Here is a 240197-nt window from a genome sequence, read left to right as displayed (position 1 = left end):
TCAAGGGACACATATTCTGGGAAAGAGCGCCGACGCTACCGGGATGAGAATTCCCGGGGAAGTTGCATGGCCTCGCCGGCACCCTGGAGACCGCGGAGGGGGTTCAGCGAAGTCATGCTCCCCTCGCCCCCTGCCTTCCCTCCCTGTTCCTGGGGGTGTCGGAACCTCGGCTGCACACTCCGTCTACCATCCTGAGCCCCACGCCTGAGCTTGTGGCCATCCATACACTTAAGGTGGGTTGATTTACCCTAAAATAGTACTTAAGTGTTGGAGATTCTTTTCACCTGTGCTCCAAAGTGCGTCGGTGTTGGCCTTAACAGGGAAATATGTTAAGCAAGGGCGCCACCTAGCTTGTCCTTTTTTCTCTTTTCCCTTCGTTCGTTCATTCAGAGAGCGTCAGCATGAAACGGTGTGCGGGAGAAGCAACAGGGCAGAATACCATTTAAAGATGTCATGTGTCCATTCCAATGATTCCAGCGCTATTTCCATGACAACGGTTGTCACACTTTATGGGGAAAACTCCTTTTTTGAATCGTTCCACTTATGTAGTGGCTGCATGCTTTAAAATGATGGATTATTAGGGATGTTACATGCTGCTTGGGGCTTCCCAGTGGCGCTAGTGGTGAAGAGCCTGCGTGCCAGTGGCAGGAGACATAGGAGATACTGGTTCCAGCCCTGGGTTGGGAAGTTCCCCTGGAGGAGGAAATGGCAACCCACTCCAGGATTCTCCCCTGGAGAATCCCATGGACAGAGGAGCCTGGCAAGCTACAGTCCATGGGGTCGAAAAGAGTCAGACCCGACTGAAAGGACTTACGCCAGGTGCATGCTGTTTTACATTACTTTCTGATAAAACACCCTTTGTCCCCCGTAAAGAACCATCTTATCCAATTTCTAACCCATGCTTGAACATGTTCACAGGATAATGGTAACTTTTAGTTGGCAATTTCGACCAAAAAGACTTCGGTGTTTCTCTTGGGTTTTAAAGTATGTTTCCCAGACTAGCAGAATCGGCATCATCTGGGGGAATTTAGTAAAACTGCAGATTCTTGGGCTCCATCGTAGACATATGGACGCAGAAATAATGGGGTCACGGAGGGTGAGAAAATATGTGTTTTAACAAATGAGGCACCACCGCCCTGAGTCTGCTCAAGCTGCTGGCTGGGTTACCCTCATCTGTTAAAGGCTGGGATTCTATAAACCACAGGTAGTGATGTTAACCTCAAGTTACCAGTTTATCATGTTGCTACCAGCTTGTCATGTTGATACACTGACCCAAACCCTCTGATGTGTCCGCACAATGTGTAATCTGTAGTTAATGCAGATGACACGGGATGCCAAATGGAGCTCAGAGGGGCTCATCATAAAAAAATACAGAGGAAAACCTATGGTTTCTTCATGCATATGGGAATGAAACACCATGATTCACTTATTTTTTAAGGTGTGTGTATGTTTACATTGGCATATAAATTGTTCTCTGATGATAGGTCATGGAAGCTAAGAATACTGTTGGGTTGGTCAAAACGTTCATTCGGGTTTCCTGTCACAGCGTGCAGAACCTAAACAAACTTTTTGGCCAGCCCAATAATTTGAGTGGATATAAATCTTTTTTATTGGAGGATAATTGCTTTACAGTGTTATGGTGGTTCAGTCATAATTATGCATATATTCCCTCCCTCTTGAGCCTTCCTCCCCTCTTCCCATCCACCCCTCTGGGTTCTCACAGAGCACCAGGCTGGGTTCTCTGTGTTACATAGCAGCTTCCCACTGGTTATCCATCTTACACATGCTAGTGTATATATGTCACTACTTCTTTCTCAGTTTGTCCTATCCTCTCCTTCCCCCACTCTGTCCACAAGTCGGTTCTCTACGTCTGTGTCTCCATTCTTTCCCTTCAAATATTTGTCAACATAGCTCTAAACAAAAGAAGAGACAAATTTTTAAAAAGATTATAGTATTGGCTTTGGAGAAGGAAATGGCACCCCACTCCAGTACTCTTGCCTGGAACATCACATGGACGGAGGAGCCTGGTGGGCTGCAGTCCATGGGGTCGGGAAGAGTCGGACACGACTGAGCGACTTCACTTTCACTTTTCACTTTCATGCATTGGAGAAGGAAATGGCAACCCACTCCAGTGTTCTTGCCTGGAGAATCCCAGGGACGGGGGAGCCTGGTGGGCTGCCGTCTTTGGGGTCGCACAGAGTCGGACACGATTGAAGCGACTTAGCAGAAGCAGCAGCAGTATTGGCTTTGGAGAAGGGAATGGCAACCTACTCCAGTATTCTTGCCTGGAGAATTTCATGGACAGAAGAATTTGAAGGGCTACAGTTCATGGAGTCGGAAAAAGTGTCCAACATGACTGAGTGACTAACATTGGTGGCTCTAAGAATCTGCCTGCAATGAAGGAAACTCCGACAATGCAGGAGATGTGGGTTCAATCCCTGGGTTGGGAAGATCCCTTGGAGAAGGAAATGGCAACCTCTCCAGTATTCTTTTCTGGGAAATCCCATGGACAGAAAAGCCTGGAAGGCTACAGTCCATGGGGTCGAAAAGAATCTAACACGACTGAAGTGACTTAACATAGCATAGTATTGGCTTTTGTTATAATCAGGCAAGTGCCATTCTAAGCATTTTAGACTTTTAAGAAAGAGATTACTGGTTAGATTCTATATTTTTAGCTCAGTTTTCTCCACTGGATAGATAGTGTATTTCCAGTTGCCTGCATGGATGTCTTAACCTTTAAACTCTCTTGGTCCAACTTTATTATTTCCCTCATTTTCATCTCCTAACCTATTCATTTTACATTTGTAACTCTACTCTTCACTCAGTTTTAGTTGGAACTGGAATTGGAATTTTCCTTCTTTTTCTTTTTTTTTTTTTTATTTTCCTTCTTTTTCATCACCAACCTCTATCGCTGTTTTCTCTATCAGTGATGTCCTGAAGTCACTCCTCTTAGCAAGTTCACTGCCACTGCCCCAAGATCAAGTTCTTATGCTTTCTATGTCAGACCTTTGCAACAGTCTCTTTACTGGTCTCTCAGCTTATGGTCTCTTTCATCACTCATCCAGCTGACAACTATTGCCCCAGGCATTCTGAAATACCATTTCAACCAGACTATCCCCCTTCTCAAAAACTTTTTAATGATTCCCTATAGGTTATCATGGGCTTCCCCAGTGGCTCAGTGATAAAGAATCCACCTGCAATGCAGGAGCCACAGGAGACGTGGGTTTGATTCCTGGGTGGGGAAGATCCCCTAGAGGAGGACATGGCAATCCACTCCAATATTATTGCCTGTAGAATCCCATGGACAGAGGAGCCTGGCGGGCTACAGTCCATAGGGTCTCAGAGAGTCAGACACAGCTGAAGTGACTGAGCACACATTGGTTACCAAATAAAGTTTAAAATCCCCACGTAGCATTGAAAGTTATCCAAGTACTTTGGAGATGCCTTGGCTCTCCCTGATTTTGCTCAGGCAGCTTCCTCCACCTGAAGTGTCTTTCTGACATTCTGACGGCTAAGTGCTGCTTGTCCTTCAAGGCCCTGCCCTCTGTCGCCTCCTCTTGGCCATCCTTTTTGATTCCCAGGTGGATTTATTTGTTCCTCTGCAGTGTATCCTTAGCACATGGCTTTCATGTTCATTAACAACTTTTTTTTTTAAATCATAGTCTGTCTTATATGTAATTTAGTTGCACCTCCCTTAGCTTCTGGAGGGCAGAGGTGTGCATGACTAATTTTTAAATCATCCTAGGCATAACATAATATCTTGGACATAGCAAGTACAGTGTTTGTTGTATTCGTGCTCCTAGGAGGGAAGATATTTACATAAACAAAAACTTCATGTATATTAAATGGTTTTATGCAAATAATAATGATCCACTCCTCTACATTTTCTCTGAGAACTGAACTTCATGTACTACACATAGTACTAGCTTCCTGTTTTCCTAATAAGACTGAAATCAAAGGAGGTATAACCTATTTTACTCAACTTTGTCATCCTGGCAAAACGCATACCCAGGTGAATATTTGCTGAATGAATGCCTCAACTATTGTGGTTATGGTTATACCTGAAAATTCTGGGAGTTTGCCAAGACCTCCGGTAAACTTCAGAGCCTAGTCTGGTCTCTAATCTGAAAATTAGAGAATATTCTTCTAGGTTATTATCAGTAAGTGTCTGCTAGATACTCAATGCTTTATTTTTATGTGCCGTGAGAAGCCAACAAAAAGAAATTGATGATGTATTGAAATCCTGCTCAGAGATTCCCTCTGGACCTCTGTTTTTAGGTTTCTTCATCTGTACCTTTGGAATGTTTCCTGTGCCTACTTCATACGGCTGTTGTGAAGATTACACGGCTTAGGACATGCAAAGCTCCAAAAAGTGTCTCATGTACAGTAAGAGCTCAGTAAGCATGAACAATTATTATTATTATTATTGAAGATATCAAACTGCCCCTGCCAAAGTTGGGGGATAAAAACAAACGCCATGCAAATCTAAGTAGTTTATCCTTTATTCATACAAACAATACATACACAAGACTATACCTTTTTTGAAGACTGCAGTAATTTTCTAGTGTAACAACTCTGTAACAAAATTTAACTAAATGTAACATTTATGAAAATATAAATCTCTGATTGGGTAATTCTTCCCAACAATACAAAGTTTACATAAAAACATTCAATATGAGCTATCAGTTGCAAACAAGTTAGGAAAAATCATTCAAGTCACTTGTTAAAACTCTATTAGCTGTTACATGGAACATTCACACTACATTGAATCCATCTAGGCATTTAATTCTTAGAAAGGTGTAGCATGGAGGTCCAACTGATAAAGACAGGAATAAGAATGTGTTACCTCCAAAGAGCTAAAAAAAAAAAAGCAAAGCATTGACTCATACAATCAACTACAGGTAATCTGTACGTGGGCTGAAACTTCTCTGGGCTACCAGCTCCCTGGCTGGTAGCTAGACCAGGAGGAACATATTGGAAAAAAATCTTTTACTGGGGTGTTTCATATCTGAACCTCATCTCTGTATGCTTTTGTGTCAAACTGCTTTCCAAGTGAAATACAGCTATATTGTATTCCCTGTGGGTTAGATCACTTGTTTCTGCCATTAGCATTAACAATTAGGATGTAGCTCTCCTTTTTTCTCACATTCCTCCCCCACATCTCTGTGAGGGCAATAGAGGAGCTATCACTACCTTTATTCTTGCAGTTTACAAAAACAATACGTTTGGGATGTTAAAGATCTGTCTATAGATGAGTTCAAGGCAGAGCTGGCTGAAAGTCAGTTCCTTGTTCATTTTTCTGTCTTCTCAAGACACGATGGCCTCTTTCAAACCAAACCACCACTGCTGATCACCATTGGAAAGTCATCCAAGGACATGCCATGAGGGGGATATGGAAGGAAAAAAATCATGTTCCCCTACCGGGATGTAATGTTTTCTTTTAGACAGGAGAAGTAGTTCTTTAAAAAACATTGAATACCAATTTCATAGCTTCTGCTTTGAAACAGCTAAGACTATAAAAGACTCCAGAGAATCCTCAGGCAGAAAGGATGACGGATAAGGAAGGATACATATAGTGTATAGAAGTAAGAAAGTGCTTACAAACAGGACAGTAAAGAGCCTTTGGACACCCTTAAGATTTATGCAGTATTTTAGCACGAAGACAGGCATATTCAGCTTGTCCCAGAGTATTTGGTCAGCTATCTGCGTTTTACACAGGAAAGAAGAAGAATGAGAGTAAGTAAGGCAGATGTTGTCAGTATTCCACAGATGGCATGTCGAGAAAGCTTTCCTTCTCATAAGATTCACTGCAGGGATTTAGGAAATAATTTATGCTTCCACACAACCAACTTCTATAGCACAGCCTTTTGTTGGTACAATGATAGAAATGAACAGGTGTTTTGACCATGTTTATAATGCCCTTTCTATCACGTTTTTACACCCAGCACACACAGGCATTTCAAAATGACACGAAAAGATGGTGGTTTCATATTAAATGTGTTCCTTTGCAGCCCAGAAAATAGTTTAAAAATTGTGTGTTCCATGATACAGAAACCCTCGCATGCAGTGGTAATGAAGACTGACTCTGTGTGTTCAGTAGCCCTGTAATAGCGGTAGGCAGCTCTGGCCCCAGCCCAGTCTGTGGCCTCATACTTGGCATCCTTTCTCTTGGGAAACTGGGAGTACCTCTGGGCATTTTTGTTACATTATTTTGCACCTTTAGACCTTCCATCTGCAGACTGGATTGACACAGTTGTCAGGATCGTTAAAAATGTAAGGAGAGATTAAGGCTGTGTTTAGTTATCCACAATCATTTGAAGTCCAACAGCAACTTGTGTTCACAATTTCAACCTGTTGCTGTAGGACTAGCTCCAGTCTAGATGGTCTGCGTGTAGCTCTAACCTCGCTCATCTGGACAATAGGATGAGAGAAGCTGCTTCTTACAGTCCAGTTAATTTAAAAACTACTCTCTACCTTTCAGCTGATATAGCCGTGTAAGTATGATTTCTAGAAATTCTGCCAAGACTTCATTCTTGGATAAGCTTTGTCAAAAAGACCGACTTTACAAATAATTTCACATTTCTGTACACTTCATGTGTGTGTGTGAGTTGCTCAGTTGTGTCTGACTCTTTGTGACCTCATGGACTGTAGCCTGCCAGGCTCCTCTGTCCATGGAATTCTCTAGGCAAGAATACTGGAGTGGGTTGCCATTCCCTTCTCCAGAGGATTGTCTCAATGGATGAGAACGGCAATAGTTAACACTGGAACTCCAGCATCTTTCCTGTCTTTTTTTTTTTTCTTTCCTGCCTTTTAAGAACGAATGGGTATCATTTGGGATACAGAAGGTAATTTGTTTTCCTCTTATGTGTGTACCATGTAGTTCTGCTAAGTAGGACAAACACGTTGTTAGTTGTCAGGGGCATAGCTGTGGCCCCTGGATTCCAGGGCCGAGCACACCCGCTCGTAGCAGGGGTTGTGTTTCTTGGAGGGTGTTGACTCGTTGGGTTCCGAGGAGTCACTCACGGTGATGGGACTGTCTCTTGCAAAAACCTCAGTCGACTCTCTCCATAGACAATCCACAGACACTTTAAAACAGTAACTGTTACACTTTGGCCTGGATGTCTGTGTCGCGTTGTTGAAAATCTGTCTGCTGTTTGAAGTGGCGATTTTAATTTTCAGTGCAGCATCCACCCGGTCCACCACGGTGTAGATCCCTATGCTGCCGTCGTCAAAGCCCACGATGATGTTCAGGTGCCTCTGGGAGAGGGCAAGGAAAGTTGGTGTTTTGTAAAGGGAACAAGCACCGATATTTTTGCCATCGGCCAGTCTCATGACAATCAAACTGGATATCGCACCATTTTCATCCTCTTCTTCCCCGTTTCGGAAACAGATGTATACCAGGTACCGGCCGTCTCGAGACAGCCTCTGCCTCCAGATGACCCCAGAGGCATGCACCACCCGTAATTTGCCGCTGTGTAAATCCAGCACGTTGATATTCTCATCTCCCCTGGAAATAATGCCTAGCTTTCCATTGGGAGAGATTTCAAAATCCTCTAGGTTTTTCAGGAAGTTGTTTGGAAGTTGCACGCGGCGGCAGATCACTTCTTCTGTCAGACTCCAGATATTAACCGTCTCGGCCGATGTGATAAACACGATGATATCTGGGCAGTCGGGAATCAACTTAAAATTCACAATGGTGGTGCCGTCTTCGCAGCAGAACTTCTTGGTGATGCTTCCTGTCCAAAGACTGACCGCCAGCACCTTGCTTTTGGTCATGCCCACCACGAAGGTGTTTGCAGAGGTGATGAAGGCGTTCTGCAGACTGGTCAGGATGTTGCATACTCTGTGGCCCGTGGCCAGTCTCCAAACCCTGGAGGCATTTTCCTCACAGAGAGAGACCACAAACTGGTCATTGTGTGTAATCAGCAGCTGGGAGATTCTCTGGCCGTTAATTCGAAAGAGGTTTTCACCACTGCTGGTGTGCCAGACGTACTGGCTGCTCTTATCATCCGACGTCACCATGACGTCCCCAGAGGACGTCAGCACACAGTGCTCAACTGTCCCTTCATGCTTAAACACTGCTTCAAGGAACCCGCTGCTGAAGTTCCACTTGTGAACACAATCCGAGCCATCGAGGGAGTAAATGATCTCCCCGCGAGCAGGTAACACCAGACTTCGGATGGGTTTTCCCGTCTTATCTATGTTGGACATAGCTGTGATTATATCTATGTCCCAGATGGAAAGAACACCACTGGTGGATAAAGATAGCAGCATGTTGTGGTGACTGGATTTCACCAACTTGACTATGGTACCTGAGACTTCCTGCAAGCTCGCCATGCACTGCCCCGTGTCCCGCCTCCAGAAGAACACGGCCGAGGTGTTCTCCATGGTTGCGATGATGCAGTCTCCGTTCTTGGACAGCACAGCTGATATAAAGCGTTCATTGTGCTTTGCTCTGAACTTTTCCGCCACCTTCCACAGGCCCGTGTCTAAGAGCTCGATGCTGAGGGCCTTACAGATGAGAACTGCACTTTGGTCCTCTGAAAGCTCAATGCTGACCACCTCGCTGTCTTCCTTGAGGCAGTCAAAGTCATCAGTCAGCTGGGGGTTGGAGATGTCCTCTGTGTTCCAAACAGAAAGGCTACCCTCACTGTCTACCATTACCATTTCCTGAGCCGTGTCCAAGATAAGAAGGAACTTCACAAACCCACCTGAAAATTCAGATGTCACTGTACATAACTTTTCTCCACTCCCGAGATGAAAGATGGTGGTGGTGTTCAGGTACTGTCCGCAGAAGGCGTACACGCCGTCTAGTGAGCACTGGACGCAGGTCACTTCGTACCAGCAGTGGAACTGGTAAAGGGGCCATCCATAGAGCAGATCAATGACAGTGACATCTTTGCTGGCTTCGAGCCAGGCCAGGGCATGTTTGACGGACAGTGTAAATCCATTGATGTAGGTGGAGCCGCTTCCATGCCTGGTCCCTTTGATTTCTACTTCAGACAGGAGGCAAGAATTTACATTGTCGTAAACCAGCAGGGTGTTATTTGTTGTTGCCACCACGAGATACTTTTCATCATTGCTGAGTTTCATGCCCAGGATGACAGACTGGGCTGTTGTGATTTGCCTGAGGAGTTGACGCGTTTCCACATCCCAAGTGCTGATGGAACCATTTTCTAAAGCCGTGAGGACCGTACTGGGGTTACAGGTGGGCAGAATCTCGGTGACGTGCAGGTGACTAGATGACAAGGGAAGTCGCTCTGGGCTGTAGGTCACATCCATGGATGAGTGTAATGGCACGATGGAGCAGTATTTGGGCCCGTCTTTGTCACATTCTAAGAGGAGGTGTCTGAGTTTGGGCAGGGAGCTCAAAACGGGCAGCAGCCTCTGCTGAAGCTCTGCAGAGAGGGAGCCGGGGAACGCAACGACCTTGGTTTTGATGCTGCGGAGGGTGCTCGCCAGGAACTTCAGCTCCTTCTCCTGCGAGTAGTTGTAAGCCAGCTCAATGTCCGAGAGCACTTTGTCAAACTGGCCGATTTTGATCATGGTGTAAAGCCAGCTGAAGTTCATGATGATGCCATAGAGCAGGTCGTCAGTCTTCCCACACCTTGTCAGGTGGTACAGCAGCTCACACATTTTTCGATGGTTGACAAAAAAGATGTCAGGCTCCAGTGGATTGCACTGGAAGACCCAGGGCTGGTCAGGGGCCTGCCTGTCGAAGGAAGCCTGCTCCATGAAATGCCTCTCCTCCTCCAGCAGGCTTCTGCTCTCCAGGTCGAGGCAGCCGTTCAGGTAGGGGTCTTCCAGGCAGAATGCTTTCCTCCTGCCCCCTGACCAGACTCCCAGGAAGTAGTCTGCCAGAATGGTGTGCATTTCATGCAGGTCGCTCTTGTCCTGCAGATACAGCTTCTGGGCTATGAGCTGCAGGTGTCTGTTGGCCCAGACCAGCAGGGTGACGTTCTTCACGTGTCTCTCGATTAGGCATCCACTGAGGCCCTCCTTGAGATTTGCGATGTACAGATAAGGTACCCTCAGGGGGTTGCTGGGCCTGGTGCTCTCGTTGAGCTCGTTCATCACGCTGTTGTCCAGGGCCAGCACGTCCTCCAGCTCCATCTCACTCAAACCCATTTTGGCCATGGTGATGTAACCCAGAGCCCGGGAGACGAGTTTCTGCCCACACTTTCGCTCCAGGGACCAGAAGAGCTGCTCTATGCTTTCGTGCACGGTGACACAGAGGGAGGACTCGTCGACGTCTCTGTGAGACCGCCAGTGTCTCACCTCCCTGAAGGTCAGGTTCACAAACATGGGCAGCGTGCACTTGGAGAAGGCGTTGTTCACGTAAATCTGCTGGCCCGACGTGACCTTCCTCTTGACCCGCAGCAGCTGGTGCTTGAGCACCTGGCTGCACATCTTCCTGTCCCGGGGAATCAGCTCGATATAGTTGTCTTCTTCGTGGATAAGGCACCTCAGTTTCTGCAGGATCCCATGTTTGTTGGGCAGCGTGGACAGGACGATCCGGACGAAGCGGGGAAGGTGCACGGGAAGCCACCAGAGCTTGCGGGCCTCGTCGCTTTCCGAGAGCTGCTCCAGGGCATCGAATATGACCACGAGAGGCCTCTGCAGTGAAGACTCATTCAAAAGGTTTATGAATAAGTCACGGAGGTCATGGATCTTCTTAGGGTAGCTCTGAACCAGGCACCGGTAGTTCACGGCCAACTGTTCACAAACACTTAGAAGGAGAGACTTAAGATCAGTACTCAAGTCTGTGGTTCCTAGAAACCTCACGACTACAACTGGGTCAGATTCTGGTCCTGTGTCTTCCTGTAGCCAGCCATAAGCCTAAAACACAAAGGTGGCATTTAGAATGGAGATATACATATTCACATGGTCATGTGCAACAACACTTCCTCTCTGCAGAGATCAGCCTTCTGGGAACCCCAGCCAGGCCAGAAAGTAACCTAGACCCAGGAGATGGAAAGGCCTGAGATGGTCAGAGAACTGTCACAAAGCGCGTGCACTAAAGTCTATAGGTGCGATGCTCAGGATCACCCCACTAACGGTAATAGAACAGTGGGAACAGTAGCAGCCAACCACAAGGCAGCATTGAGCTTGCATTCTAGAAGTTATAAAGCGTTTCACCAACGTAAATCTGAATGTCTAGTACGCTTGGCTCCCCGTCACTGAATTTCCAGTGCTTGGCACAGTTGCTGCACATGGTAGGTGCTGCGTAAAGATTCGTTAATGAACAGATTAAGTAATGACCTACACATTGTGCGCTTAGCCTCTCAGCTGCATCTGACTCTGTGACCCCATGAACCGTAGCCCACCAGGCTTCTCTGTCCATGGGATTCTCCAGGCAAGAATCCTGGAGTGGGTTGCCATGCCCTCCTCCAGGGGATCTTCCTGACCCAGCAATGGAACCAAGGATCGAACCTGGGTCTCCACATTGCAGGCAGATTCTTTACCCACTAAGCCACCAGGGACCTATACATTAGGTCAAGTCAAATATTTTCCTTAGTTGAGGTTACATAAGGCTGACCATGTTCTAGTTAACTTTTGTTAAAGTTCCAGTTCTTTTGTGACCGTATGCGCTGTGTAGCCCGCCAGCCTCCTCCGTCCATGGGATTTCCCAGGCAAGAACACTGGGGTGGGCTGCCATTTCCTTCTCGAGGGGATCTTCCCGACCCAGGGATCAAACTTGTATCTTCTGCTTAGCAGGCAGATTCTTTATCACTGAGCCACCTGGGAAGCCTTCTAGTTAATTAGAATGTAATAAAAATATTCAGCAATAAAATGATATTGAATATAATCTTTCATGACTCAGAGACTTTTACTCTATTGTAATGCTATAGGGTCATGATTATGATTATTTTTTATTATCATAAAAATCTGATAATGGGGGTTAAATGAGTTTGGCTGAATTTGTGCCTTATAACAGACAGTTTACTATATAAACAGGCAGTCATCAGGCTTCACGTTATCTCTCTGTAGGACACATGGGATTACAGATTACAGTATCATGTAACGGAAGGGGAACCTGAGGCCCAAACCAGATAAATAGCTTGCTTGTGGTTAAATGATTACCAAGAGATGAAAATTGAATAGAAGTCATATCTAACTTTCATTCTAGTGTTCTCTCTCTCCCACTCTTTTTTAAATCTCACAGTTAAAGAGATAACATATATGAGAGGGCTGCTGGGTTGAGTATTTGTGTCTGGAAAGGTAAGGACAAAAAGGGATATGACCAAAGTATAAACACTCCAAAGCATACTTTTAGGGAGATGATATTTTTCAGTCATCTTTGGAATTCACCAAGGATACTCCTTAGAAAAAGACATATTTTCTAATACATTAAGAGGTAAGCTTATGAAACTTGTTTCCTGAATAGGTCGTTCAGATTAAAGTGTGAATACGTTTAGAAGACTCATGGATGTCAGTTTCAAAACTAGCTGTTAAGGAAAATAAGCAACCTATTTTTGGTGTTTGGCCCCAACCTTTGAAGCTAATTTGGAGGAAGGTACAGTATTCTGGCCTGGAGAATCCCATGGACAGAGGAGCCTAATGGGCTACAGTCATGGGGTCACGAAGAGTCAGACATGACTGAGCGTGTGCTCACACACGCACACTCACAATCCCTCCCTTTTACCGCTGTCTTTTGGTGGCAAATCACAAACAGAATGCAATTTGTTTGTCCCCGTGTGGATGGCTTATGATGATTATATGCATCATCCTTCTTCCCAATCCCGGGTTGTAGGATCTGCGATGTCTATAAAGAATGGCCTTCTGATATGAGCTCATGTCCCAGGAAATGCTGGCTGCCCAAGAGACGAGTGGAGACAAACGAGAGATGCCTGTCTGGATCCCTACAAGGGACGCAAGGTCACGAGAGCACCGGCTGTAGTTGGTGGAGACGGGGGAGGGGCTGGAGCAGATGTTCCCCAGGAGGGAGGAGAAGCAAGCGGAGTCCAGGCAGGGGACCTGGAAGCAGGCGAGGCTCCTCTGAGAACCTGGTGGTTGGACAAGATATCCAGAACAGCGAGCACTCAGAGGACATGTTTTAAGTTGACTGTCACCACACTCTGCCCATGGGGACCGCGTGTGTGTCCAGGCACATCCCACACGTCATATGACTACCGTGCTGGACACGGAGGGTTGCATCACTTGCGCACTGTTCCTCCAGCCACTTTTATCCTCCCCTCTTCCACAAGGAAAAAGCCCTAGAGGGACGTGCATACACCCAGTGTTTTCTCATTTGGTTTCAGTTCCCCCTGTAGCATTACTGTCTTGCTCACTTGGAATAATTCTAAAGTTTGAAGACACACCTACAAAGTAGTATGCAGAGACAGGCAGATGGTCACGCACATGCACACACTTATTTTGACACAACGTGGCCCGTAAATATAAGCCTGCCGTTTCAGTTGAAGAACGGGCTCATACCCTAACACAAGAAGAAGAACCAGCTGCTGGGTTTGGCAGATTGAGAAACGGTAAATGGGCCTTCCTAAGGACTTAAAATGTAAGTCTGATATACGTGGTTGTCACCTGTGTCTTCACTTTGGGGCCTAATCCCCACTTAGGGTACAACACGGTTTCCCTGTTCTTGGCCTCAAGATGATTGTGTAGCATGTGATAAGTCATGAGAATGTTCACAAAGTTAAGGAAAGCTCTGTTTTTAAGAGAGTAGCCACAAGAAGACCAATACAAAGATTCTGAAGTAACACCAGGACAGTATAAACCATCGGACTTTGGTGACGAGTGTAACAGGACGTTAAAACTGGTACTAGTTTCACTCAGTTTAGATAATAGATACCACATTCCAGAATGAAGCTCCAGCCCATCTTGCAAGACTTGGAAGGGAATTTTGAAAACTAGTTTTGCTACCTTTGGTGGACTACTTGCCTCCAGCCTGAAAAAGGGGCCAAGAAAAAAAAAAGGGAGAGGAGGATTTTATTGTTGTTTAGTTGTCATGTCTGACTCTTTGCGACCCCACAGACTGTAGCCTGCCAGGCTTCTCTGCTCACGGAATCTCTCAGGCAAAAATACTGGGTGGCCATATCTTTCTCCAGGGGATCATCCCGACCCAGGGATCAAACCCATGCCCCCTGTGTCTCCTGCATTGGCAGGCAGGTTCTTTACCACTGAGCCACCAGGGAAGTGGGGAGATGAGGATGCTCTGGGTTATATCTCTCGCCACCCTACTCCCGAAGTAGAGGACTGATAGATGCCCACTTCTCACGTCTACCTTTGGGAAAGGGGCTGCAACGGACCACTTTCAGGATGTCCTCTAGGGCTTGAGAGACATAGCAACCTGGGTCTGATGACAGCTGAGGAATATGGAGGTCGAATGACTGAGGCTGGCTAGCTGCTCCAATGGAGGAGTGATAGAGAGAGGCCCTTTGGGACTGGAGTTTCCCAGGGCAAAACAGTACCCAAGTGATTCCTGTGTTTCTGCTGTCAGCCACTGGTAAGTGTGAGTGATGAGGGTTTCTGCTGGTTCTGTTTCTCCCAGTTCCTGTCTAAGGGAGCTTGCTGGGCTGTGGAGAGGCTCTTGGTAGAAAGAGACTAGAATATGTGTTGCTGGATATGATGGCTAGGAGCCATGGGGGTGAGCAGATGGAAAAATAATGCAGTTCCCTGTGCCTAGGGAACAGTAGGTGAGAGATGCTCAGTGAGGACAGGGCGGGTAATGTGAGAGGGAAAAGACCTTCGGGAAACCAGGAAAAGGCCTCAGAAGAAACAGGAGGACGTTTTAAACACCTACCAAGACCAGAGTGCGGAGCCGAGGTCAGAAGGGTACTGGTCTATAAGGATGTTCTGGCCACCTTACCTACATCCCCTAAATCACAACCTAGAGAAGTCAGAGGGTGGTTGGGGTTAGGGATGGAGGGGAAGAAGTGCTGGGTGGTGTAAGAAGGGAGAAGATGGTCATGTTCCTACTTCCTGCTGGAGGGGCCTGGCTTATGGTTGGCCTCAGCCGAGCGAGGCAGACGTAGACTAAAGTATGAATTATCATCTTCAACTGGACATGTTCATTGCTGAACTGAGATGGATTTAGTATCCAGAAGCAACCAGGGGGCTTGTCTTTGCTGAGCGTGATGAGAAGAGTTGTGAGATCTGCCCTTGTTTCCAGCCCGATGAGAACTAGCTCCACAACATGAGTTTGAACAGTAAGAGACAAAATAAAGCTTTTCTAGGATTGAACCTCACGAGTCTTACTCTTTCAGTATAACTGCTATACCAGCAAAAGAGAAAAGCTGAAGCATCCATTCCAAAAGGACCCATTATAATTCATAGTAAACACAGAAAATGGAAGTGAATTTGGTGAGTCAGTCTTTTCCCCAAAGTTTTTACAAATATACACGTAAAAGAATAGGTATTTACCTTCTTTGCTACTTCAGCTAGCAGAAGGGTCTTTCCAGTGCACGGTCCACCGTATATAATAAGAGGGTTGATGTGCCCAGTTTTGCTTGGAAGAATGTATTTATGCACGATGTTTAGAGATTCACATTTGTACTCGTAGAAGGAGGCATATGTTTTACATAAGGATGAATGCTGAAGGATTTCATCATAGAGCGTATCAGTTTCTGTGTCAAAATTCTGTTGTACCGTGGCCTGAATTATGTCAATCATGTCCTCATAAAATTGTTTACCAAGTCCTTCTATGTAATGGTTTTCTATTTCTTGGGAATAGCCTAGTTTCATGTCACAATGAGTAACAGATGTGTACACTCTCAGATTAGATGAAGCAACAATGGTAGGAATAAATTCGTCCCTGAGTTTTATCAGCTTCTCTTGCGCTTCAGGGTCCCGAATAATTCTCGGTTCTGTTCCAGTTATATCCATGTATTTTCCCATTTCCGGGATTTTCACGAAACGCTCAATGTTAGCAATTTTCCTAATGTAGCAAACACACTTCTTCAGGAAGGCTGGAGTCTGCTTTCCTAGAGCAAAATCAAATTCATCCTCTATCGCTGAAAGAAAATACAACAAGGAGTTTACTGTCTAGAACCAAGAAGCAACGCACCCACACTTCTAGCATGTGACTCTCAAGTCAGTAGTGGTAATTTATTTTGCTTATAGTGTGTAGCTGAGTCATCTTTAGAATAATTTCTCAAGTCCTTAATTTCCTATTTGTCTTTTCCTAAACAGCCTGGATCCCAGAACAATGGATTCTAAATAAAATTGTTTAATTTCCTCCAAGACCTGAGGGAGAGGTTGAACATAATCATAAGAAAGAAAGCATGCTAAGTTTATAGTTGCTTCTTCTAAGTTCCCGCTTGGCTTCCCTCCCAGCCTCCAGAGGTTCTAAGAGTGGAGAGCAGGAACTAGCTAATGAGGAAGAGGCCACATGACATATCTGGTCTATTTCTTCCTCATGGGTCATTACTCCATTGTGGTTTCACCATTTTGAGATGCATATACCCCAGATATATATGTGTAAATATAAATATAAAAGCATGTTCAAAATATAATTATGTGCTAATTTCATTTATCCATTATCCATGTCACTGTTAAATCCCATTACACCCATCAGAGCAGGAACAAGAAAATGACTCAGTATGTAACTTTATTTCTTCTGAGATAAACCATGTTAGGGCTTACAGTACATATGCTCACATAAAAGTAAATATACTTTTTAAATCATTTGAGGCCCCACAAGAACATTTAAAATTGTATCAGTACTAATAAAAAGCAACAATTATGCACAATTTTAGGGAAAAAAAAATTAAACCAATGGACATGAATTTTAAAACAAGCAGTCTTTTAAAATTTGTTTTCTCCCCTCTGCTTTTCTTTATCCAGTTGGTCTTAACTAAGCATCTGCTATGTACCAGGCATGCTGTTAGTTGCTTAGGATACAGTGGTGGGAGAAAACAGAATGCTGACAGAAAAAGCTATTATGAAGCTTATAGTCCAGTGGAGGATGGCAGACATGAATCACCGAGTCCCACAAATAAATGTATTATTTTTATGTCTGGGAAGTTGAATGACATGGTGCCTTGAGAGCAAACAATTGGGAAATCTAATCCACTTGGAGAAGTCAGGGAAGGTTTTCTTAAGGTGATGACTGCTGGGCTGGGATCTGGTGGAAGCATGGGGGTAGGAGATGGGGCTGGTTTTAACTTAGACCGTCTCAATATACTGGCCACACCTCCAACATCAAGCAAAAACGAAACTAGGTATATTCTATAAAGTAACTATCAAGGGAGGTGGGAATTTTATTTAAAAATGGTGCCTTTTAGCAGAACTTCTGTGATAATATTTTTTTAGTAATGATAACAATTGATAAAGATTTGTGATCGAAGGAAAAGAGATGTGTTTATATCCACCAGTGTTGAATAAGCTGTGCCATTCACATCAGTATAGTTTTGGTTTTGTTTTTATTTATTTTTGGCTGCGCTGGGTCTTCGTTAGTTCACATGGGCTTTATTTAGTTGCAGCGCGTGAGCTTCTCGTTGTGATGGCCTCTCTGGTTGCAGAGCCCAGGTTCTAGAGCATGCGGGCTTCAGTACTTGTGGTGTGTGGGCTCAGTAGCTATAGCACACTGGCTTAGTTGCCCTGAGGCAGGTGGAATCTTCTTGAACCCATGTCCCCTGCAGTGGCACGTGGACCCTTAACCACTAGACCGCCAGGGAAGTCCCAAATCAATTTGTTTTACCAAAGGTTTTATTCAGGAAAATTGCATCAGGAGGCCGGATAGGGAAGCTTATATAACATATATCTCCTCTTCTTTTTGTAGAAGAGTAAAAATTTGTTATCATGCGGACAGGGGAAGATGCAAGAAATTTGGATATTCTGAACTGCAGAAAAGCAGCCTTTGGTCCATCTCTTGTCCAGCCATCTGTGTTACACCAGGGAAATCCCTCTATCTGGTATTCTTATTTGAAGTTTTCTGAAAATATTAAAGTAATATTGTAGTGTAAACCCTGACAGTTTTTTTCTGGGGGTGGGAGGGTGGGACACTGTTTGTTTGTTTATAATGCACGTGTCTGACTTGAACTTTGATTGCTGAGGCATCCACTTCAACGCTACCTATCTTGAATAAACGCATTAACAGTCACGTATAGAGCAGGCCAGTTCCCCTCACTGAGACTCCTTTGTTTAAGAGCTCTTGGTGGACTTCAATAACTAACCTTGCACTTGTTTTTCTGTCTTCCTGTGCTTTAAATTCCCACTTTTATGCTTTACATTTACCAGTAAAGAGTGAGCCCAGTAAAAGCAAAACCCTAGATGTGTGTGCTCTGTCTCTCTCTCTGCTTGTGACCTTGCTGTGTGGCTTTAGATGTGCTCTGTAATTTCCAGGTCCTATAAGTAATGTGTATATGTGTTCAGGCATGTCAGACTTTTTGTGACCCTATGGACTGTAACCCTCCAGGCTCCTCTGTCCTTGGGATTCTCCAGGCAAGAATACTGGAGTGGGTTGCCATTTCCTACTCCACTTATAAGTTATAAGCCTTTATTTTTCCAAAGTTACCTGATGGTGATTGCTGAAGAGTATCTTGCAATCCTAATAAGAAACAAAAAGGCTGGTCTAACTACCACATTGGTTATTGATAGACAGACACAAAACAAATATACTCTATCCATTTCAAAGAAGTGGCCCCTCTTCAGCAATTTTCACTGTGCAAACTTGGTCTTAAAATGAGTTGGAATGTAAAATAAATTAAAATTTCATGAGCATGCACATCTTTTAGAGATGTAACCCCAAACAGAAAATAGTCCAGGTATAGTATTTCATACTACCTAGGACAAAATTATTTATCTTCATATGGCTATCCATGTGAATCAAGTTCTTTATTGTGGAGAAAATTAAGAGAAAGTAGTTGCCTATGAATTTTTTAAAACTTGGGCTGTCTAACTCTAAGAGGATGCCCTCCCCAACTGGTGTCTCTTACATCAAGAATAGGAGAGTGTTTGCTCTTGGTATTTTTTTTCCTGATACAGCACATTTTTTAGGAATAGAGTAGTTTTGCCCTTGATAAAGACAAAGAACCAGGGCTTCAAAAACGGATCAAAAAGATCCCAGAGGAATAAGGATATATGTTAACCTGTATATTCTAAAGATAGTACTTATTCCTGCTGATTTTAGCATTTTTAGGGAGAACTAAAATAAGACCTAATTTTTGACATCTTCTGGAGAATGAATTTGTCAAAATTATTCACACGTTCTCTGAGGTTGAAATACAGGCATATCTAGCGTGTATGGTATCAAGTGCTTCTTAGGTTTTCACAAACATTTTGCCACATCATTCACAAAACCAGTCTGAAAATGCAACCACTGTTGCTTTTTCTTCAATAATTCTTTGCTATCACCTCTTAAAATAAATGCTACTTAACCGATTACCTAGGAGTGTTCATTGCCTGGAAACTATGACTGACATATTCCTTCAGTTATGTGATTTCCTATGCAATTCCTAAAAATAAAGCCTCTTTTCCACAGCTGAAAAAGGCCCACAAGTGAGTCTGCTCAGTAGTTAGGGATATTTTTTATTTTAAGGCTAATCTAGATCCTGCCACTCCCTTACTTCCCAGCCTCTGATAGCTTCCCATCTTACTCAGTGATGGAAGAAATTTTCACAGACTGAAATATGAGGAAGTCATTCTGGCTTATACCTGATTTGGGTTGAATTGTATGTTAAATAGAACAGCCTGTCTTCTGGCCCATCAAACATGCATTGTACATCTGATTTAACCACTAAAGGAAAGAATACATCTAAAAATCAAAATTGATTATCTATGATTCAGGCATCCAAAATGGAACCAGTGGCCATTGTGTATGTGCTTTCAGACATTTTTCTTGCATCATTGAGAACTTGAATTCTCTGAACTATATCAGATGGAAGACCACCACCAGTTCATTCTCAAAATAATATCTGCTAGCAACTGCCTAGGTCTCAAGGTGTGCGACCATTTCAGACACCAGCCAGTCCTTATTTGATGTGCATCCTGACTTCTTCCCAGCTCTAATTATAATTCTTGAAAACAATTTGATAGAGTGACTACTGTAACTTTGTGATTTTTGCCTCTCTAAGCCTCCCTCATTTTGTAGTCAGGCAGAACACAATTCAAGTGCTTCCTGAATCTGTCTCTCTCAGGCTACAGTCCTCAGTTTGGCTTGAATAAAGCTCTATTCTATTCCTATTATAGATTGTCTACTGATTATTTCTGTTGTTATTATGGCCCGTGCCCACCTTCTAACCTCATCTCTCCTTCTCTGAGCTTGGCAACCTTTACCTTCTCCTACTCCTAGAACTTGCTTAGCACGTTACTGTCTCAGGAATCTTGAACCTGGCAATCCCTCTGCCTGGAATTCTCTATTTTAGATATGGCACTGCCAGCTCTGATTCATTCTGCCATTTAGCTCAGAAGTCATTTCCTTATCATCTGCCCTATCTAAATCCCAAGACCCCCACAGCCTTCATCAGGCTATTACTGTGTTTTATTCATAGCACTTATCCTTTCTGAAATGATATTATTCATTTGTTTGATTACTTGCCTATCATTTATTTCCTCCTCACTAAACAATAAGTTCCAGGAGAGCAGAAACCTTGCCTTCTTCATCATTGTTGTAACCCCAGCGCCTGGCATATATATGCCCTCAATAAATGTTTGCTGAGCAAGTGAATTAATGAACAGTTCAACTGAGAAATACTGGCAGAGTCTGGTCTATTATATCCAGCCTCCTCTAACTTCTTTTAAAGTCATATCTTTGGAGAATTCCTCAAGTTAAGTAAGTAAAGGCTTATCTTTGAGTAAAAAGCTTACTTGTCTCTCCAGGAGATAAAAACATTTAGAAAAATTAAATTTCATCAGGCAGTAAATACTATTAAATTTGCAGACCCATAAAAGGAAACAGTGAATACATCTATCAATGATCAATTCCTCAGTTTACTGAAGATGCATAAAAATTTACCTGAGAACAGGTACCTCTTGGCTTGGCTGTGTTTCATCTTCCCCCTTTCACGTAACAGTTTCACAGCAGTCTTAAATATCTTCTTGATCTCATTTGATATCTCTTGCCAGGTCTTCTCATTCTCAGCATTGGGAGAAGGCTGCATCTTTAGAAAAGTGAAAGTGAGATGTTAGTCTTAAAATCGTCAAGAAAACCCAATATTTAAGAGGAAGAGAACCATTGTTATTTGAAAGTCTACCATGGGCCTTACCATGACAGGTGCTCAACGGATAGTATCTCATTTACTCTCCCTAGTACCTTGAGAGCGATGTGAACTCGCCCAAGTGACACAACGGTGTGAATCCAAACAGGATTTGTTTGTTTGATTTTCTCAATGTATTGTGTGTTTCACTCTCGAGTTTTGATACAAATGTTGTAACAAAATCATCTCTTCAATACAGTTAAAGGTCAGACTAGTCAAAAGGATGGTTTTTCCAGTAGTCATGTATGGATTTGAGAGTTGGACTATAAGAAAACTGAGCACCAAAGAATTGATGCTTTTGAACTGTGGTGTTGGAGAAGACTCTTGAGAGTCTCTTCTTGGACTGCAAGGAGAGCCAACCAGTCCATCCTAAAGGAGATCTGTCCTGAATGTTCATTGGAAGGACTAATGCTGAAGCTGAAACTTCAATACTTTGGCCACCTGATGCAAAGAATTGACTCACTGGAAAAGACCCTGATGCTGGGAAGGATTGAAGGCAGGAGGAAAAGGGGAAAACAGAGGATGAGATGTTGGATGGCATCACTGATTCGACAGACATGAGTTTGAGTAGGCTCTGGGAGTTGGTGAAGGACAGGGAAGCCTGGTGTGCTGCAGTCCATGGGGTTGTCAAGAGCCGGACATGACTGAGCAACTGAACTGACTGACTCATATGTTATTATTTAATTGTCTTTAGTTGTTTCTTCCTCATTTATTTTTTATTATCCTCTAGGAAATAAAATAGGAGTGCCTCCCAAGAAAGTAACATTTATAGAGTCTTGCTGATAATCTTATTCAAACAATCATTTACTTAACAACAATCTATGCAGAAATGTGGTTCAGCCAATAATTTAAATTTCCCTAGATGCTCATAGAATCAAAGAAACAAGGAATAGCTAAAGCCAATTAAATATAGGGGTAAGTTTTACAGCTTTGTAAAACTGGTTTCTTGAGGCATCATGTTTTTTGATATCTACTTTACCAGCTACTGCCTTTACTCCTGGCATATTTACCTGGTGAATGGTTTGGGATTTACCCCAGTATTCTTCATATTCTTCCAGATAATGACTTTAAAAAATACATGTGAGGAAGAAAAAGAAGAACTGAGTAATCTGACATGATATCATTTTGCATGGAGAAAATGCTTTCTGTTAAATGTCAGAATGGCCAAAACACAAGGGTCTTAAATGAAGAGCTGTTGCTAACCCAGGGCTCTTCTCCTGTTGCAGCTCCTGGGTACTGCATTATCAAGGATATTTTCTTTGGAAGAGGAATGGATTTCTCTTCTTTGGAAGAGAATGCATTTCTTCTTTTCTTTTTTAAATTTTATCTTTTCATTTATTTGGCTGTGCAGGCTTTCTCTAGTTGTGGCAAGTGAGGGCTACTCTCTTATTTGCAATGGGTGGACTTCTCTTGTTGAGGAGCCTGGACTCTAGAATGTGGGGTCAGTAGTTGTGGTGCTTGGGCTTAGTTGCCCTGAAACATAAGAAATCTTCCTGGACCAGCAATGAAACCCATGTCCCCTGCATTGGCAGGAGGATTCTTAACCACTAGGCCATCAGGGAAGCCCTATGGCTTCTTTTCAACCTCTTTAAAAGGTCTAGGCAATAATTAGGCCCACCTCTTTTCTCCACCTCCTTCATTCAGTTTCAGGGGCCATATGATGGATACATTTGGGAACAAAGCTGGAGAAGAGACAATGACTGTGTTTCTATGACACTCATGTATACCTCAACCTCTCTGCAAGGTTCTACATAAGACATAAGAAAATAAATTGACAGTGTATGAAATGTTAAAGGAACATACTGAATTAAAAAAAAAAACAAACTAGAGGCTATAAAAAATAACTTGGCAGAGTTTTAAAAGACTGCCCCCTCAAAAGAAATCTTTTACAAATTAAAAATATAACTGTTGAACTTGAAAACTCAATGCATAGAGGAGACACAGCTGAAGAAGAAATTTGGTAAACTGGAAAAAGTATCTAAGGTGACTTTCCAGATAGTAGCACAGAAAGCGGAGAAGGCAATGGCACCCCATTCCAGTACTCTTGCCTGGAAAATCCCACGGACGGAGGAGCCTGGTAGGCTGCAGTCCATGGGGTCGCTGAGTTGGACACAACTGAGCGATTTCACTTTCATACACTGGAGAAGGAAATGGCAACCCACTCCAGTGTTCTTGCCTGGAGAATCCCAGGGACGGGGGAGCCTGGTGGGCTGCCGTCTGTGGGGTCACACAGAGTCGGACACGACTGAAGCGACTTAGCAGCAGCACAGAAGGATAAGGAAATTGATAATGTGAAAGACAATCAAGAGACATGGAGGATACAGATGCAAACTATTATATATGGGATGGATAAGCAACAAGGTCCTACTACTGTATAGCACAGGGAACTATATTCAATATCCTGTGATAAACCATCATGGAAAAGAATATGAAAAAGAATGTATGTATATGAGTGTGTGTGTGTGTGTGTGTATGTATAGCAATCACTTTGCTATACAGCAGAAATTAACACACTGTAAATCAACTATAGTTTAATAAAATTTAAAAAATTTTAAAAAAGAGATATGGAGGATAGAGTGAGGCAATCTATTGTACATGCAACTAAAGAGCAAAAAGGAAAGAAGGAGTAGAGGAGAGACAGTATCTGATGAGATGATGGCTAAGAATTTTCTAAAACTGATAGAATATATGAATTCACAAATGTAGGAAGCACAACATATGCCAACTGGAATATATATACATTACAGTGAGATGATAAAAATACACATATTTTCAGATAAACAGAACTTATCACTCTTTTGGAACTTCCAAAAGATATACTTCAGGAGAAGGAAATGACCCCAGAAGGAAAGTCTAAGATGTCAAAAAAGAAAGGTGAATTTGGAAGATTTCTTAGCTTTCGATTTAGTTGTTAAAAGGAAATTTAGGGTCCAGGGCAGAATAACTTTCTGTCTGCTGTGCCTTTGCTGTGGAGAAAAACTACCCCGGGTGACATAAAACAGTTTAAAAATGTAGGAGAGACACACTTTGGAGAGGAAGATAACTTACTGCATTTTTATTGCTTTTCAGCATTTCTGATTTGGGTCTGAGGTAATACGCGGCTGGCACCGAGTTCTCGTCCCGACAGTACCACTCTTCCAGTAACGTGGTGTCCAGCTTCGCCTCTATGGCAGCGTCCAAGATCATCTCAAACTCTGAGGCTTCAACTTCCCCGGGGATTCGGATGTTCCCATATTTTTCACCTAATAGTCCCTGTGTATCACCAAGAAAATTCAGTTTAGTGTATCACCAAGAAAGTCTGTTTTAGTGTTCACATCATCTGACCACGCAATAAATATTAATGAATAGATAACAAGATACTTCATTCCATCAACTGTCTCTCTTAATCACAGTGGATATGTTTTCACGTGGATTATTTTGTAAGTAAAATTAGACCATTTATATTGTAGTATAATAAATTCACATACTGGGATTGCATATTGGACAAATCCAAACTACTGAGTTTTGTAACAGAGAAATTTCCCCAGAGTTTATATAATAAAAGTTACCTATTTTGAGAATTTTGGTTGGTTCATGACAAAGAAAAATGATGTGTTGGACTCTGAAATATCAAACATATAAACTCACAAGCAAAAATTGCTTTGTATAGAGTTAATAGTTTGATTCTAAGCCCCAGATTTACACAGCTACAAATGAAAGAAGTATGAAATCACTGAATATGACAGATCCTACTGGTAAGTGAAAAAAATTAAAAATATAAACAAGAGATCATTTTGTCCCTATTAAACTAGCAAAGGAAAATGTGCTCAGTGTTATATGGACATATAAGAAAATGCCTCTGTAGAGCTGATGGGTGTGTAAACTGATCCAGTATTTCTTTGAAATTTGTATTATTTCTGATAATACATACTAAAAGACTTAAAATACATGAGTTTTGGCAATTTTTGTTCTGGAAACCTGTCTTTAGAAAATAATTAAGGATGTATATAACGACTCATCAGCATATTTATGTTGAACCTGTTTGAACAGAAAGGAGTTGAACCTAAGTGTCCAGGAAGTGGGAACACTTGAATACATTTAAACATAATTTGGTATCTCTATTCAAAGAATGTGCCAAATTATGTTTTAGAACTCTATTGCTGTAGAAAGATGTTTATAATATACTATTAAGTAAAAAGGTAAGTTACAAAGCAGTATGTGTAAGATGAATCTGATATTGTATATACATTATATATATATGAGAAAGAGATCATATATATATGTACAGATATAAACATCACATATACACATAGAGATTTTATAAGAATACACAGCAAGGTTACCAATGGTGACTTGTCACTGAATGGTTTTAAATTTACTTTGGTTGTTTTATGAATTTATTGCTTTTGTATTAAAATTTTTTTGCAATACATATGTATTATTTTATAGTGAGAAAAACTACAGATATTTAACAATTTTAAGCCTGATGATGCTCTCTGTACTCCCCATGGAGCAACACTTTCAAAGGCTCCTCTAAGTGTTTGCTTAAGCCCATAGTTCTCAAAATGTCCTCAGACCAGCACCATCTGTATTATCTGGGAATTTGTTAGGCATGCAAGTTCTCAAGGCCCATCTCAGACCTCCTGAATCAGAAACTCTGCTGATACAGCTGAGTTTAATCCGTGTTTTAGCAAGCTCTCCAGGTGTCTGAACCACTGGTGTAAGCTGTCGAAAATATTAGCTTACATATCACCTGGTGTTTCAATTAATCTTCAGTGTTTTATCTGGTAGAAATAGAAGGAACATACAGAACTCTAACACAGATCTATATTATCCAAGACATGTTGGTCTGCTTTATAATATCCATAGGAAGATTTCTGTTTAATTTGTGGTCATCTTCATCCTTTCTTCCTGTTGACTAGCAACTTTGCCATAAGCTTCCACTACTGGAAGTCTACCCACTGGAAGGTGAATCATATTTTGGCTCCCTTGGGAGCATTTCTTACTATCTCTGCAACCCAGAGTGTTCTTTCATCTCAGACAGGCAGGTGGGAGAAGAAAAGTCCTGGATAGACCTGTTTCCTACATAAATTCATGACCTAAGCTGTATTATAAGATGATAAACCCCATGAGGGCAGAGACCAGAGCTTTTTATTCCCAACACATAGAAAGTATTAAGAAGCCTATTTATCGACTACTTGAATGAACCAAGACAGAGGAAGATATCCTTGGAGTTTGTTCTATTCTTATTTGAAACTTCATCTTTTGTGAAAAGATGGTATTTCAGCTCTCAGCAGGTAGAGTAACAATTTGGGAAAGTACCAGTTTTGTCAGCAACCTTCACTTCAATCCTGAACACCAATTAAGAGCACTTTTATTTGAATCTGCATTTGTTTAGGGCTATTCATGACAACAGCCTGTATGCAACAAAAATGATACCATTTAGACGTGTTTTTCACTTAACAATTCCTCTTCTAAAATCTCTTGTGTTAAACTTGGCTAAATGAGCAGGCACGACCTCTCATTCTACCACAGATACAGGCGGAGATGATCCTTTTAAGGGGAGCCTGGTGAATGGGCTACCCTGGTGGCCCAGATGGTGAAGAATCCACCTGCAAAGCTGGTTCGTTCCCTGGGTTGGGAAGATCCCCTGGAGGAGGGCATGGCCACTCCAGTATTCTTGCCTGGAGAATCTCCATGGACAGAGGAGCCTGTGGGCTGCAGGCTACAGGGTCACAAAGAGTCGGACACGACTGAGTGACTCAGCACAGCACAGCCTACTGAGTATCCTATTCCTCTTGGCTGATTCTGGATAAGGATAGTCAGGATCTTCAGTCAGAAATATCTGTCATGAAGAGTGAGGTTTTCATGCTGGGAGAGTTAGCCGCAAACTTACCTGGGCAAGGGAGGGACTAAGTGGACTTCTAAACAGTAGGGGTAGGACTTTTTGGAGGAACTCCCAAAGCAAACAATGGAGTTTGGTCATTGGATGAAGGACTTGGTAAACAGCCAGAGCATTAAATATGGGGTTTGGTAATTGATCATTCTTTAGCCAGCAACCAATGAAGCCTAAGAATATGATGGACTCAGCAACCAAGATCCAGGGAAATACCAGCTGGATTTCAGGCATGAAGTAGGAAAGAGGACATAATAGCAACTAGTGAAACAAGATCATGTCCCAGGGAAGGACCATCATCTCTGTATTATCAATTTATTGTTGGTTCTTCATCTTCTCTCTGCTCTAAATAAGGCTGGTCACAGAGTCTAGGCCAGGATCAAATCTATGGATCAGTTTCTGAAATATGTTTTGTGATGACATGCACCACATCACCCAGGGTGTTTGTTAGCAGGTTACAAGATTCCTTCTCAGACCTAAGGACCAATGGGCTTGGGGAACCTAGAACTCTGAATTTTAAAATGTGGTTACAAATGAATCTATTGATTCCTCAGTAGACTTTAAGAACCACTTGCTAGGGGCAATGCATATGTGGTCTCGTGAGTAATGGTTCGCAAGCATCAAAGAGACAGGACAGGGAACAGCAGATCATTACAAAAAAAATCGAAGGCTATTTAAAAATAATTATTTGAGTTGAACAGCTGGCACAAAATACTAACATCATTTGATCAATATAGTAAGGTAAAATATTCCTTAGAGTGGAGATTACTAAAGAAGAAAAAATATCCTTATCCCATTCAAATAACAAATTATATTGAGTGCCTGCTATATACAAAGTGCTAACACAGAGCTTCAGAAAAGTAATAATGTGAGATAGGCTTAAAGTTACTTATTGGATTCTTCTCCCCAAGTCTTTGCCTTCTGTCTATTGATTCTTCCTTTGGGTAGGATGCTCATAAATCATGAAGCAGTTACTTCTCAGGAGTCCCAAAATAGGATTCTGTCTTAGTGTTATCTCACTATTTGAAAAATGGCAAAAAGAGAAACTGTAAAAAGGGAGTTTGCTACCACCCTTTTCAGGAAGACTTTTTGGGGTTCTATGTGGCTACAGTTATAAGGTAACACACACAGCATACCTGCATCTGTTAGGAATGGCAACAGTCAATTTAGAGGAAGATACAGTCCAACTCAATTACAAAGTTCAGCTTCCATGGTCAATGGTTCAGAGCAGGGGTAGAGATTCAGGACTAAGTCTAAAATGCTAACAGTAAAAGTGGCAGTAGCAAGATGGAGGTTCAGTCTTGGTTTCCTAATCAAGACTATTCCTTAGCCCTGTAGCCACGGAGAGTAGACATGCCACAGGGATGACCCTACGGCAGCTACAGAAACTATGCACAAGGAAGCATTATTTTCTGTCCACTGTCAGTAGACTGTTCACTCCCATAACAGCAGAAGAGTCAGATTTTCTACATCTTCCTGACCCCAATATTCAAAAAGGTAATTTTTTGCTTGGTTAAACCAGTCTTGAGAGAACTGATTTATACTTATGAACTGTGGTGTTGGAGAAGACTCTGAGAGTCCCTTGGACTGCAAGGAGATCCAACCAGCCCATCCTAAAGGAGATCAGTCCTGGGTGTTCATTGGAAGGACTGATGCTGAAGCTGAAACTCCAGTACTTTGGCCACTTGATGTGAAGAGCTGACTCATTGGAAAAGACCCTGATGCTGGGAAAGATTAAGGGCAGGAGGAGAAGGGGATGACAGAGGATGAGATGGTCGGATGCCATCACTGACTCAATGGACATGAGTTTGGATGGACTCCGGGAGTTGGTGATGGACAGGGAGGCCTGGCGTGTTGCGGTTCATGGGGTCGCAAAGAGTCGGACACGACTGAGCGACTGAACTGAAGTGAGGGAACTGAGAACGTAAGTGTAAAAGGACTCTCTCTGTGTCATCCTTTCCTTCCTTATGTGCTGATAAAGACACACCTAAGCCACTGCTTAGAGGATTTTTCTTTTCCTTTGCACAAACAGCTTGGTTAGACCAGTTTTTGGAGAAATCTGATGAAGAGTTGAGGGACTGTATTTGATTTTGCATTGCGGTCCATATATATTAGTTATACCATTGCTCAGTGTGCCTGCATGACCCTGAATTAAAGAAATGCATGTGGCTGAAATAATTTTCAACTTTTGAGTTGTTTAAATACTCTGTCAATATACATTTGAACATAAGTGTATGGGATTTCTCCTGTCTGTGGAGACCTGTAATTGCCTCTCCCATTCACCTAATCAAATGGCCCATCTTGAAATACTGAAGATGTCTAATATTAGTTAGGTAGCAAGCAACAATCCAACTGAGTGCTTAAACACAATCTAGGAGTTAAGCCCAAATGATTGAAAAGTCTAAGAAAAATTTCTAGTGTAGTTTCTGTACATAAAATTCTAGCATAAGAAATACTTCTAGAGGCTTTGGAACTAGATAGAGGTGGTGTTTGCCCAATATTGTCAGTGTACTAATGCCACAGAATTGTTCACTTTATAGTGGTTAATTTTATGTGATACGAATTTCACCTCAATTAAAAAAAAAAGAAATCGTTTTTGAGCTATTGATTTCCTTGCAACTGAGAACTTAAGTGTAAAAGGACTCTCTACTCTTTGTATCATCCTTTCCTTCCTTATGCTGATATGGATCCATCTAAGCCACTGCTTTCAAAGGCTTAGGGATAACATTTTCTTTCCCCTCAATTGATTTTTCTTTTCCTTTGCACAAACATTGATTTTTTTCCCTCGTCCTCTCCTGTTCCCCTGCAAGTCCTTTATGATTAGTTCTGCCTGGGTGTGCAATTGAGATTCTTTGGGGTCTGAGTCTGATGCCATGCAGTTTTTCTTGCAACAAACAGAAAAGAGAGGTTGATGTATTCTCCATGGTGTTGGCGAGCTCAGCGTGTCTCTCTTTACTTTGTTGTGGGGTGTCAGGAGAGACTGGTGAGGACGGTCTTTCTGGGGTTATGGAAGCTCGGCTTCCAAGGCAGGTGGGCAATTGCTCCCTGGGCAATTGATGAGCCATCACTCATGGGAAAGCTGGAAGAGAGGCAAGATTCCATCACCTGCGTCCCCTCCCCCCATTGATACTATAACAAGCTGAAGCACATACTCTTCAAATGCCCTAGTCCCTTCAACCCAGTCACTGATGCAAGGTAGGTGGAACTATTCCTTCCTTTCCTTAAGCTTCTCTATTATTTCTTAGGGGGCTTTCCTGATAGTCCAGCTGGTAAGGAATCTGCTAAAATGCAGGAGACCCTGGTTCAATTCCTGTGCCGGGAAGACCCCCTGGAGAAGGGATAAAATTCACATTAATATATGCAATTTTCTCTTGTGCTTGATCTCATTTAATGTTCACGATTCTGAGAAACAGGGAGCGGCAGCAGAGGACACAGGCTCACAGACCTCACCTGGCGTTCCAAACCACTTCTCTAAGAAGACGCGGAGATACTAACGCTGGAATATAGGGCTTTCAGTCACCTCATTCTTTCTAGTTCATCAGGTTATACGGCGCTGTGCTCCCTCCTGAGACTGCCTGCAGATGGCTTACATCCTTGTGATGACTCTTCTAGTCAGGCCATCATGCATGTTTGCGCAAGCATGCACTGCACACATCCAGGGGCCACTGTTGACAAGGACCGCAGGACGTTCAGTGTCATGGCCTTGGATGTCGCATTCGCTTTATCTGCCACTGGGTGGAGAGACGAAGATGATTGTGATGTAGTCCTTGGAGCTCACAACCAACATTTGTAGTCAGTACTCTGCTGCCGAATGAGACAACTAAATCCTTCCAAGAATCATCTGAACATACTTCACACACTAGATGCTATTTCCTCAGTGTTTTTCCAAAGTCAAGAAACACCTTCACAACTGACTGAAGATTTTCTAAATATAAACATAAGGTAATCTATTTAGCAGTGGATTGCAACTTGATTCCTCATTCTTTGTGTCCCGTGTCACAGGGAATGAAAGAAACTGGAGAAACGGGGATATGAAGCTTGATTTTATGTATCACCTTGACCATGGGGTGCCCAGATATTTGGCAGAACATTATTTGGGGTGTGTCTGTGAGGGTGTTTCTGGATGAGATGAGCATTTGAATCAGCAGACTGAGTAAAGTGTTAATAGACTGCCTTCTCGAGTTTGAGTGGACACCATCCAGTTCATTGGGGATCTGAATAGAATAAAAAGATGGAAGAAGGAAGAAGTCCCTTTCTGCCTGACTGTATTGAGCTGGGGCGTTTGTCTTTTCCAGCACTTGGGCTGGGACTTCTACCACAGGCACTGGTGGGTCTCAGGTCTTTGGACTCAGGCTGGAACTACACGACTGGTTTCCTGAGGCTCTAGCTTGCAGAGGGCAGATCATGGAACCTCTTGGCCTTCATGATCATATACAATCATAAACATATATACCCCTTTATATTATAATCTCCTATTGGTTATGTTTTTGTGGAGAACTGTGACTAATACAGTGGATGATTTGGAAATAATAATGACAGATGACTAAAACATTATTTGCTAGAAATACATAATGTCCATACTAAGGATGATCTAGATAAGATCTTTAAGAAAGATATGTTTGGCACCAACAGACAAAAGATAACTGTTCATCTCTCAGTCATTAGAGATACACTCTTATATTCATGGTTGCCAAGACTGGATGTTAGCAGATATACTTAGAACATAATGTTTAGCATTTTTCCTGTCATTCAATTATCCAGATACCCATGATGAAATTGTCAGTATATAATGATAATTTACACCTTGCATCTTTCTGGGCAAAAAATATCCATTCCCACAGTGAGTCTGTGTTTCATGTACCACAAACAAGAGTTTCTGAAATAGGATATATAGACATAGAGACATTAATGCATGCAAAAATTAAAAAAAATATTTTGAGGTTAGAAAAAGGCAAAATGTTAGGAGTAACCTTAGAAAGTCACTTAACCTCCTTGGGTTTCAGCTTTTACATCTGTAAGTAGAGATAAAATTTTACCTTTAGTCATACATCTGCTCTGGTTTCTTTTGAGAATCGAACAGTTACTCCAGGTAAAAGCACTCTGTGAAATGCAAATACTTGAGAAACATACATGCTCAGTGCCCTCAAACATACATACATGTAATAGAGATATACAGCTGGATAGATTGAGAAGGGAAAGAAACGTCTCTTGATTAAAGAAAGACAAACAGGAGATAGAAAGGAGGAAAAAATGGGTAAATGGTTGTTTACAGGTGGTGTGAAGGTGAGACAATCCACGGTGAGACAAGAACACACTCCTCCACTCTTCAGGGTGGGGAAAAAGAGGCTTAAGAGAATGAAGCTGGGTCAGCTGTGTTAGGGCCTAGGACAGCAACAGATGTGTGGGATTAACTTTACAGAGAACACAGGCAGTACCTCGGGGGAGCTGACAGCCCACATGCAAAATATAAACTTAATAAAAGTTGAAGACCTAACCCTCCATGTGAATGAGATAGGGTCTTTAAGGAGGTGATTAAGGTTACGTGAGGTCCTAAAGGTGGAGCCTCAATCCACCCTGGTGCCCTTCTAAGACGAGGAAGGAACACCAAAACCCCTTTCGCCGAACAAGAACCAGCGAGGAGGCAGCCTTCTTCAAGCCAAGGAGAACTTGATCATCACAGCCCCACCATCCTGTACCTTGATCCAGACTTCCAAATTCCAGAACTGTGAGAAAGTAAGTTTCTGTTGTTTAAGCCACCCCTTCCAAGGTATCTTGTCATGGCAGTCTGAGCTAATATAAGCATAAAGATGAAAAAAATGAAGCAGTTTTTTGTTAACATAATATTTGGTATCTTTGGCAATTTACCCTAAAATGTATTGAGAGGGCAAAGTTGTAGATTAAGTGATTTACCTAACAGAATAACTAAGTTAAATGCTATGATTTAGTTTTTTTGAGAGTCTCAGCTCATATAAAATTATAATTTACCTTTTTTTCTTAAAATTTATATTCATAGTTTAACTATGGTTATTAAATTTATACATTGAAACCCATCACTGAACTTAACTGATACAAATAATATTTACTTATATCCATGTAATTCTGCTACCTTTTACTTAGTGCAGTGTGCTTTTCTCTGTAACAAACTTTCATTACCTGAAAAGTAACATAACTATTATTCTGTGAAAAAATTTCAGTCTCAAATGGAACCAGAGGATATAAAAGGGAAACTCTCACACATATATCCTTAGGAAAGCAAATCTTAAGGACTGAGAGACTGATTTCTTATAAAAGCCTGATGTACAGAAAACTGATAATATTTTTCTTAAATTATAGGGAGTTAGTCAGGGATAGTCTCATATTAACCTCGGAAAATTAGGCTGATGGTTTCCAGAAGCATGAGCAAGAAATGACCTGGGTGGGGTTGGTCTCACAAAATAAGCTGAGTTGAGCTTTGTTTGTATGACTGGACTGGTTTTATCTGCTTGAGGAATTTTCAAAATTGGCCTCTGTTTATTTTTGACTTTAATAGACTCTCCCTGAACTCTCCCCTCTTTACATTTCCTGCCCATAAAGACAGCCTCCCTCAAACGGCTCATCAGACTCACCTGTAGCTTGCTACAGTTTGCATATTTCAAATTGCAGTTCTTCTGCTACTCCTGAATAAACTCAGCTTTTTGTAACTTCAAGCTTGCCTTATTTTACCCTTTTATTTGACAATTCCTAAGAAACATTGGGGCAAAGGAAACAGCCAAAAGGGTAAAAAGTGTTGGACAATAGTACCATGCTGGAGTTTGTAGTTAATTTAAATCAGTTCAAAGTACAGGTTACAACCCTAACTGCAAACAGTTGCCTCATAAAACCAACAAAGGTGTAAAGATTACTGAGATTCTAAAATGCTAGAGAAGGAATTCATTGAGAACGTGAATACAGAAGAAAGTGAAAGTAAAGTCACTCAGTCGTGTCCAACTCTTAGCGACCCCATGGACTGCAGTCTACCAGGCTCCTTTGTCCATGGGATTTTCCAGGCAAGAGTACTGGAGTGGGGTGCCATTGCCTTCTCGGAATACAGAAGAGCATTTTGTTGTTTTGCTTGCCCATTTTTTACAGGGCAAAGAATCTGCCTGCAATGCAGGAGACTCTGGTTTGATTCTTGGGTTGGGAAGATCCGCTGGAGAAGGGATAGGCTACCCACTCCAGTATTCTGGCCTGGAGAATCCCATGGACTGTATTGCCCATGGGGTCACAAAAAGTTGGACATGACTGAGTGACTTTCACGTCAGTGGGGAGAGAGTTTGGACATATTAGATGTGAGATGCTATTATTTAAGTGGTACTGACCATGAAGCAATTAGAAATGGGTCTATGACATCAAAAGAGCAATTTGGCTGGAAAAGTAATCCTGGCAATCATCATGCATTCATTCAACAAATATTTACTGGGCACTTGACTCACAGGGTGACCGATCATTTCAGTTTCCTCAGGATTATCCCAGTTTGAGGGGTCTCCCTGGTGGCTCAGATGGTAAAGAATCCACCTGCAATGCGGGAGACCTGGATTCAATCCCTGAGTTGGGAAGATCCTCTAGTGGAGGGCATGGCAACCAACTCCAGTATTCTTGCCTAGAGAATTCCATGGACAGAGGAGCCTGGTGGGCTGTGGTTCATGGGGTCACAAAGAGTCAGTTTGTGCACATCCCAGTTTGAGCACTGAACACCCCTGGAGCACCCTTGTTCCAGGGAAGGCAGGAAGGTTGGTGATACTAACAAGACCATCATGGTCTCCACTCCTTTTGGGCTTTCCTTCTGGGAGAACAGTCAGAGATCTGTATGGATTAAATAGTTCAAGAAGGAATTAGAGTGAAAAGAGAACAAGGCTGAGGATCACCACCCTTTGAGTGGGAACAGAAGCAGGAGGTGGAAGAGTAGAATGGTGTCATAAAAGAGCAGACAGGAGAGAATGGTAATATTAAAAACTTTTGTACAGAGTTCTTATATAGCAATGGGAAAACAAGACAAACACGTGAACAGGTTCTTAGAAGCAGAAGAACCAACATCAGTCAGCATGAAAGATAGCAATGATACTTAACTCTTATTAATACTCATAGCATGGCAAATGAAAACACATATGATCAGGTCTTTTTGCTTATCAAACAGAAAAAAATAACACTTAGTGGTGTCTAGGCAGTAAGCAAATGGGCACTCAAAGAGTGCCAGTGAAAGTAGGTAGAACTTTGCTGAGACTGTAATTTGGCAGTAGGTATAAAATTCCACTTTTAGAAATCCACCTTGCTATTTATATAAAAATTTGTGTACAAAGAAGTTCAGCAATTTTTAGCTTATATCTTTGCATTATTCCATAAGGGACTTATCAATTTTTAAAATCAGTGTTAATATAAACAAAACAGTAAAATCACCCACCATATTGCTAATTTACATAATGGGGGAGACAGAATTCTGCTTAAGTTTCTATATTCTAACTCTGAGAAATTGATAAATAGAGAAACATACAAAGCATAAAATAATTGCCCCCACAGCGTTGCTTGAAAACTCAACATTTGGTCATATTTTCAAGTGATTTTTAGAAAATTAACAGACTCTTTTTAGAAGTTTTAGACTTACAGAAAACTTAAGCAGAGAGTAGTGAAGTTCCCACATATCGCTCTTCTCCCCCAATTTTCCCTATTTTTAACATCTCTTATTAGTGTGGTACATTTGCTATAATTATGGAACCAATATTGGAACATTTTATGAGTTAAAACACAGTTTATTCAGATTTCCTTGTTGGTCAGTTGCTACGTCATGTCCGACTATTCGCGACCCCATGAACTGCAGCACACCAGGCTTTCCTGTCCTTCACTATCTCCCTGAGTTTGCTCAAACTCATATCCATTGAGCCAATGATGCAATCCAGCTATCTCGTCCTCTGACACCCCCCTTCTCCAACCTGCCTTCAATCTTTCCCAGCATCAGGGTCTTTTCCAATGAGTCAGCTCTTCACATCAGGTGGCCAAAGTATTGGAGCTTCAGCATCAGTTCTTCCAGTGAATATTCAGAGTTGATTTTGTTTAGAAATGACCAGTTTGATTTCCTTGCAGTCCAAGGGACTCTCAAGAGTCTTCTCCAACACCACAGTTCGAAAGCAGCAATTCTTTGGTGCCCAGACTTCTTTACGGTCCAACTCTCACTTCTCTCATCAGATTTCTTTAGTTTTTACTTAATACTTTTCTTGTTCCAGGATGCCATATTACTTTTAGCTGTCCTTTCTCCTTGAACGTGAAAGTTGCTCCGTCGTGTCTAACTTTGTGACCCCATGGACTGATCATACAGCCTATGAAATTCTCTAGGGCATAATACTGGAGTGGTAGCCTTTCTCTTCTCCAGGGGATCTTTCCGACCCAGGGATTGGGCCCAGGTCTCCTGCATCGCAGGCGGATTCTTTACCGTCTCCTTAGGCTCCTGGCAGGTGTGACACTTTCTTCTTCTTGTTTAGCCACTAAGTCATGTCTGACTCTGCAACCTGATGGGCTGTAGCACGTCAGGCTTCCCTGTCCTTCACTATCTCCCTGGAATTTGCTCAAACTCATGTCCATTTCCTTAGGATTTATTTTTGATTACCTTGATTATTTAGAGGAATATTAGTCACATATTTTGCGGGATGCCCACTACTGGAATTTGCTTGACGTTTTTCTCATTATTAGGCTTGAATTATGGGTTCTGGGAAGAATTTTCCTCCTAAAAATGGTACTTACTCTCATATTAATAGTAACCTTGGTCACCCGACTGAAGTCGTGCTGGTTGGGTTTCTCTGCTGTAAAATTACCCCCCAGGCCCAATAGCATAATGTACTCTCTAGAAGGAAGTCATTATGTGTAGCCCACTCTTAAGGGGTGGGAGTTGTACTCCCCTCCTTTAGGGTGGAGTATCTACATAATTTACGTAATCTACATAATTTGGAATTGTGCACAGAATTTGTTAATTTTTCCAATTTTAAAAAGGTCATTTTTGAAATGCACGCACTGCTTTATTTACTTATTTACTGGTGGCTGTGCTTGGTCTTTGCCGCTGCACACAGGCTCTCTCTAGTTGCAGTTTGGGGCTCCTCTCTCGTGGTATGCGGGCTCCCCACTGCATGGCTCCTCTTGTTATGGAGCACAGGCTCTTGGCTGAGCAGGCTTCCGTAGCTTCTGTAGCTCGAGGGCCCTAGGTGTGCGGGCTTCAGTAGTGGTGCCCGGGCTCAGCTGCTCCACAGTATATGGACTCTTCCTAGACCAGGGATTGATCCCATGTCCCCTGCGTTGGCAGGCAGATTCCTATCCACTGCACCAGCAGGGAGGTCTTCCAATTACATTTTCATGTCAGTAGGGACTCGTGGCTATTTTATATTTTGGGTTATAACCCAATGTTACCTTATTTTGTTGCTCAAATTATTCCAGCTTTGGCCACTGGAAGTTCTTCCACTTGACTTCTGGCTCCCTTTAACATACCACCAACATTGTGGCAATTTTTATTTTTCTAAGAACCACTTATTTTCTGACATAAGATGCTCCAGGCTTATCTTGTGTATTTCCTGCTCTAGTCTTAGAATCTCCTGTTTCTCCAAAGAGCTCCTGTTCCTTTTATTGGAGAATGGAATTAGAAACCAAGATCTGGGTGCTACATGTGTTTGTTGTTACTGCAGTTCATTTATTTTAGGCCCTCTCGGAATGATATATGTGTATACTAACCTGTATATATACACATATCAAAAAATATTTCCATAGGTAGCCATCTGTGCTCCATATTGAGTTGTTAGTCATACACTTAAATTATCTTAAATATGAGCTCTCCATCAACTTCATAACTAATGTCTCCAACTCTAACTTCTTACCACATGGATCATTCTAGGTACCTCCCCTTGCTGATCTTTACATTTTGACTCCAACTGTAAGAAATCTGGATCCCACCATCTGCTATTCATTTACTTAGTTCAATTCCAATATACATGACAGCCGTATCAGGATTACAGCCTCCATCCTTGTAGGAAATGGTCTTATTGATATGAGTACCATACTTAAGTGTAGCTCTTTTTGCCTTTAGTCTTACAGACTCCATTTCCAACAGACATTTTTAAAATAAGAGAAATAAAATATAGCAGCTAAAACTGAATTCTCCCTTGATCTGCAGATCCAAGAGGATTCTCTTTGTCCTTCCCAAGGAGCACAAACTATAAGTCTGCACATATTATATATTCTTTCAGTCTATTTTTATATCTTGTATGTACAAATATAATCTATTTTTATATTTTATACATAATATTTATGGGCATTCTCTTTTAAAACTTACATAAATTATATAGAAATCATATTCTACTTTTTTTATGCTTACATTTTTTTGTTGTGTGATGACTCTATGTTGATAAATTTAGATCTAGTCCATTTCTGTGTCTAGCCAAACATCCCATCATAAGAATATTCCACGTTTTCTTCACTACTTTTCTGGTGATGAGTATTTAGAGTCTTCTAGTTTGCTTTTTGCTTTTGTAAATAATAACCATAGTAAACATCCTATCAAGTTAGCAAATATTGAGGGCATTATGTCATTAGAAATGACATTAATTTATATTAACATATAAGAAGTCCCAAGCTCAGATTTGATATCTGACTCCTTACTTAACAATATGGATTCTAGCCATTCTTTCGTGCCTATGAAGCCTGGTGCTTATAGCCACTGTCCGGCTGGGTGGTCCTTGTCCCGGCCTGGATACACTGTACAACGCCTGGCCCACAGCAGGCCCTCACTGCCCCTTCTGCTCCCTTGCAGGGGTCAACCCAGGACTGTGTGTCTAAGGGTTCTTTCAGAGCTGCCTGTGTGTGTGGATCCTGCTGAGGCCTTTCGGTGCTGCCTTGAAAGCCTTACAAAAGAAGCCGAATCGCCCGTGCATGACTGCTGGCCCGTAGCTCCAAGCAAAGTTTCTTTTTTGAGTTAAGGACAGAGCAGACGGGCCTGGGAGGAAGCCTGGCATGTGCACCATGGGCCCAAGAACTGAACAGAAGAAAGCTGGGCTCATCAAGTGTTAACTATTTTCATGACAAGAGCAGGGTTTTATTGTGTTGGTTGTTTTCTGGCCGCACTGCGGGGCCTGTAGGTTCCTGCTTCCCAGGTCAGGGGCCAAACCAGCGCCCTCAGCGCTGAGAGTGCAAAGTCCGAGCCGCAGGCCAGCAGGGGATTCCCGAGAGCAGCGTTGCTAACGCCCGGGCTCGTGAAGGCCCGCTGTAACTTACAAGTGTCCGCAGCAGTATATGCCTAATCTGTAGCTGGAATTTCACATCCATGAATCCTTCTAAAAACGCGAATTTGACAAGATATATGCACCCCAGTGTTCATAGTAGCACTATTTACAGTAGCCAAGACAAGAGAACACCTGAGTATCCATCAACAAACAACTGGTTTAAGAAGATATGGTGTGTGTGTGTGTGTGTGTGTGTGTGCGCGCGCGCACGTGTGTGTATGTATATACATATATATTTGGTCTAGATGTGTATATATATAAGGGAATATTACTCAGCTACAAAAAATGAAATATTGCCATTTGCAGCTACATGGATGAACACAGAGAATATCACTTTTATGTGGAATCTTAATGAATCTACACACAAAACCGAAACAGACTCACAGACAGAAAACACACGTAGGGTTACCTAAGGGGAAAGAGACTAATTAGGAGTCTCAGACTAACAGATATAAAGCATTATATATAAAATGAATACACAGTAAGAGCCTCTGGATAAGGGAATGGCAATGCATTCCCGTATTCTTGCCTGGTGAAGCCTATGGACAGAGAAGCCTGGTGGTTACAGTTCGTGGGCTTGCAAAGAGTTGGACGTGATGGAGTGACTAACACTTACCTCACCTCACTTCACTCTGCAAAAAACGCCTGAATGTCTACACTGTATACCTGGAACTACTGCAATATTGTCAATCAACTATACTTCAATTTAAAAAGTACTTCTGATAGCTTACATAACAGTTTCTCTCCTTAGATGGTAGGAAATTGACCCAGTATTTTAAAATATATTAAAATGGTTTTATTTAAAAGGAATATTGAAATATTACCTCTTTGCTGATGGAAAATATTGAGTTACACATGAAAATATTTATGTCATCCATAATTCATAGGCTCTAACAGGTGGATAAACTGGGGCCAAAATCATGACCACAATATAGGATTTATTGCCTTTGCATCTATCCTCCATGGAGCTCAGAATGCCTTGAATTCCTCCAGAAGAGTTCTGGGAGGTGTTGAGGGGATTTCAGGTGCTCTCTGACGGCTCATGGTCTTGATGTTATTGCTCTGCTATTTTACCTTGGTAAAGCTTTCCATGTCTAAGGCAGTGTCTCCAGAAGCAGTGGCCAAAAGCAGCAGCTGGGTTGTTGAAGTCTAAAATGTGCAATAGCTACCATCAATACCCACCATGGACCATGATGCTAGAGCCAATGTCTGATGACATTTATGCCAAGGTTACTGGTGACAAAGTCAGGTGTGTTGACACAGCAGGTTGTCCCTCTCTCCCACCCTCCTGCCCCCGACTGCCCAATGATTCTCTGGTCACTACCGAGGCACCAGCTCCCATACTATTGAGGTCCCCAGGCCTTCACTGTCCACAGCTCCATCTGCTCTGAGCCCCTCCCCTCCCACTTCCCAATCTGAGCACATCCACTCCTTTCCACACTAGCTCATGTCCGTAGGACCAAACTCCTCTCTTGATTCCCCTTTCGTGGAGATAAGACATTTCTGGAGGCTTCTCATGTACCACCTTTTGAAGAGGCCCTCTATCAGTCCTCTCATTTCTGCTAACTTGTCTGAATTCTGGATAAGGGCAGTTTATTTAGGATCATTCAATGATGCATCTTCTAGGAATTTCACTAACTGTGTCTATTATAAAGTAACAAGTCATTTATTCAGCAGCACTGTGAATTAATTATATGTGATTAGCTCATTTGAGCCTTATGATAGTGTTCTATATTACTGCTTCCACGCTAAAGCTGAGAAATCTAAGGAGCAGAGAAGTCAAGTAACTCGCCTAAGATCCCACAGCTAGTTAAAGATGGAGCTCAACGCTGAGCCCAGGTATCTCTAACTTCAGAGTCCATGATCTTACTACCATATCATACTTTCTTCAGAAAGACCTCCAAATAGATAGTTAATCCCTTTAGACATCTTAAAAGCTCTTTAGAGAAATTTCAATAGAAGAAGATACCTAAGTTGTCTTTTATAATTTCATTTCACCTAGATATGTGCTAAACTTTACCCATTGTCTTGTGTTTACCTTTTATTGATGAACTGGACGGGAAAGTGTTTAAGAGCATAGTTCCTCTGCTGTGTGACCTTAGGCAAGTTACCTAACCGCTCTGTGCTGAGTTTATCTGTCACCTGCAGATTACAGCAGTGCCAATTTCTATGGGTTGTCATTTGGATAAAAGCACTAATATAAGCAAGGGAATTAGAATGGTAACTGATAAATAAATGCTCATATTTTTATTATTGATGAATTAGTTAATGATCTATCACTGCATAATGTGCTGATTCAACTCATTATATACGTCTCTTGCTTTTTAAAAAATTTTATATTAGCATATAGCCAATTAACAATCTTGGGATAGTTTCAGGCAGATAGCAAAAGGACTTAGCCCTACATATACTTGTATCCATTCTCCCTCCAACTCTACTCCCACCCAGGCTGCCACCTAATAGTGAACAGAATTCCCTGTGTTACACAGTAGGACCTTGTTGGTTACCCATTTTAAATATAGCAGTGTGTACATGTTGATCCCAAACTCCCTATCTCTTCCTCTCACTCTTTCCCTCCTGGCGACCATAAGATCACTCTCTTTGTCTGTTGAGTCTGTTTCTTATACACTTCCTTTTGTTCTATAAATGTCAGACTATGAGCTATGACTTTTCCTGATATCTCTGGATACTTATTTTTGGCAGTCTTCTTTTACCAGATCTAATGCAGAATCAGAAACTAGACCAACCGATTCTTGTAGAACTGTATGCTAAGTCTGAATGACATCCGAAGACTTTCCATGGCTTTAGTATAGTTTCATTACAGTGAGTTCTGGAGCATAAAATGTAATTTATCTTTATTTCTGAGTATTAGATTTTTATTTTTGTTGAGGGCTCTGGAAGGCTGACCTCTAGAGAGGAAAATGTAATTCTTTATAATGTGGAGAAGTTAAGTGTAAACAATGGCCTTTAAAAACTCAGGAAAACTTTCAAACAATGCACAGAGTGTCTAATAATAAGTCCCCAGATACCTAATAAGTTTCAACAATATTTTGATAATCTTGTTTCATCCATCCTTAGGAATCCTACCATTTTATCAAAAAACAAAAGATAAAGAAATTTCAGCATATATCTTTAACTTTAAAAATGTTTTTAATCATCATGGTATTACTCTCAAAAGAATTAAGTGTAACTTATTAACGTAATCTTTTTTTTCCAACTGAACTATTTATTTTTTTCCCCAAAGGTACATATTTATTTATTTATTTTTCCATTTATTTTTATTAGTTGGAGGCTAATTACTTTACAATATTGTAGTGGTTTCTGTCATACATTGACATGCATCAGTCATGGATTTACATGTGTTCCCCATCCCAATCCCCCCTCCTGCCTCCCTCTTAACTTAATCTTATCTTCAGTCCATCTTTAGATTTCACCAGTTGTTCCACAAATTTTTTTGTAGTTGCAGCTTTTTTAAAAATCGAGATCCAAAAAAAAAAAAAAAAAAAAAAAATCGAGATCCAGAGGAAGTTCATATAGTGCACTGGGTTTAAATGTATTTTATTCTGTAACATCACCACTATCTCTCATGTCACTGACTTGTTAATAGTAAGTTATTTGTCCTGTAGGCCAGTAGTTTTCAAAGTGTGGACCAGCAGCTTCAGCATCTCCTGGAAACATGTGAGAAATGCAAATTTCTTTTCAAGTCCCATTCAGTCCTACTGAAACAGACATCGGGAATGCAGGCCAGCAAGTTGTGTTTTAACAAGCTCTCCAGGATCCATCCTGGTACCACTGTTGTTGACTAGCCCACAAGATAAACTGGGCTCATTGTGCCTCCTGTTGGCATTTATCTTCCCCAATAAGTCTCCATATTTCCTATAGAGTCACAATTAAATTTAGAGCCTTGATTACATTCAGGTTCAATCTATTTTTTTTTTTTAAGGCAAGACTACTTCACAGATGATGCTATGCTCTCGTGTTGCATCAACCATGAGGCACATAAGCGCTGTTTGACCCAATGTTAGTGATGCTGAGATTTCCAGCGCTTGGGTGGTGTCAATCTGGTACCTGCCGTACTGAAGGGTTTCACCAACCACTGATGATTATCACCCAGACTTCTTATTTCCTTTGGGATCATGAGATAAAGATTTCTAATATAATCTATTCTGTATTCATTAATCACTTTCAGCATTTTATCATTCTATTGCTTATTTGGGACCATGGAAACTGCCACGGAACTGTTCACTTGCTAAGTCATGTCCAGCTCTTTGCAGCCCCATGAACTGCAGCACACCAGGCCGTCCTGTTCCTCAGTGTCTCCCCAAGTTTGCTCAAGCTCATGTCCAGTGAGTCGGTGATGCCATCCAACCATCTCGTGCTCCCTCGGCCCCTTCTCCTCCTGCCCTCAATCTTTCCCAGTATCAGGGTCTTTTCCAATGAGTCAGCTCTTCACATCAGGTGGCCAGAGTATTGGAGCTTTAGCATCAGTCCTTCCAATGGATGTTCAGTCTTGCTTCCTTTTAGGATTGACTATTTGATCTCCTTGCAGTTCTAGGAACTCTCAAGAGTCTCCTCCAACACCACAGTTCAAAAGCATCAATTCTTCGGCATTCAGCCTTCTTTACGGTCCAGCTCTCACATCCACACATGACTACTGGAAAAACCACAGCTTTGACTATACAGACCTTTGCTGGCAAAGTGATGTCTCTACTTTTTAATATGCTGTCTAGGTTTGTCATAGCTTTTCTTCTAAGGAGCAAGCGTCTTTTAATTTCATGGCTGCAGTTACTATCTGCAATGATTTTGGGGCCCAAGAAAATAAAATCTGCTACTGTTTCCACTTTTCCCCCTTCTATTTGCCATGGAGTGATGAGACCAGAGGCCATGATCTTCATTTTTTGAATGTTGAGTTTTAAGCCAGCCTTTTCACTCTGCTGTTTCACCTTTATCAAGAGGCTCTTTAGTTCTTTTTCACTTTCTGCTATTAGAATAAGTGGTGTCATCTGCATATCTGAGGTGGTTAATATTTCTACCAGCAATCTTGATTTCAGCTTGTGATTCATCCAACCTAGCATTTTGCATGATGTACTCTGCATATAACTTAAATAAGCAGAATGACAATATACATCAAGTACTCCTTTCCTAATTTTGAACCATTGAACATTGTTCCATGTCTGGTTCTAACTGTTGCTTCCTGAGTTGCATACACGAGTTTCTCAGGAGGCAGGTAAGGTGGTCTGGTATTCCCATCTCTTTAAGAATTTTCCACAGTTTGTTGTGATCCACACAGTCAAAATCTCTAGCATGATCATTGAAGCAGAGTGGATATTTTTGGAATTTCCATGCTTTTTCTATGATCCAACAGATGTTGGCAATTTGATCTCTGGTTCCTCTGCCTTTTCAAAATCCAGCTTGAACATCTGGAAATTCTTGGTTCTCATAGTTGAAGCCTAGCTTGAAGGATTCTGAGCATTACTTTGCTAGCATGTAAAGTGAGTGCAATTGTCTGGTAGTCTGAACATTCTTTGGCATTGCCTTTCTTTGGTCCTGGAATGAAAACTGACCTTTTCCAGTCCTGTGGCCACCGGTGAGTTTTCCAAATTTGCTGACATATTGAGTGCAGCACTTTGACAGCATTATCTTTTAGGATTAGAAATAGCTCAGCTGGAATTCCATCACCTCCACTAGCTTTGTTCTTAGTAATGGTTCCTAAGGCCCACTTGACTTAACACTCCAAGACATCTGGCTCTAAGTGAGTGATCACACCATTGTGGCTATTCAGGTAATTAAGACCTTTTTTATACAGCTCTGTGTATTCTTGCCACCTATTCTTGATCTCTTTTGCTTTTTTTAGGTCCTTGCTGTTTCCATGGAATATTTGTAATTTAAAAGCAGTATGAATTAACAAGACTTTTTGTTTACAAATTAAAAACAACTTTAAAGAATTTTTTAAAAACCCTTATGATAAGCACAGACCCTTGTTTTTCATTGGCTTAGAAAGCATTCATTTAAGTAGGGAAGAATTTACAGTCTAACTGGATTTGAATCTGGATTCTGATTTTGAATCAGTTACTGTCTATCTTTATGCCTGTGTTAAGCCAAACAGGCTCCTCAACCAAGATCTGTCCCTTAGATCTGTGTTTAAATGTCTTGGTCTCCTTACTCTATGATGACAGTAATATCATGTATTTTTATCTGCCTGATGAAGATTTTTAACGTATTCTGAGATAATGTATGTCAGAGTACTTTGGGGTAGGTTATGAAAATGTGTCTCTTAGACCTGACTCTTCTATGAGATAGGCAATGTTTCTCAAGCGTTGACAGTGACCTCTAGAAAAACATGTTTTATGCTGTGATCCTGCTCTCTCTCTCTCTCTCTCTCACACACACACACAGATTCACACTTCTTAGAAATGGCAAATCTTGGTCTGTATCTTAGACCTACGGAATCGGACATTCTGTGGGTAGGTCCACAAGGTGCTTCACCAGTAATTGTCAGCTCTACTGTCTGCAGTCTATCTTGATGCTTTTCATTTTGCTCTTTTCAGTTCTATTCCATGAAGAATTGGTGGTGGTAACCTACTGGATTAGAATGATTCCCTGAGGCCCTGTTAGACTGCAGCCCACGTTTTCACAAAACTGTCTTCTCCTGCATGGTTCTAACTCACTCTCCACAAGATCGTGTCATCCTTTTTTATTTTTTCATATTCTTTTCCATTATGGCTTATCACAAGATATTGAATATAGTTCCCTGTGTTATACAATAGGACCTTGCTGTTTGTCCATTCTATATGTAATAGTTTGCATCTGTTAATTCCAAACTCCCGAACTATCCCTTCCCTGCTGTTCCCTCCCCCTTGGCAACCACAAGGCTATCCTGTGTCTGTCAGTCTGTTCTGCAGATAAGTTCATTTGTATCCTGTTTCAGATTCCACGTATAAAAGATGTCATATGGTATATTCCTCTGATTTACTTCACTCACTATGATAATCTCTAGGTCCATCCACGTTGCTGCAGATGGCATTATTTCAGTGTTGTTTTTTTTTTTAATTTCACTGTTTTTTAATGGCTGAGTAGTATTCCATTGTGTGTGCGTCTGTGTGTGTGATACATACATATGTACAAATGGTATATTTAGCTGTGTTTAGGTTGTTTCCACGTCTTGGCTATTGTAAATAATGCTGCTTGAGCATAGAGGTATATACATCTTTTCAAATTATGGTTTTGTCCAGATTTATACCCAGGAGTGGGATTGTTGGATCGTATGGTGACTCTAGTTTTAGCTTTCTGAGGAACCTCCATACTGTTCTCCATAGTGACTGCACCAATTTACATTCCCACCAGCAGTGTAGGAGGTTTCCCTTTTCTCCACACTCTCTCCAACATTTGTTACTTGTAGATGTTTTAATGATGACCGTTCTGACTGGTGTAAGGTGGCACCTCATTGTAGTTTTGACTTGCATTTCTTTAATAATTAGCCATGTTGAACATCTTTTCATGTGCCCGTTGCCCATCCGTATGTCTTCTTTAGAGAAATGTGTTTAGGTCTTCTGCCCATTTTTTGATTAGGTTGCTTTGCTTGTTTGTTATTGAGCTATATGAGCAATTGTTTCATTCTTATCATTTGCTTGCCTGAATACTAGTGGCCCTGATCTCAGGCACATGCAACCAACTGTAATGCAAGGTGGTGGTGGTAAAAAAAAAAAAACAGGTTCAAAGAGGTGGGTGCCTTTGATTTGAAGTATAGGCTCAAGGGAGGGCTTCACATTGAGAATAAGAATTCATTTATTTATTCATCACATAAGTAAAGAGGAAGGCACAATAAATGAAGGGCAAGATTCTTGCTCTTCCTGAGGTTACAGGTGATATGGGAAAGAAAGCCGGACACAAAGGGACAAAGAGCCTGGTAATGTTAGTTGGCGCTCACAGACCTTCAGAGAAGATAAAACTAATCAGAAGTCTTACTGGATGGGTAAGGAAGTTACACTTGAACTGGCACTTGATGGTTAAATAGGATTTACATGGACAAATTGGGGTGAGGCTGGGAAGGGGCCCCCCAGATGGAGTTAGTAGCTTCCTTCTATAGTGCCTGCAGTTATAAATGAAAAGGGTGCTTTTCAGAGGCAACTCTCAATAACAACAAAGGTTTTATATTTATCATCGTTGCACTTTCACGGAGGAGGAAATGGCAACCCACTCCAGTATTCTTGCCTGGCAAATGCCATGGACAGAGGAACCTGGTGGGCGACAGTCCATAGGGTCACAAAGAGTCAGACATGACTTAGTGACTAACAGCACTTACAGTGAAGTTATGATTTAGGTACTGTTGTTCCCAAGGTTGAGAATGCAAGCTTATGGCAGAACAAAGATTCAAGCTTGGGTCTACAGAACTTCAAATTCATTGTGCTATCCATTATGCCCCAGAGAATGACTGGGGCAGAGCTTGCTTTAATAGTCAAACAGCAATGGTACACATTGGTGTGGAAGGATGATGGACTCAAATGCAGACTGACTAGGGAACAGTGACCTAATTCTGCAGACTGGTTACTCTGACTCAATCTGCCACTGGATGTCACATGTTACTGAAAAGGAATTACTGAAGTTTGTGAATGAGAAATTACTAGGGCTATTAACAGTAACATTCTCGTTTTAATTGAAATCAGGTGACAAACATTAGTTTCAGGGGTACAATATAGTGATTCAATATTTTTGTACCTTACACACCATCCGAAGTTATTACAGTATTATTTGACTATATTCCTCTTAATGCCCTTTGCCTATTTTGCCCATTCCCCCAACTTCCTCCCTCTGGCAACCACGAGTTCTAATGGTGGCATTCTTTCTTACTTCCCTTTTGATATATGTTTCTGAATGGGACTGAAAGGGGCAGAGTTCCACAAGTTGCTCATGACCAAGATCTATCTATATTGTATCACAGGCCATAAAAATCCTGGGTCTGCCCATAGCCATGTTCTAGAAATATGAACCCCATCTTATGTGTGTACTGGGAAAACAAGTGTGAGTAGCTGCTATAGGATGTGAAAGATGATCAATGCACTTTAGCTTGCCTTGGAGAGATTTTGAACTTTGAATTGGGTCTCAACTTTGAAATCATCTCTACAGGAGAAAATGGATAACTTCTTGTTTCCTCTTGGAATAGGCCCGCTAAAGTCCTGACTTACAGTTGGGTAGCTTACCTAGTGTTCCTAGATTTTTCCGGTATGACTGATCCAGTCATTCTAAATTCAACCATCAGCTCAAATGTCACCTCCTCAACTAGACTTTCAAGCTAAATTAGCCACTGAAGTACCTGTTGTCATATTGTTTCTAATTGTATCTTATCACCAACTAAAATAACCTTTTAAAAATTAACTTATTCCCACCAACAGGACAAGAGGGTTCCCTTTTCTCCACCCCTGCTCAGCATTTACTGCTTGTAGACTTTTTGATGATGGCCATTTTGACTGGTGAGAGGTGACACCTCATTATAGTTTTGATCTGCATTTCTCTAATAATTAGTGATGCTGAGCATCTTTCATGTGCTTCTTGGCTATCTGTATGTCTTCTTTGGAGAAATGTCTTGATTTAGTCTTCTGCCTATGTTTTAATTGGGTTTTTTTTTGCTTATATTGAGCTGCATGGGCTGTTTGTATATTTGTAGCTTAATTCAATGTCAACTGCTTTGTTTGTAGATATTTTCTCTTATGTGTAAAAAAGATAGCTGGTGGGAACGTGCTGTGTAGCTCAAGGAGCTCAGCTCAGTGCTGTGGTGACCTAGATGGGTAGGGGGCTAGGGTGGGAGGGAGGTCCAATAGGGAGGGACCTATAACTGATTCACTTCATTGTACATCAGAAATTAACATGACACTGTAAACAACTATACCCCAATTTTAAAAGAAATTCATTATTTTCTTGTTCATTATCTTTCCCCTCTGCTATAATCTGCAAGAAAGCAAGGTCTTTGTCCTGTTTATCATCATATTTTCATGCCTAGACAGTGTTTGGCTCATAACAGGCTCAGTAGATATCGCTGGATGGATAGATGGCAGCTCGTGCGAGTGATGTGCTGTGGGTTTAGCACTCTTCCCAATACTTTTTCTTCCAGTGAGCTTCATTCTTGGTTATTCCATGGAAAGACTGGAAAGAAGAGCGTAGCCTCATCTTCTCTCTCAGGGGGTTAATTGACTGAGATTGGATTGAGACCTTTCAGCCATCAAGAAAACCTTGTAACATTTAACATATAATTAACCTATGGTAGGAAAAATGGTTCATCAGACTGAACAACCAGTAGGTTTTATACAGCAAAAGGTAATAAAAGATAATGGTGATGGCTAAAAAGATAAAATCTAGACGTGACAGACACCTTGGGAAGAATATAGTACCAGCTTTTCATTCTACATATGAGGAAACTGTCTTCACCAAAGATGAAACGACATGCCTGAACTCATGCACCTAGGTTAGTGGAGAAAGCCCTAGGAGGCGCTAGAGCTGAAGAGCCTGCCTGCCAATTCAGGAGACACAAGAGACACAGGTTTGATCCCTGGGATGGGAAGATTACCCCCGAGGAGGGCATGGCAACCCACTCCAGTATTCTTGCCTGGAGAATCCCATGGACAGAGGAGCCTGGCGGGCTACAGTCCATAGGGTCACAGAGTTGGACATGACAGTAGTGACTTAGCATGCATGAACCCACGCAGCTAGATTAGTGGAGACAGCCAGGGCTAGAACTCTGAATTTCTAATCCCAGCCTTATCTTTCTACGGTAAACAAGGGCTTCCATTATGCTTTCTTCAAATGAAAATTTAACTGCGTGTCAATAGAACATATTCTAGACATGATTTAAGTAACATTATAGAAGAAAAGGATAAAAATGAGTTAACATTCTTTGCTTCCCTGTAATACCCCTGTGATTATCCACTTGGTTAACAGCACACAATCTAATTCAGTGCCTAAACATCTAATTTTGGTAAATTAACATATTTGTCATTGCAAAAGATTAAAAAAAAATGAAAAGGCCATTGTTCCTGTTCTCAGGCACAAACAACTGGCTATAATGGAAGGCAGTGTTGGGATAAACGTGTAAAATGGGTCCACGGAAGGGGGTGCCATTGGCTGGAACTGGAAGCACGCTGCGGACAAGCATTTCAACAAGCAGAGAGACGAGCCGTGGCAGAAGCGAAAAATGACAGGAGGTCTGAAGGTGGGCAGTGATGCTCAGAGAACAGCAGGCAACTTTACGAGCTGGACAGAGAAGTATAAAGAAGACAGTTATTCTGAAAAGGAAGGCGGAGGGTCTTGAGGTGGGTTGTGGAGGACCTTGAGATTCAAACTCAATAACTTTTCTAATTCTAATTCTTTTTAGATAATACTGAGTTTTTGAGTAGGGGACCAACATAGTAATGTAGGCCTTATAACAAGGTAATTCTTATCTTGTAAACAGGTGAAAGTGCTGAGAAGAAAAAGGCTGCAGTTGGAGGGCCTAGTTAAGAGTGCAGGTGAGAGAAAACGAGGGTCTGCGTGGGGTTCCAAGGGGAGAGACTCCGAGATTGTAACACCACCTGAGGCGGCTGAGGCTGAGCCAGTGTCTCTGGAGAGCAGCCTTTCCTGCTGAGATACGTTACAGGCTGGGTCAGGGGGAGGTGAGGAGACATTCTGAGAGGGAGATGAGCGGGGTGACCAAGGGGTTTTTGGTGGATGTCTTCTGTCCCTCAGTGAAGAGAAAAAGTTAATCTCTTGTCAAGGAAGAGAGAGCGCGGACCGGTTTTGTGACTGGCTCAGTGAAAAAGAGAGGCCGCATACACAAAATTCACATCATGGGCTCTTTGAGAAGACGTGGTCCCTGATGTGAAGAGTGATTTACTGATCCTTGTCTTCCCCATCTGTTTGCTATGAAGTGATGGGATCGGATGCCATGATCTTCTTTTTTTTTTTTTTAACATTGAGTTTTAAGCCAGCTTTTTCACTCTCCTCTTTTCATCTTCATCAGTGAAGTTGCTGAGTCATGTCTGACTCTTTGCAACCCCATGGACTGTAGCCTGCAAGGCTCCCCTGTCCATGGGATTTTCCAGGCAAGGATACTGGAGTGGGTTGCCATTTCCTTCTCCAGAGCATCTTCCCAACCCAGGAATCGAACCTGTGTCTCCTATGTTGGCAAGCAAATTCTTTACCACTGAGCCACCAGGGAAGCTCTCTTGTCAACTTAATCCTCTTTAAGTTAACTTCTAAGCATAGCTGCAGGAACCATAACTATATATATAAATATTTATATACAATAATATGCAAAAACTATATATATATATATATATATATATATATATTACAAACATTGTTTTTAGGAAAAGGTAGGGAAAGGTTATCTGGCTTTCCCAAGCCTCATTTCAAGAAATGCAAATTCACTGACATTAAAATCTGGACAAATTTAAAATTTAAAATGACATTAAAATTGCACAAAATGCACTTTACATTCTGTTTATAATGCACTAGGAGTCACAATAAAGCAAACAGTCCACCATGACTTTCATAAAATGCCCGTTTGTCAGTCACCTGTCAAGAGCAGTATACAACACAATTAGTCACAAAGTGAAGTCTCTGAGAATTTTTGGTCAGCTTTCTAAAACTTGGCAAGACTGAGGACTATTTTTATGTTGAGAATGGTCCTTCTAAGTGCATTGATGGTGACTAGGGACGCTGTCTCAGGAGAAGGAATATACACGCCATCACTTCAATTTTCTGACTAAGGCCGGGCAACTCCTTTCCACTGAAGTTTGGTTAACAGCCAGAGGCAAATGAAAAATACAAGCTGAACAGTGAGCCTTATGCTCCAAAACACAATTCAGGAAGGTAATTTCTCTTTATTTCCCCACTGGAAGGAGCGCCAAGGGAAACTGACCTGTAAACTCGGTGCTTCTTCATTACTTAAGATCTATAGGACAGATGAGAACATTTGGAGACTAACAGCAGGAATCTTAGAGTGGATGGAAAACCGAATTGATGAGAAAGGATTTAAAAGAAGCAATTTACCTAGGTCTAGCTGTTTAGATTTGGCTGGTTTCCAAGGCTGTTGAAACTCCCAAGTTTTAAGATGGGAATGAGGTCTACAGTCTAGCTTAGCTCCAGTTACCTGCTGTTTACTGATTTAGAAAACCTGAGAGTCAGGGAAAATAAAAAGCTTGAGAAAGGAAAGGCTGGTGGATTGGTGCTCGATTTAAGCATGTGTCAGAATCACTTGGGGGCTTGTTCAAACACAAAACACTTGAACACAGTATGCTGAGTCCCACCCCAGCGTCTCTGACCCTGCAGGTCTAGGGTAGGGCCAGGCGGCACTCGTGGGAAGGTGCCTGCCAACGCGAGAGACATAAAAGATGCGCGTTCCATCCCTGGGTTGGGAAGATGCCCTGGAGCAGGGCATGGCAATCTACTCCAGTATTCTTGCCTGGAGAATCCCATGGACACAGGAGCATAGCTGGTTACAGTCCACAGGATCACAGAGTCAGACACGACCGCAGTGACTTAACCACACCACGGGGTAGGGCCAGAGGATCACTTCCAGGCAGCTCCCAGGTGAGACAGCTGCTGCTGGTATGAGACTACAAATGAAGAGTAAGTTACGATCCTGAGCAAAAGCACGGAGACTGGACTTTAGTGAAAGAAAAAAGGAACCGATTTTATTCCGGACAAAGAGGATGAAGAAGCAAACTATCTTACCCACAGGAAGGACTGAGTCAGAAATTCATTTGAAATCAATAATCTGCAGAATTGGAGAAAGTGGCCTTAAGTGGCAAGGAGAGCTATCGTAAGGTTAGATATACGGGAAATATTTAGCCAGCAAAGTTAAAGGATGGATTCTTCAAATGAGTGATCTAAAAGGGAAATCTTTCATCATTTTAGTTCCAAAGTACTAACTTTAAGACTTATAGCTCATAAAAGAAGTACATTTGAAATATGCAAAAAATAGAAACTGATTTGAATATTTTTAAACCAGGACTTCTGGAATTAAAAAAGAAAAAAGAATCTGGCTTAAGGAGTTTGTGCTGGCTGAATTGTGGTCTTTCCCTACTGTATTCCTGCTGCCAGGTGACAGTCAGAGAGGCTCAAAGAAGTGAGTCCCAGGGCCTGAGCAACTCATTTAATGAAAATATGATTGGCCCTGCCTGTAAGAAAAACTTGACCTGAATTTTTCCTGAGGGGACTGGGTGGGAAAACTGTAAAGACATAAATTTCTCATTGACCTTTATATGTGGACATCCGCTTTGTCTTGAAAATGTAGTTGAAGATCCAACACCATTAAGAAAACAAAACCAAAGACATATAGGGTACGTTCCCTTCACAATTCACTATGATAAAATTTGCCTTTCTCCATTAACTGTCTTTTTCATTTTTAAAATTAAGTATTATTTATTTTTGTCTGTCCTGTGGCTTTTCTCTCGTTGCAGAGAGCGGGGGCTACTCTCTCGCTGTGGTTCTCAGTGATGTGGCTTCTCCAGCTTCAGAGCACGGGCTATGGGGTTAGCGGGCTTAAGGAGCTGCCACACATGTGCTCAGCAGCTGCGGCTTCCGGGCGCTAGAGACGAGCTCAGTCGTGGAGGGGCAGGGGTTTAGTTGCTCTGAGGCATGTGGAATCTTACCAGACCAGGGATTGAACCTGTGTCTCCTGCATGGGCAGGTGGACTCTTTACCACGGAACCACCAGAGAAGCCCCATAAACTGTCTTGATTTCTTTTTATCACATGACGAAAGATTTTATTTATTTTTTTTTGATGAAAGATTTTAAATTTACTCTGTTCCTGTTTTGGTCATGACAGCCAGAAATCCAAGAGCTAGGTTTTCTGTTCAAGTCTGGCAGCTTCTTTTGAAACGCTTTTCTGATACAGTTGTCTCTCCCTAGCCCCCCGAGGGCTTCCCAGTTGACACCAGTGGTAAAGAACCCATCAGCCAATGCAGGAGACACAAGAGATGAGGGTTTGATCCAGGGGTTGGGGAGATCCCCTGGAGGAGGAAATGGCAACCCACTCCAGTATTCTTGCCTGGAAAAGTCCATGGACAGAGGAGCCTGGTGGGCTACAGTCCACAGGGTTGCAAAGAGTCAGACCCAACTGAGCATGCACACGCAGAACGAAGCCCCTTATTTCTTAGACTGTATTTTGGTCTCATGTAAATATTCTTCCTATCAAAAGCTCTCCTGGTGTAGATACTGTCACATATAATCAATTTTACAAATTATATACAGAATCCTACTGTTGCTTAGTTGCTAAGTCATATCTGACTCTTTTGTGACCACTGTGGACTGTGGCCACCAGGCTCTTCTGCCCATGGAATTTCCAAGGCAAGAATACTCGAGTGGGTGGTCATGTCCTTCTCCAGGGGATCTTCCCGACCCAGGGATTGAACCCATGTCTCCTGCATTGGCAGGCTGATTCTGTACCACTGAGCCATCAGGGAAGCCCTAAATATATAAATGTCTCTCTGTCTATAAAGATAAGGCTGACCCTCAGGCAGGATACTCTTTCGGGGACTCTAACACTATCGCAAAGGACATGGGCTTTGAAGCCCATTTCTGCCCCGCTGGCTGTGTGACCCTAGATTCTTTATTTAACCTCTGTGGACCTCTCAGTAAGACGGCCTAATTACAATGCAAGCTTCAAAGATTCTTGGGAGGACTAATTAGTGCTTTGAACAAAGTGCTTTGAATGGTGCCTGGACCACAGGAAATATTTAGTAAATGTTAGCGCTGTCGGTTAGAAACAGCGGTGATGGCATTTTGTGACCCACTCAGTTGTGGAGTTAAGCAGTCCCATTTCAACCACAGGATCACATTTCTGGGTGATGGGAGCTCTGGTTTTAATTTGGACTTAATTTGCAAGAATGAATGCTCATGATGAGAGGCGTCTATGGCCGTGGTGTGGCCAAGGCAGAATCCCGGGGCAGGAGACAGAGAGCAGCAGAAAAATGCAGGACTGCAGAGAGGGGGAGGGACCGTTCCCAGGGAAACAGGTTGCTAGGGGCAAGCATTTGGCAGAGGGAGCCAGAGAAATACAATTTCCTTGAACTACATCTAGTGAAAGTGCTTGCACTGAACTTTAAGCAAGTGTGACTTGAACCTGAGGATGTTGATGAATGAGAAATAAGACATCTGAAATTACCCTCACTGCAGCATGGGCTACTTTATGGCAAGAACAACATGGTCACACAACACTAGAGAGAAGAGTGTGAAAGTGAAAGTCGCTCGGTCCTGTCTGACTCTTTGTGACCCCATGGCCTATACAGTCCGTGGAATTCTCCAGGCCAGAATACTGGAGTGGGTAGCCTTTACCTTCTCCAGGGGATCTTCCAAACCCAGGGATCCAACCCAGGTCTCCCTCATTGCAGATTCTTTACCAGCTGAGCCACCAGGGAAGGCCAAGGCAGTAAGAGTGTGGGTGACACAAAGTCTGGAGTTGATCATGATAGATTTAATTAATATTTTGGGGAAAATAGTTTGGAAACAAAAGTCACAGTCAGATGGATAGTTGTATGTGGCTGTGTAAAGTTATATGCCAGACAATTATAAACAGCTCTCATCATACATGTTGCATTTCTTGATGATGATTTTTTTTTTTAAAGTTCTGAGTTGAAGAACTGTTCCAGGTACTGATAAATAGATGTTTACAATAGACGGAAAGTATGAGTTGCTCAGTCATGTCTGACTCTTTGTGATCTCATGGACAGCAGTCAGCCAGGCTCCTCTGTCCATGGAATGCTCCAGGCAAGAATACTGGAGTGGGTAGCCATTCCCTTCTCCAGGGGATCTTCCTGATGCAGGGATCAAACCTGGGTCTCTCTTGCATTGCAGGCAGGTTCTTTACCATATGGCCACCAGGAAAGCCTGGTGTGTTAAAGTCCATGGGGTCACAAAGAGTCAGACGTAACTTAGCAACTGAACAACGATGGATAGAATCCACTGAGTCCTGACAATGAGATCATGGTGTCCAGAGTGAGCAAAACAAGTTATGAGTCTTAGTAGAACTGAGACTAACTGTAAAATGTTAAAGGGGGCTGTATTACTTCTCCAGAGAAGCTTCCAGAACCAACACAGTGTGTGTGTGTCTATCTCTCTCTATATTTTTAGAAGTTGGCTTACACAGTTGTGGAGGGCTGGAAAGTTTGAAATTGGCAGGGCAAGCTAGTAGGCTGGAGACCCAGGGAAGGGTTGATGTTACAGCTTGAGTCTGAAGGTGTCTGCAGGCAGTATTCCTCCTCCTTTCTTGGAGGACCAATGTTTTTCTTTAAAAGCCCTCAATTGGTTGAAGCCCACTCACATTATGGAGAGTAATCTGCTTTACTCAGCTGATTTAAATGTTAATCTCATCTAAAAATACCCTCACTGTGACATCTTGATTGGTATTTGGCCAAATATCTGGGTAGTCTAGTCAGTTTGACACATAAAATTACCCATCACTAGGACTCTTCCTGAAATCTCAGAGTTTTCACTGGACCCAGAGCCATAGGCTACTGCAACACTGTAAAGAGGAGTTGCTAGATACACCTGCTGGGCTGACTGAAAAGTGATCACCTTAATCCTGTGACCCTGGTCTCCATCACTCACCTCCAGTCTATATAACAGAATGGAAAACTAGAAAGAAATTCACTGAAGGAAAAGGGAGAAGAGTCTGCTTTGCTTTTGCCTCTCCTTGGGGTGAACGCTGCTTCCCCCACCTCCACCCCTACCCCATGAAGGGAGGGGATGTAGGAAGTCCTATCTGTGGGGACGAGAGGACACATTTTACTCCCTATGACCTGCTGAGCTAGAGAAACTCATAGATTCCTCTTCAGTGAATACCAGAGGTGGAACACACTTGGAGGTTTCTTGAGAGAACCCAAGATGCGGCCCCAGAAGCTTTGGAAGATTCTCACATATGGAGAGTAGTTTCCACTTCCGTCCTAGAGAACTGTGGGAGGAACATCCTGAAGAGAGCTGCCCACAAAGGCAGAGTAGGCACAGAGCGGCCTGCGCCTTCAGAGGCTTGCCTGGAGGAGCTAAGGGGTAAGGTGTGTGAGTTTCTCAGGGACTGACTGGAGTCATGACAGATGGCCAGGCTCCAGCCGTTCTGATGAGGCTTGACCCATGCTGACTACACAGGGACCCTGCCCGTAAGAGAAATGAGGGGTCTGCAGGCGCAGGAGTCAGATAACCTCACTCATGTCAGGTACACAGCGGTCCCACTGAAGTTCTCCTCACGGTGAGCTCCAAGACAGAGCCAGCATTTGGACACCAGATGTGGACATGCAAGATGGCAGACAAGGCTGGCTAAGTTTCTGTCTGTTTTTGCTCTTTTCCTTCCAACCACCCTCCTTCCTCATTTTTAGCTTGCAGGCAGAAGCAGCATTTTGAGGACCACATGGCTGGGTGTGGGATGTGAAGGCATAATAAGGAAAGATGATGCAGAACTGTCTAGGCCGCTCTACAGTCTATTCCAGACCCGAGAATATGAACCAAGGAGAGAGGCTGACACTTCAGACTGGGTGTGAAGTCGACCCTTTGGTTTAGATTCACCTGGACTTGTTAATACTTGAAAGTGAGTCTTGAAAGTGTCTGGATGAGAGAGCTTCTGGGGTGGGGAAGGAATCTAGCAAAGCATGTTTGGAGGCAGTGATGCAAGAAAAATTCTCTTTCCTTGTGTTCTCAGTTGAGTTCAGCTCTGTCAGTACGCTGGTTATACAAATTTAAAAAGACTCAGTCCTGTCTGAGTTCATGTGTCTCTGCCCTGATGATCACACTGCCCTGATCTGCAATGCTTCGTGGCCCTTCACACGTCTGGGCGCTGTGTCTCTGTCACCTGAGGGTCAGGAGGAGGATGGGGTCAAGCATTGAGGCAAATGCGTCTAGTCGTGTAACAGACCCATTTGTACAACGTGCCAACTAAAGCAGCCTGTCAGGGGCAGGTAAGGTTCCCACTGCAAACACTCATTTATAATCTTCCTATTTCTCTAGGGTTAGACTAGCGTGCAAATAACGGAAATAAAAGATTTAGTGGTGTCTGCAGAACACTAGTGCTATGGCTTATTATATGTAGCCCCTTTTTTAATTAAGTGGAGAGAGTCAGCCCTGACGTTATGGGTATTATCACTAAATACTTAAATGCCTATTTCCGGATACCCCTTTCACTTGCTGTGCTAGACATTATTACAAAGCAACGGGTTGATTTTTTTTCAGCTTGTATGAATAATTTATTTATGTCCAGCTTCTATTCTGGGGCATTCTGGTGTGAACTAATTTTACTGTTTGAAAGGCCTTGGTCTCCCCTTCCCACTCCTGTTGAGACTTCTTGTTTAATCAAGTGACACAATGCAGATGAATACATAATACTGACAATGAAAGGTCTCAGGATGAAAACTGATGCTAAACAGGTTAACAGTGAGGTGAGATGATGCATTTACTTCAGTGCTTGGTGTGATTATGTTAAGGGATGGCAAATTATTAGGCAGATGAGTTGCAGAGCCTTCCATGTTCACCTCAAAGGTTTCTCCTCCCCCACTTCATCTTTCTTCTTTCTCAGAAGATTTCTGAAAAGAATAATGCACATGTTTGGAGGAACATTTTTTTTTTTTTTTTGGTAATTGGAGGATCATTCTTTTTTGCAATTCTTCACTAAAGTAAAAGATTCTCTTTCAAAGGTTAACCTTGTACTCCCAGCCTGAGGACTAAGGGAATCAAGCTAACTCAAGTGGCTGACTCATGGTTTTGAGCCTTCAGGAGAAGAAAAGTCTGACTGGAGAGAGAGGTGCTGGCTAACAGGAAAACCACAGGAGGAGTATGAACTGATGAAGTCCATGTGACATCGGGAGCTGTAAAGCATAGGCAGAAGGGAAGTTAGGAAGCCAGTAACCCCAAATTCAAGCCAGCAGAGTGCTAGCTGCTATACAGAATTCAGTTTCCTAAGCATTTTGGAAAAATAAAGACTAAAAGAACTGGCCTTACTAAGAGTCACTAGAATCCATTAACGTGTCTGTGGTGGTGGTATTTGCATCTTTAAAAATATGCCTGGACTATTTTCTCTGGAAATTTTCAAGTTGTATTGGATAACTATGAATTTTTTCTACTCTTTATGGTGATCAGGCATTTCTTATGAAAACACAGAGCCCAGGAAATAATGGTGTCGATTAAAAAAAACTAATGAAATCCTTCTAGAATCTCTTCTAAAAATTTGCCTTGAGGGTTAATTGCTTCTCTTGCAAATTAGGTAATAGACATGGTTCTGAAAGAGAAATGATATGCTAAAAAGTCTAACACAATGACAGTTATTCATAGCATGAAAGATAGTTTTCTCTCAATCCCATCTTTTATTTGATTATAATCAAGGTCGGAGGTTTTTTTCCGGATATTTCTTGCTGGCCTAAAGTGGATCCTTTGTTTTCTAAGAAAAAGGCCCAACATTCACGGCTGGGCCTCCCTGCCCGCTGCTTCCCACTTCCTGAGGCTCAGTGGGTCAGGGCCAACGCTTTGGACAGAGAAACTGAAACACAGCCTACTCCGGGGCTGCTGGCCACTGGAGTGTGGCTGGGAAGGAGTTTATGTCAGGCTGAGGCTGGGGTCAGGAGAATTCTGAAGCGGCCACAACATTCACAGACATCCCAGTGTGAACAAGGGAACTCCGTGGTACTTGGAAATTCTCTGAGAAGGAGACCAGTTCCTACAGTTCTGAAGAGACTCTAGATGCGTCAGGCAACTCGAGTTGGCAGAGGTGATGCTGAGGGGAATAAACTGCCAGCTGGGGGGTCCATCTCTACTCCCGGAGGCTTTGATTGAGTACCCCTCCCGCTCTGCCAGAGCAGTTAGCCAGAGCCGAGTTTGAGCCATACAAACTGGGATGCAGAAGGCAGAGTTCCCTCCACTTATCGTCTCAAATCCTGGACCAACTAGCTGTGAACACCAGCAAGTGGAAGTGTTAGTCACTCAGTTGTGTCTGACTCTTTGCGACCCCACAGACTGTAACCTACCAGGCTCCTCTGTCCATGGGATTTTCCAGGCAAGAAAATTGGAGTGGATAGCCATTCCCTTCTCCAGGGGATCTTCCCGACCCAGGGATCAAACCTGTGTCTCCTGAATTGCTGATAGATTCTCTACTGTCTGAGCCACCTGGGAAGTCCCAGATATCCTTATATTAAAATAATATACATCCATGGTTCTTAATGCAGGGGGACGGGAAAGGAGGGAGGGAGCAGGGAGGGAGGAGAGGGAGAGGAATTCTGCCCCCTGAAGACATCTTCAGTTGTCATTACCTGGGGGTGGTGGTGGAAGGGTTGCTGCTGGTATCTGATGGATAGAGACCAGGAATGCTGCCAAACATTCTACAATGTACGCAATAAACGCTCAACCTAAAATGCCCATAGAGCTGAGGTTCAGAAAACTCTGACCTAAAAGTCTGGTTTCAGCTGTTTAATGATCATGCTTTATCATCTGTGCTCTAGTCTTTGGTTTTAATGGCGGTTTATTAGGCTGAAACCTGTGTAATGCACTCATAAATGTGTTAAAAACAGAACAGTAGGCCCTAAATGGAGTTACTTATGCTAAGCCCCATGTCATCAAACTGAGACTTAACTGAATTACAGTTCTGGCTGGCCTAGAGATGGAATCAGTTGATCAGGAATTGCCTGATAGGCACAGTTAGGGAACCACTGCCTTCCCCTAAAGGAAAGTGACCTTGCAATAAACAGCTAGCTTTTTTTTTTTGGTTTAGTATAAGTTCCTCATTCCTGTTGCCTTCTGCCTACAGGAATCTCTCATTTTGTATTGCTCCTCCTCTGTATCTGCTGCTGCTATTCAGCCGCCGAGTCCTGTCCAACTCTTTGCAACCCTAGGGACTGCAGCATGCCAGGCCTCCCTGTCCCTCATCACCTCCTGGAGTCTGCCCACATTATATCTGCTAGATTAGATGTTTCCCAATTCAAATTGGTTTTTGGTCAAATTCTTAACATTTTTAGTATGCTTCTGTTTCTTTGGTGGCTTCCCTAAGGCTCAGATGGTAAAAAATCTGCCTACAATGTGGGAGATCCAGGTTTGATCCCTGGTTTGGGAAGATCTCCTGGAGGAGGCCATGGCAACTCACTCCAGTATTCTTGCCTGGAGAATCCCCACGGAGAGGGGAGTCTGGTGGGCTGTGATTCATGCGGTCGAAAAAGGTAGGACCTGACTGAGCGACTGATGCTACAGTTTCTTTGAGCAGGCATAATGGTTTAAGAAATTGCTTTTACCTCTGTGTATTCATATTTTAATTTATCAAATGAGTATTTTTAAGCTGGTGAAGACATACGGAACATATTGAATCTTAATTGCCTCTCAAATCCAGGGAGGTGAGGCCCCCTGCTCCAGCCGAGGGAGACACGGAAGAGGGAGGGAGGGTGTGGGGGATGGCGACCCCGTGTCTCCAAGTCTCAGCCTCCTCCCCCGGATGCTGAGGAAGACGGGCTTTATCTGGGTTCTTCTGGGGGCTCTAACTTCCTCCCACTGAAAACGCCTCACAGTGGAAGCCCTACACCCATTTCACCTTTTCCTATGTCTTTATCAGGTATTTCTCTTTCCTCTTCTCTCAGCTACCAAAACACCTTCCCCAATTTCTCCTTTTCTATATAAAAGTTTTTTTTACTCTAACTTAAAATGATTATTAGCTTTATTTCGAGCCTTTATTTACATCTAAATCCCTCTTTTCCCCCACTCAAAAATCATCTCCTCAAAGCCTCCCTTGGCCCCAAATACCTCTGCACCAGGACGTACACATTATCCGATCAGTTGGCTGAGTGCACTCTGACATATAACAGGTATCCTCATGTTATATTCTAATGCTTGGTTTTATGTGCCCCTTTAGCCCTGAAATCCAGCTGTGTGTCTTCTCCCTCTGTAGACCATAGAGTTCTGAAATATGAGCACCTCTGCGTTTAATCATCATAGAGGATGGATGGTCGCAAGCGCTTTCCTAGCTATTAGCAGGAGATGAGGCATCAGCAACAGAGAAACACAGTTTGTGAGAAAATAACAGGCAAGTGAAACTATCTTATTATATTCAGGGATATATATGGAAAATGCCCTCAAACTGGATATTGTGAAAACAAAAAAAATCACTGATGTATTTTATACTGACACACAGAATCTAATTTGAATTAATTCTGTAAATGAAAAATTAACAGATAAAATCTACAAATGTATTGAAATATAAAAATCAGTTTATAACTTATAAAACAGATTAGATAGACATTGTATATTCTCCACTTTATCTCTCTCTCCCTTTTAAAAGCATTCCAAAAAATGAAACATTTCCTGAATTTCTAACAAATACCCATCAAGGTCCTTCATGAAATTTTTCTAGTAATTACCAGTGTGACTTCTGGTTAAGTCATTTAAACATTCTGGGTCACAAAAAACTAACTTTTGATGGACCTAAGATAAGTTCCAATTTTCGCAACACAGGGAATTACTTGAGTACCTTTTTAAAAAATCGTAATGTCCAGGTGACATTCCAGACCAAATAAATCAGAATTTCTGGAGTTGGTACAAAACAATGGTATTTTTTAAGCTCCCCCAATAAATCCAATATTCAGCCTAAATTAAGCCCAATGTTCACCCCTAACTTAAACCAAGTTGCTTAAACCAGTGATTTGCTAAATGCTTTTTAAATGGCCACTATCTGAAAAAGTACTTCATATTGTGCCTAAGTACACACATGGGTATGTTTTAATGTTTCAATAAAATAATTTTGTGGACTATCTGTTAAATTTACAAAACAATTGTCATCACTCTGATACTTTATATTCAACTTTATTCCATCAAAAACAGTGTTTTCCCCTAAGACCCATAGGTTGAAAAACACTACATACAGTTTGGCCACTAGACGGAGCCCTTGTGTTTAATAACTGGGAAACACCGCCTAGTTAAGGACTCCATAGAGCAAAGGAAAAATAAACATGCGTATGATTTAATATTAATTTTACATCTGGCCAAGAAATTATGTTATAAGAAAAGGAGCATAGCTATTGAAAAAAATAATAGTTATATCAACAGTAACTAACATCAAAGGAAAGGTAAGACCCTGTGCATTACTCTGAGTCCCTCGCCACCACAACCCCCTGGAAAGGTCTGTATTCTGGCCCTTCCCCAGTTAAGGAAGCGGAGTGCCAGAAAGGTGATGTGACATGACTTGCCCTTAAAAAATGGCAGCCCCCATCACTGTGGGCAGAGAAAGGTTTGAAATCTAGACACGAAGGTACAAAGAGACAGAAGCAGAATTTTAAGTCCAAGTGTGTTCGCCTTTTGTTCCTGTGACAAAGTGTAAGAAATTTAAGGTTTGTAACCAGGCGGCTCAGCGGTAAAGAATCTGCCTGCCAATGCAGGAGACTCAGGACACATGGGTTCAATCCCCTGGAGGAGGAAATACCACCCACTCCAGTACCTTGCCTGGAAAAGTCCATGGACAGAGGAGCCTGGTGGGCTAAAATCCATGGGGTCACAAAGAATAGGACACAATTGAGCACACACAACGTTAACACACAGGTTAAATTTGAATAAAATAGAAGCACACTGGAATTTCTTCTTTCCTCTAAATCGAGGCTTCAAAGTACATACTTTTAAAGAAAAGGGGAATAAAAAGCACCACAGGGAGAAGCAGAAGGGCCTGAGGCAGAGGCTCTGATGAGAGGCTTCCTACAACGAGGAACAAATTTTGGTTTTATTTGAAATGCAGAGGTGGCAGGTGGGGGTCCCACCGAAGGCTTTTTGACAAGGGAAGGATTTGGCACTTTTGCACAGCCTACTCCTTCACTTCATTCCTCTCTTTGGGCAACATTTTTTTTCTCAGAGGCCTGTCTTGATCATTGATGAGAACATTCCTGTCCTCAGTCTCTCTATGAGGCTTTCTTTTTTCATCAGGATTTACCACTAACAGATGTGATGTTAAATATCTTTTTATTTAATCTGTCTTTCCTCAACTAGATATGGACTCCATAATGGAAGCTGAACATTAGTAACTCACAGTGAAGGCTGGGGGAGGGGGAAAAGAAAGAGCTATCGTTTAATGTGCACGGAGGTTCATTTGGGATGATGAAAAAGTTTTGGAAATAGCTAATGGTGGTGATTGAACAATAGTGTAAATGTAGTTAATGCCACAGAAGTGTACAATGGTTAAAACGGCAAATTTTATACATATTTTCTCATAAAAAATAAAAATTATTAAAAAAAATCAGTAACCAAAACTTCAAACTTGCAGAATCACTTGGAAAATATTAGTACCACTTATGAAGTGTGTTCTGTGTACCAAGCGTGTAGTTTATATCCATTAACTAAGTGGATCCTCACGGTCACCCAATAAGGTAGACACTATTATTGTTCCCATTTTACAGATGAGGAAACTGAGGTACAGACCAGTTTAGCAATGTGCTCAAGGTCACTCAGCTAAATAAGCAGAGGTAGGATTTGTACTGGATAAGCTGCTCTTAACCCACTGTTACTGTCTGTAACAGCTAACATAGAGCCTAGCATGTAATCATCTAACATTTGTTATAAGTGTAACTACTTTAGAATGGTTACTTTGCTGCTGGGTAGAGAACAGACCAGAGGGGTGAGAGGAGCTTGGGGAACAGCAGGAAGGCATCTGTGGGAAGTGAAATACGCGAACGTCATGGAGGTACAGACAAGCGAATGGTTTACATACATTGCGAGATAGAGACAAGTACCCATTAGCAGGATGTGCTAATGGGTCTAACTGGAGGAATGAAAGAAGAAGGTTCGATCTAAGACTGTACCGTCCAATGTGGTAGTCACTGGTCATATATAGCTAATGAGCACTTGAGGCTAGGAAGGCATGAGATGTACTATTGGGTATAACACGCATGCTGGATTCCAAAGGCTGAGCACAAAACAGCCAACTACCTTACAAACAGTTTTTATATTGATATAGAAATAGCAATATTTCTGACATATTGGATTAAATACAATAGGTTATTAATAAATACAATATACAGGCATACCTTGAAGATACTGCTTCAGTTCCAGACCACCAAAATAAAGCAATATCACAATAAAGCAAGCCACATGAAATTTTTGGTTAATGCACTGGAAAACCAAATAAAATGCACTTGGAAACTATATAGAAATTTATGTTTACACCATACTGTAGTCTGTTGTATGCAATAGCATTATGTCTAAGCTAGGTACATACCTGAACTAAAAAATACACTGTTGTTAAAAGATGTTAACCATTATCTGGTGATGTAGTGTTGCCACAAACCTTCAACGTGTAAAATAAAATAAATGCAGTATCTGCAAAGTGAAATAAAGAAAAGCACAGAACGAGGTGTGCCTGTAATATTAAATATATGTTTAAATGTGACTACTAGAAAATGTAACGGAGAAGGCAATGGCACCCCACTCCAGTCCTCTTGCCTGAAAAATCCCACGGATGAAGGAGCCTGGTGGGCTGCGGTCCATGGGGTTGCTAAAAGTCGGACACGACTGAGCGACTTCACTTTCACTTTTCACTTTCCTGCATTGGAGAAGGAAATGGCAACCCACTCCAGTGTTCTTGCCTGGAGAACCCCAGGGACGGGGGAGCCTGGTGGGCTGCAGTCCATGAGGTCACTAAGAGTCAGACACGACTGAGTGACTTCACGTTCACTTTTCACTTTCCTGCATTGGAGAAGGAAATGGCAACCCACTCCAGAGTTCTTGCCTGGAGAATCCCAGGGATGGGGGAGCCTGGTGGGCTGCCGTCTATGGGGTCGCACAGAGTCGGACACGACTGAAGCGACTTGGCAGCAGAAAATGTAAAGTGACATGTGTGGGTCACGTTGTATTCCTATTGAAGGTGCTGATCTATGATAATGTCCTGGTTTCTTGGTTGAACAGTGCAAGTAATGGCACATTCACTGAACTGGAAAAGGAGAGAGGGAGATTTAAAGACGAAAATTTAAAAATTATGTTCTGGAATATAGTAGTAGGTTTGTGATGTATGTGACACATGCAGGTAGAGATGGGGAGCATGAAGCTTGAAGCGGAGGTCAGGGCTGGCACTGGACCTGTAGGTGCCATCAACCTGCAGATGATGCTAAAGACCCTTTCTGGACAATCTGTTTGTCAGAAGAAACCAGTCAGCACCCAGGAACAAGACCCGAGGCACCAACAGTTAGGGGCTGGCTGGAAATAAGCAGCAGATATGGGCTTCCCTAGAGGCTCAGACAGTGAAGAGTCTGCCTGCAATGCAGGAGACCAGGGTTCGATCCCTGAGTCAGGAACATCCCCTGGAGAAGGAAATGGCAACCCACTCCAGTATTCTTGCCTGGAAAACCTCATGGATAGAGGAGCCTGGTGGCTACAGTCCATAGGGTTGGAAAGAGTCGGATTCAACTGAGTGACTGACACTTTCATTGCAGAAATGATGCTGCATTCAATTTTCTAGCTAAGAAAATACCTATAAATTCATTTTGGTTTCATATCAATGTACTTTTCTCATGAATTACAGTTGATTTCAATATATGCTTTGCTGTTATTGTTGCAAGTCAGGTCCGACTCTTTGCGACCCCATGGAGTGCAGCACTCCAGGCTTCCCTGTCCTTCACTATCTCCTGGACTTTGCTCAGATTCATGTGCATTGAGTCAGTGGTGCCATCTAACCATTTTATTCTCTGCCGTCCCATCTCCTCCTGCCTTAAATCTTTCCCAGCATCAGGGTCTTTTCCAATGAGTCAGCTCTTCACATCAGGTGGCCAAAGTACTGGAGCTTCAGCATCAATCCTTCCAGTGAATATGCAGGATTGATTTTCTTTAGAATTGACTAGTTTGATCTCCTTGCTGTCTTTTCAAGAGTCTTCTCCAACACTGCAGTTCGAAAGCATCAATTCTTTGGTGCTCAGCTTATGATCCAACTCTCACATCCATACATGACTAATAGAAAAACCACACCTTTGACTATACAGATCTTTGTCTTAACCTCAAGTGCATACTGAGGTTATCAATGTCAATAACCTCAACATATGCTTAGGATTGCTCTTATTTTTTAGACTATGTTTGTGGAGGTCAGCGGCAGAAATCCCTGGAAAACTTCCTTTCTGTAGAAATAAAACTCAATATGATAAAAAAAAAAAGTACTGTAGCTGAATCTCACAAAATCCCTAAATATCCAATATCAAGGGAAGAAAAATATGCCCCTTGAGCTCTCAAGTGACAGCTTCTTCACGGAAACTTCGTTGGTAGGGTGATGTGCTCTCTGAGAGAGGGACACATTTTTACAGACTTTGGAAAATTTTATTTAATCCTCCAATTAAATATTTCTTTAGAGAACTCAGTTTCAGATAACAATGAATGACCACATAGTTAAGAGATCAAAGTTGTGGTCAGGTACAGGTGGCGCTAGCGGTAAAGAACCTGCCTGCCAACGCAGGAGGCATGAGAGATGTGGGTTCGATCCCTGGGTCAGGAAGATCCCCTGCAGGAGGAAATGGTAGCTCATTACAGTACTGGAGGAATAGTAGCCTGGAGAATCCCACGGACAGAGGAGACTGGCGGGCGAGAGTCTGTGGACTTGCAGAGTCGGACATGCCTGAAGTGACTTAGCATGCACATACACAAGCTAATAAATGCGTTGAGTGGAGTTCCTGGCCTGTGGTGAACACTGGGTAAGTACTACTGTTGTTCTTATCTTACTAATAATACCAAAAATCCCCTGCCACCATCCCCATTCAGTGAAAACTGTACTATGAATTTTGATCGTGGGCGAGTAACATGCTAACACTCTTTAGTGATCCTAGGCACAAGCAGCGCACTGCGGGATAAACTGTACGCTTACAACCATTCTTATCCAGACAGCCATTTGGTTTTCACGTTCACAACAGTATCCGGTAAACTACACGAGACACTCAATACTTCAGTATAAAATAAGCTTTGTGTTAGATGATTTTTGCTCAGCTTTAGGTTAACTGATCTGATCACATTAAGGAAGGATGGGCTAACCTACAATGTTTGTAGGTTAGGTGTATTAAATGTAGTTCTGACTTATGATATTTTTAACTTAAAATGGGTTTATTGGGGTGTAGCCCCAATGTAAGTTGAAGATCTGTGTATACACACACACACACTGTATGCGATCATATCCTGTAACATGATGTCAACGCAGCTGGTGTTTCCCATCCTGTTCTGACAATTCAGCACGTGCTTTCCTTCTGGATGGTTTGAAGGTGTAACTTTGTGCTCCTGGTGTTACCGTGTGAAGGGATGCCCCCCCCATCACCCCCATTGAAGTAGCACTTCCCATTCCCACCCTCCATCAGTCACTCCTCTCCAGGTTGGGGGAATGACTATCCAGAGGCTTTGGGAGATGGAGCTCTCTTTTCGGAATCCATCTGAAGGCAAGGATAATGTGTTCTGTTCTCCCCTCTGAGAAGTCAGTTGCATATGGACAGAGCCCCCCATGGGGGAGGCCTGAGACTGTCCCACTGTGGATGGTTAAGTGATGACTGTGAAATCTGATAAACGTGGGGATTCCCAACAGCTTAATTCTAAGAAAAAGTGTATTTTTAAATCGTTGCCTGACCCTTGTTCATCTTGGGGTCAGAATTTAACCACAGGGAAGAGGAGTGTTATTTACTGATCTTGAACTCTCAACATCTGGTACAGGTAGCTGGGAACTTTGAGAAATAGACCAAGAGTAAAGAGATTTTAGTGGGGCCAAGTCACATGCTTTGGCTTCTGGGGCCAGCAGGGGAATTGTGTCTTTAAATCTTGGTAGTTGGCCTGTGTCTATTTTGTACCCTATGGCGAGTTTTTACTGTTGGCTTTTAACCAGAGAGGCTGAGAAAAAGGCTTCAGGCTTTGGCAAGTGTGGGTATTGTGGGATTCCAACTGTAGCTTAGGATGGCTTTATTTACAGGTGAATGGCTGTTTCTGAATTGGTAAGAAGATACTGGGTTGGCCAAAAATGTTTATTTGGGTTTTTCTGTAACAGCGTATGGAAAAACCCAAACAAAGTTTTTGGTTAACCCAATATTTATATCCTGGAAGGACTGCTGCTGCCAGCCTTGGAAAGCAGTCATATTGGAGGCCAAGACGGGGAAAGTGTGTGTTGGGTATGGGCCTTCTAGATAATCAGGAGCTGAGTGACTTTTTGCTGCTTGACTCAAAAGAGCAAATATAGCTGAGCTCCATGTGCAATGCTGACACTGAAAGGTTCCAGCTTTAAATTGTTATTAGTGCTATTATGATTTTTAATTTTATTGATGTAAACTGTTGGTTTAGGTCTTCCCCAGTGACTCAGAGGTAAAGAATCCACCTGCAATGCAGGAGGCTAGAAGGAGACATGGGTTCAGTGCCTGGATAGGAAAGATCCTTTGGAGAAGAAAATGGCAGCTCACTCCCGTATTCTTGCCTAGAAAATTCCATGGATGGAGGAGCCTGGCAGACTGCAATTCATAGGGCTGCAAACAGTTGGACATGACTTAGTGACTGAGCAACAGCAATATAGATGTTGCAAACAGTCAGACACACATGTTGCAAACAGTCAGACACAACTCAGGGACTAAACAATAACAAACTGTTGATTTACAATGTTGTATTAATTTCTTCTGTACAGCAAAGTGACTCAGTGATACATATATATTCTTTTTCATATTCTTTTCCATTATGGTTTGTCACGGAATATTGAATATAGTTCCCTGTGCTATACAGTATGACCTTGTTGCTTATTCATCCTATATATAATAGTTTTCCTCTGCTAATGTCAAGCTCCCAGTCCTCCTCTCTCCACCTTGACAACCACAAGTCTTGTTATCTATATCTGTGAGTCCATTTCTGTTTATGTATATGTTGATTTGTGTCATATTTTATATTCCACATATAAGTGATATCATATGATATTTATCTTACTCTTTTTGACTTACTTCTTAGCTTTAAATTATTAGCATTCAGACAGGGAGGTAGCATTACTCTGGATGCCTCCAAATACGTGAACATTCAGGGTCAAAAAAGGGAATTAATATGGTTAACCTCTTGTAATTATGTGCTTGCCAAACGCCCTTAAGAGTCACCTGTGAAAGGCAGTATATTCAGAATAAATACATAGCATATGCCATCTTCCTGGGTTGAAGTAGAAAACAACTCAGTGCAATGATCACAAATCCAAAGGCCCATCACTAAGCATGAGGGAATAAAGAAGGACTCAAGTGCTTTGAAAAGTGTGCTTCAGTGTGACAATCATATCAAAAGCAGTGGAAGACTGAAAACAAAATAAACTGATCAAAAGCTGAAGCAAAGAAAGATTTCCTTGAGGGAGAGGCTGACATCTTAGAAGACATGCTAAATAAATATGATACTTTTGAGATCTGAAAAGACAGTTATGAAACATAAGGAGGTGTGCCTAACTGTTACTATTAAGGAGAGACCTTTAGGTTGTTATTAGATGGGAAAGAGTGACTTGAGCCCAAGGAAACCCAACAGAGGACAGAAAACCACCTGAAATTACTCCTCCACAGGGTGCTACAGCCCAGGAAACGTTTGCAAACCTTACTGCAGAATCTCCAGGAAGAGCCATGGAGGACCCACATCCTGCTGATTGTGTTGGTATAGAAGGTAGTTAAAATGTAGACAGACTGGCTACGGAAAGATTTGGGAAGGCAGCAAAGGCTTCCTGGCTGGGTTTTCAGGTGACAGAGACATTGCAAGAGGTGTGCAGATGCTTCCCATGATCTGAGGGACTTCTCGAGAAACTGATGAGATGAGAACTTGAAGACAGAAGGTGAGACATAACTACATGTGAACAGGCAGGATAATAATGGAGTGAATTCAGGTCTTGGTTCCGTGCTGATCTTGTGGAAGGGTATCACCTGGTGAAATCTCCAGTCTGGGGGTGGGGGTGCAGAGAAGTGTGATTTTTTTTTTTTAAATGTTAGAGTTCTCAAGCTCATAATTTCTTATCTCTCACTATGGGAGACCCACAGGATAAGATCTAAAGCGGTATCTTAGAAAGTCAGTTGCTTTATCTATAAATCAAAGGGGAAAGAAGGCCCACAAATTCAGTAAACAGGGCTAGTCTCAAGTATGTTAGAAAAAGGAAGAGACCAAGCTAAGGATTAAACTGTCAGAAGTCTCCCTGAGATGGCCTAAAAGGCTAGATGATGCCACTGTAGAGAAATACGACACAGAGAGATGCTTCCCTAGATTCCAGTGGTCAAAACCTGAAGGAAGCCAGTGTTTTGAGAACAGGGCAGAGGGAATGGTCCTCGGCAGGCTCCCGAGACACCAACAGCACTTCCAGCTCAGGAATCCTCCAGTTTGAACCATCAGCAGTCCTCCAGTTTGAACCATTTGTGGATTCAGTGAAAATCCACCCAACAAACCATATTTCATAGATACAAGGGATGCCACAGCAAGAGATAGGAACAGACATGTGTCACAAGAGTTTCACAGAAGGTCTTAGTGTGTGTCACTAAGGTCTGTACCCTCAGTGTAGATTGGGGTTCCAGACCATGAGCTTAAAGGGGAAATGGAGCGGGAGAGACGTGGGCCAGCACCATTTTCCAACACTCATATTTCCACTGGAAATGGCAGGTGACTATCAAAGCTGGGTTTGCCACCATTCCAACTAGTTCAGTTTGCAGGGCAGGAATGTCTCAGTGTTACATCCTGTTAGGGGAGACACTGCATGCAAGGAGAAATATCCTCCTGAATTCATAAACGCCAAAATTAATCTCTTGATGGGAATTTTCTCCCAGATGAATCTAGGTCATAGTCGCTGGAGTGAACGCACAGAGACAGCTGGCAAGGTGGAAACCAGGACTCTCTGCTGACTCTTTCACTTTCTACCACTGAATCTCTGCTGTGGTTTTTAGCAGCATGAAGTATGGGTTTGTGGAATGTAAGGGTGCCAGGGCCACCTTCTTTTAGGGCCTGGGGTTGGCTTGATTTCTGCATTTCATGGGTGTGGGATTAGCACCACAGTGGCTAGCCATATTTTATTATCATTTGGAAGCACAAAATAATAGTTCATTTCTGAAATGCTGCAGTCCTAACATCCATCCACAGCAGGACAGCCCATGCTTGTCCTAGGTGAATGAAACTGAACAGAATAAGATATTCAAGATCAATTCTAAGCTTAAATTTAAAACATTTTCCCCCCAAAAGCAAGAGAATTTTCAATTAATTTTGAGATTTGACTTTACTTTCTACTCCTTTGGATGTTAATCTTTAATTTCTCCCCGTGTAATTAGTAAGGGGATGAGATTTATATTCAGTAGAACTATTTTACGAGCATTTCATTATTAGAATAGCTATATGCTGTCTTTTAATCTCATTACAGAACCTCTGAAGGGCTATGTTGAACAATGTCGCTGTAGGTAATTTGGGATGGGAAATAGAATACACACGGAATTTCAGATTTAGGTACAGAGTAGCTTTCATATTAATTTAATAACTGTATTTCTGACCTATTTTGGTGTTTTCTGGGGACAGAATTGGATGCTGCTTAGCCATGGTCCAAAGAGGGAGGCCAGAGGAGTAGTAGCTGGTCTGGAAGTTGGCTTCATGAATTTGGGAGCTGCTCTGACAGATATCAGTCTCACTGAGGGGGTGGTCACACACCCAGGTGACCCACAGTCTTAAAAATTGAGCCCAGAGAAGTTGAGAGACCACAAATCGGGAGTATGAAATGGAATCCTACACGCCACGCAAGGTGTTTATTAGAATAACATCGCTGGCCTTTCTCCACTGTTGCTCCTCATTCCATCCAGGTGAGGAGGTGTCACTTATTTGATTGATGTGGGAGAGAGGATGGAAGCCAAATGAATCAGCCCTTCTGTCTTCCTGGGATCTGCTCTGCTGAAGCCTCACTCAGCTCTGATCTACCAGGGCAGGCTTCGTGGGATGGGGGTGGGAGCTGAAGTGCTAGGCTGGCCCATGGGTGGGTCATTTTTCCTCACGAAATACTTCCTACTTTTTAGAATTACTGGGTATCAATTCTAAGCCATGTTGTTCAGCAGCTTTGTCATGAAAAAGGTAACATTTAATCTCTACCTGTCTGATTCCTGCAGCCACCGCCCTGTGTGTGCTAAGCTGCTCAGTCGTGTCCGACTCTTTGCAACCCTGTGGACTGTAGCCTGCCAAGCTCCTCTGTCCATGGGATTCTCCAGGCAAGAACACTGCAGTTGGTTGCCTGCCAGGGGATCTTTCCAATCCAGGGGTCGAAGCTGTGTTTCCTTATGTCTTCTGCGTTGGCAGACAAGTTCTCTACCACGAGTGCCACCTGGGAAGCCCCGCTACTGGTTCTAAATTTAGTCAAGGAAAAGAAGTACAATCTCCTAATGTGCTGAATCCCTGATACTTGTACTCCTCAGCACTGGGAACAGTATGCCTTAACTGGCTTGTCGGAATTGATGCACAGTGATGCTGAGGACTCAGAATCCCACCTGCCTGGGCTCACTTTCCAGCTCCATCACTTCCTGGTTATGAACATAGGGACATTTGGGAAGAATGTGGCACCACTTCATAAAAGTTTTGGTGAAAACAAAATGAGATAATGTAGGTTATTTGTAAAATCCACTTTTTTGGATCTCCTGACCCTGGTTCCTTGGCATAGAGTTCCTAGTAATAATCAGCATTTATTTGACACACGCAATGGCTAAGGGTCAGTGCTAAATAACACAGGATATTATCTGACTGTCACAAAACTGTGTAGTAGGTACTGGTATTATTCCAATTTTATCAACTAGTTTTATAAATTTTATAAACTAGTAACTAGTTTATAAAGCCTAGATTAAAAAAATTTGTCCGTGATTACACGTTATGTGAATAGTAAAGCAGATATTTGAACTCTGAATTCAGAGTCAAGACTCTTAAATAATATGCTATCTCCCAAAAATAACACTGACCATTTACTGACTGCCTACTCTGTGCCTAGCACGTTAGGGGCTTTGTCTTATAATTTTTCCCTATCCTATGCAGGTTTAAGAGGATAGACTTTATAGTCAGACACACGTGATGATGAATTCCAACTCTGCCATTTTCTAACCTACTACCCTTGCGGAGATTAGCTCATCTCTCTGAGCCTCAATTTTTCATCTGTAAATTATAGACAACAGTACCTATACTGCACAGATTTGCGGTAAGCATTAAATGGAAAAATGCTTAGTAAATTAGCCCACTAGAAGCAATCAGTAAGAGGCATCAACTCTCATTCCCATTTTATGATGAACAACAGACTATAAAGTTCACAAATGTCAGGTTCAAATCCTGACTTACCCAACTAAAAACTTGCTTTTTCCTCTATGCTTTTCCTATTCCTGAGAATTTTTGGCCTTTTCTTGCTAATTTCCCATCACCACTCAGTCCTTCCAGGGGAGAACAAATCCATTCTGTGCCTTTGGAAAGGTAACATGGGGTGAGGCCGTGGGCTCCCAGTTGAGTCCATGGAGCCATCTCAGGGCCCTAGTGGGTGGAATGGGAAGAGGTAGCGTAGCAGAGATGTGGAAATGCCCTGTCCACTCTGCTTCAGCTGGGCTACTTCAGACTTCATTTGCCTGCTTAAGAGAGCTTGTTTTCAGTTAATGCTTCCTGACAGAACGAAAACAAACCTACCTGAGAGAGGCCTGCGAGATGGGAGGAGGCGGCTTGCCGTGGCCTGGGATTGAGACGATGTCCCCACTCCCCAGGGTGGGGCCCTGGTCCACTCGGCCTCGGCTTCTCCGCCTCAGTTTACCCAAGTCCACAAGCTATAATACGACGTTAACGTATGCTGGGGATATGTTCTGGAATGTGCTTTGTGACAGACACAAGCCCGGCCCAGAGAGCCTGTGTCCTGAAGCGCGGCCAGCCACGCCCGGGTCCCGGCCCCTCTCTCACGGTGTGACTGCGGGAAACCACTCAGCCCCTCAGCCGTCCTGGGACGCGGAGGTAGCCACCGTACCCTCAGCTCGCTGCTGGGAGGCCTGACTGGATCAAAGTGTGGAAGCGCTGCCCCGTAAGCCTTCAGTTCCCTTTATCTTACTCTCAGGTTTGAATGACTATGTTGGCTTTGTCTATCCCAGTTCTGCCTGTGAAAACCTCTGCAAAACAGACCAGAAAACACTGCCTTTTTCTGAAGGTTAAATACAGCAAAAGACTGGGCAAATTCATGGACTCTATGTGGTTTTCCACTGAATTGCCACAACCACTAGAGTGCAAAAAGTTTTTGGGTGGCTGGTAGGGGGTATGTGGAGCCTAAGTTATCAAGCGTTTGCTAAGCTCTAACTTCCCTTTGTACAGTGAGTCTGAAAGCTGAGTGATAAAATGTGAATTGAGCTTGTAGCCAGTTTTATAACTTCTACAGAATCAGACCAAACTATTCCATTAGTTTTATAGTTTACAACGGTAAATCTGTAAAAGCAAATGCTGGTGCCCTCAGTAGCTTTAAAGCAACAAATAAGTTCTTGTGAATTTCAGCAAAATGGCCAATTCTTTAAACTTCTCCATTTTTAAAGAAATCAGTTTTGAGCCCAGCATTACAGAAAAAAAAGATTTATAAAATTCTACTTAGGACACATGGAGGGCATATTGAAAGAAACACTTACAACAGTCACCAAATTATAAGTCCCTGTGACTTAAAGGTCACTCAAAAAAAAAAAAAAAAAATGCTTAGGGAAATAAGGCAAAACATAAGAGCCAGCAGAAAGGCAATTACATAACAGGTCAAGGAATTGTCCTAAGATCCATGCAAAAGCAGGTTAGAATCTGGCTGGCATCAGCTATAGCTACAAGGGGAAATTGCAGTTCCCTCCTACCTCTCTTGAAATTATGGACCCAACATGAAAGACAACTAAATGAACGAAATGACACTCTGATACACTGTTACACTGCTCACCTCCTTAATCAAGAGCCTTATCATTATAATTAGGCTTATGATCATTATTTGACCCGGGTTTCACTTTTCTCTTTCAGAAAGCTTAGATAATAAAATTGAACTTAAACCTGTCCATAAAGGTGACTGTTATATATGCCTTTTATTTCAATTCAGGCCTCAGTAATAGAAGAAGATAATAACAGAACATTTAAAATTCTCCAAATCAGTCACTGCAGTTGGCATTTTGTGCAATGATTCTGAATAGGGATGTGGAACAGACTCCGGCTCAGAAGTTGGGAAGGGTGGGCTGAGGTCGGATAAAGGGCATAGACAGCCGTACAAAATTTACTTTCCTAATTATTATAGCCAAAAGCAGGCTTACAACTTTATATCTTTATTGTAAAAAATGTTCCAACCTAAAATATCTGAAAATCTTTTTTGCCTTGAACTTTTGTAACAACTTTGGTCTGATAGTGAAAATAGTTTAAAAAACCATGCTGATTTTTATAAAATTTTGTAGGTTTTTATAAATCATATCTGTGAGTTTCATTTTTTGTGTTTCACTTCACCAAACACTAGGAAATACTTTCGAAAACATTTATTTTCCAATGAAAGAGAAGGCAGGGGTGAGCACTCCTCCATTTGCCAAGGTCCACACTAGCGGCTCTGTCTCTGATCATCAAACCCATTGTCATTGGATTTGTCACCACTCTTGCATTTTCCCTGAGTTTGGTCCTCTTATTGCACTGGCTTATGAGTCTGTCCTAAATGAAGTGGCTAGTAAATAGTTAAAGCTCTAAATCCTGCCTTTCAGAAAACTTAAATATGAGGATTTCTTTTTCTTTTTTAAATTCTGCAACAGAAAAATGAGAAAATGTTTTAGAGGCTAGCTAGATGGAATCTTGACATCTAATCACAAAATGTCCTTTGAAGGCAGAGTAATTTTACATTCAACCCAACATGATAGTTATGTATTCCTAATACATATCAGGCTTTTTGCTAGGTACTGGAGCATTCAGGACAGAAAAAGGAAATAAAATTCCTCCTGAGAATTATGTCCATTGATAAGTACACAAAAAACTCTCAGTCTAAATAGAGCTCCAAGGAAGTGACATAAAAGCACGGAGCAGTATTCTTTTTAAATTTACAATCTGAAGGTTGCTATTTGTGCATTAAACACTTTCCCACAGTGTCTTGTTTAATACTGGCAATAAATCAATGACTATTTTTATCATTATCCCTACTTTAAAGATGAGGAAACAGGTTCAGTGAGATTAAGGTTTGTGGGATCAAGATTAACCTAGATTTCTAGGACTAACGGGACAACTTTCTTTCTTTTCTTTTTTTTTTTACCGGGACAACTTTCCTTGTCAGCCTTTGTGTGAGAATAAAATAGCATGCACGCATGCGTGCTAAGTCACTTCAGTAATGTCCAACTCTTTGCGACCCTATGGACTGTAGCCCACCAGGCTCCTCTGTACAGATATTCTATTTTTTAAAAGTTGAGAACTCCAGAGCCTCTGACAAAGTTACTGTTCTTAACTGTTAGCTATGCTGCTTTCTCAGAGGCAGGAATTAACAGGCAACTCACAAAACCATGTTCCAATGGCTAACAAACATGAAAAGGTTTTTAAATGTTACTAGTAGCCAAAGATGTGAAATAGGATACTCTTTTTCACCTATAAAATTTAGAAAAGTTTTAAATTAGGAGTACTATTCAGAGCTGATGAGGTTGCTATGAATTCGGCATTCTCATCTTCAGTGGGTAGAAATACAAATTGTAAAATCTTTCCAGAAAACAAGTAGAAAATCTGGATGGCTCAAAAATATTCATGATTTTTAACTTAGTAATTCTGTGTCTTGGAGTTTATCTTCAAAGAAAAAACTTAGGCCGTTTGAATTTACATAAAAGTGTTGAATACATTAATATTTATAATAATCAGAAATGGCCTACACATATAAAAAGGGCAATATTTAAATACATAATAGCTCATTTGTATGCTAGAGTATGATAAATTATTAAAAATAATTCAAAAGTATTATGTTTTGGGGAAATGCTTATTAAAAATAATTGGAAAAAGTTCTTGAAAGAGAGGACTTAAAGCATAATTTAAGGTAATTCTACAGGAATGCTGCTTGAATTTATATCTTGCCTATGTGACTGCTTGCTCAGCAACTTTGGGGAAACTACTTAACCTTTTTGTGTTTCATAGTCTCCCCATCAGGAAAATGAGAATTACAACATTAAACCTATGGCAGAATATTCTTAACAAAGTTCAGTTCAGTTGACCCTTAAAATAGGTTTGAACTGCATGGGTTCACTTATATGCAGGCTTTTTTTTTTTTTTAAATAGTAAATCCTACAGAGCTACACAACATGTTGTTGGTTGAATCCATGGATGTAGAACTATGGATATGGAAGAATGGTGTACACGAGGGCAACCTACACATGTGGGTTAGTGTTGAGTTAGTGCTCCTAACTCCTATTGTTCAAAGGTCAACTATAAAAACATGCAGAGGAACACTTAGCATAGGGCCTGGCATACATTTAAGGTGTTAATTACAATTTTAAATGAGTATTAGTTAAATGAGGAACTCTGGATGGCGAGATTATGGGTTACTTCTATATTTTATTTTATAGTTATCTGCAAATTCCAGTCAGTAAGCATTAATTTTACAATTATGACACAGGTCATGGGCATGCCTACAGTAATCACAAAGTTGGTTATTAATATGTGGTAGATATTCTTAAAAGGAAGAGATCTGTTGGTTGGTTTACAGAATTTACTGCTTGGTAGGAAAGAGTCGTGATTTTGATTAAATTCCTTTTCTGACATCAGTTGAAATTAATATATTTTTAGCATTGATTTACTTATCAATGGACTTTCTAATAATTATCTTTGTTATCTTTCTAGGGTAAACTCTTTTAAGTAAATACTTTTAAAAACCTACTTTGAAATTTGGTTTAGTAATTATTCTATAAAGGATTTTCCAATCTGTATTAAAATTGTCAAAGGATATTAATTTTTATGTTCCATCAGGTTTGAGGTCAAGATTATGCTAGCTTAGAAAGTGAATAGGGCGGCTTTGCACCTTTTTCTGTCTTTGCAATGGAATAACTTATTTAGAATGGGAATATGTTCCTTGAAAGAATAGAAGAGTACACAGGTAGACCCACTTTTTAAAAAAAATTTTGAAAGCAAAAGGAAGCTTATTTTTGGAAGCTGTTCTTTGATGAACTTTCAATTTCTTTCACACCTACCAGTTTATCCAAATCATTGAATCAATTTTGGTAATTGACACTTCTCAGAAAAGTATTCATATACTCAGCTTTGAAACTTTCTCAGCATTGAGTTTTACATAGTATTTTTTCAATTCAAAAGTTCCCTTAATTGTGATGGAAATGTTTAAAATCATATCCATGTAACTCTTAGATTAATTAGATTAATGGCACCTAGTCAGTGCCACATAGTGTTATAGCTGGCTGCTATTTCTATGCGTGCATGCTTATGCGCTAAGTGGATTTAGTCATGTCCCATTCTTTGTGACCCCCATGGACTGTAGTCCACCAGGCTCCTCTGTCCATGGGATTTTCCAGCCAAGAATACTGGAGAGGGTTGCTGTTTCCTCTTTCAGGGAATCTTCCCAACCCAGGGATCAAACCCATATCTCTTCTGACTCCTGCATTGGCAAGCAGGTTCTTTACCACTAGCGCCACCTGGGAAGCCCTATTATTGCTATATCTATGGCTAAATCACTCTTTATTCTTAAGTTTACTTCTTTGTATTTTCCTGATTTTATTACATTTGTCAAAGATCTATGTTTTTATTGCTAGTAAAAATTATTTGTCCAGATTTTCTTTCTTCAGTATTGTCTCTGATGATTGCTTCTGATTCTCGTGTTTTCCTTCTTGGAAATACCTGTGATCTTAGGGTTGGATTCCTTTCTCTGCCCTTGATCTCTATTTTTTTTTAAATTTTTCATCTTTTTCTTTTGAATACCGAGAAACCATCTCATGTTTATTCTGTCACTGAACTGACTTGACTTTTACTGTGTGAATTCTGGTCTTTGTTTTCCTTGCAAGACACCCATCCCTACCATTTAGCTGTTTTTTTCAAGTCTGTTCTCACCATGATTTTTCAGTTTCAAATGCTACTAAGATACTGACATGTTTGCTAAAGTCTTGTTTTTTTTGTAGAAAATCATTTTCAGATATATTACCTTCTTCGTCGTCCATCTTTCTTATATATAAAATGTTTTTCAAAAGCTTCCCCCCCAATCTTGATGTTGGTGAAGAGCCCAGACGTCTGACTTGCTCCTTGGTTCTGATCTCTGTCCATCTGGGTGCTGGTCAACTCTCCTCCATCTGTTACTGGAGGACAAATGGATGCCCACTCTAATTTAGAAACCAGTGTCTAACAGGCATTTTAGTAGCTTGAGCTGGATCTTCTATCCACAACTGTTGCTAATTCTCTGTGTTTTCAGTGAAAGGCTATACAGATACTCGGAATTCTCAGAGAACAGTGCTATTAAGGTATTCCCAACCAGCAGCCAGTTTATTGGGAACATCCCTGCCAAATTACAATAAGCCACCAGACCCATCAGGCTCCTTGTTTGTGGTCTTTTGCAGCCCCTGAATTTTTATGGATTGAACTTGAACGACCCTTTTGGAAAGCTGTACATGCAAGCCATAGGCAGTTGGCTAGTGTACGGCATGTAACTGACCTGGTTTTGAGGGAAAGAGTAGGTACTATGGTCAAAATGAAGCACCTCCTGTCAATTGGTAGGAGGTGTTTAAAGTGGTTAAGACCATGAACCTCAGAGGCAGTCTGGCTTCAAATCCCAAGTCCGGGTGTTGTTTCCTTATTTGTGACATGGGGGAAATAACAGTACTCACACCTCATTACTATTGTTGTGAGGTTATACAGACTGCTGCATGTACAATGCAGAACAGTGCCTCACACATAAATAATGCCGAGTAAATGCTGCTCTTAACCTACTTTATGTCTTGAGTTTGTGAGTCTTAATTTAACTCTACACGTCTTATAACCAGTTGAATTTCTTCCTTGATTTGATTTTGGTTTTAGTATTGTAAATTTTTATCCTTGCCTATGTCTTCACAGTTCAATGTAAAGCTGGTACACTTAGAGGATATTTATAATGTAAGTCTGTATTCTTTCATTCACTTTCTCCCCAAGGATGGATTCTATGGGAGATAAAGAAGCATGAACTAATCCTTCCTAGAAATGAACAGTCTTCTGTGATGTAGCATGAGTGAACCCCAAAGACGAATGAAAAAGATGGGCTGAAATTAGGGGAAGCGTGGAAGTCAGGAATGCTATTGTCTGACCCTGCCATATCTGAGCTGAAGACACACTAAGAAAGGTATGGTACTGATCGATGCCTGTGTTCCAAGGGGAACTCAAGACCTATTGATTAGAAGGACTCTGTACATTGAAATGAACATGTCTTAATTCAGAGAAAACAAAAGCTGAGGGAAGACAAATTGAGAAGCAACAGCGTGGGATGGTTTTAACACGCAAATCCTAGTACAGATCACCCAGGTTCACGTCTTACATTGCTCCTTACCATCTGTACATCCTGCAAGGGTCAGGAATCCTCTTTTCTCCTCAGTTACCTCATTTGTACAATGGTTGTAACAACAGTAATTTATAAACTATTGGGAACAGTGAATGAATCATCCATATAAAGGACTCATAGTACAGTCTATGTATGAGTACCACTAATGTTTTCTATGTTTATGTAGAACCATAAATCTCCAAACATAAGAAACTGGACACTTTATAATGAAGAATATAATGCAAAGAAACATGTTTATTTTTAATAATAGTTTTGAGGTAGAGGTAATAAAGGTATTAAAAATGAGATACAAAAAAGAGTATTGGGTGAGACACTTGGAACCCTCCAGTAAATGTGAGCCAGTTCATGTCAACCATAATTATTGGTTTTATTTGATAAAGTGAGAAAAGGGAGGCCTCTTGCCTCCTTAATTTCCTGAGAAAATTCAACAGACTGAGATATAACAAAAGCAAAAATCATTGTGACATCATTTATAAACACTGAAATAGCTCTCCATCCTGAGCTTTATTAAAGATGCTGGTAGTAGTCTATTTTGGCCACCTATTAAGAAGAAATTAGAAAACATAGCAATTATGATTACTAAGAAAGTCAAGGCAACACTGATGGTCCATGTGAGAGTCCCAAGACTCTTGGCTTGCACTGTAAAGGGTCCTATAGGAAGACTAACCGAAAACATCCCACTTCCCTTTAATCTGTAGGTCTGCTCGTGACAGATTACATAGTTAGCAAAGTAGTAAAAACTAAGGTAGGCTGAAAATTTTATAATAAAACTTTAGTTTCATTATTCTCCCTGCCTTAAAGAAATGAGGTATAGAGATGGATATATTGACTAATCTAGATTCGTTTCACACTGACAGCTACATTTTGGGAAAAGTTGAGTCCAGTACTTCGCTAAGACTACTATAGGCAATTAAAGACATCAGTTTCTCCAGTATTGGTTAATCTCAGCCACCTGTATTTATAATGTATTTAAGTTGGGGACTAATTAATTCCATTCTCACAGGGACAAAATTTAAAGCACCTTCCAAATGCTTATTCAGCTGTTTCTTCCAAGGCTGGGCAAATATCCCCAAGCCTGCTCCCATCTGGGAATAAGAAAAATGTTTCTAGTTCGGGGAAAGCACCATGGTGAATCCATTTTGCATGATAAGATGCATTTTAAATTATGCATAATATCACTGGTGGTAAATGAATATTTAATTCCAGGCCAGAAACACTAATTTTACTGGTGGGTTTGGAAAACTTCGAGCACTTACTAATAACAGTAATTGTTTTGTATAGTAGACAAAGTATAAATGCCGAGCTAAGTAAAAATAAGCAGAGATTCCTTTTCTCCAAGTTAAAAATTAAATAATTAAAACTATTTGCTGGTATTCAGTCACTCAGTCATGTCCGACTCTGAGACCCCACAGACCGCAGTACAACAGGTTTCCCTGTCTGTTACTATCTCCTAGAGTTTGCTAAAAATCATCTTCATTGAGTTGATGATGCCATCCAACCACCTTATCCTCTGTTGCCCTGTTCTCCTGCCCTCAATCTTTCCCAGCATCAGGATCTTTTCCTGTGAGTCAGCTCTTTGTATCAGGGGGTCAGAGTATTGCAGCTTCACCTTCAATTAAAAAATTTAAACTATTACCTCTTTCATATATCATGTGTATATAAGTAAAAATGCTATAGTCTTTAAATTGTAAACCTAAACCATTCAACTTAGGTTTGCAGAATGGCTGGGAAAATGGTTTTGCAACTTGTCACAAGAAAGCAGGAAAGGGGTCAGGAGCAGTGATAACTCCACAGTTAGATCTATACATCCTCTATCATCTCAGATGCGAAGGAAGGAAGACAAAGAACAGGAAGAAAAGCAGCCCCTCCTGGTACCTGCCCAGGGGGTGTTAGTGGTAAAAGAACTTCCCTGCCAAAGCAAGAGGCCAAAGAGATGCAGGTTTGATCCCTGGGTTGGGAAGATCCCCTGGAGGAGGGCATGCAACCTGCCCCAGTATTCTTATCTGGAGAATCCCGTGGACAGAGGAGCTTGGTGGGCTACAGTCCAGAGGGTCACCAAGAGTCAGACACGACTGAAGTGACTTAGCAGACACGCACTCATTAGCACCCACCTGGTACCTGCACGGCTGCTATGGAGAGCTGAGAACACAGATGGGGCTATAAGACAGAAGACCCACATGGCTGTCCTATATTGGTGCACATTTCTGGTTGGGACACCAGCTTTGACCTCCACTTCTCAGAGTTTTCTTTGCCTTGGAACCATGATAGATGTTTACAGATTAGCTCTGTCCCTGATACTTTATAAAGAAGTAAAAAGAACATAAGAAGTATTCATAGAATATTTTTTTCATAGACGAAATCACACATTTAATTCTGATCAAGTTTAATGTGGCGTCTACATAAATGAACAGGCTTCTGAGTGAAAATACAAGAGCAGCTAGCCCATTTTTCTTAAACAATGTTTTCTAAACAATCCACCAGGCCATCAATAACCAAACTGTGATTCAACTTCCTCCTTACTCACTTTTGGTTACCATTTTCATTCTCTTCTCATATTAAGATTGAAAAGAATCAGAAAACACAGATTTTAAGTAATAAGGAATACGATACGTTCTTGCCGGTCAGTACAGATTTTATTTTCAGCATATAATCACCTTTCATAAACATGGATTGTAGGTTACTAAAAATGTGATTTGTGTGTATACATAAGCATCTATGATGATGGAACAGCCAACATGCCATCAGCTTTGACTCATTCTTCTCCCTTAGCCCCCAAATTTAAATAGTCAGCATCAATTCTGTATCTTAAGCATCTCTGATCTATGACTTCTTCACTATTTTACCTTTTGCTACACTAAATTATCTGGATCATGGTATTGGCGGGGCTCCTAATTGTTGTAATTCCACCCACTTCACAATACAACCTCCAGAGTAACACATCAGAACAGAAAGTCCCTCTCATTGCTGAAACTGTAAACTGAAACTTAAACATCTGACTTCAAACTGCAATTCTTGGCTCGTGTTCCCCAATGCCCTATAATTAATTAAACCTATATTCTAACTACACTCAGGAAATCCTAGTCTCTACACATTCAAGTCACCTTATATCCTGTGCCTTAGATCTAAAGATGGAAAACACTTAGTCCTTCTAGCTTCACCGCAAACCTTACTTCCTCTGGAGGTCTTTTCTGACCCACAGAGTCAGAACAACTTTCTCCATCTGGCTGCCACAGCACTTAATACCATATTTTCAAATTTGCCAAACTGAAAAATGCTGAACTGCAAGAAAATTTCTTTCTCTTTCCCTCTTTGCTGTTTAGGTGGGTAGTTAAGAGTATAGAGGTAGTATGTTACTTTTATATCTCTTAGTATCAAGTCTTATACATGACACATATTAAATAGATTTCTTGGTTGTTTTATTGAACAACATTGTGAAAAGTGCCTATCTTCAGAATCACATGGAGACTTTAGGTTGGTTTGGTATGAAAGACATAGGCCTTATTTGTATTATGAGATATGGGTAAGTGTGAGAAAAAAAAAAAAGAAATCTTCTTGCTGTTTTCACAATTTGCATGTATGACATTTCCAAGTACAGATTTTGGCAGCTTCAAGTTTCTCTCCAGGGAAATTAGATTTAAAAAGCTGAAGTTTATTACAGAATTTAATGGTTGGCTTAAACAATCTTAATAAAGCCTTGGGCAACAAAGCTTTATTCCTCACTGGAGAAAAGTACACTGCCTACTAGATCAGTGATAATTTTATCTGATTCATTCAAGTGTATGTTGAACAATTCCATAAAACAAACAGGGCATTATTTTTTCATTTTTTTTCACTTTTGTAGTGGAAGTAAAAAAGAGAATGAGAAATATGGACTTGGGTTCTGGACCTTACTATGGCTTTTAATTATGCCGTTTAGGGTCTTGTTGTAGGAAGAGTATGGGTTTTGGAATTAAAGAAACGTTGGTTGGGATCCTAGCTCCATATCTTAACAATTGCAGGGCTTTAGGCCAATTTCAGAGACTACTTAATTTCAGGATCCTCACTAATAGCGCTGGAAGTGGAATAGTGGCCTCAGTGGGTTGTGTATTGAAAAGTGCTCAGAACAGCAGCTGGTGCATTTTTGGAGCTCAGGAAATGTCAGATTTCTTCACTTCTTGGGGTCTCAATTTTTACCCGTGTAAAATGTAGGATTTTTAGCTAATGATTTTTACTTAATGATCTCATGTCTCTTTCCAGTCCTAAAGTCCTATCTTCCTTTTATCCTTAGAGGTATACAAATGGTACTGAGAATCTTTTGAAAATGTTTAAAAAGCTTTTGCATTCTGATGACTGTTCCTTTTTCTTTGAATCTCTTTAGGTTTAATTTTCTCTTTTTCTAGCCTCTTGACAGTTTCACCTTTTGCCTTACAATCTGGGTACTGTTTATTTCTTGTCTGCTGTTGGCTAGGACTTCCAATACTCTGTTGAGTAAAACTGGAAAGACTGGGTGTCCTTGTCTTGTTCCTGACCTTAGTGGAAATGCTTTCATCTTTTCACTGCTGAGTATGATGTCAGCTGTGGGCTTACCGTGTTGTTGTTGTTGTTTAGTCACTAAGTCATTTTTTACTCTTTGCGATGCCATGGACCATAGCCAACCAGGCTCTTCTGTCCATAGAATTTCCTAGGCAAGAATACTGTAGTGGGTTGTCATTTTCTTCTCCAGAGGAATCTTCCCGACCCAGTGATCGAACCTGCATCTCCTGCATTGCAGGCAGGTTCTTTACCACTGAGCCACAAAGGAAGTCCAGGCTTATCATATATCATATATATGATCATATATCTCTAATTATGATGTTGAGATATGTTCCATTTATACCCACTTTATGGAGAATTTTTTTTATAAATGGATGTTGAATTTTGTCAAAACACCTTGTCTACAGCTGTTGAATTCATACGATTTTTATTCAAGGTTTCTCTCATTGATTGATTTGTGTATATTTGTGTATTGCACCCCTGGTATAAATCCCACTTGATCATGGTGTACAATCCTTTTATGGTATCATTTTGCTAATATTTTATTGAGTATTTTTGCAGTCTATGTTCATCAGTGATCCTGGCCTGTATCTTTCTTTTTGTGTGTGATATCTTTGTTTGGATCCTGGCTTCACAGAATGAGTTCAGAAGCTTTCCTTGCTTTGCAATGTTTTGGAATAGTTTGAGAACTAACTCAAACTATTGGTGTTAACCCTTCTCTAAATGTTTAGTAGAATTCACCTGTGAAGCCTTTGGATCCTGGACCTTTGCTTGTTGGGAGTTTGTTTCATTTCTGATTCTATTTCATTACAGACAAATGATCTGCTCATATTTTCTATTTCTTCCTGGTTCAATTTTGGGAGATTTTATATTTCTAGGAATTTGTCCATGTCTTCTAGGTTGTCTATTTTATTGCAGTATAGTTGTTCATAGTAATTGATTATGATCTTTTGTTTTTATGTGGTGCCAGTTGTAATTTCTCCTTTTTCATTTCTGGTTTTATTGGGCCCTCTCTTTTTCTTAATGAGTCTGGCTAAAGGTTGTCAACTTTATCTTTTCAAAGAACCAGCTCTTTATTTCCTTGATCTTTTCTAAATTTATCTTTTAGTATCTATTTCATTTATTTCTGTTCTATTCTTTAGGATTTCTTATTTCCACTAACTTTGGGAAAAAGTGTAAACAGTGACAGATTTTTTTCTTGGGTTCCAATATCACTGTGGATGGTGACTGCAGCCATACTCCTTGGAAGGAAAGCTATGACAAACCTAGATAGTGTATTAAAAAGCAGAGACATCACTTCACTGACAAAGGTCCAACTAGTCAAAGCTATGGTTTTTCCAGTAGTCATGTACAAATGTAAAAGTTGTCCATAAAGAAGGCTGAGCACCAAAGAATTGATGCTTTTGAATTATGGTGCCGGAGAAGACTCTTGAGAGTCCCTTGGACTGCAAAGAGTTCAAACCAGTCAATCCTAGAGGAAATCAACCCTGAATATTCACTAGAAGGACTGATGCTGAAGCTGAAGCTCCAATGCTTTGGCCACCTGTTGGGAAGAGCCAATTCACTGGAAAACACCCTGGGAAGGTTGGGGCAGGAGAAGACGACAGCAGAGGATGAGATGGTTGGGTGGCATCACTGACTCAGTGGACACGAGTTTGCGCCAACTCTGGGAGGAAGTGAAGGACAAGGAAGCCTGGCATGCTGCAGTTCACGAGGTCACGAAGAATCTGACGTGACTTAGACACTGAACAACAATTACAATGTGTCTTGGTTTGGCCCCTTTGCGCTGATCCTGTCTGGAATATCTCTTTTCCCAAGTTAGGGAAGTTTTCAGGTTTTATGTCTTCAAATACGTTCTGCCCTTTTCTCTCTCACTTCTCCTCTGGGGACCCTATAATGCAAATGTTAGTACAATTGGTATTGTCCCAGAGGTCTTTAAACCTGTTCTCATTTATTTTCTTTCTTTTTCTGTTCAGGGGCTTCATTATTCTATTTTTAAGCTCGCTGACCCATTGCTTTGTATCCTTTAGTCTACTGTTGATCCCTTTTTGTGTATTTTTAAATTTCAATTATTATATTCTTTGTTTAGTTCCTCTCTATTTTTTAAATTCTTTGTTAAATACATCTGACTTCTCATTCTGTTCATGCATTCTTCTCCTGAGTTTTTTGATCATCTTTACAATCATTATCTTCTTTGCTGAGTAGATTGCCCATCTCCGCTTTACTTAGTTCTTCTTCTGGGGTTTTTATCCTTAATTTGAACATGTTCCTCTGTCATCTTGTTTTGCTTAATTTGCTGTTTGTATTTATATGCATCTGATAGGTTATGGCTCCTGACTATGTTTCCCAGCAGCACATTCCTCTCTGGTCACCAGAACTATACACTCTAGGGGTACCCTTAGGAGGCTCCATGGGTTCTTCTGCTGTGGTGGGCTGACTACTGTGGGAGGTCTGGGAGCTGTGACTGGCCCCTGGTGTGGTTGATTGCCAGGCCCTACCTTGTTCAGATGCTGCCAGCCGCTGGTTGGCAGGACTGGGTTGTGACTCTGGGGGCAGGGTCCCTGGGCTATTTGTGACTCCCTGTTGGGCGGAGTCAGGTTTTGGGGTGGTGGGTACAAAGCAGGGGTTTCCAGATCTAGTATTGGACCGTGTGTGGGCGGGGCTGGTCCTGACAAATCTGGCTGAAGGTTTCAGCATTCTTAAAGCTTGTGCTGGTTGGCTGGTGTAACTGGATCCCAGGGTGGTTGACTGTGATGAATCCATGGTAACTCAGAGCTGGTGTTGACCTGCTGGGAGTCAGGGCCAGGGACTGGGGTGGAGGTTTCCAGGACTAGTGCTGGCTGACTGGTTGGTGGACCTGGGTCACAGGGTCCCTGGCTGCAGAGTCCTGGGGTTCTTGAAGCTGGTGTTAGCTTCTCTGGTGAGCGTGGCTGGATCCTGGGGGCCCAAGGTGCCTCAGTGCTGGAATTGGCCTGCTTATGGTCAGTCAGCGCCATGGGGGCTCCCTGGGAGAGGGCCAGCTTGCTGGTATGTGTGTTGATTCTTGACAAGTCAGGCTGTGGGGCTGTCATGGTCCTGGTGAGGGTGACCACCCACCTGTGGGAAGGACTGGGACCAGGAAGTCCCACTGCTTTGCCTGTCCACTGGTGATGAAACTGGGACTTAAGGCTAAAGCCAGCCCACCAGCAGGCAGAGCTGGGGCCTGGGTCTCTGGCTGCAGGGCCCAGGGCCCCGGAGCTGGTGCTGAACTACCCGTGTGGGTGGTCTTTGTGGCCTTTCTCATCATTAGGTGTAATTCTGGTGTTTCTGTGAGAGGCGGTGAGCTCAGTGGTACCTGCTCCTCCATCCTCCCCATCCATTCTTTATTCTTCTTTTCCATTTTTCTTTTAAAGGAATTGCTGTTATTTCGTTGGCTCTCTGCCATGAGATTTTTATTTACACCTTTTTGTATCCCTTTTAGTGTGTCTCCTATATATATATATATATATATATATATATATATATGTAGGGATATTATAGCACTCTTTCTTAGTACAGGTCAATCTAAATTTGTAATGTTTATCCTTTCCCAAATAACATAAGACTATCTTTAAAAGAGGTGAACTGCCAAATATCTTACTTCCTTATATGTTTTAGTCTCTACAAAGCATTATTACTGTAGTTTAAACAGTCAATATTCTTTCATATTACCCTTCTCAACACTCTTAATTCCTTCTTATGAATTTGAGCTTCTATCAATGGTCATTATCACAACGGCAGAAAAAAGTTTTAGCTTTTATTTAAATGTGGGTAGCTGATGACAAACTGTGTTTGTCTATAAATATCTTAGTTTTGTCTTCACTTCTGCAGGATACCTTAAATAGGCATAGGAATCTAGTTTGTTATTTTTCTTTGAGCTCTTTAAATCTGACATTCCATTATTTTTAAACATTTTAAAATGTCTTTTAATTTTTTTTAAAAAATTGAAGTGTAGTTGATTTATTATATCATCTTAGTTTCAGGTGTATAGCACAGCAATTCTAATAACCTTCCCTTAAAGGTTATTAGGAAATATTGAGTATAGTTCCCTGTGCCATAGAGTAGGTCTTTGTTGGTTATCTATTCATATACAGTAGCATGCATATGTTAATATACATGCTACATGTTAACCTCCCAATTATTCCTTCCCCATCTTCCTTTTCTCTTTGGTAACCACATGTTTGCTTTTTATGTTCGTGAATCTCTTCCTATTTTAGAAATAAGTTCACTTGTGCTTTTTTCCCCAATATTCCACATATAAGTGATATCATATTTGTCTTTGTCTGATTTACTTCACTTAGTATGATAATCTCTAGGCTCATATATGTTGCTGCAAATGTCATTATTTCATTCTTTTCTAAGCTGAGTAATATTCCATTGTACTACAATATTCTTTACCAATTCATCTGTTCATGGACATTTAGATAGCTTGTATGTCTTACCTATTGTAAACAGTGCTGCAATGAACACTTGCATGCACCTTCTGGACCATGTTTTTCTCCAGATGGATACCCAGGAGTGGGGCTGCAGGTTGATACAGTGGCTCTACTTTTAGGTTTTTAAGGAGCCTCCATACTGTTCTCCATAGTGGCTGCACCAGTTTACATTCCCAGTGACTGTGCATGAGGGTGTGCATGAGGGTTCCTTTGTCTCCACATCCTCTCCAGCATTTATTATCTGTAGGTTTTTTGATGATGGCTACTCTGACTGATATGAGGTGATACCTCACTGTAGTTCTGATTTGCATTTCTCTAGTAATTAATGACATCAAGCATCTTTTCATGTGCCTTTTGACCATCTGTATGCTTTCTTTGGAGAAATATCTATTTAGATCTGCCCTTTTTTGATTGGGTTGTTGGGTTTTTTTTTTTTTTTTTTTTTTTTTTTTTTAATATTGAGGCATATCAGCTATTTGTATATTTTGAAAATTAATCCGTCAGTTGCATCGTTTGCAAATATCTTCTCCCCATTCTGTAGATTTTTCATTTTGTTTATGGTTTCTTTTGTCATGCAAAAATCTTAAAGTTTAATTAGATCCCATTCGTTTCTTTTTGCTTTTATTTCCATTACTGTAGTGTGTGTGTGTGTGTGTGTGAATTGCTTAGTCGTGCCCCACTCTTTGCAACCCCATAGACCGCAGCCCACCAGGCCTCTCCGTCCATGGGATTCTCTGGGCAAGAACACTGGAGTGGGTTGTCATTTCCTTCTCCAACAGAAACTATAGAAAGAAAGAAAGTGAAGTGGCTCAGTCGTGTCCGACTCTTTGTGACCCCATGGACTGCAGCCCACCAGGCTCCTCCATCCATGGAATTTTCCAGGCAAGAATACTGCAGTCGGTTGCCATTTCCTTCTCCGAATTACTGTAGGAAATGGATCAAAAAAGATATTGGTGCAATTTATGTGAGTGTCTTGCCTGTGTGTTTCTCTTGGAGTTTTATAGTATCTGGTCTTACATTTAGGTTTTTAATCTATTTTGAGTTTATTTTTGTGTATGGTGTTAGAGAATGCTCTAATTTCATTCTTTTGCATGCAGCTGTCCAGTTTGACCGGCACCACTTAATAAAGACCCTGGTTTTTTTCCATTGTATATTCCTGCCTCCTTTGTCATAGAATATGACCATAAGTGCATGGGTTTATTTCTGGGCTTTCTATCCTGTTCCATTGATTTCCACCACCCCGACCCCCCCGAGTGTTTTTGTACCAGTAATGTACCATCTTGATGATTGTAGCTTTGTAGTGTAGTCTGAAGTCAGGGAGGTTGATTCCTCCAATGCGGTTTTTCTTTCTCAAGATTACTTTGGCCATTTTCAGATTTTTATGTTTCCACACAAATTAAAAAAGTTTGTGTTCTAGTTCTGTGAAAAATGCCATTGGTAATTTGATAGGAATTGCATTAAATTATAGATTTCCTTGAGTAGTATAGTCATTTTGACAATATGGATTCTTCCAATCCAAGAACACATCTTGTTGTAGATGACATGATAGCCCTGGGTTGTACTCTGAATGGCTGCTATGATCTTTGGGTACTGTTCTACATTTGGGTCCTGTGCATCAAAACCAAGTGACTCCTCAAACAAAGAAAATTCTCACGCCCATGAGAAGTATATATTTTGATCAGTTTGTGTCATCTTCAATTTTTTTCATCAGTATCTTATAGTTTTTGAAGTACAGGTCTTTTGCCTCCTTAGATAGGTTTATTCCTAGGTATTTTCTTCTATTTGATGTAAATGTCAATGGGATTGTTTCCTTTATTTCTTCTTCTGATCTTTCATTGTTAATGTTTAGAAATGCAACAGATTTATGTGTTTTAATTTTGTATCCTGAAACTTTACTGATTTTTTGGGTAATTTTTTGGTAGTGTCTTTAGGATTTTCTATGTATAGTATGTCATCTGCAAAGAGTGTCTGTTTCACTTCTTTTCCAATTTAGATCCTTTTCTTTATTTTTCTTTTCTGATTGCTGTGGCTAAGACTTCCAAAACTATGTGGAATGAAAGTGGAGAGGATGGACATCCTTGTTACTGATCTTGAAGGAAATACTTTTAGCTTCTCACTGTTGAGTATGGTGTTAGCGATGGGTTTGTCATATATGGCCCTTATTTTGTTGAGGTGTTGTTATCACTAAGTCATGTCTGATTCTTTGTGACCTAATGAACTGCAGCACACCAGGCTCCTCTGTCCTCTACTATCTCCCAGAGTTTGCTCAAATTTATATCCATTGAGTTGGTGATGCTATCTAACCTCATCCTCTGCTGACCCCTTCTCCTTTTACCTTCAATCTTCCCCAGTAACAGGGTCTTTTCCAGTGAGTCAGCTCTTTGCATCAGGTGGCCAAAGGACTGTAGCTCCAGCTTCAGCACCAGTCCTCTCAATGCATATTCACAGCTGGTTTTCTTTAGGATTGACTGGTTTGATACCCTTGCAGTCCAAGGGACTCTCAAGAGTCTTCTCCAACACCACAATTTGAAAGCATCAATTCTTTGCTGCTCAACCTTCCTTAAGGTTCCAACTTTATGTTAAGGTAGATTCTCTCTATGGCCACTTTATAGAGAGTTTTTATCAGAAATATTGAGTAAGTCCCCTACATACACCTTTGAAAGTTGTGAACTTTCAAAGATGCAAATATGTATTTGCAGGTCCAGTCACGTAAATTAGTTCACATCTGCATACACTTTACACGTGTGCATCCACTACAAGTGGCTGTGTTTTTGTATCCTCTACTGTACAGTATTGTAGTCAGTACAGACGTGCAGTATCTTTATTTCAAGCCCAGGATGTCCAGAGCAAGCATCAGAGCAGCAGGGATGAAGCTGGTACTGCTGAAGCACTGAGGAGATTCATGATGCAGGGAATGGCTTGGGCATGGGACTTTTCCCTAAATGAGGAGTCACTTAGTTTTGAGGCACAGGACCCAAATGTAGAACAGTACCTGAAGGTTGTAGCAGCCATTCAGAATACAACCCAGGGCTATCATGTTATCTACGACAAGAAAGAGAGCTACTACCAAGCCGTCACTGGTTTATTCATTCAAGAGGGTAGATCGAAGTGAATCCGGGAAGAAACCAGAACCTGTGCCATCAACATCAGGCGTGAATGAAACTGTAGCTTGCCCTGTGCTTCCTACTGCTGACAATCCTTCAGCAAAACCATCACCTATCTCCTCTCTCTACCCCACTCAGTAACTGTTCTTGCCTCTTCACTCGATGCTAGCTCCAACATGCCAGCCGTTGTACTGTATTACTGTACTTGTCGAGGTACTGCACTGTAAGCTTAAAACTTTTATTTTTCCTTTTTATGTATAATTTGTGTGAAAAGTATTATAAACTTAGTACAGTACAGTACTATATAGCTGATTTGTATTAGTTGGGCACTGCAGTCGCTCACTTTGTTGTACTTATGAACAAACCGGACTCACAAACATGCTCTTGAAATGGAACTCACCTGTATTTAGGGGACTTACTGTGTGTTGAATTTTATCAAAAGATTTCTCTGCATCTGTTGTGAGGATCATATACTTTCCATTTAATTTGTTAAAGTGGTGTATCAGACTGATTGATTTGCAGATATTGAAAAATCCTTGCATCCCTGGGATAAATCCCTCTTGATCATGATGTATTATCTTTTAAATGTATTGTTGCATTTGGTTTACTAGTATTTTGTTGAGGATTTCTGTGTCTATGTTCATCAGTTATGTTGGCCTGTAATTTTCTTTTTTTGTGGTACTTCTGGGTATTGGTATCAGGGAGAGGGTATTCTCACAGAATCAATTTGAAATTCCTTCTTATGCGATTTTTGGAATAATTTCAGAAGGATAGCTGTTCAGTTCAGTTCAGTTGCTCAGTTGTATCCGATGCTTTGCGACTCCATGGATGCCAAGGCCTCCCTGTCCATCACCAACTCCCGTAGTTTATTTCAAACTCATGTCCAATAGACTCGGTGATGCCATCCAACCATCTCATCCTCTGTCGTCCCCTTCTCCTCCTGCCTTCAATATTTCCCAGCATCAGAATCTTTTCAAATGAGTCAGTTCTTCACATCAGATGGCCAAAGTACTGGAGTTTCACCTTCAGCATCAGCCCTTCCAGTGAATATTCAGGACTGATTTCCTTTAGGATGGACTGGTTGGATCTCCTTGCTGTCTAAGGGATCCTAAGAGTCTTCTCCAACACCACAGTTCAAAAGCATCAATTCTTTGGTGCTCAGCTTTCTTTATAGTCCAACTCTCACATCCATACATGACCACTGGAAAAACCATAGCCTTGACTAGACAGACCTTGGTTGGCAAAGTAATGTCTCTGCTTTTTAATATGCTGTCTAGGTTGGTCATAACTTTTCTTCCAAGGAGTAAGTGTCTTTTAATTTCATGGCTGCAGTAACCATCTGCAGTGATTTTGGAGCCCCCAAAATAAAGTCTATCCTTGTTTCCATTGCTTCCCCATCTATTTGCCATGAAGTGATGGGACCGGATGCCATGATCTTAGCTTTCTGAATGTTGAGCTTTAAGCCAACTTTATTACTCCCCTCTTTCACTTTCCTCAAGAGGCTCTTGAGTTCTTCTTTGTTTTCTGCCACGAGAGTAGTGTCATCTGCAAATCTGAGGTTATTGATATTTCTCCTGGCAATCTTGATTCCAGCTTTTGCTTCCTCCAGCCCAGCATTTCTCATGATGTACTCTGCATATAAGTTAAATAAGCAGGGTGGCAATATACAGCCTTGATGTACTCCTTTTCCATTTGGAACCAGTCTGTTGTTCCATGTCCAGTTCTAACTGTTGCTTCCTGACCTGCATACAGATTTCTCAGCAGGCAGGTCAGGTGGTCTGGTATTCCCATCTCTTTCAGAATTTTCCACAGTTTGCTGTGATCCACACAATCAAAGACTTTGGCATGGTCAGTAAAGCTGACGTGGATGTTTTTCTGGAACTCTCTTGTTTTTTCAATAATCCAACGGATGCTGGAATTTGATCTCTGGGTCCTCTGCCTTTTCTAAATCCAGTTTGAACATCTGGAAGTTTATGGTACACTTACTGTTGAAGCCTGGCTTAGAGAATTTTGAGCATTACTTTGCTAGCATGGGAAATGAGTGCAATTGTGTGGTAGTCCGAGCATTCCTTGGCATTGCCTTTCTTTGGGATTGGAATGAAAACTGACCTTTTCCAGGCCTGTGGCCACTGCTGAGTTTTCCAAATTTGCTGGCATATTGAGTACAGCACTTTCACAGCATCATCTTTCAGGATTTGAAATAGTTCAACTGGAATTCCATCACCTACACTAGCTTTTTTCATAGTGATGCTTCCTAAGGCCCACTTGACTTCGCATTCCAAGATGTCTGGCTCTAGGTGAGTGATCATACCACCGTGATTATCTGGGTTGTGAAGATCTTTTTTGTATAGTTCTCTGTGTATTCTTGCCACCTCTTCTTAATATCTTCTGCTTCTGTTAGGTGCATACAATTTATGTCCTTTGTTGAGCCCATCTTTGCATGAAAAATTCCCTTGGTATCTCTAATTTTCTTGAAGAGATCTCTAGTCTTTCCCATTGTATTGTTTTCCTCTATTTCTCTGCACTAATCACTGAGGAAGGCTTTCTAACCTCTCCTTGCTATTCTTTGTAACTCCGCATTCAAATGGTATACCTTTCCTTTTCTCCTTTGCCTTCAGCTTTTCTTAGGTCCAGAGACCAGCCAGTCCCAGGGTAGGTTCTGACTTGTGTTTGTGGACTCAGGTCTGCAGGACTGTAGTTTTCTTGTTTCTAATGTCTGCCTCCAGGTGGGTGAGGCTGGTCTAGAGGCTTGTGAAGGTTTTCTGGTGGGTGGTGGTGGGTCTTGGCCCTCTGATGAGCAGGGGTGTGTCTAGAGTTGGTTTTGGGCTCAGGAAGTCTTTAGGCTGTCTGTCTGCTGACGGGTAGGTCTATGCTTCTCTTTATTGGTTATCTGGCCTGAGGCATCCCAGGATTGGAGCTTACAGGCTGCTGGGTAGGGCCAGGTCTTGCCCAGAATCCAAAATGTCTGCCTCTGGTTAGAGTTCACATAGATCCCCACTATGTCTGCCACAAGCTTTGATGACCCCAGAGAGAGCCACCCCTCCCCGTGTTCCCCGAGCCTGCCTTCCCTGGAGACTCTCCAAGACCAGCAGGCAGGTCTAGCCTAGGCTCCTGTGGAGTTACTGGTGCACGGGAGATCTTGTGTGCACTCTCCAAGGGTGGAGTCTGTCTCCCCCTGTCCTGTGGCGCTCCTGCAATGAAGCCCTGCTAGCTTTCAAAGCTGAACACTCCGGGGGCGGCTCCTCTGGAAGCTGGACCTGTACGCTGGGGAGCCTGGCTGGTGCTCACTGTTCTCTCATGGGAGAACTTGTGGGTGTAATTATTCTCCAGTTTGAGGGCTGCTCCCACCCAAGGGATCTGATTATATTGCAAGCGTGCCCCCCAGCTAGTTGTTTCTTCTTTGTCTTTGGATGCAGTGGTTTTGTTGTTGTTGTTGTTAGCAGATCCCAGTCTTTTTTATTGACAGCTGTTCTCAGTGATTTTGGTGAGCTTGTGAGAAAAGGGCCTTATACTCTGCCATCTCGTCTTCAACATTTGGGATTTTCCATTGTCTTTTGATTTCTGGAGCTTCTATATTAAAAATCAGCCGAAAATCTGCTCTTTTTCTGAAGGCAATGCTTTTCTTCCTTTTGACAGCTTTATAATGTTTTCCTTTATTTTTTGTTTTCAGCATTTACTAAAATGTGTGTGCTCACGTGCTCAGTCGTGTTTAACTCTGAGATTCCACGGACTGTAGATTACCAGGCTCCTCTGTCCAAACTCAGATGCAATTTTTTTTGCTTACAGTTTACTGAGTTTTTTGAATCTATATGGGTTGATGCCTTTAAACATTTTTGGAAAAATTCTCACTTTCCCCATCCTCTTTTTCTGGGACTCTAGTTACTCTTCTGCGAGACAGACTGTGGCTCACATGTCTCTTCTGCTTCATTCTGTTTTTATTATTTCTTAAAATCTGTATTTCAGTTTGAATATTTTCTATTGACTTCTCTGAGTTCATTAATTCAGTCTTATGTTCAATCTTCTGTTAAATCCCATCAAATGTATTTTTAATTTTAGATCTTGTGTCTAAAATATCGATTTTTTAGATTTAGTTTCCTTGTTGAAATTAATCTCATTCATTTACCTGTCTTTAATTTTCATTGATGTATTTTTAACAGTTTTTGATTGCCCATTCCATCATCTTGCTCACATGGGGACTGACTTTTATTGTATACTTTAAAAAAATTTTTATGCATGTTTTTTTGATTCTTTGCACATTCTGTAATTTTCATTGTATTCTGGGCATTGTATTTAAAAGAACTTTTATTGAGGGGTTCATTTTCCTATGTTAGACTGATAAGGTGAGAATCTAATCATGTCAGTCCATTCAATATTTGAACTGAGTGCAACTGGGTTACAATTGATTCAGTTTGCTTTGAACTAAAGTGTTTGTTTGAACTAAAGTGCTAAGAGTCTTGAATTTTCTGTTAAGATCTAGTGGACTGTGTCTCCTAAATACCAAGAGTTTGTAGAAGACCTTACTTTTGCTTTTCCACCCCAGCTTTCTATCAACCGTGTTGCCAAATGGTCAGCAAATGTCTCATGGTAGCTGCTGATGCTTTGGGAACACATCTATCTGTAAAGCCAGCTCACCAAGGAAGGACCCTGTTTCTCTGAAAATTTTAATCATTTTTGTCTCCACAGCTTCACTAAACTCTTTAAGTTGTTGCAGTCCTAGTTTTAAGTGAAAATTTTCTTACTAATTAAGTTATAAGGAGGCTAACTGCTCTCCAGTTGACTTTCTTTGTAATTCTTTTAACCACATAAAATGTGCTACTTTACATAAGCTGTGAAATAGCTTATGTATTAGTATTAAAAATTTATTGTGGAAACATTTTATATATTAGCAACAATTAACCAAATGGTGCTATTTTGGCATCTACCTGTGAGATAACTAGCTTTTCTGTTTTTTAAACAATATTTTTTAATGTTTGCCCATTCTAACTTTTTTTGGTGGTGCTCAGGTTACTTATTATTGGAACCAATTTATTAATGGAATCTATCTTAGAACTATGATATCTGGGTGATTTCAACTAGACAAGTTTAATTTTGGATTTTTTTTTTTTTTAATTTAGTTGCCCCAGGTCTTAGTTGCAACATGAGGAGTCTTAGTTACAGCACGTAACTAGTTCCCTGACATAACTAGTTCCCTGACCTGGGACTGAACCACTGGACCATTAGTGATTAAGGGAAGTCCTTGGACAGCTTTAATTTTCTATGTAAAGAATTCTTGATTGTACAAGCAAAACATACCTAGAAAATCTGAGGTTTTAGATTAATTTTTATTTAAAAATTTTTTTAAAAACTTAAAAAATATCTAGATTGTTTCATTTAGATGACTTGCCAGTTCAATCTTTGTCCCCATTTTAGTACTTTTTAAAATAATACATCTGTACTTACAAATTTGAAAACTAAGTCATACCAAAAAAATGTACACTTTGTTAGAGTACAAACATTAAGCACTCATATTAATTTTTCATGTTTTTTTTAGTGTACCTAAAATGGTAAGTGAACCATAAGATGAAATGTGGATAAAATGAACTATTTTCCAAAGCAAAACTGTTATAAAGACAATAATTCTTTCTTTAAATTGAATGACTTAACTCTCACTGTATGATTTTCTTAAAAATTAGTAAGAAACGAAACTGTCAAGGGGGTAAAATTTAACTCTGAAGGAGACTGGTGACACAGGTGAAGATGAACTGGTCTACATGCTCTCGGTTTAATTCACTCGGTGATGTACAAATATAGGATGGTTTAATTTTTACCAATGACAGCTGTGGCTTTGTCTTGTCTTGACTCTTCTGGCTAGTGGAAAAAACTTAAACTTGCTAAGCAATAGATTTCTCACTCTAATTCCTGAAGTCTTCCTGTTTCTGCTTTAAAATCTAGCCTGCCGGGCTTGCTTCTGCTTCCTCGGTGCATGCTGGTTTTAAGGGCGGCTGCCTGGCGCTGTCCGTGGTAGGCAGAGCCACGGCCGTTCTTTCTCTGTCCTTCGCCACTGATGGCGGTGCGTGGGTGCTGGGGGCAGGTAAGGAGGCTGCTTCCGCATCTGCTTCCACTCAGGCAAGAATGATGGAAACAGTCCCACTCCTTTGGTCTTGGCTAGTTCTCTCTTCAGTGCTAACATGTTGTTGGCTCAGTCGCTAAGTCATGTGTGACTCTGACACCCCATGGACTGCAGCACACCAGGCTTCCCTGTCCTTCACTATCTCCCAGAGTTTGATCAAACTCATGTCCACTGAGTTGGTGATTCCATCCAATCATCTCATCCCTTGTCACCCCCTTTTCCTCTTGCCCTTAATCTTTCCCAGCATCAGGATCTTGTCAAATGAGTTGGCTCTTCGCATCAGGTGGCCAAAGTCTTGGAGCTTCAGCTTTAGCATCAGTCCTTCCAGTGAATACTCAGGGTTGATTTCCTTTAGGATGGGCTGGTTTGATCTCCTTGCTAACGTATTTGTGCAATCTGGTAGCCCCAATGAGAATGCTACATGTGCTTTGACTTACTGAGACTCCACAAAACAATACTTACAGGTGGCATATTCTCTTTGTCCTGACTGTAAGATGTGGGGAACACCCCTCTGAATGCTAAGTCATGGAATCTCTGTCTAACTGGTGCTCTTTTTTTTGGCTGCAGAGGCCAGGCGTGGCTCTCCTAGGGGAACCTGCCAATGTAGATTTCTACATCATCCACACTGTGGATGGAGGCAATGCAGGGAGATACTGTCTGCATGCCGCAGAGCAGAGCATGTACCCACATATTTGGGTGCAGCATCCCTAAAGTTTTCTAAGCTTTTCAAACTCTAGTTTAAGCCAGCAGAGTACTTAAGGTTTTAATCAACTTCGCTATGAGATGGGACTTTACTCAAGATCCAGAGTCAATGCCCAAACTCTACCACCAATTCTCTGCGGCTGCTCTGAGTCTGGAGGGATGACAAAAAGAAAACTCTCTCTTCATAAACACATCTTGTGGAGAGGAATGGGGCTGGGATAGGCAGTATGTATATGAACTCTGCTCTTCTCCAAGAGGTGATATTTTTCTCCCCTTCATAAGGACTTTTCCTGAATTAAGTGGGTGGAATAGGCTGGTGGGGAAAGGTTCTGCTGTACTTTGCATACTTTATGAAGGCTGAGACAATTCTCTGCACTTAAAAGGAGAAACAGGTAGTGACTCTGGACTCAGCTGTGAGCTGCCCCCTTGTTAACTGCAGTCCTGATGAGAATCCCTTCTTGGGAGCAGGTAAAGGTCTTAGTAAGTAAATTTCAGCAAATTAATATATACTCTCTACATTTTATAATGTTAAGAATGAACTCAAAACCCTTTAATATTTGACTGTCTGAATCAAGTATTAACACTTTCTACATTGAGACTATCCTCAACATTTTCAAAGGGAAAATTTTCCAGTATCACATAAACACCCAATATTAATAAAAACATTTTATTCTCATTGGAAAATAACTAAAATCACCACTGAATAATAACTAATACTTGTGTAGCCCTTTATAGTTTACAAAGAACTCTCACATACACCATCACATTTGGTTTCTACAACAAACCTTTTATATTTATTTTACTTTCAGTTTACTGTTATTTTTTTCCCATTTTATGGATGTGATAATTAAAATATGGTGAGGTGAGTGACTTGCCCTGAAAGAACTAGGGCTTCTAACTTCAGTTGTGAAATAAAAATTGTAGGTTTTCCTCACTGTCTAAGCCTTCTTCTAATCCACGTCTCCAAAAGCTGTTCTTTCTTAGTAGAGATGATGTATTTGTGTGGTATGTCTCCCAAGTTAATCCTGAGAGTGAAGCTGGACACTTGTCTAGGTACTTTACTCCATCACTCTGTCCTCCATGTGACTAAAATCAAGTGTACAAACAACTTCCTGGATTAACAGGTATAGCCTGCCTGTCTCTGGGACCCCAGGCCCCATCTCAAAGGACAACTTTTAGGAAAGGAAGTTGAAAAGAACCATCTGCATACAACATTTAAGTCCAAGTTCCCTCTGGACGTCAATTCCCGAGGTACTCAAAAATGAAAGCTTTGTTTGGTAATTTGTAACTAACATAAGGGCTAGTACCTGTGAAGGCTTTGAAGATAAAAACACATTATTTTTTTTCATTCAGTAATAGTGAATTTTCTTGCCAAGGACTTCAGCATTAGGGGAAGTAATATGCCATGCTTCGCCCCGGGGGGGGTCATCATGACTTCTCGAAATATCACAAGGGAGCAGTGGGCAAGGAAATTGGAGCTCAAAAGCGACACACACAGCCCACTGTTACCATAGTTACAACAGGAAAGGCCATGAGAGACGTACTTTTTCCTATAAGCAGTGAAATAGGCCTTGCATGATTTAGGATGACTGGGGTGAATAATCCTGGCTCTGTCCACAGGGTTTTATTATGGCTGCCTTGAGTTTCAACGTGTAATAGGAACAGAAGGAGGGATAAATGATTTGCTTATGTTCAGTGAAGTTGTTATGGGCATTCTATCAGTTAACTTTTACTCTCAGAACCTGCATGAACTTACGAAGTCTTTATTCATCCCCCTGCCAGCAACTTCTAGGGATTAATGGCCATGACTAATTTTAGTTACTTTGAGTATGATACTCTACAGCAAGATAAAAGGAGGAGAATGTCTCTCTCATCCCTGAATTTCTGAGGCTGGACTGGTCTAAAGCTATGAAGATCACAGCAGTAGAGATGCCCCAGGACATATACACACACACACAGCTCTTTGTCTTCTCAATCTGGCTTTCTAAGCATAGTGGAATTTGGTCTAACTTGTCTTTCAGTGTTTGAATCTCTCCTACAGAATCTCTGCCAGAGTGATTTGTGGTCTCTAGTTTGATGAATCTATAAAGTGTGCATCACTAACAATTTAGGCAGTTTTGAGAGAGAATGATTGCAACAAAAAAATAACGCTTTTTGTGGGTTACTATTTGTCAGACACTATAAAAAGTGTCCTGTAATTTCGTTTCATCCTCAGAAAGACACCAGGAAGCAGGTAACTATTATTCCCAGTTTACAGATAAGGAAGTCAAAGCTTAGAATAGTAAAGAAGTTCCTCCCGTGTCCCACAGCTATGAAATGTCAGTGAGACCCAGGGTCTCTGACCCCCAAACGTGAGAGAAAGCTAAAGCCTCTAACAGCTTCACCTGGAGCCAACATCTGTCCCCCTGTGGTTTCTGCCTGCTGCTCCAGTTCTATCCCCTGAAGACTCACGGAAACTTTTAATTCCTCTTCCACTACCAGCTCTTTGGGTATCTATAGATTTTTTTTAGGATTTTCTGCATTCTCTTCAGACCACAGGACACTGTTTTTAGATGTCCATTCTCTACCCCCCCGAATCATGTATTGTTCTTGTTTTGTATTTCACATTGGTTTTCGTGCTCTGCCCTCTGTTCCACCCCCAGCAGCCACGGTAGGCTTTAGAATGAGTTGGATCTTTTCCGTCCTCTGCTCCATGTACTCTGGCTTCTCGTGTACAAGCACAGTGAAATCTTTCTAGTCAGTTTCAAGGTGACAAGGCCCCATGCTGTGGCCTCCACTCCCGCACCCTCCTGCTCACGCCGCATGTTCCCAGCTCCTCCCCGGGAAAGCTGTGTGCTGGGATGTCCACTCGGTTCTTCCCTGTCCCTCGTCCTGCCGCCTCCTTCAGTCACCTTACTGGTGAGGCTTTCTCCACCTCTCTACTCAAAATAACAACTCTCTCCCCTCCCTTCTCTTCCCTCTCCTCCTTCCTTTTTGTATTTTTCTCCATAGCTCTTGCTGTTTACTTGTTGCTTTGATATTTATCTGCCCTCTCTTGCTAGCCCCACATAAAAATGATGCAAGTCCCACATAAGAATGATCCTCCATGAAGAAACAAAGTCTTACCTTCTCAGTTCAACTCTAACAGTCATCAGAAACTGACCTACAAAATGATCATTTCATATAAATCTACTTGCCCCAAAACTAAGAGCATTCACTAGGTGGCTGGTGAATAAATGAATAATTTATCCACATACTAAAAATATTATAGAACATCCTTTATGTACTTTACCCCTTATGTGGAGTTTGAATGTAAATGGACATGCAACCACATATTAAAAGCTTTCACTGATACACTGAACCTAGGTTTTAATTGTATACTACGACATTTTCTCCACTAGTAATTCAAAAGCATCCCTCAACCTCAGAACATCCTGTGTGGAAAGGGCAAACTTCCCTATTGGCTGGTAGGAGTGTCTGGATTCAGGATAAGGTCTGTCTTTGGCTAAATTAAGGCCACGATTTTGTGTATCACCTGACACAGAGTGACCTGCTTCTCTTACCACCACTGTGTTTACACAGAGGACTGGACTTGGATACCCCTTTAGAAAATAATGACAAATTAATGATAATGTTCCACTTGAGCATCTCTGGCTGAAAATCACTGTAAAAACAAATTTTTCCACATGATATCAATTCCTATTGGTGGATCTGACACAGTGTATTTAGTTTAACAATGTCTCAGCCACAGTGTTTAAAAAAAAATATGCCAGAAATTCTAATGCTGAGAAATAGATGCTAGGATGGAATAACGCATGATAAAATGTAAGGAAAATGAGGACACTTATTGGAGGACTGACAGTAATCCTCACTGCTGATCACAAGGTGCTGTGGAAATTGTTGTCAACCCCAAGCCCTCCCTTCGATTACCACTTCAAATTATTTACCGTTAATTTGCAGTGCTGTTCATGGCAAGTGGAGGGTTTTGTCCTCACACGCTGAGGACAAGGAGACAGTTTAAGAATGTCAAATAGATATAGCAAAGCAAGTACTTTCCCCCATTCTAAAAGCCTTTTAAGAATCACAAATCAAGAATTCTCACATTCATCTACAATTTAATATAAAGCATTAGTGTTTCTATACCCACAACAAAACATGGACCTGCAGAAGTTTTCAAACAATCCTCCAGCAGCTTCATGCGGGTCTTCTGGAGCTCAGGGCTGTCCCATTCATCTTCATCAATTCCCCAGTACAGATCTATGACCTGGGGACCAACAGAGGAGGCAGTGTTAATTCACCTGTAGGAAAACTCAATTGACATGTAGGCTTTATTCTTACTCACAATATTAAGCTAATATGACTTCTAATTTTTCTCTTGGCAGCATGTTTTGCCTTAGAGAGGGAAAATGATTTTTAAGATCAATCTAAAGAGGTTTTTTTTTTTTTTTTTTTTAATCCCACGATGGTTTGGGGATGACACTATTTCTTTTTTTGTTCCTGATTATACTGTTGACATGGGCACAGAGAAAATGAAATGTTAAATGTCAGAGGCTTTGCAGTGCAGGCTTTCATTATATTGAAATAGCAACAGGATTTCAGAAGTCTGAAAGCAGGATGTAGTGACTACATTATCTGAGATAAGTAACAGTGTGTAATTTTACACTGTGTCTCAATATGAGAAGGAAAAACCACAGTGGGCATTCACATATACTGACCCAAAGTTAAATAACTACATTTCTTTAAAAAAAAAAAAACCAAAAGAAACCTGTTATCCCAAGGGGATATTTTGCTTATATCTGTTATCTCTAAGCCCCTAAACAGCTCAGCTTTCATCAATACATTCCTAAAAAAACGTGTATAGAAGACAATGAAAGGGATACCTTACAGAGAAGTGAGGATAATAGGATCCTCTGTCTCCTTACTTCAAAGACTACAGGGAAAGATGCTGAGAATCTGTAAGAACTTGTACAATTACACTTTTTGAAAAATTTGCTATGGAGAGCAGTATGAGTTCCATTCCCTCTACTCAACTGCTATCTGCATAAGGTAAATGTTTCTAATTGCAGCTTTGAAGAATTCTTCTTTTCCTTACTTCCTAAAAGCAGAACAAAGAACCCCCTCTTTACTGTTTGCAAGGCGTCCAGTGAGATGGAGACGCAGGGCGTGGGTCCCCCAGTGTGCCCCAAGTACTGTGTGTACTTTCCTTCTCTTGGCCAATGCCCCACACAAGTGTCTGTACCAAAATCTTTGTCTGTATTTGAATTTTTAGGTGACTGATGCAGATATAACAGATTCTTTAAAAACTATCCCTATGGCCCAGGCCCTGAGTTCTGTAACATATGAAACTATTAGCACTTATTTTGGGGTTCTTGCTTTAATATTAAGAAAGGGGGACATCTGAGATATACCTTCACTGTCCAATATGAGAGCCATTAGCTGTGGTTAGCCAAAAGTAAATAAAAGCTAAAAAATTCAGTTCAAATGCTCAGTAGTCACATGCAGTTACTAACTTTCATGTTAGAAAGTACAGATATATTTATATATACTTCACCATCATAAAGTTTAACTGGACAGAACTGTAAATTACTGAACTTCATATACTGAAATTACTAAACAAGACATTTTTGACCATCTGCCAATAAACTGTCAAACACACGAATGTGCAATGTGAATGATAACTCGCTTGTGCCATATACCCAAACAGCCATGCACAGAACCTGGTCCCCATCCTTTTGGCTGACACTGTTTGAGGATCTGAGGAAAGGTATGATTTAGAATAGATGAGATACAGAAATGTTAAAAATGAAAAGTTAATGTAACAAAAACTATAAACATATACCTGCTATTCCAGTCAAATCTTTAAGTGACATAAAATTATATAAAGTAATAATGATGTCATGGTAACTTATTAGATGTTGCATCTATAACAACAATAGCACAAAAGGGGAGAAAAGGGAATAGAGCTATAAGGAAGTAGTCTTTCTACTGCTGAGTCACTGAAGTCATATCTGACTCTGTGTGACCTCATGGACTGTAGCCCGCCAGGCTCCTGTGTCCATGGGATTTTCCAGGCAAGAATACTGGAGTAGGTTGCCATTTCCTTCTTCATGGGATCTTTCTGATACAGGGATCAAACCCATGTCTCATGTTTTACAGGCAAATTCTTTATCACTGAGCCACCTAGCTCACTGGAATTAACTTATTATTATTAGGATCTGCTTATGATTTATACTAATAAGATGTATATGCTTTAAAATAACTATAAAGAAAAATCACTCAAAAATAGTGAAAAAATCATTAAAGGAATTAAAATGTTAAATGAGAAAATAGTCACACACTGCAAAGCAAAGAGAAACAGAGGAAAACAGATGACAAATATATAGAACAAAAGTAAAATGACAGAAGTAAATCCCATTATGTCAATAATACCATTATGTCAATATATTAAGTGTGACTGATTTAAACAATACGAAGGCAGAGATTGATACTGGATAAAAGCAAGACTTGACAATATGCTTCTATAGGAGGTATACCTTGGGTTCAGAGTGGTTAACAGCGGAAAAAGATTTATCACGCCAACACCAACCATAGGAAAGCTCACCGGGCTATCCTAATATCACAGAAAATAAATTTTAAAACAATGTAACTAGAGATGAAGAGGGGCATTTTATAATAAGGGTCAATCCAACAGGAAGATATAACAATTACAAATGCATGTGCAACAAAGAGCCTTAAAATACATGAACCGCAAACTGACAACAGTGAAGGAGAAATTGACAATTCAACTGTAACAACTGGAGACTCCACATCTCATTCAATGATCAGAAGAACTAGAAAGAAGATCACCAAAAACCTAGAAGACTGAAGCAATACTATAAACCAACTAGTTCTAATCTGTCTTAGGACAATCTATCCAACAACAGAGTGTACATTCTTAAGTCCACATAGAACATTCTCCAGGATAGAACATATGTTAGATCATAAAACAAGCCTCAATAATCTATTTTTTTTTTTTTTTTGGTTACTGTAGCCAATTTATTTATTTATTTTTTTATTTATTTTTATTAGAGGCTAATTACTTTACAATATTGTAGTGGGTTTTTGTCATACATTGACATGAATCAGCCATGGATTTACATGTGTTCTCCATCCCGATCCCCCCTCCTGCCTCCCTCTCCATCCCATCCCTCTGGGTCTTCCAATTCTCAATAACCTTAAATGAATTTAATTCATATAAAGTATGTTCTCTGAATACAATGGGATGGTATCAGAAATCAGTAATAGAAATTTGGAAAATTCACAAGTATTTGGAAATTAACATACTCCTAAATAACAAATGAACCAAAGAAGAAATTACTAGGAAAATTAAAAATTACTTTGAGATGAATGAAAATGAAGATACAACATACTGAAACATGAGATGCAAGTAAAGCAATACTTAGGGGGAATTTAGAGCTGTAAACACCTATATTAAAAATGAAGATTTCAATAATTTAACTGAAGATAATAGGAAAAGAAGATCAAGGGCAAGCCAAAGCAAGCAGGAGGAAGGAAATAATAGATTACAATGGAAATTAATGAAACAGAATAGAAAATTTAGAAAAAACAGTGAAACCAACAATTGGTTCTTTGGAGAGATCAATAAAAGGGACAAAACTAACTGAATAGACCAAAAAAAAAAAAAAAAAAAAAACTATCTAAAATGTGGGGTGAAGAGGCTATAACTACTAACCTTACAGAAATAAAAGGATTATTAGAGAATACTATGGACAATTGTTGCCAATTAATTAGATCACTTACATGAAATGGACAAATTCCTAGAGACACTGGCTATGTAAATTGACTCAAGATAGAACAGAAAATGTGAAGATATTTATAACAAGAGATTAAGTAATTTTCAAAAAGCTTCATAAAAAGAAAAGCCTAGGTTCAGATGGATAAACCGGTAAATTCTACCAAATGTTTACAAAAGAATTTGTACCAATTATTCAGTCTTCCAAAAATTACAAAAGAACATTCCTATCTTACTCTGAGACCAGTATGATCCTAGTACCACAGCTAGACAAAAATATTATGAGGAAAGTATAAAGCAACATCTCTTATGAAAATAAACATCCTCAACAAAAATACTAAAACTCCTAACCTGGTAGCACATAAAAAGAATTCTACAACACAACTAGGTGGGATTTATTCCATAAATGCAGCGTTGGTTTAGCATCAGAAAATCAACTAATGGGAGACACTACATATTAAAACGGAGTCGGGTGGGGAGGGAGGTGGGAGGGGGGATCGGGATGGGGAATACGTGTAACTATATGGCTGATTCATGTCAATGTATGACAAAACCCACTGAAATGTTGTAAAGTGATTGGCCTCCAACTAATAAAATAATATTTAAAAAAAAAAATAAAAAAAAATAAAACAATGAAGGATAAAACCCGTATGGTCAGTCTCAACAGACACAAAGAGAGTCCAACTAAATCCAACACCCCTTCGTGATTTAAAAAAAAAAAAAAACCCTCAAACTAGTAATAGAAATTAACTTCTTCAACCTGAGTAAAGGGCATGTATTAAAGAAAAACATATCTAACATTATAATTAAGGAGCACTGAAAGGTTTCCACCTAAGATTAGGAGCAGAAGAAAGATATCCAGTATTTCCACTTTTATTCTACACTATACTGGAGGTGGAGGTTCCAGCCAGGGCAACTGGGCAAGAAAAAGAAATAAAGTAAGTCCATAGAGGAAAGGAGAAAGCAGATCCACCTTTATTCATAGATCATAAAACCTTATATATTGAAAATTCCAAGGAAACCACTAAAAAACTTGTAACTAATTAGTTGTACAAGGTTGTAGAATACAAGATCAATGTATAAAACCCAACTGTAAAACTCAACATCCAGAAAACTAAGATCAGGGCATCCAGTCCCATCACTTCATGACAAATAGATGGGGAAACAATGGAAATATTGACAGACTTTATTTTTTTGGGGGCTCCAAAATCACTGCAGATGGTGACTGCAGCCATGACATTAAAAGACGCTTGCTCCTTGGAAGGAAAGTTATGACCAACCTAGACAGCATATTAAAAAGCAGAGACATCACTTTGCCAACAAAGGTCCGTCTAGTCAAGGCTATGGTTTTTCCAGTGGTCATGTATGGATGTGAGAGTTGGACCATAAAGAAAGTTGAGCACTGACAAATTGATGCTTCTGAACTATGGCGTTGGAGAAGACTCTTCAAAATCCCTTGGACTGCAAGGAGATCCAACCAGTCCATCCTAAAGGAGATCAGTCCTGGGTGTTCATTGGAAGGACTGATGCTGAAGCTGAAATTCCAATACTATGGCCACCTGATGCTAAGAGTTGACTCATTGGAAAAGATCCTGATGCTGGGAGGGATTGGGGGCAGGAGGAGAAGGGGACGACAGAGGATGAGATGGTTGGATGGCATCACCTACTCGATGGGCATGAGTTTGAGTAAACTCCGGGAGTTGGTGATGGACAGGGAGGCCTGGCATGCTGCAGTCCATGGGGTGGCAAAGAGCTGGACACAACTGAGCGACTGAACTGAACTGTACGTCTATATACTAGCAAGAGCAAACTAAGATAAATGAAAAAGTCCATTTAAGAGCATGAGATAGAATAAAAAGCTCACAAATAAACTGAACAAAAGAAATGAAAATTTTACATTTTGAAAATTACAAAACACAATTGAGAGACATCCCCTATAAATGGATGGGGGGAGTAAATATTAAGATGGCAACACTTCTAGATAAAGCTACAGATTCAATGCAATCACTATAAAACTTACAGCTGGCTTACAGAAATTGACAGGCTGATCCTAAAAATCATATGGAAATTCAAGAGACCCAGAACAACTAAACTAATCTTGCAAAAGGAGAATTAAGTTGGAAGACTCACACTTCCAGATTTCAAACTCAGTATGAAGCTACAATAATCAAGATAGTGTGATACTGGCATAAGTGTATTCAATGGAATCAAATTAAAAATCCAGAAACAAATTCTCCCACTTATGGTCAACTAATTTCAACAAGGGTGGCAAAATAGTCAATAGTATTGAGATAACTGGACAATTACAGGCAACAGAGTGAGGTTTTATTCCTGCCTCACACCATATATAAAAATTAAGTAAAAATGGATCCTAAACATACATTAAGAGTTAAAACTATAAAATCAGATTCTTATAGAAAACATCTTTGTGACCTGGATTTGAAAATGGTTTTTTAGATATGATTGCAAAGTTTTAAATAAGTAAAATAAATTCGGCTTCTCAAAATTAAAAAAAAAATTGTGCTTCAAAAGACACTAACAAGAAGTGAAGAAGGCACCCTCAAAATGGAAGAAGATATTTGCAAATCATATTTCATAATAGGTTTGTATCTAGAATATATTAGGAAGTCCTACAACTCAATAAGACAACCCATTTTAAAACAGACAAAAGATCTGAGTGATATTTCTTCACAGAATATAAACAGATTGCCAATAAACAATAATCAATATTACCACATGAAAAGATAATTTCATAAGTCATCAGGGGGATTACAAATCAAAACTACAAGATAACATCTCATACCCACCATGATGGCTGTGATCAAAAAGACTGATAACAGTGTTGATAAAGATGTGGAGCAATCACAAACCTCATGCACTGCTGGTAGGAATATAAAACAGTGCAGCCACTTTAGAAAACAGTCTGGCAGTTCCCCAAATAATTGAACAGAATTTCCACACGATCCAGCAAATTCTTCTTGGTATATACCCGACAGAGATGAAAACCTACCTCTAGACAAAATACTTATACATGAATGTTCATAACAGTAGTATTCATAATAGCCAAAAAGTGGAAACCCTTCAAATGTCCATAAAGTGATCAATGGATAAATGAAAATGATATACATCACACAATGGGCTATTTTCTGGAGAGAAAAAAGTAATGAAATACTGATACATGTTACAACATGGATGAGCCTTGAAAATGCTATCCTCAGGGAAAGAAGCCAGTCACAAAAGATCACCTGTTGCATGATTCCATTTACATGAACGGTCTAGAATAGGCAACTCTATAGGGTCAAAAAGTAGATTACTGGTTGTCCAGAGCTGGGAGGGAGGGGTATGGGGCAATCAGGGAGTGATGCCAAAGGGGACCAGATTTCTTCTTCGGATGATGGAAATATTCTAAAATTGATCTTGGCAGTACCTACCTAACTGAATATACTAAAAACACTGAACTGTATACTTTAATTGGGCCTTTTTTTTTGATACATGAACTGAATTATATCTCAGTAATACTCTGCACATCTAGCTTGGACTGTGATTTTCTACAGGTCTTACAACTTCAACTCAAAGAACTGAGAGTAAGAACGGAAATGTTTAAATCATGCACCTAGTATATGAAGAGCTAAAACAATAAGATGTCACTAAATATATGTGAACAAATGACCAGGGTAAAAGTCAAAATGAAGCATTCACTTATTTTTTAAATAGAAGCCTAAATGTCACAAGATTTACATGCCATCTATGGGAGTCTTTTATAATAGTTTTCGCACCTGTTATTTCCTTAAAATTTGGCCACCACTGCCTTCACCCAGGCCTTCACAAGTCCATGTATCCTTACTTCAACTGCACTGTTTAAAGAAAAGCTGGAAGTAAGAGAATGTTTAAATTGTTCTTTCTCAAATGTCTTTAAGAGCAGAAAATGATGAAAAATAAAATCAAGCAACCATGAAGACAGGGAGGAAATAAATAAATGAAACATTTAGCTTATGCCACACAAAACACCATTATGGGCAAACAGAAATGCCATATATCCGCAAAATCAATAACTGGCAAGAAGTGGCTGGAACCCAAAGTGCCCAAAAAGACAAGATTTATCATATACTTTAAGAATTAAGTTTAGCTTTTGGCCTAATGTCCAGGCACCGCAGACACTGGAATCTAATTTGCTCTTTATTGGAATACTACCTTGTTGACGGCACATTTTATGTGCCTTTGCTTATTTCATCATAAATATAAAAGCCCAGGAAAGTAATTTGATTCTATCTTTTTCCACTTAAAACTATCTGACTTCTTTACAAATATTCTTAGGGAAGCTAATTTATCATGCTCATTATAATGTGCTGAATTGGTCTGAAAACAAAAAAGCCAGAAAAGAAAAGCTCTAACAAATTTTAACCAGTAGAAATCAGACACGATCATTTAAATACCAAGATTACTGAACAAACAATAAAGCAACGGTGTAAGAAACAAATAATAACTTTATGCTTTATCAAAATAAAACAAAAAGTCAAATTTCATTTTATAATGGCTTCCCATGAAGCGCCTTTGAAATTTAAATATTTTCCAAAATATTTTCCTTCTCAATTTTCCCGTGCTATAGGACGCTGCGTGTGTGTTCAGTTGCTCAGTAGCGTCTGACTCTTGGCAGCCCCATGGGCTGTACTGCGCCAGGCTCCTCTGCCCATGGAATTTTCCAGGCAGGAATACTGGAGTGGGGACCATTTCCTACTCCCGGGGATCCTCTCTACCCAGGAGTCTCTTGTGTCTCCTGCATTGGCAGGCGGGTTCTTATCACCAGTGCCACCTGGGAAGCCATCTGACATTATGTGAATGCAAAAAAATGTAACTACAGAGACAACAGGAGTGGTTCTGGTGTCGGACAAACACGGTACTCAGGTGGAGGCTGCTTCTCAAAGGTGTCACCAGGGGAGGCTGCACACTCGCTCTCAGGATTCTCTCCTCGCCCAGTGCATTTCCTCTGTAGGAATTATCTTGTTTTATACTGAAAACAACTCACGTTACTTTAGAGTTAGGAGTTTGTTTCTATTAAAATAATATTTCTCTAGTCTTACTGGCCTTTACATTTATAAGACATGGCTTTGAAAAGACCTTTTGCTCTTTAAAAAAAAATAAAATTTAAAAAATTTAATTGGAGGATAATTGCTTTATAATGTTGTGTTGGTTTCTGCCACACATCTACATGAATCAGCCATAGGTATACATGTGTTCTTACGCCTCAGACTAGCATTGTCAGATACTGTTTCCAGTGATAAGTTACTGTTAATGGATCTGGAAATTCTTACTCTGGTTAAGAGTGACTTCCCCCAGATGCATGGGATACAAGGAGGGGGAAAAAGCAAAAAAAAAAAAAAAACAAAAACCCCAAAAACCTGACAGGAACAGAGCCAACTTTGGGTTTTTCACTCCGACACATTATTTGTAGTCATTTTCATTAGAACTATTGCAAATACTGACGACTTAGGTCACCTGCAATGTTTCTCTTGGTCAAGTGTTATCTGACTAGGATAGATGGGAACATGACTAAGGTATCCCGATTTCTGAGAAAACTGGGTCCTAAATCAAGTACAAGAACAGGCTGGCCTCAGTGGTCATACACGCTCCCCAGAAAGAGGATCCAACAGCGTGAGTGAGGATAATGTCTCATTCACAGCCTCACAAAGATGACTAACTCCTCAAACCTAATGCCTCTGTGTCTTGGGAGATGCGGCCATGGGACAGTCCTAACAACGAATGGTAATGTGATGGTAAGAAAGAACTGAACACTTGACTAAGGCAGGACCTCTGACTATTTAAGGCTTAATGAACTTGGGGATGCAAAGAAGGTACCAGGAGTTGCTGAAGGCAGACAAGAAGCTGCAGGTCAGGAGCCCCATGCATCGATGTTGAGACCAAGCTGGGGAAACTCACTGCATAAAGGACCTTAGCCAGGCTGCAGAGAGATACCAGTTCCCTTCAGGGGCCGAGCACTTGACCACAGGCAAACCATACGCCTGAGGGGAAGGCCCAAGGATGGCTCTGCTCTGTCGGGGGAATATCAGCCACCACTGTACACGAGTGACCTGCTCTGCACAGCCATGCCTGCATCACTGCCACAGTTTCCTAAACCACCTCCCTGCTCCCCCTCTGGCTCCTTCTCATCCACTCACTACCCTACAGGCAGAGGAATCTTTTCAAAATGCAAATCTGATGCCCTAGTTAAGATTTCCTTTCATTCTACGAGATACTACATAGAGTAACTTACTTATTCCTTAAGACACAGGGATCAGTTCAGTTCAGTTCAGTCGCTCAGTCGTGTCCGACTCTTTGCGACCCCATGAATCGCAGCATGCTAGGCCTCCCTGTCCATCACCAACTCCTGGAGTTTACTCAAACTCATGTCCATCGAGTCAGTGATACCATCCAGCCATCTCATCCCCTCTTGTCCCCTTCTCCTCCTGCTCCCAATCCCTCCCAGCATCAGGGTCTTTTCCAATGAGTCAACTTTTCCCATCAGGTGGCCAAAGTACTAGAGTTTCAGCTTCAGTCCCTCCAATGAACACCCAGGACTGATCTCCTTTAGGATGGACTGGTTGGATCTCCTTGCAGTCCAAGGGACTCTCAAGAGTCTTCTCCAATACCACAGTTCAAAAGCATCAATTTTTTGGTGCCCAGCTTTCTTCACAGTCCAACTCTCACATCCATACACGACCACTGGGAAAACCATAGCCTTGACTAGACAGACCTTTGTTGGCAAAGTAATGTCTCTGCTTTTTAATATGCTATCTAGGTTGGTCATAACTTTCCTTCCAAGGAGTAAGCGTCTTTTAATTTCATGGCTGTAGTCACCATCCGCAGTGATTTTGGAGCTCAAAAAAATAAAGTCTGACACGGTTTCTACTGTCTCCCCATTTACTTCCCATGAGGTGATGGGACCAGATGCCATGATCTTAGTTTTCTGAATGTTGAGCTTTAAGCCAACTTTTTTGCTCTCCTCTTTAACTTTCATCAAGAGGCTTTTCAGTTCCTCTTCACTCTCTGCCATAAGGGTGGTGTCATCTGCATATCTGAGGTTATTGATATTTCTCCCAGCAATCTTGATTCCAGCTTGTGCTTCCTCCAGCCCAGCGTTTCTCATGATGTACTCTGCACAGAAGTTAAATAAGCAGGGTAACAATATACAGCCTTGACGTACTCCTTTTCCTATTGGAATCAGTCTGTTGTTCCACATCCAGTTCTAACTGTTGCTTCCTGACCTGCATACAGGTTTCTCAAGAGGCAGGTCAGGTGGTCTGGTATTCCCATCTCTTTCAGAATTTTCCACAGCTTATTGTGATCCACACAGTCGAAGGCTTTGGTGTAGTCAATAAAGCAGAAACAGATGTTTTTCTGGAACTCTCTTGCTTTTTCGATGATCCAGTGGATATTTGCAATTTGCTCTCTGGTTCCTCTGCCTTTTCTAAATCCAGCCTGAACATCTGGAAGTTCTCGGTTCATGTATTGCTGAAGCCTGGCTTGGAGAATTTTGAGCATTACTTTACTAGTGTGTGAGATGAGTGCAAATGTGAGGTAGTTTGAGCATTCTTTGGGATTGCCTTTCTTAGGGATTGGAATGAAAACTGACCTTTTCCTGTCCTGTGGCCACTGTTGAGTTTTCCAAATTTGCTGGCATATTGAGTGCAGCACTTTCACAGCGTCATCTTTCAGGATTTGAAATAGCTCAACTGGAATCCCATCACATCCACTAGACATAGGAATAGGCAGAAATATTATCCCTATTTTGTAAAAAAGGCTGAGGCATAGAGAAGTAACTTGCTCAGAATCACAGCGGTAGCAAGCAGCAGATGTGGGGTTTGAACCAGGGCTGTTAACATTGTTTTACAGCACCTTCCACGCTTACGCTCCCGATCACCTGAAGACAGAATCTAGAGTCTGCGACCTGATTTGTGAGATCCTGCATGACCTCGTGGACTGTAGCCGGCCAGGCTCCTCTGTCCATGGGGATTCTCCTCCAGCTTCACCTTATCCCATGTTCTCACTCATGGGTCATGTGCCAGCTGTATGTATACTCCTCACACACATTTGTGCAACATGTGTATACACGAGTACACATTTATATATGCACACAGACTTACATATATACAGGTATAAATTATATACCTAAACATTTATATAAATTTTCATGAATATATAAGAGGCTTTTTGGTACACTCATTAAGAACACGGACCCTAGGGCCAAATAGCAGTGATTCAAATTCTGACTCTGCCACTAAGTAGCTGTGGGATATCTAATAGTTACGTACTTTCTATATTTCTAAGTGTCTTTATCTAATAAAATGCAAAGATAGAATTTACCTCCTAGGCTCCTAGGAAAGGTTAAACAAGTTAATATACATATACTGCACTTGGAATAAGTGCCTGGCAGCCAGCGAGTGCTACATAAAGTTCCTCCCCGAATTTGCTTATGAAAATATGTTCCTTTCACCTGAAACGGTCTTCTTTCTAACCTGGCCATCTACCCAGCCTTCAGAACTTGGCATAGACTGGTACCAGTTCCTCAGCGGGCCTTCCAGTGCCTCTAGGTTCCACGAGGCATCCCCATCCTGCGTGCCCAGAGTTCTGTGCATTTCATCTGCAGCAAGCACCACCCCGGTCAGCACTGTGATGACTGCAAACTCCCTGAGGGCTGGGACTCATGTGTTTCCAACACGAGAGTATCCACTGCACGCACAACTCGGCCTAGGCAGAGCAGAGGCTCAATAAATGTCCGTGAATAAATGAGTGAAGCCCATGGGACCCAAGTGCATTAACCTGCCCTGGGGTGTGGGGTAGACGTTACGAGGAAGACAGACAGGAGTCTGGACCTGAGGGATACGGGCACAGGAGATTGTTCTTCAGAGAGGGTATCCAGAGGCACCTCTAGATAGAGCAGCAAAGACAGAAAGGTGACGGGGCCTGCCCATATAGACAGAAGGTCGAGGCATGGTAATTTTGGGAGCTGAGAGGAAACAAGATTGGGCCGAAGAAACACTTGGCTTTGTGGATAAGAAAACTTGGCTTCAGTTACTTTGTCAGTCGTTTATAACTGATTATTGACAGAGCAGACCTCTTAAATGGATGTTTTTTAACTGTGCCAAGACTTGTTAAAAGGTCTTCTCTCCTTTCTACAAGAAATAGAAAATGATGGAAAGAAACAGCTACCTTGTGTTCAGAGTTTGAGAAGGACTTCATGGTGATTGGACCCGATTGGGATACTTAAGTGTCACCTGCAAATGGGGATCTCTCATTCTGTTTATTGAGGGACTAATCCTCTGGGGTGATTTCCAGAGTTTGTGTTAAGGGACAGTCACAATTTAGCAGAATTACATGTTCAGCATAGTATAGCTCCTCCAATAAATTCTGGAGTTTCCCACAATGCCACTGCTCTACAGAAGATCAGCTATGCGCACAAAGGAGGAACAAAAATACTGTCTTGGGAAGTCAGGCCTGAGAATCCTAGAGGAGCCATTCCATACTGCAGAAATGTTGAGCCAGTATTTTAAAATTCAGCTGGAGCAAGGAAGGTCAATGGTGACATAATGCTTTTCTTCCCTTTTATCACCTCTACTATATACTAATCTTCCTTTCCCCCTTTTTATAAACTGGCTCATGGATGGAAGCAGGATGATGTAACCTGCTTATAAGACTTTTACAGAATAGCAATCTTGGTAAGACCTGCCGAGGCTTTGACACACAGAACCAAAATGCGAAGCAAGCTAGACAAATTGAAGTGCTGGCCTGAGTGAAATGATGTGTGATTCAATAAGGGGAGACGCATTTCACTTTAGAAAGAAGCACACAGTTGATTAATGGAAAATGGAAAAGGAGTGATTAGTTGACAATGTGGAGAAAAGACCAAGGGCATGACAACACATCCTGTCAATTACAAAGCCAATGATGTATTTTGGCAACTCAGGAAGCAAAATGCATTTTGAGATTCCTGAGCAGGCAGACAGTCGGGAGGAAAAAATGAATATAGAGGAGACTGGGCTCAAATGAACATGAGGGTGGTGGTGGTGGAAGAAGATGCAATAGAGGAAAAGCATGTCAAGACAACCGATGATGAACCTTCAGTGTGAGACTAAGGAGCTGATTGGTTCAGTAGCTATGAGTAAGGTCAAACTAATATAAGACGTAATTTCAGTGACCTGTGTACATCTTGGATGCACACAGAGAATATATCTTCTTTATTTGTCTAAAGTTGGTTTGGTCTGCTGCCTAAGTCTCTATCCTCTGGTTATCAGGATAAAATGAGCTTCAGTTCTATTCAGTTTAAACCCTAGTCTGAATTGATATTTCCAAGGACTCTTTACTAAGTGCTTATTCTTTTTTGAATCAAGATACTGACTCTTGAAAAAACTGCAGCTTCCCCATCCCCTCCTTATTTTCCTAAGATGATGTCTGGGTGGCCTCATATCCTGAAGGGGAAAAATAGATCGCTAGGGCGTAGTCCCAGGTGATGGCCATTGCGGGCAGCATGGCTGGTTGGGGCAGCTGTAACCTAGGGACTGGCCTTTCCCTCTCAGATTGCTCAGAGCCTGGTACTGCTCTGCAGCCAACCACAGCCACCCTGCCCTGCTGGGGATGCGAAGTCCAGGCCTTGAGCCCACCCCCCGTCCAGTGTTTCCATCCTAGGAGAGGTGTGGTCCTCTCTCCCTGTCCTCGAGAATAACGGTAGCTCTTACCTCAGCATATGTGATACACAGTAATTGAGGGTAGCTTGAGAAGGCAGATCTCATGGTCTCTTGTGGCCATGGCCATCAGGTGGCCACATCTGGGTCTGCTGGCAGAGGTAGGGGCAGAGCGGGGACTGCTGTGAGGCCAACTCTTTCCAGAGTCCTCAGCAGAGAGCAGACGCAAGCTGTTCTCTTTGATCTCACCCACCTCCCCTTTTCTGAATCCCAACTCCGAGAAAGGGGATGGGCGAGCAAGTCTACTGAACTCTGCCCCTCTGTCTCCGTCATGGTTTCCCTGGAGACCACATCAGGTGGGTCCTAGCTCTGCCTGACTGACAAGCTGGGCCTTCTTCTCTACACAGCAGATCTGCAGGGTCAGAATCCTCAGTGCTGACTGATATGCTAGAGAAGTATTTTAAGGAATTTAGCGCTATCTTCTCACATGCTAATAGTGTGACTTCCAAGGTTTTTGTCTGGCTGCATAAACCTTTCTTGTGTACAAGACATATTTCTTGAATATTCTTCCCATTCACATTCCTTCTGCACCACACACCATGTACCACCCCTCAGACAGATGTCTTGATGAAAGGCCTTTTACCTTATTAAAAAAAGGCAAAAGAAAAATGCATGTGAATAATTTCATTAAGCTAGGTTCTTAATCAGGAGAAAGACTTAAAAGATGGAAAAAAGAAAAAAGAACATTGGTTAAGTGCTTTCCACATGCCAGGCTGTGTTCTTTCACTGAATTCTCGTAGCAATCCTGGAAGATAAATACTATCCCATTCACTTTCCAGAGGGGTCAGCTGTGTGTCAAAGTGATCAAACAATTTTCCCAGAGCCACAGGATAGATAATTTGCAGACTCAGAATTTGAATCCTAGTCTTTCTAACAGAAAAACATATGCTGTTTCCAGTGTATCCCATAAATTATGTAAAGTGTTATATCCTACTGAATATAAAGCATCACCAGTAGTAGGCTGCTCTAATATTGTACATTCCACTAGAAAAGAAATGCACTGTCAATCACACCATGACACACTATTTGTAAGACAAATACTAATTTCTGAGATGAAAAAACATGCATCTTAGAATGAATGAAATCTGGTAAATGCAGTTCATAGAAGATTATTTGAGTAGCTGCTGTGCTGTGTACAGTCTGGACCAGAACACAAGAACACCTAGGGTAAGGAAAGATCAAGAAAATGCTACCATAGACATTAAGCTATCAAGATATGGAAGCCTGAGTAAAGACAGCCTTGTGAAATCAAAAGACAAGGCAAACTTCAAGGAAACACTATTTCCAGTGAATCAAGGGGTACAGCTATTTGGATCTAGGTTGTAAAGGGTGTAGAATGAACTGTAAGCCAAGATTTAAAAGTCTAGAAGACTGAGGAATGGTAACAACTGGGAAACTGGGAAAAGGGAGAAAGATGAGTTCCATTTTTGATACTTTAACATCAAAAAACAATTCAGTTCCGTTAAGTTGCTCAGTTGTGTCTGAATATGTGACCCCATGGACTGCAGCACTCCAGGCTTCCCTGTCCATCACCAACTCCCAGAGCTTGCTCAAACTCATGTCCATCGAGTCAGTGATGCCATCCAACCATCTCATACTCTGTCATCCCCTTCTCCTCTTGCCTTCAATCTTTCCCAGCATCAGGGTCTTTTCTGACTCTAAGCAGAGTCAGTTCATTGCTTCAGGTGGCCTAAGTATTGGAGCTTCAACTTTGGCATCAGACCTTCCAATGACTATTCAGGACTGATTTCCTTTAGGATTGACTGGTTTGATCTCCTTGCAGTTCAAGGGACTCTCAAGAGTCTTCTCCAACACCATAGTCAGTCCAAAAGCATCAATTCTTCAGTGCTCAGCTTTCTTTACGGTCCAACTCTCACATCCATACATGACCACTGGAAAAACCATAGCTTTGACTAGATGGACCTTTGTTGGCAAAGTAATGTCTCTGCTTTTTAATATGCTTCCTAGGTTGGTCATAGCTTTTCTTCCAAGGAGCAAGTGTTTTTTAATTTCATGGCTGCAGTCACCATCTGCAGTGATTTTGGAGCCCCCCAAAATAAAGTCAGCTACTGCTTCCCCAATCTATTTGCCATAAAGTGATGGCACAGGATGCCATGATCTTGGTTTTTTGACTGTTGAGCTTTAAGCCAGCTTTTTCCACTCTCCTCTTTCCCTTTCATCAAGAGTGGGAAAAAGCTGGCTCTTTTTCCACTCTCCTCTTTCCCTTTCCTCTTCACTCTCTGCCATAAGGGTGGTGTCATCTGAGTATCTGAGGTTATTGATATTTCTCCCAGCAATCTTGATTCCAGCTTGTGCTTCCTCCAGCCCAGTGTTTCTCATGATGTACTCTGCATATAAGTTAAGTAATCAGGGTGACAATATGCAGCCTTGACGTACTCCTTTCCCAATTTGGAACCAGTCTGTTGTTCCACGTCTGATTCTAAAGGTTGCTTCTTGACCTGCATACAGATTTCTCAGGAGGTAGGTAAGGTGGTCTCATATTCCCATCTCTTTAAGAATTTTCCACAGTTTGTTGTGATCCACACAGTCAAAGGCTTTAGCATAGTCAGTGAAGAGGAAGCATATGTAATTACCTTCATGTAACTCTAGAGAGGAGCGGGCAGAGATGCTGACATGGGGCTCACTCACACAAGCAGCAGCTTAAGAAGATGACATCTAACCGGGGGTCTAGAGATGAAAAAAGGCAGATAGGTCCGGACCTGTGCTGCCAAAGGAAATATGAAGAGATGGAACCTCAAGCAAAGAAGAGAAAACTCTAGACCAAAGGGGCCTCAGGAAGCACCCTCACCAAGGATGAGCACTGGTCCCTCTGGTGTCTTCAAGCAGCACCACAGTGTCGACAGTGCGGAGGGCACCTGGGGCGGAGGGCAGGTTTGGCAAGGTCTTCCTGCTGCCTGGAGCTTCAGAGTTCACTCACACTTCCCCACACACTCGGAACTCAACACTTGCCTGCCCAGAGAAGGAAAAGGACTGGGCCCGCACAGGAGTTCCTGCTCTGAGACCAAGGGGTTATAGATGATTGCAAGAGTTTTCGGGAAATGTAAAAAAAAATCTATATTAAGCAACACTGATAAAGGTAACAAATGGCCCTTATCAAGACAAGGACTGTTCATCTGACACTGGGAAATAAGCATTTCCATCACCTTCCTCTTTTAGTTTCAAGTAAAGTTTAAGTCTTAAGATAGCAGGCACATGAACTGCTTGAGCATAAGTTTTAGTCTGTTGCCTCATTTAGTTACTGAGTCCCATTCCACAGCATATTTGACAGCTACATTAACTATTTCAGATTATGCACCTGTAGAAAGTTGCTCACCCTCCGGTTCTATAAGAATTAAGTCCTTAGCCCCTGGAGTCACTGACCTTTAACACACCCTGAAAGGAGACTGGAGCCCTCGGAATTCTGGGTAAGCTGGTGGGATAGGCCTTCATATAAATTTTATGAACCTGGATTTTTGCATCTTTCCATACTTAGAAAAGCACTAAAGTCATTAATTAAGATACCTGTTCCTGGTGACCAGAAGCAACCTTCTGCTGAGATGCATGGTTTATTGCATGCTCATTACTTTGCCAAAATCACATACGTACCCATCTCCCCCTTACCTCTTGGAACAGTTTCTCAGAGCTCTCTGAGAGGCTGTCTCCTGGGCTACAGTCCACAGTAAGACACCAAAATACATGATTCATAGCTTTTCCACTGTGTGTGTGTGTTTTGTTGTTGTTGACATAGTCTACTAATGCAGTGTCCAAAAGTGATCAAATATAAGCTCCTAATGTAACTAGTGAAAAATTATTTCCTGAATCATCATCTGGATTTTTTTTAAACATGTTCAAATGAATTCCCATCCCCACTGCAGCTCCTCTAATGAAGTCTCTCCATCACCTGCAGCAGGACACATCTCTGGGCAGTAAGGCTCTCCTCCCTGTTAGAATGGCCTCACCCTGACCACTCCTCCTAGAACTTCACAGACTCGCATGGAAGCCACTGACCACATATGACTGCTGAGCACCTGAAATGTGGCCAGTCTGAATCAGGATGTGTTATGAGTATAAAATATACGCTGGACTTTGAAAGCTTAGTGTGAAAAAAGGATATAGGGTAACTCAGTAATTTTTATGTTGCTTATATGTTGAAATGATGCTTTGGATATAAAATGACTTAAATAAAATACATTCTTAAGATTTTTGTTTCCTTTTACTTTTTAAAATGTAGTTGGAAAATCTAATTGCACTTGTGACTTGCACCTGTGACTCCCATTATATTTCTTTTGCACAGCAGTGGTCAAGACTCTCACCTTCTTGGTCTTATTAATTTAATCAATAAGTTCACTGTAATTGACATTTATTATGTATATATGAACTAGGGTCTCTAAAAAAGACTGGTGATAAAAAAAAAAAAGGCTGGTGATAAAATGATATACATAATATGCCTTCTGACCTCAAGGAACTTACAGTTAGTGGGGAAAAAAACATTTTAAAAGCAATTAAAACAATATGACACATGCTATCAAAGTAGAAAATTTTCTAGTCATTGGCATGGGGGACAATTTAAGGGCACACCACACAGAGGGCCCAGTGGGTCTGGAGATTCAGGGGAATAAAAAGAATCCATCTGGGAAACTGAACATAGATTGTGGTTACTGAGTCACTAAGTCGTGTCTGACTCTTCCCCATCCCATGGACTGTAGCGCGCCAGACTACTCTGTCCATGGGATTTCTCAGGCAAGAATACTGGAGTGGGTTGCCATTTCCTTCTCCAAGGGAGCTTCCCGACCCAGGGAACAAGCCCATGCCTCCTGCATTGCAGGCGGATTCTTTAACAGTGAGCCACCAGAGAAGCCCACAAATGTAGATTATAAAGGCTAAAGCAGGCTGCCTGTGGAGGAGGGGACACACAGGACTCGGTAGTGGACGGGGGTGGGAATGGGGGAAATGGAGAAGAGAACTGCACATTCCAGGCCGAGAAGGACAACATGTGTCCTGTGGATGAGAGAGTCAATTTGTACTTCAGAGATACCGCAGCAGGAACAGGATGGAGGAGGTCCGGGGACGGAGGGGCTGATGCTGGGAAGGAGGAGGAGGAGATGAAGGTAAACAGGCCAGCAGGATCTACTGCACAGTCAAGATGACAGTAACATAGTCCAGGACAGACGGCACAGACTGAGGAAATATTTAGGAGGAAGATCTGGGGTATTTGGGATTTAGTGGATGCTAAAGTGAAGAAGAGGAAATAGGGTCACTAAGATGAAGTGAAGTGGAAGTTGTTCAGTCATGTCCAACTCTTTGTGACCATAAATTTCCGTATGATCTGCCTTTGATGTCATCTCCTACAATCATTTCCCTTACTTAACTCTACTCTATTACCACTTGGCTTCTTCAACAAGACCAGAATGTTCTGAACACATTCTCATCCAAAACCCCTTTTCTGGTTGCCTATGCCTGGGATTTTCCTTCCAAAACATCTGCATGATTTTCTCTATCACTTTCTGGAGATATCCGCTCAAAGGCTATCTTATGACTGAGTCCTTCTCTGACCACCCAGTATTCCCTACCTCCCTTTATCATGCTTTACTTTTTTTTTTTTGTACCTATGGTTAATTCATGTTGATGTATGACAGAAATCAAACCAATATTATAAACCAATCATCAATTAAAAATAAATAAATATTTAAAAATAAATTTTTCTTCCTTATATATCATGCATCACTTCTTGCTGCTTTCAAGAATTTTTTCCTCCAAATTTGGGAATTTATATTCCATTATTTCTTCAGATACACTCACAGTTGCATTCTCTTTCTCTCTTCTTGTGAGTCTCTGATGACAGGAACACTATATTTTATAATAGACCCTGGTGCTGGGAAAGATTGAAGGCAGGACTAGAAGGGGACAACAGAGGATGAGATGGTTGAATGGCATCACTGACTCAATGGACATGAGTTTGAGCAAGCTCCAGGAGATGGTGAAGGACAGGGAAGCCTGGTGTGCTGCAGTCCATGGGGTTGTGAAGAGTTGGACATGACTGAGTGACTGAACAACAAGTACCTGAAGGTCTGTTCTTTTTTTTCCAGTCTTTGTGAATATTAGTCAGTTTTTATTGTTCCATATTCAATTTCACTTTTTCAGTTTCTTGTCTTCTCTATTCTGGTTTTGAGGCCATCCAGTGGTTTTATTCTGGTTTTTGTATTTTCAATTTTTAAATTTCTATTTGAGCTATACTATTCTGTTTCTATTCTTTTTTTTTTTTTTTAATATTATTTTATTAGTTGGAGGCCAATCACTTCACAACATTTCAGTGGGTTTTGTCATACATTGACATGAATCAGCCATACAGTTACACTGGGAGGACCCTGAGGAGTCGGGTGGAGAGGGAGGTGGGAGGGGGGATCGGGATGGGGAATACGTGTAACTGCATGCTTTACTTTTTTAAAAAAGAATTTATTCAATAAAATGCATCTATTACCACTGGAATTTACCATTTATTGTCTGCCTCTCTCAAAAATATTCGAAGCTCCACAGAAAGAGGGTCTGATGATTTCTTCCTGTGCTCCCAGCACTTGGAATGTTGTCTGGCATGTTGTTGATGGTCAACAAACACTTCTCAAATGAACCAGATGAACGACTGGGGGTTATGCACAGGGTTTTAGGGGATCAGGGTATGTGGCGTAAGCAGAGAGGAAGAGGGCTATCAGAGAATAATTCTTTAAGCAGGTAATGGTTGGGCTGGGACTTCACTCATTCAAGACATTGTTCTGGGGTGTTACTATGTGCCAGGTATTATTCGAGGATCAGGAAATGTAGCTGTCATGAAGACAGACAAGTTTCTGTACTTGTGGAACAATCTTGAGAGAAAGATTGTTGCTTGCTTCTTGAAGCAAGAAAGCCAATACATGAGTGAACAAGGAAAATATCCAACACTGAACATGCTATGCAAAGAACTAAAACAGGACGACATAAAAGAGAGCGCACCCAGGGGCTTATTTAAATTGAGTCATCACAGAAGCATCTCTAGGAAATGACATTTCAGCAGAGACTTGAACAATAGTAGGAAAGCACCCATGTGAAGATGAAGCAGTAAGTATTCCTACAGAGAGAAGAGCCAGTGCAAAATCCTTATATGGGAATAGGCTTCAAGTGTTCAAGAAACCAAATGGAAAGACACACTGTTGCAGAGAAGTGGGCAAGAACAAGACGGGCATGACTTACGGTGAGGCAGGAAGACTCTCCACGAGTAGGATTTAGGGGGTGAGGCAGGGGAAGTGCCAGAAGAAAAGCACTGCAGGCAGTGAGAACAGCAAAGGCAAGAAGGTGTGAAATAGACTGGTATGTCTGAGTAATTCTAGGAAATACATTTCTCCTGGGTCCAATGCACAGAGATGGAATTCAGAACATGGTACAGGTAAACTTTTTTTCCCCATGAAGCTTCTGGCACATTCCGCTGCAGTTGGAAAAGAGAACCATTTCTTTATGGTTCCAAGAACCATACACAGCGAGCCCAACACAGCCTCAGGGAGATCTGTAGTCAACCTATAAGGAAAGGCTATGCTAAGAGGTATATTCTTAGATTCAGATATTATGTATTTGAGCTTAGAAGCTTGGAAGGTAAAAAGCAAAGACAACCTCAGATTTGTAAGCTGTCACAACCCATTTTAGATAGTGAAGGACGAAAAAGTGAAAGTGAAAGTCGTTCAGTCTTGTTTGCCTCTTTGTGACCCCATGAACTGCATAGGCCATGGAATTCTCCAGACCAGAATGCTGGAGTGGGTAGTCTTTCTGTTCTCCAGGGGATCTTCCCAACCCAGGGATCGAACCCAGGTCTCCCTCATTGCAGGTGGATTCTTTACCAGATGAGCCACAAGGGAAACCTAAGAATGCTGGAGTGGGTAGCCTATCCCTTCTCCAGGGGATCTTCCCGACCCAGGAATCAAACCGGGGTCTCCTGCATTGCAGGCAGATTCTTTACCAACTGAGTTATGAGGGAAGCCTGTGAAGGACAAGGGGGTGGGTTAACTCACTCGCAGTCAAGAGCTGGGAGTCAATTCCATGTCACACTTTACCCAATGCTGTTTCCCCTGCTGTGAGCCTCTCATCAATGGATTCAATATACTTGCCTGGAATGATCCTTGCCATTAATTTCTTCTAGGGACCTTGCCTTCTACATTTTTCCTTTGGCTTTATTTGTCTTCTCCTGTACCTGCTTATAATTTAGAAAATTTGTATGTTTTCCCCTTCAGCTAATTCTGATCAATTTCATGTTTTATGGCAGCTGTTCTTCAGCTCAACCTTCTACTAACAGAAGTGATGAAAACCCAAATAAACTCAAAGATGGGATTAATATACTGAGACATATTATGCTAACTTAATCCCCAAGGAATATCTTAGTCTTTGGAAACTTTAACATATCTTCTTCTTTTTTTTTTTTTTTTTAAACAGTCGAGACCCTGTTATCGGTAGAACCAGAGTCCTTGTATAAAGTAGTGCTGATTTCACAACAAGGAATCTAGGTTCATAGCGTTTCAAGTAAACTGACTTACGAGTAACTCTTCAATATTTGTGTCATATTAACTTGCTGCTGATGGACACTAAGCATTAAGATTAAAGCCATTTTGAAGCTATTATTTTATACATCATATTAGAAGGCATTATGAGGTATACCAAGATGAAATATTTACAGCTGACTCTTGAATAACCCAGGTTTTAACTGCATGGGTCCACTTATGTGTGGCTTTGTTTAGCTAGTAAGTTCTATAGTATGAAATGATCCACGGTTGGCTGAACCTGCAGGTATGGAGCGAGGGTAGACGCAGAGGGGCTGAGCATGCAGAGGCTGGCTGTAAAGTTACGCGTGGATTTTCAGCTCCGCAGAGGGTCAGCACCTCCAACCCCTGCACTGCTCAAGGGCCAACTGTATTCAGGAAGAAACGAATGAAGGGTGAAATTTTCTTCCATTAACAATAGCACATTTTGTACTCATACTACAAACCTCTGGTCCATACTCCTTACTTAACAATGTAAGCATGTAGTTCAGATAGCAGCTAAGATGTTCACTGTGAATGAGGCTAACAAATTCTCACTACATAATGCTATCTGTTGCAGGAGACATTTACTTCAAAAAATTTTGGATGTCCAGGATAGGACCAATGTCTCCTAGTACTTCTCTATTAGATGGCCAAATTGATGGTGTCTACAATGCCATGTTTATGAATTTCAGCAATGATGTGCACAGTTACAGCCTCTTGAAATGCTGACGATATTTTTTATTGGTAAATGGTAAATTCTGAAATGCTTGGGAAAAAGGACATTTGACAATGTGAATAAAAGCTAAAAGGTGAAAAGGAAGGCAAGGACTAGTCAAGATGCTAAAAAGAAGTGAGAGAACTGATCCCAATTTGTACTTTTTTTTTCTTTTCTTTTCTTTTTTTTGGCTGTGCTGCACAGCTTGCAGGATCTTAGTTCCCTGACCAGGGAATAAACTTGTACCCTCGGCAGTGAAAGCATGGTGCTCTGACCACTGGGCTGCCAGCCAAGTCCCAGTTCCAATTTTTAGATGCACAACATTTCTAGAGAGGCCAGTGTGAAGGCAGGTGCTCTGCAACCTTTGCCTTTTCATGTTAGTGGAGGTCAGCAACAAAGCAAATAAACATGGTTCAAAGAAAAACATGAGGCAATAACGAGTAGGGTCCAAGAAGCAGAGAGTAAAAGTGCAAAACCTCAAAAATGACGAAGTATTTTACTTCTATTTTCCAGTGTTTCTTTTCATCCATGCTTAAAGAAATGACATTTTCCATAGCCTAAAACTTGTCTTTTATAACACCTAAGTTGTGACAAGAAACAAACTTTAGTTGTTCAGCTGATAAAGTTAAATGTGAAATTAACATCAGAGTTACCTGAAACTCTAATCCATAGTTCTCTCTGCAGAATTCTCTCAGTTTAGGGTACACGTTTTCCTTTAGAGCCTGTCTTTCTGCTCCCGTGTCTGTGGTAGAAAAGCAAACACAGAGAAAGTGAGTTATGTCCACGTATGCAAAAGAAAGCAGAAAAAAAGAAAGCTTACAAATAAACACGAATATAATCAAGCTGGGGTGCTACACTGTGAAATGATGGGATATTTATCCACTGGAGGGGACTTGTTCTTCGCAGAGCAGGGGGAGCCAAGGTACCTCTACCAGGCCTACAGGACGGATGGGAGCCCCCTGGTGAGTTCTGTGGGTGCTGGCAGAGCTGAGAATTCACAGCTGATTCTCTAGACCCGTGGAGACCCTCACATCGATCTCTTAATAGCCACACCACACTTTCAAAGAGGTAAAAGGAAAAATCATAGGGCTACCGGGTGTATCTCCATTGAGTATAAATGTTTCAGCACACACACACATATTAGTTACTGATTTCCCAAAACATCTAGACTCTGTCATTTCCTAAAGCATTTAGAAACAATAGCCTCTGTGCAATCAGCACAATAACGAGGAGGGACAAACCATAGGAGTTAACACGTAAAAACTAGCAGATTCCACACGTGGTGTTTGGAAACTAGCCAGTGGTTCAGGAGTGATGCCTTTCACTCTGGCCTTAGGGGCCTGTTATATCAGAGAGGGGACCGCTTTACATGTGCCACCGTGTGTGAAAGCTTCAAAATAAAGTATTTAAAAATGATCTATGTCATTAAAAATACAAGAAGAAACAGAGAACCTGAAACCAGAAGAACCACAAAATATGTATGTGTTTAATGTTGAATGTTCTGCACAGAAACGGATTCTAGATTCCATCTGTGCTGGACGATGCTCCATATCAGTGATGATGCTGTAAGATGCTTACAGCAAAGACAGACTTGCCCTCTCCAAGTAGCTTCAGACGGAGATGAGAATCAGAGCTTTTCAAAATTAGGTTAATGTGTGATCCCATGAAAGGGACCATTTGCTAAATGTACCTCAATCCCAGCCATAACCATGAAACATCTGCATGCCACGTTTATAACCGAGAAACCAATTTAAAAGACTGTCCTTGCTGTTCTCCGCCACATCTGTGCATACAAACTCAACCATATGCCACATTGACCTACTCTACTTTCCTACTGTTCTCAAGCCTGTTTTGAGAGGCAACCAACCAGTCTTGAGAGTCTGAGATGCAGCGGCAGCTCAACAGAGCGACAGGAACCAGTGTTACAAGGGAACCAAAGATTCTATACAAGGTCTTTGAGATTACCCTGTGAGCCAAACAAGCAGGGCCTTCTCCCACCACGGATCCAACATGGACCTGAGTCCACAGGATGAGCGGGAGGACCACGCTTGAGGAGGGCACACCTGAACAGTGACCAGGCGCTTACGGCACCAGGGGGGCGGGCGACTGGGCTTTCACGTGATTGATATAATCTTGGCGTCACATGCCCATCCTCCTTCACCCTGTGTTAAGGGTTGAAACTCTGCAGTAAAACTGATAATATTCAATCTCTCTAAAAGGCTACAGATGTTCAAAAGCCAGATAACCAAAAGTCACTTTAAAAATGAAGTATTACCCGATGTGGAATCTGGGAGTATATTAAATAAAGATTACTGGTAAGATATTCCAAAAAAAAATCTGTATCCTAATAATACATGAAAAAATTATGAAATGAGGAGCAGAAATCTGCTTCTTCAAAATGTTATTACTGTAAATTTTATTCCTGGGTACTGAGACCTAAATGTGTCTTAGTAAGAAGACTAAGGCAGAAACCCAGTATCTAATTACTAACATTCAGTGAGTGCTTACTGTAGACTAGTATTTCTATGTGCATTTTCTTAGTCACTCTGTCAACAACCTATGAAATAGGTAAGATTACTAGTCCATTTTTATATAAGAGAAAACAAATATAAAGCAGTTAAGAGACATGCTTGAAATCATATGACCACTAAGTTGGAAAACTTGGATTTGAATCTAGAGAGCTAAATGTCACACTTTGCTCTAGCCATGGAAAATATGTAACTGTGCAAAGAATATTTGAAAATGACAAGTGCAATAACTTCCCTGAATGATTAAGGGATGTCAAAATCCTAATACTTATGAAACAAAAAATCTGAGTTACCGACTTCTCTTCACCTCTGATGCAAGCCAAGCTCATCTCTCCGTTGAACCTTATCTTGCTGTTTCCATACTTGCCTCCATCCATCTATTCTCCACAAAGCAGTCAGCTCAATCTTGCAAGAACAAATCTGATCACATCACTCTGTCATTTCAAATCCTCCAGCATCTCTTCATGGAACTTGAGATGAAATCCTCACTCCTTACCTTGAACGTCCTTCTCCCTCCCTCAGCTCATTTCTTACCAATTGTCTAGTTCACATCACTCCAGCAGCACTGGTGTTCATTTGGTTTCTGGATTACATTTTCACTCGTGACCTTTGCTCTAGCCATGACTTCCTCCTGGAATGCTCAATCCCATGATCATCTCATGGCATCTCCTGTCAGTCAAGTGTCAGCTTTAATGCCACCTCCTCAGAGAGGTCTCCCCCGAGCCCTCCAGCTACAGAAGCCCTCTCTGTCACACCACCTTCAAATTCTCTGCACATCACACATCACTGTTGGTGACAGCTGTTCACCATCTGTCTCCCCCACCTGCCTCATGAGTTCAATGGGACTCAGAGCCTTTTTCTGTCTCTTCTGCTGCTGCATCTCCAGTGACTAGAATCACTCAGTTGAGGAAGCAGTAAATGGAAAAAAAAATCCACAAAAGGATGAGCGATAAAACTGAGCTGACAGACAATGCTTCTCTGAAATTACCTCCAGAAACAGAAAGGCTTCATACATTACAATGTGTCACTGGTTGGATACAGAATCAACACTGTGAAATTCTGGGAAGTAAATGATAGGGTTTAGAAAGTTGGCTTCATGAAGTAAGTGAATGAACTAAAATACTGATGTCTTTCCTGGTTTCTGTGTTTCTGGAAAAATACTAATATTTTATCAAATTATGTTGAATGTTTCTAAAAATGTGAGGGAAGCGTATGATAGACATTCAGTGTTATTACTTATAGTACAAAAGTGACTCAGATTTCCTATATTTGTATTAATACAGGATGAATGGCCCTGGAAATGGAAAAGTAATTAAAATAGAATGGATTCATTATGTTGGGTGATAGATAAGCTGGCTTAATTATACAAAAAACCTGATTCATACTGACAGCAAATCCGGATGGTTAGCAATTAAAAAAACACTAGAATGTCACGGACAGGAAAAATTAAGTCACAGAATGTTGCCCATATAAAGGGACCTTTTAAAAGAGCGTAGATCAAGACAAGGTATGTAATCATTTATTCTTCACCATCACTGTGTCCACTTGTATCTGACCACCTTTGAAAAGATGCGTAACACTTTAGTAGCACTATAGAGTTGCTTTCTGAATAATTCCTCTCTGATTTCAGAATTAATGATGGTCTCTGTGCAGTATCTGAATTACCAGCAGGAGGAAGACGAGTTGAGGGAGAATTACCAGTCAATATCATTATCCTATTTCATGCAGGGTTTAGACTAATTCCAAGTTTTTATTAAAAATAAGAGTGCCAAAATGACCACGTTGGATTGGAACTTCTTACCGCCCCCACTCCCCCACACTTAAGGTCATGGACCTTAGGTGAGGTCATTTCCCTCTTGGCAGCTCAGAAAACTTATTTGGGATCTACCTGCAGCTGTCATTCCAGCCGGGTTTCCCAAGTTTCCCTACACCTCTTCCTGCCTGGATCCTCCCCCTTTTCCTGGCCCCTTAGCCAGTAATACACTGTACATCCCATCTGACTTCTGTCATCTGGGTTGATTTCCTGTTTGGTGGCCTCCCAGAGGCTGCCTCATCTTCATGTCCTCCAAGGCTTCTGTGCCCAATCAGTCACCCTTACTGTCCCTCATTTCAATGTCACTAAACCCTGTCAATTTCATCATAACTGTCTCCTGAATCTGGCTATGCTTTTTTTCTAATCTCTATGTTTGTACTCATCATCTCAACTCTAAGCATCCAAAAGTCTCCAGTCTCATTGATCTGTTACTTGTCTCTCCTCATTGCAGTCTTATGATCCACAGAACTGCTGGAGATAAATGCCAAGACAAAACAAAAGTGAAAGCTAATTTGATCACTAAAAGCCTTGACTGGCATCTGTTGGCCTAGAGGATGAAGGCCCGAATGTTCAGCAGATGTAAATGTATCTCTGACCTAAGCTTCATCTTCTACCTCTCTTTACCATGCACCCTCCAGAGTATTTTTCAGGTATTACCTGAACCTTGTCTTTACACACACTGCTCTCCATGCTCAGAATTCCCTATCTGCTGCATCCCATTGTTTGGCAGACTCAGACCCTCCTGAGTCCCAATCAAAAGCACCACAATTTGTGAACTCTCACTGGTTAGAGACAAGCATGTCCTGGTCACCTCACAGAACTTTGCTCATCCCTATATGACACCATGCATTATGCTTTATTAGAATATTTGCAATTTATTTTTAGTCTGTCTCCCCCATTAAACTTGTGAATTCATGAAAGGCAGAGACATCCTCATACATCTTTATATCACAGAAAATAGAGGAGACCCCAGCACATAGCTAGGACTCAATAAATGAAAGAGAAAATAGATGCTATTATAATTAAAACATTAATTAAACTCAAAGAATTATTTTATTTCCATAAAGTTAACATAAATGAAAATTCAACTTTATCTTAAATTACGAGTTGATTAAGTTAATAGCATTAACAGCAATGTGTGAATCTGGAGTGATGTCACAAAATAATGACAAAGTATGACATAATAAGGAGTTTACGTAGCAAATACTCTTCCTAATTAGCAATAATAAAACTGGAAAAAATTATCAAAAGAAGCACTTTAATGTAAACTAACCAAAGACCAAGGGCATAAAACAAATTGGGAAGTGATTATTAATCAAAAGCAAATGAACTTCGGATAAGAACAGTGGGAGTCTATGAGATTCTGGCCTGGGGTTTCTCCCATTCCTCCTTAACCACTCCCACTCTTCGACCCCATGTCAGAGAGGGCCAAGCTGGGAACTTCAGCATCTTCATTGCCATGGAAGGCTCACCTGATTCGCAGCTGAGCATGGGAAAACTCCATGCCCATGAGCGCTGATAGCAGCAGCAGTAGTCTCAGAAGCAGACAAATGGGGAAGCCCAGTGGCTCCGCTAGCCTTGGCTTCACTCACATTTTACAAGGAAATGAACGAAATTAACAGCCATAAGACAGTCTTGATAAGCTCTCTGAAAATTCCTGGCTGAAGAAGCCTACCCACAGACATAGAAGATCAAAACCTATCTGCATGCTTCAGGCTGACTTTGAGCCTCATACATGGAGCATGGAAACATGAGAAGGCCTGGTGGAAAAGTAAAAGCTGGGACAGACTAAGATGCTCTGCAAAACTTGGCATGTTTTGCACGTAATAAAATGGAAATCCATGTCAAAAGTTAAGAAATGCAACTAAAGCAATGGCTAGAGAGAAAGCTATACCTTTAAACACCTACAGTAGAAATGAAAGGTCTCAAACCGGTTACCTTAAGAAACTAGAAAAAGATGAAAGAAAGAAGACATACATATGGCCTATAGGCACAGAAAAAGATGCTCAACATCACTGATGATTAGGGAAATGCAAAAAAGAACCACAATGAAATGGTACCTCACACCTGTCGGAATGGCTATTACCAGAAAGACAACAAAATAATTGCTGGCAAGGATGTAAAGAAAGGGGAACACTTCTGCACTGTTGGGGTGAATGTCAATTGGTGCAGCCGCTAAGGAAAACCCTATGGAGATTCCTCAGAGAATGAAAAATAGAACTAGTATGTGATCCAGCAATTCCACGACTGGGTATTTATCCAAAAAAACACTATTTGGAAAAGATATATGCACCCCTATGTTCACTGACACATTATTTATAACATCTAAGATATGAATGTGACCTAATGTCCATTCATAGATGAATGGATAAAGAAGATGTGGTATAGATATATACAACGGAAAATTACTCAGCCATAAAAAAAGAATGAAATCTTGCCATCTGCAACAATATGGATGGATCTACAGGGTATTACACTAAGTGAAACAAGTCAGATAGAGACAAATACTATGTGATTTCACTTATATATGGAATCTAAAAGACAAAACAAATGAATAAACACAACACATCAGAAACAGTTAAAGATACCAGGAACAAACAGGTGATTACCAGAGGAGATGGGATGGCGGGGCAGGGGGGAGAAATAGTTGACCGAGATTAAGAGGTACAAATTTCCAGCTACAAAATAAATGAGTCATGAGTATGAAGTATACAGAGTGAGGAATATGGTTAATAAGTAAATATCTCTGTGGTGACATACCACAACTAGACATTGTGGTGATCACTCTCAGATGTACAGAAAAAAAAAACACTATGGTATAATAAGAACTGACAGTGTTGTAGGTCAATTATATTTCAAAAACAAACACAAAGAAATTCACAGAAAAAGAGATCAGATTTGTGGTTAGCAGAGAAGGGGTAGATGGAGGTGGTAGGTGAAGGTAGTCCAAAGTGCTACAGACTCCAAGACAGAGAAGTACTGGAGATGTAATGTACAACATGATAAAGATATTCAACACTGTTGTATGTTATATATAAAAATTGAGAGTAAATCCTTCAGCACATGCACAAAAATAGTTTTCAGTCTCTATCTCTGTATCTATATGAGATGACGGATATTCACTAAACTTAACTATAGTAATTATTTCATGATATAAATAAAATCATTATGCTGTATACCTTAAACTTATACTGTGCTGTACTGTTAATTTTATGTCAATAAAACTAGAAGAAAAAAAAACAAACTTGAAAGAGAACAAATTTAATCCAAAACAAACTGAAGGAGGAAAATACAGAGTCAAAATCAATGAAATAGAAAATAGGGGGAAAAAATCCCATATAACCAATAAAGTCAAAGGTTAGCTGTCTGAATGAGTAGTACAATTTACAAACTTCTAGTTAGGTTGATTAGAAAAAAGGAGAAGATAAATTATCATAATTTGGAATGAAATATAACATATAGATGCTCCAGAAATTTAAAAAAGTTCTAAGGGCAAAAAATTATGTACAATAACTTTATTTCTAATAAATCAGAAAACCTGGTTGAAATGACCAAATTCTACAAGCAGAAATTCTTGAAACTGACTCAAGGAAAAGAAAATATGAAGAGATCTAAAACAAATTAAACAATCTGAATCAGTTATTAAAAATCTTCCCAAAGAAAATCACCAGCCCAGAGAATTTAACTGATAAATTATAACAACATGTAAAGAAATACTCCCTTACACTTTCAGAAAATAGAGTAGAAGGAACACTTCAACTTATTCTTTAAGTCTGTATCATCCTAAACCCCAAACCAGATGTTTGCCAAAATCTAATACCCATTCAGGATACAAACTCAGCCACGGAGAACAGAAAGGCATTTCTTGATCCTGATAAAGGCTACCTACACAGAACCTTAACAATTAGCACTATGCTTCACAACTTAAGACTGAATATTTTCCAGTTATGATCAGGAACACATTACCACTTCTATTTAACATTTAACTGGAGGTTGTAATCAGTGTAGTGAAGAAAAAATGAAAAATTAAGGCACCTAGCATGCTGCAGTCCATGGGGTCACAAAAAGTCAGACACGACTGAGCAACTGAACTGAACTGAGATTGAAAAGTTATTTTCAGACGACATGGTCTTGTATGTAGAAAATCCTGAGAAATTCAGAGAAAAATCATAACAACTAATAAACGATTTCAACAAGGTCACTGGATAGACTACAACAGTGCTTCTTTATATTCACAACAAACAATTCAGAAATGAAACAAAAACTGCATTTATAGTAGCATTAAAATAATAAAACACTGAACAAAATTTAACAAAAACAATGCAAGACACACATCGTAAAGTGTAAGACTTGCTGAGAGGAAGCTCTAAAAGGAGAGAGACATTTCACGTTTATGGATGGGAAGGCTCAATAGCACTAGAACGGCAAACCTCACCAATTCCAGGCTTGAGATTCTCGAAAGCGATCTACAGACCCGACACAGTCCCTATCAAAATCCCAGCATATTTTGCAATTATGCTGTCAGTGCCATTACTTAAATGAAGTTTTAAAGCAGACCCTAGTCAATCTTGCTCATTATTCAATTTAAGTATATCAATTGGTATCAAACAGGGAAGACAGAGGGGCTGAGCGTGGTTCTAGAACCAAACTCCCCGTGTCTGAATCCCAGCTCCTTCACCTGCTAGCTGTGGGATCTCAGCAGCTTGTTAAGTCTCATTTTTTTCATTTGTCATATGGAATGAAAATTACTAGTTATCAAGCTTATGAGGTTGTTGTCAAGATTAGGATGGAATCTTTCAACACACCTGGCATGTGGTAAATGCTCAATAATCGCTGCAATTATTCTAGCAAATAATTTGGGGAATCAAAGATTAAAGCATCTTTTTTTACTTATGACAATTTTCAGCACTAAAAGATTAATAGTAAAGTAGCTACAACAGTCATGATCTTGTCCCACGTTGCGTTTCTTAAAAAAATGGTTAAATTGTCAAGATATTTTTCAAAGCTTTAGGGGAAGCCATAGTTAAAATGTAATTTAAAAAATATCACCAGCTAACCCAAATACTCTTAAGAGTTCCCAGTAGGACTTCAATAACTGTACTAAAATTAGGAAAAGAGGGTAAACTACAAAGGCTAACAACGTTGGGCTTGTTTCTGCTAATACTGAGGAAAAGAAACCTGCACAAACACAACACTAAGACAACCCAAATATGGCACACAGTATGTAAAAATCTATCTTTTAAAACACGTCACATACTTTGAATAAAACCAAGCAATGCCCAAGACACAGTGAAAGCAGTAATCTCAGGAAATAAGGATTCTTCAAGGCCAGCTTTTGGCTATTTCCCACTAAATCCTGGTGACCTCGAGTGTTGATTTTTGTCTTCTGTGGGTCAGGGTACACTGGACACAAAACACAGAGCCCCAAAGTGATGAGTCTGCCAGGAAATCCATGGGAAAGGCCATGACCTCAAAGAGTCAAGATCTTCAGTGTGACAGTCGATCAGAAATAACTTCATCACCAAGAAAATGCGCCACCATACCATCTGCACTTGGCAGAGAAAACAACCTCCTTGATTTCTGTAATTACGAGCTTGGCCTCTTGTAGATCAGCAGTGCAATTAAGCTTATTTAAAGTCTGGCAAATATCGAGCCTATAGTTTAAAATGGTTTTGCATTTTATTTATTAAAAATGTGTATGATGTTGAAACTTTGCCTTTATATATATATCTCACATCTTTTCTATCCGTTTATCTATTGATGGGTGTTTGGTTTGCTTTCATATCTTGCTTACTGTAAATAATGCTGCAGTGGGTACAGGGCTACATAGATCTTTTCTAATTGTTGTTTTCACTTTCTTTGGATACAACAGCCAGGAGTGAAATTTCTGGATCATAAGATTGTTCCATTTTTAATTTTTTGAGGAAATTCCATACTGTTTTCCCTAGTGGCTGCAGTAATTTATATAACCACCAACAGTGCACAAGAGTTCCCTTTCCTTCACATCCTCACCAACACTTGTTGTCTTTTTGATAATAGCCATTCTGACAGGTATGAGGTGATATCTCATTGTGGTTTTGTTTTGTATTTCTGTGATGATTAGTGATGTTAAATATCTTTTCATGTGTCTGTTGTCCATCTGTATTTCTTCTTTGGAAAAATGTCTATTTAGTTCCTCTTCCCATTTTCAATCAGATTGTTTTTTGATGTTGAGTTGTGTGAGTATTTTGTAGATTTTGGATATAAACCCCTTATCAGTTATTGTTGATAAATATCTTTTCCCGTTTAGTAAGCAGCCTTTTCACTTTGTTGATGGCTTCCTTTACTGTGTGAAAGATTTTTTGCTTGATGTACTCTCATTTATTTCTGCTTTTGTTTCACTTGACTAAGGCAACATATTAAAAAAAATTACTAAGATCGGTGTCAAAGAATTACTGCCTATATTTTCTTCTACATGCTTTATGGTTTCAGGTCTTACAATCAAGCCTTTAATATGTGTTGAATTTATTTTTATGTATGGTGTAAGAGAGTAGTCCAGTTCAATTCTTTTGCACGTAGCTGGTCCAGTTTTCCTAACACCATTTATTGAAGAGGATGTCTTTTACCAACTGTACATTCTTCGCTTCTGTGCTATAGATTAATTGCCCATATAAATGTTGGTTCATTTCTGGGCTCTCTATTCTGTGCCTTATTTCTTTAGAAAGAAATTCTAGAGGATTTATTTCAAGTTGACAAAAATTTGAGATGCAAGAAGTATTAGTATGCAAATAAACTAGTAAATATATAGCTAAGCCTAAAAATAAATTAGTTGCTATGTCAAACTAAAAATCTTCAGCATAGCAAAGAAAAACATCAAGAAAAGAGAGAGGGTATTTGCAAATCATATACCCAATAAGGGGTTAATCTCCAAACTATACAAAGAACTCGTATGGCTCAACCAACAAAAGAACAAACGATTCAACTGAAAAATGGGCAGAGGATCTAAACAGACATTTTTCTAAAGAAGACATACAGATGGCCAACAGGCACATGAAAAGATGCTCAACATCACTAATCATCAGGGAAATGAAAATCAAAACCACAGTGAGTTACCATCTCACACCTGTCAGAATGGCTTTTGTCAAAATGATAATTACAAGCAGTGGTGAGAATGTGTAGAAAAAAGAAACTTCATGCCCTGTGGGTGGGAATGTAAACTGGTATCGCCACTAGGGAAAACAATATGAAAGTCTCAAAGAATCAAAAACAGAACTACCATGTGACCCAGCAATTCCACTTCTGGGTATATAAAGGAAACAACAGACTGTTATATACATGAAACTAATAATGCCGTATGTCAATTACAGCGGCTCAGTGGGTAAAGAATCTGCCTGCGATGCAGGAGATGCAGGTAGATGGGAGTTTGAGCCCCGGGTCGGGAAGATCCCCTGCAGGAGGGCAAGGAAACCCACTCCAGTATTCTCGCCTGGAGAAGCCCACAGACCGAGAAGCCTGGAAGACTACAGTCCATGGGTTTGCAAAGAGTCGGACGCGACGGAACATGCACCTTCTCCCCAAGGCTGCCACCCTGTTCCATCCACCCCACACTGAGGAGCAGCCAGCCACCTGCAGTCCCCTGGTGGGGACCCAGAAAACAGCCCCGGAGAAGCACAGATGTGACAGGCTAGCAGTACATACTGACGGCACATCCATCCACAGATGAAACTAGCATGATGAGAAATAACATCTCAGTTCCTTATGCTTTCCGGAGAATAATGGTGTTCTGAGTGTCTTTATTCTCTGTTCATTCTGCTTGTTAATATTTCTAAGGTCACCATGCAACTAGATATTAATGTTACCGCCATGCATACTATTGAATGATATTAAATACTTCTTCGTGTTTTACTATAATATTTTTCCTTTCAAAAACAGTTCTTTTTATTACAAAGTGAAACATAGTAAGTGAAGTTACTGCAAAATTGCTAACTGGAATTTTCGATTTCTTTTAAATTTTGAGAGCAAATTTCTTCAAATTAGCATAATTAATCTTTAATTATTCTCTTCCTTTCATGTTAAAGTCTATTTAAATAACACTCAGTAAGAACTATAAGTGGCATCTCAGATCTCCTCATTCAAATATAACTGGAATTTCACACTCTACTAGTATGACCTCATTCACATATAGTTCTCAACAAGTGCCTGCCACATTCAAATTTATTGGCTGCTATCGTGTTTCTTCCAAATAAAAGACACATAAGGCACATCCCTGCCCCAGCATTCACAGTATACTGGGGCCAGAGAGCAGTCAGCTAAGAACGGGATTCCCAGTAAGGCATAGCAAATTCTAGAACAGAAGGATAAGCAAAATGCTACTGGGGCAGAAAGATAGGAGTAATTAATTTGTCTAATATCAGGGAAAGTTTATCAGAGAAGATGACAATTAAGACCTGAAATATAGATAAAATTTTTCTTAGGTAGAAAGGAAGAAATACCTTCTAGAAGAGTAGCAGCATGAAGAAAATAAGGAAAGTTTACAAAGCATGTGATGTGTCAGAGGAGCATCACGTAGTGTAGTTTGTTGTGCAATGTATGGGTGGTGGTTTTTGTTTAGTTGCTAAGTTGTATACAACTCTTGGGACCCATAAACTGTAGCCCACGAGGCTCCTCTGTCCACGGGATTTCCCAGGCAAGAATACTGGCATGGATTGCCATTTCTTTCTCCAGGGAATCTTCCCGACCTAGGAACTGAACCCAGCTCTTCTGTATTGCAGGCAGATTCTACAGGGGTTACATATAATTAGTCTATAAATTATTAGTATTTTTCTGTTTCTTTGTGTGCTGGGAGCTTGGGGGGGGCGGGTAACAGCAATTCTTTCTTTTCATCAAACGGGAAAGCAAAGAATACATATGGAGGAATATACAGAACCAAAGCAATTCCTCATCCTCTTCAGTCAACTACAGGAAAAACACTTTCATATTATGTCTACAATGCAGCTGTCACTTTCTGACAGACGTTTCCCTGCACCTGGCTGACCTGTCTGTCTGTAGAGTAATTCGTCAGTCAGTCCGTCCTCCATCTGTCCAGACTCTACTGTGTACCCAACACTCAGCTGGGTGTCCGGGGATCAAAGGAAACTCTGCCCGGCCCCCAGTGCCAAGAAACCTGCTTTAGATAAAGAGTCAAAACTAAGGTACCTGTAGAAAACAGAAAATTGTTCCATATCAAACTGAATGGAACACATTCTATACACCAGGCTAATTTATAGCCCCAAACTGGGGAAAGGTTTTAGAAAAGCTATGACTTGAAAATGAGTAGAATTCAGAAAAGGAGTAGGGTAGAAAAGAGAGCTTTCCTGATGCAGACCTGGAACTTATTACAGAAAGAGGCCGGAGTCTGAGAACAAAACTTCCTAACGGGACAGGGAAACAAGTTATGGTACTGGGACCAACTTACTGAGGGTCCTGAAAATGAGGAGTCTGGACCTGATGAAGTATCTGCTGACATGATACATGTGATCTTATGGGGGGGGGGGGTACAAAGGGAAACACTCCCTACTGGCAGATCTGACAAAAAGGAAATGGGGACAGGGAGGACTGCCCGAAAAGAGCCACAGTAACCCATACACGAGGTAAAGTGAACTTACATCTTGATTACAACGGGAAAAGAAAGGGTGCAAAGGAGAGACATTTTAAGGGAAATGGAGAGACAGATTTCATATGTGTGAGAGGGAGCCGTCAAAGTGTGGCTGTGAAGAGGAATCTCGGGTTTGCTTACTGGCTTGGTTAAACAATGAGCATGTCCTAGGGCTGGACCATAAGCCTTTAAAAACCTCAGAGAATGTCTGTACTGCTACCTTACTGGGATTAAATCAATAGAAAGTACTTCTCATGCAGAAATGTCTCAGTAAAAGTTGGCTGCACCACCACCACCATCACACCAGAGTGATTACAATTTCTCTACTTTAAAAATAACTATTTTTTCCATTTTAATGGATAGGTATCTTGCAGAGAAATGCTTTGAGACTGTATAACAACCTGTTATTCCTCAACCTTTCACCCGTTAGTTAAGGCATCTATTGAAGACCCCTGTCTCATTAAATCACTACAGTTGGCAAATAGTGATTTTCTATTTCCATTACCGTTTACATTTATTACCTTTCTACTGTCAGGAAGCACTCTCTCCCTTCCCATCCGTCTGTACCTTCATTCACCCAGCCACCCACCCATCTGTCTGTCCATCTACCTACCTCAGTAGGGGTGCTTACATTAATTTCAAAGGGAGAAAATGTAATAAACATGAAGAAAAACAGCCCCTGTCTCCTACTGAACAGGAACAGATCTGGTTCTCACACACATGCGATGGTGTTCTCTTGCTGAAAGTAAGTAATTTCTTACAATGCCGGTATCAGATGCTCTGTCACCACGCTAGAGTGAAACATAGGCAGAACCACTCCATAAATGCATGTGGACGCAGAAAAAAAAGAATACTGTCCAAACCACAAAAACGGACCAATACCTCCCACTCCCCGCTGATATGAGTGCTGCTTCTTCACCAAATACAAGTTTAGTTTTGCTCCATTCCTCTTGCCTCCTATATACAAATTACTAATGTAACCAACAGAGAAACCACCCATTTCTGACAGCACCCACTTGAGAGTAAAACCACACTTCCTTAAAATCTACCCCCAGTAATGGATCAGCTAAGTCCAAATACGAAAATAAGAACCTCTTAATATGTTGGAAAACACCCTTACTGAGATATCCCCCAGTTTCTCTTGGTGTACACTCTCACTTGTTGCCACGAACCAAGAAACCCAACTCTGTCTAACCAGATGTTTATTCCTGGGAGGTCTGAATGGAGGGCATCAACAATAATTTTACAATGGAGAAATCTGACAGACACCACCTTAACCAAGCAATCAACAAATATTACCAGAAGTGGAACAAATCACTATCCTAATCCTCCTAATACAATGTCCCGAGGAGAATGCATCATATTTGAATTGGTTTGGCTCAAAAAGCATAATACAAATTTAATCATGCAGAAACGTCAAACCACACTGAAGACATTCTACAAAATAACTGCAGCATGCTCTTCAAAAACATTAACGTCAAGGATTAAGGACCTATACTGAATTAAAGATGTATATAGAGACATGACAGCTGAATGCAACCCATGGTCCAGCATCACTGCAGCAAGTGATAAATTAGGATCTACAGATTTGGTAAGACTGAATTCATGTCAGTTTCCCAACTGATAATTGTATTGTTATATAAGGAGATGTCCTTTCTAGGAAATGCACGTTGAAGCATTTAAGTGTAAAGAATATACATGTATGTTAAAATAGACACACACGTGTGTGTGCTGAGTGGGTCAGTCATGTCCTACTCTTCGCGGCCCCATGGACTGTAGCCCACTGTGCTCCTCTGCCCATGGAATTTTCCAGACAAGAATATTGGAGTGGGTTTCCATTTCCTACTCCAGGGTGTCTTCTTGATGCAGAGATTGAACCTGCATCTCTTGCATCGGCAGGCAGATTCTTCACCACCCATGCCACGTGGGAAGCCCAGACACATATATATATATGTTAAAATTACATGTGTGAATACACAGGTAAACACACACAGAAACACAGAGAGAGTAGGAGAGTGGGATAAAGCAAACAGGATAGAGTCCTAACATTTGGGGAATTCAGATGAGGGTCTATGGAAATTAATTTTACTCATTCACAACTTTTCTGTAAGTCTGAAGTTACAGTCCACTCTCATACCTGCAGTGAAGTTCTACGAAGCATGGCTCATGTTTGAACAAAGCTTGTTGGTGCACAGGTTTTCTCCCGAACATGCTCTGCAGCCCCAGGAGCGCTACGTACACACACTTCAGCACTGTAGTCTGGGGCCCCTTTACACAGCAGAATCCCCAAGAAAACCCCCCAGGAAAGTCTGGAAAATGTGGCAGTGAACAGACTGTGGCCAGAACAGTGGCTTGCAGCCTTAAGCTGAGACACGAAGGCAGAGCGTCCCCCGTTCCAGCTCAGCAGGTGACATGAACATCTCACCCATCTGCGCGTGAGGATGACCGGGAACGCACAAGGACTGATTGGGCAGTTACACATTTTGGCCAGGGATGAATTCACCGATGTGCAATCTGTGAATAATGAGGACTGATGGGCTGTATATCAAAATAAAAAGGAAATACATTTTCAACCTGAAGACTAGAAAAATAGTAGTACAATAAAATAAGACATGGTCTTTGGGCAGGAGAACTGTTCTGGGAGGGAAAGTGAAAATCTCTCAGGCGTGTCCAACTCTTTGCAATCCCATGGGCTGTAGCAGATAGTATTTAATTCAGGATATGATAGGTTTGGAAGGTTGTCCCAGAAATGCCTTAGATACATTTGGAAATCCAGGAGCTGATGAAAGCCAAATTAGAGAAAGAGATGAAGTCTATGGGAATTATTGTTTATACAGGAGGGATAACTGAAGCCATAATTAGAGCAAAGACAGACCCAGATTTTGTGCTTAACTCGTAACACAAGTGAGGATTAAATCATTACAGTGAAGAAACACAGAATCAAGAAAGGGGAATAGAGTGAAACCGCCTCTGTTTTGGCAAAGCTATTAAAATACATGCACTGAGTAAGGAGCAGCAGACACTTTCAGTAAAAAAATTAAACAATACAGGATTTGACTTGATAGAGCTTTCCCGATCCAATGGGCTATCTATCCAAAGATAGCAAAGATAGAGTCACCGCTATTGGAGGTAATCAAACACAGCGGGCAGGTCATTTACCAGGATGAGCGCATTATCGAATATTCTGATTGGATAATACTTAAAGACCTGTACAATGATTCTAATATCCTGTGACTAACTTTTGCTGAATATTTTCTCTGGAGTCTTAAGTGATTCCCATATATTCCATCAACCATGAAGTAGGTCTCCAGATCCTTAAAAATAATCAGACCTATCAAAGCAAAACTTTTTTGACCTCGGCAAAATATTGTTGCCACCACAGTCCAGTTCACTGAAATATCTAACACATGGAGATAAAGGCAGCAGCTGCATCTTCATCAATGTGGTCCACCCTCTCCCTTAGTTTGCTGCTATCTTAAAAATAAACAAAAGGTGAGATGGACATCTGGGGCCTGGGACACATCCTCCTTAGCTGCTCCTTATGGAAAGTCAGCATGAGATGAGTTACAGAGCAGAAATGAATACTTGGGGCTCAAGGGGGGGAGGCTTATTTATTTTTTTAAAAAGACAGTCCTGGGAATTCCATACTAGGTTGTGGTCTTTGGTGCCAAGGATTTCTCTGAAATAGCGAGGCATCAACTGGTAGGTAGTGGTATGCTGAAGTTAAAACTGTCAAGAGCATAATCCTCATTCCTGAACTTCCATAAACGTACTCTTTCACCGGTGTGTGGAGCCCTGGGGAGAACGGCCATTATCACAGCAACAAAATTGGGAGCTCTCACACCTGTCTCACTGCATCAGATCTGATCAGCTCTGGGGTTCCCCTCCCATTATCGTTCCTGACAACACAGCCAGCCTCCCTCTCCCCCCAGGGTGTGGGGCAGGGGAGAGGAGAGACTTTCTGTGACTTGTGGGACACTCTTGGCTAGTCTTCTGACATTTACCTATAAGCCTTTTACTGTGCTTTTGATTGGTCTAGAATAGTCACTGATAGGCCTCCTTTGGTTTTCTGAATTCTGAATCTTTTCTTTTTTAATGAACAGTGTCCCAGGCTTAACATTTGTTAAGTACTAACCAATAACACACGGGTTTGCAAGAACTGATAGATGAACTTTTCTTTTGCATTAATAAAGCACTTTAAATTCTTACTATCATTAGTAAAAGTAAATATTCATTCTTCATATACATTTCTCTTATTGCATACTATCAACACTATCCTCCAAATATATACAATCTACTACCTGGGTATAAAATAAACTAAATGTACAAATGTATAAGAGAAATGTACTTTAAAGGGAGTTAATACAACATACTATATATAGCTAGAAAGGTAGGGAATTAAACCTTTTGGCAACATATAAAGTGTAAAAGTGAAATATTCACATGTCAGAGTTGACGTTCATCAACAGTGGCAAACTGGAAGATTATATTTAAATTCACATTCCTGTTCTAAAAAAAAAACTCCTCATGATGACATCAAAGAGGGATCAAAAGAGCTCCCATAATGACTGCTTTTAGGGACAAATGTGAATTTGCTAGATACTGCTAATGAATTAAATTATTAGCAAACACATATTGCACTCTGGCCACATGCAAAGCACTGTCCCAGAGGTACAGGGGAAATGAGAAATGTGCCCCAACACTGCAGTCAGACAGTGTAACAGCTAATGAGAAGACAGCCATTGATACAAACGTCTATCAATTAAGAGCATGTGGTGTTTAAAAGTTAAAAATAATGCTTTCTATGGGAGAGAGGGAGAGAGATTTTTGGCTGATTTCACATGCAAATTGGGAAAAATACTGACATGTTGAAAGAAACCATTCTGTTGGAAGCATCAGTGCTATCATTGGTCCCAGTGCTAGTCTACTGACAAGTGATTGGATGGACCAGTAGCAACTGATCATTTCAAAAAACATTTTCAGAAATAGCTTTATCTATGTTTAATAGGCATAGATATTTTTGAGAATGCAGTTTGGATCTTTATGTATGTCGGACATCACAGTGTCTTAACATCATTTTGGACTGGAGTTTGGCCCAGGAGGTGAGCCAAGCAAGACTCCCCTGCCCCAATTCTCTGTACTCATCTCTTTGAAGTATCTAAGAATCTGTACTAGCAATGCATCTTTCTAATGGGATATACCTTAAAGTAGTCATCAAATGCACTAAGGGCCTTTGATTAAGAGTCATTAAGTCTGGTCTTCAGCAATACACACACACACACACACACACACACATATCAGAACAACAGAGACATTACTTTGCCAACAGAGGTCCGTCTGGTCAAGGCTATGGTTTTTCCAGTGGTCATGTATGGATGTGAGAGTTGGACTGTGAAGAAAGCTGAGCACAGAAGAACTGATGCTTTTGAACTGTGGTGTTGGAGGAGACTCTTGAGAGTCCCTTGGACTGCAACGAGATCCTACCAGTCCATCCTAAAGGAGATCAGTCCTGGGTGTTCATTGGAAGGACTGATGTTGAAGCTGAAACTCCAGTACTTTGGCCACCTCATGTGAAGAGCTGACTCATTGGAAAAGATCCTGATGCTGGGAGGGGTTGGGGGCAGGAGGAGAAGGGGATGGCAGAGGGTGAGATGACTGGATGGCATCACCGACTCAATGGACACGAGTTTGGGTAAATTCTGGGAGTTGGTCAAGAACAGAGAGGCCTGGCATGCTGCGGTTCGTGGGGTCGCATATATATTTTAAATCTAATGCTGTGTGATCCTGTTAATTTATCATCAGTTAGAGGTGCTTCGGTGTCTAAGGAGTCAGCACACACTCAGACAATTTCCCAAATTTTCAAGAACTGAGAATTCCGGCAGTTTAATATGATACCTATACCAAAGGTATGCGTTGGATAGTGCCTTCACTTTGTTTTGAGATATGCTTTAATATCCCGATCTTATATATTTATGGATGTATTCATCTGGTCTTATCACTAAAAGGGTGAGATACCTCAGTCATGTTACACCATGTGAAGAACACAGATACAGTTTCACACAGGAAAAAAGAAACAGTCGAAAGAAAGGTTAGCTATCCTTCACTCTAGTGCATTTATCAATAATTCTCATGTGCACTCAGTTGTGTCCAACTCTTTGTGAGCCCATGGACTGTAGCCCGCCAAGCTCCTTTGTCCATGGAATTTTCCAGGCAAGAATACTGGAGTGGGTAGCGGTTTCCTACCCCGGGGAATCTTCCTGACCCAGGAATCAAACCCGCGTCTCATGTCTCCTGCACTGGCAGGAGGGTTCTTTACCACTAGCACCACCTGTGAAGCGTTCTTTGTCAATAACACATTATTACTATTATTAGTGTGAAATTCTAAATACTTCTCATAGCTAAAGCCTGTAAAAGAAGTTTCCTTTTAATCCTTTAAAGGATGTTTTTACTTGACTTTTCCCCAAAGTATCAATATTGAATGTTATAAAAATACTCTTAGCATTTACTTTCAAATGAAATATTCAACACTCAATGCTTTCATGGAAAATTTTCCCTTAAACATCCATTATACTAAAAGTAAATATCTGCATGGAGTCCTCTAGACTGATGTAATTAAAATTAAATTTACAAAAAGGTAATGGAGATTTTATCAGCACTAGCATGCAGTTCCACACAGCTGCTGAATAATTGCAGCTTCTTCCCTATATTATCTGGGATGAACAAAATGTTGCAATTTAAGGTATTTTTAAGAAAATATCTTACAGCAAATCCTTAGATTGGACTATTATTTTCTTTATGGCATCTCAAGTTTACTACAAGGTATTAAATAATGCAAGAAAATAGAAGTGGTGCAAAGGTGAGAACCTGGCCACACTTATTTTTAAATTGCTGAACTAACGACCCAGGGGAAGGCCTGCTCCTGACAATGGTTACTCCGGCAGCACACCCTGAGCTGATCTCAGGCCCCTGAAGTAGGTGGTGAAATTCACGCCTTTGGTTAAAGAATCCCTGTGATCCCTTTCAGGTCTGTTCTCAGGATTCCAGACTAGACAGAGATGCATATCTTAAGAAGTCAATTAAACCTACACTTGTCATATCATTTATTTTCTTCACCTCCTTAGTGAAAGATATTCCCAAGCATTGTACTCTTTTAGTCCTATCATCTCTTAACTCTAGGACTCTTGAGCTCTTCCTCTTAGAAATGCTTCTTTCCAGAACAATGATGCAGCCCATTCTAGATGACCCTCAAAAGCTAATGCAATAAATCCACAGTTTTATCTGGGGGGTGAAGAGTGAAGATGCGATGGCTCAGAATGTTAACTACCTTTGCCTCCTCCTGATAAAGGTTACAAGACTCCACTGGATCTCCCCCATCTCCTCCTCTAGCCTCCACTTTTCGGGCACGTTTCCCCTTCCTCCCACACCGTATTTCCATTTTCCAACCTGCCACTTGTTTTCTCACGCTCTTTGCACATGCCTGCAATCAACTCCTTATGCCCACTTCACCGAGTTCACTCCTGCTTGTCCTCTAGATAACAGCTTAAGCTGTTCCTTCCACGAAGCCTTTTCTGCCCACCTACAGCCCTGCAGAAGGCCCGTGTTACATCTGTTGGCTCTGCAGTTCCTGTAACACCCTGCGCTTCTGATTGCGGGTCCTTGGCACACTTCTAAGGGTCACCTTCAACTCTAGGCTGAAGTTCTTGAGGGCAGGAACCATGCTTGTCTTGTTCTGGGCTGTATCTCTACTGCCTGGCACACAGGAGAGGCTCAATAACTGTTTTTAAAATGCCGTAAACAAATGACTAATAGGTATTGGCTTTTGTATCAATCTCCTGTGCTGTGACTTCTACATGTTTTATTCATCTTGGCAGCCTCTATGTCTAGCCCAGTACCTGCCACAAAGTAAGCTCTTAATATATGCTGGCTGAATTTAATGCTGAAATGTTGTGCTTTTCTAAAAGCAGCTTCATCTTCTCGTAGCTTACCTGTAACTATGAGGAAGGATTAGAAGGTGGTTAAATGGTTAGGGAGAAGGGCAAGTAAGCCATTAGAAAAGAGGCAGAAATTCCAGCCTCAGAAGACTGCACAGATGTGAAAATGGAAAATGGATTGCTCATTTAACCTTCAGGGAGGTACCTATGTATGTGGCCAAATCAAACCAATACTTTTATTTAACAGAGAATAAAAACGTTTCCCAATAACTGGTTGCTTGAAATTAAGCTATGGTGGAAAGAAATCACAACAGTGGTTGCCTCTGGGGGTGGGGATGGGGGATGACTGGGAAGGGACATGAGGAGACTTTTAGGGGATGAAAATGTTCTATATTTAGTTTAAGGTTTATTCCATACTGATGTAGGCACTTGTCAAAATTCATCAAATGATGCACTTAGGTTTTTGCACATTTCATTTCATTGTAAATTTAACTCAAAAGGCAGATGAAAGCTCTGTCAACAAGTACTACTCTATTTAATAATATTCATAGTGTGATATGTTAAGGGTGAAGTGTACTGATGATTAAAATTTGGTATGAAATGCATAAAACAAAAAGAGATGGAGAAATGTATAAGAAAGCAAACACGTAAGATATTAACTGTAGAATCTATGTGGTGGGTATATGATTGCTTACAATTCTCTCAACATTCCTGTATGTTTCAAATATTTCATTGAATAAATGCTGGGGGAAATGGTTGCTTGGCTTTGTTTAGATGCAGGTATGTTAGCATCCAAAAGCACAGAGTTGTGAAAGGTTAGGATGGAGTAATGAAGAAATTCTAAAAATCTCAGGAAAATGGGAAAAGTTTTCATTTTCTGTGACTCCTTCATTCAATCAATAAATATTTATGGACTTCATAGTACATATCAGAAACTCTTCTAGACACACTAAAGAGAATAGATAAAAGTCTGGGTCTTCTTAGAATTTCTGATTTTCATCATAATTTCAAGGGAATTCTTCCCAAGATGGGAAGAAAGGTGGTGGTCAGGCAGAGGGGTTAGCAGCAGCTTTCTGTCCAGGCCTAAGGTCATCCCTTGAAGAGAATAACACCACATGAGGACACAACATGGATCAAGGCATTATGAATTGGAATGGCCTGACAATCCATTTCAGGTAAGAGCATCTTTACCGAGACCACTTTTAGTTCATGGTGGGCCATCAGCATGCCTTCCAAAGTAGAAAGAAATCAGTGCCTTTCATTTTCTTAACTCACATTTCTTCTCTGGCCGAATGTACCATGTATAGTACATAGAATACCTGTATCTTGCAACTGTTTCAGACATAACAATACCATATACAAACTCCTGTTCTGCTTTCTCCAGGGAAAGAGGCAGCGAGCAGTGGCAAGGATTTTCACTACATGAATAACATTTCTTTAGACAAATGAAAGCCTATATGGCAAAATATTGGTTAAACCTGGTTGGTGCCAAAGCTTGTGTAATATTTTTCAGAATTAAAAAAAAATTTATAATTAAAGAAAAGTTGACAAACTATAATGGGAGTACCAATGGCATCAGTGAACCACAGACTATATGGGGTTTTCTGGAATGCACTTCAGGGGAGAGATGGAAAAAATGAAAGAAAAATATAATTATCAAAATAATAACCTACCTCCTGAGTAAATCTGTTTTTCTTAATAGATTCATTTATAGAAGTAGTCTTTCAAATAAAACAATACTGGGGGAAAATGGATGAAATGACACTAAGAAACAATATTCACTAGAATTGCAATTTCTGACATAAATGAATTACATCAAAGTATTAATTTCTTAGTAAATTGTTTATTTTTGAAAAATGGTGCTTCTATGCAACTATTTGGTATAAGCATATTTCAAATGAGAACTACTGATGATGACTCATGAGAAATATAGAAGTTATGTGGAAATTTCCAGTTTACAACACCCAAAGCTAGATTATATTCACTGAGGTAGCAGAACTGAAATAATGGCACCATGCTGGAGGTATCCATCCAAAAATCCATCAATATTTAGGCACCAACCTGAATTCTAAGCTAAGATATGCACCATGAAAAGTCATTGGAAACCCCAGGAATTAATGAGAATATTCAGTTCAGTTGCTCAGTTGTGTCTGACTCTTTGTGACCCATGGACTGCAGCATACCAGGCCTCCCTGTCCATCACAAACTCCCGGAGTTTACCCAAACTCATGTCCATTGAGTCGGTGATGCCATCCAGCCATCTCATCCTCTGTTGTCCCCTTCTCCTCCTGCCCTCAATCTTTCCCAGCATCAGGGTCTCTTCAAATGAGTCAGTTCTTCACATCAGGTGGCCAAAGTACTGGAGTTTCAGCTCACCATCAGTCCTTCCAATGAACACCCAGGACTGATCTCCTTTAGGATGGACTTGTTGGATCTGCTTGAAGTCCAAGGGACTATCAAGAGTCTTCTCCAACACCACAGTTCAAAAGCATCAATTCTTCAGCACTCAGCTTTCTTTATAGTCCAACTTTTACATCCATACATGACTATTGGAAAAACCATAGCCTTGACTAGATGGACCTTTGTTGGCAAAGTAATATCTCTGCTTTTTAATATGCTGTTTAGGTTGGTCATAACTTTTCTCCCAAGGAGCAAGCGTCTTCATTTCATGGCTGCAGTCATTATCTGCAGTGATTTTGGAGCCTCCCCTCCCCACCTCGCCAGATAAAGCCTGTCACTGTTTCCCCATCTATTTGCCATGAAGTGATGGGACCAGATGCCATGATCTTAGTTTTCTGAATGTTGAGCTTTAAGCCAACTTTTTCACTTTCATCAAGAGGCTCTTTTGTCCTTCTTCACTCTCTGCCATAAGGGTGGTATCATCTGCATATCTGAGGTTATTGATATTTCTCCCGGCAATCTTGATTCCAGCTTGTGCTTCATCCAGCCCAGCGTTTCTCATGATGTACTCTGCATAGAAGTTAAATAAGCAGGGTGACAATATACAGCCTTGACGTACTCCTTTTCCAGTTCGAAACCAGTCTCTTGTTTCATGTCCAGTTCTAACTGTTGCTTCCTGACCTGCATACAGATTTCTCAAGAGGCAGGTCAGGTGGTCTGGTTTTCCCATCTCTTTCAGAATTTTCCACAGTTTATTGTGATCCATACAGTCAAAGGCTTTGGGAATAGTCAATAAAGCAGAAATAGATATTTTTCTGAAACTCTCTTGATTTTTCAATAATCCAACGGATGTTGGCAATTTGATCTCTGGTTCCTCTGCTTTTTTTAAAACCAGCTTGAAAATCTGGAAGTTCATGGTTCATGTACTGCTGAAGCCTGACTTGGGGAATTTTGAGTATTACTTTGCTAGCGTGTGAGATGAGTTCAATTGTGTGGTAGTTTGAGCATTCTTTGGCACTGCTTTTCTTTGGGATTGGAGAAAACTGACCTTTTCCATTCCTGCTCAAAATGAAAATAAGCCAAAGCTTAAAACGCTGATGTACACTATATGTGGAATTAATATAAAAATCAAGTACTAACTGTCACAAATTTATAAGTTTTTTTTCTAGAGCTCAGTTTTATTTAAATTGCTAATAGATGATTCATTTAGTATAATCATAACCATTTCTTTATGTTCCTAAAACAATTGAGTTTACTTAATCCCTTGAAAACCAATCATGCATTTAGTTCTATTGTTTAGCATTGTGTAACAAATCAAATAGGCAGCTTACAGCAATGTGTGCTTTCTATAAACTCAGCTGCTGCGCCCATGGACTCCGCCAGAGCCAGCAGAAGAGTTTCTGATGCCTGAATACAACCCCTAAATACAACCACTAAACCTCCATGGAAATAATGGGCTGCTGATTAAATTTTTGCACATGCTAGCCTGCAAATTAATACACAAATTGGGTTGACAATTAGAAACACTATAAATAACATGTTTAATTTGATAGCCTGGCTATTGTAATAAATTGAACAACTGTTTCTCCCTCTTGCTATATTCATTTTCACCTCAGGGTTAAGTGATACTGGCTAAAGAGATTCTGGAACAGGAGGCATCTGCAGAAGGCTAAAGTGTGAAATTAATTTTCCTTGCACTAGCTTTATTCCTGTTAACATAAGGATCCACATAAAACACTTCACACTAGAAAATCTCCTATTCTCTTTATACTAATTTTTTTTTGGTATCATTAAACCAAGTAAAGCTCTGTGAGAATACAGGGGTAAAGATTCCTAGTCGGCTAACATTCATCAAGACCTTTTCAGTAACTGCTCAAGTACTGTGACACACATTGTGTTTCACTAATCCTGACAATGATCACTTGAAGGAGATATCATGGTCTCTATTTCACACTCGAGGAAACTCACAGCTGCTAAGGAAGATGCCAAAGCTTATACAAGCTGTCCTGGCCGAAGCCCAGTTTGATCTGGGCTATACACCGTGGCGTCCACATTCTCTCTCCTGCCGCAACAGGGATTCTAATCCTAGTTCTTTCTAAGCCATGAAACTGTCTTTGCACATGCACAGCTCAGTGAAAACTGGAATTGATTAATATCTAAGTTAAGTATCTCATGAGACTACTTTTATGCTCCAAAAATGCAAGCGCCTGCTCACAGTAATGTAACAAGTCAGGAAAAAGGTAATGTACTTCTCCAACTCTGACAGTCGGGGGAGTCTGACCCAATAAGCCCATGTGGGGTTTGGATGATATTTCAACACCAGGACATCGTGGGGATTTCATCATCACTGCTGTTACTGTTACTAATAACAGAAGTGCTAAGTAAAGGAGTCTCTAAAGCTGAGGCTAGATAAAACACAACACTACATAAAAATGATGAATTTACCAATCGTATTTGAAAGCTAAGAATTTTTCCTACAGATGACAATGAAAGTTTTATTTGAAAATAACCATTATGTATTAAGTGATACTCTGATGCTATTTGCTCAGTCAACTAAATACAGAAAACTGTCTCTGCAGATTTCTATGAGCAATACTTTTAATAGACTCTCCCCTACACACATGGCCTAAGGCCAGTTGATGCCATGATTCTAACAAGAGGCTGCTTCAAAATTCTTGAATATATTTGATAAGTCTTCAAAAAACCAGGGTGAAATTCTGTTCAGTATAGGTTTGATAAAGTAATTTTTAAAAACTGTGATGACGTGACTAGTATAAACAGTGACAGTAGTAAACAGAATGCCCTATATTCTGAACATCAAAGAGCAGAGCATGCTCTGTGCATGAAACTTTTTGATGGAAAAAAAATCAGCTTACTATAAAGTTCTACATAAAACCGTCAAAATAATGACATGCAGAAAAAATACTTAGATATATTACAGAAGGGCTTCCCTGGTGGCTCAGATGGTGAAGAATCTGCCTTTCTTTAGATTTTAGAATCCCCAAAAAGTATATATATTGTTATCAAAAGACAATCTAGAAAATACTGTCTAGTCCAAATAAAACTAAAACTTACATGCTTTCTCAAAGAAAGTTGAATGTTTAGAAACACCCATCATGTGGATAGCAAATCAGTTAATACAATTCAAATGAATTTATGAAAATGCCAAAGGATATTTTTCTTTTGATTCTTGGGTATTTATAAAAATTATAAATCAGGATGGCCTAATTGATCTCTTCTAGATTAATATAAATATATTATTATATTGTATATTACCAGAAGGTCTCAAATACTAGCCAATTAAACTATCTTTCAAAATACAGGAGAAACATTTAGGATAATTATTTACAAATTTGTTTTAGCAACCCATTTTTCTAATGACTTTAGGGCTTTGGAAAAATAACCAAATGCTACTGAATTACAGGGAACACATATCAGAGATCATTATAATAAACTCCACAAAATAAAAAATCTACTTCCTTAAAAGTTATATAATGTGCTATAAAGTTGGCCAGAAAGGGAAACCCATGAACTAAATTCAACTTCTGCCAATAATGACTGTAGCTTAAATAGGCTTCTGTTCCTTTCTGGATAAAATCAGTGTATTGTGGGCTCGGTGATGGTACATGAAGGAGTGCTAAATTAAATAGTTTCCAAGATGGTATCCAAGGTCATACACAGTTGCAAGGTTTTTTAAATTAGTCCTGCCCATCATTAGACATGGAAGAAAATCTCTAACTGTGGAGTTGGCAGAGAGAGGCCCCTCACTAGTGAAACAACTACTAAGGGCATCACTCCTGAAGGCAAACAAGCTTCCAGCATTTCTGTCCACAGCCCCCTCTGCAACTCCCAAGCACAGGTCTCCAGTCACTTCAGGGGTACAAGGACAGCTCACGGCTGCAAAAACAGATGTGCAGTCTGGGTTCCCGGAGACAAGTACCCACAAGGACCATCACAGCATCCCGAGCAGCTGAAACTCACTGGTGTTGGGCAGAGAGGTACGCACACCTCATCCACATTCTACCCTTCCCAATGAACTGTCTTCCTTCACTCCCCACTTTTATATGATTCATGCCAAGCGGAAATTCCTGTAAATAAGCTGTAGAAATAGGACCATCGGATACATGGGGTCACGACTGAAGGAAAACCTAGTGGTCTGGGGCCCTCCAAAGAAGTCCAACGGGAACAAGCAGGGCCAAGGAGTTGAGGGAAGTCCCTTGAGATGCACTGTGAGATCTTGAGGTCAAGCATTCTGGGCTATGGATTAGAGGGGCTATACTGATTTAGAAAAACTTAATACTAAGGACCTTCCAGAGGATTTTGCCAAAATATATTTTAAAGGAATTTAAATAAAACATCTGCAGTGATCTTTCAGTCTCATAGAATGTATATAGTAAACTAAGAGCCAACCTCTTAGTTTAAGTGAGAAAACTTAAGTCCCAAGAGCTTGGAGGACACTCCCCAGGATCTTCATCTCCTAACCTCACTCAAGAGTACATAGAAGGGACTTAAATGCCCTTCCCAGAGATGACAGATGACAGAGATCACTTTATACTCCTCAGATACTATTGAGGTATCACAAAAAATCTTTGTCAAATTATCTGACTCTCCTCACTACAGTAAATTTCCAAATGATTCCATTTATAATATTTATGTTCCAATTCTTAACAAATACTACAAAAATCTTAAGACTTATACAATGTTGAGTCTTAGCCTGGTATGTGTCAAATCACTGAAATACACCAGTTTCTGAAAAGATGTAATGCCTCTAAACAGGAAGACGAAGGTTTCAATAAACTGTGACGCTAGTGGTAAAGAGCCCGCCTGCCAATGCAGGAGACATAAGAGATGTGGGTTCTATCCCTGGGTTGGGACGATCCCCTGGAGGAGGGCATAGCTACCCAATCCAGTATTCTTGCCTGAAAAATCTCATGGATAGAGGAGCCTGGAGGGCTACAGTCCATGGGGTCGCCAAGAGTTGGACACGACTGATTCATTGATTGCAAAAGGCTGGATTTAAGGCAAGCTCAGTAGGGACTCTATAAAGGTTACAGAGCAGCAAGGAAGAGGCCTGCAGCATCAGAGTGAGGCAGAGGATGTGAGTTCTGCCTCCAGCACCAACTAGCTGTGTGATGTGGGGCAAGTTACTAAACCTCTCTGAACTTAGGTTTCCCTATCAATAAAAGGGAAGTAGTATTAATGCCATCATAACAATCTGAAAATAACTCAGTAATATGCAAAGTCCTGTGTAAATGTTAATTAGAGGTTACCTATTATAATTACATTACTGACATTTGTCAATTTATTTCTCACAACAATTTTAACAGAAGGAACTATGGAACAATATTTACAGTGATGGAAATGGGAGTCTTGAGAGCTAAAGTAATTTTCCAAGGGTACTTTACAAAGGTAAAGTAATTTTCCATGGTGCAACTTTATCCACAATATCGTAAGTGCCATACAAGCAGAACCCAGGAAAGGAGAATGCCACCAAATCCAAAACAGAGAGATGTTACACGAATATGCCTAGTGTAACAGCCAGAGCCAAATACAATTCAATAAATGGTGAATATGAGCGATAGGACTGCACCCGGATATTTCCACAACTCAAACTGTGCAAGGCTTCAGACTGACAGGAAAGGTCAATGGATCTGACTTAAATAATTACTGATGTTTAACAGAAAGAGGCTTAACTGTTTTTATAGCCCAAACTATATTTGCTGTGTAAGAAACAGTATCTGAGTAGACTGAATTTCTCAACAGGCTTTCCTAAGCACCTTCAAGGCCAGGGAATAAAGCAAGGTTCAGGGTAGAAAAACTATTGTTATTCCGCATTTTTCCCTACCTCAGAAATAAAATATGGCTACAATGTAATCACTTTATAAGCAATATTTTTTTTCCGATCTGAGAAACAGATTACCTACCCTATGCCTAAGGTCTTGGGATGGCTTTGTTTTTCATTTTGATCAGCCCTCCATTAAAAGAACTGTTGCATCTACAAGAAATAGGAAGGAAATTTTAAATAGACAATTAACTTATGGTACTGAACACTAAAAGTCTATGCATAACTGCTCTAAGATATAGCCTGAGATAAGCAACATTACGCTCACTGTATTGAAGAGAAATTGTAAGGAAAGGACAGGTCTATTTTTCCCTAGGGAATTAACAAAGATGTAGAGGTTTTGGAAGCTATATTCAGTCAGACTACTTTGATTTAGCTACAAAATGTTACTGTCAGTGTAACGGAGAGAGTTTTAGTTAGCTATGATTCTTACACCTATAAGTTAGTATAAAATAAAATATTTTATATCATGATTAAAATATAATAGGACAGAGTAAAAACATAGCATAATAAAAGTTTTTGTACTGATCTTAACATTTTATTACTGTAATTTCTACTGTTTTTAGACAGGTGATGAATCTCTCTGTATCATCATGTATTTTGCACGGCAGGTACCCAGTGCAACGATGGCAGACTTCAGAGAATCATTACTCCATGTTTTCAACTTGTTTATAGTACAGGTGGTTTGAAAAGATTAAATAAACATCAATCAATTATTTGGTATTGGCTAAAAGAGTATAATCAATACCACAGTAATCCAAGCCTATGCCCCAACCAGTAACGCTGAAGAAGCTGAAGTTAAACGGTTCTATGAAGACCTACAAGACCTTTTAGAACTAGCACCCCCAAAAGACATCCTTTTCATTATAGGGGACTGGAATGCAAAAGCAGGAAGTCAAGAAACACCTGGAGTAACAGGCAAGTTTGGCCTTGGAGTACGGAATGAAGCAGGGCAAAGGCGAAGAGAGTTATGCGAAGAAAAAGCACTGGTCATAGAAAACACCCTCTTCCAACAGCACAAGAGAAGACTCTACACATGGACATCACCAGATGGTCAACAACAAAATCATATTGATTATATTCTTTGCAGCCAAAGAGGGAGAAGCTCTATACACTCAGCAAAAACAAGACCAGGAGCTGACTGTGGCTCAAATCATTAACTCCCTATTGCCAAATTCAGACTTAAATTGAAGAAAGTAGGGAAAACCACTAGACCATTCAGGTAGGAACCTAAATCAAATCCCTTATAACTATACAGTGGAAGTGAGAAATTTAAGATTAAGAAATTTAGATTTAAGGGACTTGATCTCATAGACAGAGAGCCTGATGAACTATGGATGGAGGTTCATGACACTGTACAGGAGACAGGGATCAAGGCCATACCCGTGGATAAGAAATGCAAAAAGGCAAAATGGCTGTCTGAGGAGGCCTTACAAATAGCTGTGAAAAGGAGAGAAGTGAAATGCAAAGGAGAAAAGGAAAGATATTCCCATGGAATGCAGAGTTCCAAAGAATAGCAAGGAGAAATGAGAAAGCCTTCCTCAGCAATCAATGCAAAGAAATAGAGGAAAACAACAGAATGGGAAAGACTAGAGATCTCTTCAAAAAAATTAGAGATAGCAAGGGAACATTTCATGCAAAGATGGGTTCAATAAAGGACAGAAATGGTATGGCGCTGACAGAAGCAGAAGATATTACGGAGAGGTGGCAAGAATACACACAACTGTACAAAAAAGATATTCACGACCCAGATAATCACGATGATGTGATCACTCACCTAGAGCCAGACATTCTGGAATGTGAAGTCAAGTGGGCCTTAGAAAGCATCACTATGAACAAAGCTAGTGGAGGTGATGGAATTCCAGTTGAACTATTTCAAGTCCTCAAAGATGATGCTATGAAAGTGCTGTACTCAATATGCCAGCAAATTTGGAAAACTCAGCAGTGGTCACAGGACTGGAAAAGGTCAGTTTTCATTCCAATCCCAAAGAAAGGCAATGCCAAAGAATGCTCAACCTACCTCACATTTGCACTCATCTCACACGCTAGTAAAGTAATGCTCAAAATTCTGCAAGCCAGGCTTCAGCACTACGTGAACTGTGAACTTCCAGCTGTTCAAGCTGGTTTTAGGAAAGGCAGAGGAACCAGAGATCAAATTGCCAACATCTGCTGGATCATTGAAAAAGCAAGAGAGTTCTAGAAAAATATCTATTTCTGCTTTACTGACTATGCCAAAGCCTTTGGCTGTGTGGATCACAATAAACTGTGGAAAATTCTGAAAGAGATGGGAATAGCAGACCACCTGACCTGCCTCTTGAGAAACCTGTATCCAGGTCAGGAAGCAACAGTTAGAACTGGACATGGAACAACACACTGGTTCCAAATAGGAAAAGGAGTATGTCAAGGCTGTATATTGTCACCCTACTTATTTAACTTATAGGCAGAGTACATCATGACAAACGCTGGGCTGGAAGAAGCAGAAGCTGGAATCAAGATTGCTGGGAGAAATATCAATAACCTCAGATATGCAGATGACACCACCCTTATGGCAGAAAGTGAAGAGGAACTAAAAAGTCTCTTGATGAAAGTGAAAGAGGAGAGTGAAAAAGTTGGCTTAAGGCTCAACATTGAGAAAACTAAGATCATGGCATCTGGTCCCATCACCTCATGTGAAATAGATGGGAGACAGTGGAAACAGTGTTAGACTTTATTTTTCTGGGCTCCAAAATCACTGCAGATGGTGATTGCAGCCATGACATTAAAAGATGCTTACTCCTTGGAAGGAAAGTTATGACCAACCTAGACAGCATATTAAAAAGCAGAGACATTACTTTGCCAACAAAGGTCCGTCTAATCAAGGTTATGGTTTTTCCAGTGGTCGTGTATGGATGTGAGAGTTGGACTGTGAAGAAAGCTGAGTGCCAAAAAGTTGATGTTTTTGAACTGTGATGTTGGAGAAGACTCTTGAGAGTCCCTTGGACTGCAAGCAGATCCAACCAGCCCATCCTAAAGGAGATCAGTCCTGGATGTTCATTGGAAGGACTGATGGTGAAGCTGAAACTCCAATACTTTGGCCACCTCATGTGAAGAGCTGACTCATTGGAAAAGACCCTGATGCTGGGAGGGATTGGGGGCAGGAGGAGAAGGGGACGGCAGAGGATGAGATGGCTGGATGGCATCACTGACTCGATGGACTTGAGTTTGAATAAACTCCAGGAGTTGGTGATGGATAGGGAGGCCTGGCGTGCTGAAATTCATGGGGTCGCAAAGAGTCGGACACGACTGAGCGACTGAACTGAATTGAAAAGAGTATAAAGTGGCTAAGAGAATGCTGGGACACAACACAGGCTGACCTCATTTTATTATGGTCTGCCTTGTTGTCCTTCACTGATATTGCGTGTTTTTATACATTGAAAGTCTGTTACAACCCTCTATCAATCAAATCTATCAGTACCATTCTTCCAAGAGCATTTGCAGACTTCACGTCTCAGTGTTATATTTTGGTTATTCTCACAATATTTCAAACTTTTTCATTATTATATTTGATAGGTGATCAGTGATATCTGATATTACTACTATAATTATTTTGGGGGAGCCATGAATCTCGCCCGCATGACAATGAACTTAATATACTGTTGACTGCTCCATCAACCAGGCATTCTGCTTTCTCTCTTTCCTCGAGCCTCCCTATTCCCTCAGACACAAAAAATTGAAATCAGGACAATTAATAACCCTAAAATGGCCTGTAAATGTTGAAGTAAAAGGAAGAGTCATACTCTAAATCAAACACTAGAAATGATTGGGCTTAGTGAGGAAGTGCATGTGGAAAGCTAGGCCTCTTGCACCAAACAGCTGAGTTGTGGATGCTAAGGAAATGTTCTTGACGGAAATCAGAAGTGCCACTGCAGTGAACACACGAAGAGAAACAGCACCACTGTCGATATGGAGAAAGTTTTAGTGGTCTGAATAAAGGTCATAGCAGACACAATACCCTGTTAGGCCAAGTCCAGAGGAAGACCCTAACTCTCTTCATTTGTATGAAGGCTGTCAGAGGTGAGGCAGCTACAGAAGAGAGACTAGTTCATGAGGTTTTAGGTAAGAAGCCGTCTCAATAACATAAACGTGCAAGGGGAAGCAGCAAGTGCTGACATAGAAGCTGTTGCAAGTTATCCAGGAGATCTAGCTGAGACAATTAACGAGTGGTTACATCAACCACCAAATTTTCAACGTAGATTAAACAGCCTTACATTGGAAGAAGAGGACATCTAGGACTTTCATAGCTAGAGAGAAGTCAACGCCTGGCTCCAAAGCTTCAAAGGACAGGCTGATTGTCTTGGCTAGGGGCTAAATCAGTGGTGACTTTAAGATGAAGCCAGTGCTCAATTACCATTCTCAGAACCCTGGGGCCTTAAGTATTAGGCTCAATTACTGTGTGTGCTCTATAAATTAACCAAAAAACCCACAGATAAGAGGACATCTATTTACAACCCGGCTTACTGAATATTTTAAGCCTACTATTGAGACTTAGGGTTTCCCTGGTGGATCAGAGGGTAAAGCGTCTGCCTACAATGCGGGAGACCTGGATTCGATCCTTGGGTCAGGAAGATTCCCTGGAGAAGGAAATGGCAATCCACCCCAGTATTCTTGTCTGGAAAATCCCATGGACAGGGAAGCCTGGTAGGCTACAGTCCAAAGGTTCGCAAAGAGCTGGACATGACTGAGCGACTTTCTTTCTTTTCTACTGAGACTTACTCCCCAGAAAAAGATTCCTTTCAAATATTCCTGTTCATTGATAAGGTACCTGGTCACCCAAGAGCTATGATGGAGATTAATGTTGTTTTGTAATCTAATTGTTTTCTAATCTATAAATTAGCCTATGGATCAAGGACTAATTTTGAATTTCAAGTCTTGTTATTTAAGAAATACATTTTGTAAGGCTATACGTACCATATAGATAATGATTCCTCTGATGAAGAAGGTTTGGTAAGTGTAAAAATAATCTCCAAATTTTCATGAGAATACAAAAGACTCCCAAATAGTCAAAACAATCTTAAGAAAGAAGAATAAAACTGGGGGCATCATGCTTCCTGATTTCAAATCATATCACAAAACTATGGCAATCAAAACAGTATGATACTGGAACAAAACAGACACACAGATCAGTGGAACAGAATAAAAAGCCTAAAAATGAACCCGCACTTAAATGGGCTACTAGTCTATGAAAAGGAGGGAAGAATATACAATGGGGGAAACGACAGCTTTTTCAATAATTGGTACAGGGAAAACTGGACAGCTACATGCAGAAGAACTGAACTGGATTACTCTCTCACACCATGCACAGACACAAAAATTAAAAATGGATTAAAGACTTAAGTAGGACCTAAAGTCATGAAACTTCTAAAAGAAAACGTAAGCAATAAGCCCATTGATATCAATCTTAGTAATATTTTGGGGGACTATGTCTCCTCAGGCCAGAAAACAAAAGCAAAAATAAGCAAATTTAATAAAACGAAAAAGTTTTTGCACAGCAAAGGAAACTATTAACAAAACAAAAATGCCACTTATTGAATGGGAGGAGAAATCTGCAAACAATATGTCTGGTAAGGTGTTAATATCCAAAATACACACAATATATACAAATAAGTCATACAACTAAACATCAAAAAATACAAACCAACTGTTTGAAAAAATGGGCAGGGGATCTGAATGGATATTGTTTCCAAAGAAGAGCACATCAAAAGATGTTGAACATCACTAATTATCAGGTAAATGCAAATCAAAACCACAATGAGATACCATTTCACACCTGTTAGAAAGGCTATTACTAAAAAGAAAAAATAAGTATTGGCAAGGATGTGGCAAAAGGAAACCTCTGGACACTGCTGGCGGGAAGGTGAACTGGAACAGCTACTATGCTGAGTGGTGTGGAGAGTCCTCAAAACATGAAAAAGCACAACTACCACGTCACCAGCGACTCCACTTCAGTAAGTCTACGAAGAAAATGAAAAGCTAACTAGAAGAGATACATGCACCCCTATGTTCACTGAAGCATTATTTACAATAGGCAAGATATGGGGCAACTCAAGCACCCATCAACAGATGAATGGATAATGATGTGATACACACACACGTACACACACATCAGAATACTCTTCAGCCCCAAGAAAGAAATCTTGCCTTTTGCAACAACATGGATAGACCTAGAGAATATTATGCTAAGTGAAGTAAGTCAAACAAAGACTGCTTACGTGTGAAATCTAAAACACAGAACAAATGAACAAACATAGCAATGGTCATAGATACAAAGGACAAACAGCTATTTGCCAGAAGGGAAGGTGTGAGGGGAGGAAAGAAATAGGTGAGGGAAATTAAGAGGTTCCAACTTCCAGCTGCAAAATAAATGAGTCACTGGAATGAAATGTAATGCGGGAATAGTCAGTCAAAAACTATGTAATATCTTTTTATCTGTGATATATTGTAACTAGATTTATCAGAGTGATCAGTTTGAAATGCATAGAACTGGCGAATTACTGTGCTGTGTAACAGAAACTATCATAATGTGGAAGGTCAATTATATTCCAAAAACAAACTCATAGCAAAAGAGATGAAATCTGTGTTTATCAGATGTGGGGGTTGTGGGGAATTTGAAGGCAGTCAAAAGGTAAACTTCAAGTTAAAAGACACAAATGAGAACTAGAAATGTAATGTACAGTGTGATAAACATAATTCACACTGCTGTATGTTATATTTGAAAGTTGAGATAAACCCTAAGCATTCTCATCATAAGAATTCTATTTCTTTAATTTTGTATATATCTATATGAGATAATCGATGCTTACTAAACTTACTATGATAATCATTCATGACTATGATAATCATTCATGATGTATACAAGTCAAATCATTATGCTGTACACCTTGAACTTACAGTGCTCTATGTCAATTATGGGGCTTCCAGGCGATGCCAGTGGTAAAGAACCCATCTGGCTAATGCTAGAGACATGAGAGAGACAGGTTCAATCCCTGGGTCGGGAAGATTCCCTGGAGGAGGGCATGGCAACCCACCCCAGTATTCTTGCCTGGAGAATCCCCATGGACAGAGAAGCCTGGTGCGCTACAGCCCATGGGGTCACAAAGAGTTGGACACGACTGAAGTGACTTAACACATGTCAATTATATCAATAAAAATGGAAGGAGAAAAAGAATTTTCACCAAAAAAAAAGAAGAAGACATACATTTTTGAGGTTATAGCTGCCAAAGGCAGTGATTCCTCTCATGGATCTGGGCAAAGTCAACTGCAAGCATTCGAGAAAGTATTTCCCACTCCAGATGCCATTAAGAACATCAGAGATTCATGGGAAGAGGCCAAAATATCAATATTAATAGGAGTTTGGAAGAACTTGATTCCAGCTGTCATGGATGACTTACTCTGAGGGGTCCAGGACTTCAGCAGAGGAAGGAACAACAGATACGGTGACAGTACTGAAAAAAAGTAGAATTTGATTGACATGGAGCCCAAAGATGTGACTGGATTGGTGCAATATCATGACAAAACTTAACAGATGAGCAATCACTTTTACGGATGAGCAAAGAAAGTGGTTTGCTGAGGTGGAATCTACTCCTGGTGAAGATGCTGTGAAGATTGTTGAAATGACAAGAAAAGATCTAGAATATTACATAAACAGCTGATAAAGCAGTGGCAGGGATTTTGAGAAGACGCAACATTTTAACAGAAGTTCTAGTGTGGATTAAATTCTATCAAACAGCATTGCATGCTGCAGAGAAATTGTTCATGAAAGGAAGAGTCAATCGATGCAAACTTCATTGCTGTCTTGTTTGAAGAAATTACCACAGCCACCCCAAACTTTAGCAACCACCACTCTGGTGGTTCAGATGGTAAAGAATCCACCTGCAATGAGGGAGACCTGGGTTTGATCTCTGGGTAGGGAAGATCCCCTGGAGAAGAGAACGGCTATCCACTCCAATATTCTGGCCTGGAGAATACCATGGACAGAGGAGCCTGGTGGGCTACAGTCCATGGGGTTGCAAAGAGTTGTACCTGACCGAGCAACTTTCACTTTTCACCCTGATCAGCCAGCAGCTGTCAACATTGAGGCAAGACCCTCCACCAGCAAAAATCCCATGACTTGCTGAAGGTTTAGATGACAACTAGCATATTTCAGTCATAAAGTATTTTTTAATTAAGGCATGTACATTTTTAAAGACATAATTCTATTGCAAAATTAACAGACTATGGTATAGTGCAAATGAAACTTTCACAGGCACTGAAACAAAAAAATTTATATGACTGACTGTGGCTGTCTTCAACTGAACCCACAATATTTTCAAGGTAAGCCTGTAGCTCCTCTTTAAACGACAACTATTACTATCATTAAAAAACACCTCCCCCCTCCTCCCATTCTTTTTTTTTTTTTTTTTTTTTAACCTTTCTGAGTTGGGAAGTGGCCGGCAGGGCAGTGTAAGGCTTAGGGGAGGGCAGTGTAAGGCTTAGAGCTGACCTCAGGACTAGAGCCACAGAACCTAGCTTAAATCTTACCTCCAAGGCTTGCTTACCGTGTGACTTTGGGCTTTTACCTTCGTGTGCTTCAGTTTTCTCATATGTAAGATAAGGATGACTCCCCCAGGGTTAGTGAAGGGAAGACTGAATTTCTGCATACAAAGTGCTTCAGATGAGCAATGAGTCCTGTCTTCTCCCTCCCCTGGGGGTCTCCTTTGATAGGTCCATCTAGACATTGTTTAAACTTGCCTTTCCTTTTCATCCTACCAAACCCTGGAGGGCTGGAGCTAAGTCTTTATTTTACCAACTTTAAAATGCCAATTTTAAACTATACGTCTAGCACATGGGAGCTTTCCAAAAAACATAAGAGTTCTAAACTTAACTGGTCCCAGAAATACTTGGTATGGTTCAAAAGAGCGGGGACCAGGGACTGCCCCATGGGGCTACCCTTCATGTAGTTTGTCTGAAAAAGGATGGAGGCCCTTCATAAAAAAGTATGGACTAGAATCCTGCATTTATACTTTGCTTTTTGGTGTTAATGTTTAATTTCGTTGTGGCTGTTTTTAACCATGTCTCCCCACTGGACTGTAAGCTCCAGAAGGGCAGGGTTCTGAAACAAACACAGGAGTCGGCTTTCTTCCATTTGCCCCGGCAGCTCCCTTCTCTACCTTCTCTCTCCTCAGCCAGGAGGCTGATGTGCAGAAATCCCATCAGTGAGTCCCCTCATCTTCCAGCTCCCCGTGATGTGTGGAGCCTGGGAACCACAGCAAGAGAGCACAGGCAGAAAGTGATGAGGAGTTATGGTCTCTGTGCCCCAGAGGTCTGACCTGAAGAGTCCTCTCAAGAGGGCTTTCTCTCTGGGACTCTGAAAATGTTTTCTCCGGAGTCCTCTGGACCTGGAGTGATAACAGCCCTACTCTTACACCGACTCAGGGTGCTGTAATTTCTCTCCACTTTCCTTACAGCTTTGCTCAAAAGGTCTGTTTCTTAAACCCTCTAGAAATAATCTAGTTTGAGGGTGCCATTTGTTTCCTGCTGGAACCCGGATCGATGTAGCACTGTAGGTACGCAGGGGGGGACCATAAAACCACTCTGCAAGCAGACAGCAACTATTTCTCCTCTTACATGCCCAGCTGGGACCCTCACAACTCCTAAATGACCCCAATATCGATCACTCTAATTCTGAAATGATAAAGGTGTCTTTATTCATTCTTTTCCCTCAGGAAATTCTTTTAAGAGAAAAGATCTCGGTTACAATCTGGGAATAATTTTCTGTTTCTTATTTTTATTTCGGTTTTATTTTTTACTTTATAGAGGCACATTTTTACTTATTTTATTATTCTGTTCATGTTTAACAGTAGCTATAGCTGATAATATAATCTGAGTATAAAGCAGTACATTTTTTCAAAAGAGATTTTGTTCTTGGTTTTTTTTTTTTTTCAGTAAGTGACTGAGAGTTTAAAATAGACTTAGAAACATGCCATTAACAATTATATTATACTTAATTATACTTAATGTAAAATAATTTGAGATAACACAGATGTAATGGAAATGCTTCTGCTTTTCACTATGTATTTCCTTCTATCTAGCCCAGATGTTACAGGAGCTTTAAAACACATTTGGGAGTAAGCAACTGATACTCATTTACAATGAACTTCTGTTTCTACATATTTATTATCTCTGGAGATTCATCTATGGAATTATGAAAGTATACAGCAAATTACCATGTTAATTTCTTTTCTTTTGCAGGTGTAGTCTTACTCTTATACAACTCGCTGTTGCTGGTAAATCAATATTTCCATTTGGTGAGGAAGATTTTCTACTAAAGGCTTTGTCCTATTTCTGTGTATTTAGGCTTCCAAAGGGACTGATAGTCAGGAAGAAAATAAACAGTAGAAATAGGGAAGAGAAGGCCCTGCAAAACGAAGTGATAATAAAGCTCCTCATCAGGCTTCCCTGGGGGCTCAGTGGTAAAGCATCCTCCTGCCAATGTAGCAGACATGGGCTTGATCCTTGGTCTGGGAAGATCCCGCATGCCACAGAGCACTTAAACCCTTGCTCTACAAGTACTGAGTCTGTGCTCTAGAGCCTGGGAACCTCAACTACTGAGCCAGCTCCCTGCAACAAGAGAAGACATCGCAATGAGAGGCCGCACTCTGCAACAGACTAGCCCCTGCTCGCTGCAACTGGAAAACAAGCCTGCCCGCAGCAATGAAGACCCAGCACAGCCAAAAATAAACAAACTCTATTAACAAGTAAAACTCTCTGCCACAAGCAGAACTAGACCCAGAAAAGCTTAGCAGGGAAGTCTACAACCTCTCTACTTAAAAATAAGGCTTGATAATGACCATGTGTACGTCTCATCTTGTTTTCATCTACCTTTGTATTTTGTCTTCTTTTTTATGGCCATTATTCTGGATGTTATACAAAACAGCCAAAGGCAACAGGGGTAAATACCTGACTAAGTCAGTCAGTTTTATTCCGTCTTGTCCTAATGTTTTAACAAAACTGACAATAACAGTCAGAAGATCTCTCTCAGGGAGTTGAATAAGCTGCATTTAACAAAACTGATTGGCTGTGTACGCTCATCTTTTCAGGGAAGGGACTATAAAGCCAACTGCACATAACTGGATGAGTGGAGATGGTAGTAAAGTCAGAAAATGGACTAAATGTTTACTTTGCAGATATGCATGTTTTGGGAAATACACTATTTTCTGCTGCCGTCACTGTGTCCATTTAACCACAATGAAGTGGTCAAGGAAGCGGGTGTTTGTTTCCATGAAAGTTCAGGGGTTGACTGATTGATTAAAACCCTCTCAAGGGCAGGAATGCACTTCAAGATTCAGGTACGTGCTGGTGAGTTGCTCTCCCACTTGATATAACCACGTTTCATCAATCTAGTTGCATATTTGAAGAAATGTCACTTACAATTACTGGTGTTTTACAATTGCTGTTGGCCAGCAAGGCTGACACAGAGGTTCTGTCAGGGCAGGCCAGGCCAGGCCTTGGGGTTGGCATTTTATCTGCTGCAGGAGTCGGGGCAACACCCACTCGCAGAGGCATATTTGGTACAAACGATGATCTCAATAGTGGACAAACGGGAAGAATTAAGTAGTTCCACTGACCTGAGGATACAGTCATGGTTGGGGAAAGCAGAGTTATGGCTGAAGCTTCATGCACACGCAGAGAAAACCAGAGAGAATCCAGGCTATTCACATTCCTACCCACACCAAAGGCTACGCAAATATACACAGAAGACCTCAAAGTGGTTAACTGCTCAGCTGTGTCTGACTCTGGGTGACCCCACGGACTGGAGTCATGAAGCTCCTCTGTCCATGGAATTCTCCAGGCAAGAATGCCGGAGTGGGTTGTCAGTCCCGCCTCTGGGGGATCTTCCCAACCCAGGGATCGAATCCCAGTCTCCTGTATTACAGGTGGATTTCCTACCATCTGGGCCACCAGAGAAGCTCCAAAGACCTCAAAGGGCTCAGATAAAGACCAGAGTAGGATTTAAAATAGCCTGAGGTTGAAATGCATTATCCACCTCATATAGAGATTCATATATTGTGAAGAGAGGACTTACTGGCAGAGCGGTCAAGCACAATCTCTCATGAAAACCTCCACAAACATGAGGTGACTCCCTGAATACCAGACCCAAAAACTAAAACAACTTAAAGACTCACATATATGTCTATATACAAACCGAGGAGAGACATCAGGGGAAGCATATTAGAGGCCAGACAGATTTCACTGAATTAGCTCAGGCAAATTTTTGAGAGTAATTTTTTGGTGGCTCAGACAGTAAAGAATCCACCTGCAATACAGGAGGTGCAGATTCGATCCCTGGGTTGGGAAGATCCCCTGGAGGAGGGCATGGCAACCAATTTCAGTATTCTTGCCTGGAGAACCCCATGGACAGAGAAGCCTGGCTGCTCCAGCCCATGGGCTGGCAAAAATGACTTAGTGACTAAAACAATGACAGAGCAAAAATGGACAGAATTAAAAGGAAAAACAGAATATTAGTTGGAGATTTCAATAACTGATAGAACTGGGCAGAGCTGCAGCAATGATAGAAAACACCTATCAACCAACTCAATCTAACTGACATTTATAGAACATTTCCCTCAATGCAGAACACACACTCTCTTTAAGCTTATATGGAGCATTCTTCACAACAGACCTATGCAATGCCATAAAATCTTATATTAAATCAGAAAAGTGTTTAAAATCAATAATTTAAGCTTCACTATAAACAAACAGGAATGGTGTAAATTGATCCCAAATGAGTAGAAGTTGGGGATTTGAGCAGAAGTGATGAAAAAGAAAGCAAGCAAAGGAAATTAACATAGCTGAAAGATGGCTATCTGAGAGATAAATAAGATTAATAACTACTACTAAGATGATTAATATCAGCAAAACTGATTAAGCAAAATAGGAAGAAAACTCAAATTATCAGTTTCAGGAAGAGAGGGGATACCGGTAGGCATCCTACAGATATCAACAATAACAGAATATTATGCACAATTTTATGCTAATAAATTCAACAACGAAATAAACAAATTCCTTGAAGTCTCAGTCTCATAGAGCTGATGCAAGATAAAACAGAAACTTTAAATTGTCCTATATCTATTAAAGAAACTGAAGAATAAAGTGTCCCCTCAAAGAAAACATTGACTCACATGGGTTCAGTGGTATATTCTGTCAACCATATAACCATGAAAGAATATCTTACACAAATGATTAAAAAGACAGAAACGGGAGAAGTAAGTCTCAGCTACCTTTATGAGGTCTGTACTACTAATGTTCAAATCAAACACAAGAAATAAAATTACAGCTTAATATCCTTCCCGAGTACATAGTTAAGGTCCTTAAAATATTAGCAAATAAAATTCAGCAACATATAAAAAGTTAATACATTACAAGCAAGCTAGGCTTATCCCAGGAAGAAAAGACTGGTTTAACATTTAAAAATAAACAATATAATTCACCACAATAACAGAATTAGCAGAAAACTCCCATGTGATTATTTCAAATGATGCAAAAAAGCCTTTAATTAAATTCAAAACATAGTCATAATAAAATTACTCACAAAATGAGGAACAGATTGGAACATTCTCAATCTGATAAAAGGCAACTTCAAAAAACCCTACAAGCTAACATAATATGTTACAGTGAAACACTGAATACTTTCTCCCTAAGACTTGGAACATTCACTTTCTCCCTGAGATGAGGAACAAGGAAAATATATCTGCTCATCACTTTTGTTCAACAACTTATTCTGGAGTTCAAGCAGCTTGTGCCATAAGATAAGAAACTGAAATAAAATGTAATGACTTAAAAGGCAGAAATATTTCCAAAAGACATGGCTCTCTATCTAAAAAATGCTACGGAATTTTTTGCTGTTGTTTAGTCTCTAAGCGGTGTCCAACTCTTTTGTGACCCCATGGACTGTAGCCCGCCAGGCTCCTCTGTCAATGGGATTTACTAGGCAAGAATGCTGTAGTGGGCTTCTATTTCCTACTCCAGGGGATCTGCCTGATCCAGGGATCAAACTCGCATCTCCTACACTGGCAGGCAGATTCTTAACCGCTCCCACCACAAGGAATTTATGAAACAAATATTCAAACAGTTAGAAAATTATATAAAATAATTCCACTTAAAATAGTGTACAAGATTGAAAATACTTAGGAAATAATTTAACAAAAGATGTGTAAGACCTCTTCATTGAAATCTACTATCAGTTCAGTTCGGTTGCTCAGTTGCGACTCCATGGACTGCAGCACACCAGGCTTCCCTGTCCATCTCCAACTCCCGGAACTTGCTCAAACTTATGTCCATCAATTCGGTGATGCCATGCAACCAACTCATCCTCTGTCATCCCCTTCTCCTGCCTTCAATCTTTCCCAGAATCAGGGTATTTTCCATTGAGTCAGTTCTTTCATCAAGCCAAAGTACTGCAGCTTCAGCTTCAGCATCAGAAATCTACTATACACTGTTGATATACTCATGCTCATGGGTTGGAAGACTCATCATTGTCAGGATACCAAATTATCTCCAAATTCATCTACAGATTCCATGGAATCCCAATCAAAATCCCAGCAGGCTGTTTTGTAGAAATGGACTGATTTTAATATTTACATGGAAACTAGAAAGATCGGAAATAGCCAAAGCAATCTTGAAAACAAAAAAACATAGTTGGAGGACTTAAAACTACCCAATTTCCAGGCTTACTATAAGGCTACACACTTATCAGGGCAGTGTGGTACTGAAATGAGGACTGACAAAGTGACCAATGAAACAGTCCAAAACCAAATCCACATATGTGTTAACTGATATTCAACAAGGTTGTCAAAGCAAATCAATGTGAGGAAAAGAAAGTCTTTTGGCACAGGGTCAACCGGATATGTGTAGGAAATGAATCCCAACCTCTGTCTCATACCACATATAAATATTCAAACTGCATCAGAGACCTAAACTTAAAAGGTAAAATTACATCATTTTGAGAAGAAAACATGAGAGAATTAATCGCTATCTTGGAATAGGAAAAGATTTCTTTGGATTCAAAAAGCACTACATATAAAAACAATTGATAGAAGTAGACTTCACCAAAATTGAAAACTTTTGCTCATCAAAAGACAGTTTAGGAAATAAAACAGAATGTTAGATTGTAAAAAATAATTGTAGTATGTATATTTGATAAAATACTTGTATACTGACTATGTAATTCTATCAATCAATAATAAAAAGCAAATCCAACAAAAAGCCAGTTAAAAAGTCAGTTAAAAACTTGAAAAACACCTCATAAAAAAGATATATGAACATTCAATAAGCACATGAAAGATGCTCAATATAAATTTTACTCAGAAAGATGCAAATTAAAGCCTCAATGAAAAAAAAAAAGCCTCAATGAGGTACTACTTCACATGCATCTGGAGACTGACAATACCAAATTATATAAAGCATATGAATTGCTCATCTGTTGCTGATGGGAGTGTAAAATGGTACAACTGTTTTCAGAAACTGACAGTTCATGCGATTAAGCATCCAGTCTGCCTTTGAGCCAGCAACTCTGCTTCTAGGTATTTAATCAATGAAAAAACATACACATAGAGACACTCTTAACTTTCTTAGCAGCTTAGTTTTTAAGAGCAAAAAACTGGAAACAACCTGAATGCCTATGAAAAGGATAATGTACCATTTGTGGTACGCTCCTAAAAGAGAATAAGACTCAACAATACAAAAATAATTAATTACTGATACAAACCCAACAATGATGAATCTCTGAAACCTTATGCTGAGTGACAGGACCCAGAATCAAGTACCTACTATATGATTCCACTGGAATGAAGTTCAAAAATAAAACTAATCCATGGTGATGGATATAAGAAGAATGATGCTTATGTAAGGCGGAGTTTGACAGGTGGGAGAACATGGATAGTTCTGGGGGTGATGGAAGTGTTCTATAGCTGTGTTATTCTGTGGATGCACAAGTGAACCACTGTCAAAATTCAAACTGTATACTTAAAAAATCTGTGTGCTTCACTGCATATAAATTTTATTGCATAAAATGATTATTATTAAGAAGACTATGGAAAAACCTTCCATTTTTTCACTTTACTATTCTAGACATCAGTTTTGCACGGCTCACATTCTCCCTAATTAACAAGTACAATCAACCATCAAAAGCATGAAAAGAGACAAGCATCTGGCTGTCTTGAGTCAAACCAAATTGTGATTGGCATCCCCACTGTCAATATGTGCAATTTTTATTCTAGAAGTCTTATTTGTGATTATAATACAATTATTTGCTCTTTTTCCTAGCCAAAGATGCAGGCTATTTAACGCCTATAAAACTATTGATTTACTTACACATCCATGTAATACTGATAAAAATAAATCTCATAATGGCAAAGGAATTCTTCAAAGATTAGGCTTAAAAATCACTGCTGTGGGAAATCTGAAATTTACTTTGATCTTACTTGGCTAAAAATGGACTTTTTCTGGATTAATGGAATAAAAAAGCCTGATGACTTTTTTCCATTTGTCAAATAAGTTTTAGCAATATTTAAATAATAACAGATGTTAATAGGTTATGCTAGGTGTGTCTGGGAAGCTCCTATCCCAGTCACCCATTCACCCTTTATGCCTGATTTAGTGCATCGGCCTTATTCTTGTCTACCTATCTCCAGTTTCCCTCACCTCTTCATCCCTCATGCAGATGGCTGCCAGAAAAATCTTCTTAAAAACTGACTTCCTCATGCCAATGGTCTGCTTTTTGTCCCTAAGTTTTATTAAATAGCCTTTTAAAAGGTCTTAATAATCATAGGACATATCACTAACACTGAAGACTGAACTTACTGTATGAAAGAACCATACTGTAATCTACATTTCTAACTGTTTTATCAACATTCAAGCTATGTATTGTAATACTGCACATTCATTCACTGGGTGCCTGTCAGGCAACGCACTGTCCAAGGTGCTCAGAATAGATAAAGTGAAGCAATTATGTGGCATCTCCATGGTTATTTTTTTTAAAAATAGTACTTAATAAATCCTTAGGAGATCAACCTTAAAACTGAAACACAAAGGCTTCATTTGCAAAAACAGGTGAGGGTAGGGTGCAGAAAGAAACCAGCTGGCTGGAAGAATAATGCCAAATTATTGAAGGGCTGGCAAATCATGCTCTTGAAGAGGAGACCATAACCACATGTGATAAGGGGTACTGTAGTTGGGTTGATGAGGAGCACATGGGCAATTCCTGACTATAAAGCTATCTTCTTTGCACAGAGGGCTCCTAAAGGAAATTGACCCAGGATCTACACCCAGGAAATTACACAACAGCTACTGGCCTTGACATCTGAAAAGGTAGGAAGTATCTAACAAGCATAAAACATCTGTATTAGTTTCATATTGCATCTGTAACAAGCTACCACAAGTTTAGTAGCTTAACACAATATAAATTGATTGCTTTATAGCCCTAGAGATGAGAAATCTGAACTCACTCTCACTGGGCTGAAGTCAAGGCACTGTCAGGCCTGCTCTCTTTCTGGAGGCTCTAGGGGAGGATGTGGAGCAGGTAAGGCAGAGGCAGATTAAGAAGAGTAGACCTCTTAACTCCTGGCTGAGGAAGCAGTCTGAAGTTAGGCATGCGGTGGTCCCATACGGGATCGATTGGTTTTATAATTCTCACTGCATCCAATGTTTTATTTCCGCGCTTCTTTCCCCTACCAGACATCAGACATGAAGTCTTCGGGGGCAGGGCCCACTTATCATTAATTGTTGCAACTGTTAGGAGTTAATATTTTAGTCATGTTGTAATAAAAATACTAATTCTTGGTACAAGTAAAGGACTCAAATCTGTGTTCTCAAAACACACTCTAAGACCCTAGTGAGAGGTCAGAGAGAGAAGAAGAAATGACAGTGGAAACAGAATCAGAGAGAGAGATGTGGACGATGATACACTCTTGGTTTTGAAGATACAGAAGGGGCCATGACCCAAGAAATTCAAGCAGACTCTACAACGTGGGAAAAGCAAGGAAACAGATTCTCCCCAGAAGAATGCTGTCCTGTCAACGCTCTGACTTCAGCCCAGCAAAAGGGAACTCAGACTTCTGATCTCTAGGACTCTAAGGCAGTCAATTTGTGTTGTATTAAGTCACTAAATTTGTGGTAGCTTGTTACAGAGGCAATATGAAACTAATAGAAACTAACATACATGTTTTATGCTTGTTAGATGCTTCTTTTCTGGTGTCAATGCCAGTAGCTATTTTGTAAGGTCTCAGATGTAGATCCCATACTTCAAATTTCCCTGTGACTTTACATAGAGAGACGATGCAGAGTAGGGTCAATTCAATCTCACTACTTGGTGCACTTCACCACAAGTCACCCTCTTAGAAGTATGGCTGATCACTGAACAATACAGGGCTTTAATCCATGTATGATAGTCTGCCCTTCATTTCTGCACATCCTCCACATCCAAAGAGTTAACCAACCACCGACTGTAGCACTGTAGTCTCTACCATTGAAAAATATCCATAAATAAACGGACCTGTGCATTGTTTAAGGGTCGACTGTATATCACTTTATATCAGGATTTTGAGGTTTTATCCCTCCCTTTTAAAAATTATTCAGTATTGCCACTACGGTCCTTCTTTTACTTCTGCCCCCCTCCACTTGTTTGGAGGGGCAGAAAAAATTGCAATCAAGCCATGGAATGGTATGGACTTGGGATTGAGATAGAATGTTGTGATTTGATTTTACTATTGCTGAAATTTGTATTAAGTACTTCATCGCTAGCAGACCTATTCTGAGGTGCATTCTAGCCTATAGATTCTGCAGTAAACACCTCCAGCATATTATGATAGTGTGGCAGAAAAGTTACTTCAAAAACAAATGTTCTTATTTTTATCCTGCAGATGTCATTTTGATTAGAAAATGGTATTAAGTGGCTAAAATATTTAGAAACATATACTGTATAATGTAAATGTGATCAGTCTTACATTTTCTAGGATTGACCACATACTGAGCCACAAAGAGAGCCTTGAAAAATTTAAAAAATTGAAGCATCAAGCATTTTTTCCAACCACAACGCTGTGAGATTAAAAATCAATCACAAGAAAAAACTGTAAAAATCACAAAACAGGTGGAGGCTAAACAGTATGTTATTAAACAACCAATGGATCACTGAAGAAATCAACAAGGAAATAAAAAATATCTAGATTCAAATCAAAATGAAAGCACAATGATCTAAAACCTATGGGATATAGCAAAAGCAGTTCTAAGAGGGATGTTTATAGGAACAGAATCTTACCTCAGGGAACAAGAGGAATCTCAAATAAAAAAACAACCTTACACCTAAAGCAATTTGAGAAAGAAGAAAAACAAATCCTAAAGTTAGAATGAAAGAAATCATAAAGATCAAAGCAGAAATATATAAAAGAGACAAAACAATAGCAAAAATCAATGAAACTAACAGCTGTTTCTTTGAAAAGACAAATAGAATTGATAAACCTTAGGCCAGACTCATAAAGAAAAAAGGGAGGCAACTCAAATCAATAAAATTAGAAATGAAAAAGAAGCTACAACTGGCACCACAGAAATACAGAGACTACTACATGCAACTGTATGCCAATAAAATGGACAACCTGGAAGAAATGGACAAATTATTAGAAAGGTACAATCTCCCAAGACTGAATCAGGAAGAAACAGAAAATATGACTATACCAATCACAAACACTGAAATTAAAACTGTGATTAAAACACTCCCCAACAAAAGTCCAGGACCTGATGGCTTCACAGGCAAATTCTATCAAACATTTAAAGAAGAGATAATACCTATCGTTCTCCTCAAACTCTTCCAAAAAACTGCAGAGGACAGAATACTCCAAAGCTCATTCCACAAGGCCAGCATCACCCCGATATCAAAACCATACAAAGATATCACAAAAAATAAAACTATAGGCCAGTATCACTGATGAACATAGACACAAAAATCCTCAGTAAAATACCAACAATCTAAATCCAACAATATATTAAAAGGATCATACACCATGGTCAAGTGGGATTTATCCCAAGAATGCAAGGACTTTGCAAATCAATCAGTATGTTACACATCAACAAATTGAAGAATAAAATCCATATGATCATCTCAATAGTTCAGAATAAGCGTTAGACAAAATTTGGCATCTTTTTATGATAAAAACTCCCCAGAAAGTGGGCATAGAAGAAACATACCTCAACATAATAAAGACCATATGACAAACCCACAGCTAATACCATACTCATCAGAGAAAAGCTGGAAGCATTTTCTCTAAAATCAGGAATAAGACAAAGATGTCCACTCTTGCCACTTTTATTCAACATAGTTTTGGAAGTCCTAGCCATGGCAATCAGAGAAGAAAAAGAAAAGGAATCCAAATTTGAAAAAGTTAAACTGTTTGCAGATAACATGATACTATACATAGAAAATCCTAAAGAGGCTACCAGAATACTAAAATTTAAACAGAAAAAATCCTAAACAGGTTACCAGAGCTCAATGAATTTGGTAAACTTACAGGGTACAAAATTAATACACAGAAGTATATTGCATTTATACACACTAACAACAAAAGATCAGAAGGAGAAATTTAAGATATAATCCCATTTATCATTGTATCAAAAAAAATACCTAGGAATAGTCCTACCTAAGGAGGCAAAATACCTGTGCTCTGAAAACTATAAGTTGCTGATGAAAGACATCAAAGATGACACAAAGAGATGGAAAGATATATCATGTTCTTGGATTCAAAAAATCAATATCGTCAAAATGACTATACTATCCAAGGTAATCTACAGATTGAATACAGTCTGTATCAAATTATCAAGGACATTTTCCACAGAATTAGAACAAAATAATCTTAAAATCTGTATGAATGGAAAAAATATAGATTATGCAGCAGATACCAAAAAAAAAAAAAAAAAAAATCTGTATGGAGACACAAAAGACCCCAAATAGCCAAAGCAATCTAGAGAAAGAAAAGAGAGCTGGAAGAATCAGGTTCCTGACTTCAAACTACACCACTAGGCTACAGTCAACAAAACAGCATGGTGCTGCCACAAAAACAGATCAGTGGGACAGGACAGAAAGCCCAGAAATAAACCCAGGCACATAATCAATTAATCTACAACACAAGAGGCAAGACTATACAATGGGGGAAAGACAGTTTATTCAATACATGGTGCTGGGAAAAACTGGACAGCTATATAGAAAATAATGAAATTAAAACATTCTTTAACACCAAAACACATCAAAACTACAAGGTATCACACCAGGCTGTCATAAAAAAAAAATCCACAAGCAAAAAATGCTGGAGATGGTGTGGAGAGAAGGGAACCCCCCTACACTGCTGAGGGAAATGTAAGCTGGTACAGCCACTATGGGGAGAAGTTGGAGGCTACTTAAAAAGCTAAAAATAGAGCTACCATACGATCATACAATTCCACTCTTGGGCATATATCCAGAGAAAAACATGGTTTGGAAGGATACATGCACCCCAATGTTCACTGCAGCACTGTTTACAATAGCCAAGACATGGAACCAAACTAATGTCCATCAATAGAGAAATGGATAAAGACGTGGTACATATATACAATGGAATATTACTCAGCAATTAGAAAGAATGAAATAATTCCATTCGTAGCAACATGGATGAACCCAGAGATTGTCATACTGAGTGAAGTCAGACAAAGAAAGATAAATATTGTACAATGTCGTTTATATGTGTAATCTAAAAATAAGTGATACAAATGAATTTATTTACAAAACATGAATAGACTCACAGACTTAGAGAATGTACTCAAGGTTCCGGGGGGAGGTGGGGGTGGGAAGGGAGGGGATAGTTCAGGAAGCTTGGGATTGAGATGTCCACCCTACTATATTTTAAAATAGACAGCCAACAAGGACCTGCTGTTTAGCACAGGGAATTCTGCTCAATATTATGTAACAACCTAAATGGGGAAAGAATTTGAAAAAGAATATATATGTTTAGCCATCATTTTTCTGTATACCTGAATCTATCACAACACTGTTAATCAATTATGCTCCAATTATAATATAAGAAGTTTAAATATGACATGACCAGTATTTTAGAGAACTAGAGTGGGATATTATATATGTATACAGAATATAAGGGCTTTAACGAGAAAGGGCTATATCCTGTATTTACTTCTGATTTTACGTCTTACAGAATAAATCCTCATTTTTGCATCTTTTGAAGTTGTGAAAATGTCTTGTTACAGGACAAGGGCATTCACTTTCATTTTATTTTGTGGAGCATTGAATTACATAGCGCTATAACCTTCAGTCCAGCTCAGTTCAGTCGCTCAGTCGTGTCGGACTCTCTGCGACCCCATGAACTGCAGCACGCCAGGCCTCCCTGTCCATCACCAACTCCGGAGTTTACTCAAACTCATGTCCATTGAGTCGGTGATGCCATCCAGCCATCTCATCCTCTGTCGTCCCCTTCTCCTCCTGCCCCCAATCCCTCCCAGCATCAGGATCTTTTCCAATGAGTCAACTCTTAGCATCAGGTGGCCAAAGTATTGGAGTTTCAGCTTTAGCGTCAGTCCTTCCAACGAACACCCAGGACTGATCTCCTTTAGGATGGACTGGTTGGATCTCCTTGCAGTCCAAGGGACTCTCAAAAGTCTTCTCCAACACCACAGTTCAAAAGCATCAATTTTTTGGTGCCCAGCTTTCTTTACAGTCCAACTCTCACATCCATACATGACCACTGGAAAAACCATAGCCTTGACCAGATGGACCTTTGTTGGCAAAGTAATGTCTCTGGTTTTTAATATGCTATCTAGGTTGGTCATAACTTTCCTTCCAAGGAGTAAGCATCTTTTAATTTCTTGGCTGCAGTCACCATCTACAGTGATTTTGGAGCCCAGAAAAATAAAATCTGACACTGTTTTCACTGTCTCCCCATCTATTTGCCATGAAGTGATGGGACTGGATGCCATGATCTTAGTTTTCTGAATGTTAAGCTTTAAGTCAACTTTCTACTCTCCTCTTTCACTTTCATCAAGATGCTCTTTAGTTCTTCTTCACTTTCTGCCATAAGGGTGGTATCATCTGCATATCTGAGGTTATTGGTATTTCTCCTGGCAATCTTGATTCCAGCTTGTGTTTCTTCCAGCTCAGCATTTCTCATGATGTACTCTGCATATAAGTTAAATAAGTAGGGTGACAATATACAGCCTTGATGTACTCCTTTTCCTATTTGGAACCAGTCTGTTGTTCCATGTCCAGTTCTAACTGCTGCTTCCTGACCTGCATACAGGTTTCTCAGGAGGCAGGTCAGGTGGTCTGGTCTTCTCATCTTTTTCAGAATTTTCCACATTTTATTGTGATCCACACAGTTTTTAAATATGGACACATTTAGATAAAAATATATTCACTTCCTTGGGCAAAAATCTCCAGAACATGAAGTTTACTGGTTGTATAGCCAAATGACCTATTTAGGAAAAAGGTCAGCAAGTTGTAAAAAACCAAAATGATAAAACTCCAGGATGAGAAGGAGAGAGAAATATCATTTTACCGAAGAGGAAGAAACTATCCAAATCACAACCAGAAGAAAGCAAGATCTGAAATGCTATTGACAGATGAGATTTATGCCAGCTATTTAACTTTCAACAAGCCACTCAAATTCTCCATGTCTTCCTATCACATACAAAGGGACTGGTTAAAAATAATCACCTATTACATCTGAATTTGGTCAGATGTGAATTTTAAGCTTAATTTTAAGACAGTTACCTCTTACAATTGGTAGTGGACAGACAGACTGAGGTCTTCTCAGGTGGCATTAGTGGTAAAGAACCCGCCTGCCAAAGGAGGAGACACAGGAGACCTGGATTCATTCCTGGGTTGGAAAGACCCCCTGGAGGTGGATATGGCAACCCACTCCAATATTCCTGCCCAGAGAATCCCCATGGAAAGAGGAGCCTGTTGGGCTACAGTCTAAGGGGGCGCAAAGAGCTGGATACGACCGACATGACTGAGCACGCACGCAGACAGATTGAAGGAGTTGGGTCCAAAATTCCCTTTTGGTTTGGAATGGCTTGGTTAGTTTAATCTGAAATAAATGGAATGGTTATTAACTGTACTCTGGAATCTCCATCTCAACAACCATCAGGTACAACCCCAGCACTCTCTTTAATTGCTGTTTTGCTTCATGGATGCTCAGAAAGTATTACTCATCTCACTGTTTACACTCAGCAAATGGTTAGGAATAAAAACAATCATCATTTGGTTCCAATGACCACACAAAACCCTACTGTTAAAATCATTTCTTCCTCTACCTCCTGCTCCTTAAAAAAACATAATAACCATTTAGGGCCCCTTCCAGTCTATCAGTCTCTTGTTCTCAAGTAATTTCTCTGACTGTGTTAAAATTTATAGGGGATTTCAATGTTTTGTTTTCACATAGCTTGGCACACTTGTTTAATTTTTCTTGGCTAATTCTTCCCCTGCATGTTTTCCTCCCCGATCTCCTTGCATCTTTCTGCTCCTCTTCTTCCTTTTATTTCTTCTAATCTTCGTCCACCTTCCTCAGTCTATAATTCTGTTTCCATTTTGAATCATCAGAACAACTAGTATTAATGTGTCCATTATGCTAATGGACACAAAGCTAAGACACAGACACAAAGGTAAGTGCTTTTCATATTTGTTATTGTTCAGTCGATAAGTCATATTCTACTCTTTGCGACCGCATGGACTGCAACATGCCAGGCTCCTCTGTCCTCCACTAGCTTCTGGAGTTTGCTCAAATTCATGTCCATCGAGTCAGTGATGCCATCTAACCATCTTATCCTCTGCTGCCCCTTTCTCTTTTCATACACTATCTCATTAACTCTTATAGGAACCTTATGAGTGAAGTACTATTACTAGTCCCATTTAAAAGATGAGAAAACCAAGGCTGAGAGAAAGAAGACATTGGTGAACTCTAAAACACTGGACCTGGCATCTTGGATTTCAGAGCCAAAAGCCACACAATCCTCTGTGACGTTGTAAACACCTTGTGTAACTCATGCTCCCTCAACTTTCAAATCAGACTGGGGGAAAGCAAGTGGTGGACAGCCCCAGCAGTGCAGTTAGTATGCTTTGAGTGAATGGATGGGTGTCCGAATGCAAAAGTAATAGCCAGTATGAGACTCTTGATTACCTTGAGGATGTGCTATGAAACATGTGGCTCATGCGTTCTGCTTGCGTGCCTCTGCATTTTGCTGCAATGATAGAGGCTAATATATACAAAGTGCCCTGGGGTCCTAGCAGTTGTGAAAGCTGTACCACACATCCCCACTGTCCCTGGGGAGGGTCACATCACAGCAGCTCCTGCTGGACGCCGAGATGCACCAGGTGAATTCACTTAGGCCTCAGCTACTGATCTCCAACAATCTCACTGCTTCTGCTTTCCTTGATGTGGACACGATAAAGCTGGTGTTCCTTGCGCCAACAACTTTATAATAGGCTCCAGAATTGCTGCCTTAGTTTTCCCTCTTAAGGAATTTGTAACAGGTTTCCTAGAAGAACTGGTTAAGGGATCCACTTGGAGCTACACCAAGCAAAGCCAATGCCATTTTCCAGAGGCCAGAGACCAAAGCTGGCCTCACCCTCTGCCACCTCAGAGAGAATTTCCTGTCTACCTAGGACACATAAATGTACGTGGTTTTCTCTCTCTTGTAAGAGTATTACTTCCAAGGCTTGGGGCCATTTCCCACTTGCTTCCTCGAAGATATGATTACCACGTAATCCTTTCCATTCTAGTTCCCAGGGACCCAAGAGGCAGGAGATGCAGGTTAGGCTTTGCCTATCTACCTCATTAGGACACTGAACAACTGCTGAGCTTAAAACACTGATCTGCTCCACTTATAACAAACTTACATATATCCAAGTCAATAGTGACACACCCTCTTATCCAACAATGTTGGAAATATTTTTGAAATTTTCTTTTAGAATCCCTTTTAAAAATAAGTGGACTCAATGAATGAGATGCTATCCAAATAGTGATAACCCTTACCTTTTGTGGGTAAAGCTTGTTTATGAAGCTTATCTTTTGTGAGTAAAGACTGTTTACGAAGCTGAGTCTAGAAATGATGGTGAGATGACATACACGGTTGCACAAGATCTCCACACAGTCCCTGAGCTCCTTTTCCACCAAGGCTATAGCTCGGCAGAGACACAGGTGCAGCTTATCGGCTGCTGATAGACGGTACCTATTCTGATGGCGAGTGCCTACCATACAGGATGCTGGCTTGTGAAAACTGCCTTATTTCCATCTATTCTCCACCACGTTCAGTTCAGTCACTCAATCATGTCCGACTCTTTGTGACCCCATAAACCGCAGCACACCAAGCCTCTATGTCCCTCACCAGAGTTTACCCAAACCCATGTCCATCGAGTCGGTGATGCTATCCAACCATCTCACCCTCTGTTTTCCCCTTCTCCTCCTGCCCTCAATCTTTCCCAGCATCAGGGTCTATACCAATGAGTCAGCTCTTTGCATCAAGTGGCCAAAGTATTGGAGTTTCAGCTTCAGCATCGGTCCTTTCAATGAACACCCAGGACGGATCTCCTTTAGGATGGACTGGTTGGATCTCCCTGCAGTCCAAGGGACTCTCAAGAGTCTCCTCCAACACCACAGTTCAAAAGCATAAGTTTTTCAGTGCTCAGCTTTCTTCACAGTCCAACTCTCACATCCATACATGACTACTGGGAAAACCATAGCCGTGACTAGGTGAACCTTTGTTGACAAAGTAATGTCTCTGCTTTTTAATATGCTGTCTAGGTTGGTCATAACTTTTCTTCCAAGGAGAAAGCATCTTTTAATTTCATGGCTGCAATCACCATCTGCAGAGATGTTGCAGCCCATAAAAATAAAGTCAGCCACTGTTTCCTCATCTATTTGCCATGAAGTGATGGGACCGGATGCCATGATCTTAGTTTTCTGAATGTTGAGCTTTAAGCCAACTTCTCCACTCTCTTCTTTCACTTTCATCAAGAGGCTCTTTAGTTCTTCACTTTCTGCCATAAGGGTGGTGTCATCTGCATATCTGAGGTTATTGATATTTCTCCCAGCAATCTTGATTCCAGCTTGTGCTTCTTCCAGCCCAGCGTTTCTCATGATGTACTCTGCGTGTAAGTTAAATAGGCAGGGTGACAATATACAGCCTTGATGTACTCCTGTTCCTATCACAGCCATCACAGTAAACAGATGTGTCTGAAATGCAGTACCTGGATGCAATCTCAAAAATGACAGAATGATCTCTGTTCATTTCCAAGGTAAACCACTCAATATCACGGTAATCCAAGTCTATGCCCCAACCAATAACACTGAAGAAGATGAAGTTAAATGGTTCTACCAACTTCTTAGAACTTGTAGGTTCTAAGACCTACAAGACCTTTTAGAACTAACACCCCAAAAAGATGTCCTTTTCATTATAGGAGACTGGAATGCAAAAGTAGGAAGTCAAGAAACACCTGGAGTAACAGGCAAATTTGGCCTTGGAGTACGGAATGAAGCAGGGCAAAGGCGAAGAGAGTTCTGCCAAGAGAACACACTGGTCATAGCAAACACCCTCTTCCAACAACACAAGAGAAGACTCTACACATGGACATCACCAGATGGTGAACACCGAAATCAGATTGATTATATTCTTTGCAGCCGAATATGGAGAAGCTCTATACAGTCAGCAAAAACAAGACCGGGAGCTGACTGTGGCTCAGATCATGAACTCCTTATTGCCAAATTCAGACTTAAACTGAAGAAAATGGAGAAAACCACTAGCCCATTCAAGTATGACCTAAACCAAATCCCTTATGATTATACAGTGGAAGTAAAAAATAGATTTAAGGAATTAGATCTGATAGACAGAGTGCTTGATGAACTATGGACGGAGGTTCCTGAACTGTACAGGAGACAGGGATCAAGACCATTCCCAAGAAAAAGAAAGACAAAAAAGCAAAATGACTGTCTGAGGAGGCCTTACAAATACCTGTGAAAAGAAGAGAAGCAAAAAGCAAAGGAGAAAAGGAAAGATATACCAATCTGAATGCACAGTTCTAAAGAATGGCAAGGAGAGATAAGAAAGCCTTCCTCAGTGATCAATGTAAAGAAATAGAGGAAAACAATAGAATGGGGAAGACCAGAGATCTCTTCAAGAAAATTAGAGATACTAAGGGAATATTTCATGCAAAGATGGACTCAATAAAGGACAGAAATGGTAGGAACCTAACAGAAGCAGAAGATATTAAGAAGACGTAGCAAGAATACACAGAAGAACTATATAAAAAAGATCTTCATAACCCAGATAATCACGATGCTGTGATCACTCACCTAGAGTCAGACATTCTGGAATGTGAAGTCAAGCGGGCCTTAGAAAGCATCACTAGGATCAAAACTGGTGGAGGTGATGGAATTCCAGTTGAGCTATCTCAAAAGATGATGCTATGAAAGTGCTGCACTCAATATGCCAGCAAATTTGGAAAACTCAGCAGTGGCCACAGGACTGGAAAAGGTCAGCTTTCATTCCAATCCCAAAGAAAGGCAAAGCCAAAGAATGCTGAAACTACTGCACAATTGCACTCATCTCACACTCTAGTAAAGTAATGCTCAAAATTCTCCAAGCCAGGCTTCAGCAATATTGGAACCGAGAACTTCCAGATGTTCAAGCTGGTTTTAGAAAAGGCAGAGGAACCTGAGATCAAATTGCCAACATCCGATGGATCATCGAAAAAGCAAGAGAGTTCCAGAAAAGTATCTATTTCCGCTTTATGGAGTATGCCAAAGCCTTTGACTGTGTGGATCACAATAAACTGTGGAAAATTCTGAAAGAGATGGGGATACCAGACCACCTGATCTGCCTCTTGAGAAACCTGTATGCAGGTCAGGAAGCAACAGTTAGAACTGGACATGGAACAACAGACTGGTTCCAAATCAGGAAAGGAGTACATCGAGGCTCTATATTCTCTACCACAGTGAACGTGTTTCTTCTTGGGCATCTCAGGCGTGCTCTGCCTCAGGACCTTTGCACTTACTGCTTCTCCTCTGCATGTTTTCTTAGCAGAAATGTTTGTCCTCCATGTCTCTGACTGGCTCTATTCCTCCTCTCTATTTGTGTTTCTGCTACCTCATCAGGAAGACCTTCCCTGACCACTAATTACTGGGAAAAAGTAATTTTGCCCATTACTCTTTCTCCTTACCTTGGTTCATTTTTCTTAACAGCAAGAGTCATCCCACAGAGTTTATAATGTTTGAAAAGATATTTAAAGATGTTTTAGTTTATTTGGTTTTTTTCACATTATGTTTCCTCCATTAGAGCACGAAATCCATGACAAGAGAAGTGATGTGTACGTTAAATTAACAGTTATTTAACACAGTTAATTTCTACATCCTCTGGGCTTAGAACAGGGTCTTGCATGAAGAAAGCCCTTAATAAATATTTGTTAAATAATTGTTGTGAATGTCTGATTAAAAACAGGGTCTGACTGGAAAATAAGAAGGCATGCCTATTCTCCTAGCTCATTAACTTATTTCTGATGATAATTTTACAAAAGCACTTTTTAAAATGTTTATTACAACCATGCCCTCTTAAGATGTCAACTTTGACAGACAGTTGGAAATAAACATTCTGGATTAATACAAACAAACAGAATATAAATGTCTTCCAACTGTATCATCATGTCACATATCTTTCCCTCTTCTAATTTAGTGGGCAACGAAGATACCACTGGCAGATGAGATTTTTTTGTTTTTTCTTCATAATGACTGCCAGCTAGTAGAAGCAGGCTTGACTTCACCTCTTTAACTAGCTGAGTTGTCAACATCTTCTAGGCAAGGAGATACTGGAGCTAATAGATAATAACAATAAGGATAAGAAGAAAACTAGTTAATATTAAATGAGAGCTTATTATGTGCCAGGCATGTGATAAGCATTTCATAAGCTTTACCTCCACCTGATGTGAAGAGCTGACTCATTTGAAAAGACCCAGATGCTGGGAAAGACTGAAGGCAGGAGAAGGGGACAACAGAGGATGAGATGGTTGGATGGCATCACTGACTCAATGGACATGAGTTTGGGTGGACTCTGGGAGTTGGTGATTGACAGGGACGCCTGGCTTGCTTCGGTTCATGGGGCTGCAAAGAGTTGGACATGACTGAGCGACTGAACTGAACCTCATTTAAGCCTCATAAGAATTCTATGATATGTTCGATCTTAGAGAGAATTTCTCTAACCATAGATATGCTTAAATAATTTGCTTAAGGTCACTATTAACAATAAGATGGCAGAGTAGAAGGACATGCGCTCATCTTCTTCGAGAACACCAAATTTGCCACCTGCTGCTGAACAACAATCAACAGGAGTATGTTGGATCCCACCAAACAAAGTCACCCCATGTCCAGGGGCAAAGGAGAAGTCAAAACATTGGGAAGCACACTTGGGAAGCATGGCCTGTGGCCTAAGTCCTCATGGAGGAGGTCACCATTAACTCCACTACAGAGCTGGAGAGCAGACGACCCACAAACTGCAGAACAATCACACCAAAGAAGTTCTCGCACTGTTGCAAAAGCTCTAGGGCCCACAACAGACTTCCCAACCTGGGTATCTGACAAAGGGACTAAGACCCCCCAGGGAATCTGACTGAAGGCCAGTGGGACTTGATTTCCAGAACTTCCATAGGACTGGGGAAACAGATTCTTGGAGGGCACAACAAAACCTTATGTGCACCAGGACCCAGGAGAAAGGAGCAGTGACCCCACAAGAGACTGGCCCAGACTTGCCTGTGAGTGTCCAGGAGTCTCCAGCAGAGGCGTGGGTGGACAGTGAGGGGCACTGAATACAACAGCTCTGAGAGCCTCAGGGTGCTGGCATAAGTCCTTTTGAAGAGGCCAAACTACAGGGAGGGAATACAGTCCCACCCATCAGCAGAAAATTGGATTAAAGATTTACTGAGCATGGCCCCACCCACCAGTTTACCCCACAGCCAGGAAGCTTCCACAAGCCTCTTATCCTCATCCACTAGAGGGCAGACAGAAATAAAAACCACAAACACAGAAAACTAACCAAACTGATCACATGGATCATAGCCTTGTCTAACTCAATGGAACTATGAGCCAAGCCACGTAGGGCCACCCAAGACCGACGGGTCATGGTGGAGAGTTCAGACAAAACATGGTCCACTGGAGAAGGAAATGGCAAACCACTTCAGCAGTCTTGTCTGGAGAATCCGAAGAGCGGTATAAAAAGACAAAAAGATATGACACTGAAAGATGAACTCCCCAGGTCAATAGGTGCTCAAAATGCTACTGGAAAGGAGCACAGAAATAGCTCCAGGAGGAATGAAGAGGCTGAGCCAAACCAGAAATAACACCCACATGTGGATACAATGTCCACCTGTGGATGTGTCTGATGGTGAAAGTAAAGTCCGATGCTGTAAGAACAATACTGAATAGGAAACTGGAATGTTAGGTCCACGAATCAAGGTAAACTGGAAGTGGTCAAACAGGAGATGGCCAGAGTGAAAATCGGCATTTTCGGAATCAGTGAACAAAAATGGACCAGAATGGGTAAATTTGATGCAGATGACCATTATATCTACTATTGTGGGCAAGAATCTCTGAGAAAAAATGGAGTAGCCCTCACAGTCAACAAAAGAGTTCAAAATGCAATACTTGGGTGCAATCTCAAAAACAACAGAATGATTTCTGTTCATTTCCAAGGCAAATCATTCAATATCACAGAAATGCAATACTACACCCCAACCACTAATGCCAAACAAGCTGAGTTGAACAGTTTTATGAAGACCTACATGACCTTCTGGAACTAACACCAAAAAAAAAAGATGTCCTTTTCATCATAGGGGACTGGAATGCAAAAGTAGAAAGTCAAGAGATATCCGGAGGAACATGCAACTTTGCCCTTGGAGTACAAATTGAAGCAGGGCAAAGGCTAACAGAATTTTGCCAGAGGAATGCACTGGTCATAGAAAACACCCTCTTCTAACAACACAAGAGAAGACGCTACACATGGACATCACCAGATGGTCAACATTGAAATCAGACTGATTATACTCTTTGCAGCCAAAGATGGAAAAGCTCTATACAGTCAGCAAAAACAAGACTGGGAGCTGACTGTGGCTCAGATCATGAACTCCTTATTGCCAAATTCAGACTTAAATTGAAGAAAGTAGGGAAAACCACTAGGCCATTCAGGTATGATCTAAATCAAATCCCTTACAATTATACAGTGAAAGGGACAAATAGATTCAAGGGATTAGATCTTATGGACAGAGTGCCTAAAGAACTAAGGACAGAGGTTTGTGACATTGTACAGGAGGCAGTGATCAAAACCATCCCCAAGGGAAAGAAATGTAAAAAGGCAAAATGGTTGTCTGAGGAGGCCTTACAAATAACTGAGAAAAGGAGAGAAGCTAAAGGCAAAGTAGAAAAGGAAAGATATACCCATCTGAATGCAGAGTTCCAAAGAATAGCAAGGAGAGACAAGAAAGCCTTCCTAAGTGATCAATGCAAAGAAACAGGGGAAAACAATAGAATGGGAAAGACTAGAGATCTCTAATTCAATTAGACATACCAAGGGGACATATCATGCAAAGATGGGCTCAGTAAAGGACAGAAATGGTATGGACCTCTCAACAGAAGATATTAAGAGGAAGTGGCAAGAATACACAGAAGAACTATACAAAAGAGATCTCAATGACCCAGATAATCATGATGGTGTGATCACTCATGTAGAGTCAGACATCTTGGAGTGTGATGTCAAGTGGGTCTTAGGAAGCATCACTATGAACACAGCTAGTGAAGGCGATGGAATTCGAGCTGAGCTATTTCAAATCCTAAAAGATGATGCTGTGAAAGTGCTGCACTCCATATGCCAACAAATCTGGAAAACTCAGCAGTGGCCACAGGACTGGAAAAGGTCAGTTTTCATTCCAATCCCAAAGAAAGGCAATGCCAAAGAATGTTTAAACTACTGCATAAGTGCACTCACATCACATGCAAGCAAAGTAATGCTCAATTCTCCAAGCAAGGCTCCAACAGTACGTGAACTGAGAACTTCCAGACGTTCAAGCTGGTTTTAGAAAAGGCAGAGGAACCAGAGATAAAATTGCCAACATCCGTTGGCTCACAGAAAAAGAAAATTCCAGAAAAACATATACTTCTGCTTTATTGACTATGCTAAAGCCTTTGACCATGTGGATCACAACAAACTGGAAAATTCTTAAAGAGATGGGAATATCAAATGACTTTACCTGCCTTTTGAGAAAACTGTATGCAGGTAAAGATGCAACAGTAAGAACCAGACATGGAACAACAGACTGGCTTAAAATTGGAAAGGAGTACGTCAAGGCTATATATTGTCACCCTGCTTAATTAACTTATATGCAGAGTACATCATGAGAAAGGCCGGGTTGTATGAAGCACAAGCTGGAATCAAGATTGCCAGGAGAAATATCAATAACCTCAGATATGCAGATGACGCCATCCTTATGGCAGAAAGTGAAGAGGAACTAAAGAGTCTCTTGATGAAAGTGAAAGAGGACAGTGAAAAAGCTGGTTAAAACTCAACATTCAAAACACTAAGATCATGGCATCTGGTCCCATCACTTCATGGCAAATAGATGGGGAAACAGTGGAAACAGTGACAGACTTTTATTTTGGGGGGCTGCAGATGGTGACTACAGCCATGAAATTAAAAGATGCTTGCTTCCTGGCAGAAAAGCTATGACCAACCTAGACAGCATATTAAAAAGCAGAAACATTACTTTGCTGACAAAGGTCCGTCGAGTCAAAGCTATGGCTTTTCCAGTGGTCTTGTATGGATGCGACGGGTGGACCATAAAGAATGCGCGTTGAAAAACTGATGCTTTTGGACTGTGGTGTTGCAGAAGACTCTTGGGAGTCCCTTGGACTGTAAGGAGATCAAACTTGTTAATCCTAAAGGAAATCAACCCTGAATATTCATTGGAAGGACTGATGCTGAAGCTCCAATATTTTGGCCACCGGATGCAAAAAAGTGACTCATTGGAAAAGACCCTGATGATGGGAAAGACTGAAGACAGGAGGGGAAGGGGATGACAGAGGATGAGACGGTCGGACGGTATCACGGACTTGATGGACGTGAGTTTGAGCAAGCTCCGGGAGATGGTGAAGCACAGGGAAGCCTGGCGCGCTGCAGGCCACGGGGTGGCAAAGAGTCGGACACGACTGAGCGACTGAACAGCAGCAGTAACAACAAGGTCACCGAGTCAGAAAACGAGGCAGAGCCAGGGCTCCAACTCAAGGGGTTCACAGTCCAGGTTCTGAACCTTCAACCTGGATTACTCACTGGTCTCCGTGTGTATCATGAGCTGTATGCACACACCTGATCAATCCCATCACACAATTCGGGGTGGAGATCCAACCCCTTCTATCAAAGAATTTATGTTTAACCACCTTATCCAAAGTCCTGACGAGTCTGTGAACCTCAAATTCCCATTGGTAGGCCTACAGAAGACGTCCTTTTTGCTTATTTCATCATACTCACACTCCCCAATTTAAATACAGGAAGGTTGGGAAGGGTTTCTCAATCCTGACAATGTTTCCCACTGCCTTGGTTGTCCTGTTATACTTTTCCACATTCAAATAGTCAACAGTGTTCACTTTTGTAATATAATGCAGTTTCAGGAGTGCTTTTCCATGCATTATCATGACAAACTTCTGAGCCAAGGAAGACAGGTGATATCATAATCATTTTTCAGATCATAGTCATAATTACAAAGGTAGGAGGAAGAGTTAGATCCCTGACTTCCTCTCAATATGAAAAAAATAAAATGAAACTGCTAGGTAATTTCAAAGAAATGGATTAATGCAATACTGAAGTTGGAAGAGGTCCCAGAAGTCCTGTTTTTCATCCACCTCATTCTACAGATGAGGAAAAGAGTTCCAGAGAGAACTGCCCAAGGTCACAGAGGCACTGTCCAAACCCCACATAGAAGCCAAGATGTTTCAGTCCATTTCATGTTCCCTTACCACCTCATGTCACTTCTAGGATAGAAATGTTATACTACGTGCACACACAAGGCTACTCAGTTCAGTCGCTCACTTGTGTCCGACTCTGTGACCCCATGAACCGCAGCACGCCAGGCCTCCCTGTCCATCACCAACTCCCGGAGTTTACTCAAACTCATGTCCATCGAGTCGGTGATGCCATCCAGCCATCTCATCCTCTGTCGTCCCCTTCTCCTCCTGCCCCCAATCCCTCCCAGCATCAGGGTCTTTTCCAATGAGTCAACCCTTCGCATCAGGTGGCCAAAGTATTGGAGTTTCAGCTTCAGCGTCAGTTCTTCCAATGAACACCCAGGACTGATCTCCTTTAGGATGGACTGGTTGGATCTCCTTGCAGTCCAAGGGACTCTCAAGAGTCTTCGCCAACACCACAGTTCAAAAGCATCAATTCTTCTGTGATCAGATTTCTTCACAGTCCAACTCTCACATCCATACATGACCACTGGAAAAACCATAGCCCTGACTAGATGGACCTTTGTTGGCAAAGTAATGTCTCTGCTTTTTAATATGCTGTCTAGTTGGTCATAACTTTCCTTCCAAGGAGTAAGTGTCTTTTAATTTCATGGCTGCAGTCACCATCTGCAGTGATTTTGGAGTCCAAAAAAATAAAGTCTGACACTGTTTCCACTGTTTCCCCATCTATTTGCCATGAAGTGATGGGACCAGATGCCAAGATCTTAGTTTTCTGAATGTTGAGCTTTAAGCTAACTTTTTCATGCTCGTCTTTCACTTTAGAAGACCAGAAATTTCTCTAGCAGAAAAACTCAAATCTCTCCAACTTCTAAATGGCTGTTACACAAGCCTGGCTGTGCACGACTTAAATGGAACACAAAATGAAACTTGCTGTAAAAAGCAAAAAGTGGCAAAGTTGCTAACTGGTCCCCAAAGTCATAAAGCAGCTAGACCATTACCTCAGCGCTATTTGATTTCTCATTGTTTTTATGAGCATTGCATGGGAATTTAAAACTGCACTGCCATTGTCTGGCTTCATGGCAGAAATCCCATCTCACCTCATCTTCCTTCAGTCCCTGCTTTCCTGTGGGGGAAGATACCCTTTTCTACCAATTTTCCTCTCCCCTGGATGGTTACAGCAAAAAATGAGGAGCTGCACTCAGGGAATGTGGCTTAACGGAAGCCCTGCCCTGGAGAATGGGGTCTCAAAGGCTGGGTCTCTACAACCATTCCTGCGGGGATCTAGCTGGCCTCACCCAGAGGAGCTGGTGAGCCATACAGGTAAGAGGAATCTGGGTATGTTGACAGAGAGACGGTTAACCCCACTGGGGGCAGGAGTGGGAGATGACAGACTGGAATGCCCGGGGATGGGTTCTGGGAACTAGAGCTGGCCTGGCAGAGCTGGTGCTGCAGGAGTGCCTGAGAAGGCCAGGTCCAGGGGTAACTGGCCCCGACCTCCTCTCCACTTTCATTTAAGATGAGACTGAATTCTTGAGCACCTACTCCATGTGAGTACTAAATTTTAGTTATTTTACTGAAACTTAATAGTGACTTAGAATCAGCTTCAGACTCGTGTATTGTATTTGGAAGAGTTTTAAGAAAAGAATGCTTTCTTTCTATGTAGGGACCACTGAGTGTATACGATGTAAGAATTGAATCCTCAGGGCTCCATAAGATATACAATTTGGGTGTTTTCTGTTCTGACAGAAAGGCTGACATTTGAGCCTGCCTCAGGTCGGACAGCTGGGGAACCCTGGGCAGGACTGAATCCAAGATGCCAGTGTTGCGATTCCTGGATGCTGCGGTACCCAATGAAGCCTGGGTCCTAGAAACCTGCACTGCCCTCCCCCCAGGCGCAGCTACGGCAGACAGGCAATTTACACTCGCATTTTGGGGTCAGCCGAGTGTAAACAGGGACCCCTTTCCTGCTTATACGCCCACTGAAACTGCCTGCAGGGCGCGAGTCTGCTTTAATCCTATTCATAATATCAGCAAAAGTAAAACCCTTCTTTTTTTTCTTTTTGACACAGTGAAACAGATTGTAAGTTTCCAAAAGGAAAAAGGTAATGAACAACAAAAAGAAAAGATTATAAAATAAGTACCGGATCCAAAGAATGAGTTTCAAATATTTTTTTTGAAATCTCAGTAGAAGAAGGAAGGCATTTGGCCAATGTTCTCAGTCCCTCCTCCTGAGATAACCACGTGCAGGACGCCGCGTAAGGAAGGCTCCTGGCCCCGCTCTGTCCTGCTGCCGCTCAGCATCCTGGCTCTCCTGCCCCAGAGGGGCCAGACTGCCCCAGCATCCAGCCCTTTCAGAGCAGCACCAAACACAAAGTTAAAAAATAAAACCTGTTTCTGTTTCAAAATTCTTAGATGCCAGGGCCTTCTCTCCCTGTTCCATTCTACTCTCAGATTTGTAGAGCAGAATCAACGAACAGATGAAGCAACCCTTTCCAGATTCAAGCTATCATCCATCCAACTCTGGCTGGAATCATGTGTTGATTCACTCAAGAGCGCCATCTCCCCCTTCTCGTCATGCCTCCTCTCTACTTTCCTCTATCCCAAACATGGACAGGAATATAAATATTGTGTAGGCTTACAATAACCATCACAAGCACACAAGAATGACCAGCTTAGGCAAAGTCTGGAGTAACCACTTCGAATGAGACAGGTTTCAATCATATATGAGATCTGTATTGAAATTTTTCCTTAGATAAAGACAGCTGCTCATTTTTATCAAGAGTGGTCCTTCCCACATAAATGTGGGCACTTCATGCTCTTTGGAACATCTGTGGCAAGCAAACTGTGCATCTAGATCTAAAAGATTAACAGAAGTTAAAAAATGATCTCTGAACCTTCATGGAGATTTAAAGCAACATTAAAGGGCTCCTTTATGTGTGAAAGAAATGATAATTTTTAGTAGAAGATTTTAGCACATCTGACATTATAAGGAGAAAGTGCTAACTTTTTATTCTCTCTGAATGTCATTTTATTGAAATCTGCTTTATACCTGTAGTTTCAAGGGATTATTTTTGCCAGATGATTTTTAAAAACTGAGTTACACGGTGCGGATGCTCTATTATTTAAAGATGTAACTTATTAACCTAATACCTCATAAACTGGACTGAATTCATATTTATGTGTTATATCAACATTTTAAAAACACACTGCTTTAATATAGTTCCCTATGGTTAAAGCATATATGATTATATAGGTGGCGTAACTCGGGAATAAGGACCCATTTCATACCACAATTTACAAAGCAGCAGCTATTCAAGTAATTCTCATTTGCTTATAACCTAAAACAACTTTTCTGTATTGCCTAGGACTTTTAGCAAATTCTGATTCAGGATGCTTAAGTCCTCGCTACCTTCCAGGCATTGTTTTAGACGCTTATGTATAGTATTTCATTTATTTCTCCAGCTCACCTTGGAAGGTGGTTTTTCTTATGCTCAACTCTCAGAAGCTTGAGGGGCAATGAAACGTGAGGAAATCAGATGCCTTACCCAACATTTTAACAAATCTCTAGATACAAATCCAGATCTACGCCACAAACTCTCACCTTAGCTGGTCCACACTACAGTGGGTTTGTTTCATTTTACCATTTTCACTTGTCGATTACTGTATAACAAATAAAAATCTGGCTTAAAAGAATCATTTTTCTTTTGAATCTGCAATTTGGGCAGGTTTTGGTTGGGAGACGGTCTCTGCTCCATACAGCATCCATCCCCTGGGCAGACTCTGTAGGTACCGGAGGGAGGAGGGAGTGGGGGTGGAGGGGGTGGAGACCTCCTTCCAAGACAGCTCCTCCTCCTCGCCCACAAGATGGTGCTACCACTCACTTGCTTAAGGGATCGCTCCAAGGAAGTCTGTGATAGCTCAGTCGCTCAGTCTTGTCCAACTTTTTGTGACCCCATGGACTGCAGCCTGCCAGACTCTTCCATCTGTGGGATTTTCCAAGTAAGAATACTGGAGTGGGTTGCCATTTCCTTCTCTAGGGGATCCTCCCAATCCAGGGATGGAACCTGTGTCTCCTGCATCTTCTGGATTGGCAGGCAGATTCTTTACTACTTGAACAACTTGGGAAGCCTCCGAGGGTGACTGGGGTCTAAAGAACTGGTGCTTCAAGAGACAGAAAATAAAGGGGCCGGTTTCTAAGAGCCTGGACTCAGAAATTGGCACAGTGCCATTTTCTTCTGTACCCTATTGGTCAAAAACAGCACCCAGATTCAAAGAGAGAAGTCCATTTTCCACTTGTGAAGGGGAGGTATGCCAAAAAACTGGGAGACCCATGTGACAAGAATCTCACAGCCTCACACTTTATAAGATGCCTAGTTCAGAGTAATTTCATTAAATTATCAAATTGCTATTTTACAAAAGCTCTCATCCCCCTTGAGTTTGCAGATACATACTTACAGGTGGTAGCTTCTCAGAGGTGGGAGCCTCTGGATCTTTCTACATTTCTCCTACATGTTCCTTTTTATTGTTCTCATAATTGATACTCTATATACATTATTTGGGCTTCTGAACAGAGTGACCCTGGGCTTAAAAGGGAACTTTTAATTTTCATTTCTCTTCAGCGTTCTTATCACGTGCAACTGGACTAGTTTCCCCGCTGGCCCCTCCAATCCAGTTCAGAGGTCTCTTTCTTAGATTAGATACATCCTGGCTTTTCCCTTTTAACTAAATTTGACCAGCTCATGCTTGACCGGGATATCAGATATGACAGTTTGATTCCAATTATTCCAACTGACCTTTGCACGCAAACATCCCCCTCACAGTGCTCGTATTTCTGACAGTTGTGTTGGTCCTGCCTCTTAGATGGATGAGTCTAAAGAATACAGGGAGCAGCATGGACCTCTTACTTCCTTGGTAACTGCACACCAACCACTTAGGAGCCTGGTCTATGCAATGCCTAGCCAATGAGTATTTCAGCTGATGCTCAGAAAAAAATCTGAAGGAAATATACTCAATGACAAGAAACTCTCTGAGTGCCACGATACATAATGGGTCAGATTAAACATTATGAAGGACACCCTTTCAATTTTGTGATTTCATTTCTGAGTTAGACTCTGTAATCACTCTTGGAATAAGACACCTGACATCTGGGCTTTGCTGTTTCAAGTGTACCCATGTCAAAGACTTTAAAATACTCTAGAATGAAAATGAGATTTCAAGGAAGTATTTCCTTGGAAGTGGGTATTATTTCCTTTGAATTACATACACAGCTGCATTTTTTTTTATTCTTTCATTAACTCAGTATTCAATTCAGTAGCTCAGTTGTGTTTGACTCTTTGCAACCCCATGGACTGCAGCACACCAGGCCTCCCTGTCCATCACCAACTCCTGGAGTTTACTCAAGTTCATTCCATCAGTGATGCCAACCATCTCATCCTCTGTCGTCACCTTCAATCTTTCCCAGCATCAGTCTTTTCAAATGAGCCAGTTCTTCACGTCAGGTGGCCAAACTGTTGGAGTTTCAACTTCAACAACAGTCCTTCCATTTCCTTTAGGATGGACTGGTTGGATCTCCTTGTGGTCCAAGGGACTCTCAAGAATCTTCTCCAACACCACAGTCCAAAGGCATCAATTCTTCGGTGCTCAGCTTTCTTTATAGTCCAACTCTCACACCCATACACGACTACTGGAGAAACCATAGCCTTGACTAGACAGACCTTTGTTGGCAAAGTAATGTTTCTGCTTTTTAATATGCTGTCTAGGTTGTTCATAACTTTCCTTCCAAGCAGTAAGCGTCTTTTAATTTCATGGCTGCAGTCACCATCGGCAGTGATTTTGGAGCCCAGAAAAATAAAGTCTGACACTGTTTCCACTGTTTCCCCATCTATTTGCCATGAAGTGAAGGGACCGGATGCCATGATCTTAGTTTTCTGAATGCTGAGCTTTAAGCCAACTTTTTCATTCTCTTTCACTTTCATCAAGAGGCTCTTTAGTTCTTCTTCACTTTCTGCCATAAGGGTGGTGTCATCTGCATATCTGAGGTTATTGATATTTCTCCCAGCAATCTTTATTTCAGTATTATACAAACCCTTTTCCTAATTATATAATAGCCAACATATTTTAATTTGTAGAATGAATTCTGTTTAATCGCAGCAGAATGATGATATAAGCTAAATCTTTGAAGAAGTGATAGCTATCTTTAAATTAATATCACCACACTTTTAGATTGCACGTAACTCAACACCTAGGATCTTTGTGAGCCATCTACTACAAGATTTACTTTTATTTAAACCATATGACCATTAACAAAAAGACTTAAAAGAATTTGAGTTGAAAAGACCTGTCAGCATACTTTGTCAAACCCAATTACTTTATAGCTGAATTCCTGCTACTCTGTAGGAATTCCATCATTAGCTATTTTCAAGGCTGTTTGTAAGTTTGCACTTTTTCTTTTCAGTTGTCTATTGTGGCACATCAATGTACCCCAAAACTTAGTGATTTAAAGCAAATTATTTCTAGACAGATAAAGTGACTTCTTCCAAAGCCTCGCTAAACACTTACCCCATGAAAGCATTCTGATGTGCATATTTGCATGTAGCTGCTGCTTTTACGTTTAAGATACGTAACACCCTATTGCTCACTGTCTCCTCTTCTATTAAGATATTTCACAGGGATGTAATCTGGGCTACGCCAAACTAGGAATCTAATTTAAATGATTCTGTTAACGGAAGGCTTCCACCACGTACGAATGTTAAAGCGGAAATAAGTGAGTATCTGTGTTAGGCAAGAAGCCCTTCCTCCCCTAACTGGAAGTTTCTCATGGAGTGGAAGGCCCCTGGCCTCTCTTTTCTGTCTCACTTACCCTCCCCAGAGCTCAGGTGGGAAGTTAAAAGGTGACTTATTTGACTGGAAAATGCAGGAAGAATAAAGCAGGCAAGCTTAACCCACCTGCTCACCCCTCTCCTTGGGGAATGGACCTGTTTGTCCTCAGAGAGTGGGGGTATGCTCCAGGCTCCGGGTGCTAGGAAGCAGACCCTCCCCCTCCGTTTCCCCCCCCACACCAGTGTTGGGATGGAAGACTGTCTAATTCTGGTATTTAGTGTTAAAAGTACAAAAATGCTCTGCGTTATCTTTATCACCAGCAGTGGTGATAATTTATCTCCTCTCTGCATAGCCTCTGGTCTTTTTTTCCCTCATTTCAGAGTCTGCAAGGTTTTAGAAAGGTGGAATTTACAGACTCACTGTCAAGCCTCAACAAATCATCATCGTCACAACAACTATTATTATTAGCAATGCTTGTTGAGCATTTGCTATGTGTCAGGTTATGAATTCACTACATTTTCATGTATTATGTCATTTAACACAGTTATATCAAAGATATAACCTGGGGTTTCAGCAACTTTTATAGTTGGCCATCATGAAAACCTCTCCTGCCTGCGTGCACACGTCTCTCCCTACATGGTGAGATAGAATCTACTTCCTAAGAATTTTTTTAAGATCCCTTTGACTCTGGTCTTACCTTAATGACTCACGCAGATGGGATGCAGGGAAAGAGACGTTCTGGGACTTCCGAGCCCAGGCCTAAAGAGGCCTGGCAGCTTCCACTTCCTCTGGGAAAGCAATCCCTACAATGAATCCAAATCTTGAGAAAAAGCTGGAGTAAGCAAGTCCTCACAGAGGAGCACAGAGGAGCCAGGTGCAGGAGTGAGAAATGGTAAGTCGTTGGTTTAAGTCACTGAGTTTTGGGGCAAGCTGATACACAGGCGTGCATGCTAAGTCGCTTCAGTCGTATCCGACTGTGTGATCCTATGGACCACAACCTGTCAGGCTCCTCTGTCCATGGGATTCTCCAAGCAAGGATACTAGAGGGGGCTGCTGTGCCACCCTCCAGAGGATCTTCTGGACCAAGGGCTCAAACCCACGTCTCTTATGTCTTCTGCACTGAGGGTAGGCAGGTTCTTTACCACTAGGGCTACCTGGGAAGCCCCCAGCTGATACACAGCAATAGACAACTGAAACAAAATATGAACTCACAGACAATCTTTAAAATGGTAATTAACGTCATTGCTATGGTGTTACAAGAGTTTTAAAAAATCAGTAGATGATTTATTGAGCTTCACAGGTGGCTCAGGGGTAAAGAATCCACCTGCAATGCAGGAGACTCTGGTTTGATCCCTGATTTGGGAAGACCTCCTGGAGGAGGGCATGGCAACCCATTCCAAAATTCTTACCTGGATAATCCCACAGACAGAGGAGCCTGGCAGGCTACAGTCCACAGGGTCGCAAAAAGTCAGATAAGACTGAAGTGGCTGAGCATGCACACAGCATGCACAGATGATGTGTTAAACCATAAAGTCATAATCTATTTGTATACAAAGTACCTATATGGCCCAATGTTGGAGTGGATTGCCATTCCCTTCTACAGAGAATCTTCCCGACCCAGGGATGGAACCTGGGTCTCCTGCATTGCAGGCGGATTCTTCACTGTCTGAGCCATCAAGGAGGTCCTATTAAATCATAAAGTCATGATCTATTTGTATACAGAGTACCTATATGGCCCAAGCCACACTTTCCATTAAATGTCATTCTAAATGAGCCAGTTTCAAAGGACAAACAATACCATCACCTCAATACATCAGTTCCACTCTTATTCAAAAGGAGAAAAGCTCTTTGTGGAATAAGCAAGATTATCCCTCTTTATTCCCTGTAGAGATCTCACCACCTCTTTGCCTCAGTTTCAATTATCCTGTAGAAGTCTCCACATCCTGGCTCTACTCCTTCCTCTGGGGAGCCCTCCCAAACCCTCATCACTCCTGAGCCGCAAGCTGGCTTACTCCTTGCTGTCTTTTCACTGCTCTGCTCAGATTTTAGCTCCGTGCTCATCACATGTATTTTTATCATTCACGTAAATTCTGTGACAGCAGAGACCTGGCCTGTTTCGTTCCTGTTGGTATTCTTAGCACCAGAACAGCACCCATAGGGAGTGGGTGCTCTGTGAACACCTCCTGGCTGTGGAAGCAAACGAGTGCATCTGCCTGCCTCCTGCCAGATACTGTTTCTTGGGGTTAAGGATCCACTACCACGCCTTTCACCCTCTCCCTCGGGGCACAGCGGCTGGATGCCTCGAGGTTCCCGTCACAGCTGCTGCCAGGGTCCACACGTGATCCCGCTCGGCCGGGGGGACACAGGTGTGATGCATCTGGAGAGCGGGGGAGCCGAGAGGCTCTTCCGTCACCAGCTGCGGTGGCTGACACGCAGGTTCAGCAGATAAGGGACTTGTAGTAACCACTCAGCTACCCAGTCCCCAGCGGTGCAGGCTGGCGGTGGCTTCTACGTTCTCCGGTCCTCCGGGTGGCAGCTCTGGCCATGTGACCTAAATGCCCAAAGTGGCCCTGACTTGCACTTCTCTGACCCTTACAATGTTTGGGGGCAAACATCTAGTTCCTGAACATATCTGGAATGGCCTTCGTTTTTACTGCTGAGTTCTGACCGATGCCTTGGCAGATGGCATTCCTTAAGGGCAGGAGATACCGTGTTCCTCTCGGCACCTCCATATCCACACGGCATCTGGATCGCAGTGGAAACTTAAAGAGAATAATAGCAAATAATGCTTAACAAGTGTCCAGCACTATTCTAGGTGCTCTACATCTATTAGCTTACTTCAGCTACTCAGCAAGTCTCCGAGGCAGTGTTTTCTTTCAGAGATAATGAAGCTGAGAACAAAGAAGTTAGACAACTTGCTTAAGATATCACTTCATTAAATGGTGGATCGAGGAAGAGTAAATCCCAGGTAGTCTGGCTCTCAAGTCTATTATTGTTGTTTAGTCCTAAGTCATGTCCAACTTTTGTGACCCCCATGGACTACAGCCCGCCAGGCTCCTCTGTCCATGGGAATTCCGAGGCAAGGATACTGGAGTGGGTTGCCATTTCCACCTCCAAAGGATCTTCCCAGCCCAGGGATTGAACCCCATCTCCTACTTGGCAGGTGGATTCTTTGCCACTCAGCCACCTGAATTCTCTCCTGCCTGAAAAATGTTTGCTGAAGGACTGGAAGATTCAACTATTAAAAATTTAGAACTCATTTATTATAAACATCCTGTATGCATTTATTGTAAAATAGCAGTTTGCAATATTCTCATTTAAGACTCTTATTTTTGAAAGATGTTTCAGCCTATCAAAAGCGTGTGTGTGTGTATATATATACACACACACACACTTCTTGTTTTGCCAACTGTATTTTTTCCAATAACTCATAAAACAATGACAAAAATTAGGGAGCTTGGAAATTAGCATTGTAGGAAAGGAAAGAAGAACAATGGTAAATAACATTCATGTTTCTTGGGGTTTTCTTGCTGCGTATCGTCCTGCCTCTTGTCTGAGAGCACAAGTTAAGGTCTATGGCCACTGGTTGCAGCAACTGTAGGGAAAACATCTCTTGTTATTGTGGCTTCTGCCAACTGGAGAATAAGGTTTCCCACGTAAGATTCCAAAGGAATGGGGAAGAGGGCTCTGCAGGGAAGAATCCACCTGCTGATGCAGAGACATGGGTTTGATCCCTGGTCCTGGAAGCTGCCATGTGCCCTGGAGCAGCTAAGCCCATGCACCAGAACTACTGAAATACACAATTAATGAGCCCAGGTGCTGAAGCCCGAACACCCTAGAGCCCATGCTCTGCAACAAGAGATGCCACCGCCACAAGAGGCCCGCGCATCACAACTAGAGATTAGTCCCTACTCACCCCAGGGAGCGAAAAGCCCGTGCAGCACTGAAGACCCAGCAGAGCCAAAAATAAATAAATAAAATTATTTTTAAAAAAGAATTGGAGAAGAGAGTCAAAGATGCAAAGACAAGTCAAGTAGAAAACTAGGTGGGAATGGGCTCAGGATCTGATCATTAACACTGTGCAAAACCTTCAAAAATGACCGGTGCACATATCCGTGGCGGGGGGCAGGGGGGTGAACAAAAAAAGGCATTAGAGATAGCTTTGTCTCCACTCCAGATGTCTCTTGACATTCAGAGGGATCCACTAGTAGCCCTGAATAGGACTGGCATTTATCCCTCAGGGAGGAGTGTCTTTATCTGATGGCTGCATTTGGAAGGAAAATTTGGGCACAAATAACCCAGTCCCTTCTTTCTCTCTTGTAAGTAAAGCTGTCATTCTCAGCTCCTTCATGTCATACATTTTGGGGGTCAGCTCTGTCCACGGTGGGGGAGGGGAGAGTCTGGTCTTTGTCCATTACGGTAGTGACTTATTCTGTACAGTTCTGAGGCTCAGTACTGGGAAGCCCACTTGCCTGAAGTTAAAAGCTATATTTCCCAATAAAGATCCATAGCCCTTATTTGAAATGACAAAATCCAAGAATTGAAACCAAATTTTTCCTTAATTCATTTGGCAGCAAAACCTGAAGTGACCTGACTCCTGGTGGCAAAACCCAACCTTACCGAATATGAAGCCACTTATAGTCCTTATTACCCCACTTAGAGCTTTGGTTCCAATATAGTAGCCAAGAGTCACACGAGTCTATTCAAATTTAAGTCAGTTACTATGAAATGACATGAAAAATTCAGATTCTTATTCATACTAGCCAAGTTTCAAAAGCTCAATAGCCATATGTAACTAGCACTCTTACATAGGATAATACAGATAAAGACCCTCAGCAATGCAGAAAGTTCTACCGTATAGCACTTAGTCATGTTCTCTTATAAACACACTCATATCTGGTTATAGGACATTAGTAACAAACAGCATATGTACCATTTCTGCCCCAAATCTAAAAAATGTGAAACTGCGAAATCACATCTGCCCCAAAGGATCACAGATAAGGAGTACTGGCCTGCTTCAGCATTTATTAGTAACAAAGGCAGTATTTTGGTTTTTCTTCAGCTTTACATTTTACTTATTACTGACTGAAGGGCTGTGTCCCCCAAAGTTCACATGTTCAAGTCCTAACCCCCAATGTGATGATATTTTGGGGTGAAGCCTTTGGGAAATAATTAGATGAAGTAATAAGATGGGATTCTTAGCCTTAGAAGAGACATAAAAGCCTGCTCTTTCTACCATGAGGACGAGGCAGACGCTGGAGAGAGGAAGCCGCAAGCCAAGGGACATCAAGGATCCGCAGGAAAGCAGAAAGAGACAGAGAAAGGTTCTTCCCCAGAGCCTTCCGTGGGAGCACAGCCCTGCTAGCAGCTTGATTTCAGGCTCCAGGCTTCAGAACCACAAGACCAGAGATTTGTGTTATTTAAAGCCCATTCTGTGGTCATTTGTTATGGCAACCCTAGGAAATTGAGAGCGTTGGTACCAGCAAGTGGTGAGCTGCTGTAACAAATATCTAAGACTGGAGAAGCAACTCTGGAACAGGGTAGAGGCTGGAAGACTTCTGAGGTGTGCACTAGAAAAAGCCAAGAATGCATGAGGGACTGATAAAGGGGACTCTGGTAAGAGTTCAGAAAAAGGAGAGTTGGAGTGACAGCTATTCAGAGAACACATAAATAATCATCAGCAGACTACCGATGACAAAGGCCTTCTGATGACTCCAGACAAGAAATGAGGAACATGTTTTGGACAACGGGGGAAAAGTGATTGTTACAAAGTAGCAAAGAACTTGGCGGAACAGTAGTCTAGTGTTTTGTGGAAGACAGAAAGAACCAATGAAAGGGATAGTTAGCTAAAGAGATTTTTAAGAAAGTTTTGCAGGAGTACCTTGGTTTGTTTACAGTAAAATGAGAATGAAAGATGAACTGAGGAAGTAATTTTGTTAAGTAAAAGGGAATCAGAACTTGATGATCTTCAAAGCTCTCAGCCTATCCATATTGCAAAAATATGTGGAGGTATGCTCTGAAAAGAACAATAAGGGTGTGGTCACACAACCATTTGGTAAAGAAATAAGAATGGGTGTGAACCCCGGACCCCTCCCCAAGCAGAAGCATGGCCAGTGTGAACTGGTGGAGACAGGATGACAGAAAGGAAGGCTGTCAGACCTACAGGACTGGACCACAGGGCTGCTGCCTGTGAACATGCATTATTCTTCAAGACACAGGAAGAATGACCCCAAAGATTCAGAGAGCATCAGGGCCGCTTCCCTGGTTTCAAACCTGAGGGATGGCATCACCTGGAGCTCAGTAGGAGAGGTGGCCTCTGCCTAAAGCCTTGTGGGCAGGGCCTCCTGGGCCTTTGGTGGGTGACTCCTTCCCTGCAAAGACGTAAGAGGCGAGACAAACACTCCAGAGGGTCCAGAAGGCAAAGCATCAATCCCAAAAGGATTATTCTAGAGCCGCAAGACCTAATGGTATTTGCCTTGCTGGTTTGGGACTTGCATGGAACCCTTCATCCCTTCTTTCCTACTGCTCTAGTTTCTCCCTTCTGGAATGAGAAACTATATCCGACACCTGGCACCTCATCGTATATTTGGAAGCACATAACTCATCTAACAGCCTCACAGCTGGAGGGGAATTTTGTTTCAGGGTGAATCCTATCTAGAGTCTCAGCCACGAATCATTTAGATGACACTTTGGGCTTTAGAGTTAATGCTACTGTTTGCAGCTTTGGGATGGGTTAATGTATTTCGTGTGCAAAGAGGACATGAATTTGAGGGATCAGGGGCAAAGTGGTATGACTTGAATGTTTGTTCCTGTCCCTCCCCCAGTTCATATGGTGAAGCCCTGACCCCCAATTTGATATCTGGAAGTGAAGCCTTTGGGAGGTAATCAGGTTTAGCTGAGATCATGAAAGTGGGGTCCCCAATATGAGATTAATGTCCTTGTATGAAAAGGAGCCTTGGGTAAGACCTGAAGCAGAGAAGAGGAGTATTATTTAACAGGCCTCTCAAATTTCAATCATAGGGAGAGAACTGTGAAGGCTCCTCTCCTCCACATATTCGTGGACCATTCAATCCAGAATAATCACACTGGAGAATTTTTATGTGTTTTAGAAACACTGTTCCAAGCAGGTATAAGTGCCATTCTGGCAGAGAGACAGTGACTAAATGACTAGAAAAATTCCAAGGATTAATAAAGATGCCACAGATGGGACAGCTACATTGGTGGGAGGTGGGAGTAGATGAGATCCAAAACCCATCCATGTAGGAGAACTGGGGACAGTTACAGCCTCCCTCACGCTGGTTCTTATCCAATGTCTATCACACGGCGAGGACAAGTCAGATGTAGATATACTTCTGAACAGGAATATGTCCATTAGAGTTCCAAAAATCTTGAAATTTCCTTGAATGCTTGTAAAGCTACCTTTTCACGGGGGTACAGTGGGTCAGGGCAACCATGGTCCCTTCCTGCTACTCAGCTTCTTGTGGCCGTCAGGCTTCAAGAGGAAGACCAAAATTACTGACTACAGCCAGCTGATTTTCTTGTCCATGTGGGTGTACATATTTATAGAAATTGGACACGAATCTAGGCTGGGCCAAAGAGTACCCTGCAGGCTCCGGCTTATTTCATTCTGCTACGTGAATTCAGGCAACTAGTTTAACCCGGTGCCTCTGTTTTCTCATCTGTAAAATAGGAAGAACACCCTCTGGTCCGCCATCCTTTGATGGTATTTGGCAGCAAAAACTGAATGAGCCAATCTGCGTTCTAAAGACATGTATTATTTTAAGTACTGATAGGGAAATTCCATACAAGCCTTGTAAAGCAATCAAAGGGAGACCCTTGCTGGATTCTTAAAAGTACTGCTGTGAGCTCACAGAGACGCTTTTATTTAGAGCATAAATTGGATTTCTGCTGGTAAAGGAAAGCATGAGATAATATTCTCTGTCTTAATTTGACAGTGGAGAGGCTCTTGAGTATTGGCCAGCAATCTAATATTGGATCACACCAAAACACAACCATTTGCTTCCTGAGTCATATCCATAAAGATCTTGCAGTAAAGAGCTGTCTTGGACAGAGCATTTATGGAGATTGCAAAGCCTCATGTTCAGGCTCTAAAAAAAAAAAATACCCATCTCCATCTTTTCTATTTAATATACCCTGGGCTCTCCTTTTGGGATAAAACTTGAAGTCCTGCCCCTATTGCAGTTTCTCAGGGTAAGATTCATATTTCTGGTCTTTTAAAATAAATCTGCTAGTTGCCCAGCTCAGTGACCAGTAGGCAAGATCCACCCCTCCCTCATGTTTGCTGTCCTACGATTAACACACACTAAAGCTTCTACTGCAAAAAAACTGCAGAATTAACAGAATCACGTGTACAGGCTTAAGAAAAATAGCATTAATCCCGAATATTAATTCGGTATTAATCTTACTTGATAAAAGTTCACTATCATTGATGTTTATCCTAGAATTGTTTTTACAAATTTAAAGAAAGGTAAACTATTGATGACATTAACAGAGTTTCATTGTACTTTAAAAACTTGTTTAAAGAAAAATGCTACTTACTTGGTTTTGCATCAGCACATTGGAACTTGTCTCATGAGTGGTTTTTTTTTTTTTTTTTTTAGCTCAGGAAAACGAAATTTTCTCAAAAACTTTAAAAACGGTTTTAGCCATATTTTTTAAAACAACACCGAAACACTTAAGTTGCAGATTTTCTTAGGTCCTTCAACAGGTTGCACTGCTCCACAGTTTTCTTTTTCCAGATTTAAGTAAAAAATCCTTTCAGACATATTTCAAATGACAGGAATTTTAAACAATGTACTGCAGCTTCCCTGAAGCCTCCTTAATTATTGAGTTCTGTGAAACTCAGTTGTTAGCTGATAAACGACCATTCACGCCTTCTCTGAAAAGGGCCTTTCTAATACTCATCACTGTGGGTTCTCTATATGATTCTTTTCCCAATCCTCTTGCCATAATTCGGACTTCATCCGAAATTGCTGCTAGTGTTTTTTGAAACAACTTTTTTGAAAGCTATATTTTATTGGTCTTCTGAGTGCTTTTCACAAGCAACCAGAGCCTTGGGCTTTCACAAATGATTCTATCCAATGACTGAATAACTTTTTTTCCCCCCCTCTTTACTTGTCAGACCCAAGGCTTGAAAGAGTGCAGCAAAAGTAAGTTTCCGATATCAAACGTCTATGTAAGTCTTCTACAATCTCACCTTAGGGTCAAACATTTATTTTTCTAGAAAAGAGCAAGTTACAGTTTTATCCGGCCCAAGTCAAATGCATCCTACCTTTTCTTCACTTACTGAGATTAAAAGTTAACATTTAGGACTGAGAACAGAAAGGCAGAGATGAGCATGAGCGAGAAGCTACGCAGGGCTCAGTGGCTCTGATTCGTGAATGCAATAAATCAACAAGTTTTCATTTAATAGCCGCCAGGTGTCCAGCCCTTAGCAGGAACACGACTGAGAAGGCCAAGTTCTAGACCGGGACGAGGCAGCCCAAGACCCAGCCGTAGAGATGAGCTCATCCCGAACGCTCCACCTCGAAGCCAGCGCCGGGCTGAGCGCCAGCCTGCTTCGGGACCGCGCGGCACATTTCCCCAAGATCTCCGCAGATCTTGGGTTCGCAAGGGTCTCCTCCGACCCTCAAGACCAAGGGCGGGAGGCGAGGCTCAGAGAACCCACGCTCCCACTTCGCCTCGGCCTGAAACTGGCTAAGGAGGAAGCCCCCATTCAGGGATCTGCCGCGGGCCGAGAAAAATCTGCTATCTGCGTTCATAACCTCGGAGAAGAAACCGCTGAAGGAAAGAAAACCGAGGCGGGGGTGGGGTGGCAGGCTGAAGCTTCCAGAAGCGCCTGTTAATTTCTCCGATATTTCCTAGACCGACCGGCAGAAATAATGCAGGGGGCGAGAAATGGACGCCCTAGGCAAAGTCTGCAGGCAGAAGAAATGAGCGAGGGAAGGAGAAAAGTGATTCAAACGAGATTCCCACGCGCTCAGGGCAGCCTCGGCACGCTGGAGAGAAACGGTGCGCGGGGACACCCGGGGCGGCCGCCTGTGCGCTGGCACTTTCTCGGCCCCCGCCGCGCAGACGGACGGGAGCAAGCGAGGCACTCACCTTCGGGGTTGGCGCTGATGAAGACCCGGACGCTGCGGCCGGCGGGCACGAGGTGAGAAGGCAGGGCGGTGAGGTTCCCGGAGAAAGCCGCCCGCCGGAGCGCGGAGTCCCGCGGACAGGGCAGCTTGGTGCCCGCGCCGGCCGGCCACATCGCCTTAGGGAGGAACGGATGCCGACTCCTGCTCTCCGGTTCCTGCCCGCGGCTCCGCGGAACGGCTGGGTCGATTCCCGCAGGCGGCGCCGCTCAGAGCCGCTCCGAACCCGAGGGGCCGCGGGAGAGCTCCGTGGCGCACACCACCGGCCGGCGGAGAGAGGCCATATGGACCCGCCGGCTCCTCCCGCCGCCGCCTCCGGCCCCTCTGGGCGCTCGCCTTCGCTCGCGGCCCCGGCTTAGCGCAGTAGCAGGCGGCAGCTGGAGGTCAGCGTGGCGGCGGCTACGCGCGCGGCGCCCCTTTGCGCCGGGAAGCGCCCGCGCCGGCCGCCGAGCCCGCGGCCATCTCCCCGCCCGCGCCCGCTGCGGGAGGAGGGGGCGGACGGCGCGGCCGGGATGGAGCAGAGGCGAGTAGAGCGGACCAAACTTTATCTACAAAAGGCGTCTGGAGTTTACCGCCAGCTGCCTCCAGCGGGGCGCAGGGACACCCCGCGACTTAATTAAAGGGCGGCTGGGGCGCCGGGGTCTCGGGCCGCTCGGGATCTCCCGGGCTTCTCTGAAGGCGAGCCCGCGCGCTCCTAGCTGCCTGCTCAGTGGAGGACGAGAAATTAGCTCGGGGTTTCTGCGACTCCTCCTGTAACTCTACTAGAGGTCAAACAAGCTCTGAGCATCTTCAAAAACGCACGCGTGCTGGCGTCTGCGCGTTTTTGCCTAAGTGCTGGGAATTCCGCCTCAAAGTTAGACGCACCGCGGAGCGCGGACCCCCAGGGTCCTAAGCACCAAAACTCGGGACCGTCTGGGGCGTCCTGCAGGGAGTACGCCGTCGCCCTTTTTCTTGGCGCAGGTGGCCGCGTCCTGCCGCTCGGCTCGCTCCCCTCGCGCAGCAGAGCGGGGGTTCTTATAGCGAAGCAGCGCTGCTCACGTGCTCCTCGCCGCGTGGTCACGGAACCCTTCCCCGAGCTGATCTCCGCGGGGAGTCCTCCCGAGGTCTCTAAGGCTCCAGGGGGGTCCTTCCTGCCCCCGCCCGGCGCATTCCCGGGCCATTCCGCCAGCGCGGAGGCTCCGGGACCCGCCGGAAGGGAGGCTGGATGCCGGGAGTCCCGCGCGGCCTGGCGCGCGCCTGGGCACCGCAGGCTAGTGCGGCCTCCGGGGAGCGCCTCCCAGCGCAACGTCCCGCAAAGGGCAGGTGGCCAGACTGGCGCCAGGTGCGAGAGATCAGAGTTGGCGTAGGGCAGCTTTTCCAAGTCTGTGCAGAGCGTGAGTTGGCTTTACCCGAAGCGGATCTAACACGGCCAGGGCGGTTGCGGGACTGTAAACCAGGGGTCGGGGCGTGAGGTGGACGGTGCACGGTTCCTGATCCACGTCCGGGGTGACATGGGATGCAACGGGACTGAACCTAAAATTGACATCTCTGGGCAACACTCCACTGCACCTTCAAACTACTGCAAATCCCAGGGCACGCAGGAAGTGGGATTGTGAGGTGGGGTAAGGGAGGAGGGTGTTTTGGAGACTTCACTGGAGTTTGGCCTCCAAATCCCTGATGTTGAGCTTTAAGGCAGGAACAACTGTGTTTTAGAGTGAACAGCTTTTCCAAATCTTTGAGATTGTGGAGGGGGCGGGTGGGCACGGGGTGAAGACAGCCTCAGCTGCCAGCTTTAGCCTCTGGCCTGGGGCTTCTCTGCAGGCAGCTCCGGCGGCGTGCACTTCTTCTGGCCCCTGCTGGTGGCAGTGAAGTCCTACGCACCGCTGCCTTTTGTTACCCTCCAGCGCAGCGCCAACACACACTTTCCCGGGTAACCATTTTGAAGAATTGGGTCTCTAGGTTTTTGAGGCTGCCTCTTCAGTACTGAGAACCGGAGGGCAGACAGCAGTTCTCACTTTGTGATAACTTGATGAAACCAATAAAGAGACCTTGAACATACCCACGTATTCATTCAAGTGATTTCCATTTAGCAATTTATTTCCTTCCTCTCTCCAGCCTCATTGCTCCCAGGTGGGGACATTCTCCAGCAGGAAGGAGAACTGTTTGAAAGCTCTCCTGATATCCCAGGAGGTTTGGACTGGGCTCTCTGGAAGAGGTTATGAATATACAGTGTCTATTACAGTATAATTCTTTATGAATATACAGTATTTGTTGCTGGAGAAAGGAGCCAGGACCACTTCATGCCACATCTCAATGTTGTTTTCTGTTGCAGAGTTGCCAGATTGTCAAGGACCTGCCTGCCTCCCTTTCTTTCTCACCTACCCCCCCCCCCCCCCATTTTGTGGTTTCTCTCTTAAAAATCAAATTAGTGTTTGTGTCTTCTGACCTTTGTTTCAGATCTCAGAGTATTTCATTTTCATAGGATGACTTTGAGATTTTTGGCAGCCTCTGTAACCTAATTAACTGTTCTAGACAGGCCGAAGTTTAGCATCTGCCAGTGTCACTGCAGACCAAGGATGCAGAGGAGAGAGAATTTAACAGTATCTGTGGGGCCAAGCTTCAGAAAGCTCCCAGCACAGCCAGCTTTGCATTAGGTAGAACAGGCTGCTGTCTTGGGTTATCCGGGAGGTTTCTACATGAGGATACGTGACCTCTCCGCCACATACACACAGACAGGCACACCCATTTACTTCTTCCATCCTGTCTCGTGCTAACATCGGGTAGCCTAAAACGAGAGATTCATTCATTAGCGTGCAGATGGCATAAGGGAAGAGTCACTCATGGTGCTAACACTTTGTTATGAATTAACTAGATGTATTTCCCACCCTGTGGAACTAACTATAGGCTATGGAAGTGGAAAGTGGGGAAGGAGAGAAACTGGAAAGGGAAGGGAATGACTGGGCATCAATGTGGAAAGTAGGTCCTGACTTACAGTGTTGAGATTGCTTTGTTTTTATCTGTTTAAAGCACTTACAAACATTTTATTATTACTCCCATTTTACATACACAAAAGAAACCCAAGTCTTGGGGAAATGACTTGTCCAAGGTCACATAACTAGTTAATGCTCAAGCTGGAATCCAGGCTTTGGGGCCCTGTCTCAGTCATCTTTGCAGTACACCACCTCTGTTTTCTAATTTTGCCCAGGTCTGGTCCTGGCTGACATCTTTAGTAACCTGAACAATAGGTGTTCAGGTCCGTGTTCACAGGTGTGGAAGACTGGTTATTATAGACCAAAACAGGAAAGGTGGTCTGCCACAAGATCACACAAGACTAGACTCTTCCAGCTTTTATCTGTTGATCTGTTGTTGATCTTCCAGCTGTTGATCTGATGACAAAGACTTCCAGATTCCTTGTTGTCTTTAGGTCCTGTTTTTTCCTTGTAAGACCACACACAGGTAAACTCACATCATACCTGAAGCTGGCTGGAGCATGTAGAAGAGCATCTAGAAATAGAAATAGGAAAATAAAAGTACACGAAAAATGGACTCGGGGCCAAACTTGTGATCAGGAAGAGGTATTCCCCTCTCTATCCTCTCACTCACCCCAATTAGCAGATCAGAGGACTGCAAAGAGGTTCCTATCTTTATAAAATAGTGATGCCAGGCTTTGATAAAACAGGGCTGCTCGAAGGTAAAATTACTGCTAGGTTTATTCTACTCATAAAGCTAGAAGGATTCCTTGTGGTCAAGGAATTCAACTCCTGTCAGTAAATAGATAATGCCCCCCCCACCCAAAAATAATTTTATAGAACAGGAGGAAAAACTATAATAATATTGATATGCTAAACATCTGTAAGCTAGACACTAAGACTCTATATAAGACTTTTAATAGACATCTCTTTAATCCCACTGGATCTGAGGTCTGGGTCAAATACCTCTCTTATCTCTCCCCTTGGTATCCCTTGTATCCCTCTTGTGACGTATGTGCAGGTTGCTTGTTCCAGAGTCAGTGGTGCCAAAGTACCTCATCTCCTCCCCCTCCCCAGGAAGCCTGGTGGCCTTTCACCCAGCTGCATGGGTGTATCACCGGTTCAGTTCATCTTACTTAGATGATGGGGCTGGTGATTGTAAAGGACGTAACCAGAGTCCCTGTGACTGACTCTGACACAGCAGAAGAAAGATCCAAGTATTTACCTGCCTGTACAAGAAATATTCTGGCCTGGATGCTTCTGAGCCAGTGGTCAGCATCTATCCTCTTGTGGATAAAAGTGGAACTAGAACTCCTAGTATTATAAAGATGACCAATAGAACACATACTATTCTATCTCATAAAATCTAGCTGTTGAAGCCAACCATGTGTTTTTGTGTTTCTGAAACTTGTGGAAGTACATCAGACTTAATGTTACATTAATTGTTCACAGTGGCTTCCTGATAAGGATGATAAATATTTGAATCTCTTTGCTAAAGTGAGAAATGGATTACACAGGGTCATTCAAACAAGGAGTCCATTTTCCAAAGTTCCAGCTCAGGATCTCATCCAAACCATCAGGAACCCACTTAGTTGTTTACAAAATGGAAATTTTCAGTTTATGTGAGAATTTGTCAGCATAATAATTTGCCAACAGAGATGGTTGATTCAGAGGTGTCTGCAGCATGATGGAATTCACAGCAGCTTGGTTTTAAATAAAGTTACACCTTTCTGAATTTGCTATCTGATGTTTTCATGACTCAGAAATTCTAACTTTATATCCACCCCCTTCCAAATCTGTTTAATGTATTTTTTGAACCTTCTGCTTCTTGCAACCTTCTAAACAATTGCATTGTTATGACAGCACAATGCACAGCATACAAAGTAGAAGAAAGTAAGGCAAGTTGCTTAATAAAATTGGTAGATTAGTTTCTATTTCTAAATTAAGTGTTTTATTTTTGTATTACGGTCATCAAATATTTTTCCACCTCATGACATTAGTCACAGGTAATGTTCTGTTAGACACCCTCTTCTTTATTCTTCCATCATCTGATACTTACTTAGAGAATTACTTTTGACAAAGCATTTTCATATCTGTTAACTCATTTTGAGGTAGGTAATGGATAAACTATACTCCAGCCTCCTCCCTATTTTTTCTAATATGAAAAAGCAGATCAAGCAATTTTAATGGCATGTCCCAGATCACTAAGTTGGTAGTTGGCAAAACCAGTGTCAAAACTAGATCTCTGGACACCAAACTATAGATTAATTATAATATCCCACATGTATACCAACACGTAACCAGATACCTTTAGCCAAATTGATGAATATCATTTGCATTTTTAGTTGTTAGAAAAACCAAATAATATAGGGTATAAGACGTTCTACTTTGATAGCAATGTTAGCTACATTGCTGATTTACATTGCTTTTTATATTTTCAATGAGCCAAAGCTAAACTCCATATCCTTTAATTCTATGAACAGCTCAGTTTCAAAGACGAGTACAAGAGGCCCAGAGAATTAAATGAATGTATTTGAATATACATCCAGGAGTGGAATTGCTGGATCATATGATAGTTCTATTTTTAATTTTTGAGGACCCTCCATACTGATTTCCATAAAAGCTGTACCAATATACCTTCCTACCGGTAGTGCACAGGGACTGATTTTTCTCCTCATCCTGCCAACACTAATCTTTCATATGTTAAATCAACCTCCCTCGTAGGTGTGAGCTGATATTGTAGTTTTGATTCACATATCCTGGACAGTTAATGATCTTTTCATATATCCACTTGAATGTCTTCTTTGGAGAAATACTGATTCAGTTAGTTGCCTGTGTTTTAATTGGGCTGTTATTATTATTATTTTGCTATTAAGTTGTTTGAGTTTCTTATATATTTGTTGCATTAATTCATTATAAGATATATGGCCTATAAATAGTTTCTCCCATTCTGTTGGTTTGTTGATGATTTCCTTTGCTGTGCAAAAGCTTTTTAGTTTGATGTAATATCATATGTTTATTTTTGTTTTTGTTGCCTGCGATTTTGGTGTCATATCCAAAAATATCATTGCCAAGTTCAATAGATAAAACAATCCTAACATTCATATAGAAACACAAAATAGTCCTAAAAGCCAAAGCATTCTTGAGCAAGAAAACAAAGCCCATTTGTTTTTCATTTCATTTGTTTGCCTGATTTCAAAGTATGTTACAAAGCAATAGTAATCAAAACAGTATATTACTGGCATCAAACAGATCCATCAACCAATGGAACAAAATACGAATAAATCCATGCATACACAGTCAACTAATCTTCTACAAGGATGCCAAATGAGGAAAGGATAATATCCTCAATAAGTGTTGTTAGGAAAGTTAGATATCCATATGCAGGAGAATGAAAATGTCCCCTTACCTTACACCATGAAGAAAAATCAGCTCAAAATGGATTAAACTTAAGACTTGAGATTGTAAAAGTCCTAGCAGAAAACAGAGGGAAAAAGTGATTTTTAAAAATGATTTGGACACTATTTGCTAGGTTATGAGGTGCTCAGAAGAGTAAAATTAAAGAGAAAGTTCATAAGTCAAAATAGAATTTTGCCACCTTTTCTGAAAAATTGTGTTAATAACATATGATGATAAAATGTACAGACCATAATCCAATATGTGGTCCAATTCAAATAATAAACCATCATTTGAAATCAAGTTTGGGCAGAAAGTAATAAATAAGCCATCTGTCCAACACAGAGGTTTTGGTGGAAAACAGCAGAACAGGTGCTGATTGGCTTAAGCATATAAGCAGTTTTCTGGATAGCAGTAATTTTGTTGGGAGGGATGGAGAACTAGGCTGGAAAATGGGAAGTGGCCAGAAGAGGTCAGCTCATTGGATCCACAACCTAGAGTGTCACAAGCACAGACACCTAGGCCAGCACGGACGCTGCTGCTGCAGCCTGAACAGCTGTGCACCCCTGCCAGCACGGGCCCCGTTCTCTGGGTACCACCCCCGGCGCCCTTGGCCGCGGACACGAAACACTGCCGTCACTCTTGCCCTGTAATCTTCTCTCTGGATTCTTAGGCCAGGAGGCCAGGGAGAGTGACCATCTGTCCTGCATCTCGACTCAGGAAGGATGGAGTTTTCTAAACACAAGAAGGAGGTTCAGAGGTCAGATAGTTAAAACTCTTACACGCCCCATCCCAGCAGTGTATGGTACATTTCCTCTGCTCTTAACATGGCCAGAGTGTCTGGAAGATGTAGATGAGGGATGAATTGAATGCTTTTTACATTCCTAGTAATAAAATCAGAATAATGATGCTCCACCTCTTTAAGACATAGATAACGTGAAAAAGCTCACCTCTCCTGGACCACAACAGTGACTAAGAAAGTGAGCTAAGAAGATCCTCTAAGCAGCCAGACTAAATGTTAGAATGTTCATATACTGAGCACTTACTCATCCCCTTGACTCTCAGGAGATCCCCAGAGGCACTCTGTCAGAGTCCCTTCACATTTACTATATTCACAATTCAAAGAAGCGAGGTTTTCCTAGTTGGCAGAACCACAACAGATTCGAGACGATGAAATGGAAGAGGAGGGGCTGCTATCTGGAAATGAGAAAAAAACTGTTAATAGAGAATCAGAAAACATATGACAGCAGAGGTTATATATATTCACGCGCACACACTCCACTCAGTGATCTAGGGCCCATTTAATTTTGGAACATTTGAACTCTGTATGTCTCAAAATGTGACAGTGAATGAATAGATCCTGAAATTGAGACAGACTAACTTACGGATATTGCAAGTACTTGGAGATGATTTTCAGCAGCAAAAAACTCAGAGAGTTTAGACAGAGGCATTTGGCACTTGTGATACCCAGTAGTAAGCATCAGTGGTTGGCGATCAATAACAAATGAAGAAGCCAGAGATTCAGTCAGATTCTTACTTCCAAGAAGAACGTAGGGCACTTTTACTTAAATGTCTGAAGCAGTGGTGGTAGCAGTAGTAATAATAATATCAATAACAGTAATAGTAATAAAGTAGACACTTCAATGCCTTTCGCTGGGCTAGCTAGAGTCCTGTGAGTTTCATAGACATTAACTTACTTAACCCTAAGTTGTCATCCCTGGGAAGAAGGCACTATTATTCCCATTTTCCATATGAGGAAACTGAGGCACGGTAACATCAAGGTGCTTGTCTAGATCGCCAGGATGTGGTGGGGCATGAACTCTCATGCTGACAGTCTGGCTCCACAATCTGAGTTCCAAACATCACGATATACTCACTCCATCTCTAAATGCCAGGTAGTATACCAATGCAATTACCCAAGCAAAGGAGAACTAGCTCAAGACAAGGAAAGTTGGATGAAAACTTAGGTTGCAAAACTGGTCTTAAAGGTAAAGGAGGGGAGGTATAGTCAGTGAATGCTTGCTGCATGTTGCGTTTATTACCTTCACTTTCTCATATGGTCTTCAATATACCATCTGATGCCATTACTCATTTTACAAAGGAACCATCTGAGGCTTAGGTTAAGCAATGGTTCATTCTCACAGAGCAAGCTGAGATTCAGTGCCCATGCTCTTTCTGCTACTGGGTGACACTGCCTTTAAACAGTGCAAATGCCGGTCATGAGAATGAACTATTACACTTTACTATTCATATATTCATCCATTTAATTTATTTGCTCATTTATTCATGAAAAACACTTGTTAAACACTCTGTTGCTCCAAGGACAAACCTTATTCTCAGGAAGTCCAATTTAGTATGGGACACCAAAATGATGGTGTCTATGCAGAGCAAGACTCTAAGGACATGAACACCAATCACTTTAGAGGTTTCTTAAACACAAGTAAACTCAATAAGACAAGTAACTACTTGAGAAGACATTAGTTGACATGCCAGATAAAAGGACTGCTGCTGCTGCTAAGTCGCTTCAGTCGTGTCCGACTCTGTGTGACCCCATAGACAGCAGCCCACCAGGCTCCCCCGTCCCTTTCTCCCGGCAAGAACACTGGAGTGGGTTGCCATTTCCTTCTCCAATGTGTGAAAGTGAAAAGTGAAAGTGAAGTCACTCAGTCGTGTCCAACTCTTAGTGACCATGGACCACAGCCCACCAGGCTCCTCCATCCATGGGATTTTCCTGGTAAGAGTACTGGAGTGGGGTGCCATTGCCTTCTCCGAGATAAAAGGATTGATTACATGGAAGCAAAGAGTCAAATGACCAACAATATAAGAGCCAGAATCTAAAAGGCGTTTCATGAGCTCTACTCAAAAAGGTAGTTAGACTATGATAGCAGGAAGCAGGTTTTAGAGGCAAATTGATATATGTGGGTTCTAATACTGGCTCCAACATTTAAAAATTTTGGCTATGCCTAATAAATTTTCCTCTCTAAGCCCCAGTGTCCGTCTCTGTGAAATGAACATGAGTTGCCTACTTGCGGTGAACAGTAGGCATGTTACAGGACCTAGTACAATGCCAGATACTCAGGGGTGGTAACAATTGTTAGAAGCCCAGCTAGTCATAGATATTGATTCAAAGTGGGGGCCGTGACAACAAATGTCAGATTTTTTAAAATTTGTAGATTTAAAAATCCCTATAAATCTAGTAAAATCAAACCAGTCAATTACTACAACTCCACTGAGAAATTTTGGCTGTTTGCATCTTGTTTTGTGTGTTTGGGGACGAGGGTTGTCAGGATACCAGTAGGAATCAAGGACCTTGGATTTTACTGCACTGCAAGCCAGCTGAGATGAGGAAATCTAGCTAAGCCAAAAGCTAGAGTAACATGAAAAAGGAAGAGAAAGACATTGATTCCTGGCCCTATGGCAAAACAGAAAAGATCACAGAATTTCAAAAGTAATCTAGCAATTTAAAAGTGGAAAAACCATACTGTTCCTGACATTGGGGTCCAAGATCAAAAGAGAGCCAGGAACAAAGTACCTAAAGATTCATGCTCAGTAGCTGGTAAACAGCCTTTAGCTTGGAGCTGGGGGGCTCTAGGAGTCTGGGTCGATGGAGTGAAGGTACTGCCGAAGCTCTAAATGTGACCACGGGAGCGGTCTGGGAACGGGCAGCATTAATTACGTCTTAGTTCTGGCACTTGCTTTTTCTTTTCTAGGCTTCTGCAGTAGCCTCCGAATTGATCTTTCTACTTTCATTCTGAAGTCTTCAGTACACAAATATTCTGTTCTTAACTTTCATTTCCTGTCTTCTCTCTACTCTTTATCTACCACTCAACTTTGAGTAAATCAAGTTATAGAACTCAATACTGTAGTTTCCGGGACTGAATATCTCTACTTTCACCCTTCAAAGCTTATCCTTTCCAAATCATTCTTATAAAAGCCTTCCCTGATTTTGCCAGCTAAATGGAATCCATCTCTATTTTGTTCCTTCAGATGTTTGCATTATTGATATAAAGGCAAGGTTACATTGCAATAGCAACCAACCTCAAAATCTCAGAGATCCTTTTCTTCAGCATCATACCAGAGGTTCTAGATAGGGCAATTAGGAAAATAAAATAAATAAAAGGTGGTAAATTAGAAAGAAAGAATAAAACTGCTTATATTTGCAGACAACATGATCATCTATGTAGAAAATCCCAAGAAAGCTACTAAAAAATACTAGAACTAATAAATGAATCCATCAGGGTTACAAAAACCAGTTCCACTTCTAAACACTAGCAATGAATAATACAAACAAGAAATTAAGAAAATTTCAATCACAATAGCATCCAAAAGATTAAAATCTTATTAAAAATAAACTTGGGACTGCCCTGGTGACTCAGACAATAAAGAGTCTGCCTGCAGTGTGGGAGACCGGGGTTCTATCCCTGGGTTGGGAAGATCCCCTGGAGAAGGAAATGGTAATCCACCCCAGTATTCTTGCCTGGAAAATCCCATGGATGGAGAAGCCTGAAGGGCTATAGTCCATGGGGTTGCAAATAGTTGGACACAACTGAGTGACTAACACTTTCACTTCACTTTCACTTAGCAAAAGAAATGCAAGACCAAAACCAAGACATTGTTGAAAAAAATTAAGGAAGATCTAAATAAACAAAGGTACTCTATGTTCACAGATCAGAAGATTCAATATTACGATGGCAGTACTCCCCAAATTTATCTACAGATTTAATGCTATCTCCTGAAATTCCAACTCATCTAATTCCTTTCCTCCCTCCTTCCCTCTTTCTTTATTTCTGCATAAATTGACAAGCTGAATTGAAAACTCATGGAACTGCAAAACCTACATGAGTTGAGTCAATCCTTGAAAAGGAATGGCAATGTTGAAGGACTTACACTACCAGATTTTAAAACATGTTACAAAGCTACAGTAACTATGTGTGGTACTGGCAAAGAATAAACACATGAAGAACAGAATTAAGAGACCAGAAAGAATTCCTTATGTTTATGATCAGTTGCTTTTGGACAACGGTGCCAATAAGAATCTTTTCAATGAATGGTTCTGGGGCAAGTGGATATCAACATGCAAAAGAATGAATTTAGGCCTCTGCCTCACACCTCACATAGAAAGGTACTTGAAATGGGTCATAGATCTAAATGTAAGAGCTAATACTATAAAACTCCTACAAGAAGTTATAGGAGTAAATCTTTGTGACCATGGATTAGCCAATGCTTTCTTAGATATATCACCTAAAGCACAAATGAATAAAAGAAAAAAAAATCAAAACATTGGACATTATCAGAATTGAAAAATTACATCTTGCAAACTCATCATCAAGAAACTGAAAAGGCAACCCACAGAATGGGAAACAATACTTGCAAATCAAATATTTGATAAGGAACTTGTGCATAGATTATATACTGATCTCTTTTAACTTAATAATAAGTAATATACCAGTTATAAAATGATCAAAGAATTTAGTAGACACTTCTTCAAAAAAAATTTACAAATGATAAATACTTGAAAGGACACACAACATCATTACTCAGTAAGAAAGTGAATATCAAAACTGCCATAGATACCACTTCATATCCACTTGAATGATTATAATAAGAAAAACCAGACAATAGCAGTTGTTGGTAAGGACGTGAAGGACTTGGAAACTTTAACATTGCTGATGTGCATGTAAAATGATGCAGTCACTTTGGAAAGTAGTTTGACTGTTCTTCAAAATGTTGAAGATAATCATCATAGGATCCAGCAATTCCACTCCTAGAGAAATTCCAAGATAAACAAAACTACATATCAACACAAACTTTCACACAGATGTTTCTAACAGCATTATTCATAAATGCTCATAAGTGGGAACAATCCAAATGTCTATCACATGTGAATGGATAAACAAAATGTAGTACGTACATAGAATGTTCAGTTCAGTTCAGATCCGTCACTCAGTCATGTCCAACTCTTTGCTACCCCATGAATTGCAGCACACCAGGCCTCCTTGTCCATCACCAACTCCCGGAGTCCACCCAAACCCATGTCCATTTGGTTAGTGATGCCATCCAACCATCTCATCCTCTGTCATCCCCTTCTCCTGCCCTCAATCTTTCCCAGCATCAGGGTCTTTTCCAATGAGTCAGCTCTTCGCATCAGGTGGCCCAAGTATTGAAGTTTTAGCTTCAGCATCAGTCCTTCCAATGAACACCCAGGACTGATCTCCTTTAGGATGGACTGGTTGGATCTCCTTGCAGTTCAAGGGACTCTCGAGAGTCTTCTACAACACCATAGTTCAAAAGCATCAATTCTTCTGCTCTCAGCTTTCTTTATAGTCCAACTCTCACATCCATACATGACCATTGGAAAAACCATAGCCTTGACTAGGCGGACCTTTGTTGGCAAATAATGTCTCTGCTTTTTAACATGATCTCTAGGTTGGCCATAACTTTTCTTTCGAGGAATAAGTGTCTTTTTATTTCATGGCTGCCGTTACCATCTGCAGTGATTTTGAAGCCCAAGAAAATAGTCTGCCACTCTTTCCACTGTTTCTCCATCTATTTGCTGTGAAGTGATGGGACCAGATGCCATGATCTTAGTTTTCTGAATGTTGAGTTTTGTGCCAACTTTTTCACTCTCCCCTTTCACTTTCATCAAGAGGCTCTTTAGTTCTTCACTTTCTGCCATAAGGGTGGTGTCATCTGCATATCTGAGGTTATTGATATTTCTCCCAGCAATCTTGATTCCAGCTTGTGTTTCAAAAAGCCCAGTGTTTCTCATGATGTACTCTGCATACAAGTTAAATAAACAAGGTGACAATATACAGCCTTGATGTACTCCTTTCACCATTTGGAACCAGTCTGTTGTTCCATGTCCAGTTCTAACTGTTGCTTCCTGACCTGGATACAGGTTTCTCAAGAGGCAGGTCAGGTGGTCTGGTATTCCCATCTATTTCAGAATTTTCCACAGTTTATTGTGATACACACAGTCAAAGGCTTTGGCATACTCAATAAAGCGGAAATAGATATTTTTCTGGAACTCTCTTGCTTTTTCGATGATCCATCGGATGTTGGCAATTTTATCTCTGGTTCCTCTGCCTTTCCTAAAACCAATTTGAACATCTGGAAGTTCACAGTTCACATATTGCTGAAGCCTGGCTTGGAGAATTTTGAGCATCACTTTGCTAGCATGTGAGATGAGTGCAATTGTGCGGTAGTTTGAGCATCCTTTGGCATTGCCTTTCTTTGGGATTGGAATGAAAACTGACCTTTTCCAGTCCTGTGGCCACTGCTGAGTTTTCCAAATTTGCTGGCATATTGAGTGCAGCACTTTCATAGCATCATCTTTGAGGATTTGAAATAGTTCAACTGGAATTCCATCACCTCCACTAGCTTTGTTTATAGTGATGCTTCCTAAGACCCACTTGACTTCACATTCCAAGATGTCTGGCTCTAGGTGAGTGATCACACCATTATGATTGTCTGGGTCATGAAGATCTTTTTTGTACAGTTCTTCTGTGTATTCTTGCCACCTCTTAATATCTTCTGCTTCTGTTAGGTCCCTAACATTTCTGTCCTTTATCGAACCCATCTTTGCATGAAATGTTCCCTTGGCATCTCTAATTTTCTTGAAGAGATCTCTAGTCTTTCCCATCCTATTGTTTTCCTCTATTTCTTTGCATTGATCACTGAGGAAGGCTTTCTTATCTCTCCTGGCTATTCTTTGGAACTCTGCATTCATATGGATATATCTTTCCTTTTCTCCTTTGCTTTTCACTTCTCTTCTTTTCACAGCTATTTGTAAGGCCTCCCCAGACAGCCATTTTGCTTTTGGCATTTCTTTTCTTGGGGATGGTCTTGATTCCTGTGTCCTGTACAATGTCACAAACCTCTGTCCATAGTCCATCAGGCACTCTGTCTATCAGATCTAGTCCCTTAAATCTATTTCTCACTACCACTGTATAATCATAAGGGACTTGATTTAGGTCATACCTGAATGGTCGAGTGGTTTTCTCCACTTTCTTCAGTTTCTCTGAATTTTGCAATAAGGAGTTCATGATCTGAGCCACAGTCAGCTCCCGGTCTTGTTTTTGCTGACTGTATAGAGCTTGTCCATCTTTGGCTTCAAAGAATATAATCAATCTGATTTCTATATCAACCATGTGGTGCTGTCCATGTGTAGAGTCTTCTCTTGTGTTGTTGGAAGAGGGTGTTTGCTATGACCAGTGCATTCTCTTGGCAAAACCCTATTAGCCTTTGCCCTGCTTCATTCCGTACTCCAAGGTCAAATTTGCCTGTTACTCCAGGTGTTTCTTGACTTCCTACTTTTGACTTCCAGTCCTCTATAATGAAAAGGACATCTTTTTTGGGTGTTATTTCTAGAAGGTCTTGTAGGTCTTCATAGAACTGTTCAACTTTAGCTTCTTCAGTGTTACTGGTCAGGGCATAGACTTGGATTACCATGATATTGAACAGTGTGCCTTGGAAACGAACAGAGATCTGTCCTTTTTGAGATTGCATCCAAGTACTGCATTTCAGGCTCTTTTGTTGACTATCGTGCCTGCTCCATTTCTTCTAAGGGATTCCTGCCCACAGTAGTAGATATAATGGTCATCTGAGTTAATTTCACCCATTCCAGTCCATCTTAGTTTGCTGATTCCTAGAATGTCAATGTTCACTCTTGCCATCTCTTGTTTGACCACTTCCAATTTACCTTGATTCATGGACCTAACATTCAAGGTTCCTATGCAGTATTGCTCTTTACAGCATCGGACTTGACTTCCATCACCAGTCACATCCACAACTGGGTGTTGTTTTTGTGTTAGCTCTGTCTCTTCCTTCTTTCTGGAGTTATTTCTCCACTGATCTCCAGTAGCATATTGGGCACCTACCGACCTGGGGAGTTCATCTTTTAGTGTCCTATCTTTTTGCTTTTTCATACTTTCATACATAGAATGTATTCAGCAATAAAAAGGAATATATTACTGAGAGATACTACCAGATGGATGAATCTTCAGTAACAAAAGATCACATACTATTCAAGTCAATTTATGTGAAATTCCCAGAATAGGTGTATTTATAGAGACAGAAGTAGATTAGTGATTGCCTAGGGCTGAGAAGATGAAGGAGAAATGGAGAGTGATTGCTAATCGGTATGAGATTTCTTATTGATGAACTCTTCTAAATGATGTTGATCTGATGAAAGTGTTCTCAAATCAGGTCATAGTTATACAACTTTGTGAAATAACTAAGAACTATTGAATTGTATACTTTAAACACAAGAATTTTGTGGCATATAAATTATATCTCAATAAAACTGTTTAAAAATCATAGTGGTTTAATACAGCAAAATCTTCTCACTCATGCTACATATTGAGTGAAGGTTGGGAGAGGAGATTTGCTCACAGTGGACACTCTAAAGCCCTGGCTGATGGACGCACTACTTTCTCATACCTTTCTCTGATCACTAAGGCGAACAAAGGGAATGTGGTAAATTGCCTATTGGCCCTTAAAACTTCCACCCAGAAATTATATACACCACTTCACGTTTCTTTAGCCAAAAAAGTTACAGGGTCACGCCCAACTTTTGAGATGGTAAGTAATTTCAACTCAACTATACAACTAATAAAAAATAAAACAACTGGAATATTTGTGGAATGTCTTAATGAAAACCACACTAGTCCTATCTTCTTTCCTAGGTTTTAGTTCCTGAGAAGAGTGACCCCACAGTTCCTCACTGCCATAGAGAACCAAGTTTTCTTAAGACCATTTTTTCTCTTTGAATGAGATAGAAGTATTTACATGAGTAAGATAAAAAAAAGAACACATACACCAGACTAGAATAATACTTTTTTCACAGTAAATGTTTCAGAATTATGCACAGGTTGAACAAATGACCATGACATGATTAAGCAACGGTGCAGAATTGTGAGTGATTAATAACTCAGTGTCTGGCTGACCACAGCAGGAGTTCAGAAGAGGAGATCAAGGTGAGTGGGGTGGTGGGGACACAGTAATGGGTGCTCCCAGCCTGCATCCCTGTATCAGCACAGGTGGATCACTGAGGACAGCTGCAGTGACCCAGATGGGCAGTGGTATCCGTGTCACAGTTCGTTTTCTTCCTAGATGTGGCTTGGGCAAAGCCCTCTGAACCTAATGAGGGCAGAAAAGAACAGGATCCAAATTACTTAACTTTTCTGAATCTCGATTTGCAAATCAACATTGTCAGAAGTATCTGCGTAATGCCTTGAAGCCTTGTGATTAAAGATGCTGTTAGTACTGTATGCAAAATCTGTTAGGGAGAAAAACAATAATTCATGGATGTGAAGTTGCTGAATATGTCAAAGCGTCAACAGTCAATCTGGAGTTAAACCTGTGTTCCCCTGAATTCAGATTTTTCACAGATTTGCTTTAATGAAAACCCCCTCTTTCCAGAAATTCATTAGGCAGTATAGTTACACATACACTTGAGTCATTTTTACATCATAAAGAGGTTACTAAATTATAAGGATTGCTAAGAGTGCTTTCAAGGCATTGCTAATTCTTTCAGTATATGTGGACTTTCAAGCAAAAATTTAATGCTATTTAAGAATTGAAAGAGATAAAAATCTCTACTTCCTTAAAATTCTTATTAGATATTTATTTTAACTAATTTCAGTTCTTAAGGAAAGGACCTTTTCCCTTAAGAAAGCTTTTTGCACGTTCACTGTTAGTGTTGGTTGTTATAGTGACCAAAATTAACCTGATAGTAGCCACATTCCACTACTTGGGTTACAGACAACTCTAAACATGGAGAGAACAGTTAACCTATTTCTAGAAAATAGTCTCTGTTTCCTTAAATATTCAGTTAAATTTTTTTCTGTTAAAAATATTTCTCTCCTCTACCACCAAAAGGGAACAGTACACATCTGAGTTAAAAAGTCAGGAAAAAAAATAACAACAACAAAAGTGCTTACCAGTAGCACATATAAATCTTAGTTTAATCTATTTTAAAATGAGAAAAAATAACTAGGAGATATGGGAGCAGATTTAAATTTTTGAAAACTCTTTGATTATGGAAAGAATAGGGAAATATAAATCATTTGAAAATAGGAATAGTGAAGAGGTTATAAATTAGAATTTATACAGCCTACCTTAAGAGTTGGGTTTTTGGAAAGATGCAAAATGTCAACAAGGGGTGAGAAGAAAACCATTTTCTTATCTTAACCGTTTATTTGAGCTTTTTATTTGGAATTACACAACACTTAGCATGGAGGAAGTTCTTAATAAATGCTTTTAGAATGAGCTGCCCACATCATTTCAAACAATCTTGGAATATATTCAAAATAAAAGACAAGTGGCTGCATCCAGCAAAGGCACACAGACCTGCATTAACACTGAGAAAGCCATATGTGGGACGGAATATTTTTAGTATTTCCCTAAGGGAACCACACTACTGTTAATTCTGAAAAAAAGAAAATACAGTCACAGCTTAGAGTTGCAAAGATAATCATAACACTGCAGAAATATCCATGAAGGACTTCTAATGTGGATTGATAAATACTTTAACATCTTTCTTTTCCCTATTTGCTTGTTCCATCAATGGAGAAATGGCAAAATCAGCCATGTGATACTTTGCATCTATTAGACAAACACAGTTTATTTCAGCAAGAATTTATTGAGCACCAGTTAACCTTTTTTGTACTGTGAAGTGCATACATGTCACCAAAGATACTTGAAGAGGAAGACTGAAGGAGAACCTTGAGGAAAGACAGAGAGGAAAAATGACATTAAAATTTAGTACTAAGAAAAAGAAGGAGCAGCAATTGATATTTACTTTATGCATCGTTATTTTCTAATTCCCTTACTCCATCTGGCTCTAGACATAAGAATTATAGTACATGAAGAAAGCTCTCCATCTGTTAAAAATGTAAAATAAAGCATTAATCTTGTGGGCAGTCACACAGAGCACCAACAGATTTCTTACAACTGAAATGATAAAAGCAGGATCCCATCTTTAGTTAAGTATAGCTGATACAGATTTCAGAAAGATCTATTTCCAAAGGTCTGCTGCTCCTCTTTGTTCTCATGTGAAATGAAATACACTATGCAGCTGGTAGGACGCTCACACATTAGGAAGACAATTTGCCATGCATTGTAAGTAAATTACATGGTAGGTATCTGTTGTATGTCCCTCTCAACTTTGGTCCCTTGCTCTTCCCTTCTGTGACTGCCTTTCACATGGATGAAGTGCTATCTCTGGCTGCCATGTTCATGTAACATTAACTCAATAGGCATGTCAAAGTCCTTTCCCTGGGGATTTGGAGGCTGAACCTGTAACAGGTAAATCCAGGAGGCATCCATGCCATGATTCTTCTACATGCACCAGAGAAGCAGTGGAAGCTAGCTAAGACAGCGTCAGAGTACGTTGAGGACTACAGTAAGGACCAGAAGGAGAGAAAGATCTAGAAAGCAAGAGAGAAGAGTGAGAGGGTGAGAGAGGGAAAGATATCCAACAGAGACAAGAGGCAAGATGGAGAAAATGAGTTCAGAGAGAGCTTGAATCTCTACGTCATGGTTACTCTTGAGGTCTGCCAGCATCCCAGCCTTTCCCTGCCATAGAAAGAGGAAAGAAACCTTTCCTCCTATAATGAAGTGACCTTTGTTTATCTAAATACCTCATGTGGTTTCCACTGTTTGCAACCTTGTCAATGCTGGATCTCCAAACAATAACGTGGTTGTTTCTGGCATTTATTTCCCCTTCTTGTTCTTGATCCAGGAGGGATTTTCTCCTTCTACCACCTCACATCAAAGTAGAAACAATGATTCAAACAAGACATCCACCTAAGTGACAGGTGAGAAGCTTGCCTGAAGGTTCTTTTCTCCCCACTTAGGGAATGACTAGACATTACTGTCCCTGGGGGGAGGAAAGAGAAAGCAGAAACATATCTAACAATCAATGGGAGAGGAAAGATGGTTTGGAGGGACTGGATGTAAACCTTCAGTCAGGAGGACCAAGAGCAGAGTGGAAGAACTAAGAGGTTGAACTCTTCCCTGCCTACTCACTCATCACTTGGCATTTGATAGTCCTGGGCCCTGGTAAGTTTTTTGATTAGAGAGTAGGAGATTTGGACTTCTTTATGGGGTTAGGGTAACACAACTGCAAACCACAAACCACATTTTATAACATCATGTCTAATTCTCCATTACCAGAATGAAATGCAAATAATTATCTAGATATTTCAAATAATTAAGAGAAAGTAGTTGAGACTTAAAACTATCACCCAACTCATCCACTCATCACAACATTCAAGGTCTAAGATGTAGGGATCTCAGTGGATGCCTGTCTGAGGACACACTTCTATTTGAGGATGTGCTTGTTTGCTGGTTTACTTAAGGTGGAGCCAGTTCAGCTAAATATGAAAAGGAGACAATTAAAATAGAACTTTACTTGAAGGTAAAAGATGCCATCTCTCTTTTGAAGCTAAGCAAGTTCATATAGTCCAGATGTCACTGGGATAACCCAAGCCCAAATAGACCCCTCTTCCATTTGGATTACCCTGAATTTTGGGACTTGGTATTATTAATAACAAGAAGTTTTACCAAGCATATGGATGTTGTAGCTAATCCTGCTGTCTTTGTGTCTCTAAGAAATAGATCTTTAATGAGACACATAGTTTATATGCCTGGTCCTGTTTACTCCTCTCTGCTGTGCTCATCTAGGAAGACATAACTGCTGAGGTCAGGCCCTTGCTAGACAGCAAGTCAACCAAGTCTTGACTCTTGTTATCAACCCTGTGTCCATAGCCACCTTTGTCACATCTTTGCCCACATGACTTCCGGTCTGCCTGACATTGCCAATCTTTCTTCTTCATTCTCCCACTCAATTTTTTCCCAGCTTCACAGCCTATAGACTTTGGTCATGTGCTCAATAACCAGACTACTGATACCCTGATACACTGGCCACGAACGACACCATCTGCTTCACGGAAAGTGGGAGGTCCCATCTGCTCAGACACATGACAGGAATTCAGTTAGGGTGCAAGGAAGTGGGGCAGAGGGAAGTCTGGAATGAGAAGAGTGTGGAAGGAATTGAGCCAGAAGCTCAGGAATTTGGCACAGTTCTAAACACTGGAGATACCAAGATAAACCTCATTTTTCAGTAGTGCAAACAGAAAATAGATAGTTTGATAAATAGATAAATAAGATAATCTAGGTATTGATAATAACTATGGTTTTAAAAAGAGAGTATGGTATAAGAAGTTGGAAGAGGTGTCCAATTTAAATAGGGGGGTCAGGAAAATCTCTCTGAGGAAGTGGCATTTGAGCTGAGACATGAATGATGAGAAGGGTTCACCCAGGTGGTGATTTGGAGTTAGAACATTACCTGTATGGGAAACCTCAGGACAAAGGCTCTGAGTCAAACTTGCCTGTGTTAGAGAATCAGTGGGGCTGAGGAACAGTTAATGAAGGGAAGGATGGTCTGAGATGCCTTGAAGGGAGTCTAGGCAGAGACCACTCCCTGTAGGGTCTTGCAGGCTGTCATACGGCATGTCTAGGCAGATTTTGGAATGTCTTAAGCATAGAAATATCATCATCAGTCTTATGTTGTTAAAGCTCAACTAGGCATGGAAATGAGCTGTTGGAGGGTGTGAGTGCATTTGGAGGGCCTCCAGTCAGGCGGATGGATGGCTTGGACTAGAAATATTGAGTAATTGGCTCAAAGACACTCAGTTAATAAGTCAAGAACAAGCGGTAAGGGTTCCGTGGGAATGGAGGAGTTGAACAGAAACACACCATACCCTCCTGACCCTCTTGTTTCTCCCTGACCTAGAATGTTGGCTGATGCTCCAGCTCTGCTGAGAAACCAAGGAAGACTGGACTTCTGTCATTCTTGGCAGTCTGGCACCTTTGAACATGCCTACTCTGGGGAGGGGGGTGGTTTCTATTGTAAGAGTCCCTAGGGAGGGTATCAGAAACTAATTTTTCCAGTTTTTTTCTTTTCTTTTCTTTTTTTTTTTTTTAGTGGTTATGGCCTAAGCGGGGAATCTAGGTGCTGTCAACCAGACATTTACTTATAAGTCATAGATCTGGAAGGTAGTGATGAGCAGAAGCAAGCACCAAGAAGAACCCACTGTGACAAAGGCAGCCCCAGAGACACAGGGCTTCCAGACCCAGCAGAGGGGGAGACTGAAGGTGTACCCATGGCTCATATCTGTGTCGCCAGATGTACTGGTCTCTCTTGGGACCATGCTGCTGAGTAAAGTGGATGTTACATATGGCCACAAAGCCTCCAAGTCTGGTTCTCCATCCTCCAAGCAATGTCAAAAGCTATCTAGAATCCTTAATACATTCCTTTCCAGCTTAAATCAGTTGGTTCTTTGGCTAACTACTTAAGAATCATGGTTGATCCCTCCATTTTCTAATGGAATATAATTGTGGGGTTGAAGAAGTCAGAGAGAGACTCCTCATCAAAGTTACAGGCTATGGTCTCAAAAGACTCTCCCATCACAGGTTGCCTGCTGATCCTGCAGAATTTCCTACTTCCTATTATAGAAGAGAACCTGAGAGCTGCTTAGCATGCCTAATGCATTACCTGTAAGAAGAGGCAAAGTGAAGTTCATCAGTGGGTAAAAAACTGGGCAGACAACCTGCCTGTCACTAAAAGCAATTTCTTATCAAATAGGGCAAAGTGAAGAACTGTTAACCATAGTTTTGGGCTCTTTCACATAAATCATTTTGGAAATAGTAGTATTCACTCAGTACTTGGCTTCTCACCAGTTACCAGAGAATGTGCAGTTTCTCACCCATTAGCAATATTTGTAGGCACTTTTCCCACTACAGTTGGAGAGTTACACTAAAAAAAGAGTAAAGAAAACCCTACCAACTATCCCTTGTGAAGAAATCTGGTGAAAAATAAGAGCTTGGAATTTGCTATGGGCTCCCAATTCCCAGCACTCATTATAAATTACAAGGAAATAAAAAATTGAGACTTTCAATAGGCATTTAAAATATATTTTTAATATTAATTTTAATTATTCATTATTTCTAAATAGATTTCTCCCAAGAGAAAATTGAAAAGGTGTGATAAATCTGAATCTCAAATGACTGTTACATCCTTTTAATGGGTTGTTCTCTCCTTGGGGTCCAAGTTCACTCTGATGATTAGCTAGAGCTTAAGGACATGATTTCCCTCAGGCCACAAAAGAGAAAAAGGAAACACATTTACCTCCCCATCACCACTGACCAAAGCCTTCCTCATGGTGCCCTTTTTAAGAAGTAGTATAGCTGTACTAAAATTGCCACATGCAAAGTCTTTTAGGAGTTGATGTCCATTTATCAATGAGAGCTGTTCCTTTTACATATCTGACTTCACAACTAGATGGGGAAACAGTGGAAACAGTGGCTGACTTTATTCTTCTGGGCTCCAAAATCACTGCAGATGGTGATTGTGGCCATAAAATTAAAAGACACTTACTCCTTGGAAGGAAAGTTATGACCAACCTAGACAGCATATTAAAAAGCAGAGACATTACTTTGCCAACAAAGGTCCATCTAGTCAAGGCTATGTATGGTTTTACCAGTGGTCATGTACGGATGTGAGAGTTGGACTATAAAGAAAGCTGAGAGCAGAAGAATTGATGCTTTTGAACTGTGGTGTTGGAGAAGACTCTTGAGAGTCACTTGGACTGCAAGGAGATCCAACCAGTCCATCCTAAAGGAGATCAGTCCTGGGTGTTCATTGGAAGGACTGATGCTGAAGCTGAAACTCCAAGACTTTGGCCACCTGATGCGAAGAGCTGACTCATTGAAAAAGACCCTGATGCTGGGAAAGATTGAAGGCAGGAGGAGAAGGGGACGACAGAGGATGAGATGGTTGGATGGCATCACTGACTCAATGGACATGGGTTTGGGTGGACTCCGGGAGTTGGTGATGGACAGGGAGGCCTGGTGTGCTGTGATTCATGGGGTTGCAAAGAGTTGGACACGACTGAGCGACTGAACTGAACTGAACTGAACTTCACAACTAGGTTGTGAACAGAACTGCAGTCTCTTATTTTGTCTTCATATTTGTAATTCTTCTACTTCAAAATTGTCAGCAGTGCTTGGGGGCTGGCCTTCTTGACTCAACTGCCACTAAGATCAGACCTGTGATATCATCTCCTTGGGAAGATCAGGGCAGGGAGAGAGAGAACCCTGATGTGTGTGGGAACAGCTTATTGCTGGATCCTCTAATGAACCGTGTTACCAGCATATACTTTCCTTCCATTTATGACATGCTTCCAAATGAATGAATTTTTATTAACTAAATATTAATTAATCAATTAATTGCTCAATTATTAATAATAGGGTTTTTATTGATTGAATATTTCTGTTTCCTTCACGTTCAGATGTTGAAACCTAACCCCCAGTGCAATGGCATTAGGGGTGTGTTCAGTTACGAGGGTAGAACCCTCAAGAATGGGATTAGTGACTTCATGAAAAAGCTCCAGAGAGCTCTATTGCCCCTTCTGCCACCTGTGGACACAGTAAGAAGATGGCCACCTTTGAACGAAGAAGTGGACTTTCACCAGATATTGAATCTGTGGGCACTTTGATCTTGAACTTCTCAGCCTCTGGAACTGTGGGAAATAAATTTCTGTTGATTATAAGCCACCCAGTCTATCATATGTTGTTGTAGCAGTAACTACAGAGGTACAGTCAAGGGCTTTGGAAACTGACCCCAAAAGGTTTATTAGCCAAAGTTTATGAAGGCAGTGCCTTTGAGCTAAGCCTTGAAAGATGAGAGGGATTTCAAAGGAAATAGAAGGTCATTCTTTGAAGAGCAAAGGCAAGTAAGCAGAAAAACAAGGAGACTGTTGGGGAATTTTATAGGTGTATGGAGTTCCTCTCTAGAGCAAGATGTGGGTGAGCTGTAAAAGAGCAGTCCCAGAAGCTCTGCGTTTGGTATGGTCTCCCCACTACCTGGCCCAGGGCACTGTTCCATAACTACTTGTCCAGTGAATTGTGCTTTGAGTAGAGGTTTGAGCTTCATTGTCAGGGCAAAGAGGATCCTTGAACACTATAAGAAACAATCTGGGAACTTTATTTGATGTGAACAATATTCTGTTGTTGTTGTTTTTTTTTCTTCACAAGCTTATCTTCACTTTTACCACCTCCCTTAACCCACCTTTTAAAATAGTGCTATTACTTCTGAATTTGTGACCTTCATTTCAGTGACATTTGACTCTGCACCTCTCATGACTTTAGAAGTGTGTGTGCTGCCATTTACTTTGGTTGATATGCTGCTCTTCCAAAGTAGTTTTGTTTTTTTTTTTTTTAATCAGAAGATTGTAAACTTTCTGAAGATGACCTCTGGAAAAACTCTTGTGGAAACCTCTCCACAATAGAGGCACTTGAATGTTTTTGAGAAATGTCTGGGCTCACTTATGGTGACAACCTGGGGCCAGACACTTTTAGCTCAGAAACACAGGACAGCAGGAAGTAGAACATAATTTCTCTTTCTGCTCCAGTCAATCAGATAAGACACACAAAGATAAGAATATCCAATGTGGCTTGAAGCTCTGATGAGAGGGTGGAACCAAGAGTGCTATAAATTTTAGTTGAAATTTGGATAGGTTTTGATGGCAGATAAACTTTATAAATACAATTTACACTTGGGCCTTCTTTCCAAGCCCAAGCAGATATTCTGCAAGCAGATATTCTTTCCAGACTATCAGTGGCTCTATGTCAAACCAATCAGCCAAGATGTGAATTGAGTTACATGCTACAGTGATTTATTTCATTAACATGTGGTTTAGGTATCAAATGCTAAAGTAAATTTTCAAGTTACTGTTGGCAGAAGTTTGAACATATAAATATTATAGTACAATCTATAGCAATGTGTGCCTCTATGCTCCGTTGCTCAGTTGTGTCTGACTCTTTGTGACCCTGTAGGCTGTAGCCCACCAGGCTCCTATGTCCATGGAGTTTTCCAGGCAAGAATATTGGAGTGGCTTACCACTTCCTACTCGAGAAGATCTTCCCGACCCAGCGATCGACCCCACTCCTCCTGCATTGGCAGGCAGATTCTTTACCTGTGAGCCACTTGGGAAGCCCATATCTGTAGAATAGTCATTAATTTTACTTTGTCATATGAAACAAGATTAGAAACTAATTAAAATCTGATAACGTTAAAAAATAACATTTATGTAGAACTTAATTTACTAAGTACTGTCACATATAGTTTCTTCTTTGTGTCTTGCAATTACTCCAGTTGATGATTATCAATTTTACAAGTGAAGAAATAGGCTCAGGGAGGTTAAGTGACTTACCCAAGGGAACCCAGCTTTTTCTTATTTGGAGCAGAATTAGGACACAAACCCAGATCCATGTATCCTATATCCCCGTGCTTGTCAACCTGTGGTTCATTTCATCAATGGGAAATTATTTATCAGGGCAATGTAACAAGCTAATTTACTGAACAAATAGATTTTGGTTTCTCTGTTTTGTGAAAGGTAATACTGTATAGAGAAAAGAAAAGTCATAAAAGATGAAATATGAAAGGAAGGGTGAAGAAAACAACTTGCAAAACAGATGGTGAGTTTTAAATAATGGGTGATTGTCTCTTTTTTTCCCACTTGACTGTATGACACAGTGGGTGGTGGCTGACCTCCCTCAAGCCATTCTCTCTATGTACATATCAACTAAATTGATTAGCTAACGCTTTCATCCACAGGCCAGTATGTTGAAAACCATAAGTGTTTGCTTTTGGTATGTCATTTTATAGAAGTGAGAGGTGGTGATAGATGAAACTAAAAGTTAATTGGAGTGATTCAAGAACCATCTTTCTAAGCATGCAGCCCTAGAATGACTCCCAGAGACCGCCAGGAAGACTCACTGGCAGAATAATCCAAGTGATGTTTTCAAACACATGAGTCACCGACGCCTTTTCAGTCCTTAACTTACACCTGTATAAAGACAAACATAGCCATTTTTACAGTTACACCAAAACACACACACACACACACACACACACACACACATATGGACCCTGTATAGTCCATGGAATTTTCCAGGCAAGAATCCTGGAGTGGGTAGCCTATCGCTTCTCCAGTGGATCTTCCTGACCCAAGAATCGAACCGATGTGTCCTGCATTGCAGGCGGATTCTTTACCAACTGAGCTATCAGGGAAGCCCATATATATGTCTGTATGTGTGTGTGTATATGTGTATGTGTATTATACGTGTGTGTGTATTATACATGTGTGTATGTGTATTATACGTGTGTGTGTGTGTGTGTGTGTGTGTGTGTGTGTATCATTGCTGTTATTCAGCTGCCAAGTCGTGTCTTACTCTTTGCGACTCCATGGACAGTAGCCTGCCAGGCTCCTCTGTCCATGGGATTCTCTAAACAAGAATAGTGGCTGGGTTGCCATTTCCTTCTCCATACATATGTTTTTTTTCTGAATAAAAGAAGAGAAATGGAGCCACTATCAGGCCTCTGATCATAGTAATCCTGTTCACTTGTTGTTAGATGCCAGGCAGCCTGGATACCAACCCCTACTCTGCCTAACTCTGACTGACGAGTCTGTCTCTAACTAACTAGCTCAACTTAACTTTTCTAGCTCTGTTTTCTCAACTGAAAAATGGGCTGATGCTCTCTCACTAAGTTCAAACTAGCGTATATCAGGATGTGAACAGATGATCCGGGAGCACTGAATGTCTTGCCTCCTTGCTTGAGACTTCACATTAAGCCAGAATGGGCACATGGACAAAAAAATCCATGCTGGGAGCCTGTGTCAGTAAGGATATGTAGTCTATTGAATAAAAATTATCTGAGCTTCAACTTCCTCACTTATAAAATGAAGACATGTGACTAGATGGGTTTTAGCAGTGATTCCTTCTCTTCAAAATGATAGACTTGATGTTATTATTGTGTTGGGTTTGTGTGTAATGACAACCTTCTGGAAATCTTTGAAAGCTGTGATCCAGCATGATGGGTTTTACAAACAAATGTAAACAAATATAGGGAGATAAAAATGTTCCTGTATGCATAAACACACACACACACACACACACACAAATGGGTCTTTTTCATGTATATAATGAAAACTTAAATGTCAGCCTTCATGCATCAAACATTTATTGCTTAAAAATTCAATGTTCTGTGACTCAGAAATTATTAGTATAGCTAAAGTTTATGTTCACATAGTTATTTTTAAAAGCACTTATTTTAACTCAGTATCTATTTATGTCTTTAGTACTGTATGCCTATGATACATATATACGTAGCACCAATATGATATGCTTCTTCTCAAGACAATTAAAGATGGAATTGCCCATGACAGGACAACATACTCATTACCGTTTTCTCCTATTTATCAGAGAGAAAAGGCATTCTATTTTTGGTAGTGAGCATACTCCCTTCCCCTGCCAGAAGACAATGACAAGAAAATGATTTATGAGTGTGTTCCACATTGTCAGCAGGAATCCAGTCTGGGCTTGGAAGAAGCCTGAATAATTGAAGGAAGAGGTAATGGTGGTAACATTAGTTATAACAGGTCAGAGAATTTTCATTCCTGGGCTCTGTGCCCAGTTTAAAGAATCGATTACACATTTCAGTGTGGTTTGTTTTGATAATTCGTAAGCAAGCCTTGTGCCTCAGAATCACAGCACAGGGCTCCCAGTAAGTTTAGAAAGAGAGGCTGGACAGAATTGCACGTTTTCCTAATTACCGAAAGCTTTCGTGGTAGCAGTTGTGATAGAGGTTTTACCTAATGGGTGATAAATGACCACATTCCCGACAACTGCCCTATCTCATTTGTCATTGGTTTGGAAGTGAAGCGCCACTGGAATCGGAATCAAAACTGTTGAATATGTCTACCCTTTGAATTTGCTTGGGATTTCTTCTCTTTGTTTTATTTGTTACTTCATAACAGATAAGGAGATGTTGTGTGGCTAATGAATTGGCTCCATGGTGAAGGGGGATGTGAGGAAAATGCTTCACCATAACTGACTGAAGCACTTTAACAGAACCTGTCTATGCAATTTAGAAAACCAAAAACAAATTGAATGCTGGCTCAAACGAGTGGGGGCAGATGAATCTGTCCCAAAGAAGCCTGAGAGGAAGAGACAGAGTTGTAACGACTGACAATGCGAAGTGGGGGTTGCGCAGCAGGGATGAAGAACCTGCTTTACAGCAGCCTGCCTGCATCCCTGCCTGCACATTTTGGGCCTAATTAGCTATTTGGACCTGTGGATAATGACCTTGTCTTCAACAGTAGCTTGACTATGAAAGAGATGGCTCATGCCCATTCATACACACACTCTCACACACACACACGAATGCTATAAGGAGCTGTCATGGGGATTTAAAAGTTGTTGATGCTGGGTTAAAATGAGATGAAACCAAATGATGCCGCTTAAAGCGAAACAAATCACCTTGGACCAAATAATATGTTACTGACTGAATATCAATGGAATATGATACCATAAAGGTCAGCAAAATAACAGATGCTTCTTTTGAAACAGATGTTTAAATGGTAGCCTTTGGTCTGATATTACCCTTAAAAGAGGAATTATTAAGTAAATTTTGTGATTTTTGAAACCTAAAAATTAATATTGAGTGCTTAATAGTTTTAGGGAAAAATAATTCTCCCTAATAATAATAATATTTTTGTTTATAATGAATAAAAATGGAAACTATGCAAGAAGTTAGAATTTGGCTGTTTCATAAAAGTCAAATCTAATGTAAACTTTAATTTCACCAAAGATAAAAAATGAAACCAAAAAAATTCAGTGAGATAACAGATTTTAAAAAGTTGCTTTTGGGTTGAGATTAAAAAAGAAGTTGGCAATTTTATATCAAAACCTAGGACTAATTTTAAATTTGAGAATCAATTGATGTGTTTGAGAAGTGAATATGTCTTAGGACTATTTCTAATTCTTTAAGTTTTATATCATATGTTACAATATTGAAAAAAATCAAACCAACACAAAAGAGGCAACTTATAAAATGTTGTATGTTCTGTGTGGCTTGGAAAAAGTTCAATTTCTTCTTTCAGTCTCAAGAGATTTAAAAATCTTGATTCAGCTTAAATGCTTAGAGGCTGGTATTTATAAATATAGGGCATAAAAGGCAATTAATTTAACCTATTATCTTCCCATTTTGTGTTATCAATATATGTCAAGTTAAAACATTTTTAGATGTTTTCACCTCACTTGCTTACTGCAGATATAGCTGAAAACCATTCCTAATACATTTTAAAACATGTTGTTTATCATTGTAACAAAACCAAACGGTATATCCCCAAATGGAAGACAACTTCCTATCCATGGATCAAGAATGTCCTCCTAGAATAGGACTTTACCTTTCCCTCTGTGGACTGTTTTAACTTCAGCCTACCAAGAAAATACTGAAGCA

At 41.0% G+C, this 240197-nt stretch overlaps 1 protein-coding gene across 1 annotated transcript; it reads right to left on the bottom strand.

Annotated features, from left to right (window-relative positions):
- Window positions 1-6906: 6906 nt before the first annotated feature.
- NWD2 (NACHT and WD repeat domain containing 2) lies at window positions 6907-211317 on the bottom strand. Its single transcript, XM_065907053.1, has 7 exons — window positions 210448-211317; window positions 129000-129088; window positions 104720-104836; window positions 24204-24407; window positions 20915-21059; window positions 15382-15971; window positions 6907-10839 (listed from the first exon to the last, which is right to left on the bottom strand). The coding sequence occupies exons 1-7, from the start codon at window positions 210596-210598 to the stop codon at window positions 6907-6909; spliced, it is 5229 nt and encodes a 1742-aa protein (XP_065763125.1). The 5' UTR covers window positions 210599-211317.
- Between the last annotated feature and the right edge of the window lie 28880 nt (window positions 211318-240197).

The sequence above is a fragment of the Muntiacus reevesi genome, chromosome 16 (genome assembly GCF_963930625.1).
Source record: "Muntiacus reevesi chromosome 16, mMunRee1.1, whole genome shotgun sequence".
NCBI classification, from domain to species: domain Eukaryota; kingdom Metazoa; phylum Chordata; class Mammalia; order Artiodactyla; family Cervidae; genus Muntiacus; species Muntiacus reevesi.
This window is presented reverse-complemented; position numbering and strand designations above follow the sequence as displayed.

Excerpts from the sequence above, each read along its gene's own strand:
- NWD2 (XM_065907053.1), bottom strand. The coding sequence starts at position 210,598 with ATGTGGCCGGCCGGCGCGGGCACCAAGCTGCCCTGTCCGCGGGACTCC. Across the intron at positions 24,408-104,719 it reads CTGCAGGTCCATGTTTTGTT|GGACTATTAGGTGAAAAATA; the intron begins GTGGGTATAGAA and ends GGTGATACACAG. Across the intron at positions 10,840-15,381 it reads TAGCTGAAGTAGCAAAGAAG|GCTTATGGCTGGCTACAGGA; the intron begins GTAAATACCTAT and ends TTTGTGTTTTAG.